The following is a 286,578-nucleotide window of genomic DNA, read 5'->3' as shown; positions in this document are numbered from 1 at the left end:
CAATGAAGAATATACAAAAAAAAAGAAAAGATATGTCATGGTTGGGAATTGGAAGAATTAACAGTGTTAAAATGTCCATACTAACCAAAGCATACTAATCAATCTGCAGATTCAGTGCAATCCCTATCAAAATTCTAATGATATTATTCACAGTAATAGAAAAAAACAATCTTGAAATTCATATGAAACCCCAAACCCCCCAAATTTTCCAAAGTAATCTTGGGTAAAGGAAACAAAGCTGTAACACTACCTGATTTCAACATCTACTCCGAAGCTATACTAATCAAAACACATGACACTGGCATAAAAACATACACATGGACCAATGGGATGGAATAGAGAGCTCAGCAATAAACCCTTGCATTCATGGTCAATTAACTTCAACAACAGTGCCAAGAACACATGATGTGGAAGGATGCATTTGGATATCTACATAGAAAAACAATAACATTTTTTATCCAATTTTTATTCAAATATTGCCTCAAAATGCGTTAACAACTTAAACTATAAGGTCTGAAACTATAAAACTACTAGAATTCATAGGAGGAGAGCTACATCATATTTGTCCAAGCAATGATTTTTGGATATGACCCTAAAAGTACAGTCAATGAAAGCAAAAATAGACAACTGGGATTATATAAAAAACTATACAGCAAAAAGTTGGGGTGGTGGTTGTGAAGAAATTTTGATTAGTACAAAGATATGGTTAGAATGAATAAGTCCTACTGTTAGCACAGTAGAGATTATTGTTACCAATACATTTCAAAATAGCTAAGAGACGATCTAAAATATTCTCAACGCAAATAAATGATAAGCATTTAATGTGATGGGTATCCTAAATTCCTTGATTAATTCATTTTTTGCTTCAATACATGGGCTCTTGCTCTGCCACCCAGTGGCGATCATGGCTCACTGCAGCCTTGAACTCGGCCCAAGGGATTTTTCCACCTCAGCCTCCACAAGTGCTCAGATTACAGGCATAAACCACCTTGCTCAGGCAAAAGGGCCAAAGGATGGATCACCGAAAGGTGTTATGTGAGAAATTTTGTGCTGCTACCCATATCCAAATGTTGAAGTGCCCCAAATCTCCAGTACCTTAGAATGTGACTGTACTTTGAGATAGAACCTTTGAAGGGCGATTACATTAAAATGAGGGTGTTAGAGTGGGATCCAGTCAATCTGACTGATGTTCCTATAGAAAGGGAAAGTATGGACACAGAGAGAGACACCAGAGTGTCGTGCACATAAAGACTTTGAGGACACTTCATAATTGCGACAATCTGCACGCCGAGGAGAAACAGCAAGCCTGTCTTCACCTCAATCTTGAACTTCCAGTCTCCACAACAGTAAGAAAATTAATTTCTGTTGCTTATGCTACCCAGTCAATGGCATTTTGTTATGGCAGCCTGAGTGGATTAATACACAAGGTAAGAATCTGCCTTTTCTTTTTTCTTTTATTTTCTTATTTTATTTATTTTTTTGAGACAGACTCTCGCTCTATCGCCCAGGCTGGAGGGCAGTGGTACGATCTCAGCTCACTGCAACCTCTGCCTCCTGGGTTCAAGCGATTGTCCTGCCTCAGCCTCCCCAGTAGCTGGGATTACAGGCACCCACCACCACGCCTGGATATTTGTATTTTTAATAGAGACGGAGTTTTGCCATGTTGCCCAGGCTGGTCTCAAACCCCTGACCTCAAGTGATCCACACGCCTCAGCCTCCCGAAGTCCTGGGATTACAGGTGTGAGCCACTGCACCCAGCAGAATCTCCCTTTTCAATGCTGATACCTCTATGAGTTTCTCATAATATCTCCTTCTCATGAGTTCCAGGTTCCCAGTCTCTGAGCTTCTTACAGCTTGACCCTCTCAGGAGAGGCTCCACAGGGAGGCATAAAGAAAACAGAACCTGGGGATACATCTCCCATTATATTGTTTGCCCATTTGCAGGAATTAAAGGATAACAAAGTCAGCAAGGGGTCTTCTCCATTAGAGGGAACTATTGAGATGCAGCGTGAAGAGTATTGGTTGGTTTTAGAGGCAGAACTTCCTGTTACTGACTTTGGACAAATGGTAACTTTTCTAAGTCTGAATCTTCCAGTGATATAGCATGTTGTTGTCATTCCTTGCAGGGATACTGTGAGTCTCCCAGGGCATTCTGCACGTGAAAGGAGGTGGTAAATATAAATCACTGCACATGTGTGAGGCTTCATATTATAGTCATAGATGTTTTCATCTTCTTCCTGATTTCTGATGCTCACAGAATCTAAAATTACAGGATTTAACCAAAAAGGGCATTTTTCTCAACCTTCGGTAAAATCCCTTTGTTCTTCATTTTCACCACATGAGAAGCAGCCTTCTATCTTCTAGCTCTGACATTATTCAGTGTATGGGTCTTAATTTAGAAAAGTGACCGAGTGATGATACAGAGAGGCCAATGGGATTTTTAAAGGAAAGGCAGGGCAGAGCAGGGTACACGGTTTAGGACTGGCCAGATTGAAGCATTTCTGAGGGCCTTGGGGAAAGGGGCTGTTCCTAGTTCTCTAGTACCTGGCTTCATGTTGACTTAGGACAGCAGAATATTGGCTTGGTGTCTGAGAGTTTGACAAGGAGAGGGTTGGGGCATGGGCTCTGGGTGGGTAAATTTTTATAGGAAAGGCTGGATTCAGGAAACCCACTTCTACCTCTAAGAATTTGCTAGCCCCAAGATGGGCAGTCTCTGCCCGGTCAGGGATGACACAGTCACAGCACCAAGAACACAGAAAATAAGGAAATATAATAAATATAATTAGTCCTGTGATGGACAGGTGCCAAACAGACAAATACAAAATCTAAAGAAACATATTTAAAACAGAGTTTGTCACAAAAAGAAAGAGAAATCCTGGGTTTTGTTTTTTTTTTTTTCCCCAAAAAACTTCACTTCTAGTCTTTTTTTTTTTTTTTTTTTGAGACAAAGTCTCACTCTTGTCCCCCAGGCTGGAGTGCAATGGCGTGACCTTGGCTCACTGCAACCTCCACCTCCCGGATTCAAGCTATTCTCCTGCCTCAGCCTCCCGAGTAGCTGGGATTACAGGCACCTGCCACCACGCCCGACTAATTTTTGTATTTTTAGGAGAGACAGGGTTTCACCATGTTGACCAGGCTGGTTTTGAATTCCTGACCTCAGATGATCTGCCTGCCTCGGCCTCCCAAAGTGCTGGGATTACAGGTGCCTGCCACCAGGCCCAGCTAATGTTTGTATTTTTAGTACAAACGGGGTTTCACCATGTTGGCCAGGCTGGTCTCGAAAGCCTCACCTCAAGTGATCTACCTGTCTTGGCCTGCCAAAGTGCTGGGATTACAGGCATGAGCCACCATGCCTGGCCGTAATTGAACTTTTGAAAGAGTTTGTTCTTTCTCTGACAGGAATAGATTGTCTTGTCCACATGCTTTTCTCCTACCCCTGTGTTCAGGACTTGGGGAGTCTTTTCCTCTGAAATAGGAGGTCCTGTTTCCACATTTCCTTAGTGAAGCTCTACTGATTTCCATCTTATCAGATCATCTATCTCTTCAGTATGGGCTAAATTCTTACCAGATCTCTGCAAGCTGCAGCTTTGAGGCCCAATGCTCCAAATACACCCAGCTGCTCCTCCTGTGAGTGTCCATGTAGAGGGCACTCAGCACATGGGAAGCTGCCACAGGTCTAACAAGCACAGTCTGGGGATGATGCAGTGACACCACAAAAGCCACCGTCTCTGGGCACAGTCATTATTTCACACCTGTAACCCCAGCACTTTGGGAGGCCGAGGTGGGCAGATCACTTGAGGCCAGGAGCTGGAGACCAGCCTGGCCAACATGGTGAAACCCCATCTCTACGAAAAATATGAAAATTAACCAGGTGTGGTGGTGCAGGCCTGTAATCCCAACTACCTGGGAGGTTGAGACACAGGAATTACTTGAACCTAGGAGGTGGAGGTTGTAGTGTGCTGAGATCATGCCACTGCACTCCAGCCTGGGTGACAAAGCGAGGCTGTCTCAAAAAAAAAAAAAAAAAAAAAAAAAAAGGATTTTTCCTATGTTTATAATTGCCAAATATAGCAGCAAAAACATCACAAAGAAAAGAAGATAGGATACTTTTCTGCTGTATTCATGACAAAATCAAATCAGAGGGTCAATATCTACAACATTGTTATTATTCCCTAACATGTCCCGTGTTTCTTAATCTGTGACTCTGTAAGTTTTCTCCTGTACAGACATAAGTGGAAGGTCATTCATAATCTTAGCACTAATATTCCCTACCCCCACCAAAATTATTTTAACTCCTTTTGGTCATATGTATTTTTAGCAAATTAAAGACCCATCACAGGTTATAAATCACAGCTCACTGGAATTTTGCAAACAAACATAGCTCTTTATGCAATACATAGATGCAAAAACAGAACATTGTTCTATTCACAAGAAGCTCCTTCTTTGCCCTCTAAGTCACTACCCACGACATTATAATTCTGTTGTTTCTATTTGCAGGAGTGGAACTTTTGAGATTTTGGTTTACATCTCTTCTGGTATTTAAGGGATTAGATTATTTTGGCCCGTTTGCTACTATATATAAATGGAATCAACATGAATGCTTTTATATTTAGCTTTTATATCCATTCCATTAGAATTTGTTTTGTGTGAACATACCTTAATTATTGCATTCTATTAATGATATTCATTAGCATTTGTTCCTATGATTCCATTGTATGAATAATCAGATGATTGAGTCATACTATTTTGTTTGTTTTTTACTTTTGTTTGTTTGTTTTTGACAGAGTCTCAGCTCTTGTCACCCATGCTGGAGGGCAATGGCATGATCTCGGATCACTGCAACCTCCGCCTCCCAGGTTCAAGTGATTCTCCTGCCTCAGCCTCCTGAGTATCTGGGATTACAGGTGCCACAACACCCAGCTAATTTTTTTTTGTATTTTTGGTAGAGATGGGGTTTCACCATGTTGGCCAGGCTGGTGTCGAACTCTGGACCTCAGGTGATCCACCCATCTTGGCCTCCCAAAGTGCTCGGATTACAGGCATGAGCCACAGTGACCGGCCTAGTCATACTATTGTTAAAGGGCATGTGATAATTTTGAGTTTGTGGCTTTTACGAGTAATGAATAATCCTACTTATATAAACTATGTAACTTGCCTTTTGGTGATATATATATATATATATGAATTTATGATGGATAAATTTACAGAATTGATATTATTGCAGCATAAATTGACATCTGGTAGGGTTATGTAGCCACTACCAAACAGTTTTCCAAAATGCTTGTATCCATTTCAGCACCCACCAGCAGTGCATGAGTTCTGGGTTTATTTACATCCTTGCCACACTTAATATTTCCTGTGATTTTCTTTTTCCTTTTTTTCTTTTTTCTTTTTTTTTTTTTTTTTTTTGAGACGGAGTCTTGCTCTGTCACCCAGGCTGGAGTGCAGTGGCCGAATCTCAGCTCACTGTAAGCTCCGCCTCCCAGGTTTACGCCATTCTCCTGCCTCAGCCTCCCGAGTAGCTGGGACTACAGGCGCCCGCCACCTCGCCCGGCTAGTTTTTTGTATTTTTTAGTAGAGAAGGGGTTTCACCGTGTTAGCCAGGATGGTCTCGATCTCCTGACCTCGTGATCCGCCCATCTCGGCCTCCCAAAGTGCTGGGATTACAGGCTTGAGCCACCGCGCCCGGCTGAGTCTTTTTTCTTTTTTTTTTTTTTAAGACAGAGTCCCACTCTGTCTCCCAGGCTGGGGTGCAATGGTATGTTCTCAGCTCACTGCAACCTCCACCTCTTGGGTTCAAGTGATTCTCCTCCTCAGCCTCCTGAGTAGCTGGGATTACAGGTGCCCACCACCATGCCCAGCTAATTTTTGTATTTTTAGTAGAGACAGGGTTTTGCCATGTTGGCCAGGCTGGTCTCGAACTCCTGACCTCAGGTGATCCACCCTCCTTGGCCTCCCAAAGCGCTGGGATTACAGGTGTGAGCCACCATGCCGGGCCATTTCCTGTCATTTTCATTTGCACTTACTGTTTGGTGTATGAGGGTAGTAGGTATCTGTTTCATTTGAATTTTCCTGATTGCTGAAGACATTGAGTACTTTTCACATATTCCTTAGCCACTGACTAACTTGCTTTTTACAGTTTCAAGAGGAACATTTTGCCCATTTTGTAATCTCTTGTGTGGTTTGTTAAAATTCTTTCATGACGGATGCATGTCTTCGTCTGTCTTTCTCTGTCTCTCTCTGTCTCCTCTCCTACATGTCCCTATCTGTATGTCTTTTGCTAAGAAGGCCTAATAGTTTTAAGATAATCTTTATTTAATTTATATGGTTAATGTGTTTTGTTTTTTGTAAGAAATATTTTCTCGGCCGGGCGCGGTGGCTCAAGCCTGTAATCCCAGCACTTTGGGAGGCCGAGACGGGAGGATCACGAGGTCAGGAGATCGAGACCATCCTGGCTAACACAGTGAAACCCCGTCTCTACTAAAAAAATACAAAAAAAAAAATAGCCGGGCGAGGTGGCGGGCGCCTGTAGTCCCAGCTACTCGGGAGGCTGAGGCAGGAGAATGGCGAAAACCCGGGAGGCGGAGCTTGCAGTGAGCTGAGATCCGGCCACTGCACTCCAGCCTGGGCGACAGAGCGAGACTCCGTCTCAAAAAAAAAAAAAGAAATATTTTCTCCTTAGACCACAGATAATAGGCTCTTCTCCCCTTAAAACCTTTATAATTTAGTTTAAACTGCTGGATCAACAGTCCAGTCAGACTTGATTTATTATATGATGTAGGTAATGTTTGAGGTTTTTCTTTCTCAAATATGACCAGGTTATTCCGAAAATGTTAGATATTGCACTCTGTCCATTTGCTCCCACTTGTCATTTTTTTACACAGGTTATTGCTGCCTTATTCTTAGTGTTGACTTCTCCATAAAGTGCACTCGTCCTGTTATTTGAAGTCTTTGGTGATCTCAGAAGAGCATATCTCCAATGTTATACTTTGTGTCAAAACTTTGCAATGAGCCATTTTGCTCAGAGGAATGATTGCTGCTATAATTTAAAGGAAAGTGTGCTGAATGACAGAACATCCTCCAGGGACGTGGCAATAGGGATGATGTTCTTATCGCAGACAACCGTTGGAATCCTGGGCAATTTCTCTCTTCTTTACCGTTATCTCTTCCTTTACCACACCGTATGCAGGCTGAGGTGCACAGATTTGATTTTCAAGCACCTGGCTATAGCCAACTGCTTGGTCCTTCTCTCTAATGGAGTTCCCCAGACAGTAGTAGCCTTTGGGTTGAAATATTTCATCAAGGATTTTGAATGCAACCTTCTTTTGTATGTTCAGATAGTGGGCAGGGGAGTGTCCATTGGCAACACCTGCCTCTTGAGTGTCTTCCAGACCATCATGATCAGCCCCATGAACTCTTGTCTGAAGGATCTTAAAGTAAAAGCTCCAAAGTATATTGGCTTCTCAATTTCCCTTTGCTGGATCCTGCACATGGTAGTCAATTTTATTTTCTTCATATGTTTTTTGTACTTGTCGAGCAAATGGATCCCCCCAAACATCTTGAAGACAAGAGATTTGGGATACTGTTTTGTACTTGATCATGAGAAAATCACTGGCTCCGTGTATACAGCATTGATAGTGCTTCTTGAAGTTTTATTTTCTGTGCTTATAATCTGGGCGAGTGGCTCAATGATTTTCATTCTGTACAGGCACAAGCAGCAGGTCCAGTACATTCACAGAACTCATGCTTCTCCTGGATCCTCCCCCGAGTCCAGAGCCACCAAAAGCATCCTCATCCTGGCGAGCACCTTTGTATCTTCCTACACCCTCTCCTCCATGTTTCACACTTCTATCGCCCTCTTTCATAATCTCAGCTGGTGGTTGACAAACATCTCTAAATTAATTTCTCTCTGTTTTCCAACTGTCAGCCCCTTTCTGCTCATGAGCTGTGATTCCAATGTGTCCAGGATCTTCTTTGTCTGGACAAGGAATAAAAAATACCATTATGTTATTAGAAAGACATAAACTTTATATTTTTGCACAGTGTTGAGTAGTTTATTTGCTCATCATCCTCAAAAGTCGATACAGAAATTTAAGGAGAAGCCACATTAATTTCTGGGATAAACCCTCATGGTTATTGGAGTTTCTTCCACTGGCTGAATATGGTACCTCCACGAGCAGAGTGGAGTTGATTTAAGCAGGTTAGCCTAATTCTGGTGTGTATTATCCCATTTACAGCAGTCTTAATCAAATGTTACTTGAGGGAACTAAATGTGTTTTGTTTTACCTCCTGCATCTGATGAATCGGGGTGGTTTAGTACACGATGTACTGATGAAAATATTTGCCAAAAGTAAATATGGTGAAGAAACGGGTGGATAAATAAATACATATGTGGATAAATAAATAAATAAATAAATATGGTGAAGAAACGGGTGGTGAAGAAACGGGTGGATAAATATGGTGGATGAAGTTGTAAGACAATTCTCTCTGGGCTACCTGTACATGTGCAGATCTTATAGGCAGAGGCACGTGCAATTTGCTCTGGACTTTCTTTTCATGAACGTTTACACTAATAAGGAGCCTTGAATGATAGAGATAGTGTCACCTTTTTGGGGTACAGGACGGATGTGTTTGCTGTACAGAGTAATAAGAGATTCCAGCCAAGAAACAGCAATATCCCCCAGAGTCAAGAATTTTGGAGCTCCAGGGAAAAAATTAAGGCTGAGAAGTCTCCTGATCCTCAACCCATATCAAGAAAAGCCCTCAGGCTGGGCGTGGTGGCTTATGCCTATAATCCCAGCATTTTGGGAGGCCGAAATGGGTGGATCACCTGAGGTCAGGAGTTCAAGACAAGCCTGGCCAACATGGTGAAACCCTGTCTCTACTAAAAACATACACACAAATTTAGCTGGGCGTGGTGGCCGGCATCCATAATCCCAGCTACTCGGGAGGCTGAGGCAGGAGAATTGCTTGAACCTGGGAAGGCGGAGGTTGCAGTGAGCCAAGATTGTGCCACTGCACTCCAGCCTGGGTGACAACAGTGCAATAGAAGTCAATGCTAAAAGTTGTTTTGTGGCAACGTAGCTATTTAGCAATATTGTGTAACATAGAGACCTATCTTGTACAGATCCCAAAATCTATCCCAGATACTGCATCTCCAAAAAATAATGCTGGCCGGGGAGGTGGCTCACGCCTGTAATCCCATCACTTTGGGAGGCTGAGGTGGGCGCATCACGAGGTCAGGAGATCGAGACCATCCTGGCTAATAAGGGGAAACCCCGTCTCTATTAAAAATACAAAAAATTAGCAAGGCGTGGTAGCAGGAGCCTGTAGTCCCAGCTACTCAGGAGGCTGAGGCAGGAGAATGGCGTGAACGCAGGAGGAGGAGCTTGCAGTGAGCCAAAATCGCGCCACTGCACTCCAGCCTGGGCCACAGAGGGAGACTCCATCTCAAAAAAAAAAAAAAAAAAAAAAAAAAAAAAAGCTGACTTAGGGCACCGTGGAGTGTGCCTGAAGTCCCAGCTACTTAAGAGGCTGAGGCAAGAGGATTTCTTGAGCTCAGGAGTTCATATGCAGCCTGGAAATCACAGTGCGACCCTCCCTCTAAATAAAAATAATAATAATCGAAGCAAAATATGCTGATATGGGTCGGGTGCGGTGGCTCATGCCTGTTATCCCAGTGCTTTGGGAGGCCAATGCGGGCAGATCACGAGGTCAGGAGTTGGAGACCAGCCTGGCCAATATGGTGAAACTGCGTCTCTACTAAAAATACAAAAAATTAGCTGGATGCGGTGGCAGGTGCCTGTAATTTCAGCTACTCGGGAGGCTAAGGCAGGAGAATCGCTTGAGTCCGAGAGGCGGAGGTTGCAGTGAGCGGAGGTTGCAGTGAGCGGAGGTCACGCCGCAGCCCTCCAGTCTGGGCAACAGTGCGAGATTCCGTCTGAAAAAAAAAAAAAAATGGCCGGGCGCGGTGGCTCAAGCCTGTAATCCCAGCACTTTGGGAGGCCGAGACGGGCGGATTACAAGGTCAGGAGATCGAGACCATCCTGGCTAACACGGTGAAACCCCGTCTCTACTAAAAAATACAAAAACCTAGCCGGGCGAGGTGGCGGGCGCCTGTAGTCCCAGCTACTCGGGAGGCTGAGGCAGGAGAATGGCGTGAACCCGGGAGGCGGAGCTTGCAGTGAGCTGAGATCCGGCCACTGCACTCCAGTCTGGGCGACAAAGCGAGACTCCGTCTCACACACACACACACACACACACACACACACACACACAAAAAATGCTGATATGTCATCCCGTATCCATCTTTGTGACACATCACTATATCCTTCTCATTTTAACCTGCTAATATTTTAAATATGTTCATTTTCATATCTAAACATGATCATACTTCAAGATGGATGAAGGGATCCAAAAGTAGGGATCTAAGACCGGGTGCAGAGGCTCACGCCTGTAATCTCAGCACTCTGCAGGCCAAGGTGGGCAGATGATCACCTGAGGTCAGGAGTTTGAGACCAGACTGGCCAACATGGCAAAACCCCATCTCTACTAAAAATACAAAAATTAGCCAGGCCTGGTGGCACGCACCTATAATCCCAGCTATAATCCCAGCTACTCGAGAGGCTGAGGCAGAATTGCTTGAACCCAGGAGGTGGACGTTGCAGTGAGCTGAGATCGTGTCACTGTACTCCAGCTTGGGTGACAGAGTGAGAGTCTGTCTTAAGAAAAAAAAAAGTTGGGGGGGTGAGATATGACAGAAAAACATACTTATTAGTACCTGTTAATTCAAAAATATTGCCATAAAATTATTGCCGGCAGATGTAAGGCTATTTAAAATTTGATAATCTAGTTTTACTTCTATCACGGTTCTATAAAAGAATAATCTGCCTACCAAATACACTTAGAATTACTGCAGAATTATTCTTTAGATCAATAAATAACAATTGTCTTCCGAAGACTATTTTAAGAGCTTTATTATCTACAGGTGCCAGGACATTGGAGAAACGAAAACAAACAAAATTTAAAAGAGATGACAATTTTTAAATAAAAAGTATGTTTTCTTATTACTTTCAGAATGCATCTAAAGTGAATCTGAAATTACAGTATTTTTAGAAAATATTGACCTAAGCATATTTCAAAGGTGTTTAAAATAACTCAAGTATGGAATAGAACAAGTGAAAGGAAGAAGTAATTTACATGTACTTTTAAAAGCTTTTGCTTGTTTATTTATTTAGACGGAGTTTTGCTTTTGTCGCCCAGGCTGGAGTGCAATGGCGATCTCGGCTCACTGCAACCTCCGTCTCCCGGGTTCAAGTAATTCTCCTGCCTCAGTCTCCCAAGTAGCTGGGATTATAGGCGTGTGTCATCACGCCTGGCTAATTTTTGTATTTTGAGTAGAGGCGGGGTTTCTCCATTTTGGTCAGGCTGGTGTCGAATTCCTGACCTCCAGTGATCCGACCTCCTCGGCCTCCCAAAGTGCTGGGATTACAGGCGTGAGCCACTCGCCCAGCCTCTACTGCTTTTGTAAAAGCAACAGTTGGTGACCTGACTTCTCACTGGCCTTATCCCTCCACGCCCCAGAGGTGTCCCTAGGAAACTCTTTGGAACTCTATTCTCCAGAGTGAACGGGGAACAGAAATGGAGAGGATTTCTATGCTATTCTGTGGGGCATCAGCATGAAATTACACATTCCGCACAGGCTGAGTTTGCATATTGTATTTTAGTTTGCATTCCTTTCACAGGCAATTTAAGGGTTTTTCAATTACATTTCTAAATTTTAATTGAATTCCTTAATTTTATTTATTTTATTTATTTATTTTTTTTTTTGAGACGGAGCCTTGCTCTGTCGCCCAGGCTGGAGTGCAGTGGCACGATCTCGGCTCACTGCAAGCTCTGCCTCCCGGGTTCACACCATTCTCCTGCCTCAGGCTCCCGAGTAGCTGGGACTACAGGCGCCCACCACCATGCCTGGCTAATTTTTTGTATTTTTAGTAGAGACGGGGTTTCACCGTGTTAGCCAGGATGGTCTCGATCTCCTGACCTCGTGATCCGCCCGTCTCAGCCTCCCAAAGTGCTGGGATTACAAGCGCGAGCCACCACGCCCGGCCTGAATTCCTTAATTTTAATTGTGGGAACTTTCCTGGAGCCAAACAACAGACGTTGACCCTCCTAGTGAGATCCCAGGTCACAAACCGTGGAGCGGCTCCAGCCTGACTGGCAAGTGTTGCTTGCAAAATCCGGAAAACCGAGACACGCCCAGAGATAGGAGGAGGGAAGCGCAGGCCCTGCCCATAAGCATTCAGGCCCCGCCCACCACCTCGCTGGCCCCGCCCAGGCCTGGCCGCTCCGTCCGCGCGCAGTCGCCTGCAGACCCGGAAGTGGATGGCGTGGAGAGATGGCGCAACTGCGGCGCGTGAGTTTTCCTTTGTTTAGATTAAGTGTTCGCTTAGCGGTGCCCTCACGCTTCTGTACCCGGGATGTGGGGGGCGGTACAGACCTTGAAATCCCCGCACCGCTCCCTCCACCCCGAGTAAATTCACGCGTCCCGTCAGAATCCCGGGGTTCACTTCCCTGTGTGTTAAAATCGCCCTAGGGCTGGTTCTGTCCCCGGTCGTTCTGCCGTAGGGCCGCGTAGGCAGCTGCTTTCGCGTCGTTTTCCTGCTTAAAACCCTTCAGTGACCCCTCCGCCAGCCCCGCGCCACGTAAAGTCCCCAACCTGCGAGCCCGATCCACGCCCTCTGGGTCCCGAGCCTCGCCCTTGTCGGCCCCTGGGGCGCAGCGCCACAGCCGCAAATCGGGAGGGGCCGCGTCCTCTGCCTGTCCTGGAGATTCTGCAGACCCCACCCCTGATCTGCCTGCCGCCCTAGACCTCCTTGGGCTGGACCCTTCTGTCCCCAGGCCTCTTCGCAGTCACGGCTTCTCCTGATCCTGTGTTGGGGGAGGTGGCCGGGACCTATCGTAGGGCACCCAGTGTTCTTCTGTCCCAAATTCCTCCCGTTGGAAACTGGGCTGTTGAGGAGGTGGGCATTTTATTCCAGTCCCCTCCCTGTGAATGTGTAGTGAAAGAGATGGAGAGAGAGGTAGAGGAAACAGAAAAATTTAGAGAGAAAATAATGAAGGAGATCCATATCAAGACGGCAACGTAGAGGGACGGTGAGAGATTTGCAAAGTGAAAGAATCACCCCAGGAAGTAGCAGGGAGAGAAAAGCAACTGGAGAAATGTAGAGAAAAGTTGTATTTCTAGACAGATGAAGGACTGCAAGGTAGGGAGAGGGGCAGCAAAGCGGGAGACTCCTCAGACAAAGCTGGGGAGAGGAGGAAGGATTTGGAGCCAGGGCAGACTGAGCTGCGTGGTGCAGGGACCGCAAGAGGGGGCAGCCGGTGACAAGGAGAGCAGAGGGAGAACCACCCCAGGGATCTGGGGTTGCCAGACAGTGGGGAGAAGGGGGCATAACAGAGAAGAGGGAATTTAGCAGGAGGAGCACAGATGGGAGAAGAAAGAGGCAGAAATATATGGAGATTGGAGACAATCAAAAGATTGGAGAGAAAGAGCAACAAAAGGAAAACAATTGCAAGATGGAGCAGATCAGGTGGAAAAGAAGGAATAGAGGGAAGAAGGGGAGAAACTGTGGGAGAGGAGAGGGGCTCAAAATCTGGGCTCACTGCAACCTTAGCCTACTGAGTTCAAGCGATTCTCCTGCCTCAGCCTCCCGAGTGGCTGGGATTACAGGTGCCCGCCACCACACCTGGCTAATTTTGTAGTTTTAATAGAGACGGTGTTTCACCATGTTCGCCTGACTGGTCCTGAGCTCCTGAGACCTCAGGTGATCTGCCCACCTCGGCCTTCCAAAGTGCTGGGATTACAGGCTTGAGCCACCTTGCCCGGCCTCCTCACATTAATTTGGTAGAATGGTTCCCAGAACTCAGAGGAAATTTTACTTAGGTTTACTATTGGTTATGAAGGTTATGACAAAGGATATAGATGGAAGAGCCGTCCTAGCAAATCAAAACAGAGGAGTGGGTTTTGGAAACCGTTAATTTTATCCGTGTCTGAAGTGAGGGGCAGTCATGTGGGACTGAGTCCTTAACTGGGATCTGATTCTATCTCCAGGTAGATACTATCCAAATTGAGTTAAATTGTCAGTCATGTAGCTGGGAGTGTGCCAGAGCAACTGTTCAGCAGGGGAAAAAACACGTGTACATTTCCACCTCAAACAGTAAAGGGAAGAGATCTCCAACCGGCCCACCCACCTGTCTCAGGGCCTGCGATCTCTACTCTGTAGTAACTGGAAATGGTCTGTCCCTCCCCCTGGCTGTTGCTGACCCTGCGATTGTGCAGCATGTGCCAGCCCTACTCACAATCTCAGGACAATGTGGCATCCTTTCTCTGTGGCATCACCAATATTTACTTCAAGGGATTACTTTGGTTAGTGTACCCACGTGGAGGTATTGTCCATTAAAACACACACAGACATGCTGGCTGGGTGCGGTAGCTCATGCCGGTAATCTCAGCACTTTAGGAGGCCAAGGTAGGCAGATCACTTATGGCTAGGACTTCCAGACCAGCCTGGCCAACACAGTGAAACCCCACCTCTTCTAAAAATACAAAAATTAGCTGGGCGTGGTGATGCGCACCTGTATTTCCGCTACTCGGGAGGCTGAGATAGGAGAATCACTTGAACCCCAGAGGTGGAGGTTGCAATGAGCTGACATCGCACCACTGCACTCCAGCCTGAGTGGCAAGAGTGAGACTGTGTCTCAAAAAAAAAAAAAAAAAAAAAACGAAAAAGAAAAAAAAGCACAGAATGAAATCTTTATTTCTTGCTACTCCTCCATGATTAAAACAAGAAATATTCTATTAATTACATTTCTCCCTGTAGTTAGTACCCTTCTTCAGTGCTCCATTTGAGAACACAGTACACTAAAATCTTGTTTGTTTTATCTGTCTCCAGTCTTGCCTCAAGTTCTTGATTTACCCCCTTCCAATTAAGCTTTCACCTCCACCATTCCTTTGATCCTTTTTTTTCCAGACACACCAGTGACCTCTGTGTTTCGAAGTCCAATTTTGAATTTCCTATCCTCATCTTTTCGAGTTAGCAACATGTTGCACAGCTGATCATTCCCTGTTCTTTTTTCTTAGCTCTAAATTTATTTGATTACTTTGTTTCAGATTTTTGTCTTACCAGTTTCCTCTGCTGGTATCTCCTGAAGCTGTGTTCTCTGAACGTGGGAGTGTTCCGTGATTTAGGTCTTTTTCATTTTTGTTTTTGTTTTTAAGACAGTCTCACCCTGTCACCCAGACTGGAGTGCCATGGTGCAATCATAGCTTCCTGCAGCCTCGAACTCCTGGCCTCAGGAGGTCCTCCTGCCCCAGCCTCCCAAGTAGCTGGGACTCTAGGTGCACACCACCACACCCGAGTAATTTTTTGATTTTTTAGTACAGACTGGGTTTCCCTATGTTGAATAGGCTTAGATCTCAAAACTCTTCTCATCTCTGTCCACACACACTACCGTTCCTTATCATCTCATCTCATGGCTTTGAACCCCATCTACCTGTCTCCATGTACCCTGCAGACCTCTGGCCTGAGGTCTAGAAACCTGTGTTCAGTTGTCCCCTCACTTCTTCGCTGGGACGCCTAACAGGCATCTCCACCTCATATGTGCCACTTTCTGAGCTCCCCCAAATGCATTCCCTTGCGGTCCTGCACATCTCAGATGAGGTTGACCCTGTACTTCCTGGGGCTTAGCTGAACTTCTTGTCATATAGTCAAAATATGTAAGATATTACATTGTAAGTACATTAGGTTTTTTTTTTTTTTTTGAGATGGAGTCTTGCTCTGTCGTCAAGCTGGAGTGCAGTGGCACGATCTTGGCTCAGCGTAACCTCCGCCTCCCAGGTTCAAGCAATTCTCCTGTCTCAGCCTCCCGAGTAGCTGGGACTACAGGCATGCACCACGACGCCTGGCTAATTGTATTTTTAGTAGAGACAAGGTTTCACCATGCTGGCCAGGATGGTGTTGATCTCTTGACTTTGTGATCCGCCCGCCTTGGCCTCCCAAAGTGCTGGGATTACAGGCGTGAGGCACCACGCCCAGCCTGTAAGTACATTAATTTAACATAAATAATTACATATTTACTAAAACAGGTGAGGAAATTTGTTGTTTCCGAAATTCCTTTGAGGTATGGGAGAAAATGTTTGCGGCCTTGTCCCTGTGTGATCTGTGCCCCAGGACCTCTCTGAGCTCACCTCCTGCCTGTGTCCCCCTCGTTCCCTCTGCTGCAGCCACACAGGCCTCTTTCCTGGAGCCAGGGTTGCTCCTGACTCAGGGCTTCCACCTGGGCTATCCCTCTGCCTGGACATCTCTAGCCTCTCAGCTGCAGGTACAAACACCTTTTCTTCCCCAAGTCTTTGTTCTGATATTACCTCCTTCATGGAGGCTTCTGTGTTCCTCTCCACCCCACATTTAACACTCCAGCTACACCCTCACCCCCACTGTGGTCCACATTGCCTGCTCTGGATATTTCTTTCTGCTCCACTACCTAAATCCAGGTAACAAGACCCAAGGATAGAGCAGAGCCAGAAGGTGGGGGTGTGCTGGACTTGCACTGTCTGAGTGGAGCTCACCCCTGGCTTCACATTGGAGTGCAGATACACGTCTTGTGCCTCCAGTTTCTTACCTGAGATTCCCATTCACATACTCAGGTTGGGCTCAGTGTTAATATTTGAAGTTGATTCTACGGTAGTTGCTCCTTATCTTCCAGTGTACTTTCTGAGGTTCCAGTTACTCATGGTCAACTACAGTTTTAGTAGTCCAAGGACATTATATGGAAAGTTCCAGAAATGAAGAATTCATAAGTGTTAAATTTCTCACTCTTCTTAGTAGGATGATGCAGTCTCTCACTGTCCCACTCTGTTTTGTCCAGGACTTGAATCATCTCTTTGTCCAGTATGTCCCCCTGTACAGTCATCCCTCGGTATCACATAGGATTTGCTTCCAAGATCCCCCCCAAGATTACCCAAATCAGATGATCTGCAAGACCCTTATATAAAATTGCATAATACGGTCACGTGCCACATAAGGACATTTCAGTCAACAACAGACCACGCCTATGATGGTGGTTCCATAAGATTACACTGGAACTGAAAAATTCCTGTTGCCTGGCTACCTCAGAGCAGTCACGACATCATAGTGCAGTGTTGTTGGTGATGCTGGGGGAAACAAACCTAGTGTGTTACCAGACAGCTTTAACTGGATGTGGAGGAGGATAACATTGAGAATCTCTTAGAGGTGGTTCATGAGGAATGGGTTAATGAGGAGTCATTGGAACTGATACAGGAATGCATAGCTGAAGAAAAGGCAAGAGGGCCAGGCGCGGTGGCTCACGCCTGTAATCCCAGCACTTTGGGAGGCCGAGGCGGGCGGATCACAAGGTCAGGAGATCGAGACCATGGTGAAACCCCGTCTCTACTAAAAATAGAAAAAATTAGCCAGGCGCAGTGGCGGGCGCCTGTAGTCCCAGCTACTCGGGAGGCTGAGGCAGGAGAATGGCGTGAACCCGGGAGGCGGAGCTTGCAGTGAGCTGAGATTGCGCCACTGCACTCCAGCCTGGGCGACAGAGCGAGACTCCGTCTCAAAAAAAAAAAAAAAAAAAAGGCAAGAGAATAGGGAACTGGCTGGGCGCGGTGGCACACATCTGTAATCCTTGTACTTTGGGAGGCCAAGGCAGGTGGATCACTTGAGGTCAGTAGTGTCAGGAGTGGTGGCACATGCTTGTGGTCCCAGCTACTTGGGAAGCAGAGGTAGGAGAATCACTTGAACCCAGGAGGCGGGGGTTGCAGTGAGCCAAGGTCGCACCACTGCACTCCAGCCTGAGCGACAGAGTGAGACTCCATTTCAAAAACAAAAAAAAGAGAATGAGCCAATAGGAAACCGAAGAAAAAGAAAGAACTCTGAAGGCAATTCACAGTTAAATATATAGCAGAAGCTTTTGCAGACCTTGACAAGCTCCTTAAAAGGTTTGAAAACATAGGCACCAACACCTAAAGATTTTCATTAATAGAAAGGAACATCCATGATGCATTATCTGCTCATAAGAACATTTAGGAAGACAAAAGAAACAAAGCAAGCAAACTACCATGGACTATTCTGAAAGGAGAGCTTCAGGCAGGTCTTTCAGGAGGCGTCTGGGAGAAACCATTGTTACCATAGGAGGAGTTTCTGGTGGGACAAGATGTGGCACTGGAAGACAGTGACACTGATGGTCCTGACCCTGTGCAGGCGTGGGCTGATGTGTGTGTTTGTGTCTTAGTGGTTGACAAAAATGTTTAAAAAGGTTAAAAAATTGAAAACAAGAAAAAGTTTAGAGAATTAAGGTAAAAAGATAAAATATTTTTGTATAGCTGCACAACATGTTTGTGTTTGAAGCCGTTGTTGCAAAAGGGTCAAAAAGTTAAATTGAAAAGTTTGTACGGTGCAACAGTTGCAGTAAGTAAGCTTGGTTTATTCCTGAAGAAAAAAGTATTTTTTTGTGAAGTTAGCGTAGCCTAAATGTGCAGTGTTTATAAAGCCTGTGGTAGTGTACAGTCATGTCCTAGGACTTCACATTCATTCATCACTCACTGACTCACCCAGAGCAATTTCCAGTCCTGCGAGCTCCGTTCATGGTAAGTGCCTTAGACGAGTGTACCATTTTTTAAACTCTTATACCAAATGACTACTGTATTTTTTTTTTCTTTTTTTTTTTCTTTTTGGCACTCTGTCACCCAGGCTGGAGTGCAGTGGTGTAATCTTAGCTCACTGCAACCTCTGCCTCCTGGGTTCAGGTGATTCTCCTGCCTCAGCTTCCCGAGTAGCTGGGATTACAGGTACCTACCATCATGCCTGGCTAATTTTTGTGTTTTTAGTAGAAACGGGGTCTCCCCATGTTGGCCAGGCTGGTCTCAAACTCCCTACCTCAGATAATCCACCCGCCTTCGTCTCCCAAAGTGTTGAGATTACAGGTGTGAGCCACTGTGCCTGGCCCTACTGTACCTTTTCTATATTTAGATATGTTTTGACTTACGAGTACTTAGCATTGTTACAGTTGACTATAGTATTCAGGACATAGCATGCCCTACAGGTTTTTAGCAGTAAGCTATATTATATATACCAGATGTGTAGTAGGCTATGCTATCTTGGTTTGTGTAAGTTCACTCTGTAATGAAATGGTCTGAAAATGTGTTTCTCAGAACATGTCCCTGTTATTAAGCAATGTGTGACTGTATTTGCATATAACCTATGTACATCCTCCGCATCCCCCCAGATACTGTAAACCGAAGGGGGCCAGCCCCTCCACACCTGTGGGGGTTTCTCATCAGGTGGAAGGAGAGACTTGAGAAAAGAAAGAGACAGAGACAAAGTATAGAGAAAGAAAAGTGGGCCCAGGGGACCGGCGCTCAGCATGCTCAGCATACGGAGGACCCGCACCAGACCGCGCCGTACCGCCACTGGTCTCTGAGTTCCCCCAGTGTTTATTGATCATTATCTCTACCATCTCTGAGAGGGGGATGTGACAGGACAATAGGGTAATGGTGGGGAGAGGGTCAGCAGGAGAACATGTGAACAGATGTCTCTGTGTCATAAACAATCTTAAGAACAAGGCGCTGTGCTTTGATGTGCACATACATAAACATCTCGGTGCATTAAAGAGCAGTATTGCCACCAGCAAGTCTCACCTCCAGCCCTAAGGTGGTTTTCTCCTATCTCAGTAAATAGAACATACACTGAGACATTCCATTGCCCAGGGACGAGCAGGAGACAGATGCCTTCGTCTTATCTCAACTGCGAAGAGGCCTTCCTCTTTCACTCATCCTCCTCAGCACAGACCCTTCAGGGGTGTCAGGCTGGGGGGCGGTCAGGTCTTTCCCTTCCCATGAGGCCGTATTTCAGACTATCACATGGGGAGTAACCTTGGACAATACCTGGCTTTCCTGGGCAGAGCAGTGTTTGTGTCCCTGGGTACTTGAGATTAGAGAATGGCGATGACTTTTACCAAGCATACTGCCCTCAAGCAATTGTTCAACAAAGCACAAGCCTTGAGTAAACACAGCACATGTCTCTGCAAGCACAGGGTTGGGGTTAGGGTTACAGATTAACAGCATCTCAAGGCAGAAAAATTTTTTTAGTACAGAACAAAATCGAGTCTCTTATGTCTAGTCTACTTCTTTCTACATAGACACAGTAACAGTCTGATCTCTCTTTCTTTTCCCCACAGTAAACCATCTGATTACTTGTAATACCTAATTAAATATAAATGCTATGTAAATACTTGTTATTCTGGCTGGTTTTCTTGTATTATTTTTATTTTATATTTTTCTTTTATTGTTGTTTTATATTGGTATGTTGCTTCTTTTTTTTTTTTTTTTTTTTTTTTTTGAGACGGAGTCTTGCTCTGTCGCCCAGGCTGGAGTGCAGTGGCCGGATCTCAGCTCACTGCAAGTTCCGCCTCCTGGGTTCACGCCATTCTCCTGCCTCAGCCTCCCGAGTAGCTGGGACTACAGGCGCCGCCACCTCGCCCGGCTAGTTTTTTTTGTATTTTTTTAGTAGAGACGGGGTTTCACCGTGTTAGCCAGGATGGTCTCGATCTCCTGACCTCGTGATCCGCCGTCTCGGCCTCCCAAAGTGCTGGGATTACAGGCTTGAGCCACCGCGCCCGGCCCCTTTTTTTTTTTTTAAATTATTTAAGTCTATAATTGGTTGAATCCTTGGATATAGACCCCATGCACTGTATACTCTGTCTGCCCACCAATCCGTTGAAGTCTTCTTTTTTGTTTTGTTTTGTTTTTAACAGCAGTCTTTTTGATCAGATCCAATCTTTGGTATCTGAGTGGTTTTGTTTAAGTAATCCTTATTTTATTTAACATGCCCCCCCAAGCACATGAGCATTGATGTTGGCAATTTGGATATGCCATTGAGCATCTGTCACGTGTATCCTTTACGTGGAGTCGATGGGGTTTAGTACTGTTCCAAGTTCCATTCATTCAGGGTTTTGCAACGTATCCCCTTGGATAAAAGGATTTTACTGTATTCTGTATCCAGCATTGAGCACCGAAGCCGTGTCCTCATTTCAGAAGGCTGAGCTCAGCCTCTGATTCACAAGGAGCTGAGGGGTACTGTGCTCCGCATGGGGTTTGGTCAGAGCCAGGTCTGTGCCCTGAAGGGAATCTTAGTCCAGCCCAGCTCCCCACTGCTGCAATGTGTGTGCTCGGGCTTCTCCAGGAGGGGCGCGGGTTCTGAAGAAAGGGGCCAAAAACTCACTTGTTCTTCCTGTAGGAGTTTGTTGTCCCGGCATCAACTCTGTTGCAGTGGGCAGCAGAGGACTGTATTTCCACAGGGTGAGGTCTCCCCTATGTGTGTGGTTGTGGCACAGGAAGAAAGTATGTTCATTCTAAACCCTAAACAGCATGTTTTTGACATTCAGGATTGACTTCTAAAGAGTCATGTTATGTGAAGGAGAAGCGCAGAAGAGGAAAGCAAAGGAGTCAGGGATGCCACTTACTCAGGTAAAGTGATATTCTCAGTTGATTGTTCTGTTTCTTATTTCTTCCTGAAATGCCGAGTACTGGAGTTGAGAATCTTCTGAGTCTCAAGCGTCCTGTCTGACAGGTTTGCTCACACTCACCCATGCCTTCCCTCAGTCCCTCTCATCTCGCTTAGATTCCATCCCTCGTGACCCAGTGACATGAACTTGGGAAGAGGCTCCCCTGGGCATGGGCCTGGGAAGGGCTCACACCAGACATGGATGGAGATGGGGTGAGGGTCCCGTGGTGTCAGGGCTGTTGGGCAGCAGGTATTGTTCAGGGGCCACATCTGGATGCATTGTCAGCTCTCTGTGGACCAGAATTAGAGGAGCTGCCCACAGAAGTCATGTATTAATGTGCACAAGTACCTGGTAAATTGTGCAATAAAAAATCAGGAAATCTTTTGTGCCTTTTTTTTTTTTTTTTTTGAGACAAGAGTCTCGCTCTGTTGTCCAAGCTGGCGTACAGTGGTGCAATCTTGGCTCACTGCAACCTCTACCTCCCAGGCTCAAGCGATCGTCCCACCTCAGCCTCTTAAGTAGCTGGGACCACAGATGCGTACCACTATGCCCGGCAATTTTTTGAATTTTTGGTAGAGATGTGGTTTCACCATCTCCACCCACCTCAGCCTCCCAAAGTGCTGGAATTACAGGCGTGATCACGCCTGGCCTTTTTTGACTTTTAGTAATAGCCATTCTGACTAATGAGATGGTATCTCATTGTGGTTTTGATTTGCATTTCTCTAATGATCAGTGATAATGAGCTTTTTTTCCACATGCTTGTTGGCTACATGTATGTCTTCATTCGATAGGTGTCTGTTCATGTCCCTTGTCCACTTTTTTCATTTGTTTGAGATGGAATTTTGCTCTTGTCGCCCATGAGGGAGTGCAATGGTGTAATCTCAGCTCACTGCAACTTCTGCCTCCCGAATTCAAGCGATTCTCCTGCCTCAGCCTCCCGAGTAGCTGGGATTACAGGCTCCTGCTAGCACACTCAGCTAATTTTTGTATTTTTAGTAGAGACGGGGTTTCACCGTGGTGGCCAGGCTGGTCTCGCAACTTCTGACCTCAGGTGATCCACCTGCCTCAGTGTCCCAAAGTGCTGGGATTATAAGCATGAGTCACTGCACCTGGCCCTTTGCCCACTTTTTAATGGGATTGTTTTTCTTTTGTAAATTTGTTTAAGTTCCTTACAGATGCTGGATAGTAGACCTTTGTTAGATGCATAGTTTGCAGAAATCTTCTCCCATTCTGTAGGTTGTCTGCTCACTCTGTTGATAGTTTGTTTTGCTGTGCAGAAGCTCTTAAAGTTAATTGGGTACCGCTTGTCAATTGTTGTTTTTGTTACGATTGCTTTTGGTGTCTTTGTCGTGAAATCTTTGCCCATTCCTGTGTCCAGGATGGTATCATCTGAGTTGTCTTCCAAGGTTTTTATAGTTTTGGGTTTTACATTGAAGTCTTTAATCCATCTTGAGTTGGTTTTTGTATATCGTGTAAGGAAGGCGTCCAGCTTCAATCTTCTGCATGTGGCTAGCTGGTTATCCAGCATCGTTTATGAAATAGGGAGTCTTACCCATTGCTTGTTTTTGTCAGCTTTGTCAAAGATCAGATGGTCATAGATGTATGGCCTTATTTCTGAGCTGACTATTCTGTTCCATTGGTCTTTGTGCCTGTTTTTGTACCAGTACCATATTGTTTTGTTACTGTAGCCTTGTGGTATAGTTTGAAGTTGGATAACTTGATGCCTCCAGCTTTGTTCTTTTTGCTTAGGATTTCCTTGGCTATTCAGGCTCTTTTTTGGTTGCATATGAATTTTAAAATAGTTTTTTCTAGTTCTGCAAAGAACGTCGTTAGGATGAGCATTCAATCTGTAAATTCTTTGGGCAGTATGATCATTTTAATTATATTGATTCTTCTTATCCATGAGCATGGGATATTTTTCCATTTGTGTCTTCTCTGATTTCAATTTGAGCAGTGGTTTGTAATTCTCACTGTAGAGAATAATCTAAATTTTAATGGACAAAGCAATGTGTTAGTGTAGTAGTAAAAGCCTGTAATTTGAGCTTCTAGAGCTTCTTGGGAGGCTGAGATGGGAGGATCTCTTAAGTTTGAGACCACCCTGGGCAATATAGTGAGACCTCACATAAATTTTTTTTTTTTTTTTTTGAGACGGAGTCTTGCTCGGTGCCCCAGGCTGGAGTGCAGTGGCGCGATCTCGGCTCACTGCAAGTTCCGCCTCCCGGGTTCACGCCATTCTCCTGCCTCAGCCTCCCGAGTAGCTGGGACTACAGGCGCCCGCCACCTCGCCCGGCTAATTTTCTTGTATTTTTAGTAGAGACGGGGTTTCACCGTGTTAGCCAGGATGGTCTCGATCTCCTGACCTCGTGATCCGCCCGCCTCGGCCTCCCAAAGTGCTGGGATTACAGGCTTGAGCCACCGCGCCCGGCCAAATTTTAAAACATATTCTATTTATATTTTTGAAAATAGGTATTTGTGACTGGAGTTCAAGTTTCTATGTTTTTTTTTTCATGATCTCCTTTTTTTTTTTTTTTTTGAGACGGAGTCTCACACTTTTGTCTAGGCTGGAGTGCAGTGATGTGATCTCGGCTCAGTGCAACCTCCATCTCCTGGGTTCAAACAATTCTCCTACCTCAGCCTCCCGAGTAGCTGGGATTACAGGCGCCCGCCATCAGGCCTAGCTAATTTTTGCATTTTTAGTAGAGACAGAGTTTCACCATATTGGCCAGGCTGGTCTCAAACCCCTGACCTCAGGTGATCTGCCCCCCTCAGCCTCCCAAAGTGTTGGGATTACAGGCGTGAGCCACCGCACCCAGCCAGTCTACTTTTTTTTTAAATAGCTTAATATACAGTAATGTTTATAAAGTAAACTGAGTACTATTTATACATTTTTATTGTTGCAAACATGCTGAAATACACATTAGCAAAAATAATAATGACTGCCAGGCCGTATGTGCACCATTAGTCCCAGTTTCTTTGGAGGCTGAGGAGGGAGGATCATTTGAGATCAGGAGTTCAAAGCTGTACTGTGCTGTGATTACTCACTGCACCCCAACCTGAACAACATAGCAAGACCTGGTCTCTAAGAATTTTTTTAAAAAAAAGATGACAAATGTCATCTAAAAAATAGTCATTGAGAGACAACTCTTTGTTTCACTTGATACGTAAAGTGCGTATGTTTATTACTTTATAAACTAAGTGTGTTTAAGTGTGTACCTGTGATGTGTTTGCATGAGTGCATGGATAAGGAAGCCTATAGTTAAGGTACATCATTATTTTATAAGAATTTTTTTATTTTAATTTTAATTTTATTTTTTGTTTTTTTGAAACAGAGTCTCGCTCTGTCGCCCAGACTGGAGTGCAGTGGCGTGATCACGGCTCACTGCAGCCTCCGCCTCCTGGGTTCAAGTGATTCTCCTGCCTCAGCCTCCCGAGTAGCTAGGACTACAGGTGTGCGCCGCCACACCCAGCTAATTATTGTATTTTTAGTAGAGATGGGGTTTCACCGTGTTGGCCAGGATGGTCTTGGTCTCCTGACCCCGTGATCCGCCCACCTCGGCCTCCCAAAGTGGTGGGATTACAGGCGTGAGCCAATACTTTTGGCCATACGTGTTGGCTCACGCCTGTAATCCCAGCACTTTGGGAGGCCAAGGTGGGCGTATCACCTGAGGTCGGGAGTTCGAGACCAACCTGACCAATGGAGAAACGCTGTCTCTACTAAAAATACAAGATTAGCTGGGCGTGGTGGCACATACATGTAATCCTAGCTACTCGGGAGGCTAGGCAGGAGAATCCCTTGAACCTGGCAGGCAGAGGTTGTGGTGAACTGAGATCGCACCATTGCACTTGAGCCTGGGCAGCAAGAGTAAAACTCCATCTCAAAAACAAAAAATTTATATTTTTGAACAGTTGAAATTACACCTGAAATACTTTCCGTGACCTTATAAGTGTTCTACACTATTGGGCCGGGCATGGGGCTCATGCCTATAATCCCAGTGTTTTGGGAGGCCAAGAAGGGTGGCTCGCATGAGGTCAGGAGTTCAAGACCAGCCTGGCCAACCAGGGTTTACTAAAAATATAAAAATTAGCCAGGTATGGTGGCGCATGCCTATAATCCTAGCTGCTTGGGAGGCTGAGGCAGGAGAATTACTTGAATCTGGGAGGCAGAGGTTGCAGTGAGCAGAGATCGCGCCACTGCACTCCAGCCTGGGTGACAGACCGGAGACTCTGTCAAAAAAAAAAATGTGTTCTACACTATCACATTAATGAGTTAATGGCAGTAAGAATAGTAATGTATTACGAGGAGGATATGTGTATATGCATATATAATGACCTTTTATGCAGATTTAGGTTTTTGTTCATGAACTTTACTCAGTTAGGTAATTGTCAGTTTACTTTTGACGCTGATCTGTTACTTAACAGTTTGATTCTTTAGGTTTGATTCTAATGCCCAGACACAAAATTAACCCACAGTTATCTCTATAGAAGTGTTAGGTATTATGTTCAACACACCAACTGATATGCATTATCTACCTGAGCTAGAATACAAGTAGTTGGTGTCTTCAGACACACTTGTATTCTAGCTCAGGTAGATACTGAATAGAAAATCTACACTGCTTTAAAGACTATCATAACTTTTTGTGGAAAAGTATAATAAAACTCAATCACAGACGCATAACTAGCTCAAAAAAACCTTAATGTGGATATGTCAGAATGTTCACGTCAGCACTTCAGTTGAGTCAATCCTTACAACCCTCTTCTCGTTTTGTGTGAACATAATTACTCTCTCCATACCCTGTTGGTCAAATGCATCTTTCATTTTAGGGACACTTGACATTCAGGGACGTGGCCATAGAATTCTCTCAGGAGGAGTGGAAATGCCTGGACCCTGTGCAGAAGGCTTTATACAGGGATGTGATGTTGGAGAACTACAGGAACCTGGTCTCCCTGGGTAAGGATAATGCCCCTCAGAAGTTGGGGTCTGCCCTTAGTATCTCTGCATTTTCCCTTGTGTGCCTCTTGGGAGCCCCTGCATTGCTTGACTGAGATTGAAACCCTGTTGACTTGGCTGGGCGCAGTGGCTCATGTCTCTAATCCCAGCACTTTGGGAGGCTGAGGTGGGTGGATTGCTTGAGGTCAGGAGTTCGAGACCAATCTGACCAACATGATGAAACCCCATCTCTACTAAAAATACAAAAATTAGCCAGGCATGGCGGCATATGCCTGTAATCTCAGCTACACGGGAGGATGAGGCAGGAGAATTGCTTGAACCCAGGAGGCAGAGGTTGCAGTGAGCTGAGATCATGCACTCCAGCCTGGGCAACAGAGCAAGACTCTGTCTCAAAAAAAAGAAAGCCTGTTGACTCAGAAATGAAAAGCTCCCATATGCTTTCTGGACTTGAAATGCCCCCTTTCTTCAGATCTTCTGTCTCCTTCATGATGCACCTTTGGATTGGTACCTGGGCTTAAGTGTGCATAAAACCTTATGACAAACTTTTAAAATATCCAGTTCCCTGTTTTCTACCCCTGTGCTTTTGATTCTGTAGTTCTTGGAAGAGAGTTCGATATCCGATTATTACAGGATTCCCTAAGAATTCAGAAGGAGACAGTCTGTGGGTGAATTTGTGAAACGTTTTTCTTGAATTCTTGATTAGTTTTTTTTTTTTTAATTTATAGTAGAACGGCTTATAATCTTTTGAGTATATACCCAGTAATGGGATAGCTGGGTCAAATGGTATTTCTGGTTCTAGATCCTTGAGGAATCGCCACATTGTCTTCCACAGTGGTCGAACTAATTTACACTCCCACCAACAGTGTAAAAGCGTTCCTGTTTCTCCACATTGTCTCCAGCATCTGTTGTTTCCTGACTTTTTAATGACCGCCATTCTAACTGGCATAAAAGGATTAATTTTTAATATCATCTCTCCTGCCTAAACGGAGGGCTTGGAGTTTGGAGACATCACAGCACATCTTGATTCTTTCTTTTATAAACAGGGATATGTCTTCCTGATCTGAGTATTATCTCCATGATGAAGCAAAGGACAGAGCCCTGGACTGTGGAGAATGAAATGAAAGTAGCAAAAACTCCGGTTAGGTGGGAAGGTATCAAAGATATCAACACAGGTAAGAACTCAGATGGACAGAGTGGAAGCCACACTTTTTTTTTTTTTTTTTTTTTTTTTGAGACAGTCTCTGTCCCCCACACTGGAGTGCAGTGGCCATCACAGCTCACTGCAGCCTTGAACTCCTGGGCTTCAGCGGTCCTCCTGCTTTGGCCTCCCAAAGTGATGTGATTATAGGCATGTGCCCCAGGCCTACCAGAGCCACACTATTAAATAGTGTTTGGGAAACTCTGTAAGTGGGAGAACTGTGTGGAGAAATAGGAGTTTAAATCCTGTGAGTTCTTAAGAGAAATCTTTCTTTTTTTTTTTTTTTTTTTTTTTTTTTTGGAGACGGAGTCTTGCTCTGTCACCCAGGCTGGAGTGCAGTGGCGCAATCTCGGCTCACTGCAACCTCTGCCTCCTGGGTTCAAGTGATTCCCCTGCCTCAGCCTCCCGAGTAGCTGGGATTACAGGTATGCACGACCATGCCCAGCTAATTTTTGTATTTTTGGTAGAGACGGGATTTCACCTTGTTAGCCAGCATGGTCTCAATCTCTTTACCTCATGAGCTGCCCACCTTGGCCTCCCTAAGTGCTGGGATTATGGCGGCAGCCACTGCACCCAGCCCACCCTTTCGTTTAGATTTGTAATAGTTTTATGGTTTTGCCCTCCAGTGTTACTGCAACCCAAACAGAAGCAAAAGCAAAGTCTTTCATCATGATGGACAATACCCTGTCATGTGGCTTCTGTCAACTCTTTAGTTCCTTGATTCTGAGGGGCAAAGAGAGTGCCATTTCAAAGGAGTCTTTTTCCCCTGTGGTCTCTTTCTGTATGGGATTTTATCTGTTGCTCAGTTCTCTGTCCTTATACATCAGAGCTGAAGTCTGCATAGACCTGCCTCCTTGACCTATTCATGATCCGCCCATTTCCTGTACTGGGAAAACCTGATGGGGAGAAGGGAAAACATAGGTTGTTGTCTTTTGCTTCTGGGGCCTGGAAACTACGTAGAGCTGTTTCAAGCCCTCCTTGCCTGTTCAGGTCTGTTTGAGGTGGGAAAAAGTCAGTGATTTTCCTACTCTCACATGCTGCTTGGCACACAATGCTTCATTTCTGGTCACCAAAATGTGTGGAGATTTCTCCCCACCAAAAACCAGTTTTGGGGTTTCCTGCAATTCATTCGTGACACTGTCTACCTGAGTTAGAGTTGCATCCCACAGGCTAAGGGTTGAGTTCCCAAGCCTGTCCCCCACCTAAGCCTCCAGTTGCCAGTAGTGGGTAGTCACCTTTCCACCTGACCAGCCACAAGTCAGGGTTCCCTCGACCCCCTTCTTCTGTTTGGTTACTTTGGTAGGGTGGCTCACAAAACTCAGGGAAACACTTCGTTATGTTCATTGCTTCATGATGAAGGATGTTTCCAAGGATACAGATGGACAGCCAGATGAGGAGATTCACAGGGTAGGCACGTGGGGAGATTCACTGGCTGTGCCATCCTCCAGTCCCACTGCATGTGTTCAGCATTTGAAAGCTCTCAGGAATTTTTATGGAGGCTTCATTACATAGGCATGATTGATACTAACTCAATCTCCAGCCTCTGTACCCTTCCTGGAGGATGGTGGTTGGTGCCGACAATTCCATGCTTCTAACCATGGCCTGGTCTTTCTGGGCTTTCTATATCTGCAGATACAGAAACCATGGATATGAAGGCCAATAGTAAGGGACTTGAGCATCACATATTTTGATATCTTAGGGTTTTTTAGCACCAAACTCGCAAACCGTGTTTTTCCTCTGCTCTCACACCACTGCAATTACCAACACAGAAGAAGACTTCTCTGACCAAAGGTGTGGGGGGTTTTCCCCATACACCAAGCAGCAGACAGCAGCTGGGTGTCCTCCAACTCACTTCCAACACTACCTGGAGGTAGGGCCAGGTCCCACAGGTTTAGGACTCAGTCTCCAAGACTTGCCCCACTTGCCACTAGTTGCAAGTCTGGGTCCCCAGAACTTCTGACCAACTGGCTTCCAGTTGAGGTTTCCACGATCCCCCCTTTGGGCCCAATTAATTTGTTGGAGCAGCTCACAGAACTCACAGAAACACTGATGTTTACCAGTTTATTATGAAGGATATTGCAAATGATACAAATGAAGGGACATATGGAACAGGTATGGGGGAAGAACTGTGGAACTTCCATGCCCTCCCTGGGCGTGCCACTCTCCAGGAACTGCCATGTGTTCCGACATCCTGAAGCTCTTGGAACCTAATCCTCTTGGGTTTTGATGGAAGCTTTGTGACATCAGCATTCCTTCCCCCAGGGTATACAGCAGGACCCTCTCTGGGGAGGTCTGAAGACCAGCAATCAGAAAGGTAGGGGGAGAGTTATAGAGTCCTGCCTTAGAGCAGGTGAAAGGAGAGGAGGAGAAGGTTGGAGAGGTTATTTTTCTTAAGGCCTGCACAGAAGGCCTAAGCCAACATAACCAAAGACTGTAGCAAGGGCTATGGGAGTTATGAGCCAGGAACTGCGGACAAAAACCAACGTATGTGTGTATCATAACACCACACAGAGGAGCCTGGAACGTGTCCTCCCTGGGTACCTAGGGAGGTATTCTGAATAGAAATAATGGATGTGCACCCAGTCAGTAATCAATGAAAGAGAGCTAATAAGCACAAGTGGGTACCACTGCACTTAGATGACATAAGACCAGAAAGTCAAGAAAGACCTGGATCCCGGAAGCCCTCAAAAAAAAAAAAAAAAAGAAAGAATCCCAGCGAGCTTTTTTTTTTCCCCCCTAATTATAAAGGAAAAGCCTTCATTCTTTCAATATTGAGTATGTTACCTTTCGGCTTTTTATATATGGCCTCTATTAAGCAGGTTCCTTGTATTCCTAGTGTGTTGAGTGTTGTTTTCGTTTTCTTTTGAGGGGGTATCTCTTGCTGTCATGATCTCCATCTCGGCTCACTGCAACCTCTACCTCCCAGGCTCAAATGGTCCTCCCACCTCAACCTCCTGAATAGCTGTGACCACAGGCCACACGCTTGGCTGATTTTTGTATTTTTTGTAGAGGTGGAGTTTCGCTATGTTTGCCAGGCCGGTCTGGAATTCCTGAGCTCAAGTGATCCCCCCCATCTTGGCCTTCCAAAGTATTTGGATCATAGTCATGAGCCGCCATGCCTGGCGAGTGTTTTTATCATAATGATTGCTGAGGTTTTTCAAATGTTTTTCTGCATCAGCTGAGATTATTGCATGGATTTCTTTTTCTTTATTCTGTTATTGTGGGGTTTTACATGGACTGATGTTCCAAAGTTGCATCCTTCTTGCATTCCTGAAATAAATTTTGCTTGGTCATGAGGTGTGATCCATTTTACTATGCTGCTGAATTTATTTTGCTACCATTTGGTTCAGGATTTTTGCATTAGATTAATCAGTAATATTGCTCTGCAGTTTTGTTTTGTTTTGTTTTAAGATGGAGTCTCACTCTGTGGCCCAAGCTGGAGTGCAGCGGTGTGATCTCGGCCCATTGCAGCCTCCGCCTCCTGGGCTCAAGTGATTCTCCTCTCTCAACCTCCCAAGTAGCTGAGACTGGGTACCTCTCACCATACCCGGGTAACTTTTATATTTTCAATAGAGACAGGGTTTCACTATGTTGGCCAAGCTGGTCTCGAACTCCTGACTTCAGGTGATCTGCCTGCCTCAGCCTCCCTAAGTGCTGGGATTACAGGTGTGAGCCACCGTGCCCAGCCTGCTCTGCAGTTTTCTTTAGGGCCTTCGTCTCTGCTTTCAAGGTAACACCAGCCTCACTGAATGAGTGTAGAAGTGGTTCTCCTCGTCAACCTTATGGCATGTTTTGAGGAGGATTGGTGTTAAATCTTTTTCAGTATTTGATAGAATTTTACACTGAAGTCATCTGGTCCATTGCTGTTTTAGTTGGTAGGTATTTGATAACTGATTCGGTCTTCTTATTTGTTACTGGTGTGTTTAGATTTTCTACTTCTTCATCGTTAAGTCTTGGTAAGTGGTGTCTATCTACAAATTTATCCATTTTTTTCTTGGTTATCATATTTTTGTTATGTAATTGTTGAGTCTCATTTAACTTCCATTTTTATTTGTATAGACTTGTGTGTAATACAAATACTCTTTTACCTTTCTCATTGTAGTTTTTTCGGTCGTATGCTTCATGTTTCTTTTTTCTAGTTTATCTAGGTAAGGATTTGTCAGTCTTATTCAAAGTGTGAGCTCTTACTTTCCTGACTTTCTCTAGTGCTTCTCTGCTGTTTTCTTTGTTTTATAACCGTTATTTTTTCTTTCTGCTATCTTTGTGTTCATTTTTTTCTTTTTCTGTTTTTTTTTAGACGGAGCCCTGCTCTGTCACCCAGGCTGGAGTGCAGTGGTACGATCTCGGCTCACTGCAACCTCCGCCTCTCAGGTTCAAACAATTCTCCTGCCTCAACCCCCTAAGTAGCTGGGACTATGGGCACACGCCACCATGCCCGGCTAATTTTTTGAATTTTAGTAGAGACGAGGCTACATCGTATTGCTCAGGCTAGTCGCGAAATCCTGAGTTCAGGCAGTCCACCTGCCTCGGCCTCCCAAAGTGCTGGGATTATAGGCGTAAGCCGCTGCGCCCAGCCATGTTCATGTTTTTCTTTTTGAGGTATAAAGTTAGGTTTTTTTATATGTTATTTTATTCTAGTTTAGTTATTTGTTTTTAAGAGATAGGGTCTCACTGTGTCACTTAGGCTTAAGTGCAGCGGCATGATTACAGATCCTGGGATCCAGTGATGATCTCACTTTAGCCTCCCGAGTAGTTGGGACTACAAGCACATGACACTGTGTCTCACTAATTAACACAGGAATGTATTTTATTTTATTTATTTTGTTTAGAGATAGGGGGTCTCACTTTGTTGCCTAGGCTGGTCTGCAACTCCTGACTTCAAGAGATCCTCCCACCTCAGCCTCCCAAAGTGCTGGGATTACAGGTGTGAGCCACCCAGCCATTTATTTATTTTTCATGTATGCATACATCATTACAATATCCCTTCCAGCACTATTTTTGTTGCATTTCATGAGTTCTGCTGTTATATTTATATTTTCTTTTATATCAAGATATTTTCTAATTTTCCTTTTATTTTTATTTATTTACTTTTATTTATTTTGAGATGGAGTCTCACTCTGTCGCCCAAGGTGGAGTGCAGTGTGCAGTGGCATGATCTTGGCTCACTGCAACCTCCGCCTCCCAGGTTCAAGTGATTCTTCTCCTGCCTCAGCCTGCTGAGTAGCTAGGATTACAGGCACACACACCGTCATCACACCCGGCTAATTTTTTTTTTTTTTTGGATTTTTAGTAGAGTCAGGGTTTCACCATGTTGGTCAGGCTGGTCTTGAATTCCTGACCTCATGATCCACCTGCCTTGGCCTCCCAAAGTGCTGGGATTACAGGCGTGAGCCACTGCACCCGGCTTTTATTTTTATTTTTTGGAAACGTAGTCTCATTCTATCACTCAGGCTGGAGTGCAGTGGCATAATCTCAGCTCACCGCAACCTCTGCCTCCCAGGTTCAAGCAGTTCTCCTGCCTCAGCTTCCTGAGTAGCTGGGATTACAGGCACACACCACCATACTTGGCTAATTTTTGTATTTTTAGGTGGAGACGGGGTTTCACCATGTTGGCCAGGCTGGTCTCGAACTCCTGACCTCAAGTGATCCACCCGCCTCGCTCTTCCAAGGTGCTGGGATTACAGCCACCGCACCTGGCGTATGCAGCTGCTCTTAAGTGTCTTATTTTCCCTGAGAGGCTCATCCTGCTTTTTCTTAGAAGCTTTCAATTTCTGTTGTATTTTTCTGCTCATAATCCCTCTCAAACTCAGCTGACCCCTGCAGATTCCCCACTGCTCAGTGCATCACCCCACCTTTTGGGTTTTCTCCACTGCCAGTGTGATAATACGAAGTATGCTGATATTTCTTCTAGTGTCTAAGTCAGATGAGGCAGATTCCAGTCCCTCCGTCAGGGTCTAAACATACCAGAACCATGGGTTCCAATTACACTCTTTACTTGCTTTCCTAGGGAGGTGCTGTGCAATGAGAAGCAAAGCAGGAAACAAGCCTATTACAAATCAGCTTGGATTAACCTTTCAGTTACCTCTGCCAGAACTGGAGATATTTCAAGGTGAAGGGAAGATTTATGAATGTAATCAAGTTGAAAAGTTCATTGGCCACAGTTCTTCAGTTTCACCACTTCAAATATTTTATTCTGGGGTCAAAACCCACATTTTTTATAAACACAGGAATGATTTTATTGATTTTCCATTGCTGTCACAAGAACAGAAAGCACACATTAGGAGAAAACCTTACGAATGTAATGAGCAGGGCAAAGTCTTCAGAGTGTCTTCAAGCCTTGCTAATCATCAAGTAATCCACACTGCAGATAAACCTAACAGATGTCATCAATGTGGTAAAGCCTTCAGGTACAAGTCAGGCCTTGCAGAACACTGGAGAATTCGTCCAGGAGAGAAACCGTACAAATGTAAAGAATGTGGCAAGCTCTTCAATCGAATTGCATACCTTGCACGACATGAGAAACTGCATACTGGAGAGAGTCCTTACAAATGTAATGAGTGTGGCAAGGTCTTCAGTCGTATTACATACCTTGTACGACATCAGAAAATTCATACTGGAGAGAAACCTCATAAATGTAACGAATGTGGCAAGGTTTATAGTAGCAGTTCATACCTAGCACAACATTGGAGAATTCATACAGGAGAGAAACTTTACAAATGTAATAAATGTGGCAAAGAATTTAGTGGGCATTCAAGCCTCACCACCCATCTGTTAATCCACACTGGAGAGAAACCTTACAAATGTAAAGAATGTGACAAGGCTTTTAGGCACAAGTTCTCCCTAACAGTTCATCAGAGAAATCATAATGGAGAGAAACCTTACAAATGTCATGAATGTGGCAAAGTCTTCACTCAAGTTTCACACCTTGCACGACATCAGAAAATTCACACTGGAGAGAAACCTTACAAGTGTAATGAGTGTGGCAAAGTCTTCACTCAGAATTCACACCTTGCAAACCATCAGAGAATCCACACTGGAGAGAAACCTTACAAATGCCGTATGTGCGGTAAGGTCTTCAGGCACAGCTCATGGCTTGTCCAGCATCAGAGAAGCATTCATGAGAGAGTCCTTACAAACTGAGTCTGGCAAACTCTGTCATGAGTTCTAGCATTAATCAACATCCAAGAGTCCATACTAGAAAGAAATCATTTAAATGTACTATCTATGGCACAGGCTGTATCGAGACCCACCAAATCAGTAGACATCAAAACATTCGTCTTTGGTGAAACCACACAAATGGATGGTGTGTGCCAAGGCTAACAAGTCAAAATCTGTTGAACCTGATGATATGATGTGTATAAAGGGTGCAAGGACACGTGGAAATGGTCTGTTATATTTGGGTTATTAAAAATGTAATTATTTAGGTTTGAAAGGCCAGGTGCAGTGGTTCATGCCTATAATCTCCGCACAATAGAAAGCCAAGACAGGAGGGTCACTTGATGCCAGGAGATCAAGATCAGCATGGGCTACGTAGCAAGGCCCATCTCTACAAAATAAAAAAGCCAAGCCCTTGGCATGTGTCTGTAGTTCCAGCTACTCGAGTGGCCGAAGCAAGAGGATTGCTCAAGCCCAGGAGTTTGAGAGTTTGAGCAGTGAGCTCTGATCCTGCCATTTGTACTCCAGCTTGGGTGACAGAGCGAGTCCCTGTCTCAAAAGAAAACAAAAAAAAAGGCTAGTTTTTATGACTTCAACCTGAACTTTGAAATCTCTTCACGTGCCTTCCCTACAGGCCTTTCACTGTGGTCTCTGGGAAAGAATCAGTCAGATGACAGGGCCGACTTCATTAGCTGAGGAGCGTTTCTATCCAGTTTCCTGGAAGAATAAGGACTCTTCCTTTTCAGGTTAAAGATTGTCTGATTTAGAGGCCATGGAGATGGACAGAGAATAACAAAACCGTGATGGTAGTCATCATGCTTATTGCAGTTAGCACACTATTTTCCTGACGGGCACAGTGCTGCTGTGCTCTACAAGTGACCATGAAATAGAGCATGCCATGACTTTAGGACACAGGGATTTTTATGGGAAGAGAGTCAAGTCATTAGGGACTGATTACGTAGTAGAGACAATGCAGGGGAAATGGTGGCCAGCTTCTCCATTGAATAGCAATAGCTCCTGTTTAGCAAAGACTGATTAAAAAGTACTCTTATTTTTGAAATGGAAGAGAGAACAGTTACATCAGAGTAGAGAGTTTAATTGAAACTACCAATGGAACATGTTCTTGAGTAGGATTCATGTTTAACTGCTGGCATAATTTGCTTCTGTTTGATTTAGAATGTCCATAGTTCTCATGTTTGGAACAATAAAGTTGAAATTTTCCAAAGTGTGAATGATTCACCTTCTTTCTACCATATTGTTTATCTCAGGAGGATACTTTATAGCAGACAATAATGATGCATCATTAGCATTTTATTTTTATTTTTTTATTATACTTAAAATTCTAGGGTACATGTGCACGACATGCAGGTTTATTACCTAGGTATACGTGTGCCATGTTGGTTTGCCACACCTGTCAACTCGTCATTTACATTAGGTATTTCTCCTAATGCTATTCCTCCCCTAGCCCGCCACCTCCCGACAGGCCCCAGTGTGTGATGTTTCCCGCCCTGTGTCCAGGTGTTCTCATTGTTCAGTTGCCACCTATGAGTGAGAACATGGGGTGTTTGGTTTTCTGTCACTGTGATAGTTTGCTGAGAATGATGGTTTCCAGCTTCATCTATGTCCCTGCAAAGGACATGAACTCATCCTTTTTATGGCTGCATAGTATTCCTTTTTTTTTTCTGAGATGAAGTTTTGCTCTGTTGCTCAGGCTAGAGTGCAGTGGCACGATCTTGGCTCACTGCAACCTCTGCCTCCCGGGTTCAAGCGATTCTCCTGTCTATGCCTCCCAAGTAGCTGGGATTACAGGCATACACCACCACACCTGGCAAATTTTTTGTATTTTTAGTAGAGACGGGGTTTCACCATGTTGGCCAGGCTGGTCTCGAACTCCTGACCTCAGGTGATCCGGCCGCCTTGGGTTCCTAAAGTGCTAAGATGATAGGCGTGAGCCACCATACCTGACCAGGATTTTTAAGGTTGAAGCATCCACAACAATTTTGTGTGTGAAATGAAATGACATACACTTTTGGGTATATATACTTAGGTAAGTATGATTTTGGGTAATACTTAGTACTGAAGTTATTCTTTCTACTCTTTGTTTTTGTTTTTTGTTTCGTTTGTTTTGTGACGGAGTTTCACTCTTGTTGTCCAGGCTGGAGTTCAATGGTGTGATATTGGCTCACCGCAACTTCCGCCTTCCAGGTTCAAGCGATTCTCCTGTGTCAGCCTCTCGAGTAGCTGGGATTACAGTCATGTGCTACCATGCCTGGCTAATTTTGTATTTTTAGTAGAGAGAGGGTTTCTCCATGTTGATGAGGCTGGTCTCAAACTCCTGACCTCAGGTAATCTGCTCACCTCAGCCTCCCAAAGTGCTGGAATTATAGGTGTGAACCACCGCACTTGGCTTACCTCTCTACTCTGCCCTAAGATGCTTATGTGGATAAAGTGAAAAATCACATAACAGCGCAACTTCATCAACACCCTCTGTGTTCATCATTGTTGATGAACATGCACTGTATTGTTTCTATGTGCCTTTTTCTTGTGTGCCAAATAAGACCCGTGGCAGGCACCTTCATTTTCAGGAAGCAAAAACACATACAGTAATATGGAAAATAGGACAAAGTGTGGACTTCAGGATGAAAATATTCTAACAATCTTGCTATTGACCTTGTAGTGCTCAGTGACATAATTTGAAAATATTAATGTTCAGAAATATTCTCTTAAGGATGAACATACAGAATGGGAATTTTGTTTTCCTTTGGTAGGTTAACTAGAAACTTCATATTTTCGCCCTCATAACATTTTTGGTTATTTGAACTTTTGATCACTCTTCTGGAATTGCTTTGACATCCACCTGAAGTTTGGTTTGGATTTTGAGAATGATGATGCCATTCAGTAACGTGATCTGAAAATGTTTACCCATAATGAGGCTTTCTGGGGAGAGCAGGGTAGACTTCCCCAGCTGATTCAAAAATGACTTTAGGGAATCGGCATAGGTGACTGGCTTGGGGTAAGATGATTGTTAAGGGATATGGCTGGGGCAGGGGTGCCCACTTATGGTTTGAACTTCCAGCTGGTGCCAAAGGAGTGGGCACTGAGGATTTTTCAGTTGGCCAGATGGGCAGAATCAGAAGAGGGAGTGCAGAGGTGTCAAAGGCATTAGTGTTCAGACATCACAAAATGCAGTCAAGTCTAGTACAACACTGAATGTTTCCTCTGGAACTCCTGCCATTTTGGTTAGGAAAGACCCCAATTTTCTTCATGATAATATCTTATGTTCCCTTTATAGCTACAGATGCAAGTCTCATTGCACAATATGATTGTTGTAAACGCTTGTGAAATATTTTGTAGTAAAATTGCCTAAGTTACTTTTTACAGTAGACAATGAAAATTATTGTGTGGAAGGGTTTATAATATAATGTATTATATAATATGATTTATTTAAATATATTTATTATAAATATATTACTAGAAGGGCATTTTTCTAAAAACTATGGAAATATCATTTTCCCATTATAGCATTAAGCAATATATTCTATGGTTCATTTTCAACTCTAATAAAATTATATTTTGTCTTTATGTGTATATATATATATACACACACACATTTTTTTTTTTACTTTTTTCTTTTTCTATACATTGCCTCCAGATGCTATGCTTGTTTTTTTTTCTTTGAGACAGACTCTTGCTCTGTCGCCCAGGCTGGAGTGCAGTAGCGTGATCTTGGCTCACTGCAGCCTCCACCTCCCGGGCTCAAGTGATTCTCCTGCCTCAGCCTCCCAAAGGGCTGGGATTACAGATGTGCAACATCACCACACCTGGCTAATTTTTGTAATTTTAATAGAGATGGGGTTCACCATGTTGGCCAGGCATGGTCTTGAACTCCTGACCTCAGGTGACCCGCCTACCTCGGCCTCCCAAAGTGCTGGGATTACAGGCATGAGCCACTGCGCCTGGCCAGATGCTGTGCTTAATACATTTTTTCCCAGTGTCACTGTAGTAAAATTTTAGGGGACACAAAAATGAGACTGTTGTTTGGAGACAATATTTTGTGACAAGAGTATGCACAAGACAATGGCAGGTATAAACATTTTCTTGTAAATATGAAAAAGGAAAAATGCTTTCATTATATTAGAGGACTTGAAATAGCGTGAAGTGATTTCAACCCTTTATTTATTTATTTTAATATTTATTTATTTTTTTGAGATGGAGTTTCACTCTTGTTGCCCAAGCTTGAGTGCAATGGCGTGATCTCAGCCCACTGCAACCTTCACCTCCTGGGAGCATGCTCCTCTATCTTTTTTTTTCAGATGTTTGAGCTATTCCAGGTTTTTTGGGATTTCTGTTGGTTTGTTTTGTTTTTTGCCTTTCTACATAATTGTTTGGATAATCTTGTCAGTATCTACAAAGTGCCTTGATAGTAAATATATTAACCGTGTGTATCAATTTGGGGTAATTTCACATTTTTTCTATGTTGAGTCTATCAATAAATTGATACTGTATATGTCTCTATCTGGGTGTCTTTGATGTCTTTCATCAGCATTTTGTAGTTTTAAAATCCTGAGAATGTTAAATTAACATTTTTTTTACTTTTTTTTTTTTTTGAGACAGAGTCTTGCTCTGTTGCCTGGTCTAGAGTGCAGTGGTGCGATCTCAGCTCACTACAGCCTCCACCTTACAGGTTCAAGCAATTCTCCTGCGTCAGCTTCCCGAGTATGCCACCATGCCCGGCTAATTTTTGTATTTTTAGTAGAGATGGGGTTTTACCATGTTGGCCATGCTGGTCTTGAACTCCTGACCTCAAATGATACACCCACTTCGACCTCCCAAAGTGCTGGGATTACAGGCCTAAGCCACCACGCCTGGCCTTCATTGACCTTTCTATTGAGCAATCATATGTAGTATTGTATTTTTAATTTCAGATTCCATGTGTTAATTGCTAGTGGATACAAATATACAAGATTTTTGGCCGGGCACAGTGGCTCACGCCTGTAATTCCAGCACTTTGGGAGGCCGAGGCAGGCGGATCACGAGTTCAGGAGATCGAGACCATCCTGGCTAACATGGTGAAACCCCGTCTCTACTAAAACTTAAAAAAAAAGTTAGCTGGGCGTGGTGGCGGGTGCCTGTAGTCCCAGCTACTCAGGAGGCTGAGGCAGGAGAATGGCATGAACCCAGGAGGCGGAGCTTGCAGTGAGCCAAGATCGTGCCACTGCACTCCAGCCTGGGTGATGGAGCGAGACTCCGTCTCAAAGAAAAAAAAAGAAAAAAAGAAACATACAAGATTTTTGTATGTTGATGTTGTACCTTGAGACCTTTAAATTTTAGTTTGGAGACTTTTGTAGATTTTTTTTGGAATATTCTACATAAAGCTATTTTGTTAGTTTCCTCTTGCTACTGGAGTGAATGCCTTAAAACAAGAAAAAATGTATTCTTGCCCAGGTATGGTGGCTCACGCCTATAACCCCAGCATTTTGGGACACTGAGGCAAGTGGATCACTTGAGTTCAGGAGTTTGAGACCAGCCTGGCCAGCATGGTGAAACCTTGTCCCTACCAAAAATACAAAAATTAACCAGGCTTGGTGGCGGGTGCCTGTGATCCCAGGTACTTGGGAGGTGAGGCAGGAGGATCGCTCGAACCCACAAGGCGGAGGTTACAGTGAGATCGCACCATTGCATCCCAATCTGGGAAACAAGAGTGAAACTCCGTCTCAGAAAAAAAGAAAGAAAAAACAAGTACATAATGGTTCATATACAAGGGTGAGCCTTCTTTGTTGTTGTTGTCGTCTTGTTTGCCTTTTTTTTCTTTTTTTTTTTCTTAGGGTCTCAATCTGTTGCCCAGGCTGGAGTGCAGTGGTGTGATCTCTGCTCACTGCAACCTGTGCCTCCTGGGTCCAGGCGATTCTCCTGCCTCAGCCTCCCAAGTAGCTGGGATTACAGCCACTGCCCACACCACCTGACTAATTTGTGTATTTTTAGTAGAGACAGGGTTTCACCATGTTGGCCAGGCTGGTCTCCAACTCCTGACCTCAGGCGATCCACTCGCCTTGGCCTCCCAAATTGCTGGTATTACAGGCATGAGCCACCGTGCCCGGCTGACGAAAATAATTTTAAAGTAATGGCTAGTTCATCCACATCTATATGTACTCTCTACATACACAGTCTGAATTCAAATTCAATTATAGCCTTTTTTTTTCCTGGTTACAGAAAACAGACTCTTCTTTGAATTAATAAATAAAAGTTTATTTTTATCAACTCACTTCTCCAATAAAGAAAACGTCTTCTCTTGTCTTCAGCAGGGCTCAGATGGTACAAGAGAAAATATCACGATAATTTAATTTTTTTAATGTTACATAGACATGACATTTTAATTACTGCTTGTATCTTCTAGTAAGACCAAAGAATTCATAATTCTATATGCTGTTTCCCCATGATTAGTAGGAAAGTAGGAAAGAAAAAAACCTTTTTTTTTTTTGAAACAGAGTCTCACTCTGTTGCCCAGGTTGGAGTGCAGTGGCACAATTTCAGCTCACTGCAACCTCCGCCTCTGGGTTGAAGCAATTCTCCTCCCTTAGCCTCCCAAGTAGCTGGGATTACAGTTGTGCACTACCATGCCAGGCTAATTTTTGTATTTTTAGTGGAGACAGGGTTTCCCCATTTTGGCCAGGCTGCTGTCAAACTACAAACCTCAGGTGATCCACCTGCCTCAGCTTCACAAAGTGCTGGGATTACAGGTGTGAGCCACCATGCCCAGCCTAAATATAATTCTAAGTTTTTGTTCCATTTAACAGGTACACAGACCCTAACAATGGAAATTGATAAGCACACTTTGCAACAATTCATCATATCTAATATCGCTCTCTCTTTTTGAAAGGAGGTCTCCTTATGTTGCCCAGGCTGGGCTCGAACTTCTGGGCTCAAGCAATTCTCCTGCCTCATAGTCCTGAGTAGCTGGGATCACAGGCCTGTGTCACTGTGCCCAGCTAGTGTTGTTTCTTGTATGTGACAGGAACAGATGCCAGACAAGCAACATGAATACTTAGGGCTCCTCAATACCATTCAGAGAGGTATGGGTGAAGTTTATGCCGACATTATTATCAGTTTAAACTTTTTCATGTTCCATTTGACAATTATAACATGTGTTTATTATGTTTTCAATTTTTCATGTTAGAATATGTGGTGGCAATGTTGAAACTGACTCCACTCCTAAATTCCTAGAAAATAGCAAAGGGTGGCCGGGTGCCATGGCCCACGCCTGTGATCCCAGCATTTTGGGAGGCTAAAGAAGGAGGCTTGCTTGAGCCCAGGAGTTCAAGACCACCCTGAGCAACAGAGGTAGGCCCCCTCTCTACAAAGTTTTTTGTTTTATTTTGTTTTTTTAAATTACCAGAGCATGCTGGCATACACCTGTGATCCTAGCTACTCTGGAGGCTGACGTAGGAGGATCACCTGCACCCGGGGAAGTCAAGGCTGCAGTGAGCCCTGCACTCCAGTCTAGGTGACAGAGCGAGACCCTGTCTCAAAAAAAAAAAATAAATAAAAACAAATAAATAAATAAATAAATAAAATAGAATAAAAATAAAAATTATTTGTGCTGGTGATCCTGGTTACTCAGGAGGCTAAAGCTGAGGATCTCTTGAGACTGGTCCAGGCTGCAGTGAACCCCAGTTGCACTACTGCACTCCAGCCTGGGCAACAGAGCAAGACCCCGTGATTTAAAAAAAAAAAAAAAAAGGAACCAGGTTCAGTGGCTTACGCCTGTAATCCCAGCTCTCTGGGAGGCTGAGGTGGGCAGATCACTTGAGGTCAGGAGTTCAAGACCAGCCTGGCCAACATGGTGAAACCCCGTCTCTACTAAAAATACAAAAAATTAGCCAGGCATGGTGGAGTGTCCCTGTAATTCCAGCTACTGGGGAGGCTGAGGCAGGAGAATCGTTCGAACCCGGGAGGCGGAGCTTGCAGCGAGCCAAGAGCACGCCACTGCACTCCAGCCTGGGCGACAAGATGAGACTCTATCTCACAAAAAAAAAAAAAAGAAAAGAAAATAGCAAGGGTTAAACAACTACCAGAGCACCCTCCCACCCGCCCCTTCCTCCCTGTCTCACCTTTGTTTTCCTAGGAACAGCTTACTGGAAAGAACCAGCAATGAAGAATTACTCTTCCTCATAGCACTTCATTAAGTCTAATGATCCCCACCTTGTTTACAAAAGTAAAAGCCAGACAGAGATCTTCCAAATTCGCATTCTTTGACTTATCGAGGATTACTGGATTGTTTGTCCTCACTGCCAGGTGCTCATGCACTGCCCCATACCTGGTCCTTTCTAGCCTTGCTCCCTGCTCCACATAAAAGAAAAACTTTTCTTTGTGGTTCTTGGTCATGTGGAGAGCTTGTGGTTGGCGTATCCTTCCTACTGTAATAATCCTTTTGAATACAATCTCTCCTAACTAAAGTATGAATTTGTGTTTTGAGAGATGTAAATACTTTCATTATGCCATCTGTGTTGGAACCTGTTCATTCTTTTGTATTTGTGTGTGGCATAGGCTATAAAATATACTCAACAGTTGAAAATAGTTCCTACTTTAGTAAAATATTTTGAATCCTCAATGATTTGCATCTGTGTTATAATGATGTTACAGGGTAAGCATATGTTAAGATCTCTGACTGAGGAAATACCCATTTTTACTTATTAGAGAAAAAACTGTATCCATGTTGGTCACTTGAAAATTTTATGCTAATTTTATATCCTAACAGGATCATATTTGGGTTTTGTTTTGTTTTTCTTAGAAGGATAGATGGAGTCTCACACTGTCACCCAGGCTGGAGTGCAGTGACCTGATCTTGGGTTACTGCAACCTCTGCCTCCCGGGTTCCAGCAATTCTCCTGCCTCATTCTCCCGAGTAGCTGGGATTACAGGCGTGCACAACCACGCCCAGCTAATTTTTGCATGCTTAGTAGAGACGATGCTTCACCATGTTGACCAGGCTGGTCTCGTATTCCTGACCTCAAGGGATCCACCGACTCAACCTCCCAAAGTGCTAGGACTATATACCCTTGCCTGGCCAACAGGATCATATTTCAATTAATTAGCACTTCAAGATGAATGCAACCTTCCAATAATAGGGATGTGAGAGAAAAGCATATTTATTAGTACATGTGAATTCACAAATATTGCCATAAAATTATTGCCAGTAGACACGAGGCTGTTTAAATTTTGATAATTTAGTTTTACTTTCTTCTACGTTCACATGAAAAAGAATAACTTGCTCACCAAATAATCTTAGCATTATTGCAAAATTGTTCTTTGGTGAAAATCAATCCAGTAGTCTTCTGAAGACTCTCTACAGGCTTTGTTATTCCCACGTGAGAGAACATTAAGAAAAGAAAACACCTAAAAAAGATCACAATTGTTAAAAGTACGTTTTCTAGTTACTTTCAGAATGCATATAAAGTGAATTTGAAATTACAGTATACTTAGAAATTATTGATGTAAGCATATTACAATGTCAACTAAGTTTATCTGAAAGGGATTTGAGGTTCATTCATCTCAAATTGGTATAGAATAACATAGAATAAGAAATGTAAATAAGAACTATGTAATTTACATCTATTTTTAAAAGTTTTTTTTTTCTTTTTTTCCTATCTCTCGCTCTGTCACCCAGGCTGGAGTGTAGTGGCATGATCTTGGCTCACTGCAGCCTCTGCCTCCGGGGTTCAAGCGATTCTCCTGCCTCCACCTCAAGTAGCTGGGATTACACGCATGCGCCACCATGCCCGGCTACTTTTGGTATTTTTAGTAGAGACAGGGTTTCACCATCCAGGCCAGGCTGGTCTCGAACTCCTGACCTCAAGTGATCCACCTGCCTTGGCCTCCCAAAGTGCTGGGATTACAGGTGTGAGCCTCCTCGCCTGGTCGGTTAACGCTTTTTTAAAAGCAACAATTGGTGACCTGAATTCTCACCGGCCTTAGCCCTCCATGCCCCAGGAAACTCTCTGGAGCTGAGCACAGGGTTACCTCTGTCCCTCCCATAAGAATAGGGAATAGAAAAGGAGAGGATTTCTATTCTGCTTTGTGGACTGTCAGCATGAAATTGCACATTCCACCCAGGCAGGGCTTTGCAGTTCACCTATTAACTTGCATGGCTTTTGAAAGGGGCCAGCCCCTCCACACCTGTATTTCTCCTCAGGTGGGATGAGAGACTGAGAAAAGAAATGACACAGAGACAAAGTATGAAGAAAGAACAGTGGGCCCAGGCGACCGGCGCTCAGCATAGGGAGGACCTGCACTGGCGCCGGTACTGTACTGAGTTCCTTGAGTATTTATTGATCATTATTTTTACTATCTTAGCGAGGGGCGTGTATCAGGGCAACAGGTGGGGAGAAGGTCAGCAGGGAAACGTGAGCAAAGGAATCTGTATCATGAATAAGTTCAAGGAAAGGTGCTGTGCCCGGATGTGCACATAGGCTAGCTTTATGTTTCTCTTTACCCAAACATCGCAGTGTAGGCACAGACCCTTTATGGGTGTCAGCCTGGGGGATGTAAGGCCTTTCCTTTCCCACGAGGCCATATCTCAGGCTGTCTCAGTGGGGGGAAACCTTGGACAATACTCAGGCTTTCTTGGGCAGAGGTCCCTGCAGCTTTCTGCAGTGCATTGTGTCCCTGGTTAATAGAGAATGGAGAATGGCGATGACTTTTACCAAGCATACTGCCTGCAAACATATTGTTAACAAGTCACATCCTGCATAGCCCTAAATCCATTAAACTTTGATTCATTACAGCACATGTTTCTGTGAGCACAGGGTTGGGGCTAAAGTTACAGGTTAACAGCATCTACAGGTTAGCAGAAAAACAGAAACAATTTTTCTTAGTACAGATCAAAATGGAGTTTCTCATATCTTCCTTTTCTACATAGACACAGTAACAATCTGATCTCTCTTTCTTTTCCCCACAGCTTTCACAGACAATCCCAGGGCTTTTTAATTAAATTGCTAAAATTAGTTTTTTATGTATTTATTTTAGAGACTGAGTCTCTGTCGCCCAAGCTGGAGCTCAGTGGCCATTATAACTCAGTGTAAACTCGAACTCCTGGGCTCAAGCGATCCTCCCGCCTCAGTCTTCGGGGTAGCTGGTACAGGTGCCCCACCCCACAGCCGGCTTAAGGTTAACTTTAATAGTAGGAATTTTCCTGGATCTAATCATCAGCCGACTTTGCTCTGTCCCGGCAAGAGTACAGTGCAGAGACAGCTGAGTCGCTTCAGCTTCCTTGACAGGTCTCCCGCAAAACCCGGAAAACAGAGACGCTGGAAGCCAGGCGGAGGGAAGCGCAAGCCCCGCCCCGCCCCGCCCCGCCCTAGCCCGGCCGCCCTGCTTCGACCTCTCCGCTGCGCGCGCAGTTTCCCACAAACCCGGAAGCGGATCGCGTGGAGTGAAGGTCACGCTGCGGCGCGTGAGTTTCCCTTTGTGTAAATTAAAATCTGAGCTTCCCAGCTCCCCCGCGCTTCTGTACCCGGGATCTGAGGGACCACACAGACCTTGAAATCCTAGCACCGCTCCCTCTAGCCCGACCAAATTCAGGCGTCTCTGTGAGAGTCCCGCGGTCGCTTCCCTGTGTGTTTAAATCGCTCGGCGGCGGGTCCTGTCCCCCGTCTTTCTGCCACAGGGCCATGTAGTCACCTCCTATCGAGGAGTTTTCCTGCTTCAAATTCTTCTGTGATGCCTACATCCGCCCTGCACCGCGTAAAGTCCTCCCCCGCTAGGTGGATTCCGTCTGTCAGGTCCCCCAAGCCTCGCCTTTGTTGACCCTGGAGCGCAGCGCTCCAATCTCAAACCAGGAGAAGCTGCGTCTTCTGCCGAGTCCTTGGATTCTGCAGACGTCACCCCTCTCTTGATCCAGACGCTCCTTGATCGGGGCCCCGCTACTCCCCAGGCCTCCTCTTCCCAGCCACTGATTCTCCTGACCCTGGGTGTGGGGAGGTGACTTATTCTGTCTTTTGACATCCAGTGTTCTTGCAGTCTAAATAACACCCCACTGAAAAGGTGTTCTTCTGCATGTGGGCATCTGATCCCAATTCCTTCGGTGTGCATGTGTGCAGAAAGAGATCTGGAGAGCGAGGGAGAAGAAAGAAACCTCTTGAAGGAGAAAGGAAGACTGAGGGAGAGCCCTAAGCAGATGGCAAAGTAGAAAGTAGATGGGGCATTTGCAGAGACAGCGAATGAAGCCGAGAAAGTAGCAGGGGGAGAAAAGCAACTGAAGAAATGCAGAGAAAAGTGCCATCTCCGGAGAGATGAAGGACTGCAAGATAGTGAGAGGGGCAGCAAAGTGGGAAGTTCCTCAGTTTGAGAGTGGGGGAGAGGAGGAGGGATTTGGAGCCAGGGCAGACAGAGCAGCGTAGTGCTGCGACAGCAAGAGGGGTCAGCTGGTGACAAGGAGAGCAGAGGGAGAACCACAGCAGGGGGAGGGCTGGGATCTCAGGGTGCCAGAGAGTGGGGACAAGGGCGTGTAACAGGAAAGAAGGGGTTTAACAGGGAGAGCAGAGGGGGAACAGAGACAGGGAAAGAGACAGGACCAGGCACGGTGGCTCATGCCTGTAATCCCAGCAGTTTGGGAGGCCAAGTTGGGTGGATCGCCTGAGGTCAGGAGTTTGAGACCAGCCTGGTCAACAGGATGAAACTCCGTCTCTAATAAAAATACAAAAATTAGCCGGGCATCGTGGCGTGCGCTTGTAATCCTAGCTACTCAGGAGGCTGAGGCAGGACAATCGCTTGAACCCTGGAGGCGGAGGTTGCAGTGAGCTGAGATTGTGCCATTGAACTCCAGCCTGGGCGACAAGAGCAAAACTCCATCTCAGAAAACAACAACAACAGCAACAACAACAAAAAGTAAGAGGCAGAAATAGGTGGAGATTGGGACGATCAAAGATTGAGCAGAAAGTTTGGAAAAGGGGTGGAACAAGTTGCCAGAATGGAGCAGAACAGGTGGAAGAGAAGGTAGAGAAGGAATAAGGGGAGAAACATTAGGAGAAGAGAGAGGCTCAAAGTGAGCAGAATCTTAGGTGAAAAATAAAGAGGGGGAAAAGAAGCTAGAGAAAGAAGGTGAGAATGATAGATAGGTACAGAATGAGGGAGGGAAACACAGTACTGAGAATAGAGGGAACCCTGGGTGCAGATGAATGGTGAGTTGATTGGATATTATGATGAAGTTGTGACATTGATTAATCTGATTATATGAAATGTGCTTTAAAAATACAGATGAAGATGAGATGTGCAAAACTCCTGTCTGTGAGGCTGGTGCATTTTATAATTCTTGGCATCAGACTTTAGCTTCCACTCACATTCCCTATTCAGGCACAGGTCAGTGACTTGAGTCATTCAGGTGTGGGTCACCCACTTTCCTTTTCCTGGGATGGGGTAGGGTGTGGGCGAATGTATAAGATAGCAGGAAAACCAGTGTTCTTCCTACTGTTGCAATCAACACAATAATGAACACTCAACACAGAATGCTTCATATCTGATGAACAAAATGTGTGGGGATTTCTTCCCACCAACAAGCAATTCATCAGACAGTGCCTGGGGGATCCGTAATTTCACTCAAGTTGACACTGTCTACATGGAGTTAGCATCAGATCCCACAGGTTGGGGGCTCAGTTCCACAAGGCTGCCCCTATTTCATGTGCTGGTTTTAAGTTCCAGGTTGGGACCTGAACTTCAACGAAACATCTAAAAATTGAGGATTCCCTTGACCCTTTGCTCAGATTTTATTAATTTGTTAGCCTCGTTCACAGAACTCAAGGAAGCATTTTGTTTAGTTTTATCCATTTGCTATGAAGAATATTGCAAAAGATACAGATGAATAGCCCGATGGAAGAACTCTCCTAGCAAATTAATCAAAAGAAGGGGCTTTGGGATACCCTGATTTTTATTTTTATTTTTATTTTATTTTTTTGAGACGGAGTTTCACTCTTGTTGTCCAGGCTGGAGTGCAATGGTGTGATCTCAGCTCACCACAACCTCCACCTCCTGGTTTCAAGCATTTCTCTTGCCTCAGCCTGCCAAGAAGCTGGGATTATAGGTATGTGCCACCATGCCCAGCTAATTTTTGTATTTTTAGTAGAGATGAGGTTTCACCATGTTGGCCAGGGTGATCTTGAACTCCTGACCTCAGGTGATCCACCTGCCTCAGCCTCCCAAACTGTTGGGATTACAGGCATGAGCCACCATGCCTGGCTGACACTGGCAGTTTAGATATGCCAATGAGAAGCGATCACATGCATCTTTTAAGTGGAATAAATAGAGTTCAGTACTGTTTGAAGTTCCAGGCATCCAATGGGGAACTTGGGACATGTCCCTCATGGATAAGTGGATTCCACTGTGTTCTGTATCTGGCGCTGAGCACCAAGGCTCTGTGTCCTCCATTTCTGAGTGATTACATGAATCTGGGATCCATAGAGATGGGAGTGGGGCTGTGCTCTGCATGGGGTTTGGTCAGGGCTGGGTCTGGCCCTGAAGGGGAGCTTAGTCCAGGCCAGCTCCCCACTGCTGCAGCGTGCATGTGGGCATCCCTAGGAGGGGAGCAGATTCTGAAGAAAAGAGTAAAAAACTCACTTGTTCTTTCTGTAGGAGTTTCTTGTTCCTGCATCAACTCTGGTGCAGTGGACAGCAGAGGACATCTTTCCACAGGGTGAGGTCTAACCTGTGTGTGTGGTTGTGGCACAGGAAGAGGGTGTGTTGATTCTAAGCCCTAAACAGCATATTTTTGACATTTAGGATTGACTTCTAAAGAGTCATGCTGTGTGATGAAAAAGCCCAGAAGAGAAGGAAGAGGAAAGCAAAGGAGTCAGGGATGGCTCTTCCTCGGGTGAGATGATGTTCTTGGTGGATTGTTCTGTCTCCTTTGTTTCAGAAACATTGGGCCTTGGAGTTGGAATCTTCTCTGAGTCTGACCGGTTTGCTTGCACTCACCTATGCCTTCCCTCAGTGCTGAGACCAGCTCGGTCATGGGGACCTTAACCTACTGGCAGTAGAGGAATTAAAGACACAGACACAAGAATAGAGTGTAAAGTGGGATCAGGGGCCAACAGCCTTTACAGCTGAGAGCTGCGAACAGTTTGACCCACGTAGTTATTGACAGCAAACCATTGATAAGGATTGTTTCTATAGATTATAGATTAACTAAAGGCATTCCTTACAGTAAACAAAACATTCTTAACGAGGAGTACAGAAACACGCTCTGGCTAATTATCTGCAGCAAAAATGTGTTGTTAAGGCACAGGCCACTCATGCTATTGTTTGTGGCTTGAGCAGTTTTCCACTCTGGGCAGGCCAGGTGTTCCTTGCCCTGCTCCAGTAATCCAAAAATTTGTAGCAATGTGCGTCATAGCCATCATGAGCATGTTTCATTACTGCAAAAATCCTGTTTATGGCCAGTTTCTTTAAAGCCTGTTTATGACAGGCCTAGGGCCTGTTGCTAGCATGTCCCCCTTTCTGTTTTTGCAAAGCGATAAAGGCAAGGGCTGCTTTGTCATGGTGGGTTACTTCTCACAGGATTCGGGATCCAGATCTGCAGACTACACGAAGACAAACAACACAGATTAAAAGCACAATCATCGTTGAAATCACAGAGCCTCCAAGTGTCTCGATCCATTTTAATGGGTTAATAGCTGCTAATCCATCTGCAGCTCCTTCGAGCTCTTTAGTTCCTGGCATTAGTGTCAGATGTGCCTGAGAGACTTGAAGTACTTGTTCCTTCAGTTTTGCAATATCCAAAGATAAATTTCCAGTATGACCCTTTAAATGTCTCTTAACTCTTTCCTACTCTTGCTCTGTTTCATTATACAGATGAGGAGTAATGTAAGAATCAGAAGTATTCCAATCACATTGTAACCACATTCTATATTCTAGACTAACTACTCGATCTCCTAGCCACATTACAGTTTGTTGGAGATGACTGATTTGATTAGCTAGTTTTTAGTCTGTATTAGTTTGGGAATTCCACAGCAAAGTAGAATTTTTCTGCCAATTATTTACATAGTCTGCTGTTTGTACTGTGGAATGCAAAGTAACTCCAGCTACTGTGGCAGTAGCTGTGACAGCAATCAATCCCATAATGATTAAAATTAAAATGGCAATGAAACGCCGAGAGCACCTCAAATTCTTTTTTCTTTTTGAGATGGAGTCTCACTCTGTCGCCCAGGCTGGAGTGCAGTGGTGCGATCTCGGCTCACTGCCAGCTCTGCCTCCTGGGTTCATGCCATTCTCCTGCCTCAGCCTCCTGAGTAGCTGGGACTACAGGTGCCCACCACCACGCCCAGCTGATTTTTTGTATTTTTAGTAGAGATGGGGTTTCACCATGTTAGCCAGGATGGTCTTGATCTCCTGACCTCGTGATCAGCCCTCCTCGGCCTCTGAAAGTGCTGGGATTACAGGTGTGAGCCACCACGCCCGGCTGAATTCTTTTGAAGAATTTCAGTAATAATATGCACAGAAGGAGAGGTTTCCTAAGGACGGGAAAGCTTTATGTGTATCCATACTCCTTCTTGGGCTGTTACCACTAAAATAGAATGATCAATATTGTACAAAGAAGAATTCACACAAGAAAACAATCTACATTCTTGACAAGTCACATGATAATTAGGGAGATCAGGTTTTAAATCACCCACTACAAATAGAAAAGGAGGCCTTATTGTCAGTCTCGACATGGCTGCAACTGGGGGGTCCTCACGTTCCTCCCCAAAATCTCTTCCTCAGCATCTGGCTCATGATAAGGCTTCAGGTGTCTTGATGGTATCCAAATTGGCCGCTGGTTTTGGCCTGGAGATACATAAGCATAACTTCTACCCCAAGTTATTATTTTACCTATTTCCCAACTTTTTGTTATCGGATCTCTCCACCAAATCAGTTGTTGCACTTCCATCTTTGCAGCTGATTTCTGTAGATGCTGTTAGTTGCTGATAGCATCTGGCCTTTAGGCAGGCTCAAAAAATTTAAAGTCAATAATGCTAGATTCAGTTGCATATTTTGGATTCCATAATCACTGTTCCCCCTTTCTGTTTTTGTAATTGCTGTTTTAGGGGGAGATTCATTCTTTCCACAATGGATTGTCCTTGTGAATTATATGGGATGCCAGTAATGTGTTTAATATTCTATGTAGAGAAAAATCTAGCTAGAGCTTCACTAGTACAGCCTGGGGCATCATCTGTTTTAATAGAAGCTGGAATGCTGATCACTGCAAAGCATTGCAGAAAATGCCGTTTAACACAGGCAGAAGATTCCCTTGTTTGACAGGTAGCCTAAACAAAGTGAGAAAAGGTATCTACACATACATGCACATAAGCCAATTTACCAAAAGAAGGAACATAAATGACATCCATTTGCCAAAGACAATTAGGTTCCAATCCTCGAGGATTAACTTCTCCTGTAAAAGATGAGGAATGCACCATTTGGCAAGTTGGGCATTGCTGGATAATAGCTTTAGCTTCCCAGGTAATGCTGTATCTGCATTTGAGACCAGAGGCATTAACATGGGTTAAATCGTGAAAGTGTCTAGAATTAGATACTGCAGTAGCAACTAGGCGATCAACCATTTGGTTCCCTATAGTTAAAAGTCCTATAAAGTGTGTATGAGTTCCAATATGAGTAATGTAAAAGGGTGCATTCTATTCCTAACTGGTTTGTAATTGGGTAAATAAAGTCATTAGTTGTTAATCTGTATGAAATCGTAACTGAGCATTTTTAGTTAATTGTGTGGAATGGACTACATATGAAGAATTAGAAATTACATTGACAGGCAGCTTAAAAGCAGTCAGTATCTTAATTACAGCTACAAGCTCCATTTTTTGAGCTGAAGTATAGGGTGTCTGGAAAACTTTAGTTTTTGATCCAGAATAAAAAGCTTTACTATTACTAGACCCATCTGTAAAAACATTTTCAGCACTTTTAATTGGTTTAAATTTAGTTATTCTAGGGAGAATCTAGTTAATTTTAAAAATTGAAATAATTTTGTTTTTGGAAAGTGATTATTAAGAACACCCACGAAATCAGCTAACTGGGTTTGCGAAGTAAGATTATTTATAAAGGGTTGTTGTATTTGTGCCTTCGTAAGAGGGTCATATCCATGCAATTTCGCAATTCCATGCAATTTAGCAATTCAAGTTCTCCTATTGCCTATCAGAGTAGCAATTTGATCCAAATAAGGACTTAGCATCCGTGAATTAGTATGTGGAAGAAAGAGCCATTCTACCAAGTCCTGCTCTTGGACAATAACACCAGTAGGTGAATGCTGAGTTGGAAAAATCAGTAAGTCTAAAGTCTTTTCTGGATCTATTCTATTTATTTGAGCTTTATGTACTTGTTTTTCAATCAGTTGTAACTCTGCCTCAGCCTCCTTTGTTAATTGCCAAGGGCTAGTGAGACTGGGATCTCCTTTAAGGATAGAAAATAGATTACTCATTGCATAGGTAGGAATGCCTAGAGCAGGTCGTGTCTAATTAATGTCCCCTAGTAATTTCTGAAAGTCATTCAATGTTTTCAATTGATCCTTACATATGATTACTTTCTGTGGCAGTATTGTAGTGTCATTTACTATTGTAGTGTCATTTACTCCCCAAGTCGGAGTAAGGAGTACTTGTCCTGAATTTCATCAGGAACTATAATTAAACTGGCACGAGAAATAAAATTTTGTAAGTGATTGTAACATTGGAGTAATATTTCCTGAGTGGGGGCAGCACAAAGAATATCGTCCCATTGTTTTCCTTTTTTGCGTTTTGGACATATTCCAGGCTTAGCAGTTATCTTTTTCCCCCCAAACTGGTGGCCTGACTTGGTGATTTTTTTCTACATTCTTTTTTAGTATGACCATGCTTCCCACAGTTAATACAAGCTCCAGGAAATGGAGTATTTCCTTTACCCACTTTCATTCCTGCCATTGCCTGGGCTAGCAGAGTAGCCTTATGCAGATTACCTCCGATACCATCACAAGGTTTAATATAGTCAACCAAATGTGCTTTTCCCCTAATAAGTCGCAGAGTGACTTGGCACTCAGGATTGGCATTGTCGAAAGCTAATAACTGCAATACTATGTCCTGAGCAGCTGAATCTGCAATCACCTTTTTAAGAGACTCCTGTAATTTAGTTATAAAATCTGTATACAGTTCTTTCAGTCCCTGCTTTACAGCACTTGAGGGGTATTGTTCCTGCTTGAAGTGATTTTTTTCCCTCTAATGCACAGTCCTCTAAGCTGCTCTGTGGCATCATCATGCATAAGCTTCATCTGCCCACCAAGTTTTAAATTGTAAGAACTGAGCAGGAGTTAGACAAGCTCAAGTAAGTGCATCCCAATCAGTAGGAATCATTTGAATGGAGACAGCAACATTCTTTAACAATCCCATTACAAAAGGAGAACCTGGTGCATATTGATTAATAGCTTGTTTAAAATCTTTAAGTATTTTAAAAGGAAAAGGCTCAAATGTAGCCATAATATTCCCCTGTTGATCAGGTGGGTGTATTCTAACAGGGAACTGCCAAGCATCCATATCACCCTGTCATCTAGCTTCCTGGATTCCTGCCTGAATAGAACCAAGAGCAGTCCCTTGAGGTGCTCCTTGAACAGTCACTGGGGCAACTACTTTTCACCCAGTGTCCTCTGGAAAAGAAAGATGTGGAGGGTCAGGCCACTCTTTTTCTTCAAAATGATGAGGGGTGTAGAGGGGTAGGGACAAACCTCTCCCTCCTTTGCTGCTTTAGCTGGCAAGGAAACCTGCTCTGTCACTTCTTCTGTTACTTAGTTACATGCTCCTTCTTCCTCTGATTCCTCCTCCTCATCATCTGTGTGGAAAGGCTTCAAGGTGGAATGAACCAGAGCCCACACTGGCCAGACAGTTATAGGAATATCCTCAGTACCATCCTTATATGCCTTCTTCAGTGTGCTGCCTACTTTTTCCCAGACCTCTACATTCATAGTTCCTCGGTCCGGAAACCAGGGGCAATATTTCTTTACCACACCTAAAAACCTGCATGAGTCAGCTAGTGCTAACCTTTATTCCTCCTTTTCTTAGGAGCTGCTGAAGCAGGCTCAAATAAACCTCATGTCTGCTTGACCCTTTTCCCATTGTTACCCTGATGCTTCTGAGCTCCTCTTTTACCATGGGGATTGCTTAAGAGTACTCGGGTGTCCTCCAGCATAGTTCCACGTTCTCCAGCTGTCACTCTGGTGACCCTTTGATTTGGGTTCGAGTCCCACATTGGGCGCCACTTGCTGGGACCAGCTAGGTCGTGGGGACCCTAACCTAGCGGTACCAGAGGAATTAAAGACATAGACACAAGAATAGAGTGTAAAGTAGAATCGGGGCCAATAGCCTTCAGAGCTGAGAGCTGTGAACAGAGTTTGACCCACATATTTATTGACAGCTAGCCATTGATAAGCATTGTTTCTATAGATTCTAGGGTAACTAAAAGCATTCCTTATGGGAAACAAAACATTCTTAGTGAGGAGTAGAGAAACAGGCTCCGGCTAATTATCTGCAGCAAAAACATGTTGTTAAGGCACAGGCCACTCATGCTATTGTTTGTGGTTTGAGCAGTTTTCCACTCCGGGCAGGCCAGGTATTCCTTGCTTTGCTCCAGTAAACCAACAACTTGTAGCAGTGTGCATCATAGCCATCATGAGCATGTTTCATTGCTGCAGAAATCCTGTTTATGGCGTTTCTTTAAAGCCTGTTTATGACAAGCTTAGGGCCTGTTGTCAGCACCTCAGTCCCTCTTATCTCACTTAGATTCCATCTCCCATTACCCAGTGACATGAACTGGGGATGAGGCTCCACCGGGCATGGTTCTGGGAAGGGCTTACTCCCTAACATGGATGGAGATGGGGTGTGGGCCCCATGGCATTAGAGCTGTTGGGCAATAGGGATTGTTCAGGGGCCACATCTGAGTGCACCATCACCTCTCTGTAGACCAGAAACTGCACATAGAAGTCATGTATTATTGTGCACAAGCACCTAGTAAATTGTAGGAAAAAAGTACAGGAAGGAGAAACCTTTTCTGCCTGATATTTTTTTGTTTTGTTTTTGTTTTGTTTTTTGAGACTGAGTCTCTGTCATCCAGGCTGGAATGCAGTGGTGCGATCTCAGCTCACTACAACTTCTGTCTCCCTGGTTCAAGTAATTCTTGTGCCTCAGTGTCCCGAGTAGCTGGGATGCCAGGTGCCCACCACCACACCTGGCTAATTTTTGTATTTTTAGTAGAAATGGGGTTTCAACATATTGGCCAGGCTGGTCCTGAACTCCCAACCTCAGTTGATCCATCTGCCTCAGCTTCCCAAAGTGCTGGGATTATAGGTGTGAGCCACCATGCCCAGCCTTCCTGCCTGATTTTTACTACATTTGAAGCTAAATGCCTTTCCCAGTTTTTTTACATCTAGCTTGGTTCAGGGAGGACGTTCTCTCATCATCCTCAGCATATACCTCTCCCAGAGACTGATTTTCCTTCACGGGTTCTCCTGCACCAGCTATGTTGAGCAAAGAATATGGTAATTTTGCTCAGAGATTGGAGCAGATTTTTTTTTTTTTTTTTGTAATTAGAGAGGAGGAAATAATATTCTTGTCCACCAATTATTATCATTGTTTTCAACATCAAGTTATATATAAATTTGTCTTACAGGAAAACTCCAAATGCGCAGTTTAGGCCATCAAATACAAAGCATTCCCTGTCCTAAATGTCTAAGTGACATGTAAATAGTTGTTATGGGAGGGAGTGTTCCACCCTCCCTCAGTCTCACTGGGTACCCACTGCTGTCAGCTCTGTCAGGAGTGAGAGCAAGTCCTGTAGAATTATATTTATACAGCATTATGGTGTTTTATGTAAAATTCTTGGTGATTGTTTTGTGATACTTTATTCTGTAAGTTGTGAAAATTTGTTCATTTACACCCTCATGTGAACGTTGTCTGAATTAAAAATCAGTCACCTCTCTGTTTTTAGTGTCTGGCTTGGTTCAGGGAGAATGCGCTCTGGTCAGCCCAGCTAGAGACTCTGGAGGTCCCGCGCCTTATCCGGGATGCGTCCTCTCTGGGCTTTGCTTGTTACCTCCTCACTGAAGGGGATGACCAGGTTCTGCTCAGAAAGCTCCCCTTTCTGCACCTGCTCTGCAGCCTGTGTGGGGCAATAGGAAGCTGGGGTCTGCACCGCCACCTAGTGTCTGCCTGCGTTACTGCTGGCTCTGGTTTATGCTGGTGCCTTTGTTCTCAGTGGCTTCCTGACCTGGGGCCCTGTTACTTCAATGCTTATGTTCAGACAAGACAGAAACTTGTCCCTTGGGCAGTCCCCTGAAAAGTCAGAAGGTTAGAAAGACATTCCCATTGTTTTCCTCTCTCAGGAGAAATCTGGAGTTTGTGGTATCCTCTGCATGATGGCATGTCATGCCTGGGCAGGGGTTCTGGTGAGCGTGTGTGACACATTTTCACAATCAGCTCCCAGTAGGTTGACTTGGTACTGGTGCACCTCTGGGTGCAGCCTCCTGAGTGTCTTCTGGATTTCTCACAAAGGCAATTGGCCCACATATTCTTGTTTAAGTTGTGTCTACATGGATTAAAAATGGTCCAGGGCTTCCTGTTCCTCTGTCTTGCTGACATTACTCTTTTAGTAGAGTTGCAGATTTCTTACACAGGTCTGGAATGTCTTCTAGTTAGGGGCCATGTATATTTCCTAAGAGAGATGTCAGATGTATCTTTACTATATGTTTCATTTTATAAATATTGCTGCTAAAGAAGGAAACTTTTTTCAATATAATATTTTTTCTTTTTTAAAATTTATTTTCTTCTTTTAATTCTTTTTTCTTTCTTTCTTTTTGAGACAGAGTCTTGCTGTGTCACCCAGACTGGAGTGCTGTGGCAAGATGTCAGTTCACTGCAACTTCTGACTTCTGGGTTCAAGCAATTCTCATGCCTCAGCCTCACGAGTAGCTGAGATTACAGGTGCCCACCACCACGCCTAGCTAATTGTTTATATTTTTAGCAGATATGGGGTTTCACCATGTTGGCCAGGCTGGTCTCGAACTCCTGACCTCAAGTGATCCGCCTGCGTCAGCCTCCCAAAATGCTGGGATTACAGGCGTGAGCCACTGCACCAGGCTAATATATTCTTATTAGTTAATATGCTAAAATGACATTCTTTGTCTTGGTTACAATAATTTTATTAATTATATATATTTTTAAATCCAGCTTTTTCCTGCTCCCAATCCCCACTAATTTTTTCTTTTTTTAACCTCTCCTTCTGGTCCCTGCTCAGGCATCCTGTGCAGTGGTGATTGGCTGCAGCACAGACCAGCCCCCTTTTCCCTGCCTTAAAGTCGAGCAAATGTCTGCCATGTTTACTGCTGATTGTCATGTTTCATGAGATGTTCTTGCTTAATGATATTGTTGTTTTTGTTTTTGAATTTTATTTTTGGCCTTGTTTTAATTATCTAGTAATTTCTTAAGATGTATACTGCTGAGGTATTTTCTTTGACTTATTTTGTTAAATTATTATATAATAATAAATTTTCTATCATGTATTAATGTTTTATTTTATTAATGGAATATATTGATAAGCCCCATTGGGCTTTTGTAAATACCTAAACACGTAAATTTTATGGACATAATTATTATATTTATGTAAGTCGGGGTCAATCACATGTGTGTAGAATCCCAGCTTCTTGGGAAGCTGAGGCAGGAGGATCCCTTGAACGCAGGAGTTTGAGACCACCCTAGGCAACGTACTGAAACCCCATCTCAATTTTTTGAAGTATTATATATAATCATATTTTTTATATAAATAGAGATGGGATCTTTCTGTGTTGCCCAGGCTGTTCTCAAACCCCTGTCCTCAAGCAGGCCTCCCACCTTGGCCTCCCAAAGTCCTGGGATTACAGGTAGAGCTACCATGCCCAGCCTGCATTTATATTTTTGAATCTGGGTATTTAATAGAGATTGGAGTTCAACTTTCTGTGTTTTTTTATCGTCTATAATTTTTTAATGGCTTAATATACAACCATGTTTATAAACTAAATTGAGTACAGCTTTTACATTTTTGTTGCAAACATGCTGAAATGTACATAGCAAAAATAACAATGACAGGTGGGTGCAGTGGTACAAATCTTTAGTTCCAGACACTTGGGAGGCTGAGGAGGGAGAAACATTTGAGCCCCAGGAGTTCAAGGCTGTAGTACACTGTGAATAAGCCACCACTATGCAGCCTGGACAACATAATGAGACCCTGTCTCTAAGAATTAAAAAACAAAAGTGATGACAGATGTCATCTAAAAAATAGGTTATTGACAGACAACTCCTATTTCAGTTAATGTGTATAAGTGTATACGTGTGCTAGTGTATATGGGCCTAAGTGTACATATTTATGTGTGTACATGTGACATGTGTCCATGACTGCACAGATGAGCAAGCCTATGGTTTTATTAAGACACATCATCATTTTTATGTATTTTATTTTTTTAACAGTTGAAATTACATTTCAAATATTTTCCATGACCTCAGAAATTATCCTACATCATCATGTTAATGAGTTGATAGCTGTGAATAGTAGCATATTATGGGATACATGTGTGTACTCATATATAATGACCTTTTATGAAGGTCCATGATTTTATCCCTAAACTTGTTTTAACTTTTTTCTTAGGTAATTGTCAATTTACTTTTGATGCTGATCTGTTCATTGTTCGATTCCTTTGGTTTGGTTCTAATGCCCGGACACCTAGGATGCAGTGCTTACTCTGCTGTTTTTAGTCCTTACACCTGGGGCGAGTTTCTTAGAGTATCTGTGACACAGTCGTCTTCTCAGTAAGACAGGGACAGGTGTTTCTTTCCTGGGCTTTAGTTGTTATAGCAGTTAGTACATGTAAAGCATTTAGAGTAGTGCCTGTCTCATGGGAAGTGTTCAAAAGCTTCAGTCATTGCTATTGTTATCATCACAGTTTTATACTACTTTTTTTTTTTTTTTTTTTTTTTTTTTTGAGACAGAGTCTCACTCTGTAGCCTAGGCTGGAGTGCAAGTGGCGTTGATGTTGGCTCATTGCAACTTCCGCCTCCTGGGTTCAAGCAATTCTCTTGCCTCAGCCTCCTGAGTAACTGGGGTTACAGGCACCCACCAGTACACCCAGCTGATTTTTGTATTTTTAGTAGAGACGGGGTTTTACCACGTTGGCCAGGATGGTCTCGACCTCCTGACCTCAGGTGATCTGCTGCCATGGCCTCCCAAAGTACTGGGATTACAAGCATGAGCCACCATGCTTATAATTCTTTTTTTTTTTTATCGTCCTCTCCGAAGACACCACTTGTATAGTAGTGGTGGTGTTATTGGTAGGTATTCAGATCAGGTAGATACTGAATATCACTTGGAGTGTAAAAAATAATATCTAATCCTTCTATAGAGATTACCATGGGTTAATTTTTTATTTGTATTTCTTATATGTCCACAAAATGAAAAATCTATATTGATTTTTACAATATAACTTATTTTGGAAAAGTATAATAAAACACAACTCACAGGCCGGGATGGTGGTTCACACCTGTAATCCCAGCACTTAGGGAGGCCGAGATGTTTGGACCACTTGAGATCAGGGGTTCAAGACCAGCCTGGCCAACATGGTGAAATTCTGTCTCCTCTGAAAATACAAAAATTAGCTGGTGTGATCGTGTGCACCTGTAGTCCCAGCTACTTGGGAGACTGAGGCACAAGAGTTGATTGAACCCAGGAAGTGGAGGTTGCAGTGAGCCGAGATCACACCACTGCACTCCAGCCTGGGCGACAGAGCAAGACTCTGTCTCAAAAAGAAAAAAAAAAACATTTACAGACACATAACTACATCACAAATACCTTAATTAGATTTGTCAGAACATTCTCTTCAATTGAGTTAATCTTTATAACTCCCTTCTCATTTTGAGTGAAGATAAATACCCTTTACATATCCTGTTGGTGAAATATGTTTTTCATTTTAGGGACATTTGACATTCAGGGATGTGGCCATAGAATTTTCTCAGGCGGAGTGGAAATGCCTGGACCCTGCACAGAGGGCTTTATACAAGGACGTGATGTTGGAGAACTACAGGAACCTGGTATCCCTGGGTGAGGATTGTGCCCCTGCAGAAGCTGGGATCTGCCCTTGGTTATTTCAGCATTTTCCCTTGTGTGCCTCCTGGGAGCACCTGCATTATTTGACTGACATTAAGCAGGAGAATCACTTGAACCTGGGAGGCAGAGGTTGCGGTGAGCCAAGATCACGTCATAGCCAGCCTGGGCAACAAGAGCGAAACTCTGTCCTCCCCCCAAAAAACAAACAAACAAACAAAAAACAAAAAAAAACCTTATTGACTCGGGCTGGGACCAATGGCTCACACCTGTAATCCCAGCACTTTGGGAGGCCAAGGCAGGAGGATCACCTGAGGTCAGGAGTTCAAGACAAGCCTGACCAACATGGAGAAACCCCATCTCTACTAAAAAGGCAAAATTAGCTGGGCATGGTGGTGTGTGCCTGTAATCCCAGCTACTTGGGCGGCTGAGGCAGGAGAATTGCTTGAACCTGGGAGGTGGAGGTTGCGGTGAGCTGAGATCAAGCCATTGCACTCCAGCCTGGGCAACAAGAGTGATCCTTGCTTTCTCCCTTTTCTCCTGTCTTATAAACTAGGGAAAAGGGGAGGTGGCAGAGAAGCTGGGAAGGACAACAGGAAAAGTGGTGGTCTCATTCCAATCCTAGCACTTTGGGAGGCTGAGATGGGAGGATCTCTTGAGGCTAAATGTTCAAGACTAGCCTGGGCAACAGAGCAAGTCCCAGTCTCTCTTAAAAATTACACACACAGCTGGGCACAGTGGCTCACACCTGTAATCCCAGCACTTTGCGAGGCCAAGTCGAGCAGATCACCTGAGGTTGGGAGTTCAAGACCAGCCTGACCAACATGGAGAAATCCTGTGTCTTCTAAAAATACAAAATTAGCTGGGCTTTGTGGCACATGCCTGTAATCCCAGTTACTCGGGAGGCTGAGGCAGGAGAATTGGTTGAACCTGGGAGTTGGAGGTTGTGGTGAGCTGAGATCGCACCATTGCACTCCAGCCTGGGCAACAAGAGTGAAACTCCGTCTCAAAAAAAAAAAAAAAAGAAAAAAAAAATCTAAAAATCTTGTTGACTCAGAAATGAAAAGCTCCATAGTGTTTTCTGGAGTTGAAATGTCAATTTTCTTCAGATGTTCTGTCCCCTTCATTATATATCATTGGGTGATGTACCAGGGCTGAACTACGCATAAAACCTTTTTTGTTTGTTTTTGAGATTGAGTCTTGCTGTCACCCAGGCTGGAGGGCATTGATATGATCTTGGCTCACTGCAGCCTCCACCTCCCAGGCTTAAGCAATTCGCCTTAGCCTCCCTAGTAACTAGGATTACAGGCGCCTGCCACCACACCCGGCTAATTTTTGTATTTTTCATTTTTACAATGTTGGCCAGGCTGGTCTCAAACTCCTGGGCTCAAGCAATCCACCTGCCTCAGCCTCCCAAAGTGCTGGGATTACAGGCATGAGCACCCAGCTGCATAAAACCTTATGGCAAACTTCAGATACCTACTTCCCTGTTTTCTACTCCTGTGCTTTTTTTTATGTTTTGTTTTTTTGAGACGGAGTGTTCCACTCTTGGAGGCTGGAGTGCAATGGCGCGATCTCAGGTCACTGCAACCTCCGCCTCCTGGGTTCAAGTGATTCTCCTGCCTCAGCTGCCCGAGTAGCTGGGATTACAGGCATGCGCCACCACACTTGGCTATTTTTTGTTTTTGTTTTTGTATTTTTAGTAGAGACGGAGTTTCTCTGTGTTGGTCAGGCTGGTCTCGAACTCCCAGCTTCAGGTGATCCGCCCGCTTCAGCCTCCGAAAGTGCTGCGATTACAGGTGTGAGCCACTGCACCTGGCCTCTACTCCTGTGCTTTATACTCAGTAGTTACTGGAAAGGGGCTCGATGTCTGCTTGTTATTACATTCCCTAAGCATTCAGAAGGAGGCAGTCTGTGGATTAATTTGTGAAACGTTATTCTTGATTCATTTGTGATATCCTTTCTCCTTCCTACACATAGGGCTTGGATTTTGGAGATGCCACAGCACATTTTGATTCTTTTTTTACAAACAGGAATCTCTCTTCCTGACCCAAATATTAACTCCATGTTGGAGCAAAGGAGGGAGCCCTGGTCTGGTGAGAGTGAAGTGAAAATAGCAAAAAATTCAGATGGGAAGGAGCACATCAAAGGTGTGAACACAGGTAAGAGCTCAGATGGGCAGGGTGGAAGCCATGCTGTTGTTTGGGCTTTTTGTTTTGTTTTCTTTTGTCTAATTTTGTTTTTTTGTTTTTATTTTTGTGTTTGTTTTTTTTTTTGAGACGGAGTTTCACTCTGTTGTGAAACAGAACCTGAGAGATGGAGCAAGACTCGGTTTCAAATAAATCAATATATATATTTTTTGTTTATTTGACTGGAGACCCTTCCTTCCCTTCCTCCCTTCCTTCCTTCCTTCCCTTCCTTCCTTTCCTTCCTTCCTTCCTTCCTTCCTTCCTTCCTTCCTTCCTTCCTTCCTTCCCTTCCTTCCTTCCTTTCCTTTCCTTCCTTCCTTCCTTCCTTCCTTCCTTCCTTCCTTCCTTCCTTTCCTTTCCTTCCTTCCTTCCTTCCTTCCTTCCTTCCTTTCCTTCCTTTCTTTCTTTCCTTCCTTCCTTCCTTCCTTCCCTCCCTCCCTTCCTTCCTTCCTTCCTTCCTTCCTTTCCTTCCTTCCTTCCTTCCTTCCTTCCTTCCTTTCCTTCCTTCCTTCCTTCCTTCCTTCCTCCCTTCCCTTCCTTCCTTCCTTCCCTTCCTTCCTTCCTTCCTTCCTTCCTTTCCTTCCTTCCTTCCTTCCCTTCCTTCCTTCCTTCCTTCCTTCCTTCCTTCCCTTCCTTCCCTTCCTTCCCTTCCTTCCCTTCCTTCCTTCCCTTCCTTCCTTCCCTTCCTTCCTTCCCTTCCTTCCTTCCTTCCCTTCCTTCCCTTCCTTCCCTTCCTTCCTTCCCTTCCTTTCCTTTCCTTCCTTCCTTCCTTCCTTCCTTCCTTCCCTCCCTCCCTCCCTCCCTCCCTCCCTCCCTTCCCTCCCTCCCTTCCTTCCTTCCTTCCTTCCTTCCTTCCTTCCTTCCTTCCTTCCTTCCTTTCCTTCCTTTCCTTCCTTCCTTCCTTCCTTCCTTCCTTCCTTCCCTCCCTTCCTTCCTTCCTTCCTTCCCTCCCTCCCTCCCTTCCTTCCTTCCTTCCTTCCCTTCCTTCCTTCCTTCCTTCCCTCCCTCCCTCCCTTCCTTCCTTCCTTCCTTCCCTTCCTTCCTTCCTTCCTACCTTCCTTCCTTCCTTCCTTCCCTTCCTTCATTCCTCCCTTCCTCCCTTCCTCCCTTCCTTCCCTCCCTCCCTTCCTTCCTTCCTTCCTTCCTTCTTTCCTTCCTTCCCTTCCTTCCTTCCTTCCCTTCCTTTCCTTTCCTTTCCTTCCTTCCTTCCCTTCCTTCCTTCCTTCCTTCCCTTCCTTCCTTCCTTCCTTCCCTTCCTTTCCTTTCCTTTCCTTCCTTCCTTCCTTCCTCCCTTCCTTCCCTTCCTTTCCTTTCCTTCCTTCCTTCCTTCCCTTCCTTCCTTCCTCCCTTCCTTCCTCCCTTCCTTCCTCCCTCCCTTCCTTCCCTTCCTCCCTTCCTCCCTTCCCCCTTCCCCCCTTCCCTTCCCTTCCCTTCCCTTCCCTTCCCCCCTCCCTTCCCCCCTCCTTCCCCACTCCCTTCCCCCCTCCCTTCCCCCTCCCTTCCCCCCTCCCTTCCTTCCTTCCTTCCTTTGAGATGGAATTTTGCTCTGTTTCCCAAGCTGGAGTGCAGTGTCACTATCTCAGCTCACTGCAACGTCCGCCTCCCAGCTTCAAGGGATTCTGCTGCCTCAGCCTTCCAGGTATCTGTGATTATAGGCACCTGCCACCAGACCCAGCTAATTTTTGTTTGTATTTTTAGTAGAGACGGGGTTTCACCATGTTGTCCAGACTGGTCTCGAACTCCTGACCTTAAGTGATCCGCCCGCCTCAGCCTCCCAAAGTGCTGGGATTACAGGCATGAGCTATCGTGCCCAGCTTATTTTTGTTTTTCAGATACAGGGGTCTTGCTATGTTGCCTCTGTTGATTTTGAACACCTGGGCTCAAGCAATCCTCCTTTCTCAGCCTCCGTAAGTACTCATTATGGGCGTGAGCCACGATGCCTAGTCTTATTTTTTTTTTTTTGAATTTAGATTTAATTGATTACCAGTAATATTGAACTCATTCCTCCTACAATTTCACTCTCTCCCCTCTCCCTTTCTGTTCTGTTTGTATGAATTTCAGTATTTTAGATACTCAAATGGAATCATACAGTATATGTCTTTTTATGACTGGCTTATCTCACTTAGTGTAGTATCTTTCAGGTTCATCTATTTTGTAGCACATCAAGAAATTTGTATACTCTTTCAGGACTGAATAATGTTTTTCTATTTGTCTGTACCACAGTTTATTCATCCATTGGTGGACACCTGCATTGCGCCTACCTCTTTATTATTTTTAATAATGCTGCTATGAACATGGGTTTTTGTTGTTGTCGTTGTTGTTTTTTGAGACGGAGTCTCGCTGTCTCGCCCAGGCTGGAGTGCAGTGGTATGATCTTGGCTCACTGCAACCTCTGCCCCCAGGGTTCAAGTGATTCTCCTGCCTCAGCCTCCCAAACAGCTGGGACTACAGGTGCCCACCACCATGCCCAGCTAATTTTTGTATTTTTTGTAGAGACAGGGTTTCACCATATTGGCCAGGCTAGTCTCAAACTCCTGACCTCATGATCCATCTACCTCGGCCTCCCAAAGTGCTGGGATTATAGGCATGAGCCATCGTGCCTGGCCTTGAACATGGATTTTTAAGTATCTCTTCAAGATGCTGTCTTTATTTTTATTTTATTTTTCATTTATGTGTGTGTGTGTTTGTTTGTTTGTTTGAGATGGAGTTTCGCTCTTGTTGCCCAGGCTGGAGTGCAATGGCACAATCTCGGCTCACTGCAACCTCCACCTCCTAGGTTCAAGCAATTCTCTTGCCTCAGCCTCCTGAGCGGCTGGGATTACGGGTGTGCACCACCACACCCAGCTAATTTTTGTATTATTAGTAGAGATAGGGTTTCACCATGTTGGCTAGGCTGGTCTCAAACTCCCCACCTCAGGTGATCCACCTGTCTCGGCCTCCGAAAGTAGTAACATTACAGGCACGAACCATTGTGCCTGACTTTTTAGTTTTTAATCTGTATACCCAGATGTGGAGTTGTTGCGTATACTAATTATTTGATTTTAGATTCTTTCAGAAAATGTCATACTTATTTCCAAAGTGACCGCACCATTTCACATTTCCACTAACAGGAGCACAGAATTCTCCTATTTCGCCGTATTTTCGACAACACTTGTGATTTTCTGGTGTTTCATTCTTTTTTTCCTTTCTTGACAATAAATATTCTATATGGGTATGAGGTGATATTCTGTATGTGTGTGAGGAAAAATATCCTATGTTTTCTATTTGCATTTCTCTAATGATTTGTGATATTTTGCATTTTCTCATATGGTCATATATCACCTTTGGAAAAATGTGTATTTCTTTCTACATTTCTTAATTGGATTATTTGTTTTGCTTTATAAGAGTTATTTATATATTTTTATTTTATTATTTTATTTATTTATTTATTTATTTATTTAAGATGGAGTCTTGCTCTGTCACCGAGGCTGGATGCAGTGGCGTGATCTCGGCTCACTGGTACCTGTGCCTCCCAGGTTCAAGCAATTCTCCCACCTCAGCCTCCCAAGTAGTTGGGATTACAGATGCACACCACCGTGCCCGGCTAAATTTTTGTATGTTTAATACAGTTGGGGTTTCACTATGTTGGCCAGGCTGGTCTTGAACTCCTGACTTCAGGTGATCCACCTGCAGCCGCCTCTCAAAGTGCTGGGATTACAGGCATGAGCTACCACATCCAGCCTATATATATTTTAGATATTAAGTTTTTATTACAGATATATTATGCAAATATTTTCTCACATATGGTAGGTTTTCTTTACATTTTGGTAATTGTTTTCTTCCATCCACAATAGTTGTCAAATTTGTCATGGTGCATCGTGTGTATTTTTACCTTCTTTCCCGTACTGTCAGTGTTATATCTGGGGAAATGTTGAATCCAATCTCATGAAGCTTTTTACCTATGGTTTTTTTCTAGGAGTTTTATCATTTTAGGTCATGAATAGACTTTAAGTTAATTTTTGCACTGGGTGTAAAGTAAGGGTTCAGCCTCATTCCTTTGCATGTGGGCATCCTTTTTCTTCAGCACTATTTATGATGAAATGACTGTCCTTTCCTTATTACATGGTCTTGGCATTTTGATTGAACATCATTCGACCAAGTATTTGAGGGTTTGTTTCTGACTTCTCTGTTCTTGCTTTTTTTTTTTTTTTTGCATGAGGGTATGGATTATCACTCTGTTGCCCATGCTGGAGTGCAGCAGTGTGATCTCGGCTCACTGCGACCTCCGCCTCCTGGGTTCCAGTGATTCTCCTGCCTCAGCCTCCCAAGTAGCTGGGATTACAGGCGTGCGCCATTATGCTTGGCTAATTTTTGTATTTTCAGTAGGGATGGGGTTTCACCATGTTAGGCAGTCTGGTCTCAAACTGCTGACCTCAAGCAATCTGCCTGCCTCGGCCTCCCAGACTGCTAGGATTTCAGGTGTGAGCCACCACGCCTGGGTCATTTTTTACTTTTAATAGAGAATTTTATCATCTCATTTGGTTTACCGGTACTGTCTGGAATCCTTTTATTTCATTTTGAAGGTCTTTCTGTAGCATTTCTTGTTGGGCAGGTCTAGGGTACTAATGAACTTCCTTAACTCTTCTTTATCGAGGAAAGTCTAAATTTCTCCTTTATTTTTGCAGCTTATTTTTGCTCCATATAGTATTCTTGGTTGATTTTAAGCACTTTCAGTATGTTATCTCACTGTCTTCTGGCATGCAAAGTTTCTGCTGAAAAAAAGTACATAGTCTTACACATTTTCCTCTAAATGGCAAATATCTTTTTTGTTGCTGCTGTCAAAATTCTTCCTCTGTCTTTGATGTTTGATAATTTGTTTACAATTTATCTCTGCGTGAACGTCCTTGGGTTAATTTTAATTTGAATGGTCAAGGTTTTTGAATTGTATATTCAGGTCTTTCTTCAGAATTGGGATTTGGACAATTATTTGGACATTATTTCTTCAATTGCAATTTCTGATCCTCTGTCTTCTCCTTATGAACCTCTAATAATTTGTATATTGTTGTGCTTGAGAGCATCCAAAAAACCTGTTAGCATTTATTTGCTTTTCTTCATTGTTTTTTGTTTTTGGTCTTTGGAGCTGATTATATATATGTGTGTGTGTGTGTATATATATATGTGTGTGTGTGTATATATATGTGTGTGTGTGTGTATATATATATATTTTTGGGGGGGGGACAGACTCTCACTCTGTAGCCCAGGCTGGAGTGCAATGGCACGATCTTGCCTAACTGCAACCTCTGCCTCCTGGATTCAAGCAATTCTCCTGCCACAGCCTCCTTAGTAGCTGGGATTACAGGTGCGTGCCCCCATACCCGTCTACTTTTTGTATTTTTAGTAGAGACGGGGTTTCACCATATTGATCAGCCTGGTCTCGAACTCCTGACCTCATGATCTACCTGCCTTGGCCTCCCAAAGTGCTGGGATTACAAGCATGAGCCACTATGCCTGGTGGAGCTGATACTTTTGAATAACCGATCTTTAAGTTTGCTCATTCTTTTCTGTGCTCTATCCATCTGTTGTTGAGCACCTAATGAATTTTTACTTTATTGTGTTTCAGCTCCAGAATGTTTTTGTTTCCTCCTTTGTTTAATATCTTCCTTCTCATGTATTATTTTTCTGATTTCATTTAGTTGTTTCTCTCTCTCTGATAACTTTTAGCTTAGTAAGAATCTTAAAGCAGTTGCTTTAAATATTTGTCAAAGGCCAGGTGCAGTGCCTTGTGCCTGTAATCCCATCATTTTGGGAGGCCAAGGCAGGAGGATCACTTGAGCCAAGAAGTCTAGGCAATATAATGAGACCTTGTCTCTAAAGAACACAGAAAAAACTTGCTGAGGCTGAGTGCGGTGGCTCATGCCGGTAATCCTAGCACTTTGGGAGGCTGAAGCAGCTAAATAAATATTTGTCTAGTAATTTAGAGAGCTGCCTGTCTTTTTCTAGGTTTGGCTTTATTTATTTTCTAGCGATAATTCTCTTTCCTTTTGTAGGCCTTGTAATTTTTGGATTAGGTTTGGTAAAATAACTGCTTCTCTCAGTTGTTTTGTATAAGACTTGGTTAGAGGGAGATCTTTTCTAATTAGCCTGTTGTAAAGGGTGTGGGAACACTCACTCCTTTTCCGGGGATGTGCTTTTCCTAGTTTTGTGCATGTACTGTTATTCTGTATACCACTTCTCTTAAGTGTTTTATTTTCCCTAAGAGACTTGTCCCTTCTTTTTCTCAGAAGGTTTCAATTCCTGTTCTATCTCTCTGCTCATAATCCCTCTCAAACTCACCCATAATCCTCTGACTCCTACAGATTTCCCAGCACTCCAGTGCGTCACCTTACCCTTTTCTGTTTTCAGCACTGCCAACGTGATGTACAGAGTGTGCTGATATTTCTTCCAATGTCTGAGTCAGATGAGGCAGATTCTAGTTTTTCCATCAGACTCTAAACATGCCAGAATTATGGGGTCTGAATTTTACTCTTTTCTTGCTTTCCTAGGGAGCAGCTACGCCTTGGGAAGCAATGCAAAAGACAAACCAACTAAAAAACAACTTGGAGTATCCTTTCACTTACATCTGTCTGAACTGGAGCTATTTCCAGATGAAAGGGTAATAAATGGATGTAATCAAGTTGAAAACTTTATCAACCACAGTTCCTCTGTTTCCTCTCTTCAAGAAATTTCTTCCAGTGTCAAAACCCCCATTTTTAATAGGAATGATTTTGATGATTCTTCATTTCTCCCACAAGAACAGAAAGAACACATTGGGGAAAAACCTTATGAATGTAATGAGCATAGCAAAGTCTTTAGAGTGTCTTCCAGCCTTACCAAACATCAAGTAATCCATACTGCAGAGAAACCTTACAAATGTAATGAATGTGGCAAGGTCTTTAGTCGCAATTCACACCTTGCAGAACATTGGAGAATTCATACTGGAGAGAAGCCTTACAAATGTAATGACTGTGGCAAGGTTTTTAGTTACAATTCAAACTTTGCACGACATCAAAGAATTCATACCAGAGAGAAGCCATTTGAATGTAATGAATGTGGTAAAGTCTTCAGCAATAATTCTTACCTTGCACGACATCAAAGAATTCATGCTGAAGAGAAACCTTACAAATGTAATGAATGTGGTAAGGGCTTCAGTCACAAGTCATCTCTAGCAAATCATTGGAGAATTTATACTGGAGAGAAGCCTTACAAATGTGATGAATGTGGCAAGGCCTTCTATAGAATTGCGCTCCTTGTACGACATCAGAAAATTCATACTGGAGAGAAACCTTACAAATGTAATGAATGTGGTAAGGTCTTTATTCAAAATTCACACTTAGCACAACATTGGAGAATTCATACAGGAGAGAAACCTTACAAATGTAATGAATGTGGAAAAGTATTTAATCAACTTTCAAATCTTGCACGACATCGAAGAATTCATACTGGAGAGAAGCCTTACAAATGTAATGAATGTGGTAAAGCATTTAGTGAGTATTCAGGCCTTTCAGCCCATCTTGTAATCCACACTGGAGAGAAACCTTACAAATGTAATGAATGTGGCAAGGCATTCAGACACAAGTTATCCCTAACCAATCATCAGAGAATCCATACTGGAGAAAGACCTTACAAATGTAATGAATGTGGCAAGGTCTTCAATCGAATTGCACACCTTGCACGACATCGGAAAATTCATACTGGAGAGAAACCTTACAAATGTAGTGAGTGTGGCAAGGCCTTTAGTCGCATTTCATACCTAGCACAACATTGGACTATTCATATGGGATAGAAACTAGAAATGTAACAAATGTGTCAAAGAATTTAGTGTGGGCCAGGCATGGTGGCTCAAGCCTGTAATCCCAGCACTTTGGGAGGCCGAGACAGGTGGATCTCAAGGTCAGGAGATTGAGACCATCCTGGCTAACACTGTGAAACCCCATCTCTACTAAAAAATTAAAAAAAAAAAAACCAGCCGGGCGAGGTGGTGGGCGCCTGTAGTCCCAGCTACTCAGGAGGCCAAGGCAGGAGAATGGTGTAAACCCAGGAGGCGGAGCTTGCAGTGAGCTGAGATCTGGCCACTGCACTCCAGCCTGGGTGACAGAGCGAGACTCCGTCTCAAAAAAAAAAAAAAAAAAAAAAAAAAAAGAATTTACTGTGCACTCAAGCCTTACTACTCATGTTTTATTCCATACCGCAAAGACATTTTGCAAATGCAAAGATTATGACAAGGTCTTCAAACACGTTTCTCTAATAATTCATTAGATAATTTATACTGCAGAGACTTGCCCATTGTAATGAATGTGTGGAAAAGTCTTCAACAAAATTTCACACCTTGCAAAAGGAGATCTAAAAAAACAATCAGAAATGACAAAGGGGACATTACCACTAACCCCACAAAAATACAAGAAACCCTCAAAGATTACTATAAACACCTGTATGCACACAAACTAGAAAACCTAGAAGAAATTAATAAATTCCTGGAAAGATATAACCCCCAAAGATTGAACCAAGAAGAAATTGCAACCCTGAACAGACAAATAATGAGTTCCAAAATTGAATCAGTAATTAAAAACCTGTCAAACAAAAAAGCTCTGGACCAGACAGATTTATAGCTGAATCCTACGGGATGTATAAAGAAAAGCTGTTACCAGTCTTACTGAAACTGTTCAAAAATGTGGATGCAGAGGAACTCCTCCCTATCTGATTCTATGAGGCCAGCATCATTCTAATACCAAAACCTGACAGACACAATGAAAAAAGAAAACTTCAGGCCGGTATTCCTGATTAATATAGGTGAAAAAATCCTCAACAAAATACTAGTAAACCAGATCCATCTGCACATCAAAAAGCTAAACCAACATGATCAAGCATGCTTTAGTGTTGGGCTGCAAGGTTGGTTCAGTATACACAAATCAATAAATGTGATTCATCACATACACAGAACTAAAAACAAAAACCACATGACCATGATCATCTCTTTAGATGCAGAAAGGGTTTTAATAAAATTCAACATCCCTTCATGTTAAAAACCCTCCACAAATTACACATTGAGGGAACATACTTCAATAAGAACCATCTATGATGGACCCACAGCCAAAACAATACTGAATGAGGGAAAGCTGGAAGCATTGTCCTTGAGAACTGGAACACAACAGGGATGACTACTCACCACTCCGATTCTACGTACTACTGGAAGTCCTAAGCTTAGTGATCAGGCAAGATAAAGAAATAAAAGGCATATAAAAATAGGAAGAGAGGAAGTCAGTTTCTCTTGCAGGAGACATAATTCTATAGAAAACCTGTAGTCTCTGCCCAAAGGCTCCTAAGATCTGATAAACAACTTCAAAAAAGTTTCAGGATACAAAAGCTATGTACAAAAATTAGTTGCATTTCTATACTTCAGTAATGTCCAACTATGAGCCAAATCAATAATGGATTCCCATTCACAGTAGCTGTAGCTTTTTGTAAAAAGTATAAAATACCTAGGAATACAGCCAACCAGGTACATGAAAGATTTCTGCAATGAGAATTACAAAGCAGTGCTCAAAGAAATCAGAAACAATAGAAATTGAAAAATAGCCCATGCTCATGGATAGGAAGAATCAATATTGTTGAAATACTGCCCAAAGCAATTTACAGAGTCAATACTATTTCTGTCAAACTACCAATGGCATTTTTCACAGAATTAGAAGAAAACATTCTAAAATTTATTTGGAACCACAAAAGCCAACCTAAATAGTAAAAGCAATCCTAAGCAAAAAGAGCAAAGTTTGAGGTATCACACTACCCAACTTCAAACCATACTACAAGGCTACAGTAACTAAAACAGCATGGTACTGGTACAAAAAGAGAAACATAGATCAATGGAACAGGTAAGAGAACCCAGAAATAGAGGCATATACCATGTGATCCTCAACAAAGCTGACAAACAAGCAATGAAATAAGAACTTCATTCAATAAGTGGTGCTGGCATAACTGGCTAGCCATATGCAGAACATTGAAACTGGACCCCTGTCCTTCACGATATACAAAAATCAACTCAAGATAGATTAAAGACTTAAATATAAAACCAAAAACTATTAAATCCCTAGAAGAAAACCCAGGAAATGCCATTCTGGACTTAAGCACTGGAAAAGACTTAATGATGAAGACCCCAAAGCAATTGTAACAAAAACAGAAATTGACAAGTGGGACCTAATTAAACAACTTCTGCGCAGCGAAAGAAGCTATTAACAGAGTAAACAGACTACAGAATGGGAGAAAATGTTTACAAATTGCATCTGACAAAGATCTAATCCAGAATCTCTTATAAAGAACTCAAATCAACAATGAAAAAACAACCCCATTAAAAGCTGGGCAAAGCACATGAATAGATGTTTCTCAAAAGAAGACATACATGTGGCAATAAGCATATAAAAAATGATTAATATTGCTATACATTAAGGAAATGTACTCAAAGCCACAATGAGATACCATCTCAGACCTGTCTGAATGGGTATTATCAGAATGGGCATTATTAAAAAATCAAAACATAGATGCTAATGAGGCTGCAGAGAAAAGAAAATGCTTATACAGTGCTGGTGGGAATGTAAATTAATTCAGCCATTGTGGAAAGCAGTGCAGCGATTTCTCAAAGACCTAAAAGCACATAGCATTCAACCCAGCATCCTGTTACTGGGTGTATACCTAAAGGAATATAATCATTCTGCCGTAAAGACAAACACGTGTATGTTCATTGCAGCACTATTCACAATAGCAAAGACATGGAATAAACGTAAATGCCCATCAACAGTAGACCAGATAAAATGTAGTACATATACAACATGGAATACTATGCAGCCATAAAAAAGAACAAGACTCTGTCCTTTATAGCAGTATGGATGGAGCTGAGGCTCTTATCCTAAGTGAATTAATGCAGGAACAGAAAACAAAATACCCCATGTTCTCACTTATAAGGGGGAGCTAAACATTGATTACACATGGACTCAGGGGAACAGTAGACACTGGGGCTTATGGGTGGAGGTTGGGAAAAGCATGAAGATTGAATAATTACCTGTTGAGTATTATAATTATGCTGATTACCTGGTGACAAAATTAACTGTACACCAAACTCCTGCAACATGCAGTTGACCCATGTACACATACTCCTTGAACCTAAAATAAAACATGAAAAAAAATAAATTTCACACCTTGTAAAACATCAAGGAATTTATATTGCACAGAAACCTTACAAATGTATGTAGCAAAACATTTAGTGTGCCTTCAAGTCTTAATATTCATCAGATGATCTGTAATGCAGAGAAACCTACCTTACAGTTGTAATGGATGTGGGACTGGGCACAGTGGCTCACACCTGTAATCCCAGCACATTGGGAGACCAAGGTAGATGGATCACCTGAGGTCAGGAGCTCAAGACCAGCCTGGCCAGCATGGCGAAAACCCGTCTCTATTAAAAATACAAAAATTAGCTGGGCGTGGTGGCCTGCGCCTGTAATCCCAGCTACTCAGGAGCTGAGGCAGGAGAATCGCTTGAACCTGGGAGGCAAAGGCTGCAGTGAGTAGAGATCAAGCCACTGTGCGCCAGTCTGGGCGACAGTAAGACTGTCTCAAAAAAAAAAAAAAAAAAAAAAAAATGTGGCAAGGTCTTTACTCAGAAATCAAACCTTGCAAATCATCACAGATTCCATGCTGGAGAGCAACCTTACAAATGCAACATGCGTGGTAAGGTCTTTAATCACAATTCACACCTTCCACAGCATCAGGTGATTCACTCACGAGAGTCCTTACAGAGTATGGCAAACTCTTTATTATGAGTTCTGATATTAATCAGCATCAGAGTGTTGTACTAGAGGGAAATCATATAAATGTATGTGACACAGGCTTTATCCAGCCCTACCAAGTCACTGGACGTCCACACATACATCTTTGAGGAAACCACAGGCCGGACACGGTGGCTCACGCCTGTAATCCCAGCACTTTGGGAGGCCAAGGTGGGCGGATCACTTGAGGTCAGGAGTTCAAGACCAACCTGGCCAACATGGTGAAATCCCATCTCTACTAAAAACACAAAAATTAGCTGGGCATGGTCGAATGAGCCTGTAATCCTAGCCACTGGGGTGGCTGAGGCAGGACAATAACTTGAACCTGGGAGGTGGAAGTTGCAGTGAGCCAAGATTGGGGCCATTGCATTCCAGCCTGGGAAACAGAGTGGGACTCTGTCTCAAAAAAGAAAAGCAAACCATAAAGATAGATTGTGGATTGTGGATGCAAAGGGTGTTCATCAAGGACCGTTACTATCAAACACGAGAGCTTTGAGCATTTACGGAAGAAATAACTCAGTCTCTAGTACTTCTGTATTAATATATGACATAGCATGTTGCAGAAAAATTACAAGCTGAAAGATACCAAGCCTCATGATGCAAGGACAAGTGGAAATTGCGATTTTTATTCAGGTTATTAAAATATTTAATCCCTTGGGCGTTTTGGAAAGGCTACTTTACTCTTTATGACTTTCAGCCTAAACTTAGAACTCTCATTATGTGCTTTTCCTACAGGCCTTTCACTGTGGTCTCTGGGAAAGAATCACTAGGATGACAGGGCTGATTTTATTAGCTGAGGAGTATTTCTATCCAGTTTCCTGGAAGAAGGACATTGCCTTTTCAGGTTAAATATCGTTTGATTTAGACAGCATGGAGGTGAGCAGAGAATAACAAAACTGTGTGTCAGTCATCATACTTACTGTGTGCAGCAAACCCTTTTCCTGACAGGCACAGTGCTATAAACCTGTACAGCAGGTTACACTACTGAATACTGTAGCCAATTGTAATAAGATGGCATTTCTGTGTCTAAACACAGAAAAGTTACCATAAGAATACCATATCAGGCCAAGCGTGGTGGCTTATGCCTATAATCCCATCATTTTTGGAGGCTAAGGTGGGCACATCACCTGAGGTCGGGAGTTCAAGACCAGCGTGATCAACCTGGAGAAACCCTGTCTCTGCTAGAAGTACAAAATTAGCCAGGCGTGGTGGTGCATGCTTGTAATCCCAGCTACTTGGGAACCTGAGGCAGGAGAATTGCTTGAACCCAGGAGGTGGAGGTTGTGGTGAGCCAAGATCACCCCACATTAAATGCCATATAAAAGATAGAAACAAAGTGCACCTGTTTAGGGCACTTACCATGAGTGGAGCTTCCAGAACTGGAAGTTACTCTAGGTGAGACAGTGAGGAGTGGTGAGTGAATGTAGAGGCCTAGGACATACTCCACACTACTGTAGGCTTTAAAAACACTGTACACAGCTGGGCACGGTGGCTCACGCCTGTAATCCCAACACTGGGAGGCCGAGGCGGACAGATCACAAGGTAAGGAGTTTGAGACAGGCCTGACCAACATGGTGAAACGTCGTCAATACTAAGATTACAAAAAAGTTAGCCTGGCATGGTGGCACATGCCTGTTATCTCAGATACTCAGGAGGCTGAGGTGGGAGAATCGCTTGAATCCAGAAGGTGGAGGTTGCAGTAAGCCGAGATCACGACATTGCACTCCAGCCTGGGCAACAGAGCAAGACTCTGTCTCAAAAACAAAAAACACTGTACACTTAGGCTACACTAAATTTATTTTTAAAGAATAAAGTGTGCTGTGATGTTACCATGGCTACAGCGTCACTAGGAATTAGGAATTTTTCAGCTCCATTGTAATCTTATGGTACCACCATCGTATATGTGGTCAGTAGTTGACCAAGACATCATTCTGTGGTGCATGACTACTTATTTTTACTGATGTCTTTTGCCATTTTAAAATGATGGAGATCTTTATACCATAATATGGTAGGCTAAGTAATGGGTTTCTGAAACTTGTTAAGAGAGAAACTACTGTAAGACTGAGGTTAAATTATTACTGATTACATATCATATAATGGATTAATAAGGCACATTTAATTTAGGAATAATGTAATTACTGAAATTGACTGGGCTGGGGGCAGTGGCTCACACCTGTAATCCCAGTACTTTGGGAGGCCGAGGCAGGTAGATCACGAGGTCAGGAGTTCAAGACCAGCCTGACTAACATAGCAAAATCCCATCTCTACTAAAATTACAAGAAAATTAGCCAGGCGTGTTGGCGGGTGTCTGTAATCCCAGCTACTCAGGAGGCTGAGGCAGGAGAATCGCTTGAACCCAGCAGACAGAGGTTGCAGTGAGTCGAGATCATGCCACTGTACTCCAGCCTCAGCGACAGAGTGAGACTCCATCTAAAAAAAAAAAAAAAAAAATTGAAGAAAAGACAAACACTAAAAGTGGCATCTAGATTTTTTGAGATGGGATCTTGCTCCATGGCCCAAATTGGAGTACGGTGGCATAAACACAATTCACTGTTGCTTCAACCTCCCAGACTCCCAAGTAGCAGGGACCACAGCCTTGCACCACCATACCTGGCTAATATTTATTTAGTAGAGACAGAGTGTTACTATGTTGCCAGGCTGGTTTAGAACTCCTGGGCTCAAGGGAGCCTCCGACTTTGGTCTCCCAAAATGCTGGGATTGCAGGCATGAGCCACCACACCCATCCACCAGTTGTTTTTTCTTTTCTTTTTAACAGAGAACTATCACAAGATACATCTGAACTTGCAAACTGCCAATTTCCAGATTTTTTTCATCTGAAACTCATCATAGTGCTAACTTTTCTACAAAGAGATATTGACTAAGACCAAGAGGGATAACAGTTTCACTATACTCAGCAGACCACAGTTATTTTCTGTGGATAGTACTGAATCCATAAAGCATATAATATGCCCACCTTTCAGAAAAAAAGTAAGTTATTTATATTGTAGCCATTGCTTCTCAGACATTCAGTTTTTTGATATAATTGTCACATAGTTATATTCATTCATCATGACATGAAAAGAGGCCTTATACTGACACCTCTATTATCCTGAAAATCATGTTTGTAATTTTTGTAGGCTGGATAAACTTCACAACTCAATTGCAGTGTGATTTAAGTATCAGATAATAGTATACAATAAAACATCAACCATCACCACAAGTGTGGATTACATTAAATTACTGTCATAGGCATCAGAGATTTGTATAGACGGGAGGACCAAATGCTCCAGAAATTATTTCAACATTCAACAACTCATTGGGATGTAGCTCTAGACCAGTTTTAATTTTTTTTTTTTTTTTTTTTTTTTTTTTTTTTGAGATGGAGTCTCACTCTGTTGCCTATGCTGGAGTGCAGTGGCGCGATCTCAACTCACGGCAACCTCCACCTCCTGGGTTCAAGTGATTCTCCTGCCTCAGCCTTCTGAGTGGCTGGGACTATAGGCACGCGCCACCATGCCCAGCTAATTTTTGTATTTTTAATAGAGATGGGGTTTCACCATGTTTGCCAGGATGGTCTCTATCTCTTGACCTCATGATCCGCCTGCTGTGGCCTCCCAAAGTGCTGGGATTACAGGCGTGAGCCACCACACCCAGCTGGACCAGTTTTTATGAAGAATTTTCTGACATAAGCCCTTCTCCAGATTCCTGAAGGCCTCCTTCCCTTCACAGATGCGTCTCTCAGAATAAAACAGAAAATACTCACCAGACTCCTTTCTGCTCCCAGGACGGTGGGCTCAGTGTGAAGGTTATAACAGCCAGTATATCTCAGAGAGGGAGACAGCCAGGCCCTGAGATAAAGGTTTGTGATTCTGCGACCTCACCTCCCCCGAAGAACCACAGTTATTAGTTTACTTTTACCACAATGGCAGTGCATGCTAGGAAAGACAAAAATATTTTTTTCTAATAATTTGTCTCAGTTCTCAATTACCAGAAACAACTACAGTGTCTAGCGAGCCACTCCAAAGAGATTGGTGTAGTATTTAGAAGAGGCTTTTTTATTTCCATGGACCCTGGAAGCAGACAGGGGCTCACGTGGAGAGTGCAGGACATGCTGAGGTCTGAGCCATGAGGGACTCTCAGCAAAGTGTACATCTCACGGGACCTTCTGCTTCCTTGAGTTCTGCTCAAAATCTTTTTCCTGACTCTGAGAACATATGCTTCTAGACCCCTTCTAGATTATGGGAAGGCAAATGGGCTACCATGAAGAGACCAAGAAGGATCTATTAATGCACTAAGAGTAAAAGGAAGAATGTGATGTCAATAATTGATGGTTTGAAACATTAAAGGGCACTTTCTGATATACATGAATGATTAAATAAATAATTGGGAGAGAAGAGACCAAACTCCTATGCAGAAGAATTCCAAATAACTCTTGTAGACACTCCACCTCCAAGGAGGTGGAATACTCATAACTCCCGACTCCACAAATGCAGGCTGCACAGGGCTGCTGCCTTTTAAACACTACAGTATGGCAGGGAGAGAATGAGAGGAATTTCATAGCTAAGAAACCTGACAGACACAGCCTCAGACAGGTGATCAAGGTCGACATCCACAGGGGATTAAGTAATGTTAATAGTACGCACCTTTGATAGGATGTGATAAAAATGGCACTTCTCATTGGTCTTTCTCCCCAATGTCCCTAACCTTTGTCTAATCATGGGAAACATCAGACAAATGCCAATAGAGTGGCTGCCCCCAAGAACACATCGACAGCCCTGCTACCTAACCAGTACTCCTCAAAACTGACCAGATTATAAAAAACAAGAAGAATATGAGAATCTGTTAGAGCCAAGGGGAGCCTAAAGACACATAATGGCTAAAAGTAATGTGGTGGCCTGGACAGGATCCAGGCAGAGAAAACTGCAGGGGGCTGAAGGTCCATGGGACGTGACCAACTCAGAATTCCACTGCAGGCTATATGATCAAACAGCAAAGTGTTTATCATTAATGCAGGATGTGGGCAAACTCAAACTTCCCTGCCACCAAAAGGTTTGCTGAGGGACATCACTCCCTGTCACCGGGCTCCTTGAAGTTATCTAATGAGAAATCTAGTGCCTATTATTCAAAGATGCAGTATTGCAAGCCTGCTGTGAACCAAAGGGGTAACTGACAATTACCCAACAGTCATCCCCCCTTTCTCACTATCTCTTTTACCTAATAAATATGGAGGGCTGTGTAAAGCTCAGAGCCCTTGTCCCCTAGAGGCAAATATACTCTCCTGTCTTTTATTCCTGCATTCGTCCCCTTCGTTCAGTCCCCCTAAGTACATGCAGGTTACAAGTGGTACCTGAACAGGGACAGAATTGGGTGCTTTATAAGTGGCCTCACGAACTGGCGCCCTGCATGGCGACAGTGGCATCCAAACTTGAGACTTCTGGGATGTGAATGAAGAAGGTCTGCTGGAGCAGAGGAACTGAAATTGACAAGGCGAACGGAGACCCCAGGACGAGTCTGCCAGCTGTGGATATAAAGTCAGTGTCCTAAAGAGGTACTGGGAACAGTGCTTTAAAGAAGTACTGGGAACGGGAAGTTTTCTGAATCAGGGTACAAGGGGAATAATTTGTCTACTGAAGAAAAACATGATGTGCAGTTGCTTAAAGTTCTGTTGAGACAGTCTGGAGCTCAGGTTAGTTCGCAGACACTAACCTCCTGCAGAAACCACAAAAGGTTATTACGCATAACCCATGGTTTCCACAGGCAGGCACTCTTGATGTGGAAAAGTGGGACAGAGCAGGCGAAGGATTAAAACAGGCTCATCAAAAAGGTTTCAAAGTTGATTCTCCAGTTTTTTTCCACTTGGAGTTCAGTTTGTACTGTACTTCTGCCATTATCTTCTTCTTATTCTGTAGGACAGCAGCCTGAATCTAAAAATCTGAAAGAATATGTTGTTCTACCCACAGCTCCAATTGAAAATAGAAAAACAGGAGAAGGAGGATAAAAATTGGCCTATACTGCCTCCTTCAATTGCAGAAACATTTGTACCACCTCCTTTGGTGGCAGAAATAAGAGACCCCAATACAAAGAATTTTATGCTCTGCTGTCATAGCTAGAGAGCCCTTAAGACCTTGTGCTTTTCCTATTTCCATAAGGCCTGATCCAAATAATCCACAGCAGTTTATTCATGAACACACCCCGCTAGAATTTAAGTTGTTGAAAGAATTAAAAACGAGTGTGGTCAATAACTGAGTGCAAAGCCCATGGTTCCTGGAGGAAGGAACGCTAGATGTAGAACTCTGGGAGCAAGTGGGGAGAAATCTTAAACAACATCAGGTGCAAAGGCATCAGGTCCCAGTAAAATCTTTAACGTTATGGGCTTTAATTAGATCAGCCTTGGCTCAGTTACACACAGAAGAGCCTAAAAAGAGGAGGGAGGAGAAAACGTCACTTGCCTTATCACCTCCTCTTCCTTCAGCCCCAGTATCATCGGGCCAAAATAACAAAGAGGAAACGGAAGTCTTACCTAAGACTCCTCCTCCAACAGGTAGGACAAAGGACAGAGGATACTTTACAGCTATCAGTCCCTGTGTTAAGTAAGCAGCATTAGAAGGAGAACTCTTAACCTGCTCAGTAATGCAAAATCGGCAAGACAATCAGGTGTATGTTTATCAAAAGATAACAAAAAATGCATTAGAAGCCGAAACTGCTCAGCCAAGCAGGCAGTAGGTGGAGGAGAAGGCTCAGCAGCAGAAAAGCTCCTGGCAACCAAGCCTACAAGGTCCGTCCAGGCTGGCAGCATCCCCCTGGCAAAGGAGGGAGGGACCGGTGCAGACACAGGCAAAGCCTAAGCAAGTACAATGTGGTCACCTCCCAGGACCTGCACCGCTGCCCTCTGGCTCTGCGGGCAGCCCACAGCAAAATTTCATATGTTACGTCCCAGGCTATATGATTCTCTGCTAAGATTTAAGTAAAATGTAAGAATTTGAAAAACCTCTTTTCTAATAATGACCACTGTTATTATCTCTCTTCTACCCCTGAGGTAGCTTTCCAAATTCAATTTCAGTAAAGTAGTAACATCTGAAGGGAGAGCGATCACAGAGGGCCCGTGAATTAGTTACAGAGTAATTAAAAGCTAGGCGTGTAAAACCACACATTACCCTTTAAAGGAGAACTTTAAACCTAATTAAATGGTATTTGTTAAATTGAAAGCTAAAAATGCTGTGCCCTTCTCAGAAAGTGAAGAAAAGTTGTATGTAAGTGCAGTAAAAACTTACGCATGAATGACTGTCTTAACCCACTGATTACAGATCGTCTTTGATTTGTACTTGCTAAGAGTCCTAAACTGAGTTCCCCAGCTAGGGAGTCACTGTTTTCAAGACGTTTGCCAGATGAAAATCCATAAACTTGGTCACATCCCATGGGCCTTCAGCTCCCTGCAGAAAAGAACATGAGTTAAAGTTAAGGAAATCAGAATAAATTATGAATAAGTTGATGGTAGTGTATCAACAATGGTTTATAAACTGTAAAACCCATATAAAACTAGTATAAGATGTTAATAACAGGGAAAACGGGTCAGGGTATATGGAACTTGTCTACTTTTTTTGAATTTTTAAGATATAAATCTATGAATGTTCTAAAATAAAGTTTATTAGTTTTTAAAGTAACTAATTTAGGCCTGGCTCGTAATCCCAGCACTTTGGGAGGCCAAGGCAGGCAGATCACAAGGTCAGGAGTTCAAGACCAGCCTGGCCAACTTAGTGAAATCCAGTCTCTACTAAAAATATAAAATGTAGCTGGGCATGGTGGCACATGCCTGTAGTCCCAGCTACCTGGGAGGCTGAGGCAGGAGAATCGCTTGTACCCCGGAGGTGGAGGTTGCAGTGAGCCAAGATCGCACCACTGCACTCCAGCTTGGGTATTGGAGTGAGACTTTGTCTCAAAAATAAAATAAAATAAAGTAATTTATAAAATTCAATGAATATGGATTGGAAACAGATGAAACAAATTTTCTAGGAAAGTGTACTCTACCAATTTTGACAGTAGTAGAGATAGAAAATCTAAACAGAATGTAAGATGAAACATATGATTTAACAGAGAAATTGTACCAATCTTTCAGGCAGGAGAATCACCTGAGGTCAGGAGTTTGAGACCAGCCTGTCCAACATGGTGAAACCCTGTCTCGACTAAAAATTCAAATATTAGCCAAGCGCCGTGGTACAAGCCTGTAACCCCAGCTACTCGGGAGGCTGAGGCTGGAGAATTGCTTGAACCCGGGAGGCAGAGGCTACAGTGAGCTGAGACCATGTCACTGCACTCCAGCCTGGGCGACAGAGCAAGACTGTGTCGCAAACACACACACACACACACACACACACAATGTAATTTACATCTATTTTTTAAAAGTTATTGCTTTTTTAAAAAGCAACAGTTGGGCCGGGCACAGTGGCTCACTCCTGTAATCCCAGCACTTTGGGAGGCCGAGGCAGGTGGATCACGAGGTCAGGAGATTGAGACCATCCTGGCTAACACGGTGAAACCCCATCTCTACTAAAAATACAAAAAATTAGGCAGGCGTGGTGGTGGGTGCCTATGGTCCCAGCTGCTCAGGAGGCTGAGGCAGGAGAATGGCGTGAACCCGGGAGGCGGAGCGAGACTCCGTCTCAAAAAAACAAAAAACAAAAAACAAAAAACAAAAACAAAAAAAAGCAGTTGGTGGCCTAACATCCCTCCGGGACAGGAGCCATCGCCCAGCGATGCCGACCGAGATGCCGCCGAGCGATGCCGATGGAGATGTCCTGGTCGTTCCACCTTGGGCCAGGTAAACATGGATTCCCAGGGTTGGCCTTAACCCTCCAACGCGCTTGGCGTTGTCCCTCTGAAACTCTCTGGAGATGAGCACTCTAGAGATGACTCGGGGGACTAGGAAAGGCAGACCCACTTCATTTGGGGTGGGCACAATCTAGTCAGCCGCCAGCACAGAATAAAAGCAGGCAGAAGAACGTGAAAAGAGTAGACGGGCTTAACCTCACAGCCTACATCTTTCTCCCCTGCTGGAGATAGAGATGATGATGGAAAAGGAGAAGATTTCTATTCTGTTCCGTGGGTCGTCAGCATGAAATCGCACATGCTGCGCAGGCAGGGCTTTGCATTTCACATTTTAACTTGCATCGTCTTCACAGAGAATTCCAGACCTTTTAAATTGTTAACATTAATTTTTATTTACTTATTTATTTTAGGACAGAGTCTACACTGAGTATAGCACTGCATCTACACTACGCCCAGGCTGGAGTACAGTGGCCATGATAGCTCAGTGTAGACTCGAACTCTTGGGTTGAAGCGGTCCTCTAGCCTCAGCCTCTCGAGTCGCTGGGGACTACAGGGGCCTGCCACCACGGCAGGCTTAAAATTCATTTTAATAGCAGGAAATTTCCTGGATCTAATCATCAACCGAGGCTGCTTTGCCCCGGCAGGATCCCAGTTTGCAGACAGCTGAGCTGCTCCAGCTTCACTGCCAGCAAAACCCAGAAAACAGAAGCACCAGGAGCGTGGCCTAGGGAAGCCCCGCCCCGCCCCGCCCCGTCCTGCTCTCACCGCGGCGCGAGCAGTTTTTTGCAGACCCGGAAGCGGATCGCGTGGATAGAAGGTCACACCGCAGCGCGTCAGTTTCCCTTTGTTTAGATTCAATCTGGGCTTCCCAGCTCCCCCGCGCTTCTGTACCCGGGATCTGAGAGTCAACACAGACCTTGAAATTCCCGCACCGCTCCCTCCACCCCGTGTAAATTCAGGCGTCTCCGTGAGAGTCCGGCGGTCGCTTCCCTGTGTGTTAAAATTGCTCGGCGACGGGTCCTGTCCCCGGTCGTTCTGCCTTGGGCCAGGTAAACACGGTTTTTCGAGACTCCTTTCCGCTTAAAACTCTTTACTGACCCATCCTTCTGCCCCGCTCTTTTAAAAGTCCTCACCGCAAGGTGGATTCCCGCCCGGGGAGCCTCTCAACCTGGCCCCAGCCCCAGTCCCGGCGGGGGAGGCCGCGTCCTGTGCCGGGTCCTGGGATCCTTGACACCACACGCCTCTAATAATTCAGTCCCCATCCTTTTCCTCCTTGATCCGGGCCTTCCTACTCCCCAGGCCTCGCCTTCCCAGCCATCGCTACTCCTGATCGTGTGGGGACGTGACTTTTGTCTCAAGACATCCAGGATTCTTCCGTCCCAAATTGCATCCCACTAAAAATGTGCTCTTGACGGAGGTGGGCACCTTATTGTACTCCCCTCCCTATGAATATGTGGAGAAAGATGGTGAAAGAGTGGTAGGAAATAGAAAAATTTTGAAAAAGAAGCATGAGGGAGATCCATAAGCAGACGGCAGAGAGTAGCTGAGAGATTTACAGAGACAGTGAATGAAGCCGAGAACGTAGCAGGGGGAGAAAAGTAACTGGAGAAATGTAGAGAAAAGCTCGATGTCCAGAGAGATGAAGGACAGAACGGTAGGGAGAGGGGCAGAAAGGGGGAGGCTCCTCACACAGAGAGTTTGGGAGAGGAGGAGGGATTTGGAGCCAGGGCAGACAGAACAGCGTGGTGCTGGGACAGCAAGAGGGGGCAGCCTCTTGTCTCTGTCTCCGCTTGTCAGAGGAGACAGAGCAGCCTTGTCTCCTCTGACAAGGAGAGCAGAGGGAGAACCACAGCATGGGGAGGTCTGGGATCCGGGGGCACCAGAGAGTGGGGACAAGTGAGTGTAGCAGGGAAGAGGGAATTTAACAGGGAGAACAGAGAGGAAGCAGAGATAGGGAGGGCAAGAAACAGGCAGATGGAAGAGCCTTCCTAGCAAACTAATCAAAATGAGGGGCTTTTGGACCAGGCGCAGTGGCTCTCACTTATAATCCCAGCACTTTGGGAAGCCAAGATGGGCAGATCACTTAAGGTCAGGAGTTCAAGACGAGCCTGGCCAACGTGGTGAAACCCCGTCTCTACTAAAAATACAAAAATTAGCTACGCATGGTGGCGTGTGCCTGTAATCCCACCTACTTGACTGAGGCACAAGAATCTCTTGATCCCAAGAGGTGGAGGTTGCAGTGAGCCAAGATCGCACCACTGCACTCCAGCCTGGGTAAGAGGGAGACTGTGTCTCAAAAAAAAAAAAAAAAAAAGAGGGGCTCTTAGTAAGCGTGCTTTTTTTTTTTTTTTTTGAGACGGAGTTTCTCTCTTGTTGCCCTGGCTGGCATGCGATAGTGCCATCTTGGCTCACCACAACCATCGCCTCCCGGGTTCAAGCGAGTCTCCTGCCTCAGCCTCTCCAGTAGCTGGGATTACAGGTACCCGCCACCATGCCTGGCTAACCTTGTATTTTTAATAGAGGTGGGGTTTCTCCATGTTGTTCGGACTAGTCTTGAACTCCCAACCTCAGGCGATCCACCCGCCTCGGCCTCCCAAAGTGCTGGGATTACAGGCATGAGCCACTGGTCCTGGCTGGAAACCATGCTTTTTATCTGCATCTAAAACTGAGGGGCAACCATGTGGCACTGCGTCTTTAACCTGTGGAATCTGTACCTGTCTCCAGGTAGACAGTATCAAAATTGAGTTAACTTGTGGGACACACAGCTGCGAGCGTGCCACAGAACTGGTCAGCATGGGCCAGACACGGTGGCTCACGCCTGTAATCCCAACACTTTGGGAGGGTGATTTGAGCAGATCACTTGAGGTCAGGAGTTCAAGACTAGCCTGGCCAACATGATGAAAAATACAAAAATTAGCTGGGCGTAGTGGCATGTGTCTGTAATCCCAGTGACTCGGGAGGCTGAGGCAGGAGAATCGCTTGAGGTTGTGGTGAGCTGAGACTGCGCCACTGCACTCCAGCCTAGGCGACAGTGAAACTCCGTCTCAAACTTGGGGAAAACACACATTTTGGTGGCAAGCGGTGTAGTGTTCTGTGCTGCATATGAGCGTAGCAAAAACACTATGTTTTTTTCTTACCTCAAACAGTAAAGGGAAGAGACTTGGCCCACTCACCAGTCTCAGGGCCTGTGATGCCTACTCAGTAGTGACTGGGAATGATCTGTCCCTGCTCCTGGCTGCTACTGATACTGAGATTGTGCACCATGTGCCAGCCCCACTCACAGTCCCAGAATGGCATGACATCCTTCCTCATGGTATCATTAATTTTTTTGTCTATAAAATTATTATTATTATTTTTTGAGACGGAGTCTTGCTCTGTCACCCAGGCTGGAGTCCAATGGCACAGTCTCCACTCACTACAACCTCTGCCTCCTGGGTTCAAGCGATTCTCCTGCCTCAGCCTCCCAAGTGTCTGGTACTATAGGCATGTGCCACCACGCCTGGTTCGTTTGTGTATTTTTAGTAGAGACGGGGTTTCACCATGTTGGCCAGGCTGGTCTCGAACTCCTGACTTCAGGTGATCTGCCCGCCTTGGCCTCCCAAAATGCTGGGATTACAGGCGGGAGCCACTGCTCCTGGCTTAGGAAATTATTTTGGTCAGCATACTGAAGTGGAGGTATTGTCAATTAAAACACACACACACACTCACATACTCACTCGCTGAAGCCTTTATTTTCTTTCCATTCTTCAGTCTTTAAAACAAAAAATACTGTATTTACATTTCTCCCTTCAGTAAGTACCCCTCTTCCATGCTCTATTTTAAGATCACAGTACACTAAAATCTTGTTTATATTCTGTCTTCAATTCTTGCCCCCAGTTCTTGATTGACCCCATCTAATCAAGTTATCGCATCCACCCGTTCCATTGCTCCAGCGACCTACCTGTTTCTAAATTTATTTTTATTTTTTTACTTTTATTTTTTATTTTTATTTTTTTTGAGACAGAGACTCGCTCTGTTGTCAGACTGGAGTGCAGTGGCATGATCTAGGCTTACTGCAACCTCTGCCTCCTGGGTTCAAGTGATTTTCCTGCCTCAGCCTCCTGAGTAGCTGGGATTACAAGCGCACACCACCACGCCTGGCTAATTTTTGTATTTTTAGTAGAGACGGAGTTTCACCACGTTGGCCAGGATGGTCTCGATCTCTTGACCTTGTAATCTGCCTGCCTCGACCTCCCAAAGTTCTGGGTTTATAGGCATGAGCCACTGCGACTGGCCCCTAAATTTATTTTTAATTAATTATTTATATTTTTAAGGGATGGGATCTCACTCTGTTGCACAGGCTGGAGTGCAGTGAGGCAGTCATAGCTCACTGTAACCTCGAACTCCTAGGCTCAAGTGATCCTCTTGCTTCAGTCTCCCAAGTAAGTAGGACTATAGGCGTGTACCACCATGCCTGGCTAATATTTTTATTTATTTATTTATTTGTTTTTGAGACAGAGTCTTGCTCTGTTTCCCAGGCTGGAGTGCAGTGGCATAATCATAGCTCACTGCGACCTCGACCTCCTGGGCTCAAACAATTCTCCCACCTCAGCTTCCTGAATAGCTGGGACTACAGGCGCCTGCCAGTATGCCGCTAATATTTTGTTTTTTTTGTAGAGTTGGGGTCTTGCTATGTTGCCTAGGCTGGTCTCAATTTCCTGGGCTCAAGCGATTCTCCTATCTCGGCCACCCGGGTAGCCAGGACTACAGGTTCGTGCCACTGTGCCATGCTAATATTTTGATTTTTTGTAGAGTTAGGGGCTTGCTGTGTTGTCCAGATTGGTCTTAAACTCCTGAGCTCAAGTGATTTTCCCACCTCAGCCTCCCAAAATGTACCCAGATGGAGGCATCATTCATTAAAACACACTCCTACATACAATAAAGGCTTTATTTTCCTTCTATCTTTAAAACAAAAAATATTATATTAACTACATTTCTTCGTCTAGGAAGTACCCCTCTTCTGTGCTCCCAGAGCTCTGGAATTACAGGGATGAGCCCCTGCACCAGGCTTAATACAGTTTTAAAATTTTTGTCCTCGTCTTTCTTTCCTTGTCAGCAGCAATTTGCACAGCTGATCACTTCCTCTTCTTTTTTCTTGGCTTTGAAGAGATTCTTCATAATTTAAAAAATCTGTTTAACTTTTTTTTTTTTTTGAGATGGAGTCTTACTCTATCACCCAGGCTGGAGTGTAGTGGCATGATCGCAGCTCATTGCAACCTCCGCCTCCCGGGTTTAAGCAATTCTCCCGCCTCAGCCTCCTGTGTAGTCCCGAGGTGGGACTACAGGCGCGTGCCACCACACCTGGCTAATTTTTGTATTTTTAGTAGAGACGGAGTTTCACTGTGTTGGCCAGGCTTGTCTTGAACTCCTGACCTTGTGATCCATCCGCCTCAGCCTCCTAAAGTGCTGGGATTACAGGCGTGAGCCACCATGCCTGGTCCCTGTTTAACATTCTTGTCATCACCTTCAGGTCTCCTGAACTGTCTTCTGTGAATATGGGAGTGTCCCACAATTTAGTCCTTAAACCTGTTCTCTCTGCCTACACCCTCTACCTTTCCTTATGATCTCATCTTATGGCTTCAAAACACCACCACCTACCTGTCTCAGTTTTCCCTCTCCACCCACCCCTCTCCCCTGAATTCCAGAATCCTGTGTCCATTCACATTCTGGACATCTCTGCTGGGGCATCCACAGGCATCTCCACCTTCATATGTCCAAAAGATACTCCCTGAACTCCCTAAACACCTTGCCCCAGCAGTCCTGCACCTCTCGGGTGAGGGACATCCTGTACTTTCTGGGGATTAAGTAAATCTGTCAAATGTTTTTAAAAATAGGAGCTATTTTCTTATTTGTGTTTTCATTTCTAATACAAACAATACATCACACGTTTATTTACACTCCTGTAGTCCCAGCTACTTGGGCTAAGGCAGGCAAATCGCTTGAACCCAGGGGGCAGAGGTTGCAGTAAGCCAAGATCACGCCCTGCACTCCAGCCTGTGCGACAGAGTGAGACCCTGTCTCGCAAACACACACACACAAAATTAGCCGGGCGTGGTGGCGGCCGCCTGTAGTCCCAGCTACTCTGGGAGGCTGAGGCAGGAGAATTGCTTGAACCTAGGAGGCATAGGTTGCAGCGAGCTGATATCATGCCATTGCACTTCAGCCTGGGTGACTGAGTGAGATTTTTGTCTCAAAAAAAAAAAAAAAAAAAATGTATTTGCTCGGTTAGGATGGAAAAGTACAGTTAATGTCTGAGTTGTACATTGATAGAAGCAGTTTCTTGGGAGAAATGGCATCCAGCCCAGTGGAGACCGGCAAGAACAGGTCATGTCCATACATGCCCGCTAGAGGGCAGTGCTGGTGTTGGTCGAGGCTTCGGAGGTCACCTTGAAGGCTAACGGTGTGATCACTGGAGAACAGCTGACATGCAGCCACGTCTCAGTATAGCCTACAGGTCTTCAGAGAGGCCCCTGACAGCAGAGTGTGCCACAGCCTCGGCTCTCACAGTGACTGTCAACCTCTTGAATTTCCGTGTATTTTGAATTCCAGTAGTTGAGGTCAGAATCTCATATATGGGGTCTGAGAAGGTGCCATATAACATTCTCCAGGGGAGGGCGGAATCCAACCACATTCTCTGGGTGGGAGGGAAGTTTACTCCATTTCTCATCTATGGGGGCTGCTAAGGAGTGATGCATCTCTCATGAAGGAAGGAGGAACGTACTCCAAGTTCTTAGCACAGCACACATGTCATTCATGTAGCAAACTATGTAAGTGGAATTATTTGAAATCTACATAACAGGGGGCCCAGGTTTCTCCTGCCTCAGAGGCTTCATCTGGGCTGTCCCTCTGCCTGGAACTCTCTGGCCGCTCAGCTGCTGGTGACAAACACCCTTCCTTCCCCAGGCCTTTGTTCTGGTAGTACCTTCTTAGGATTCTGTGACCCCCCCGCCATAGCCCCCGATTTAACACTCCAGCCTGACCCCACCCCAACTCTCCTCCATTTTGAAGTTCTGTGTTTATTTCTTTCCCTTTTCCTGCCACTGTCTGGATCCTGGTGACAGCAAGGGCCCAAGGGGAGCGAAGAGCCAGAAGCGGGGGACTGCGCTGGGCTCAACCCCTCTGGGCGGAGCTCAGTCCTAGCTTCACATTTGAGTGCTGAGGCATTTTGCAGAAACATCTCTTGTGCGTCCTTACAGAGATGATAATTTCAGTACTCAGGTGGAGGCCAGGCCTAATATTTAAAGTTGATGCTACAGTAGTTGCTCCCTATCTGCTGGTTTGATTTCTTGATACTCGAGTTTAACTGTGGTCTGAAAATATGACACAGAAAGTTCCAAAAATGAAGAATGCACAACTTTTAAATTTCCTACCATTCCAAGTAGTGTGCTGAAATCTAGCACTGTCCCACTCTGTTTTTGAGGAGTCTCACTCCATCGCCCAGGCTGGAGTGCAGTGGCACAATATCGGCTCACCGCAACCTCTGCCTCCCAGGTTCAAGTGATTCTCATGCCTCAGCCTCCCAAGTAGCTGGGATTACAGGTATATACCACCACACCTCACTAATTTTTTGTATTTTTAGTAGAGAGAGAGTTTCACCATGTTGCCCAGGCTGGTCTTGAACTCCTGAGCTCAGGCAATCCACCTACCTTGGCCTCCCAAAGTGCTAGGATTACAGGTGTGAGCCACTGTACCCAGCCAGTCCCACTCTCTTTTGCCTAGGACTTGAATCATCTCCTTTTCTGGTATATCTAGGCAGTACAGTCATCCCTCAGTATCAGGGGGATTACTTCCATGACCCCTGAGGATACCAAAGTCAGGTGATCTTCAAGTCCTTTATGTAACGTTGCGCAGTACAGCCATACACAGCATAATGACATTTTGGTCAACGATCAAATCTATGATGGTGGTTCCATAACATTACACTGTTACACTGGAGCTGAAAAATTCCTGTTGCCTGGCTACATCAGAGCAGTCATGACATCACAGTGCAGTGCATTCCTTGTATCTGTGGTGATGCTGGGGGAAACAAACCTGGATCTTTGCCAGGCAGCTTTAACCTGGCTGTGGGTGAGGATGATGCTGTGATGCTCCTAGAGGTGGTTCATGAGGAATGGACGAATAAGTTGTTGGAACTGATACAAGAACACATAGCTGAAGAAGAGGTGAGAGGATAGGAAAGTGAAGGAAAGGAAAAAAAAGTCCAGGAAATTTCACAGTGAAGGGTTTAGCAGAAACTGGTACAGACCTCAACAAGCTTCTTTAAAAGTTTGAAAACATGAACTCCAACACCAAAAGGTGTTTATTTATTTCTTTATCTTATTTTTTGAGACAGGGTCTTGTTCTGTCATCCAGACTGGAGTGTAGTGTGATCTTGGCTCACTGCAATCTCTGCTTCCCAGGTTCACGCAATTCTCCTGCCTCAGGTTCCTGAGTAGCTGGGATTACAGGTGCCTGCCATTATGCCCGGCTAATTTTTTTTTTTTTTTTTGAGATGGAGTCTCACTCTGTTACCCAGGCTTGGCTCACTGCAACCTCAGCCTCCCGGGTTCAAGCAGTTCTCCTGCCTCAGCCTCCTGAGTAGCTGGGATTATAGGTGCCTGCCATTACACTCGGCTAATGTCTGTATTTTTTTTTTTTTTTTGAGATGGAGTCTCACTCTGCTATGCAGGCTCGGCTCACTGCAACCTCAGCCTCCCAGGTTCAGGTGATTCTCCTGCCTCAGCCTCCTGAGTAGCTGGGATTACAGGCGTAGGCCACCATGCCCAGCTAATTTTTGTATTTTTAGTAGGGACGAGGTTTCACCATGTTGTTCAGGCTGGTGTCAAACTCCTGACCTCGTGATCTGCCCGCCTCGGCCTCCCAAAGTGCTGGGATTGCAGGCCTGAGCCACAGCACGCGGCCTAATGTTTGTATTTTTAGTAGAGATGGGGATTCACCATTTTGGCCAGGCTAGTCCCAAACTCTTGACCTGGTGTGATCTGCCTGCCTCGGCCTCCCGAAGTTCTGGGGTTACAGGAGTGAGCCACCGCACCCAACCCCAGATGGTGTTTATTAATGGAAAGGAAAGTTTATGGTGCATTAACTGCTCACAATAACATTTAGGAAGAAAATATAAGCAAGTAAACCACCATGGATATTTTTCTTCCTGTCTCATTTCCTAATCAGCTGATCTTTTTTTTTTTTTTGAGACCGAGTCTCGCTCTGTCACCAGGCTGGAGTGCAGTGGTGTGGTCTCGGCTCACTGGAACCTCCACCTCCCGGGTTCAAGCGACTCTCCTGCCTCAACCTCCCAAGTAGTTGGGACTACAAGCATGCGCCACCACTCCTAGCTAATTTTTGTATTTTTAGTAGAGATGGGGTTTCACCATGTTGGCCAGGATGGTCTCGATCTCTTGACCTCATGATCCGCCCGCCTTGGCCTCCCAAAGTGTGGGGATTACTGGCGTGAGCTACTGCACCAGGCCCTCAGCTGACTTTCAGATTCATACCACAGATGTATTTCTGAAAGGAGTGCCTCCTCACCTAGAAGAGCCTCAGGCAAGTTCTTCAAAAGGTATCCAGAAGAAGGCATTGTTATCCCAGATGACAGCTCCATACATATTATTGCACCTGATAACTTTCCAATGGGACAAGATGTGGCACTGGAAGACAATGACATTGATGGTCCCGACCCTGTGTAGGCCTAGGCTAATGTATGTGTTTGTGTCCTGGTTGTTGACAAAAAGTTTAAATGGGGAAAAAAAATTTTAAATGGGAAAAACTTATAGAATAAAGATATAAAGACAAAATATTTTTGTACAGCTATACAATGTGTGTTTTAAGCTAAATGTTATTATAAAAGTCAAAAAGTTAAATTTAGAAGTTTATAATGTCAAAATGTTACAGTAAGCTGAGGTTAATTTGTTATTGAGAAAAAAATATTTTTTATGTTAGTGTAGCCTAAATATACAGTAAGTATGCATGTACGTATTTATTTTTGGGACAGCCTCTCACACTGTCGCCCAGGCTGGAATGCAGTGGTGCGATTATGGCTCACTGCAGCCTCAACCTCTTAGGTTCAGGTGATCGTCCCACCACAGCCTCCTGGGTAGCTGGGACTACAGGTGTGTTCCACTATGCCTCAACTTATTTTTTGAATTTTTTTTTTTTTGTAGACACAGGAGTGTCACCATGTTGCCCAAACTGGTCTCGAACTTCTGGGCTCAAGCAATCTGCCTGCCTCGTTCTCCAAATGTGCTGAGATTACAGGCATGAGCCACCACGCCTGGCTGAGTATTCAGTATTTATAAAATCTGCAGTGGTACACAGTTATGTCGTAGGCCATCCCATTCGGTCACCACACACTCTCCGACTCATCCAGAGCAATTTCTAGTCCTGCAAGCATCATTCATGGTAAGTGCCCTAGACAGATGTACCATTTTTTAAACATTTATATCATATTAGTACCGTACCTTTTCTATGTTGAGACATGTTTTTATTTACAAGTACATACCACTGTGTCATAGTTGCCTGTAGTATTCAGTACATAACATGATGTGCAGGTTTTTAGCAATAGGCTATACCATATACCCTAGATGTGTAGTAGACTCTACCATCTTGGTTTACGTCGTGCAGTCTGTAATGAAATGGTCTGAAAACACATTTCGCAGAACAGGTCCCGTTACTAAGCAGCGCATGACTGTATTTGCATATAAATTACACACATCCTCCCATAGACTTTAAAAAATCTCTTGATTACTTATAATGGATTAATGAAACTTATAATGGATTACTTATAATGGATTAATGAAATTAATAAATGCTATATAGTTGTTATGCTCTGTTGTTTTCTTGTATTATTTTCATTGTTTGTTACTTTTTGGTTTCTTTCCCCCTTTTTTTGTAGATATTTCAGTCTGTGGTTGGTTGAATCCCTGGATTTGGACCCTAGAGATCCTGAGGGCCGAGTGTAGACTCTGTCTGCCCATTAGTCAGTGAATAGTCTTTTTGATCTGGTTCCACTTTTGGGGTATCTCAGTCCTTTTGCTTAACCCTTATTTTCCTTCATAGTGTTCCCCAAGCACGTGAATATTGATGCTGGCAGTTTGGATATGCCAGTGAGAAGCTGTTACATGCATAATGTAAGTGGAGTAAATAGAGGTCAGTACTGTCTGAGGTTCCAGGCATCCACTGGGCATCTTGGAACATATCCCCCATGGATAAGGAGATTCCACTGTGTTCTGTGTCTGGCGCTGAGCACCAAGGCTCTATGTCCTCCAGTTCTGAGGGATTACATGAGCCTGGGCTCCACAGAGAGGGGAGGGGGGCTGTGCTCTCCATGGAGTTTGGTCACAGCTGGGTCTGTTCCCTGAAGGGGCAACTCAGTCCAGCCCGGCTCCGTGCTGCCGCAGCGTGCGTGCGGGCTTCTCCAGGAGCGCAGCGAGTCCTGAATAACAGAGTAAAAACTTCACTCGTTCTTCTGGTAGGAGTTTCTTGTTCCTGCATCAACTCTGGTGCAGTGGGCAGCAGAGGACATTTTCCACAGGGTGAGGTCTCACCTGTGTGTGTGGTTGTGGCACAGGAAGGAGAACATGTTGATTCTGAGCAGTAATCAGCCTATTTTTGACATTTAGGATTGACTTCTAAACAGTCATGCTATTCGATGAAGAAGCCCAGAAGAGGAAAGCAAAGGAGTCAGGGATGGCTCTTCCTCAGGTAAACTGATATTCTCGGCGGATTGTTCTATCTCTGTTTCTTTCTGAAATGTCTGAAGCGTCCTGCCTGACAGGTTTGCTCACACTCACCCATGCCTTCCCTCAGTCCCTCTCATCGCGCTTAGCTTCCATCTCTCGTGACCCAGTGACATGAACTTGGGAAGAGGCTGCACTGGGCATGGGCCTGGGAAGGGCTCACACCAGACATGGATGGAGACAGGGTGAGGGTCCCGTGGTGTCAGTGCTGTTGGGCAGCAGGGATTGTTCAGGAGCCACATCTGGATGTACTGTCAGCTCTCTGTGGACCAGGATTAGAGCAGCTGCCAATGGAAGTCATGTATTCATGTGCACAAGTACCTGGTAAATTCTGGAAAAGGAGTTCAGGAAGGAGAAATATTTTCTGTCTGATTTTTACTACATTTGAAGCTAAACACCTTTCCTACTTTCTTCTGTCTGGCTTGGTTCAGAGAGGACATTCTTTCTTCTTTCTCAGCATGCCCCTCCCATGGAGAGTGGTGTTTTCCTGCAGGGAGTCTTGTACAGCATCTGGGTTAGGTGAAAAAAAGCTGTAATTTTGCACAGAGATTGAAGCAGAATTTTTTTTGTCATTAAAGAGGTGGAAATTAGCCGGGCGCGGTGGCTCAAGCCTGTATCCCAGCACTTTGGGAGTCCGAGACGGGCGGATCACGAGGTCAGGAGATCGAGACCATCCTGGCTAACACGGTGAAACCCCGTCTCTACTAAAAAATACAAAAAACTAGCCGGGCGAGGTGGCGGGCGCCTGTAGTCCCAGCTACTTGGGAGGCTGAGGCAGGAGAATGGCATGAACCCGGGAGGCGGAGCTTGCAGTGAGCTGAGATCCGGCCACTGCACTCCAGCCTGGGTGACAGAGCCAGACTCCGTCTCAAAAAAAAAAAAAAAAAAAAAAGAAGTGGAAATTATATTCGTTCTTGTTCAGCAATTATTGTTATATTTTTTATGTTAAACATCAAACTATGTATATATTCGTTTTATAGGAAGACACCAAACGTGCAGCGTAGGCCATCAAATACCAAGTCTCCCCTGCCCTGCCCTGTGCGGTTTCCCACCCTCCCTGTGTCTCCCTGGCGACCCACTGCTGTCAGCTCTGTGTCAAGAGTGAGAGCAAGTCCTGTAGAAATTTATTTTTACAGCATTGACCGGGCACAGTGGCTCATGCCTGTAATCCCAGCACTTTGGGACGCCGAGGCGGGCAGATCACCTGAGATCAGGAGTTTGAGACCAGCCTGGCCAACATAGTGAAACCTTGTCTCTACTAAAAATACAAAATTAGCCAGGCGTGGTGGTGCACACCTGTAATCCCAGTTACTTGGGAGGCTTAGGCAGGAGAATCCCTTGAACCCAGGAGACGGAGGTTTCAGTGAGTCGAGATTGCGCCATTGCACTCCAGCCTGAGTGACAGAGCAAGACTCTGTCTCAAAAGAAAAATAAAAAGAAAATAAATCAGTCACCTCTCTTGTTTTTTGTGCTTGGCGTGGTTCAGGGACCACGCACACCAATCAGCCCAGGAGGAGTCTCTGGAGGTCCTGAGCTTTGTCTGCGATGTGTCCTCTCTGGACTTTGCTGGTCACCTTCTCACTGAAGAGGGTGACCAGGTTCTGCTCAGAAGCTCCCCTTTCTGCACCTGCTTTGCAGCCTGTGTGAGGCCATAGGAAGCTGGGGTCCGCACTGCCACCTAGTGTCTGCCTGCGTTACTGCGGGCTCTGATTTATGCTGGTGCCTTTGTTCTCAGTGGCTTCCTGATCTGGGGCGCTGTTACTTCAGAGCTTCTGTTCAACCAAGACAGAACGTTGTCCTTCAGAAGAAGTCTGGAGTTTGTGGTTTCCTCTGGATGATGGCACATCATGCCTGAGCAGGGGCTCAGCCTAACGTGTTCATGCATTTTCCCACTGGGCTCCCAGCGGGTTGACTTGGTGCTTCTTTGGGGTGCAGGAACTTGCTAAGGGCCTTCTAGATTTCTCACAAAGCCAACTGGTCTGTGTATTGTTTAATTTTTGTCTCCATGGGGACAGAAAGGTCTGTGGCTTTGTATTCCTCTATCTTGCTGACATTACTCTTTTAGTAGAGTTGCGGATTTCGTACACAGGTCTGGAATGTCTTTTAGTTAGGGGCCATGTATATTTGCTAAGGGAGAGGTAGGATGTTTCTTGTGTGTGTGTCATTAATAATTAGTGCTGCTAAAGAAGGAAACTTGTTTTCTTTTTTTTTTGAGATGGAGTGTTTTACTCTTGTTGCTGAGGCTGGAGTGCAATGGCATGAACTCGGCTCACTGCAACCTCTGTCTCCCAGGTTCAGGCAATTCTTCTGCCTCAGCCTCCCAAGTAGCTGGGATTACAGGCATGCGCCATGATGCCCAGCTAATTTTGTATTTTTAGTAGAGACGGGTTTCTCTGTGTTGATCAGGCTGGTCTCGAACTCCCCACCTCAGGTGATCTGCCCGCCGTGGCCTCCCAAAGTGCTGGGATTACAGGCATGAGCCACTGTGCCCAGTCGAAACTTGTTTTCAATATATTCGTATTAGTTAAAATGCCTAAATGGCATTCTTTGTTTTGGTTACAATCCTGTCATTCGTTAGTTCTAACAGATCCTGCTTTTTCCTGCCTCCAATCCCCACTTTTTTTGTTTTTTTTCCTGTTTTTTTCCACTGCTGCTGGTCCCTGATCAGGCATCCTGTGCAGTTCTGATTGGCTGCAGCACAGACCTGCACCCTTTTCCTGGCCTTAAATTAGAGGAAGTGCATCCCATGTTTACTGCTGATTATGACATTTTATGAGATGTTCTTGTTTAATATCATGTTTTTTTGGTTTGTTTGTTTTCCAATTTCATTCTTGGCCTGAGTATTAATTATTTAGTAATTTCTTAAGGTATGTGCTGCTGAGATATTTTCTATGACCTTTATTTGTTTGTTTGTTTGTTTGTTTGTTTTTTGAGACGGAGTTTCACTGTTGTCGCCCAGGCTGGAGTGCAATGGCGCGATCTTGGCTCACTACAACCTCTGCCTCCCAGGTTCAAGCAATTCTCCTGTCTCAACCTCCCGAATAGCTGGCATTACAGGCGCCCAGCACCATGCCTGGCTAATTTTTGTATTTTTAGTAGAGAAGGGGTTTCACCATGTTGGCCAGGCTCGTCTCAAACTCCTAACCTCAGGTGATCCATCTGCTTCGGCCTTCCAGAGTGCTGGAATTACAGGCGTGAGCCACTGCACCCGTCCTATTTGTTAAATTAGTGTATAATATTCTTAAATTTTGTGTAATGTATCACTGTTTTATTAATGAAATAAATCAATAAACTCCATTGGCATTTGCTAATACCTACATATGTAGACTTTAATGGACAAAAGTGTATTTGTAGGGCAGGGTTAGTGGTGTATGCCTATAATCCCACCTTCTTGGGAGGCTGGGGAAGGATTAAACTCTTCCCTTGAATCTAGGAGTTTGAGATCTTTCTGGGCAACCTAGTAAAACCCCATCTGAATTTAAAAAAATACTATATATTTTTGAATATGGGTATTTACTAGAGATTGGAGTTGAAGTTTCTATGTTTTTTAATGATCTGCCATTTTCAATAGCTTAATATTCAAAAATGCTTATAAACTAAATTGCGTACAATTATACATTTTTAGTGTTGCAAACAATGCGGTCCTCATTTTAGGGACACTTGACGTTCATGGACGTGGCCATCGAATTCTCTCAGGAGGAGTGGAAATGCCTGGACCCTGGACAGAGGGCTTTGTACAGAGACGTGATGTTGGAGAACTACAGGAACCTGGTCTCTCTGGGTGAGGGTAACTTCCCTCCAGAAGCCGGGATCTGCTCTAATCTATCTTTGCATTTTCTCTTGGTTGCCTCTTAGGAGCCCCTAAATTGCTTAACTGAGGTAGAAACCTTGTTGACTCAAATGAAAAGTTCTCTGGATTTGAAATGTGTCCTGTCTTCAGATGGTCTGCCCCCTTCATGATACGTCGTTGGGTGGCACCAGATAACCAGTTCTCTGTTTTCTCCCCTGTGCTTACAAGTCAGTAGTTCTTGGAAGAGATCTCGATGTCTACATATTACAGTATTCCCTAAGCATTCAGAAGGAGCCAGTCTGTGGGTGAACTTGTGAAATATTATTCTTGATCCATTTGCGACATCCCCTCTCTTACCTAAACATAGGGCTTGGATTTTGGAAATGCCCCAGCACATCTTGTTTCTTTCTTTTTATTAACAGGAATCTGTCTTCCTGACCTAAGTATTATTTCCAGGTTGAAGCAAAGGAGAGAGCCCTTGACTCTGCAGAGTGAAGTTAAAATAGTAAAAAATCCAGATGGAAGGCAATGTGTCAGAAGCGTGAACACAGGTAAGAGCTCTGATGGGCAGTGTGGAAGCCATAGTTTTTATTTTTTTATTTTTGAGCCAGGGTGTTCCACTATCACCCAGGCTGTAGTGCAGTGGCAGTCATAGCTCACTGCAGCCTCAAACTCCTGGACTCAAGCAATCCTCCTGCCTTGGCCTCCCAAAGTTGTAGATTACAGATTACAGCTACTGCACCTTGCAAAGCCATACTATTTTTTTTTTTTTTTTTTTTGAGACATTGTCCCGCTCTGTTGCCCAGGCTGGTGTGCAGTGGTGTGATCTTGGCTCACTGCAACTTCCGCCTCCCAGATTCAAGCAATTCTCCTGCCTCAGCCTCCCCAGTAGCTGGGATTACAGGCATGTATCACCACACCCAGCTAATTTTTGTACTTTTAGTAAGGACGTGGTTTCACCATGTTGGACAGGCTGTTCTCAAACTCCTGACCTCAAGTGATCTGCCTGCCTCAGCCTCCCAAAGTCCTGGGATTACAGATGTGAGCCACCGCACCCAGCCCATACTAACTCTTAAAAGAGTGTGTGGGAAACTCTCTACAGGTGGGATGTTCTGTGAGAAAAGTTTAAATCCTAGGCATTCTGAATGGAAATATTCTTTGCTCTCTCATTCAGCTCTACAAATGTGTAATAGTTTCATCTTTTCACCCGTGAGTGGTGTTCCAGCCCAGAGACAAAAGCAAAGTCTTTATCATGATGGACAGCACCCTGTCATGTGGCTTCTATGAACTTCTGTTCCATGATTCTGAAGAACACAGGGAGCATTGTTGCCACGGGTCTCTTTCGCCTGTGGTCTTTCTTTCTGTGCTTGATTCCATCTGATGCTCAGTTTCTGTCCCTATAGGTCCAAGCTGGGGTCTTCATAGACCTACCCCCTTGACCTATTCATGGTCCATCCCATTTCCTGTACTGGGAAGACGTAATCAGGAAATGGGAAAACATGAGCTACTCTTTTTTGCATCTGGGTCCTGGAAACTACAGGTGCCTCCAGCCCCCTCTGCCTGTTCAGGTCTGTTTGAGATGGGAAAAAGCCAGTGATTTTCCTATTCTCACATGCCACTCAGCACAGAACATTTCACTTCTGGTCACCAAAATGTGTGGGGATTTCTCCCCATCAACAAATAATTTTTCACTGGATCTTTACTGGGTTTTCTATAATTTCTTTCTGACACTATCTACCTGGAGTTAGAATCAGATCCCACAGGCTAAGAGTCGCCCACCTCAGCCACCACTTGCTAGTAGTAGGTTGTCACCTTTCCGTCTGACCAACCAGCTGTAAGTTGGGTTCCCTCAACCCCCTTCTTGGGTTGATTACTTTGCTAGGGTGGCTCACAGAACTCAGTGAAACACTTCGTTAGGTTCATTGGTTCATGATGAAGCATGTTTCTAAGGATACAGACGGACAGCCAGATGAGGAGATTCACAGGGCAAAGCACATGGGAAGAGTCACCGGGTGTGCCACCCTCCAGACACCTGCATGTCTTCAGCATTTGGAAGCTCATGACCCCATAGTTCAGGGATCTTTATGGAGGCTTCATCACATAGGCGTGACTGATATTAACTCAATCTCCAGCCCCTCTCCTACAAGATAATGGGTGAGGCTGACAGTTTCATGCTTCTAAGTATGGCCTGGTCTTTCTGGTGATCAGCCCCATCCAGGAACCCACACAGGTTGCCTTATTAGAGCAGATCACACTCACACCACCCAGGACATCCCAAGGTCTTTGGAGCTCTGTGTCAGGAACTGGGGAATAGACCAATGTATGCATTTCTTCTTATTCCACAAGGCCCCTCAGCCATTCTTCAGTTGTGCTTCATCCACACTTTACTGGTGTGTGTCACAGGGGAGTAAGTGGCTCTTCTGAGATAGTTACTCAGCTGAGTGGCAAAGACAGTCAACAGAAAGACCCCGTGTTGAATCCCTAGATCCTTGTGGGGAGCATGGCACAAAATAGCCACCAGATGATGCCTCTGGTTTTAGCACTATCGTCATTTGTTCAAACCACTGTTACTTTCATCTTGTACCTTTCCATGTATTATAAATCAACTTGGTTTTTGTATATTTAATCAGCAGTTCCATATTTCATATAATACTCTTTGTGTTTATTATTTTGTATCTGTGGGTCTATAGTATCAGGGAATGGCCCATTGGTTTATATATTTTTGAGTGTTTTTTTTTTTTTTAATGGCACAGGATATGCGTCAGCAGGAGATTCTCTAAAACCTATAGACACTCTAGAAATGTCTGAATGGGAGTTTAAATATTTGTTTTCCTTTGTTTTACCTGACTTAGTAGCTACTATTAAACAGCACTTTTGCCAATTAAATTTGTTACAGTGTATAATATGGAAATTTCTCATATCTTAAGAATATGCTCTTTTAAAGTTATTGCCCTCTTAATCTCAGAAATACCATTACACTGACTTGCTATAATTTGTTATTTAAGACTGAGGGGCAAAACTCAAACCATATCTTCCTCTGTCTGGTCTGGCACCACACAGCAATAAACACAGAAAACTTATGTGACCGAATGTGAGTTTTCTTCCACCAATCAGCAGTCAGTTCTGCAGTGGATACTCACTGGGTTCCCTTGGATTCGATTCTGATGCTGTGTACCTGGAGAGCGCATCACATCCCACAGGTTGAGGGCTCAGTCTCCAATACTGCCCCCTTTCAGACACTGGTCATAAGTCCAGACCTCTGCAACTTTCGACCAACCAGCTTCAAAAGTTGGGGTTCCCATTGCTCCCTCTTTGGGTTTGATTAATTTGCTAGAGTGGTTCACAGAACTCATGGTAATACATACCTAACATTTACAGGGTTTATTATACAGAGTATTTTAAAGGATCCAGGCCCGGCGTGGTGGCTCGCATTTGTAACCCAAGAATTTTTTGAGGCTGAGGTGGGCGGATTGCTTGATCCCAGGAGTTTGAAACCAGCAACATAATGAGAGCTTATTTCTACAAAAAATTAAAAAATTAGCCAGGCATGGTAGTACATACCTTGTAGTCTCAGCTACGCAGGAGGATGCTTGAGCCCAAGAGTTTAAGGCTGCAGTGAGCTGTGATCACGCCACTGCACTGCAGCCTGGGTGACACAGAGCAAGACCTTATTATAAGTAGATGGAGAAGGATAAATTAACAGATGGAAAGATCATAGGGTCAGGTCTGGGAGGGTCCCCAGCACAAGAGTTTTATGCATATATTATACTATTACTAATGTCTATACAACTGCTCTTAAATGTCTTATTTGCTCTAAGAGACTCATCCCTCCTTTTTCTGAGAAGCTTTCAGTTTCTGCTCTATTTCTCTGCCCTTAATCTTTCTCAAAGTCACCCATAATCCTCCCGAGTCCTGCAGATTCCCCACTGCTCCAGTGCATCACGTCACCCCCTTGTGTTTTCAGCTCTCACAATGTGACATCCAAAGTATGCTGATACTTCTTCCAGTGTCTGAGTTGGGTGAGGCAGATTCTAGTCCCTGCACCAGACTGTAAACATGCCAGAATCATGGGTTCATGTTCTACTCTTTCTTCTTTTCTAGGAAGGAGCTGTATATTGGGAAGCAATGCAGAAAACAAGCCTATTAAAAATCAACTTGGATTTACCCTTGAGTCACATCTGTCTGAATTGCAGCCGTTTCAAGCTGGAAGGAAAATTTATGGAAGGAATCAAGTTGAAAAGTTCACAAACCATCGTTCCTCAGTTTCACCACTGCAAAAAATTTCTTCTAGTTTCACGACACACATGTTTAATAAATATAGGAATGATTTTATTGATTTCCCATTACTCCCACAAGAAGAGAAAGCATACATTAGAGGAAACTCTTATGAACGTAGTGAAGATGGTGAGGTTTTTAGAGTCCCTGCAAGCCTTACTAACCATCAAGGAATCCATACCGCAGAGAAACCTTACAAATGTACTGAATGTGGCAAGGTCTTCAGTCGCAATTCACACCTTGCAGAACATTGGAGGATTCATACTGGACAGAAGCCTTACAAATGTAGTGAATGTGACAAGGTGTTTAATCGCAATTCAAACCTTGCACGACATCAAAGAATTCATACTGGAGAGAAGCCTCACAAATGTAATGAGTGTGGCAAAGCATTTAGAGAGTGTTCAGGGCTTACTACCCATCTTGTCATCCATACTGGAGAGAAACCTTACAAATGTAACGAGTGTGGCAAGAACTTCAGACACAAATTTTCTCTAACCAATCATCAGAGAAGTCACACGGCAGAAAAACCTTACAAATGTAATGAATGTGGCAAGGTCTTTAGTCTGCTTTCATACCTTGCACGGCATCAAATAATTCATAGTACAGAAAAGCCCTACAAATGTAACGAATGTGGAAGAGCGTTTCGCAAGCGTCCGGGCCTTATGGCCCATCTTCTAACCCATACCGGGGAGAAACCTTACAAATGTAATGAATGTGACAAAGTCTTTGGGCGCAAATTATACCTAACCAACCATCAAAGAATTCATACTGGAGAGAGACCTTACAGGTGTAATGCCTGTGGCAAGGTCTTCAATCAAAATCCACACCTTTCACGCCATCGGAAAATTCATGCTGGAGAGAATTCACTGCGTACCTTACAGAGGCAATGAATGTGGCAAAGTCTTTAGTTACAGTTCACACCTAGCACAGCGTTGGAGGACTCAGGAGAAAAACCTTACAAATATCATAAATGTGGCAAAGAATTTAGTTTGCCTTCAAGCCTCATCACCCGTCTCTTGATCGACGCTGAAAGGAAACCTTACAAATGTAAAGTTAATAACATACATATATATGTACACAAGTAATCGATAAAGAGAGAACAGTTATATCAGAATAGAGCATTTAATGAAAACTACCAGTATAGCATATTCTTAAGTAGGATTCACATTTAACTGCTGGCACTGTAATTTGTAACTTTGATTTAGAATGTACATACTTCTCATGTTTTAAGTAACAAAGTTTAAAGTTGTTTTTTTTTTTTTTTTTCTGAGACCAAGTCTCGCTGTATCACCGAGGCTGGAGTGCAGTGGCACAATCTTGACTCACTGCAACCTCTGCCTCCCGGGTTCAAGCGATTCTCCCGCCTCAGCCTCCTCAGTAGCTGGGATTACAGGCATGCGCCACTACTGCCTGGCTAATTTTTGTATTTTTAGTAGAGACGGGGTTTCCCCATGTTGGCCAGGCTGGTCTCAAACTCTTGACCTCAAGTGATCCACTGGCCTTGGCCTCCCAAAGTGCTGGGATTACAGGTGTGAGCCACAGCGCCTGGCCTTGTTTAAATTTTTCTTAGTGGGAATGAATCACATCCTTTCTACCAACATTGTTTAATCTTACCTCAGGAGGATACTTTATAGTAGAAAATAATGTCCCATTAGGATTTTAAGGTTGAAGCAGCCAGAACAATGTGTGTGTGTGTGTGTGTGTGTGTGTGTGTGTGTGTGTGTGAGAGAGAGACAAAACAACATACGCTTTTGGGTGCATATACTTAGGTAAGTATGATTTTGAGTAATTACACTTACTACTTGAGTTAGTCTCTGTGTACTGTGGCGAAGGATGCTTATGTGGGTAAAGTCAAAATCACTTTGTGAATAGCAGTGCAATGTCAGCCTTGTACACCCTCAAATGTGCATCACTGTTAATGAGTATGCCCTGTATTATGTTTCTATATGCCTCTTTCTTGTGTGCCAAATAAGACCTATGGCATGTACCTTCATTTTCATGCAGCAAAAATAAATAGTAATATGACAAATATTAGGAAATAGAAAGTGGGGCCGGGTGCGGTGGCTCACGCCTGTAATCTCAGCACTTTGGGAGGCTGAGGCAGGCGGATTAGCTGAGATCGGGAGTTTGAGACCAGCCTGACCAACATGGACAAACCCTGTCTCTACTAAAAATACAGAATTAGCTGGGCGTGGTGGCACATGCCTGTAATCCCAGCTACTTGGGAGACTGAGGCAGGAGAATCAATTGAACCTGGGAGGCAGAGGTTGCGGTGAGACGAGATCGTGCCATTGCACTCCAGCCTGGGCAACAAGAGTGAAACTCCGTCTCAAAAAAATAATAATAATAATAATAAAAGTAAGTATGGGTTGAAGGTAAAAATACTGTAACATGGTCGGGTGTGGGGGCTTACGCCTGTAATCTCAGCACTTTGAGAGGCTGAGTTGGGCGGATCATGAGGTCAGCAGATCAAGACCATCCTGGCCAACATGGTGAAACCCCATCTCTACTAAAAATAAAAAAATTAAAAAAAATTAGCTGGGCACAGTGGTGTGCACCTGTAATCCCAGCTACTTGGGAGGCTGAGGCAGGAGAATCGCTTGAACTTGGGAGGCAGAGGTTGCAGTGAACTGAGATTGCACCACTGCACTCCAGCCTGGCGATAGAGCAAGGCTCTGTCTCAAAAACAAACAAAAAATACTGTAACACAATTTCTTTTTGTACATGTAGTGTTCAGTGACACCATTTGAAAACATTAATATTCATCCATTTTCTTTTAAGTCGAACCACACAGAAAGGAAATTTTGTTTTGGTACGTTAACTAGAAACTTCATATAGTCACCCTCACAACTTTTTTGGTAATTTGAATTTTTGACTACTTTTCTGAAACTTGTTTGAAGTCCCCCTACGGTTTGGCTTGGATCTTGAGAATGATGATCCCATACACTGATATGGTTTGAGAGTGTTTTATTATATAATGAGGCTTTGTGGGGGAAAGCAGGGTGTACTTTTCTAGCTGGTCCAAAAGTGGCTTCAGAGAACTGGGATAGGTGATGGGCTTGGGGTGTCATGATTGCTAAAGGGTAGGGCTGGGACGGGGGTACCCCCTTGTGGTTTGAACTTCCAGTTGGTTCCAAAGGAGTGAGCACTGAGGCTTTATTATCAGTTGACCAGATGGGCAGAATAGGAAGAGGGAGTGCAGAGGTATAAAAGGCGTTAGTGTTCAGACATCACAAAATGCAGTCAACTCTAGTACAACACTGAGTGCTTCCTCTGGAACTCCTGCCATCTTGGTTAGGAAAGACCCCCAATTTTCTTCATGGTAATATCTTACTATATTCCTTTTATGGGTACAGATACAGATCTCATTGCACAATATGATTGTTGAAAATGGTTGTGAAATAGAGTTTAGTAAAATTGCCTGAGGTTTTTTTTTTTTTTTTTTTACAGTAGTTCAATGAAAATTATTGTGGGGAAGTGTTTATAATAAATATGACACCATATAATTTCATACCTATAATAAATGTGACATAATTTTGTAATGTATTACACAATAACAATTTTGTCATCTATATTTATTATACGATAAATATAATTTTACTACAAGAGCATTTTTCCAAAAGCTATGGATATGTCATTTTCAGATTATGGTATTATGTAATATATTCCATGGTTCATTTTCAATTGTAATAAAATTATATTTTTTGTATACATATATATTTTCACATTTTTTTCCTACATTGCCTCCAAATTCTATGTTTAATACATTTCTTCTCTGTTTTGCTCTGCTGAAAACTTTAGGGGACAAATAAATGAGGGTGCTGTTTGGAGACAAAATTTTGTGACATGAGACTGGGCATAGTGGCATGCACCTGTAGTCCCAGCTACTTGGGAGGCTGAGGTGGGAGGATCACTTGATCCCAGGAGGCTGAAGCTGCAGTTAGTGAGCTGTAATTGTGGTACTGCACTTCAGCCTGGGCGACAGAGGGAGACCGTCTCAAAAAAAAAGTTGTGACATGAGTATGTCCATAAGACAATGGCAGGTATACACTAGGATTAATATAATGAAAAAGAAAACACTTGGCCGGGTGCAGTAGCTCACGCCTGTAATCCCAGCATTTTGGGAGGCCGAGGCACGCGGATCAGGAGGTCAGGAGTTCAAGACCAGCGTGGCCAACATGGAAAAACCCCCGTCTCTATTAAAAATACAAGACAGTAGCCCGGCGTGGTGGCGGGAGCCTGTAATCCCAGCTACTCAGGAGGCTGAGGCAGGCTAATCGCTTGAACCCGGGGGGCGAAGGTTGCAGTGAGCCAAGATCGTGCCACTTAAACCTGGGCAAAAGAGCGAAACTGTCTCAAAAAAAAAAAAAAAGGAAATTACACATTCCGCCCTGGCAGGGTTTTGCATTTCAAATTTTAATTTGCATCCCCCTCACAAACAATTCCAGAGCTTTAAAATTCTGAAAACTACCGTTTATTATTCATTTATTTTATTTATTTCCAATTTATTTATGTATGATTATGTATTCATTTATTTATTGGCGCAAGGTTTCTCTCAGGCGCCCGTGCAGCGGCACGACCTCGGCTCACTGTAGCCTCCACCTCATGGGCTCAAGCGAGCCTCCCGCCTCAGCATCCGGGTATCTAGGACCACATGAGAGCGCCCCTACGGCCGTTTTAAAATTAATTTTAATAGCAGGAATTTTCGTGGATCTAATCATCAACAGACTTTCCCTCTGCGGCGGCACTGTTTCCAGATAGCTGAGCTGCTTCAGTCGCGACAGCAGGACTCGCCTCCAAAACTACGGGAGCTAGGAGCTAGGCGGAGGGAAGCGCAGGCCCCGCCCAATTCCACCCCGGCCAGGCAGCTGCGCGCGCAGTTTCCTGGAGACCCGGAAGCAGATTACGTGGAGTGACAGACATGCTGCGGCGTGTGAGTTTCCCTTTGTTTAGATTAAATCTGGGATGCTGAGTCCCCTGCGCTTCTGTACCCGGCATCTCAGGGGTCACACAGACCTTGAAATCTCGGCACCGCTCCCTCCATCCCAAGTAAACTCAGACGTTCTAATGAGAGTCCGGCGGTCGCTTCCCTGAGTGTTAAAATTGCTCGGAGGCTGGTCCTGTCCCCGGTCTTTCACCACAGGGCCATGTAGACAGCTCCTATCGCAGTTTTCCCGCTTCAGATCCTTCAGTGACCTCCTAGACACGCCCCGCGCGGCGTAAAGTTCTCACCCGCGAGATGGATCCAAGTCTTTCCGGTCCCCCAAGCCGGGCCCTCTTTTCACAGGCCTGCCCCCTTTTCTGTGCGTTAAATGAGAAGAAATCTATCTGATGTTTACTGCTGATTGTGATGTTTCAGTCTCCCTTGAACTTTTGCTAACACCTAAATATTTAGTGGACAAAATTATGTTGAGGTTAGTGCAAAAGTAATGGCAAAACCGCGATCACTTTTGCACCAACCTAATATTTATGGGCCAGGGCTGGAATTCCATCTTCTCCGGAGACTCAGGCTGGAGAATTCCTTGAGCACAAGAGTTTGAGACCACTCTGGACAACATAGTGAGACCCCCTTCTCAATTTTTGAAACACATTTTTCAGTATGGGTATTTAATAGAGATTGGAATTCAAGTTTCTGTGTTTTTACATGGTCTAACTTTTTGAAATAGTTTAATATACAATAACGTTTATAAACTGAATTGAGCACAGTTTTTACATTTTTATTGTTGCAAACATGCTGAAATGCACATTAGTAAAAATAACAGTGACGGCCAGGCACAGTGGTGCACACCTATCATTCTAGTTAATCGGAGAGGGTTATCATTTGAGGCTAGGAGTTCAAGGCTGTAATGTGCAATGAATAAGCCACTGCATTGCAACCTGGACACCTTAAAAAACAAACAAAAAGACAAATATCTAAAAAAGAGGTCATTGAGAGACAACTCTTTTCAGGTGTCATGTATATGTTTACTAGAGTATATGTGTGTGATGTATATATGTATATGAATAAGTGTGTGTATGTGATGTGTGTGCATGAGTGCACAGATGAGTATTGTTTTTATCAAAGGCACATCATCAGTTTATATACATCTTATATCTTTTAACAGTTGAAATTACATCTTATATATTTTCATGACCTTAAAATTGTTCTACACTGTTATGATAATGAGTCGATGGCTGTAAGGATAGTAACCTATTATGGGGATACATGTGCGACAGTTTCTTCATTTTAATACCGGAACTTGTTTTAACTGTACTCAATTAGGTCGTTGTCTGTCAATTTACTTTTGATGCTGATCTGTTACTTTATTGTTTGATCTTTTTTTTTTTCTTTTTTTGAGACGGAGTCTCTCTTTGTCACCCAGGCTGGAGTGCAGTGGCACCATCTCAGGTCACTGCACCCTCCGCCTCCCGAGTTCAAGCGATCCTCCTGCCTCAGCCTCCCGAGTACCTGGGATTACAGGTGCCATGCCCAGCTAACTTTTGTTATTTTTGGTAGAGACAGGGTTTCACCATGTTGGCTAGGATGGTCTTTAACTCCTGACTTCAAATGATCCACCTGCCTTGGCCTCCCAAAGTGCTGGGATTACAGGAGTGAGCCACTGTGCCTGGCCTAATTCTTAAAAGTTTGATTCTAATGCCCAGACACCTGGGATCTGTACTTACTCTGCCATTTTTAGCCTTCGCACCTGGGGCAAGTTTCTTAGAATGTCTGTGAAAGAGTTGTCTCTTCAGTAGCATGGGAACAGATTGTTCTTTCATGGGCTTTTGTTGTAATAGCAGTTGGTACATGTAAAACATTTAGAATATGCCAGGTGAGGTGACTCATGCCTGTAATCCCAGCACTTTGGGAGGCCAAGGCAGGCGGATCACAAGGTCAGGAGATCGAGACCATCCTGGCTAACACAGTGAAACCCCGTCTCTACTAAAAATACAAAAAATTAGCCGGGTGTGGTGGCGGGCACCTGTACTTCCAGCTACTTGGGAGGCTGAGGTAGGAGAATGGCGTGAACCCAGGGGGCGGAGCTTGCAGTGAGCCGAGATCTCGCCACTGCACTCCAGCCTGGGTGACAGAGCGAGACACCGTTTAAAAAAACAAAAACATTTAGAATAGTTCCTATCACATGGGATGTGTTCAAAAGCTTCATCCTGGCTGTGCTTGGTGGCTCATGCCTGTAATCCCAGCACTTTGCGAGGCCGAGGTGGGTGGATTGCTTGAGGTCAGGAGTTCGAGATCAGCCTCGCCAACATAGTGAAACCCCGTCTCTACTAAAAATACAAAAATTAGCTGGGCATGGTGGTGGGTGCCTGTAGTCCCAGCTACTCTGGAGGCTTAGGCAGGAGACTCACTTGAACCTGGGAGGCAGATGTTGCATTGAGCCAAGATTGTGCCACTGCACTCCAGCCTGGGCAACAAAGAGAGACTCTCTCTGAAAAATATATATATGTAGTATCCGACACTTCTATAGAAATAACTGTGGGTTAATTTTTGTATTTCTTGTATTGTCCACAACATTAGAAATCTATACTAATTTAAAGAATATCATAACTTCTAATAGAGAAGTATAATAAAACACAATTAGAAACACATAACTAGCTAAAAAATACCTTAATGTGGATTTGTCAAAACATTCACTTCAATCAAGTCAGTCCTTACAACTGTCTTCTCATTTTGTGATGATACCCTGTTGGTGAAATGTGTTTTCCATTTTAGGGACACTTGACATTCAGGGATGTGGCCATAGAATTCTCTCAGGAGGAGTGGAAATGCCTGGACCCTGCTCAGAGGACTTTATACAGGGAAGTGATGTTGGAGAACTACAGGAACCTGGTCTTCCTGGGTGAGGATAATGTCCCTCCAGAAGTCAGGATCTGCCCTGGTGTATTTTTGCATTTTGTTGTGTGCCTCTTAGCATTTTAGGAGTCAATGTACTGCTTGACTGAGATTAAAACCCTGTTGACTCAGAAATGAAAACCTCCATAATGCTTTAAAATGCTGTATTTTTCAGAAACAATAAGCTCCATAATGCTTTCTAGACTTAAAATAACTGCTTTCTTCAAACATTCTGCCCCCTTCATGATTCATCATTGAGTGGTTCCAGGGCTTAAGTATGCATCAAACCTTCCGACAGACTTAAGATATCCAGTTGTCTGTCATCCACCCCTGTGCTTATGATTCATTAGTTCTTGCAGGAGAGCTCAATGTCTGCATGTTACAGTGTTCCCTCAGCATTCAGAAGGAGGCAGTGGATGAATTTATGTGAAATACTGTTCTTTTGTTTGTTTGTTTGTTTGTTTGAGACACAGTCTTGCTGGGTTGCCAGGCTGGAGTGGAGTGGCAGGATCTTGGCTCACTGCAACCTCCGCCTCCTGTGTTCAAGTGATTCTCCTGCCTCCATCTCCCGAGTAGCTAGGACTACAGGTGCGCGTCACCGTGCCTGGCTAATTTTTGTATTTCTAGTAGGGGCGAGGTTTCACCATATTGGTCAGGCCAGTCTTGAACTCCTGACCTCATGATCCGCCTGCCTGGGCCTCCCAAAGTGCTGGGGTTACAGGCGTGAGCCACCGCACCCGGCAAAATACTATTCTTGATCCGTTTATAGTATCATCTCTCCTACCTAGACATGGGGCTTGGATTTTGGAGATGCCACAACACACATTTATTCTTTCTTTTTCTTTCTTTTTATAAATAGGAATCTGTCTTCCTGACCTGAGTATTATCTCCATGTTGGAGCAAAGGAGAGATCCCCGGAATCTGCAGAGTGAAGTGAAAATAGCAAACAATCCAGATGGCAGGGAATGCATCAAAGGTGTGAACACAGGTAAGAGCCTGGAAGGGCAGAGTGGCAGCCCCATAATTTTTTTTTTTTAAACAGGGTCTTGCTCTGTCACCCATGCTGTTTTACAGTGGCAGTCGTGGCTCAACTCATAGCGTCAAATTCCTGGACTCAAGTGATCCTCCTTCTTCTGCTTCCCAAAGTGGCGGGATTAGAAGCATGAGCCACTGCACCCTGCAGAACCATACTTTCAGATTCTTTTTGGGAGTGCTCTGCAAGTAGGAGAATTCTTTGGGAAAATAAAAGTTTAAATCCTGTGAGTTCTGATTGGAGTTTGTTTTGTTTTGTTTTTTTGAGACAAGTTCTTGCTCTGTTGCCTAGGCTGGAGTGTAGTGGTGGTGTGATCATGGCTCACTGTACCCTCAGTCTTTGGGCTCATATGATCTTCTTGTCTCTGCCTGCCAAGTCGCTGGGACTATAGGCACGTGCCACTGCACCTTGCTAATTTTTAAAAATGTTTTCTGGAGATGAGGTCTCACTATGTTGCCCAGACTTGTCTTGAACTCCTGGCCTCAAGTATTCCTCCTAGCTGGCCTGCCAAAGTGCTGGGATTATAGGCATGACCCACCATGCCTGGCGTAGAAAGGAAATTTTTCTTGGCCCCCTCTTACTGCTGTGTTCTTTGTTTTTGGTTTCTTGGATTTTGGGTTTTTTTTTTTTTTTTTTTTTTTTTTTTTGAGACAGAGTCTTACTCTGTTACCAAGCTGGTATTGTTATTTTTTAATTTTTAAATTTATTTTTATGAAATTTTTTTATTGTGAGACAGAGCCTTGCTCTGTCGTCCAGGCTGGAATGCAGTGGCACGATCTTGGCTCACTGCAACCTCTGCCTCTTGGGTTCAAGCCATTCTTGTGCCTTAGCCTCCCAAGTAGCTGGGATTACAGGCGTGTACCACCGAGCCTGGCTAAATTTTTTCTGTATTTTTAGTAGAAACAGGGTCTTGAACTCTTGACCTCAAGTGATCCACCCACCTTAGCCTCCTAAAGTGCTGGGATTACAAGCATGAACCACTGCTCCTGGCCATATTACCATTATTTATTTCAGTAGGTTTTTGGGGAACAAGTGGTGTTTGGTTACATGCGTAAGTTCTTTAGTGGTGATTTCTGAGATTTTGGTGCACCCATCACCCGAGCATTGTACACTGTATTCAATGTATATATAGTCTTTTATCCCTCACCTCCCACCCTTTTCCCTGAGACCTCAAAGTCCATTGTATCATTTCACACCTTTGCATCCTCCTAGTTTAACTCCCACTTATGAGTGAGAACATACAATGTTTGGTTTTCCATTCCTGAGTTAGTTCACTTAGAATAATGGTCTTCAATTCTGTCCAGGTTGCTGCAAATGCCATTATTTCATTCCTTTTTATGACTGAGTAGTATTTCATATTATATGTATACCGTATTTTCTTTATCTACTTCTTGGTGGGCATTTGAGCTGGTCCTCTGTTTTTGCACTTGTGAATTGTGCTGCTATAAACATGCGTGTGCAAGTGTCTCTTTTGTATAATGACTTCTTTTCCTCTGGGTAGATACCAGGAGTGGTTTTCCTTTATCAAATGGTAGATCTACTTTTAGACCTTTAAGGAATCTCCACACTGTTTTCCAGAGTGGTTGTACTAGTTTCCATTCCCACCAGCAGTGTAAAGTGGTCCCTTTTCATCACATCCATGCCAGTATCTATTATTTATGTATTACGGCCATTCTTGCAGGAGTAAGATGGTATTGCATTGTAGTTTTAATTTGCGTTTCTCTGAGAATTGGTGATGTTGAGTCTTTCTTCATCTGTTTGTTGGTCATTTCTGTATCTTCTTTTGACAACTGTCTATTCATGTCCTTAGCCCACTTTTTGATAGCAGTGTTTGTTTTTTTCTTGCTGATTTGTTTGAGTTCCTTGTAGATTCTGGGTATTAGTCCTTTGTCAGATACATAGTTTGTGAAGATTTTCTCCCACTCTATGGGTTGTCTGTTTACTCTGCTGATTATTTCTTTTGCTGTGCCAAAGGCAAAGTCTTTATCATGACTTATAATAACAATTATATGGCTTATAATTCTTTGATTCCATCTTTCTGAAGGACACAGGGAGGGCTGTGTCAGAGGGGTCTGTTTTCCCTGTGGTCTCTGTTTCTGTCGTGATTTTACCTAATGCTAAGTTTATACATCAAACCTGAGGTATGCGTAGACCTGCTTCCTTGACCTATGTATGGTCCACACAATATCCTATACTAGGAAGACCTAATCAGGAGATAAGAAAACATTGGCGGCTCTGTTTTTTGTGTGTGGGGCTCACAAATAGCATGAAGGCATCTCAGCCCCTCTTTGCCTCTTCAGGTCTTGCGGGGATAGGGAAAATCCAGTGTTTTTCTTACTCTTAAATGCTACTCAGCAGAGAGTGCTTCACTTCTGGTCAACCGAATGAGTGGAGATTTCTCCCCATCAACAACCAGTTTTTCAGCGGCCATCTAATAGTTTTCTGTGACTCCTTTCTGATATTATCTATTTGGAATTAGAGTCAGATCCCACAGGCAAAGGGTTGAGTTCCCAAACCTGTCCCCTACCTCAGCCACCAATCACAGGTAATAGGTTGTCATCTTTCCTTCTTACCAACCAGCTACAGGTTGGGGTTCCCTCAAGCCCCTTGTTGGGTTTGATTACTTTGCTAGAGTGGCTCACAGAACTCAGTAAAACACATTCTTATGCTCACTGGTTCACACTGAAGGGTGTTTTGAAGGATACAGATGAACAGCTGGATGAAGAGATTCACAGGGGGAGGCATGTGGGAAGATTCACTGGGTGCGCCACCCTCCAGGCACCTGCGTATGTCACCATTTGGAAGATCTCATGACCCCAAAGTTCAGGGGTGTTTTTTATTTTGAGACGGCATCTTGCCCTATCACCCAGGCTAGAGTGAAGTGGCACAATCTCAGCTCACTGCAATCTCCGCCTCCTGGTTCAAGTGATTCTCTTAGTTCAGGGATTTTTTATGGAGGCTTCATCACATAGGCATGACTGATATTAACTCAGTCTCCAGCCCCTCTTCCCTTCCTGGAGGATAGTGGATGGGGCTGACACTTTGATGCCTGTAATCATGGCCTGGTCTTTCTGATGATCAGCCCAGTCCAGGGAACCTAGAGAGGTTGCCTCATTAGAACAAATCACGTTCCTCTCACCTAGAACATCCCAAGAAGTTAGGAGCTCTGTGTCAGAAACCAATGAAGAGACCAACATATGCATTTCTTCTTCTTTTACAAGGTTCCTCAGCCATTCTTCAGTTGTGCTTTGTCCATACTTTACTGGTATGTGTAACAGGAGTAGGTGGCTCTTCTGAGATTTTTACTCAGCAGAATGGGAAAGACAGTCGACCGAAAGATCCTTTAGGCCTGGAGGCGGGGTCTCATACCTGTAATCCCAGCACTTTGGGAGGCTGAGGTGGGCACATCAGGAAGTCAGGAGATCGAAACCATCCTGGCCAATATGGTGAAACCCCATCTCTACTAATAATATAAAAAAAAATTAGCTGGGCATGGTGGAATGTGCCTGTGGTCCCAGCTATTAGGGAGACTGAGGCAGGAGAATCACTTGAACCTGGGAGGTGGAGGTTGCAGTGAGCCAAGATCGTGCCACTGCACTCCAGCCTGGCGACAGAGTGAGACTCCGTCTCAAAAAATAAAAATAAAAAAGATCTTTTATTGGATGTCCGAGTCCTTGTGAGAGAACAACTCACTGGAATGATGCCTCTTTAAGACAGTAGTCTTAAAACTACTGCTGATTTTATTTTGGGCTTTTGCGTGTATTAGAAATGAACTTGGGGCTGGGCACGGTAGCTCATACCTATAATCCTAGCACTTTGGGAGGCTGAGGTAGGTGGATTGCTTGAGCCCAGGAGTTTGAGACCATCCTGAGTAACACTGTAAGACCTTGTCTCTACAAAACATATGAAGATTAGCTGGCTGTGGTGGTGCACACCTGCAGTCCCAGCTACTCAGGAGGCTGAGGTGGGAGAATCACCTGAGCCCAGGAGGTTGAGGCAGCAGTGTGCTAGGATTGTGTCACTGCCCTTGAGCCTTAGTTACAGAGTAAGACCCTGTCTCAGAAAAAAATAAGAATAAAATTTAAAAATAAATGAACTTGACATTACTATTTAGTCAGTGGTTCCATATGTTACTCTTTGTCTTCTTTGTTTTATATGTGTGGGGATGTTGTATCAGGGAATAGTCATTGATTTATATATTTTTGAGGACATTTCTCTTTCTTTTTTTTTTTTGCCTAGGAGTTTCTCTAACACCTATACACACTCTAGGAGTTTTGGATTGGGTAGTATAAATATTTCTTTTCCTTTCCTTTATCTGATTTAAAGTATATTTTTGTCAATTAAGTTTATTAGAATGTATAAATTGGGAATTTAATTTTTAATTTTTTTTAATACAATCTCGCTCTGTTGCCCGGGCTGGAGTGCAGCGACGCGATCTCAGCTCACTGCAACCTCTGCCTCCTGGGTTCAAGCAATTCTCCTGCCTCAGCCTCCCAAGTAGCTGGGATTATAGGTGCCTGCCACCATGCCCAGCTAATTTTTTGTATTTTTAGTAGAGACGGGGTTTTGCCACGTTGGTCAGGCTGGTCTCAAACTCCTGACCTCAGATGATCCACTCGCCTCAGCCTCCCAAAGTGCTGGGATTACAGGCGTGAGCTACTGCACCTGGCCTCATTTGTAATTTTTTTAGAGACAGGGTTTCATTCTGCCTCCCAGGCTAGATGGCAGTGGTGCAGTTCAGGTCACTGCATCCTTGACTTCCAGGGCAAAAGTGCTCTTCCCAGCTCACCCTCCCCTGTACCTGGGACTGTTGGTTATGCCAGTACATTGGTGTTGAACTGGCTTCAAACAACTGTCCCATCTCAGCCTTCCAAAGTGCTGAGATTACAAGTGTGAGCCACCATACCCAGCCATGAATTTTTGATATCTCAAGAATACACTGTTTTAAAATTGTTACCATCTTAAGCCCAGAAATACCAACACATTGACTCACCGTAAGTTGTTATTTAAGTCTGAGAGGAAGAACTTAAACTGTGTTTGATCCCTGTTTGGTCTCACACCTAACAACAATAAATGCAGAAAATTTATTTGACCAAATATGTAAGATTTTCTCCTCTAATGAGCAAGCAGTCAGTTCTGCAGTGGATTGTGCTGAATGTACTTCAATAAATTCTGACATTGTGTAGCTAGAGATAGCATTGATATGGTTTGGCTCTGTGTCCCCACCCAAATCTCATCTCCAATTGTAATCCCCACTTGTCATGGAGGGACCTGGTAGGAGGTGTTAGATCATGGGGGTGGTTTCCGCCATGCTGTTCTCGTGATAGTGAGTGAGTTCTCATGAGACCTGATGGTTTCAGAGTGTGGCATTTCCTCCCTCACTCTCCCTCTGTCCTGCCACCAGACATGCCTTGCTTCCCCTTTGCCTTTCACCATGATCGTAAGTTTCCTGAGACCTCCCCAGCCACATAGAACTGAGTCTATTAAACTTCTTTTCTTTATAAATTACCCAGTTTTTTTTTTTTTTTAGACAGAGTCTCGCTCTGTTACCCAGGCTGGGGTGCAGTAGTGCGATTTCGGAGATTTCACAGTCTCCACCTCCCGGGTTCAAGTGATTCTCCTGCCTCAGCCTCCCGAGTAGCTGGGACTTAGGAGTGCGCCATCATGCTTGGTTAATTTTTGTATTTTTAGTAAAGATGGGGTTTCACTATGTTGGCCAGGCTGATCTCGAACTCTTGACCTCGTGATCTGCCTGCCTCAGCCTCCCAAAGTGCTAAGATTACAGGAATTACCCAGTCTTGAGTATGTCTTTATAGCAGTGTGAAAACAGACTAATACAAGCATCAAATCCCACGTGGTGAGCATTGAATCCACAAGACTGCCCCCACTTTAGACAGCAGTCCCAAATCTAGACCTCCCAGAACTGGCTCCAAGTTGGGTTTCCAATGATTTCCTCTTCAGGTTCAATTAATGTGCTAGAACCATTCACAGAGCTCAGAGAAACGTTTAAATTTACAGGTTTATTACAAAAGGTATTTACATGTTTTTTGAGAGCATCTCGGTCTGTTGCTGAGACTGGAGTGCAGTGGCGTAATCTCAGCTCACTGCAACCTCCACCTACCGGGTTCAAGCGATTCTTGTGCCTCAGCCTCCCAAGTAATTGGGATTACAGGAACCCACCACCGCACCCGGCTAATTTTTATATTTTTAGTAGAGATGGGGTTTCACCATGTTGGCCAGGCGGGTCTCGAACTCCCAACCTCAAGTGATCCACCCGCTTCAGCCCTCAAAAGTGCTGGGATTACAGGCATGAGCCACTGCACCGGCCAAAAACCTTTTTTTTTTTTTTTTTTTTTTAAATAAAAGACACAAATTAACACTCAGATGGAAACATACATAGGGTGCATTCTGGAAGGGTCTCAAACATAGGATTGTCTATTCCCTGGAGTCGGGGTGTGCCACCCTTTTAGCACTTGGATGAGTTCTCATTCACCTTCCTGTCAGCCTCCATGTGTTCAGCTTTCCAGAAGCTTTCTGAACCCAGTCCTTTTGGTGGTTTTTTTTTTTTTTTTTTTTTTTTTTTTTGAGACAGGATCTCGCTCTGTCACCCAGGCTGGAGTGCAGTGGCACAATCTTGGCTCACTGCAACTTCCACCTCCCAAGTTCAAGCGATTCTCCTGCCTCGGCCTTCTGAGTAGCTGGGATTACAGGCACGCACCACCACGCCCAGCTAATGTTTGTATTTTTAGTAGAGACGGGGTTTTGCGATGTTGGTCAGGCTGGTCTTGAACTCCCGACCTAATGATCCACCCACTTCGGCCTCCCAAAGTGCTGGGATTCTAGGTGTGAGCCACTGCGCCCGGCCTCCTTATTGAAGCATGGACAAATGTGTCAAAAAGTGATTCTACAAAGAGTGTATGATCTAAATCCTATCAGGCCCATCTGTTCAGATTCTTCTTGGCTGCTCGGTGCAAGATTTCCTCCAGGCTATGGGCCGGAACTCTTTCTGAAATAAAGGTCTTATGATCTATAATTGGAAAAATGGGGAAGATGAGAGTTCTGCCTTGGACAAGGGAAAAGAAGGCTAGAGAAAGTCAGAGAGGGAGAGATTCTATTTCCTGAGACCTGCTTTGGAGGCCTAAGGCACACCATCGTTATAACAAAAGACTGTAACAACGGCTATGGCAATTATGAGCCAGGAAGCCTGGATAAAAGCCTACATATGTGTATATATTATAATATCACAAGGAAACATTGCGTTTTCCCAGTTTTTTTTTTTTTTTTTTGGAGGCAGAGTCTTTCTCTGTCACCTAGGCTGGAGTACAGCGGTGTGATCTCAGATCACTGCAACCTCCACGTCCTGAGTTCAAGCGATTCTCGTGCTTCACCCTCCTGAGTAGCTGGGACTACAGGTGTGCATCACCACATTTGGCTTATTTTTGTATTTATAGTAGAGAGAGAGGGTCTCACCATGTTGGCCAGGCTATCTTAAACTTCTGTCCTCAAGTGGTCCGCCCACCTTGGCCTCCCAAAGTGCTAGGGTTACATACATGAGCCACCGCGCTCATCCAAAATACTGCATTTTCTGTTTTCAGTTTTCTCCACATAATTTGTGGATAGTCTTTAAATTTCACCTTTTGTTTCTTGGATCAAATGCTATTTCTTTTTTTTTTTTTTTTTTTTTTTGAGACGGAGTCTCGCTCTGTCGCCCAGGCTGGAGTGCTGTGGCCGGATCTCAGCTCACTGCAAGCTCCGCCTCCCTGGTTCCCGCCATTCTCCTGCCTCAGCCTCCCGAGTAGCTGGGACTACAGGCGCCCGCCACCTCGCCCGGCTAGTTTTTTGTATTTTTTAGTGGAGACGGGGTTTCACCGTGTTAGCCAGGATGGTCTCGATCTCCTGACCTCGTGATCCGCCCGTCTCGGCCTCCCAAAGTGCTGGGATTACAGGCTTGAGCCACCGCGCCCGGCCTCAAATGCTATTTCTAGTCATTATGCTGTCAAGATTAATTATGTTTGAATGATGGTTTACCAAATTAGTGATCAAATATTTCATAGTATTCTATTGAAAATGTAGCCAATTTCTTGTACTTCCTGAACTTCTCCACTGTTCTTTATGTCACCTGTGTTTTCTGAAAAATGCCTGAAGTTCTGGAAATTACATTCTTGGGTTAACACATGAAGGCTGTTTTGGTCCTCATCTTTCCATTGGAATTTCCCATAATGTTCACCTGGTCTCTGGTCATCCATGACCTGCTGCTTTGCTGTTGTTCTCTGGCTCTTATTTGCTGGTTATGTTGCTGACGACCTAGTCCATGAGTCTCCAAACCACTGCCAGGAAATGTTTGTGCACTTTGCTGATACCGACAGTGCCCTTCAGTAGAAGCCATTCCCACCGTGGGTTGCTTACTTATTTTCTGCATAGTTATTTGTTTTTCTGTTGAGAATTATGAAGCCAAATTTATTAGTTTTAGATAAGTGCACATTAACTTCCATTTGTTCACACTTACAACTATGTATCTGCTAATATGTTAAGTATTGGTGTCTCTGCTATTCTTTTTTATCTCATCAAATTTTATATTTTACATTGTATGAGTGTAACAGAGTTTAGAGTATTTTTGTTGTTGTTTGAATTTAGATTGAATTAATTACCAGAAACATTTAAACTCATTCCCCCACCCAACTTCACTCACTCTCCCCTTTCTGTTCTCTTTCTATTAATTTCAGTATTTTATATACCTCATATAAGTGGAATCATATTGTATTTGTCTTTTTATGACTGGCTTATTTCACTTAGCATAGTATCTTCCAAGTTCATCCATTTTGCCTTTGCATACAAAGACATTTTTGTATTAGGACCGAAGAATGTTTCTTTTTATATGTATATCACTTTTGTGTATCTCTTCATCTGTTGTTGGACACCTGGGTTGCTTCTACCTCTGATTTTTTTTTTTTTTTTGAGACAGAGTTTTGCTCTTGTTGCCCAGGCTGGAGTGCAGTGCCACCATCTTGGCTCACTGCAACCTCCGCCTCCTGGGTTTAAGTGATTCTCCTGCCTCAGTTTCCCAAGTAGCTGGGATTACAGGTGCCCACCACCATGCCCAGCTAATTTTTTTGTATTTTTAGTAGTGTCGGGGTTTCACCGTGTTGGCCAGGCTGGTCTCAAACTCCTGAGGTCAGGTGATCCACCCACCTCAGCCTCCTAAAGTGCTGGGATTACAGAGCCACCATACCCAGCTCTGATATTTTTAATAATGTTGCAGTGAACATGGGTTTCTAAATATCTCTTTAAGATGCTATCTTTAGTTCTTTTGTATATATACCCAGATGAGGAATTATTGCCTATACTGGTAATTTGATTTTGGATTATTTGAGAAAATGTCATACTTGTTTACTTTATTATTATTATTATTTTATTTTTGAGACAGGGTCTCACTCTGTCACCCAGGATGGAGTGTGGTATACAATCTCAGTTCACTGCAACCTCCGTCTCCCAGGTTCAAGTGATTCTCGTGCCTCATCCTCCCGAGTAGCTGGGATTACAGGCGTGTGCCTCCATCCCCATCTAATTTTTGTACTTCTTTAATAGAGACAGGGTTTTACCATGTTGGCCAGGCTGGTCTCCAACTCCTGGCCTCAGGTGATCCACCCACCTCAGCCTCCCAAAGTGCTGAGATTACAGGCGTGAGCCACTGTACCTGGCCCATACTTCTTTGCATCATTTTACATTTCCAACAACAGGATATAAGTCTCCCATTTCTGCACATTTTTGCCACTTGTGATTTACTGTTTTTTTTTTGTTTTTTTTTTGGTTTGTTTTTTAGGTTTTTTTTAACAATAAACATTCGGGTTTTCTTTGCATTTTTCTAATGATTAGTGATATTTTGCATGTTTTCATATGGTTGTTAGTTGTTTGTATATCACCTCTGGAGAAATGTGTATTCCATTCTTTTCCTTATTTCTTAATTTTTCATTTACTTTTATTCAATAATATTAAATGAAATATCTTTTTTATTTGTATGAGTTACATATATCTTAGATATTAATGTCTTAGAGATTTGATTTGCAAATATTTTGTTACATTTAGTAAGTTTCCTTTTCACTCTGGCAATTGTTTTCCTTCATTCACAATCATTATCTATCTTGTTGTAGTGCATTTTATGTATTTTTACCTTCTTTCTTGTTCCATTGAGGTTATAGCCAGGAAAAAACATTGTTGAATCCACTGTCATAAAGCTTTTTATCTATTATTTTTTCCAGGAGTTTTATAGTTTTCGATCTTAATTTTAGGTCATAACTCAACTCTTAAGTTAATTTGTGCATAGGGTGTAAAGTAAGGGTTCAACTTCATTCCTTTGCATGTAGAGATCCAATTTCTGGAGCACTATCTGTTGAAGTGACTGTCCTTTTCTCCTCACGTGGTTTTGGCATTTTTATGGAACACGATTTAACCACATTTTTGAGGGTTTGTTTCTGGCCTGTCTGTTCTCCCTTAGTTTATACATCTGTCTTCATGTCACTACAGTTCTGTTTTGATGAAGGTAGCTTGGTAATAAGTTTGAAGAACTACACTTCCATTTTGATGAAGGTAGCCTGGTAATAAGGCTGAAGTTCAATGACACGATCGTGGTTCACTCTAGCCTCGAACTCCTGAGCTCAAGCAATTCTCCTGCTTCAGCCTTTCCATTAGTGGGGATCACAGGCATGTGCCACTATGCCAGGTAATTTTTTAAATTTTTAGTAGAGATGGGGTCTTGCTGTGTTGCTTAAGCTGGTCTCGAACTGGGCTTCTGCTTGGCCTCTCACAGTGCTGAGGTTACAAGTGCGAGCCAGTGTGCCTGGCCCATTTGTTTGTTTGTTTTTTAATGTAAACAGACAGTGTCATAATATCCTTCCCAGTACTGTTGTTGTTACATTCCAAGTTCTAGTGTGTTGTGTTTCTGTTTTTCTTTGTATCAAGATATTTTCTAATTTTTCTTGTGATTTCTTTTTTCAACCCTTGGGTTTTTTAAGTGTGTTGTTAAAATTGCACATATTTGTGGACTTAATACATTTTTCCTTTGCTGTTAATTTCTAGTTATGTTTCATGATGATGGGAATCAATCGTTTATATGATTTCAGATTTTTTTTTTTCTTTTAAGACCAAGTCTCACTCTGTTGCCCAGGCCATGCATTAGCATGATCACAGCTCACTGCAGCCTCGACTTCCTGAGCTCAAGCAATCCACCCACCTCGGCCTCTCAAAGTGCTGTGGTTATAGGCATGAGCCACTGTGCTCAGCCTTAAATCTTCAAAAATTCATTGTATATCCTACTGTGAGGTCTATTCTGGAAGTTGTTCCATGGAAATTGGAGAAAAATTTGTATTCTGCTGTTTTGGGTGGTGTGTTCTGTATATATCTCATATGTCTCATGGGTCTGTAGTGGTGTTTCAGTCTTCCATTTCCTTCTTTTTTTTTTTTTTTTTTTCTGTTTTAGATATTTTCTTGCTCTTCTGCCCAGGCTGGAGTGCAGTGGTACTGTCATACCTTATAGTAGCCTGCATCTCCTGGCTTCAAGTGATCCTCCTGCCTCAGCCTCCCAAGCAGCTGGGACTACAGGCATGCACCACCATGCCTGGCTAACTTTTAAAATTTTTTTGTGGAGACAGGGTCTTGCTTTGTTGCCCAGGCTGGACTTGAACCCCTAGGATCAAGTGATCTTCCCACCTCAGCCTTCCAGAGTGTTGGAATTACAAGCAGGAGCCACTGCTTCCAACCATAATCCTCAGTTTCTTTATTGTTCTTCTGTCTGGTTCTATCCATTTTCAGAACTAGAATATTGAATTCAACTATAATATTGTGGAACAATATTTCTGTTTGGAATTTTATCAAGTTTCCATTCTATGCTTAGTTTTTATTTATTTACTTACTACTTTTAATAGAGATGGGGTCTCAGTATGTTGCTCAGGCTTATCTCAAACTCTTAGGCTCTAATAATCCTCCTGCCTCAGTCTCCCAAAGGGCTAGGATTACAGGCATGAGCCACTGCACCCAGCCTCATTCTGTACTTAGGAGCTCTGACACTTGGTGTTTATATATTTATAATTGTTATATCTTCTTGGTGAATCGAGTCTTTCATCATTTTATAATAATCTTTGTCTCTCATGATTTTTGAGTAGAAGTCTGTTCTCTCATATTAACACTGCCACCTGTACTTTCTGCTGGTTACTGTTTGCATGGAATATATTTTTCCATCCTTTCCATTTCAGCTTGTTTGTGTCCTTAGAATTAAAGGGAGTTTCTTGCAGATAGGATTTAGTAAATCTTGTTTTCTTCTGATTCCAAAGTTAAATCAGGCCAACATTACATGAAAAGAAGGAGAGTATCAAACATAGAAACTATTAAAAACAAAAGAGGCTGAGGTAGGAGAATGGCGTGAACCTGGGAGGTGGAGCTTGCAGTGAGCCGAGATCGCGCCACTGCACTCCAGCCTGTGCGACAGAGCGAGACTCCGTCTCAAAAACAAAAACAAAAACAAAAACAGAATACATATTAGATTATTATCTGTAGATTATTTAATATCTTGTAGATCTTTTTCCTACGTTTCTTTCTTACTGCCTTCTGTAGTGTTTTGCTTGTTTCATTGTAGTGACAGACTTGAATCCCATCTCGTGTGTGTGTCTGATATATTTTCTTTTTGTGGTTAGCATTGCAGGTACTTCAAATACTGTGAAATTAAAACATTCTATTTTGAAATATTAACAGCGTAACTTTTATTAGGTACAGAAAGGTCTACTTCACAACTCTACTCTCACTTTCTGTTATTAATGGCAGACATTATTTTGATATATGTTATGGTCCCATTAACATACATATATAGCGCTTTTAAAATGATTTTGTCTTTTAATTGCTAGGAAAGAATTATGGGAGGCTGAGGCAGGTGGATCACCTGAGGTCATGCCTGGCTGATATGGCAAAACCCCATCTCTACTAAAAATACGAAAATTAGCCAGGTGTGGTAACGCATGCCTATAATCCCAGCTACTACTTGGGAGGCTGAGGTGGGAGAATTGCTTGAACTCGGGAGGTGGAGGTTGCAGTGAGCCGAGATCGCACCACTGCACTCCAGCCTGGGTGACAGAGCAAGACTCTGTCTCAAAAAACAAACACAAAAACCATTAAAAGTCAAGTTACAAAAGAAAAGGGTAATAATAAATATCTCTATATTTGATTATTTACTGACCTTTAATGGTGAACTTTCTATTTTCATTGAGGTTAAAGATACTATTTAGAGACCTTTTATTTTACATTGATGCATTCCCTTTAGCATTTCTTGTTGGGCAAGTCTAGAATACCAGTGCACTCCCTCAGCTCTTCATTTTCTAAGAACATCTACATTTCTTATTTTTGCAGGTGAATGTTACTAAATATAGTATTCTTGGTATTTTTGCCATTTTTTTCTTTAAATGTTTTCAACATATCCTCTCACTGCCTTCTAGCCTACAAAGTTTCTGTTGAAGAATATACATAATGTTATACAGTTTCCCTTTAGATGACAAGTCTTTTTTTGTCGCTACTATCAAGATTGTTTCTTTGTCTTTGACTTTTGATAATTTCTTTATAGTATGTCTCTGTGTGAATGTCCTTGGGTTAGTTTTAGTTAGCATGGTCAAGCTTCTTGAATTTGTATATTCATTTCTTTCCTTAGATTGAGGATGTTTGAACATTATTTCTACAATGGTGATTTCGAATTCTCTGTCTTCCTGTGAATCTCCAATAGTTTGTATGTTGTTCCACCTGATAGTATCTCAAAAATGTACTATGGTTGGTTTTCTTCATCATTTTTTCTTTTTGCTCTATGGAGCTGATTCTTTCGAATAATGTATCTTTCCGTTTGCTCATTGTTTTCTGTTCCTTTTGCAGTCTGCTGTTGAATCCCTTAGTGAATTATTACTTCAGTTATCATATTTCAGCTCCAGAATTTCGGTTCTTTTGGTTTTAGTAGTTTCTCCTGTGATTGATATTCTTTTTCTTTTCATGTAATGTTTGCCAGATTTTATTTAGTTATCTATCTCTGTTATCTTTTTTAGCTCATTAAGCATCTTAAGGCAGTTGCTTTAAATACCCATCAAGTAATTCAGAGGGCTGCCTATTTTTAGGCTTGTTTTGTGAAGATTGATTGATTGATCATAATTTTAGCCATATTTCCCTGTCCTTTTGTAGGCCTCATAATTTTTGGTTTAGGTTTGGTAAAGCCACCACTTCTCCCAGGTATTTTATATAAGAATTGTGCAGGAGGATACCTTTACTAATTAGCCTGCTATAAAGGGTGTAGGAACAGTTACTCCTTTTCTGGGGATGTGTTTTTTTCTGGCTTGTGGAAGTACTATTACTAATGACTATACAGCTGATCTAAAAGTTCTGATTTTCTGTAAGAGGCTCATCCCTGCTTTTTCTCAGAAGCTTTCAATTTCTGTTGTATTTCTCTGCTTATAATCTCTCTCAAACTCACCCATAATCCACCTGACTCCTGCAGGTTCCCCACTGCTCTAATGCATCCCTCCATCCCTTTTGTTTTCTGTACTGCCAGCATGATACACACAGTATGCTCATATTCCTTCCAATGTCTGAGTCAGGTGAGGCAGAATCTGGGCTCTCTGTCAGACACTGAACATGCCATTGTCATGGGTTGAAATTCCACATTTTTCTTTCTTTTTTAGAGAGCAGCTCAAAATTGGGAAGCAATACAGAAAACAAATCTCTTAAAAATCAACTTGGATTAACCTTTCAGTTACATCTGAGTGAACTGCAGGTATTTCAAGCTGAAAGGAATATTTCTGGATGTAAATCTGTTGAAAAACCTATCAACAACAATGCCTTAGTTTCACCACTTCAAAAAATTTATTCTACTGTCAAATCCCACATTTTAAATAAATATAGAAATGATTTTGATGATTCTCCATTTCTCCCACAAGAACAAAAAGCACAAATTAGGGGAAAACCTTATGAATGTAGTGAGCACGGCAAAGTCTTTAGTGTGTCTTCAGGCCTTGCTAACCATCAAGTGATCCACACTGCAGATAACCCTTACAAATGTAATGAATGTGACAAGGTCTTTAGTAACAGTTCAAACCTTGTACAACATCAAAGAATTCATACTGGTGAGAAGCCTTACAAGTGTCATGAATGTGGCAAGCTCTTCAATCGAATTTCACTCCTTGCACGACATCAGAGAATCCATACTGGAGAGAAACCTTACAAATGTAATGAGTGTGGCAAAGTCTTCACTCAAAATTCTCACCTTGCAAATCATCACAGAATCCATACTGGAGAGAAACCTTACAAATGTAATGAGTGTGGCAAGGTCTTCAATAGAAATGCACACCTTGCACGACATCAGAAAATTCATAGTGGAGAGAAACCTTACAAATGTAAGGAATGTGGCAAAGCATTTTCAGGGGGTTCAGGCCTTACTGCTCATCTTGTAATTCACACTGGAGAGAAACTTTACAAATGTAATAAATGTGGCAAGGTCTTCAATCGAAATGCACACCTTACCAGACATCAGAGAATCCATACTGGAGAGAAACCTTATGAGTGTAAAGAATGTGGCAAAGTCTTCAGGCACAAGTTTTGTCTAACCAATCATCATAGAACGCACACAGGAGAGCAACCTTACAAATGTAATGAATGTGGCAAAGTCTTCAGTTACAATTCACACCTTGCACAACATCAGAGAATACATACTGGAGAGAAACCTTACAAATGCAGTGACTGTGGCAAGGTATTTAGTCGACTTTCATGCCTTACACGACATCAAAGAGTTCATACTGGAGAGAAACCTTACAAATGTAATGAATGTGGCAAAGCATTTAGAGACTGTTCAGGCCTTACTGCCCATCTACTAATTCATACTGGAGAGAAACCTTACAAATGTAAAGAATGTGCCAAGGTCTTCAGGCATAGATTATCCCTAAGCAATCATCAGAGATTTCATACTGGAGAGAAACCTTACAGATGTAATGAATGTGGCAAGGACTTCACTCGAAATTCAAACCTTGCAAATCATCACAGAATCCACACTGGAGAGAAACCTTACAAATGTAGTGAATGTGGCAAAGTCTTTGGTCACAATTCACACCTTGCACGACACCGGCAAATTCATACTGGAGAGAAGCCTTACAAATGCAATGAATGTGGCAAGGTCTTCAGCCACAAGTTATACCTAACAAAACATGAGAGAATTCATACTAGAGAGAAACCCTACAGATGTCATCAATGTGGTAAGGACTTCACTCGAAATTCAAACCTTGCAGATCATCACAGAATCCATACTGGAGAGAAGCCTTACAGATGAAATGTGTGTGGTAAGATCTTTAGTAATAATTGACACCTTGCACAGCATGAGAGAATTCATTCATGAGAGAGTTCTTACAAACTGAGTATGGCAAACTCTTCATCCTGAGATCTAGCATTAATCAACATCAGAGATTCCATACTAAAGAGAAATTATTAGCAATGTATGCGACACAGGTCACTTGAGGCCTGCCAAATGACTAGATATCAAAATATACATCTTGGATGAAACCACATAGATGGATTGTGTGTGCTGAGGCTATTATTCAAGGACCATTACTATGGAATATAAGATTTACACAAGCGGTAACTGAGGCTCTAGTTCTCCAATGTTTATGATATTGCGTGCTGCAGAAAAATCACAGCTCCAAATATGTTGAATCTCATGATGTGATGTATGTCAAAGGTCCAAGGGCATGTGGAAATGGTCAGTTATATTCAGGCAATTAAAACACATGATCATATGGGGTTTTTTGGAAAGGCTACTTTACATTTTATGACTTTCATCTTCAACTTTGAAATCACTTCATGTGACTTCTTGACAGACCTTTCACTGTGGTCTCTTGAAAAGAATCAGTAGGATGCCGGGCGCGGTGGCTCATGCCTGTAATCCCAGTACTTTGGGAGGCCGAGGTGGGCGGATCATGAGGTTAGGAGATCGAGACCATCCTGGCTAACACAGTGAAATCCCATCCCTACTAAAAATACAGAAAATTAGCCGGGCGTGGTGGCAGACACCTGTAGTCCCAGCTACTCGGGAGGCTGAGGCAGGAGAATGGCATGAACCCGGGAGGTGGAGCTTGTAATGAGCTGAGATTGCGCCACTGCACTCCAGCCTGGGCGATAGAGTGAGACTCAGTTTCAAAAAAAAAAAAAAAAGAATCAGTAGGATGACAGGGATGACTTCATTAGCTGAAAATCATTTCTATCAGTTTCCCAAGGAAGAAGGACACTGTGTTTTCAGATTATTGTCTGATTTAGAGAGCATGGAGGTGGGGAGGAATCATATAAAACTATGATGGCAGTCATCATACTGTTGCTGAGCACGTTTTTTCTGACAGAAGGGCACAGTGCTTCTGTGCTCTACCAACTAGCCATGAAATAGAGCATATCTGTAGAAATAATGCAAGGGAGATGGTGGCCACGTGAATTGCATAGCAATCACTGTTTAGGCAAGAATGATTAAAAAGTAGTCATTTTTGGCTGGGTGCAGTGGCTCACACCTATAATCCCAGCACTTTGGGAGGCTGAGGTAGGTGGATCACTTGAGGTCAGGAGTTTGAGACCAGCCTGGCCAACACCACCAAACCCCATCTCTACTAAAAATACAAAAGTTAGCTGAGCGTGGTGGTAGATTATTGTAATCCCAGCTACTCTGGAGGCTGAGGCAGGAGAATCGCTTGAACCTGGGAGGCAGAGGTTGCAGTGAGCCAAGATCGCACCATTGCACTCCAGCCTGGGCGACAAGAGCAAAACTCTGTCTCAAACAAAAAAAAAGGTGGTCATTTTTGAAATGGAAGAGAGAAGAGTTAGATTAGAGAATTTAAACTACTAGTATGCCATGTTCTTGAGTAGCATTTATATTTAACTGTTGGCATAATTTCCAACTGTTTGATTTAGAATGTACATAGTTCTCATGTTTTAATTAATAAAATTAAAATCTTCCTAAGTACGAATCACATCATTTTTACCAACTGTTTTATTCCCCGCTTAGGAGAATATACTGCACAATAATGCACCATTAATAGTAAATACTCTGCAAATTTTTTTTTTTTGTCTTCACACGGAGCTATGTAGCAGTGATATGTGTCTAACTACTCTAGTATAAAATAGGCATTTAAAAAAATGCACCATTAGAATTTTAAGGTTGATGCATCCAGAACAGTTTTTTTTGTGTGTGAAATGAAACAACATATGCATACACTTGTGAGTGCGTATCCTTGGGTAAGTATAATTTAGACTAATCATACTTAATACTTGATTTATTCTCTCTGTGCTTTGGCAAAGAATGCTTATATGGGTACATATAATCCATAACAGTGCCACTGCAGCCTCATACACCCTCAAAAGTCCATCAAACATTTCACTGTTCATTATATTTCTGTGTGCCTGTGTGCCAAAGAAGACTCATGGCATGCACCTTAATTTTTATAACACAAAAATACAAATATATGACAAATACTATTCAATGAAAGAAAGTATTGAATAAGAGTGAAATTACTGTACCACAATGTCTTTTTTTTTCTAGTAGTCCTCAGTGACATAAGTGGAAAAATATTAATATTTATAAATTTTCTTTCTTTCTTCTTCTTCTTTTTTTTTTTTTGAGACTGAGTCTCACTCTGTCGCCCAGTCTGGAGTGCAGTGACGCGATCTCGGCTCACTGCAAGCTCTGCCCCTGGGTTCACGCCATTCTCCTCAGCCTCCTGAGTAGCTGGAACTACAGGTGCCTGCCACCTCACCTGGCTAATTTTTTGTATCTTTAGTAGAGACACAGTTTCACTGTGTTAGCCAGGATGGTCTCAATCTCCTGACCTCATGATCCACCTGCCTCGGCCTCCCGAAGTGCTGGGATTACAGGCGTGAGCCACCACGCCCAGCTAATTTTTGTATTTTTAATAGAGATGGGGTTTCACCATATTGGCCAGGGTGGTCTTGATCTCTTCACCTTGTGATCCGCCCACCTCAGCCTCCCAAAGTACTGGGATTATAGGTGTGAGCCACCACGCCTGGTTGATAATTTGAACTTTTGACTGCTCTACTGGAATTTGTTTGAAGTCCACCTAAAGTTTGGTTTAGATATTGAGAATGGTGATGCCATACACTGACATGGTCTGTGAATATTTACTACATCATGAGGCTTTCTGGGGAAAGCAGGATGGAATTCCCCACCTGGTCCAAATTGGAGAATAGGGATAGGTGAGTAGCCTGGGATATTGTATTAGTCTGTTCTCATGCTGCTAATACAGACATACCCAAGACTGTGTAATTTGTAAAGAAAAAGAAGTTTAATGGACTCGCAGTTCCACAGGGTTAGAGATACCTCACAATCATGGCGGAAGGTGAAGGAGGAGCATATGCATGTTTTACGTGGTGGCGGGCAAGAGAGAGCCTATGCAGGGAAACTGCCCTTTATAAAACCATAAGATCTCATATTTGTTCACTATCGCGAGAACAGCATGGGAAAATCCTACCCCCATGATTCAAGTACCTCCCACTGGGTCCCTCCCACAACATGTGGAGATTATGGGAGCTGCAATTCAAGATGGGATTTGGTGGGGACACAGCCAAACCGTATTATTTTGCCCCTGGTCCCTCCCAAATGTCACGTCCTTACATTTCAAAACCAATCATGCCTTCCCAACAGTCCCCCAAAGTCTTATTTCAGCATTAACTCAAAAGTCCACAGTCCAAAGTTTCATCTGAGACAAGCAAGTCTCTTCTGCTTATGAGCCTGTAAAATCAAAAGCAAGTTAGTTATTTTCTAGGTACAATGGAAGTACAAGCATTGGATAAATAACACCCCTTCCAAATGGGAGAAATTGGCCAAAACAGGTCACAGGCCCCACACAAGTCTGAAATCCAGCAGGGCAGTCAAATCTTAAAGCTCTGAAATGATCTCTTTTGACTCCATGTCTCACATCCAGGTCACACTGATGCAAGAGGTGGGTTCCCATGGTCTTGGACACCTCTGCACCTATGACTTTGCAGGGTACAGCTCCTCTCCTGGCTGCTTTCACAGGCTGGTGTTGAGTGTCTGCTACTTTTCCAGGTACACGCTGCAAGCTGTCGGTGAATCTACCATTCTGGGGTCTGGAGGAGGGTAGCCCTTTTCTCACAGCTTCACTAGTTAGTGCCCCAGTGAGTATTCTGTGTGGGGGCTCCAACCTCACATTTTACTTCTGCACTGCTCTAGCAGAGGTTCGCCATGAGGGCTCTGCCCCTGCAGCACATCTCTGCTCCAGTTCCCAATAAAGTTCCTCATCTCCATCTGAGACCACCTTCAGCCTGGACTTTTTGGTCGGAACCATTCAACACCATTCTCTAGGAAGCTCCAAACTTTCCCACATCTTCCTGTCTTCTTTTGAGCCCTCCAAACTGTTGCAGCCTTTGCCTGTTACCCAGTTCCAAATTTGCTTCCACATTTTGAGGTATCCTTATAGCAGCACCCCACTCTACCATTACCAATTTACTGTATTAGTCTGTTCTCACGCTGCTAATAAAGAAATACCCAAGACTGGGTAATTTATGAAGACAAAGAGGTTTAATGGACTCAATTCCACAGGGTCGTGTCCCCTGAGCTGCCACAGGGCCATGCAGACAGCTCTTATCACGGAGTTTTCCTGCCTCAAATCCTTCAGTGTCCACTACACTCACCTGCAGCTTTTCTAAGGTCCTCACGGCAAGGTTGATTCCCCCCCTGGGTGCTTCCCAGCCGCTCCCTCATCGGCCCCTGGAGAGCAGGGACGCAGCCCCAGTCCCAGGGAGGCCACGAACTCTTCCTTGTCCTAGGATCCTGCAGACCCCGCCCTCTCCTGACTTTCTCCTACCTTTTTCCTCCTTGATTGGGGGCCCTTCTGCTCCCCAGGTCTCCCCTTTCCGGCCACCGCTTCTCCTGATTTCGAGTGTGGGGATGTGACTTCTATCTCAGGACATTAAGGTTTCTCTCGTCCCAAATTCCATCCCACAGAAAAGGTGCTCTTGAGGTGGGGATCTGACTCCAATCCCCTCCCTGTGAATGTGTGGAGGAGAAGAAACAGAAAAAATGGTGAGATGGGAAAGAAGAATGAAGGCAACCCATAAACAGATGGCAGCCGGGCGTGATGGCTCACGCCTGTAATCCCAGCACTTTGGGAGGCTGAGGTGGGCAGATTACCTGAGAATGAGGGAGGGAAACACAGTAATGAGGAAAGGCGGGACGCTCAGTCCAGATGAATGATGAATTGATTGGATATTATGATTAATTTCTTTATAATAAACATAAAATTTGTTTAAAAGATACAGACGAAGATGAGAATTGGAAAACTGTCTATAAGGCATGTGCATTTCATCATTCTTGGTATCAGAGGTTAGCTTCCACTTGCGGTCCTTATTCTGCCAGAGGGCAGTGACTTGACTCATTCAGGTGTGGGTCACTATCTTCACTTCTCTTGGGATGGGGTAGGCTGTGGGTGAGTGTATAAGATAGGAGGAAAAACTAAAGTGTTTTTTCTACTCGCACAATCAACACAATAGTGAACACTCAACACAAAATGCCTCATCTCTGGTCATCAAAATGTGTGAGGATTACTTCCCACCAACAAGCAATTTTTCATCAGATAAAAACTGGGTGTTCTGTAATTGAACTCAATTTGACACCATTTATAGGGAGTTAGCATTAGATCTCATAGGAGGCTGAGAGGCTCAGTTGCACAAAACTGCCCTCAGAATTTGTTAGAGTGATTTACACAACTCGGAGAAACAGTTTACTTAGGTGTACCTTTTGTTATAAAGGATATTACACAGGATACCAGATGAACAGCCAGACAGAAGAGCGTTCCTAATAAATTAATGGAAACAGAAGTATGTTTTGGAAACCATGGATTTTCTTTCTTTTTTTTTAATTAAATGGAACCTCCCTCTGTCACCCAAGCTGGAGTGCAGTGGTGCTATCTTGGCTCACTGCAACCTCCACCTCCTGGGTTCAAGTGATTCTTCTGCCTCAGACTCCCAAGTAGCTGGGATTACAGGTGTCTGCCACCATGCCTGGCTAATTTTTATATTTTTAGTAGAGACAGGGTATTGCCATGTTGGCCAGGCTGGTCTTGAACTCCTGACCTCAAGTGATCTGCCTGCCTCGGCCTCCCAAAGTGCTGGGATTACAGGCGTGGGCCACTGACCTAGCCCAGGGCTTGAGTTTTAAAGGTGTCACAGTACACCTTGGTTCTCTTTTTTTTATAAACAAGAATCTGTCTTCCTGACCTGAGTATTATCTCTATGTGGGAACAAAGGAGAGAGCGCTGGACTCTGCAGAGTGAAGGGAAAATAGCAAAAAATCCAGATGGGAGGGAACGGATTAAAGGTGTGAACATAGGTAAGAGCTCAGATGGGCAGAGTAGAAGCTGTATGATTTTTTTTTTTTTTTTTTTGAGACAGGGTCTTGCTCTGTTAGCCAGGTTGGAGTGCAGTGGCAATCATAGCTCACTGCAGCCTGGAACTCCTGGACTCAAGTCATCCTCCTTCCTCTGCCTCCCAAACTGGTGAGATTACAGGTGTGAGCCATTGCACCCTGCAAAGCCACACTAATAGTGTTTGGGAAACTCTGCAACTGGGAGAATTCTGTGGAAAACCAATAGTATAAATCCTAGTTTTTGTGTGTGTGTGTGTCTGTGTGTGTTTTTTTTTTTTCTGAGACAGTCTCACTCTGTTGCCCAGGCCGGAGTGCTGTGGCACAATCTTGGCTCACTGCAACCTCTGCCTCACAGGTTCAAGCTAGTCTCCTGCCTCAGCCTCCTGAGTAGCTGGGATTACTGGTGCCTGCCACCATCCTTGGCTAATTTTTGTATTTTGAGTAGAGATGGGGTTTCACCAAGTTGACCAGGCTGGTCTTGAACTCCTGTCCTCAGTTGATCTGCCTGCCTCAGCCTCCCAAAGTGCTGGGATTACAAGTGTGAGCCACCGTGCCTGGCCTAAATCCTCTTAGTTTTGAATGGAAATTTTCTTTTTTTTTTTTTCTGGGACAGGTTCTTGCTCCGAGACAATGGCAAGTACAAACTAGGTTTACTGTAAATATGAGAAAGGGAAAAAATGCTTTTACTGTATTAGAAGACTTGAAATTGCATGAAGGGATTCTAGTCTTTTGTTGTTTGTCAGATGTTTTAGGTATTTTAAGTGTTTGGGTTTGTTTGTCTTTCTACGTAACTGCTAACCTTGTTGGTATCTGCAGAATGCCTTAATTAGGAAAGGTATTAACCCTATGTGTCAGGTTTGTATAATTTCATATTGTTTTATATGGAGTCTTTGAATAAATGTATATGGTATATGTCTCTATTTGCTGTCTTTGATTTCTTTCATCAGCATTTGGTAGTTGTAACATAATAGTTCTATGAAAGTTTGACATGTATTTCTTTGACCTTTTTTTTAATGGAGCAATCATACATAGTATTTTATTTTTAATATCAGGTTTCACGTGTAAATTCCTAGTGTATAGAAATATATAAGATTATTATTATTATTATTATTATTATTATTTTGAGACAGGGTCTTACTCTGTCATCCAGGCTGGAGTGCAGCGGAGCAGTCTCAGCTACTGCAACCTCTATCCTGCAAGCTTAAGTCATCCTCCCACCTCAGCTTCCTGAGTAGCTGGCACTGCAGGCATGGGCCACCATGGCCTGTTAAATTTTTGGGTTTTGTAGTGGGTTTCACCATGTTACCCAGCTGGTCTCAAACTCCTGAGCTCGAGTGATGTGCCCACCTTGGCCTCCCAAAGTGCTGGGATTACAGGCATAAGCCACCATGCCTGGCTGATGAAATATACGATATTTTTGTAGGTTGATCTTATACTTTGCTACCTTTACATTTTTCCTGTTCTAGAGATTTTTGTAGATTTTTTTGGAATTTTCTACATAAAACCATTTCATCAGTTTCCCATTGCTATACACAGCGATTGGCTTAAAACAACAAAAATTTATTCTTTTGCAATTCTGTAAGTCACATATCTAATATAGGTCCATAGTTCTCTGATTCTTCATGAATCTCCAGGGGAGAATTTGTTTCCTTACGTTTTGTAGGTTCCAAAGGCCACTTACATCCTTTGACTCATGGTCCACTTCCTCCATCTTTAAAGGTGAGAAAAAAATCTCTTTATCCCTCTATTTTCACCACATCACCACTGTCTCTGTCCCTTGGTGTCCACCTGCACCCTTCTGATATTGAACCTTGTGATTCTATCACTTTGACCATATAATTCAGGATAATGTCTTATCTAAAGATTCTTAACTAGACCATATTTGCAAACTCCCTTTTGACATATCCGGTAACACAGGTTACAGGGATGAAGATACCTTCCTTTGGGGAAGGTATTAGCCTGCACAACCATCGTATTTTCTGTTGGTACACTATTGATTTTTTCTCCTGTCCTCAGGCCACGCTCCTTCCCCAGCCTCCCAAAGCACTGTGATTACAGGCCTCAGACACCACACCCAGCCTGTCACTTTTATTTCGTTTTCCTTTATTTCACTGGCTGGAACCTTTGATATTGTGTAGAACAGCAGTGATGAGAGGGGACATCCTTGCCATCAGCCCAACCTCGGGGGGAAACTATGCTTTCCCCAGTATGTATGATGATTCTGTAAGGGTTGGTAGGTGATCTTGAGTTGAGGAAGTTTCCCATGATACTGTTTTCCATACTGACTGCAGTATTTCAGATTCCCACAACATGTACCAAGATAGTTTCTCCATATCCTTGCTTGTGAAGCAGGTTCACTGCACACTGGTTGCCAGTGTGTCTGAGTTGAGTGAGAGATAATCTCACGCAAACACAGTAAGTTACATGAAGTGGATTTGTTACATACAGATCAGCAGATGCCTGGGATTCATGTGTTCTGCTCCCCAAGGCTCAGGAAAAACACCCAGTGCAGATGCAGTCTCTCTGTGTGTGTTCAGCTTGCATCACAACTTGCATCACAGTTGCGGGAGGCTGGAAGGCGGCCCATCCTGGGTTTCATACTCCAGGGATGCATGGCACATTGGCCTAAAGCAACAAAGGGCATCCTGTTCTGGGGGTCTGGAACACATCCTGTCCTTTTCTCACTGCTCCCTTCCTCTCAGGATGTTGCTTTTCCAGCACATTCTATATTCATTCTTGGGAACTACAAGTGAGAAGTCAGATGCAACTGGGCCAATTCAACCCCACTTGAATGCTGTCCTGCAGTCTCTCCGCCAATCCAGATACCCTTTTATTTTTATCTTTTTTGAGACAGCATCTCACTCTATCTCCCAGGCTGGAGTGCAGTGATGCAATCTTGGCTTACTGCACCTCCACCTCCTAGATTGAAGCAATTCTTGTGTCTCAGCCTCTCGAGTAGCTGGGACTACAGGCGTGTGCCACCATCCCTGGCTAATACATACACACACACACACACACACACACACACACACACACACACACACATATTTCGTATTTTTAGTAGAGACGCGGTTTCACCATGTCGGCCAGGCTGGTCTCTAACTCCCTACCTCAGGTGATCTGCCCACCTAGGCCTCCCAAAGTGTTGGGATTACAGGCATGAGCCACCATGCCTGGCCCAGATATCCCCTTTAATAAAGCTAGTCCACTGACCTCCCTGGATCTGGAGGTAGAGGCTGGTCTCAGGAGATTGAAGTAATATCTTGACTGGCAGAATCTCAGGGCAACATCATTGAGGTACAGACAGTTGCATTTCACTAGGCTCAAGAGGATTGCTGCCTCCAGCAGGATAACCAAGCCTGCCTGGAGCAGTGCCATAGTCCAGGATCCCAGTGACCGAGGTGAGAAGTTGGTACTCAGATCAAAGAAAAGTTCTTCAGGTGACCCCACTGTCTGCAGCCAGTGGGCCTGCTTGTGGGTCTTAGGTATTTGTGTTTCAAAAATAACTTGAGGTCCCGATGTGGGGTCCTTATCTCCCATGCAAGGTGACTCATGCCTATAATCCCAGCACTTCGGGAGGAGCAGATGGGAAGATTGCTTGAGGCTAGAAGCTGGAGACCAGCCTGGGCAACAAAGCCAGACTACATCTCTATTAAAAAGAAACACAGAAAATTAGCACAGTGGAGAGGCACAGGCCTTTACTTCCAGGTACTTGCGAGGCTGAGATGGGAGGTGCCCAGGACCCCAGGAAGTAAAGGTGCAGTGAGCTATGATTGTGCCACTGCATTCCAGCCTGGGTGGCAGAGACCCTGTCTTAACATTTTAAAAAGCATTAAAAAACTTAAGTTGGGCCGGCCATGGTGGCTACTCTGGAGGCTGGGCCAGGAGAATCACTTGAACCGAGGTGGCAAAGGTTACAGTGAGCTGAGTGTGTGCCACTGTACTCCAGCCTGGGCGACAGAGGGAAACTCTGTCTCAACAACAACAAAAACTTAGTTGTTTATGACTATTTTTAAAAGTTATTATTATTATTATTTTTTAAAGAACAGTTGGTAACTTCTCTTTACATAGGCCTTAGTCCTCCATGCCCAACATGATGTCCCAAGGAAAGTCTCTGGAATTGAGCACCGGGTTGACCTTCACCTTCTAGAGTGAATAGGGAAGATAAATGAAAAGTATGTATCTTCTGTGGGATACTGGCATGAAACAGAACATTCTACCCTGGCAGGGTTTTGCATTTCACATTTTAGCTTGCATCCCCTTCACAGACAATTCCAAAGTGTGTTAATTCAATTTCTAAAGCTTCCCTTCCCTTCCTCCCTTCCTTTTCCTCCTTACTTTTCTTTCTTGTCCATTTATTTTCGTTTTTTCTCTCTTTCTTTCTTGGTTTTCTCTTTTTCAACTTCTCTTTGTTTTCTCTTTCTCTCTCTTTACTCTCTCTCTTCTCTCTCTTTCTGCTTCCAGGGTAGGTGGGACTTGAAATTCATTTTAATAGAAGGAATTTTCGTGGATATAATCAACAACCGATTTTGCTCTGCGCAGGTAAGATCCGTTTTCAGATCGCTAAGCGGATCTTGCCTCCAAAACCCTGAAAACAGGCGCGGCCAGTCAGGCGAACAGAAGCGCAGGCCCCGCCCAGGCCTTGACCGGGTCTGCCGCGGTCCCAGGCAGTCCGGCCTCTAGAATGCCCGCGCAATTTCCCGCAAACCCGGAAGCGGACCTTTGGGGGTGAACGCCTAGAGCGCAGTTTCCGGTAGACCCGGAAGCCGATCGCATGGAGGAACTGTTTAGCAGCAGCGCGTGAGTTTCTTTTTGTCTATGTTAAGTCTAGGCTACCTCGTTCTTCTGCGCTTCTATACCCGGAATCTTAGGGGCGTGCAGACCTTGAAATCGCGGCACTGCTTCCCCCATCCCGAGTAAATTCAGACGTCCTTTGAGAGTCTGGGAGTCGCTTTCAGCGTGTTAAAATCACTTGGAGGCTGGTCCTGTGCCCGGTCTTTTTGTCAGATGCCCACGTAGACACCTCCTATCGTGGGCTTTTCCTGCTTCAAGTCCTTTAGTAACCCCTACACACGCCCCACACCATGTAAAATCCTCACTGTCCGTTCCCCCAGCCTCGCCCTTCTTGGCCGCTGGAGCTCAGCGCCCCAACGGGGCACGAGAGGCCGTGTCCTCTGCCCGGACCTGGTTTCTGCAGACTCCACCCCTCTTCTGACCCACTCCTGCCTTTTTCCTCCTTAATCTGGACCCTCTGTTCCCCAGGCCTCCCTTTCCTAGCCACTGGTTCTCCTGACCCCGAGTGTGGGGAGTGACTTCAGTCTCCTGACATCCAGTGTTCTCTCGAGCCAGCTTCCAGCCCACCGAAAATGAGCTCTTCCTATCCCCTCCCTGTGAATGTGTGGAGAAAAAAGATGGGAACGAGTCAGAGGAAATAGAGAAATTTTGAAAGAGAAATGAAGAATGAGAGAAACAATTAACAGACGGCAAAGTAGAAGGTGAGTGAGGGGTTCGCGGAGACACAGTGAAAGAAGGTGCCGAGAAAATAGCAGGGGGAGAAAAGTAACTAAAAATATAGACAAACCTGGGTCTGTAAAAGATGAAGTTCAACAAGATAGGGAAGGCTTCTCAGACGGAGAGTGGGGGAGAGGAGGAGGAATTTGGAGTCAGGTCAGATAGAGCAGCGTGGCGCTGGGACAGCCAGAGCGGGCAGCTGCTCACAAGGAGAAGAGAGGGAGAACCACAGCAGGGGGAGGCCTGGGATCTGAGGGTTGCCAGAGAGTGGGGACAGGGTTGTGTAACATCGAAGATCGAATTTAACAGGGTGAGCCCAAGGGGAGCCGAAATGTGGGAGGAAAGAGGCAGAAATATATGGAGATTAGGGACAGTGAAAGATTGGGCAGAAAGAGGAATCAAGAGGTGAAACAAGTTGTAAAAATGGATCAGAACAGGTGGGAGAGAAGGAATAGAAAGAAGAATGGGACAAAGAGAAGAGGAGGGACTCAAGATGAACACAATCCTAGGGGAAAATAAAGAGAAAAAAACAGCTAGGGAAAAAAGATGGGAATGAGAGAGATGTACAGAATGAGGGAGGGAAACAGTAGTGAGGAAAGAGGGGGACACTGGTTACAGATGAGTGGTGAGTTGATTGGAAATTATGATTGAATTGTGACATATTAATTTCTCTATAATATAAAATCTGTTTAAAACACATGAGGCTAGGGGCTGTGGCTCACACATGTAACACCAGTACTTTGGGAGCCTGAGGTGGGCAGATCACTTGAGGTCAGGAGTTGAGTGAGACCAGCCTGGCCAACATGGTGAAACCACGTCTCTAGTAAAAATACAAAAATTAGCTGGGCCTGGTGACCTGGGCCTGTAATCCCAGCTACTCAGGAGGCTGAGGCAGGAGAATTGCTTAATCCTGGGAGGCAGAGGTTGCAGTGAGCTGAGATTGCATCACTACACTCCAGGTTAGGTGACAGAGCAAGACTCCATCTCAAAAAAAAAAAAAAAAAAAACACAGATGAAGATGAGAATTGGAACACTATTTTTAAGGCATGTGTGTTTTATAATTTCTGGCATCAGAGGTTAGCTTCCACTTGTAATCTGTATTCTGCCCGGGGGCGGTGACTTGGCTCATTCAGGTGTGGTTCACTCTCTTTTTTTTGGATGGACTAGGGCGTGAGCGAGTGTATAAGATAGGAAAAACTAAAGTGGTTTTTGTGCTCACAGTGAATACAGTAAAGAGCATGCAACCCAGAATGCCTCATCTCTGCTCACCAAAATCATATGGGAATTACTTGTCACCAACAAGCAATTCTTCATCAGACAGCACCTGGGTGTTCTGTAATTTTACTCAGTTTAACTGGTTAGTGTAGGAACAATCACACACACATTTTGATCACTAGAGGTGAGGTATTCTCTTGGGTGTGAGAGTAGTAAAAACTGGTTTTTTTCCCGTCTCAAACAGTAAGGGCAAGAATTTTCCAATAGGCCCACCCACCTGTCTCTAGGACTGTGTTCTTACTCAGTAGTGACTGGGAATTGTCTGTCCCTGCTCCTGGCTGCTGCTGATGCTGAGACGGTGTGCCACAGGCCAGCCCCATTCACACTCTCCTGATGCCATGGTACCCCTCCTCCACAGTGTCATCAGTTTTTACTTCAAGGGAATTATTTTGGTCATTGTACCTAGATGGAGCTGTTGCCCATTAAAACACACACACACACACACACACACACACACACACACACACCCCTTTATTTTTCCCACTAGTTCATCCTCTAAAGAAAAAACAAAGTATTAGCTACATTTTTACTTGCAGTAAGTCTGCCTTTTCTGTGCTCCATGTAAGAGCACAATATACCAAAATCTTGTTTAAGCTGTCTATCACTCTTTCCTCCACTTCTTGCTTGACCCCATCCAATCAGGTTTTGACATCAACCATTCCTCTGCTCCTTTTTTTTAATCTGAGTCACCAGTGACTTCTCTGTTTCTAAATCTAGTTATTTTTTCATTTAATTTTTAGAGACAAAGTCTTGCTCTGTCACCCAAGCTGGCATGCAGTGGCACAGTCATAGTTCACCATAACCTCAAACCCCTGGGCTCCAGCAATCCTCCCATCTCAGCCTCTGGAGTAGAAGGACTATGGGCCTGTCCCTCTACCTGGCTGATTAAAAAAATTTTTTTTAGAGACAGTCTCACTACATTGCCCAGGCTGGTCTTGAACTTCTGACTTCTAGCCATCCTACAAACAAGTCCCAGCATGGTGGGATTAGAGGCATGAGCCCCTGTACCCTGCTTAAATCCGACTTTGAATTTTCCGTCCTCATCTGTCTTTTTCTGTCAGCAGCATGTTTCACAGCTGATCACTCTATTTTTTCTCAGCTTTGAAGATATTGCTCATATTTTTAAAAATCTGTTTAAAATTTTTCTCATCACTTTAGTATCTTATCAGTTACCTCTGCTGGTGTCTCCTGAAGTGTCTTCTCTGAATATGGAAATGTCACCCAATTTAGTCATTAAACCTGTTCTGTCTGCCCATACCCTCTGCTTTTCCTTTTGATCTCATCTATGGCTTTAAACACCACCACCCTGTCTCCATTTTCCCTCACCACCCACCCCTCTCCCCTGAATTCCAAAATCCTGTGTCCAATGGTGTTCTCAACATCTCTGCTGGGACATCCACAGGCATCTCTACCTCTACGTGTCCAAAAGAGACTTCCTGAACTCCCCCAAACGTGTTCTCCCTACAGTGCTGCGTAGCTCAGATGACAGATGCCTTGTATTTTCTGGGGGTTAACTAAACCTGTCAAAATGTGGTTAAAATATATGAGATACTATTTGTGTTTTAATTTCTAAGGTAAAGAATAAATGACATGTTTACTTAAAATGAGTGAGGAAATAGATTGTTTCAAAATTTCTTTTGATGTGTGGGAGAAAATATTTGAAGAGCTCAGCCCTGCATAATCTGCTTCCCCAGCACCTCTCTGACCTCATCTCCTGCCTCTGTTCTTCCTGCTCCCTCTACTGCAACTACACAGCCCCCTTTCCTTTTCCGAGAGCGTTTTGTATTTATAAAATAAGTGCTTGATCGAAGTATGATTTTAGGAATCACACAGTTTATTACCACATGAAGAATTTTTTTTATTTTTATTTTTTTATTTTTTTTTTTAGGTTCACAAAGTTTAAGAAAGGGAGAATAAAGTGGAAAAATCTCAGAGGGAATCCACTCAACAGATGAGGTACTTTAACTACATTGTAGGTGAATTCCAAAATGGTTAACATCTGTTTGCTGAGTTAGGCTAAATCAGGCCTATGTAGAAAGTCACAGTTTGAGGATTACCTCGGGGTGAGGTCTTCCCTTTTTGTGTGGCTGTGACACAGGAAGGATGTATGTTGATTCTAAGCCCTAAACAGCGTATTTTGGCATTCAGGATTCACTTCCAAAGAGACATATTATGCAAGGAAGCAACTCGGAAAACGAAAGAGAAGGAGTCAGGAATGGCCCTTACTCAGGTAAGGTAATATTCTCAGTGGATTGTTCTGTCTCTGTTTCTTCCTGAAGTGCCAGGCCTTGGAGTTGCTAATCTTTGACTCTGAAGCATCCTGCCTGACACGTTTGCTGGCACTTACCCATGGCTTCTTCCAGTCCCTTCATTTCCGCTTGAGATTTCAGTTCACTGTGACCCAGTGACATGAACTTGGGAAGAGTATGCACTGGGCATGGTCCTGGGGAGGGCTCACACCCAGACATGGATGGAGACGGGGTGTGGGTCCCGTGGTGTCAGTGCTGCTGGGCAGCAGGGATTGTTAAGGGATCACATCTGGATGCACTGTCAGTGTTCTGTGGACTAGAAATAGAGAAGCTGCGTGTCAAAGTTCCAGGTTCCTTTCTTTCGTTTTTCTTCTCTTTTCTTTTTTTTTTGGAGACAGAGTCTTGCTTTGTTGCCCAGACTGAAGTGCAGTGGCATGATCCCTGCTCATTGCAACCTCCGCCTCCCAGGTTCAAAGGTTTCTTCCACCTCAGCCTCTCGTGTAGCTGGGATTACAGGTGTGCACCACCACTCCAGTCTAATTTTTGTGTTTCTAGTAGAGATGGGGTTTCGCCATGTTGGTCAGGTTGATCTTGAAAGCCAGCCTGAAGTGATTCGGTCAGTTCGGCCTCCCAAAGTGCTGGGTTTACAGGTATGAGCCACCTCACCCAGCCACAAGTTACATATTAATGTGCGTGAGTATTTGGTAAATTCTGGAAAAAGAGTTCACAAAAGGGAAATATTTTCTGCCTGATTTTGGATTACAGTGGAAGCTACACAAGTGAGTAACTTAGTCAGATTATCTTAATGATCGGTAAAGTAATGGAATGTTTAGATGAAGACATCAGTGATAGTGTTTTATTCCCTTTATAAACTGTTCTTTGTAAAATATGAAATGAAGTTTAATGTCTTAACAGCAAGAGATTCAAAAGCATTTACAAATCTGTCACCTTTTCCCGTTTTTTGTCTCTGTCTCTGACTTGGTTCAGGGAGGACATTCTGTTGTCATTCTTAGCACATCCCTTCCACAGAGACTGGTGCTCCTGCAGGAAGTCTTGTACAGTTGCTGTGCTAGTCGAAAAAGGTTATAATTTTGCTTAGAGATTGCAGTAGAATTTCCCCTCCCCTCCCCTCCTCTCCCCTCCCTTCCCCTCCCTTCCCCTTTCCTTCCCTCCCTTCCCCTTTCCTCCCCTTCCTTTTCTCTCCTTTTTTCTTTTTTTTTTAAAAAAAGGAGATGGAATCTCACTATGTTGCTCAGGCTGGTTTTGTACTCGTGGGATCAAGCCATCTTCCTGCCTTGGCCTCCCAAAGCGCTGGGATTACAGGTGTGAGCCACTGTGCCCAGCCTAGAATTTCTTTCTCTCTAGAGAGGAGGAAATCATATTCTTGTACCACCAATTATTATGAATAATTTTTTTATTTTAAGCAATGAAATTATGTGTCTTTTTTAATAGGAAAAGCCCAAACAAACATGCAGCTTATTAACACAGTAAATACAAAGCATCCCATCCCCTGTCCAGCCTTCCACTCTCTCCCGTATCTCACTGGGGAGCCACTGTTGTCAGCTCTGTGTCAAGAGTCCCCTCAAGTCCTAGACAAATGTATTTATAGCTTTGTGATACATGCTTTTAAGTCCTCAGTGGTGGTTTTGTTGTGATATTTTATTCTAAAAGTTGTGAAAATGTGTGTGTTTTCATGTTAGGAAGATGGATTGCTTGCCCTTTACATCCTCATGTGAACGCTCTCTGAATTAGAAATCAGTCACCTCTCTCAGAAGTTCGAGACCAAGCTGGCCAATGTGGTAAAAACCCGTCTCTACCAAAAATACAAAAAATTAGTAAGGCCACACGTGGTGGCTCATGCCTGTAATCCCAGCACTTTGGGACGCTGAGGCGGGTGAAACATGAGGTCGGGAGTTCCAAGATCAGCCTGGCCAAGATGGTGAAACGCCATCTCTACTAAAAAATACAAAAATTAGCCAGGTGTGGTGGCAGGCGCCTGTAATTCCAGGTACTCGGGAGGCTGACGCAGAAGAATTGCTTGAACCTGGGAGGTGGAGGTTGCAGTGAGCTGAGATCACGCCACTGCACTCCAGCCTGGGTGACAAAGTGAAACTGTCTCAAAAAAAAAAAAATTAGTTGGGTGTGGTGGCTCACACCTATAATTCCAGCACTTTGAGATACCAAGGCAGGTGGATCACCTGAGCCCAAGAGTTCAAGACCAGCCTGGCCAACATAGTGAAACCCTGTCTCTACTGGTTAAAAAGAAAATACAAACATTAGCCAGGTGTGGTGGCGGGTGCCTGTAATCCCAGGTACTCGGGAGGCTGAGGCAGAGGAATTGCTTGAACTTGGGAGGCGGAAGCTGCAATAAGCTGAAATTGCACCACTGCCCTCCCCCTGCCCCCCAAAAAAGGAGAGAGAAATCAGGAGTTTGTGATTTCTTCTGCATGATGCCACGTCATGCCAGGCAGGGGCTCCAGCAAATGGGTGTCACACATTTTTCCCACGGGGCTCCCAGCGGGTTCACTTGGTGCTGGTGCTTCTCTGGGTGCAAGAACTTCCTGAGTGGCTTCTGGATTTCTCACAAAGGCAGTTGGCCTATTTATGGTTGAATTTGTGTCTCCATGGAGACAAAATGGTCTGTGGCTTCCTATTCCTGTATCTTGCTGATAGGACTCTTTGAGTATACTTGTAGATTTCTTACACAGGTCTGGAATGTCTTTAATTAGATGCCTTGTAGATTTACTAAGGGAGATGTAGGATGTTTCTTTGTGTGTATGTCATTGTATAAATAGTGCTGCTAAGGAAGGAAACTTGTTTTCAATATATTGTTCTTGGTGAATATGCTAAGATTGCATTCTTTTTCTTGATTACAGTCATGTCATTCATTAGTATTAACAGATCCAGCTCTTTTCTGACCCTTTTCTTTCTGCCTTGTCCCTCTGCTTCTTGTCTCTGCTTAGGCATCCCGTGCAGTGAGGATTGGCTGCAGCATAGACCAGCCCCCTTTTCCGTCTCTTAAAGTAGAGGAAATCTATTCCATGTTTACTGCTAATTAAGATCTTTCATGAGATGTTCTTGCTTAATATCATGAGGGATTTTTCTTGTTTTGTTTTCCAGTTTGGTTTTGGCTTGATTTTTTTTTTTTTTTTTTTTGAGACAGAGTCTCTCTGTCACCCAGACTCAAGTGCAGTGGCACAATCTCGACTCACTTCACCTCCACCTCCTAGGCTTAAGCAATTGCCATGCCTCAGGCTACGAAGTAGCTGGGATTACAGGTGTGTGCCACCACATTCGGCTAATTTTTGTATTTGTAGGAGAGACGGCGTTTCGCTATGTTGGCTAGGTTGGTCTCAAATTCCTGACCTCATGTGATCTGCCTGCCTCTGCCTTCCAAAGTGCTTATTGATATGAGCCACTATGCCCGGCCAATATCGAATAATTTCTTTTTTCTTTTCTTTTTTTTGAGACAGAGTCTCACTCTGTCACCCAGGCTGGAGTGCAGTGGTGCGATCTCGGCTCACTGTAAGCTCTGCCTCCCAGGTTCATGCCTGCGTCAGCCTCCCAACCATCTGGGACTACAGGCACCTGACACCACGCCCGGCTAATTTTTTGTGTTTTTAGTAGAGGCAGGGTTTCACTGTGTTAGCCAGGATGGTCTCGATCTCCTGACCTCGTGATCCACCTGCCTCGGCCACCACTCCCAGCCATATCCAATAATTTCTTAAGGTATAGGGTGATGAGGTATTTTCTTTGCCCTTAATATGTTAACTTAATATACTAATTTCCTGTAACATAACACCTTTTTATTAATGGAATAAATTAGTAAACTTCATTTAATTTTGTTAATACCTAAATAACAATATTTTAATGGACCAAACTATATTTATAGGCCAGAAGCAGTGACGTGTGCCTATAATCCTAGCTTCTTGGGGGAGCTGAGGCGGGAGGATCCATTCAGCCCAGGTTTGAGACTATTCTGGACAACCTAGTGAGACCCTGTCTAAAATTTAAAAAATACTATATTTTTGAATATGGATATTTAGTAGAGATTGGAGTTCAAGTTTCTGTGGTTTTACATGGTCTCCCATTTTTAATCGCCTACCATATGTTTATAAACTAAATTGGTACAATTTATACATTTTTATTGTTGCAAACATGCTGAAATACACATTAGGAAAAATAGTACTTACAAGTAGGCACAGTAGTTCATGCCTTTAGTTTCCCGCTTGGGAGACTGACGAGGAAGGATCCTTTGACGCCAGGAGTTCAAGGTTATGGTGCACTATGAATAGCCACTGCCATCCAGTTTGGACACTGTATTGAGACCCTACATCTAAAAATTGCCAACCAAACTACTGATGAAAAATATCATGTAAAAAATAGGTCACTGGGGCTGGGTGCAGTGGCTCATGCCTGTAATCCCAGCACTTCGGGAAGCCGAGGTGGGCAGATCAAAAGGTCAGGAGTTTGAAACCAGCGTGGCCAACATAGTGAAACCCCGTCTCTACTAAAAGTACAAAAATTAGCCAGGCGTGGTGGCACATGCCTGTAGTCCCATCTACTTGGGCAGCTGAGGTAGGAGAATCGCTTGAACCTAGGAGGTGGAGTTTGTAGTGGTGAGCCGAGATCGCACCACTGCACTCCAGCCTGGGCAACAGGGCAAGGCTCCATCTCAAAAAAAAAAAAAAAAAAAATAGGTCAGGGAGACAACAACTCTTATTTCAGCTGATGTGTGTAAGTGTATATGTGTACTAGTGTGTATGAGTGTTAGTGTGTATAAGTGTGTACATGTGGTGTGTGGATGAATGCACAGATGAGCAAGCCTGTGATTTTTATGAATGGCATGTCGTCATTTTATATACATTTTATATTTTTTTAATGAGTTCAGATTACGTCTTAAGTATTTACCAGGTTCAAATTTTTCTATACTATCATGCTAATGAGCTGATAGCTATAAGAATAAGAATGTATTATGGGGATATATAATATATTATATATATCCAGATATAATGACCTTTTAGGCAGTTTGGTGTTTTTAATCCTTGAACTTATTTTAAGTTTACTGAATTAGGTAAATGTCAATTTTCTTTTGATGCTGATCTGTTACTTAACTGTTTGATTCTTTAGGTTTGATTCTAATGTCCAGACACCTGGGATCCAGTGCTTACACTGCCATTTTTAGTCCTGACACCTGGGGGGAGTTTGTTAGAATATATGTGAAAGAGTTGTCTCTTCAGTAAGATAGGAACAGACCATTCTTTCTTGTTTTGTTTGTTTGTTTTTTTAGATGGAGTCTCGCTCTGTCACCCATTCTGGAGTGCAGTGGTGAGATCTTGGCTCACTGCAACCTCCGCCTCCCAGGTTCATGCGATTCTCCTGCCTCAGCCTCCCAAGTAGCTGGGATTACAGGTGTCTGCCACCACACCCAGCTCATTTTTGTATTTTTAGCAGAGACTGAGTTTCACCGTGTTGGCCAGGATGCTCTCAATCTCTTGACCTTGTGATCCGCCTGCCTTGTGATCCTCCAGTTCATGTAAAGCATTTAGAATAGTGCCTATCACATGGGAAGTGTTCCATTCAGCCATTGCTATTGTTATCACAGCTTTCAGATTTTGACCATTTTTTATTTTATTTATTTGTTTTTTTGAGTCAGAGTGTTACTCTTGTCTGTTGCCCAGCCTGGAGTGCAGTGGCATGATCTCAGCTCACTGCAAACTCCATCTCCCGGGTTCAAGAGATTCTCCTGTCTCAGCCTCCTGACTAGCTGGGATTACAGGCTCTCACCACCACACCTGGCTAAGTTTTTTCTATTTTTAGTAGAGACAGGGTTTTACCATGTTGGCCAGGCTGGTCTCGAACTCCTGACCTCAGGTGATCCACCTGCCTCGGCCTCCCAGAGTGCTGGGATTACAGGCATGAGCCACTGCACCTAGCCAAGATTTTGTCCATTCTTAAAAACTACAGTAGGTTGGGGCTGGGCACAGTGGCTGATGTCTGTAATCCCAGCACTTTGGGAGGCCAAAGCAGGCAGATCAGTAGGTCAAGAGATCGAGACCATCCTGGCCAACATGGTGAAACCCCATCTCTACTAAAAACATAAAAAAATTAGCCAGTCGTGGTGGCAGGTACCTGTAATCCCAGCTACATGGGAGGCTGAGGCAGGAGAATCACTTGAACCTGGGAGGTGGAGGTTGCAGTGAGCCGATATCATGCCATTGCATTCCAGCCTGGGCAAAAAGAGCAAAACACCGTCTCAAAAAAACAAACAAACAAACCCAAAACTACAGTAGGTTGTAGGTTGGGTGCGGTGGCTCATCCCTGTAATCTCAGAACTTTGGGAGACCAAGGTGGGAGGATGGCTTGAGCTTAGGAGCTCAAGACCAGCCTGGGCAACATGGTGAGACACCATATTTATAAAAAATACAAAAATAAGCCAGGCATGGTGTCGTGAGCCTGTAGTCCCGGCTACTCCAGAGGCTGAGGTTGGAGGATCACTTGTGTTTGGGAGGCAGAGGTTGCAGTGAGTCAAGATTGTGCCACTGCACTCCAGTCTGGGTGACAGAGTGACACCCTGTCTCAGAAAAAATACAAAACCACTGTAGACATCATGATCTCTGAAGACACCACTTGAATTGCATCTCAGGTAGATACTGGATATCACTTGGTGTCTAAAAGCACCTAACACTCCTATAGAGATCACCCTGGATTAAATTTTTGTTTGTATTGTCCAAAAATGAGACATCTACACTGATTTAAAGAATGCCTTAATTTCTTATGGAGAAGTATAATAAAACAACAATTACACAGAACTGGCTTAAGCATACCTTAATATGGATTTTTCACAGTGCTCACATCAGTGGAGTCAATCCTTAACAACTGTCTTCCTGTTCTGTGTGACGGTGAGTACTGCCTGCATACCCTGTTGCTGAAATGTGGATTTTCTTTTAGGGACCCTTGAAATTCATGGACGTGGCTATAGAATTCTCTCAGGAGGAGTGGAAATGCCTGGACCCTGCTCAGAGGACTTTATACAGGGATGTGATGTTGGAGAACTATAGGAACCTGGTCTCCCTGGGTGAGGATAATGTCCCTTCAGAAGCCGGGATCTGCCCTGGTGGATCTCTGCATTCATGTCGTGTGTGGGTCTTGGAAGCTCCTGCATTGCTTGACTGAGATTGAAACCTCATTGACTCAGAATTGAAAAGCTCTATTACACTTTCCGGACTTGAAATGTCCCCTTTTTTCAGGTGTTCTCCTCCCTTCACGATTCATCATTGGTGGCACCAGAGCTGAAGTATGCATGAAACCTTATGACAAACTTTAAAAATATCCAATTTCCTGTTTTCTAGCCCTGTGCTTTTGATTCTGTAGTTCTTGGAAGGGGGATCTATGTCTGCATGTTACAATATTCCCTAAGCGCTCAGAAAGAGGCAGGCAGTAGATGAATTTGTGAAATACATTTTTTTTTTTTTTTTTTTTTTGGTGACGGAGTCTCGCTCTGTCGCTCAGGCTGGAGTGCAGTGGCTGGATGTCGGCTCACTGCAAGCTCCACCTCCCGGGTTCACGCCATTCTCCTGCCTCAGCCTCCCGAGTAGCTGGGACTACAGGCGCCCGCCACCTTGCCCGGCTAGTTTTTTGTATTTTTTAGTAGAGACGGGGTTTCACTGTGTTAGCCAGGATGGTCTTGATCTCCTGACCTCGTGGTCTGCCCATCTCAGCCTCCCAAAGTGCTGGGATTACAGGCTTGAGCCACTGCGCCCGGCCTAAATACTATTTTTGACTTATTAGTAATATCCTCTCTCCTCCCTAAATATAGAGCTTGGACTTGGGAGATGCCACAGCACACATTTATTCTTTCTTTTATAAATAGGAATCTGTCTGCCTGACCTGAGTATTATCTCCATGTTAGAGCAAAAGAAAGATCCCTGGATTCCGCAGAGTGAAGAGAAAATAACAAACAATCCAGATGGCAGGGAATGCATCAAAGGTGTGAACACAGGTGAGAGCTCGGGTGGGCAGAGTGGAGGCCCCATATTTTTTATTTTTTGAGACAGGGTCTCACTCTGTCATCCAGGCTAGAGTGCAGTGGCAATCATAGCTCACTGCAGCCTTGAATTCCTGGACTTAAGGGATCCCCCTGGCTTGCTCTTCCAAAGTGTTGGGATTACAGCCATGAGCCACTGTGCCCTGCAAAGCCACCCTATTACATAGTATTTGGGAAACTCCCTGCAAATGGGAGAATTCTGTGGGAAAACAAAAGTTGAAATCTTGTGAGTTCTGAACAGATATTTTTCTTTATTTTCCTATTTCTTCTTGGAGATAGGATCTCTCTTGGGTCGCCCAGGCCAGAGTGTAGTGGCGTGATTACGGCTTGCTGCATCCTGGACTTCCTGGGCTTAAGTGATTCTCCCACCTCAGCCTCCTGAATAGCTGGGACTACAGGTGTACGCCACCATGCCTGGCTAATTTTTTGTATTTTCTGTGGAGATGGGGTTTCACCATGTTACCCAGGCTGGTCTTGAACTCCTGGGCTCAAGCAGTCTGCCTGCCTCAGCTTCCGAAAGTGTTGGGATTATAGGTGTGAGCCACCATAACCAGCAAAGTGTGTTGTTTAATTGACACATATTTGTGGATCTTTAAATTTTTCTTCTTTTGTCTGGGCACGGTGTCTCATGCCTGTAATCCCAGCACTTTGGGAGGCTGAGGCAGGCAGATCACTTGAGGCTAGGAGTTCAAGACCAGTCTGGCCAATATGGTGAAACACTGCCTCTGCTAAAATAACAAAAATCAACTGGGTGTGGTGGCAGGTGCCTGTAATCCCAGCTACTCAGGAGGCTCAGGCAGGAGAATCGCTTGAATCCAGGAGGTGGAGGTTGCAGTGAGCCAAGATTACGCCATTGCACCCTGGCTTGGGTGATGGAGTGAGACCCTGTCTCAAAAAAAAAAAAAAAATTTTTTTTCTTTTGTTAATTTCAACATTACCTGCCTCCACCTCCGGAGTAGCTGGGATTACAGCCATGCACCACCACACCTGGCTAATTTTTGTACTTTGAATAGAGATGGGATTTTTCCATGTTGGGCAGGCTGGTCTCGAACTCCTGGCCTCATGTGATTATCCTCCCTTAGCCTCCCAAAGTGCTTGGGATTACAGGTGTGAGCCACTTCACCCAGCCCAAAACATTCTATTTTAAATGTTAACAGCTTATCTTTGATTAGGTACCCAAAGCTCTGCTTAACAACTGTGTTCTCGCTTTCTGTTATTACTGGCAGAAATTAATCCTATATATTTTATGTTCCCATTAACATATGTTTTTAATGCTGTTTAAATGAGAGTGGTTTCTTTTTTTTTTTTGAGATGGAGTCTCCTTCTATCTCCCAGGCTGATCTCGGCTCGTTACAGCCTCTGCCTCCCTGGTCCAAGTGATTCTCCTGCCTCAGCCTCCTGAGTAGCTGGGATTACAGGCACCCATCCCCATCCCCAGCTAATTTTTGTATTTTTAGTAGAGACAGGTTTTTTCCATGTTTGCCAGGCTGCTTTCCAGTTCCTGACCTCAAGTGATCCACCTGCCTTGGCCTCCCAAAGTGCTGGAATTACAGGCATGAGCCACTGTACCTGGCCTGATTGTGTCTTTTAAATTGTAGGAAAGAATTAAAAGTCAAGTTACAAATGAAAAGTGCAACGATACATGTTTCTGTATTTGATCATTTGTTGACCTTTTATGATGAGCTTTTTATTTTTAGGGGATGGAGTTTTTCTCTGTTGCCCAGGCTGGCATGCAATGGCAGGATCTTGGCTCACTGCAACCTCTGCCTCCTGGGTTCAAGTGATTCTCCTGCCACAGCCGCCCGAGTAGCTGGGATTACAGACACCATGCCCAGCTAGTTTTTGTATTTTTAGGAGAAACGGGGTTTCACCATGTTGACCAGGCTCGTCTCGAGCTCCTGACCTCAGGTGATCCACCCATCTTGGCCTCCCAAATTGCTGGGATTACAGGCATGAGCCACCGCGCCCTGCCTATGATGACCTTTATGTTTTCTTTTGGGTTAAAGATACTATCCAGAGTGCTTTCATTTCATCTTGAATCCTCGTTTCAGCATTTCTTCTTGGACAGGTCTAGAATACTAATTAACTTCCTCAGGCTTTCTTTAGGAAAGTCTGAAATTCGCCTTTATTTTTGCAGGTGAGATTTGCTAAGTGTAATATTCTTCATTGCTGTTTTGCCTGTTTTTCTTTAAGCACTGTCAGTATGTCACCTCACTGCCTTCTAGCCTGAAGATGTCTGCTGGAAAATACATATAATCTGACAGTTTCCTATTGTCTGACAAGTCTCTTTTTTGTTGCTACTGTCAAGATTTTGTCTTTGTCTTTTTTTGACTTTTGATAATTCATAGTATGTCTCTGTGTGAATGTATTTGGGTTAATTTTAGTTAGAATGGTCAAGTTTCTTTTTTTTTTTTTTTTTGAGATGGCGTTTCACTCTTGTTGCCCAGGCTGGAGTGCAATGGCACGATATTGGCTCACTGCAACCTCCCCCTCCTGGGTTTAAGCGTTTCTCCTGCATCAGCCTCACAGGTAGCTGGGATTACAGGCACCTGCCATGATAGTCTCTTTTTCATGCATTGTTTTCCTGATTTCATTTAGTTGTCTATCTCATCTATGTTTTAGCTCGTTAAGCATCTTAAGACAGTCGCTTTCGGCTGGGCGCGGTGGCTCAAGCCTGTAATCCCAGCACTTTGGGAGGCCGAGGCAGGCGGATCACGAGCAGGAGATCAAGACCATCCTGGCGAACACGGTGAAACCCTGTCTCTACTAAAAATACAAAAAAAAAAAAATTAGCCGGGTGTGGTGGCGGGTGCCTGTAGTCCCAGCTTCTAGGGAGGCTGAGGCAGGAGAATGGCTTGAACCCGGGAGGTGGCGGAACTTGCAGTGAGCCAGAATTGCGCCATTGCACTCCAGCCTGGGCAATAGAGTGAGACTCCATCTCAAAAAAAAAGTTGCTTTCAATGTTTGTGAAGTAATCAGAGGGCTGCCTTTTTCTAGGTCGGGTTTGTGGAAAAAAATTTTTTTAATTATAATTTTAGCCATATTTCCATGTCCTTATGTAGGCTTTGTAATTTTTGTTTTAGGTTTGCTAAAACAACCACTTCTTCCAGTTTTTTTTTTTTTTTTTCTTGTTTGACAGAGTCTTTGTTGCCCAGGCTGGAGTGCAGTGGTGTGATCTTGGCTCACTTCAACCTCCACCTCCCAGATTCAAGTAATTCTCTTGTCTCAGCCTCCTGAGTAGCTGAGACTCTGGGCGCACACCACCACACCTAGCTAATTTTTGTATTTTTAGTAGAGACGGGGTTTCACCTTATTGGTCAGGCTGGTCTTGAACTCCTGACCTCAGGTGATCCACTCACCTCGGCCTCCCAAAGTGCTGGGATTATAGACATCAGCCACCATGCCCAGCCGGGTCTCTAACTACTGACCTCAAGTTGTCCAGCCTGCCTTGGTTTCCCAAAGTGCTGGGATTACAGGCATGAGCCACTGCACTGACTGTTCCAGTTCTTTTGTCTAAGAATTGTACAGGGTGAGACCTTTACAAATCAACGTGTTGTAAAGGATGTGGGTGCCACCTGCATGGACCTTGGGGGACTGAACAAAAGGAGCGAACGTGGGAATAAAAGACAAAGACAATAGAGTATATTTGGAAGAAAGGGTCAGGGGGCTCCTTGCTTCTAGTAAACAAGGGCCCTGAGCTTTAGAGCCCTTCACAATTTATTGGGTAAAGGATAGAGGGAGAAGGGGGTGGTGGTTGTCAGTCAGTGGCTTGATTTACAGCAGGCTTGCAAGACTGCATTCTTTAAACAATAGGCTCAAGATGTCCCAGTAGATAATGAGCACAGCACCAGGGAATGATTGCTTTCAGCAAACCTTCTGGTGGCAGGCGCAGTCATGAGTTTGCCCGCATCCTGCATTCATGATAAACAGTTTGCTGTTTGGTCATAAAGCCTCCAATGGAATGCCGAGTTGGTCACATCTCTCGGGCCATCGGCTCCCTATGTCTTCCCCTTTGTGTTTATGTATTGCTGTTACAGATTTATCTAAGCATTGGCCTACCTAAAAGTTCTATTGGAAATAGGGGGTAGGGAGAATAAAAGCAAAGGTTTCTGTAGCTGTAGCCAGGAGCCATGTCTCTGCTGAAGCATTTGCTCTACAAGCCATAATTCTTCAGCCTCTCAATTGCCACGGGGAATTGAAGGAAGAATCTCCTTGCAGGGTTTGGTAAAGATGTGTAAGTTTGATAGGTGGCAATACCTAGCATCAGGTGTAGCCAATTAATATCTCTTAGTAATTGTTGAAAATCATTTAAAGTCTATAATGTGTCTTTACCAAGAACTGTTTTCTGAGGCCGTACACTCCTCTCTGTAACAATATTTCCTTCATAATGGTATGGGGAAGTTATTTGCACTTCCTCTGGAACAATTTTGGGATTCCATTTAACAAGAGCTTGCATTACATCTCTGAATAATTGATGTAAAATTTGATCTGTAGGAGCAGCCAAAAGAATATCGTCCATAAAATGAATGATACACGCAGTGGGAAACATATTTTGAGGCTCCCCTAAAGCTCTTCCCACAAAATGCTGACATAATGTAGGACTGTTAAGCAAGCCTTGAAGTAAAACTTTCCATTGATAGCAAGAAACAGGTTCTCTATGATTAACAGAAGGCACAGAGAAGGCAAATTGAGGCTTATCCTTCTCCTGTAATGGTAAAGAAACAATCCTTGAAATCTATTACTACAGGAGGCCAGTCTGTGGCTGCCGGGGAAGGTAAAACCCTGCTGGAATGCACCCATTGGTTTAATTTGTGCATTAATAGCTCTCAAATCATGCAGCAATCACCATCTTCCAGACTTTTTTGGAATAACAAATACTGGTGAATTCCAGGGACTGACTGCTGTATATGTCCTGCGTTCAATTGTTCTTTTACCAACAGTTGAAGTCAATCTAGCTTCTCCTGTGTTAGGGGCCATCGATCCACCTACACAGGTTTGTCACTAAGCCATTCTAATGGTAAGGCAGTGGGCGGAGGAGAAATATCAATGACCCCTGTCAGAAATCCTGACGTCTTAGCCCTTTTCTGTTTTTCCAGTTACTGATAACGGATTAGGGTTTCCTCGTAGGAATTTCCCTAAGCCTTTTCTACTCTGTTATCCCATGTCCTTCAACATTTTAAATCCTGGGTTACCAAAGTTTTCATTCGTAAGTCTCATATTCCATGCTGTAAGTCTTGATCCTGTAAATTGATGGCTGTATTTGCAACATAAGGCTGGAAAGTACGTGCTTGTCCATCCGGACCAAGACAAGGTAAAATCTCAGCACTCTGTTGAACACTTTTAGCTGCTCCTCCCACTAGGGATGTGGAGGTTAGTCTCAGAGACCATGCTGGGCGCCAGTCTTTACTGGATATTACTGACACATCAGCTCCTGTGTACATTCACCCATACAATTTCTTTCCTTTAATTTGTACTACGCAGGTGGGTCTGTTAGAGGCTGTAGGTTGGGATAGATTTCCCATGTAATTGTGCTCCCAAAGCCTTTATTTCCTCGTTTCTCGTTTTGTGAAGACAGGTGTAATTTGCAGGGACTAAGCAATAGCTGAGCAGTATATTCTCCCAGTTCAAAAACCCAAAGATCTTATAACATTAAAACTACTTGAATTTCTCCTTCATAATCGGAGTCAATCAGTCCTGGGACTACAGTGATGCCTTGCAAGTTAAGGTGGCTTTTGCCTAAAATTAGTCCCATGTATCCTGTTGGTAAATGTCCCCAAATGCCAGTGGGAATTTTGGTAGGTTTGTCTCCACCAACTACTGTTATTTCTCTGACTGGGAGATCTAATCCTGTACTTCCTGGTGTTTCTGGGGTGAGGGAATCAATGTTTCTCCTGGGACCCACCCCTGAAATGGGGTTGTGGTCTGAACTAAGAATGACCTCATTGAGGTGCCTGGGTCCAGGCCCCCTTCTTGTTTCCCAACCTGGGGGGCGGGAGGGGGGGGCGGGGTGCCATTCTGATGAAATCTTGAGTGGCACTGATTAGCCCAGTGATTTCGTTTGTTACAGTGAGGACAAGAGTCCTGCCGTTTTTTCCACTGGAGGGGGCCACTGCATTGTAAGGTCCTTTCTGTCCTGAAATCTGGTGGCATTCCTTTTTTCAATGTCTGGTTTTTCTGCAGGTATAACATTTTTCCACTTTAGGGTTTGATCCTTTGCTGCTTTTAGATTTGTCAAGTACTAAATTAGCCATGCTTCAGCTAACATTGAAGAGCGATGAAGCTCAGTTCCTACATCCTGACAAGCTCTGATAAAATTTCCCACGTTTTTTGTACACTTTACAGGTGCCAGTGCACATTTACAATCCATGTTTGCCTTCTCAAAAGCTAAAGTTAAGGTTAACATTTCGGCGGCAGCAGTGTGAGGAATTTGACGCTTCACTGCCTCTTGTAATCTTGCAAGAAATTGCGCATAGGGCTCCTACAACCCTTGCATGATATGCAAAAAGGATTGTACTGGGACTCCCTCTTCTGGAATTGTGACCCATATGTATTTAGCAGCCTGTGAACACTGCTGATAAGCAGGATCTGGGAGTGCCATTTAATGTTCCAGGTCTGAATAAGGGTCATTACCCAATAGCATATCCTCTGTAATGTCTCCTTGACAAGCGGCAAGATTCTGTCTAGCTTGGTCTGCACAGTTCTTGCTAGTTTAAATTCCATGTCAGATATGCACTAGCAGACAAGTTTGAGCCAAATGTTTTACATGAAAAAGTAGAAGGCACATAGCACCGAATACGGATTCTAGCAATCCTGAAGTGAGTGAGTTCAGTATTCCATTATTAACTACAGTCGTTTTTAATTCCTTCAACAACTAAACTCTAGCAGGGTATTTTCATGAATAAACTGGTGCAGATTGGATCAGGCCTGATGGAAATAGGAAAAGTGCAAGGTCCTAAGGGCTCTCCAGCTGTGGCAGCAGACTAAAATTTTTTGTACTGGGGTCTCTATTTCTGCTCCCGAAGGAAGTGGTACAGTTGTTCCTGTAACTGGAGGGGGTGGTAAAAACCAATTTTTATCTTCCCTCTCCTGTTTTTTATTTTCAATTGGATCTGTGGGTGGGACAACAGATTCAGATTTTTAGACTCAACCTGCTGCCCAGCAGAATAATGAGATAATGGCAGAACAGTACAAAGTAGACTCCACGTGGAGAAGACAGAAGAATCAACTTTAAGACCTTTATGATGAGCCTTTTTTAATCCTCCTCTGTCCTAGTTTTCCACATCAAGAGCGCCTGCCTGCCTGTGGAAACCATGGGTTATGCATAATAATCTCCTACAGAGGCTTAATGTCTGTGAATTAACCTGAGCTCCAGACTGTCTCAGTAGATTAAACAACTGCACATAGTGTTTTTCTTCAGCAGACAAATTCTGCCCCCTGTTACCCTGATTCAGAAAACTTACCGTTCCCAGTACTTTAGAGCAGTGACCTTGTATCGCTCTTAGTACCTCTTTAGGGCACTGACCTTATATCTGCTGCCAGCATACTCATCCAGGGTTCCGCGTTCACCTTGTCAATTTCAGTTCCTCTGCTCCAGCAGAACCTTCTTTGTGTCCTCAAAGTCCTGTGTTCGGAGGCCACTTGTAAACATCCTTGGAGTCCCTGTTCTGGGTCACCAGTTGCCACCTGCACAGACCTTGGGGGACTGAACAAAGGGGGCAAATGTGGGAATAAAAGACAAAGGAGTATATTTGGAAGAAGGGGTTGGGGGCTCCTGGCTTCTATTAAACAAGGACCCTGAGCTTTAGAGCCCTTTGCATTTTATTGGGTAAAAGAGATAGGGAAAGGGGGATGGTGATTATTGGTCAGCGGCTTAATTTGCAGCAGGCTTGCAATACTGCATTCAAACAATAGGCTCTAGATGTCCCAGTAGATAATTTCAATGAGCACGGCACCAGGGAGTGATTGCCTTCAGCAAATCTTCTGGTGGCAGGTACAGTCGTGAGTTTGCCCACATCCTGCATTCATGATAAACAGTTTGCTGTTTGATCATATATTCTCCAGTGGAATGCTGAGTTGGTCACATCTCTTGGGCCTTTAGCTTCCTACATGTGGGAACACTCAGTCCTTTTCTGGGGATGTGATTTTTCTGGTTTGTGGAAGTACCATTATTAATGTCTATGCAGCTGCTCTAGGCTTTACTGATTTTCCCTAAGAGGCTCATCCCTGCTTCTTCCCAGAAGCTTTCAGTTTCTGTTGTATTTCTCTGCTCATAATCTCTTTCAGATTTACCCATAATTCTCTTGACTTCTGCAGATTCCCCACTGCTCCAATGCATCACCTCAGTTCCTTCTGTTTTCTGCACTGCCAGCGTGATATACACAATATGCTGAAACTCCTACCAATGTCTGAGTCAGGTGAGGCAGAATCTGGACCCTCTGTCGGACACTAAAGATGCCATTATCATGGGTTGAAGTTCCATTCTTTTCTTTCTGTTTTAGAGAGGAGCTCTAAATTGGGAAGTAATGCAGGAAACAAGCCTTGTAAAAGTCAACTTGGATTCACTTCTCAGTTACATCTGAATGATCTGCAGCTATTTAAAGCTGAAAGGAAAATTTCTGGGTCTAAGCATATTGAAAAACTCATAAATGACAACTCCTCAGTTTCACTGCTTGAAAAAATTTCTTCCAGTGTCAAATCCCACCTTTTAAATAAACATAGAAATAATTTTGATGATGCTCCATTACTTCCGCAAGAACAGAGAGCACACATTAGGGAAAAAGTTTATAAATGTAATGAGCTTGGCCAAGTCTTTAGAGCATCTGCAAGCCTTTCTAACCATCAAGTAATCCGTAATGCAGATAATCCTTACCAGTGCAATGAATGTGGCAAGGTCTTTAGTTGCAGTTCAAAGCTTGTGATACATCGAAGAATGCATACTGGAGAGAAGCCTTACAAATGTCATCAATGTGGCAAGCTCTTTAGTAGCAATTCAAACCTTTCACAACATCAAAGAATTCATACTGGAGAGAAACCTTACAAATGTCATGAATGTGACAAGGTCTTTCGAAGCAGTTCAAAGCTTGCACAACATCAAAGAATTCATACAGGAGAGAAGCCTTACAAATGTCATGAATGTGACAAGGTCTTCAATCAAATTGCACACCTTGTACGACATCAAAAAATTCATACTGGAGAGAAACCTTACAGTTGTAATAAATGTGGCAAGGTCTTTAGTCGCCATTCATATCTAGCAGAACATCAAACAGTTCATACTGGTGAGAAACCTTACAAATGTAAAGAATGTGGCAAAACATTTTCAGTGCGTTCCAGCCTCATAACCCATCAGTTAATTCACACTGGAAGGAAACCTTACAAATGTAAAGAATGTGACAAGGTGTTTGGGCGCAAGTGTTTACTGACCTCTCATCAGAGAATTCATACTAGAGAGAGACCTTACGGATGCAATCAGTGTGGCAAGATCTTTAGTCAGAAATCAGACCTTATACGACATCGAAAAATTCATACTGATGAGAAACCTTACAAATGTAATAAATGTGGCACAGCATTTAGAGAGTTTTCAGACCTTACTGCCCATTTTCTAATCCATAGTGGAGAGAAACCTTATGAATGTAAAGAATGTGGCAAAGTCTTCAGGTACAAGTCTTCTCTAACCAGTCATCGTAGAATTCATACTGGAGAGAAGCCTTACAAATGTAACAAATGTGGCAAGGTCTTCAGTCGTAGTTCAAACCTTGTATGCCATCAGAAAATTCATACAGGAGAGAAGCCTTACAAATGTAATGAATGTGGCAAGGTCTTTAATCAAGCATCATACCTTACAAGACATCAAATAATTCATACTGGAGAGAGGCCTTACAGATGTAATAAATGTGGCAAAGCATTTCGAGGGCGTTCAGGCCTTACTGCCCATCTTGCAATCCATACTGAGAAGAAATCTCATGAGTGTAAAGAATGTGGCAAGATCTTCACTCACAAGTCTTCCCTCACCAATCACCATAGAATTCATATTGGAGAGAAGCCTTACCAATGCACCCTGTGCATTAAGGTCTTTAGTCACAATTCTGACCTTGCACAGCATCAGAGAATTCATTCGTGAGAGTCCCTACAAACTGTGTATGGCAAACCATCATCATGAATTCTAGCATTAATCAACATCAGAGGGTCCATACTAACTGGAAATCATAAATGAAATGTATGTGACACGGACTTTATCAGGGCCTGCCAAATCACTAGACATCACCACATCACTGTGGAGGATGAAACCACACAGATGAATTGTGTGTACTCGGGCCATTATTCAAGGACCATTACTGTAGAATACGGATAGGATTTACACAAGAAGTAACTCAATCTCTGGTTCTCTGATATTAATCTATGATATTGCATTCTGCAGAATGCTAAGTCAAAATATGTTGATTCTCATGACATGATGTATATCAAAGGTGCAACGGTATGTAAATGGCCAGTTTTATTCAGGCTATAAAAAATTAAATTTTTTGGGACCTGTAGAAAAGGCTACTTTATGACTTTAAAATCTCTTCACGTGCCTTCCATACAGGCCATTCACTGTGGTCCCTGGGAAAGAATCAGTAGGATGACAGGGCTGACTTCATTAGCTGAGGATTATTTCTATCCAGTTTCCTGATGAAGAAGGACATTGCCTTTTCAGATTAAATGTTGTCTGATTTAGAGAGCATGGAGAAGTGGGCAGAGTAACATAAAACTCTGATGACCATCATCATACTGTTGCAGTCAACACACTTTGTCTCGACCTAAGTGCACAGTGCTTCAGTTTCTACCAACTGACCATGAAATAGAGTATGCCATGATCTTAAGGCATGGGTTATTAATGGGAAGAAAGTAATAGGTTGCTAGTGTCTGATTATATAGTAGAAATAATTGAAGGAAAAAGGTAGACGCTTTCTCCATTGAATAGCAGTAGCTGCTGTTTAGCAAAGACTGATGAGAAATAGTCTTTTTTTTTTCCCCTCCCCGTGAGATAGAGTCTCACTCTGTTGCCAAGGCTGGACTGTAGTGGTGTGTTCTTGGCTCACTGCACCCTCCGCCTCCTGGGTTCAAGCAATTCTTCTGCCTTAGCCTCCTAAGTAGCTGAGACTACAGGTGTGTGCCACCACACCCAGTTCATTTTTGTATTTTTTGTAGAGACGGTTTACGTTTACCATGCTGGCCAAGCAGGTCTCCAACTCCTGACCTCAAGTGATACGTTCACCTCAGCCTCCCAAAGTGCTGGGATTACAGGCATGAGCCACTGCACCCAGCCTCATTTTTGAAATGAAAGAACAGATACCACAGTTGAGTGTTTAATCAAAATGACCAGATCAGCATATTCTTTTTTTATATGACACAGAGTCTCACCCTTGTCACCCAGGCTGGAGTGCGGTGGCACAATCTCGGCTCACTGCAACCTCTGCCTCCCTGGTTCAAGCAATTATTCTGTCTCAGCCTCCCAAGTAGCTGGGATTTCAGGTGCGTATTTTTAGTAGAGATGGGGTTTCACCACGTTGGCCACACTGGTCTCGAACTCCTGACCTCAGGTGATCCATTCCCCTCAGTCTGAAAGTGCTGGGATTAGAGGCATGAGCCACCATGCCCAGCCAAATCAGCATATTCTTGAGTAGAATTCACATTTAGTTCTTGGCATTATAAGTTGCAACTGTTTGATTTAGAATGTATGTAGCTCTCATGTTCGTACTAATAAAGTTTCATTTTTCCTGAGTGAATCATGTCTTTTCTACCATCATAATTTCATCCCACCTCAGGAAGATGGATACTCTGTAGCACACAGTAGTGCACCATTGGGATTTTAAGATTGGAGCATCCAGAGCAAGTTTTCTGGTTGTGAAATGAAACAACATGTCCTTTGGGTACATGTCCTTAGGTAAATGTGAATATGAGTAATCATATTTAGTACTTGAATGATTGTGTCTGTACTCTGCCCTAGAATGCTTCTGTGGGTACAGTGAAAATCCCATAGCAGTGCAATTCCAGCATCCTATACCCTCAAATGTGTTCATCGCCATTGGCGAATGTTCGCTGTATCATATTTCTATGTGCCTTTTTCTTGTGTGCCAAATTAGACCCATGGCACACACTTTCATTTTTATGAAGCAAAAATACAAATATGACAAATATGAGATAAAAATGTGGGGATAAGGTTAAAAATAGTGTAACAATCTCTTTTTTGTTCTTGTGCTCAGTGACATAATTTGAAATTATTAATGTTCATAAATTTCCTCGTAAGGGTGGACACACAGAAAGGAATTGTGTTTTGCTTTGTTTGATATTTTAACTTGGAACTTCATATATTCACCCTCACAAGCTTTGTGGTAATTTGAACTTTTGCTCACTCCACTAGAACCTTGAAAAAAATTTTTTTTAGAAATTGAGACAAGGTCTTTTGCACAGGCTGGAGTGCAGTGGCGCAATTAGGGTTCACTGCAGCCTCAACCTCCCCGGCTTAAGTGATCCTCCTACCTTAGCCTCATGACTAGCTGTGAATGCAGGCACACACCAACACACCCAGCTAATTTTGGGTTGTTTTTCGTTAAAGATGTTTCACAATGTTGCCCAGCTGGACTGCAACTCTTGGGCTCAAATCACCTCAGCTTCCCAAAGTGTTAGGATTACAGGTGTGAGCCATGCACCTGGCCTCCACTAGAACTTGTTTGACGTCCACCTAAGGTTTGACTTGAATATTGGGAATCTCTGTCCCTGGATGAAGTGCAGTGGCGTGATCTTTGCTTACTGCAACTTCCACCTCCCCGATTCAAGCGATTCTCTTCCTCAGCTTCCCGAGTAGCTGGGACTACAGGCACACCCAGATAATGTTTTGTATTTTTAGTAGAGACAGGGTTTCATCATGTTAACCTGAAGGGGTGGCCTTCCCCTCCACACCTGTGGGCGTTTCTCGTTAGGTGGAACGAGAGACTTGAGAAAAGAAATGAGACACAGAGGCAAAGTATAGAGAAAGAAAAAGTGGGCCCAGGGGACTGGCACTCAGCTTACAGAGGACCCACGCTGGCACCGGTCTCTGAGTTCCCTTAGTATTTATTGATAATTATCTTTACCATCTTAAAGATAAGGGAGTGGCTGGACAATAGGATCATTGTAGGGAGGAAATCAGCAGTAAGACATTTGAACAAAATTCTCTGTGACATAAATAAGTTTAAAGGAAAATGCTGTGCCTTGAGATGCATATGCAAACATCTCCATAAACCTTTCAGCAGTATTGTTTCAGCCTATCACATGGGGAGAAACCTTGGACAATACCTAGCTTTCCTAGGCAGAGGTCCCTGCGACCTTTGGCCGTGTACGTGCCATAGTCCGGAATCCCAGTGACCTAGGTGAGGAGTTGCTATTCAGGTCAAATAAATTTTCTTCAGGTGACCCCACTGTCTCCAGCCAATAGTCCTGCTTGTGGGTCTTATGTATTTGTGTTTCAAAAATACTTGAGGTCCTGATGTGGGATTCTTACCTCCTGTGCACAGTGACTCATACCTATAATTTGAGTACTTTGGGAGTGTAGACAGAAGTATCACTTGAGGCCAGAACTTGGACACCTGGCTGGGCAACAAAGTGAGACTCCATCTCTACAAAGTAATAATAATAATATAAAACTAAAAAATTAGCACAGTCCAATGTCACAGGCCTGTACTTCCAGCTACTTGGGAGGTTAAGGTAGGAGGCGACCATGACCCCAGGAAGTCAAGGTTGTAGTGAGCTAGGATTGTGCCACTGCACTCCAGCCTGGGTGTCAGAGTGAGACCCTGTCTTTAAAAAAAAAAAAAAAAAAGTCTTAAACTAAATAATTTATACCTATTTTTTAAAGTTATTGGCTTTTTTAAAAAGAAAGAGTTGGTGACCTAACTTCACACTGGCCTTAGTCCTCTATGCCTAAGGTAGTGTCCCTAGGAAAGTTTCTGGAATTGAGCATTGGGTTGACCTCACCCTCTGGAGTGAATGGGGAATGTAAATGAAAAGTTTACATTTCTATTCTGTGAGCCAGGGCGCCCAGCATTGTCTTTCTTTTCGCTTTCTTTTCACTCTGTCTTCTCTCTCTGCTTCCAGAGTACCTGGGACTTAAACTTTATTTTAATAGCAGGAATTCTCCTGGATCTAATCACCAACCGATTTTGCGCTGCCTCAGCAATATCAGTTTCCAGACTGCTGAGCAGATCTCGCTTCCAAAACCCTAAGACAGGATCGCAGAGTCAGGCTGACAGAAGCACAGGCCCCGTCCTGGGCCCGCCCTGTCCCTGCCCCGCCCTCGGCTCCCGGCCCCGCCTGTACGATGCGCGCGCAATTGCCTGCAGACCCGGAAGTCGAGATCGTAGAGTGGACGTTTCGCGCGCTTTTTCCTGTAGCCCCGGCAGCAGATTGCGTGGAAAGACCGTATAGCCTCTGCGCGTGAGTTTGTCGTTGTCTAGATTAAATTTAGGCTGCCCAGTTCCTCTGTGCTTCTACACCCGCAATCTGAGGGTTCGTGCAGACCTTGAAGTCCCGGCACAGCTCCATCCATTCCGAGTAAATTCAGACGTCCTCTGGAGAGTCTGGAGGTCGCTTCCCTGCGTCTTAAAACTGATTGGAGGCTTCGGGGCCGGGCGCGATGGCTCACGCCTGTAATCCCAGCACTTTGCTATTTTTTTTTTTTTTTCATTTTTTTGGTAATTATTTCAGTCTGTAGTTGGTTGAATCCATTGATGTGGACCCCAGAGATACCAAGGGCTGACTTTAGACTCTATCTGCTCGTTATTCACTTAATAGTCTTTTTTTTTTTTTGAGACTGAGTTTTGCTCTTGTTGCCCAGGCTGGAGTGCAATGGCGTGATCTCCGCTCACTGTAACCTGCGCCTCCCTGAGTCAAGGGATTCTCCCACCTCGGCCTCCCGAGTAGCTGGGATTACTGGCATGTGCCAACATGCCTCTCTCTTTTTTTTTTTTTCTTGAGACGGGGTCTCGCTCTGTTGCCCAGGCTGGAGTGCAGTGGCCGGATCTCGGCTCACTGCAAGCTCCGCCTTCCGGGTTCCCGCCATTCTCCTGCCTCAGCCTCCCGAGTAGCTGGGACTACAGGTGCCCGCCACCTCGCCCGGCTAGTTTTTTTGTATTTTTGTACTAGAGACGGCGTTTCACCATGTTAGCCAGGATGGTCTCGATCTCCTGACCTCGTGATCCGCCCCTCTCGGGCTCCGGAAGTGCTGGGATTGCAGGCGTGAGCCACCGCGCCCGGCCTACCAACATGCCTCTCTAATTTTGAATTTTTAGTAGAGGTGAGGTTTCACCATGCTGGCCGGACTTGTCTCCAACTCCCGACCTCAGGTGATCTGCCTGCCTCATTCCCGAAGTGCTGGGATTACAGACATGAGCCACCACACTTGGCCAATAGTCTTCTTTTTGATGAGATCCACCTTTGTAGTATCTCAATTTTTTTTTAATGTAATTTTTTTCCCCCTGCTTAACAATGCCCTCCACGCACATGAGTATTGATGCTGACAATTTGGATATGCCAGTGAGAAGCTGTAACATGGAGTCTTTAAGTGAAATTAATAGGATTCAGTACTGATGGAGGTTTCAGGCATCCACCGGAGCTCTTGGAACATAGTGCAACCGATAAAAGGATTCTACTATATTCTGTATCTAGAATTGAGCGCTGTGATCCACAGAGGGCTGAGGGGCCTGTGCTTTGCATGAGGTTTGGTCAGGATGATGAAGTCAGTGCTTTTTTTTTTTTTGAGATGGAGTCGCACTCTGTCGCCTAGGCTGGAGTGCAGAGTCACAATCTTGGCTCACTACAACCACTGCCGCCGGGATTCAAGCAATTCTCCTGCCTCAGCCTCCCGAGGAGCTGGGATTACAGGTGCCTGGCACCATGCCCAGCTAAGTTTTGTATTTTTAGGAGAGACGGGGTTTCACCATCTTGGCCAGGCTGGTCTTGAACTCCTGTCCTCGTGATCCACCCGCCTCGGCCTCCCAAAGTGCTGGGATTACAGGTGTGAGCCACCGTGCCTGGCCTTTTTTTGTCTTTCTCTTTTTAAGACGGAGTTTCACCCTGTCGCCCAGGCTGGAGTGCAATGGTGCGATCTCGGCTCACTGCAACCTCTGCCTCCTAGGTTCAAGGGATTCTCCTGCCTCAGCTTCCCGAGTAGCTGGGATTACAGGCCTGTGCCACCACACCCAGCTAATTTTTTGTATCTTTAGTAGAGATGGGGGTTTCACTACGTTGGCCAGGCTGGTCTCATGATCTGCCTGGCTCGGCCTCCCAAAGTGCTAGGATTACAGGTGTGAGTCATGGCGCCTGGCCAAGTCTGTGCTTTTAAGGGGAGCTCAGTCCAGCCCAGCTCCACACTGCTGCAGCGTGTGTGTTGCTCACCAAGAGAGGAGAGAGTTTTGAGGAAGGGAGTCAAAAACTCACTTGTTGATTTTCCTGTAGGAGATCAACAGTGGGCAGCCGAGGACCATCAAGGGTGAGGTCTTCCCTTTTTGTGAGGCTATGGCACAGGAAGTAGGTGTGTTGATTCTAAGCCCTAAGCAGCATTATTTTTGATATTAGGATTCACTTTCAAAGAGACATATTATGCAAGGAAACAACTCAGAAGAGGAAAGAAAAGAAGTCAGGAATGGCCCTCACTCATGTAAGGTAATATTCTCAGTGGATTCTTCTGTCTCTGTTTCTTCCTGAAATGCCAGGCATTGGAGTTGCCAATCTCTGACTCTGAAGGATCCTGCCTGACTCATTTCATTGCACTTACCCATGGCTTCTTCCAGTCCCTTTCACTTCCACTTAAGATTCCAGTTCCCTATTACCCAGTGACATGAACTTGGGAAGAGGTCCCACTGGGCATGGACCTGCAAGGGGCTCACATCCAGACATGGAAGGAGATGGGGTTAGGGCCCTGTGGTGTCAGTACTGTTGGGCAGCAGGGATTGTTCAGGGGCCACAACTGGATGCACTGAGAGTGTTCTGTGGACTAGGATTACAGAAGCTGCATGTGGAATTCCTTTTTTTTTGTTTGTTTTGAGACAGAGTCTCACTCTTGCCCAGGCTGGAGTGTGGTTTTGTGATCTCAGCCATATAAATGTATATGTGTACTAATGTATATGAGTGTTAGTATATATAAGTGTGTCCATGTGATATGTTTGCATGAGTGCACAGATGAGCAAACCTATAGTGTTTTATAAATAGCATGTCATAATTTTATGTTATATATATTTTATCAGTTGAAATTATATCTATTTATCAGGATATTCAAATTTTTCTACATTATGTTAATGAGGCAATGGCTAAAAGAATCTTACAGTAATGTATTATGGGGATATCTATTATATACATGCACATATGATGAACTTTTAGGCAATTTCGTGTTTTTAATCCTTGAAGTTGTTTTGAATTTACTGAATTAGGTAATTGTCAATTTACTTTTGATGCTGATCTGTTACTTAACTGTTTGGTTCTTTAGGTTTGATTCTCATGCTCAGAGACCTGGGATCTGGTGCTTACTCTGCTGTTTCAGCCCTCACACCTGGGGCAAGCTAGCGTGCATGTGAAAGAGTTGTCTCTTCAGTAAGATAGGAACAGATCATTCTTTCATTGGCTTTTGTTGCTATACCAGTTCATGTAAATCATTTAGAATAGTGCCTATCACATGGGAAGTGTTCTATTCAGCCATTGCTACTGTTATCATCACAGTTTTCAGATTTTGGCCATTTTAAAATTTTATTTTATTTTTTTTGAGACAGGGTCTCACCCTGTCACCCAGGCTGGAGTGCAATGGCACAGTCTCAGCTCACTGCAACCTCTGCCTCCCAGGTTCAAGCCATTCTCCTGCCTCAGCCTCCTGAGTAGCTGGGGTTACAGGTGCACACCTCCATGCCCAGCTAATTTTTTGTATTTTTAGTAGAGATGGGGTTTCACTGTGTTGACCAGGCTGGTCTTGAACTCCTGAGCTCATGATCCACCTGCTTCGGCCTCCCAAAGTGCTGGGATTACAGGCGTGAGCCACCACCCACGGCGCAGATTTTGACCATTTTTAAAAACCACTATAGGTCGGATGTGGTAGCTCATGCCTGTAATCCCAGCATTTTTGTAGGCCGAGGTGAGAGGATTGCTTGAGCTTAGGGGTTTGAGACCAGCTTGGACAACCTGATGAGACTCTGTCTCTACAAAACATACAAAAATTAGCTGGGCATAGTGGTGTGGGCCTGTAGTCCCAGCTACTTGGGAGGCTGAGGTTAGAGGATTACTTGAGCCTGGGAGGCAGGGGTTTCAGTGAGTCGATATCACACCCCTGCACTCCAGTCTGGGAAACAGAGTAAGATCCTATCTCAAAAAAAGAAAGAAAGCACTTTAGACATTGTCATCTCTGAAGACACTACTTGTATCTCAGGTAGATACTAAATGTCACTTCGTGTGTCAAAAATAATACTTCACATTTCTTTTTCTTTTCTTTCTTTTTTTTTTTTTTTTTTTTTTTTGAGATGGAATCTCACTCTGTTGCTGAAGCTGGAGTACAGTGGTGCAATCTCGGCTCACTGCAAGCTCCACTTCCTGGGTTCACGCCATTCTCCTGCCTCAGTCTCCTGAGTAGCTGAGACTATAGGCGCCCCCCACCACGCCTGGCTAATTTTTTGTATTTTTTGTAGAGATGGGGTTTCACCGTGTTGGCCAGGATGGTCTCGATCTCCTGACCTCATGATCCACCCGCCTCTGTCTCCCAAAGTGCTGAGATTACAGGCGTGAGCCACCGTGCCCGGCAATAATACCTAACATTTCTGTAGAGATAAACCTGGTTTAATTTTTTGTTTGTATTACTTGTATTATCCACAAAATGAAACATGTACTCTGATTTAAAGAATGTCACCACTTCTTATGGAAAAGTGTAATGAAACACAATCACAGACACATAACTAACTCAAGAATACGTTAATGTGGATTTGTCGCAATGCTCACTTCAATGCAGTCAATCCTTCCAACTGTCTTCTCATTCTCTTTGAAGATAAGTACTCTCTCCATATCCTGTTTTTGAAATGTGGATTTCCTTTTAGGGACAATTGTTATTCAGGGATGTGGCCATAGAATTCTCTCAGGAGGAGTGGAAATGCCTGAACCCTGGGCAGAAAGCTTTATACAGGGATGTGATGTTAGAGAACTACTGGAACCTGGTCTCCCTATGTGAGGATAATGTTCCTCCAGAAGCCTGGATCTGCTCTGGTATATCTTTTTGCATTTTCTCTTATGTGTCTCTTGGGAGCCCCTGCATTGCTTGACTGAGATTGAAACCTGTTGACTGAGAAATGAAAAGCATTATGCTTTCTGGACTTGAAATGTCCCCTTACACCAGCCTGATCAACATGGTGAAACCCCATCCCTACTAAAAATACAAAGATTAGTCAGGCATGGTGGTACATGCCTGTAGTCCCAGCCACTCGGGAGGCTGAAGCAGAAGAATTGCTTGAACCTGGGAGGCAGGGGCTGCAGTGAGCTGAGATCATGCCACTGCACTCAAGCCTGGGCGACAGAGTGAGACTCTGTCTCAAAAAAAAAAAAAAAAAAAAGTCCCCTTTCTTCAGATATTCTGCTTCCTTCATGATTCGTCATTGGTGGCACCACTGCTGAAGTAAGCATGAAACCTTATGACAGACTTAATAATTATTCAGTTCCCTGTTTTATACCCCTGTGCTTTTGATTCAGTAGTTCTTGAAAGGGGGCTTGATGTCTACATGTTAAAATGTTCCCTCAGCATTCAGAAGGTGGCAGTCAGTGGATGAATTTGTGAAATATTCTTGATTAATTTGTAATATGCTCTCTCCTACCTAAATATAGGGCTTAGACTTCAGAGATGCCACAGCACACATTTATTCTTTCTTTTTATAAATAGGAATCTGTCTTCCTGACCTGAGTGTTATATCCATTTTGGAGCAAAAGAGAGATCTCTGGACTCTGCAGAGTGATGTGAAAGTAGCAAACAATCCAAATGGCAGGGAGTACATCAAAGGTGTGAAAACAGGTGAGAATTCGGGTGGGCAGAGTGGAGGCCCCATAATTTTTGTTTTTTGAGACAGGCTCTCACTTTGTCATCTATGCTAGAGTGCAGTGGCAATCATAGCTCACAGCAGCCTTAAACTCCTGGACTTAGGGATGATCCTTCTGGCCGGTCTTCCAAAATGTTGGGATTACAGGCTTGAGCCACTATACTCTGCAAAGCCACACTATTACATTGTGTTTGGGAAACTCTGCAAGTGGGAGAATTCTGTGGGAAAACCAAAGTTGAAATCCTTTGAGTTGTGAACAGACATTTGTCTTTTTTTTTTTTTTTTTTTTTTTTGAGACGGAGTCTTGCTCGGTTACCCAGGCTGGAGTGCAGTGGTGCGATCTCGGCTCACTGCAAGCTCTGCCTCCTGGGTTCACTCACGCCATTCTCCTGCCTCAGCCTCCCGAGTAGCTGGGACTACAGGCGCCCGCCACCACGCCAGGCTAGTTTTTTGTATTTTTCAGTAGAGACGGGGTTTCATCGGGTTAGCCAGGATGGTCTCGATCTCCTGACCTCGTGATCCGCCCGTCTCGGCCTCCCAAAGTGCTGGGATTACAGGCTTGAGCCACTGCGCCCAGCCTGTTCTCTTGTTTTTAATGATTTCCCATGTTTGTTATCCTCATTCTTTTCACGTATTATTTTTCTCATTTTATTTAATTTTCTGTCTCTGTTATCTTTTATTTTGGTATCTGGAGTTTTATTTATCTATTTATTTGTTATTCTTTAAGCCATATTTTCTCATCTTTTCATAGGCCTTTATAGTAGTTTTTGGTTTAGGTTTGGAAAAACAACCACTTTTTTCAGTTATTTTTTATAATGTGCTGTGGGAGACCTTACTTCTTGTAAGGGTATATGAACACTCGATTCTTTTCTGGGCTATATCTTTCCTGACTTTGTGAAAGTAGTATTATAAATGTCTACACTGCTGCTCTTAAATATCTTATTTTCCTTAAGAGACTTATCCCTGCTTTTCACAGAAGCTGTTAGGTTCTCTTTTATTTGTCTGCTTATAATCTTTCTCAAGCTCTCCCATAGTTCCCCTGACTCCTGCAGATTCCAGATGCTCCAGTACATCACCTCACTCCCTTGTGTTTTCTGCATTACCAACATGTTATACAAAGTATGCTGATACTGGCCGGGCACGGTGTGTCAAGCCTGTAATCCCAGCACTTTGGGAGGCTGAGGCAGGTGGATCACGAGGTCAGGAGTTTGAGACCAGCCTGACCAACATAGTGAAACCCCGTCTCTACTAAAAATACATAAAGTTAGCCAGGCGTGGTGGCAGCCACCTGTAATCCCAGCTACTCAGGAAGGAGAATTGCTTAGAATTGCTTAAACCCAGGAGGCAGAGGTTGTAGTGAGCTAAGATCACACCATTGCACTCTGGCCTGGGTGACAGTGTGAGACTCCATCTCAATAAAAGCAAAGTATGCTGATACTTTCAATGTCTGAGGCAAGTGACACAGAATCTTGTTTTCTGTCAGACTTTAAACATGCCAGAATCAGGGATTAAGTTCCAATGTTTTCTTGCTTTTCTAGAGAAGAGTTCTAAATTGGGAAGCAATGCAGGAAATAAGCCACTTAAAAATCAACATGGATTACCTCTTCAGTTACATCTGGCTGAATGGCAGCTACTTCAACCTGTAAGGAATATTTATGGATGTAAGCATGTTGAAAAATCTATCAGTGACAATTCTTCAGTTTTACCAGTTCAAATAAGTTTTTCCAATGTCAAAACCCATATTTTTAATAACTACAAAAATGATTTTGTTTTTTCTACAATACTCCCACAAGAACAGAAAATACACATTAGGGGAAAACCTTATGGATGTAAAGAGCATGGCAAAGTCTTCAGAGCGTCTTCAAGCCTTACTAACCATCAAGTAATCCATATTGCAGATGTACCTTACAAACAAAGTGACTGTGGCAAGATCTTTAGTAGCAATTCAAATCTTGCACAACATCAAGGAATCCATACTGGAGAGAAGCCTTACAAATGTAATGAATGTGGCAAGGTCTTCAGTCAGAATTCATACCTTGCACAACATCAGAAAATTCATACTGGAGAGAAACCTTACAATTGCAATGAATGTGACAAAGTCTTTAGTCACCATACCTACCTTGCACAACATAGGAAAATTAATACTGGAGAGAAGCCTTACAAATGTAGTGAATGTGGCAGAGCATTTAATGTGTGTTCCAGTCTTACTGCTCCTCTTGTAATCCATACTGGAGAGAAACCTTATGATTGTAAGGAACGTGGCAAGGTCTTCAGTCACAAGTCTTCCCTAACCATTCATCGGACAATTCGTACTACAGAGAGACCATACAAATGTAAGGAATGTGGCAAGGGCTTTAGTCGAATTGCATTCCTTGTAAGGCATTGGAAAGTTCATACTGGAGAGAAACCTTACAAATGTAATGAGTGTGGCAAGGTCTTTATTGGCAATTCACGCCTTGCACGACATAGGAAAATTCATACTGGGGAGAAGCCTTACAAATGTAATAAATGTGGCAAAGCATTTAGACAGTATTCAGATCTCACTGCCCATTTTCTAATCCATACTGGAGAGAAACCTTATGAATGTATGGAGTGTGGCAAGGTCTTCGGGCACAAGTCTTCCCTAACCTATCACTGTAGAATTCATACTGGAGAGAAGCCTTGCAAATGTAACGAATGTGGCAAGGTCTTCCGTCAGAAGTCACACCTTGCACGACATAGGAAAATTCATACTGGAGAGAAGCTTTACAAATGTAATGAATGTGGCAAGGTCTTCGGTCAGAATTCACACCTTACACAACATAGGAATATTCATACTGGAGAGAAGCCTTACAGTTGTAATGAATGTGGCAAGGTCTTCAGTAGGAATTCACACCTTTCACGACATAGGAAAATTCATACTGGAGAGAAGCTTTATAAATGAAATGAATGTAGCAGGGTCTTCAGTCAGAATTCACACCTTGCACAACATAGGAATATTCATACTGGAGAGAAGACATACAGTTGTAATGAGTGTGGCAAGGTCTTTAGTAAAAATTGAATCCTGGTACAACATTGGAGAATTCATACCAGAGAGAAGCCTTAAAAATTTAGTGAAGCTGGTAGGGCACAGTGGCTTACACCTGTATTCCCATTACTTTGGGAGTCCAAGGTTGGTGGATGATGGGGTCAGGAGATCAAGACCATCCTTGCTAACATGGTGAAACCCTGTCTCTACTAAAAATCAAAAAAAAAAAAAAAAAAAAAATTAGCTGGCTATGGTGGCAGGTGCCTGTAGTCCCAGCAACTTGGGAGGCTGAGGCAGGAGCATGGCGTGAACCTGGGAGGTCGAGCCTGCAGTGAGCCAAGTGAGCCACTGCACTCCAGCCTAGGCAACAGAGTGAAACTCCGTCTCAAAAAAAAAAAAAAAAAAAAATTTAGTGAAGCTGTCAGGCGTGGTGGCTCATGCCTTTAATCCCAGTACTTTGGGAGGCTGGGCCGGATCACCTGAGGTCAGAAGTTCGAGACCAGCCTGACCAACATGGAGAAATCCTTTCCCTACTAAAAATACAAAATTAGTTGGCTGAAGTGGCAGGCACCTGTGCTTCCAGCTACTTGGGAGGCTGAGGCAGAATTGCTTGAACCCAGGAGGCCAAGGTTGTGGTGAGCCAAGATCGCACCATTGCACTCCAGCCTGGGGAAGAGGAGCAAAAAAAAAAAAAAAAAAAAAAAAAAATAGTGAGGCCTTACAAAAGTAATAAATATGGCAAAGAATTTCTTACGAAATCAGGCGTCTCTATCCATTTGTTAATCCATACTAGAAGGAAACCTTACAAATGTAAAGAATACATGAAGGTCTTCAGGCTCATGTTTTCCCTGACCTCTCATCAAGAGAATTCACGCTGGTGATTGACCGTAAACATGTAACAAGTGTAGCAAGATCTTCACTTAAAATATACACCTTGTAAACTATCTTAGAATCCATACTGGAGAGAAACCTTACAAATGAATGTGACATCTTCAAATAAAATGCACACCTGGCACAACACTGGAAAATTCATACTGCAGAGATAACTTTTAAATGTAATGAATGTGACAAGGTCAAAGTCACAACCTTGTACATCAAAGAATTCGTACTGGAGGCTGGGTGCAGTTGCTCATGCCTGTAATCCCAGCACTTTGGGAGGCCAAGGCAGATGGATCAGTTGAGGTCAGGAGTTTGAGACCAGTCTGACCGACATGTTGAAACCCCATCACTACTAAAAATAATAAAATTAGTCAGGTGTGGTGGTGGGTGCCTGTAATCCCAGCTACTCAGGAGGCTGAGGCAGGAGAATCACATAAACCCGGGAGACGGAGGTTGCAGTGAGCCAAGAATGTGCTAGTACACTCCAGCCTGTGTGAGTGTGATTCCATCCCAAAAAAAAAGAATTCATCCTGGAAGGAAGCATTACAAATGTAATGAATATGGCAGAGTATTTAGGGGGTGTTCAGGTCTTACTGTTTATCTTGTAATTCATAGTGGAGAGAAATTTTTTTTTTTTTTTTTAGAAACAGAGTCTCACTCTGATGCTCAGCCTGGAGTGCAGTGGTGCAATCTCAGCTAACTGCAACCTCCACCTCCTGGGTTCAAGCGATTCTCCTGCCTCTACCTCCCAAGTAGCTAGGACTACAAGCACATGATGCCATCATGCCTGGCTACATTTTTGTATTTTTAGTAGAGACAGGTTTTCACCACGTTAGCCAGGCTGGTCTCAGACCCACCTGGGTAACATAAGGACAACTCCACCTCTACAAATAAAAAAATTTGCCAGGTGTGTTGGTACATGCCTGTATTCCCAACTATTTGGGAGACTGAGGCAGAAGGATCATTTGAGCCTGGGAGGTTGAGGCTGCAGTGAGTCATGTTTGCAGTGCTGAACTCCAGTCTGGGTGACAGAGTGAGACCCTATCTAGAAAAACAAAGAAACAAATCAGCGAACAAACAATGTGAAAGGTCTTCAGTCACAAGTATTCCTTAACCAATCACCATAGAATTCATACTGCAGAGAAGCCTTACAAATTCAGTGAATGTGGCAAAGCATTTAGATAATGTTCAGGCCTTATTGCCCATCTTGTAATCCATACTGCAGACAAACTTTACAACTGTAATGAATGTGGCAATGTCTCCAATTGAAATTCACACCTTGCAAATCACTACATAATGGAGAGAAACCTTACTAATGCAAATCACCACATAATGGAGAGAAACCTTACAAATGCAATGTACACGGTAAGATGTTTTCGTCACAATTCACACCTTGGACAGCATCAGATAATTTATTCATGAAAGAGTCCTTACAAACTGTATGGAAATCTCATCATGAGCTCTAGCATTAATGAACATCAGAGATTCCATACCAAGGAGAAATCATATAAATGTAATGTATGTGACCCAGGCTTTCCTGAGGCCTTCCAAATCACTAGAAATCAAAATACACTTCTTGGATAAAACCACACAGATGGATTGTGTATACTGAGGATATCCAAGGACCATTACTGTAGAACATGATAAAATTTAATTATTCTTATCTTTTTTCCTGTAAATGTTGAGAACAGGCCCCCAAATCTGGCCAGAAACAGGGTCCAAAACTGGCCATAAACAAAATCTGTAGTGCTGTGATATGTTCTTGATGGTCATGACGCCCACGCTGAAGGTTGTTTGTTTACCAGAATGAGGGCAAAGAATACCTGGCCCACCCAGGGCAGAAAGCCGCTTAAGGTTTCCCTGAACCACAAATAATAGCATGTGCCATCTGTGCCTTAAGGACATGTTCCTGCTGCAGATAACCAGAGCCCATCCCTTTGTTTGGCCCATCCCTTTGTTTCCCATAAGGAATGGTTTTATGTAATCTATAATCTATAATGCTTATCACTGGCTTGCTATCAATAAATATGTGGGTAAAACTCTGTTTGTGGTTCTCAGTTCTGAAGGCTATCAGCCCCCTGATTTCCCACTCCACACTCTATATTTCTGTGTGAGTGTCTTTAAGTCCTTTAGCACCACTGGGTTAGGGTCTCCACCACTGAGCTGGTCTCAGCACAAAGCTACTTGGGATCTTGATATGTGCCTCCTCCTACAAGCCTTTCACTGTGGTCTCTGGGAAAGAATCAATAGGATGACAGGGCTGATTTCATTAGCTGGAGATAATTTCTATTCAGTTTCCTGGAAGAAGAACACTGCCTTTTTTTTATTAAATGTTGTCTGATTTAGACAGCAGGGACATGGGTAGAGAATAACATAAAATGATGACTGCATGAAGCAGTCAGGCTTATTGCCTTCTGCCCACCCTTTTCTTGACAAGGGTGTAGTGCTTCTGTGCTCTAATAGCCATAAAATAGAGCATTCCATTAAAGGCATGACATTTTTATGGGAAGAGAATAATTGTTGTTTGGTACTGATTACATGGTAGAAATCATGCAGGGGAAGGAGTGATTACCTCCTCAATTGAATAGCAATAGTTCCTGTTTAGCAAAGATGGAAAACAGTAGTCTTATTTTTGAAGTGGAAGAGAAAACATGCATTTTCTCTTAAGTCTGAGCACACGGAATGGGAATGTTATTAATTTTCGATAACTTGATGACAGTGTGCTTAGGTGATTATCTTTTTGGGATGAATTTCCCATGTGTTCTTTGAGCTTCTTATGTTTGGATGTCTAGGTCTCTAGCAAGGCTGGGAAAGCTTTCCTTAATTATTACCCTAAATATGTTTTCTAAACTTTTAGATTTCTCATCTTCCTCAGAAATGCTGATTATTCTTAGGTTTCATTGTTTAACATAATCCCAGACTTCTTCAAGGCTTTGTTCATATTTTCCTATTTTTTCTTTGTCTTTGTTGGATTGCGTTAATTCAAAAACTTTGTCTTACTTTGGGAGGCTGAGATGGGCAGATGACAAGGTCAGGAGTTCAAGACCAGTCTGGCCAATATAGTGAAACCCCATCTCTACTAAAAATACAAAAATTAGCTGGGTGTGGTAGTGAGTGCCTGTAGTCCCAGCTACTCCGGGGGCTGAGGCAGAAGAATTTGCTTGAACCTGGGAGGTGGAGGTTGCAGTGAGCCCAGATCTCACCACTGCACTCCAGCCTGGGCGATGGAGTGATACTCCATCTCAAAACAAAAATGCCTTGTATTTGAGCTCTGAAATTCTTTCTTCTGCTTGTTTGATTATTTTGCTGAGACTTTCCAGAGTGTGTTGCATTTCTGTAAGCACATCCATTGTTTCCTGAAGTTTTGATTGTTTTTTATTTGTGCTATCTATTTAACTGAAATTTCTCTCCTCATTTATAGTATCATTTTATTTCTCTAGTGCCTCCTTGATTAGCATAATAACTGACCTGATTTCTTTTCAGGTAAATCAGGGATTTCTTCTTGGTTTGTATCCAATGCTGGTGAGCTAGTATGATTTTTTGGAGGATGTTAAAAAATATTGTTTTGTTATATTACCAGAGTTGGCTTTGGTTCCTTCTCATTTGGGTAGGCTGTGTCAGAGGGCACGTCTAGGGCTTAAGGCTGTTGTTCAGATTGTCCCACGGAGTGTTCCCTTAATGTAGTACTCTCCCCCTTTTCCTAGGGATGTGGCTTCCTGAGAGCGGAGCTGTAGTGATTGTTATCTCCTATCTGGATGATCTAGCCAGCAGCAGATCTACCAGGCTGCAGGCTGGTACTGGGAGTTGTCTGCACAGAGTCCTGTGATGTGAACTGTCTGTGGGTCTCTCAGCTGTGGACACCAGGACCTGCTCCAGTGTAGGTGGCAGGGGGGTGAAATGGACTCTGTGAGGGTCCTGAGTTTTGGTTGTTTAATATACTAATTTTGTTCTAGTTGGCCTTCTGCTATAGGCCTCCTTTTTTTAAAAGGATGAACAGTATTTCATTGTCTATATATACTTTTTTCTCCATTTGTTCGTGATGAAAATGTAAGTCTTGGCTATTGAGAACAGTGCTGCAGTAAACATGCGTGTGCAGATTTCTATCTATTCTCATTGCCTCTCTCTCTCAATCGTGCACTTGCTCGTGCTTGCTCTCACTCTCTCTCTAGTTCTCTCTTTCCAGCAGTGGGATTGTTGGATCATGTGGTAGTTCTGTTTGTAGTTTATTGAGGAAACTCCATATTATTTTCCATGACGGTTATACTAATTTGCATTCCCACCAACCGGTGTGCTAGTATTTTCTTCCTTTGCATATTCACCAGCATTTGTTATTTTTTGTATTTTTGATGATGTCCATTCTAATAAGGTGAAGTTATATTTCACTGTGGTTTTCATTTGCGTTTACTTGATGATTAATGATGTTGAGCATTTTTTCATAGGCTTGTGGGTCGTTTGTATGTCTCCCTTTGAGAAATGTCTTTTCAGGTAATTGCTCCGTTTTTCAATTGGCTTTAAAAATTTATTTGTGGCCAGGTGCGGTGGGTCACACGTATAATCCCAGCACTTTGGGAGGCCGAAGCAGGTGGATCACGAGGTCAGGAGTTGAAGCCCAGCCTGGCCAAGGTGGTGAAACTCTGTCTCTACTAAAAATACAAAAATTAGCCAGGCGTGGTGGTGCACCCCTGTAATCCCAGCTACTTGGGAGGCTGAGGCATGAGAATAACTTGAACCCGGGAGGGGGTAGGTTACAGTGAGCCAAGATCACACCACTGCACTCCATCTTGGGCTACAGAGTGAGAGTCTGTCTCAAAAAAAAAAAAAAAAAATTGCTATCGAGGTGTTTGAGTTTCTTATATATTCTGTTTATTAACCCCTTGTCAAAAGGATAGATTGTAAATATTTTCTCCAATTCTGTCACTTGTCTCTTCACTATCTTGACTGTTTCCTGTGCTGTGCAGAATCTTTTTAGTTTGACATAATCCAATTTGTCTACTTTTGCCCTTGTTGCCTGTGTTTTTGAGGTCTTACCTAAGACATCTTTGCCCAGATCAATGCCCTGAAGAGTTTTCCTATTGTTTCTTACAGTTTTATAATTTCAGATCTTCCATTTATGTCAAATCCATTCTGATTTTATTTTTGTGTATGGTGAGAAATAGGGGTCTAGTTTTATTTTTCTGCATATGGATATCCAGTTTTCCAGCACAATTTTTTGAAGAGACTGTCGTTTTTCCCAGTGCATGTTCTTTGTCAAAAATCAGCTGGCTGCAAAGATGTGGGTTTATTTCTTTGTTCTCTGTTCTGTTCAGTTAGTCTATGTGTCTATTTTTATCCCAGTAACAAGCTGTTTTGGATAGCATTACTTTCTAGTATATTTTGAAGTCAGGTAGTGTAATACCCCTCAGGTTGGTTCATTTTGCTCAAAACTGCTTTGGCTTTTTTGGATCTTCTGTAGTTCCCTATGAATTTTAGGATTTGTTTTTGTTGTTTTTTGAGACGTGGTCTCGCTCTATTGCCAGGGTTGGAGTGCCATAGCGCGATTTCAGCTCACTGCAATCTCTACCTCCCAGGCTCAAGCGATTCACCTACCTCAGTCTCCTGAGTAGCTAGGACCATGGGTGCGCACCACTGCACCTGGTTAATTTTTGTATTTTTTGTAGGGTTGGGTTTTGCATTGCTGCCCAGGCTGGTCTCAAATTCCCGAGCCAGGCGATCCACCCATCTTGGCGTCCCAAAGTGCTGGAATTACAGGCATAAGCTACCGCACCCAGCCATAGGATTCTTTTTTTTCTATTTCTGTGAATAATGTCTTTGGATATTTTGAAAGAGAATGTATTGAAGCTGTACATTGCGTTTGGTAGTGTGATCATATACACAATATTAATTTTTCCCACCCATCAAGATGAGATGTCTTTACTTTTTGTGTAACCTTTCCACTTCTTTCATCACTGTTTATAATTTTCTACCCAGAGATTTTTCACTTCTGGCCTGGGATGCGTGCGTCTTCAGGGTGGAAGCCTGGCACACGTCCGGAGGTGCCGAGGAGCCAACCAGCCCAAACTTTGGGGGAAATGAGTCCCTCTGCCCTTGCCCCGCGCTCTGCTAGCATTTCCTTCCCTCTCTGCTTTGCTTGGTGATGCAAAACGCGTGAGGCTCATGGCAAGGGGCCGAGGCCGCAGGGCTCTCCGGGCCGTGCCCACCCCTCATCCATGCGGTGCAGCACTGGGCGCCCCGGCCGCTGTCCTAAGCAGAGGCTGCGCTGTCCTAAACAGAGGCTGCGGTGGAGCTAAGACCCGCCCTTTCACCCAGCATGCGGGCCCAGCCCGCGGAGGAGGGCAACATGCAGCTCCGCTTTGCCTGGCTCTCGGGCACGTGCGCTATGACCTGTACAGTGCCTATGGTTACACAATACCACCTATGGAGAAGGCTCTTGGGAAAACGGACATTCAGATAGCACTTCCTTCTGGGTATTATGGAAGAGTAGCTCCACGGTCTGGCTTGGCTGCAAAACACGTTGTAGATGTAGGAGCTGGTGTCACCAATGAAGATTATAGAGGAAATATTGGTGTTGTAGTCTTCAATTTTGGCAAAGAAAAGTTTGAAGTCAAATAAGGTGATCGAATTGCATAGCTCATTTGTGAACGGATGTTCTATCCAGAAACAGAAGAAGTTCAAGCTTTGGATGACACCAAAAGGGGTTCAGGAGGTTTTGGTTCTACTGGAAAGAATTAAAATTTATGCCAAGAACAGAAAACGAGAAGTCATACCTTTTTCTTAAAAACAAGGAGTTGGCCGAGCGCGGTGGCTCAAGCCTGTAATCCCAGCACTTTGGGAGGCCAAGATGGGCAGATCACAAGGTCAGGAGATCGAGACCATCCTGGCTAACATGGTGAAACCCCGTCTCTACTAAAAAATACAAAAAAAACTAGCCGGGAGTGGTGGTGGGCACCTGTAGTCCCAGCTACTCGGGAGGCTGAGGCAGGAGAGTGGCGTAAACCCAGGAGGCGGAGCTTGCAGTGAGCCGAGATCCGACCACTGCACTCCAGCCTGGGTGACAGAGCGAGACTCCGTCTCAAAAATAAATAAATAAATAAATAAAAATAAAAAATAAAAACAAGGAGTTTTTGCTTAAAGTGTTTTGGTGTTTTGCACTTCTGTAAAGTACTAGCTTTACCTTCTAAAAGTACTGCATTTTTTTTTATGATCAAGGAAAAGATCATAAAAAATATTTCTTTGTGTTTGGATCACAAAGAAACTTTCTTTTTCTGCAATAGTTGTATGTAAATCTACTTTGTAGTGAGCTGATGTAAAGTGTCTCCAAAAAATCAAATGTAAATCAATTACAGATTTTTTAAAAAATCCTGCATTATTTAATTGAAGAAATGACACCCCTTCAGCAACTTAAAAAAAAAAAAAAGTGTGTTTTTGTTTTTTGTTTTTTTGTTTTGTTTTGTTTTGTTTGGAGACGGAATTTCACTCTTGTTGCCCAGGGGCTGGAGGGCAATGGCCCGATCTCTGCTCTCCACAACCTCCAACTCCCAGGTTCAAGCCATTCTCCTGCCTCAGCCTCCCGAGTAACTGGGATTACAGGCATGTGCCACAAAGCCCAGCTAATTTTGTATTTTTAGAAGACACAGGATTTCTCCATGTTGGTCTGGCTGGTCTCGAACTCCCAACCTCAGGTGATCTGCTCAAATTGGCCTCGCAAAGTGCCGGGATTACAGGTGTGAGCCACTGTGCCCAGCTGTGTGTGTAATTTTTAAGAGAGATGGACTCGCTCTGTTGCCCAGGCTAGTCTTGAACATTTAGCCTCAAGAGATCCTCCCATCTCAGCCTCCCAAAGTGCTAGAATTGGAACGAGACCACCACTTTTCCTGTTGTCCTTCCCAGCTTCTCTGCCACCTCCCCTTTTCCCTAGTTTATAAGACAGGAGAAAAGGGAGAAAGCAAAAAGTTGGAAAGAAACAGAAGTAAGATAAATAGCTAGATGACCTTGGCGCCACCACCTGGCCCTAGTGGTTAAAATAATACTAATGTTAACCCCTGACCAAAACTACTTGTGTTATCTGTAAATTTCAGACATGAGAAAGCACTGTAAAACTTTTTGTTCTGTTCACTGATGTATGTAGCCCCCAGTCACATTCCTCACGCTTACTTGATCTATCACGACCCTTTCAAGTGGACCCCTTAGAGTTGTAAGCCCTTAAAAGGGCTAGGAATCTTTTTTGGGGAGCTCAGCTCTTAAGATGCGAGTCTGCTCACGCTCCCAGCCAAATAAAAACTTTCCATTTTTAATCCAGTGTCTGAGGAGTTTTGTCTGTGACTCGTCCTGCTACAGGATTAGAACCACGAGCCAACACACCCAGCCAAAAAGCATCTTTTCTATTTACATTCAGAGTGCATGTAAATTTGAAATTCACTCTACATATAGAAATTATTGGCTTTATGATGTCAATAAAGTTTATCTCAGAGGTGTTTGAGGTTAATTCATCTGAAGTTTGGAATAGAGTAACAGGCATAAGGGAGAGCTATTTATATCTATTGTTTAATAGTTTAAGAGTCATTTATATCTATCATCTAAAAGTTTTAGCTTTCCATTTTAAAAGCAACAGTTGGGGACCTAACTTATCCCTGGCCTTAGCCCTCCATGCCCAAGGCATTGTCACTGGGAAATTCTCAGGAGCTGAGCACAGGATTGATCCTCACACTCCAGAATGTAGGGAGAATAGAAAAGGAGAGGATTTCTACTGTTCTGTGGGAGCCAGCATCAATTTGCATGTTCCACCCACGCAGGGCTTTGCATTTCACATTCTAGCTGGCATCCCCGTCCCAGAAAATTCCAGGGCTTTTACATTAAAATACTAAAATTAACTTTAATTGCAGGAGCTATCTTAGGTCCAGTGTCCCTACTTTGACCCTCTCATAGCGATCCCAGTTCCCAGGCCGCTTGGCTGCTGGTCACTGATATGGTCTTTGCTCAAAAACCTGGAAAACAGGCGCGCCCAGAGAGGCAGAAGGAAGCGCAGACCCCGCCGCTTACCGCTCCACCTCGCCCCATCCTCACTTCTCCCGTGCCTCGCCCATCCCTGGCTTCCGCTGCGCACGGTTTCCTGCAAACCCGGAAGTGAATCGTGGGGAGTGAACTCGCAAGCGCAGTTTCCTGAAGACCCGGAAGTCGATCGCTTGCGGTGACAGTCTTACAGCATTGGCTGAGTTTCTCTTTCTCTAGATTAGATCCGCTTCCAGCGCTTCTGTACTCGGTGTTGGTGGAGAGGTTCCTACGGACCTTAAAATCCTCCCGCCTTTCCCTCCACCCTAGGTAAATTAATATGTCGCCAAGAAATTCGGAGGTTTAATCGCCCGGACGCTGCTGGTCCTGCCCCTGGGTTCTCTGCCTTCAGGCCACGTAGACGCTTTTTGTCCCGTTTACCTGCTTACCCTTTACTGACCACTTCTTCGGTCCCGCGTCATGTAAAAGCCCTCACCCACGAGGTGGATTCATGTCCTCTGGGTCCTCCAAGTCTCGCCCTTCTGGTCCCTTGGAGCCCAGCCCCGCAGTCCGAATGCATCGGCGCCGTGTCCTCTGCCCGGCCCGGGGTTTTGGAAACCCCATCCCTCTCCTAATCCACCCCAACCCTTGTCCTCCTTGGGCTGGGCCCTTCTGTTCCCCAGGTTTCCCCTTCACAGTCACCGCATTCCTTACCCCGCTTTGAGGGAGGTGACGGGGCCTGACTTTTGACACTTAGTGTTTTTTCGTTCCAAATTGTACCTGCTGGAAAATGTGCTTGTCCAGAGGAAAAACGCTTTATTTAGTCTTTCCTCCTCTGAAACTCAACACGATAGTAAACACTGAACCCAGAATACTTCACCTGTGGTCACCGAATGTGTGGGGATTTCTCCCCACTAACAAGCAGTTCTCTATCAGACACCAACTCCGTGTCCCATAGTTTACCTCATTTCTGACAGCTCTGCCTGGAGTAAGCATCAGATCCCACAGGTTAAAGGCTCAGTCCGCAAGACTTCTCCACTTCAGATGTCAGTTACAAATCCCAGGTTGGAACCTGAACTTCTAAGCTACTGGGTATAAATTGAGGATTCCCATGACCCAATCTTCAGTATTTATTAATTTGACAGAGCAGCTCACAGAACTTAGAAACATTTTACATGGATTTACTCATTTGTTTTAAAGGATATTACAAAGGTTGCAGATAAACAGCCAGATGGAATAGCAGTTCTAGAAAATTAATTGGATGCAGGAGGGGATTTGGGAACCATGATGTTTGTCTAGTCAGTCAGAAGTAGAGGTGACAACTACTACTTATGTACAGCTTCTAAGGTGAAGGGTAGTCTTATGGGACTGAACTTTTCACCTATGGGATCTGACACTATCTCCTTATAGATAGTGTAAGAATTGAGCTAAATTTTAGGATTCTCAGGTGGAAGTCTGCAAAGAACTTGTCAGTGTAGGGAAAACCACACCTTTTCTTGACCAGAAGTAAAGTATTCTGTGTTGAGCATGAGAGCAATAAAAACAGTTTGTTGTTTCCTGTCTCAATGATGGGAAGATATTTGTAACAAGTTCACCCACCTATCTCAAGCCCCGTGCTTTCTACTCAGTATTAACCGGGAAGGATCTGTTCCTGCTCTTTAATTTTCTTGATGTCATCTTCATCTCTTACCATTTTTCTGTGCCAGTATGTCCTGACTCACTGTTTTCTGAATGTGGGAGTGACCCATGGCTTAGTTCTCCAACCATTTTTTTGAGACAGATTTTCGCTCTTGTTGTCCAGGCTTGAGTGCGATGACATGATCTCAGCTCATGGCAACCTCCACCTCCCAGGTTCAAACGATTCTTCTGCCTCAATCTCCCGAGTAGCTGGGATTACAGGCATGTGCTACCACACCTGGTTACTTTTGTATATTTAGTAGAGATGGATTCTCCATGTTGGTCACACTGGTCTCGAACTCCTGACCTCATGATCCACCCACCTCAGCCTCCCAAAGTGCTGGGATTACTGGCTTGAGCCACCACGCCCAGCCACTGCCTTTCTTTATCATTTCATCTCATGGCTTTAAACTCCACCTTTATATCTCCATCCCTTGTAGACTTCTCTCCTAATTTCTAGAATTCTGTGTCCAGTTGTCTCAACTCTCTGCTGGGACATCCAACAGGCATCTCCGTATTTACGTGTCCACTAGTGACGTCCTGAATTCTCCCATGTACACCCCCCTGCAGTCCTGCCTATCTCAGATAAGAGTGACCCCATACTTCTGGGAGCTTAGGTGAACATATTGGTATATATTTAAAGTCTAGGAGACAGTTCCTTTTTGAAAGTGTTTTAACGAATAATATAAAGAAAAAATTACATGATTGCTTAAAATGGGTGAGAAACTAGCATTTCCAAAATTCTTTTGAGGTGAGGGAGAAAAATGTTTAAAGGTCTCTGCCCTATCTGATCTGCACCCCCAGGACCTCTCTGATCTCATCTCCTCCCTGTGTCAGCTTGCTCCCTTTGCTCCAGACACATAGGCCTCTTTCCTTTTCCTGGAGCTGAGGTTGCTCCTGTCTCAGGGCCTTCACCTGGGCTGTCTCTCTGCCTAGGACTCTCTAGCCCCTCAGTTGCAGGTGACAAACATCCTCCCTTTCCTAGGTCTGTGTTCTGATGTCACCTTCTCAGTGGAGGTTTATGTGACCCTTCCCTATCTCACCCTTACCAACTCTGGCCCATATTGCCTGCCTTGGATGTTTCTTTCTGCTCCTTTTCTGTCCACTGTCTGGATCCTGGTGACAACAAGGACCCAAGAGGAGAGCAGAGCCACAAGGTGGGGGTTATTCTGGACTTGCTCCCTCTGAGTTTAACTCAACCCTGGCTTCACATTAGAATGCTGAGACATTTTGGAAATATATCTCTTGTGCCTCCTTTCCAGAGATTCCCATGCATATAGGTTCGAGTGCAGTGTCCCACATGATTCTAATCTGTATTCATCATTGAACATCAGGGTGCTGTGTCTTCCAGTCTATGATCCACAGAGAGGGGAAAGGCTGTGCTCTGCATGGGGTTTGGTCAGGGCCATATCTGTGCCCTGAAGGGGAGCTCAGTCCAGTCCAGCACCCTACTGCTGCATTGTGTATGTGGGCTTCTCCAGGAGGGTAGTAAGCTTTGAAAAACTCAAAAACTCACTTGTTCTTCCTGTAGGACTTTCTTGTCTGCATCATCCCTGGTGCTGTGGGCAGCAGAGGGCCATCTTTCCACAGGGCAAGGTCTCTCCTGTGTGTGTGGTTGTGGCACGGGGAGGGGGTGTGTTGATTTTTAGCAATAAACAGCATATTTGAACACTCCAGCTTAACTTCCTTTTAAAAAATTTTTCTTTTTCTTTCAGGATTAGCTTCTAAAACCTCTTTCATCTCTCCTAAGGAAGAAGCCTAGAAGAGGAGGAAGAGGAAAGAAAAGGAACCAGGAATGGCTCTTACTCAGGTATGGTGATATTCTCAGTGGACTGTTCTGTGTCTCTTTCCTTTTTGAAATGCCATAGGTGGTGTTATCATATATATCGGTTTCCATTGATGGTTCCTGGCTCATAACCTCCATAGCCCTTGTTACAGTCTTTTGTTATAATGTTGGGTGTGTTAAGCCTGGTGGTAAGCCCAGTGGGGGCATGGAAACTCTGCACCCCTCAGGTGGCATGGAAGCCCTGCACCCCTTCCTCCATACCTTACCACAAGTGCCTCTTCATCTGTATCCTTTGCAGTATCCTTTATAATAATCTGGTAAAGGTAAGTAAGTGCTTCCCTGAGTTCTGTGAGCCAATCTAGCATATTAATTGAATCCAAAAAGGGGGTCGTGGGAACCCCAATTTGAAGCTGGGTGGTCATAAGTTCTGAAGGCCTGGACTTGTGACTGCTGTGTGTGGAGGCAGTCTTGGAGACTGAGCCATCAACCCATGTGATCTGACACTGTGTCCAGAGAGACAGTGTTGGAAGTAAATTGGAAGATACCCAGCTAGTGTCTGCTGCTTGGTGTGTGGGTAAATAACCCACATACATTTAGTCACAGAGGTCTTCTGTGTTGATGATTGTTGTGGTATGAGAGTAGAGGAAAAACATGATTTGAGGAGAGCTTTTCCCTGTACACACTGGGCATTGAAGATGTCAGTCTTCTCTGAGTCTGAAGCATCCTGCCTGTCATGTTTGCTCACACTCACCCATGTCTTCCCTCAGTCCCTCTCATGTCACTTAAATTCCATCTCACAGTGACCGGTGATATGGAATTTGTGAAGAGGCTCCATTGGGAAGGGCTTACACCCAGTCATGGACGGAGACAGGGTGTGGGCTCCATGGTGTCTCTGCTATTGGGCAGCAGGGATTGAGGGATTGTTTAAGGACCAGGTGTGGATGCACTGCCAGCTCTCTGTAGACTGGATTATAGAAGCTGCACGTGGAAGTCTTAATGTGCACAAATGCATGATAAAATTTGGAAGAAGAGATTAGGAAGGGAAATCTTTTCTGCCTGATTTTATACTCCATTTGTAATAAATATTTAACAGCAAGAGATTCTTTAAACCATTCTAAGTACATCCATTCCATGGAGACTGTGTTATTCCTGCAGAGACTCTTGTGAGACAGATGTTTCAGGTGAAAATGGTAAGACTTGAGTAATACTTCTTCTAGGATGGGGCATTTCCTATTTTCTTAGATCTTGCAAGGTTCTCCTGTTATCCCCAGCTGCAAGGGTACCTCTCCCACCAAGAACATGTGAGATTTTCCCCCTCATTTAAAAAAAACTTGCTACTATGTTTATATATATATTTTGAAAATCTGGGGAAAATGACAACCCTGGGTATTTTCATTTTTTAATTTATTGTCAGTCTACATAGGTTTTATTATTTTGGGGACATGTATATATAAAATGAATTTTCATACCTTGCTCAATTTTCTTTCCATGTATTTTAGTATCTGTTTTAATTCCTGTGGTTTTTATTCTTTACATATGCCTTGATGTCTTTTATTTTAGGTTATACATTTTTTAAGTGTAAGACAAATCTTTCCTTTATACCTTCTGATTTTTGTTGTGCCTTTATTTGTTTCATCTTGATTTGGAAGTCCTTGCATGATTATTAAGTACTAAGTTTCATTTAGGAATAAAGTTTTGTTGTTTAAAATTTTGTTTACATCTGTGTTTAATTTGAATTTTTGTGTATATCATAAGTATTTTATTTGATTCATTGTAAAATTACAGATGTTTGTTATAAAAGGTTCTTACATATTTGGCAAACCCCTCCATTTTGTTTTTCTTTTCAAAATCATGTTGGTTCTCTTTTGACAGGACACAGTCATTAAAAACTCATATACTTCTTTTGTATTTGAATGGCTGTGGATTCCTAGTCAGAGAGGTCTTTGTGTCACCACATCTGCTGATAAGAATTGGGTTTTCTGGTCCATGTTCCTGTCTTTGTTATGTCTGTTAGTAAAGTTTATTTGCCTGTTTATAGTTCAGTAATGTTAAGTACATTCACATTACTGTGCAACATATCTAGGAATTTTTCATCTTGCAAAACTGAAACTGTATACCCAGAATACACTACATCCCTTTTGACCTCACTATAGCCTCTGTCAACTCATCTTTCTATGTCGTGTTTATATGCATTTGACTACTTTAGTATCCCATGTGAATGGAATCACACAGTATTTGTCCTTTTGTGACTGTCTTATTTTCCCTAGTGTAATGTCCTCAAGATTCATCCATGTTGTAGCGTATGACAGGATTTTCTCCTTTTATAAAGCTGAACAATATTCCATTGCATGTGTATACCACATTTTCTTTATCCATTCATCTGTAGTTAGGCATGTTAGTTTTTCCGTCTTCTTGGCTCTTGAATATAATGCTGTGATGAGCAGGGATTTGCAAATATCTCTTTGAGGGCCTGCTTTCAAGTCTTTAATGTGTGTATGTATATATACACACACATATATATATACACACACACACACATATATACACACATATATGTACGTATGATCCAGCTATCATATGATCCGGCAGTCTCACTTCTGGGTATGTGTGTATATATGTAGATGTGTGTGTGTATATATATGTGTGTGTGTGTATATATATGTTTTTTATTTTATTTTATTTTATTTTTTTGAGATAGAGTCTTACTCTGTCACCAGGCTGGAGTGCAGTGTTGCGATCTTGGCTCACTGCAACCTCTGCCTCCCAGGTTCAAGTGATTCTCCTGCCTATTGATAATGGCCATCCTAATAGGTGTGAGGTGACATCTCATTGTAATGTTGATTTGCATTTGTCTTATGATTGGTTGTGATGAGCATCTTATCATGTGCTTGTTGGCCATATTGTCATCTTCTTTGGAATAATGTCTATTCAGTTCCTTTGCCCATTCATTAATTGGGCTATTTATTTTTGGTGTTGAGTTGTAGAAGTTACTTGATAATCTATTAATGCCTACCAGATATATGATTTGCAATTTTTCTCCCATTCCATAGGTTTGCCTTTTCTTTCTTTTGATTGATTCCTTTGAAGTGAAAAAGCTTTTAATTTGGATGTAGATCTGTTAGTTTTTTGCTTTTCTTGCATGTGCTTTTGGTATTTTATCCAAGAAATCTTTTCCAAAACCAATGTCATGAGGTTTTCTTCTATTCCTAGTTTGTTAAGTGTATTAATCCAGAAATGCTGTTGAATTTTTCCTAATGCTCTTTTTGCGTCATTTGAGATGATGGCATGGTTTTTGTCCTGAATTATATTAATAGTAGTGGTATAGTTTTTGTTGGGGACCAGCCTCAACACCACCCCTTTTTTCTTTTTTAAAACTACCATTGCTATCATGGCTTGTTCGTGTTGTCTGGTCTCTCTCCAGAGGTGTCTTCCCCGTCTGCAGACTAAAAGCAAACAGCATAAACAGATACACATTAAAGCAAAATTTGCAGTAGTTGATCCTACAGTGGCCTTAACCTATTTAAGAGGATTTACGTTTGAAAGTCCATCAGCAGCTCCAGCTAGGATGTCAGTACCAGGCAGTAGAGTTAAATGAGCCTGAGATGCTTCAAAAACCTGTTCCTTTAATTTGGCTATACCCAATGTTAAATTTCCATCCCTTTCTTCCAGAAGATGTCAAACTTTTTCCCAATGATGTTCTGTAGCATTATATGAATGGGGAGTTATGTAGAAATTAGAAGCATTTCCAATCACATTACATTTGCAGTCGATGCTCTAAGCTCATTATACAATCTCCCATACATATAACAGTCTGTCTAAGATCATTTATTTGATTTGCCAATTTTTGGTGTATTTGAGTCTGAGAATTCCATAATTTAAAGGAATTATTTTGCCAATTATTTATATATTCTGCAGTTTGAACAGAGGAATGTAAAGCAATTCCAGCAACTGCAGCAGTAGCTGTGACTGCAGTGAGGCTCATAATGACTGCTATAATGGTAAAAATAAATCTTTTTGTTGTGGTAAACACTCCCCTTAACATTTCTGTGATGATATGAATGGAAGGAGAGGCTTCCCAAGGTCTATTGAGGGAAACTGGTATCCAAGTTCCTTTTCTGGCCCTTACCAGCAACACAGATGTTTTCACACCAAACATGGAATCAATACAGGTGAAAAGGTGACAGTTTTGACAATTAATAGTTTGAGAATTGGGTCAAATATGAATATTTCCAACCATCAACATAGAAGGAGGCTTGACACACCTCTGAATGGGTACTGTTAGGTTGGAAGAAAACTGATACACAAATTGAAGTCTCACCTTTTCCCTCAAAATAATATTTTCCTTCCCAAACCCTAATGTGAGATTGGGCCATCATTAACTTCCATAATTCAGGGTGTCCAGGGCCTATTATTGGATTAATTATTTTTGGATATTGGCTGGCCATATCAAAATTGGTCAAAATTATGGGAAAATGAGCATGCTTTTCAGTGTAAGTAGTGTCATCTCTTTGATAGTATAGATCCTGTTTTAGTTTTGTCTTGCATCTATCATTCTGATTGGTACAATTAACTGCAAAGGTCCCCTTAGGGGACCAATCAATGATGATTCCATAGGAATTATTTTGCAGTAGCACACTGTGGTCAGCCATGCAATCTTTCCAAATGAGCATTTCTAAATCCTTTGACCATTGTTGAGATTGCTGGCACCTCTTTCTGGTCTTAAACTGTTCCAGTTGGACTGAACTCTGTGAATGAACCAGGCTCTGGAAAATAAATTATAGGATACTGGTCTTTGATTATGACCCGGAGTCTTAACTAGCCAATATTGTTGGTAGCCTTTTAGGCAACCGAGAGCTGGCCCTATGCAAAGAGGGGGGACTGATAACCCACGGACACATTTATCAACATTCCTTCCTCCTCTGGGTGAGAGTGCCCACGAGTATCTGTAGGCTCAGGCATCCAAACACTGTTATTAACATAAACCTCAACCAGGGATTCCAACCAAGTGACAGACCTAGTTAAAGGTGAGAATGGGACATTTTCCCAATAGATACAATTTTGGTCTGCTGTAGCCGTAGGGAGACTTACCACCACAACAATTACTGCAATCATAGCCACCATGAGCTTACTCGGGTTTAATGGTTTTTCAGGTTTTCCTCTGCAATTTGGGTCAGCTTCTTGATCTGTCCCAAGTTGGTGGGCTTGCTTGACGGGTTTTGTTGGTCTTCATCTGGTCAGCTGAAATGTTCATTTGAGCCATCAGTGTGCTGGGGAGACAGGATCTTGATTCCAAAATCCTTTCCTTTGGAATTTTGCTCATGGTAGAGTTTAAGATGTTTTGTAGGTACCCAAACTGGAAGCTGGTTTTCTCCTGGGGAAATACAAGCAAACCCTCTTCCCCATATTATAACTCTCCCTCTTTCCCAGGTCTTTGTTTTAAAGTCCTTCCACCACACAGGTTTTCCTTCATGAACGTTTATCTTGTGTCCTGTTAAAAGCTGCTCAGCTACTATAGTAACCTGATTCTGGGAGATGTTCAAAAAGTTAAGGTAACAAGAGTCAATTGTAATTGCATATGAGGGGTGGAATATTCCCTATCTCCCCCTATTTTCTGTTTATGTAATTGAATTTTTAAGGTTCGATTGGCTCACTCAACAATTGCTTGCCCTTGAGAATTTTAGGGGATACTTGTACTGTGTTTAATGCTCCATTGTTTGAAAAATGTTTGGAAAGATTTACTACAGTAACCTGTCCATTGTCTGTTGTTTTTTTTTTTTTTTTTTTGAGACAGAGTCTCACTCTGTCGCTCAGGCTGGAGTGCAGTGGTGTGATCTCGGCTCAGTGCAACCTCTGCCTCCCACGTTCAAGTCATTCTTCTGCCTCAGCCTCCCAAGTAGCTGGGAATACAGGTGCTCGCCACCGCACGTGGCTAGTTTTTTTGTATTTTTAGTAGAGACAGGGTTTCACTGTGTTAGCCAGGATGGTCTCGATCTCCTGACTTCACAATCCACCTGCCTCAGCCTCCCAAAGTGCTGGGATTACAGGCGTGAGCCACCGCGCCCAGCCCATTGTCTGTTTTTAATTTTTTTGAAATTCCCATGACAGCAAAACAGGTAAGCAAGTGTCTTTTTATATGTGCTGCAGTCTCAGCGGTTTGGCAACTAGCCCATATAAAATGAGAATATGTATCTATGGTTACATGGACATAAGAAAGTTTGCCAAATGTAGGAATGTGGGTGACATCCATTTGCCAGATCATGTTAGGTGCCAACCTTCGAGGCTCAACACTAGTTCCTTGATGTGGTAATAGCTTGGCACTGAGGACAATGCTGTATAATGTCCTTGGCCTGCTTCCACGTAAGTTGATATTTGTTTTTAAGTCCTGCTGCGTTAAGGTGTATTAATGAGTGGAAATTTTGGGCATCAGTAAGTGAGGGGGAAACCAACAAGTCAGCTTGCTCATAACCCTTAATCAAGGGTCCTGGAAGATTGGTATGTGCTTGGATATGAGTTATATAGAAAGGAAATTCCCAAGCATGCACAGCTGTTTGTACAGAGTTGAACAGTTGATAAAGCTGTTCCTCAATAATATATTTAATTAAGGCAGTTTTAATATGCAGAGTAGCTTGCACAACATAAGTTGAATCTGAAACAATATTAACTGGCTGATTAAAATCTTCTAATACTGTAATCACCACCTATAATTTAGCTCTTTGGGCTGAGGAAAAGTTAGTTTAGATAACTTTATCACAAGGTCCCACATATGCCATTTTCCCAGTACAGGAGCCATTGGTAAAAATAGTCATGGCTTCTCCCACAGAGGCATCATGGGTAATTTTCAGAAGAATCCATGTAGTTAATTTTAAGAACCGGAAAGTTTTATTTTTAGGATAATGATTATCAATACATCCAACAAATTCTGTTAAATTAACTTGCCATGTAACTGAGTTAATAAATGACTGTTTAACTTGATTTTTATTCATTGGAACTATAATCTTATTGGGCTCAGTGCCACAAAGTTTAACAATTCATATACCAGCCTGTTCAGTTAAAATTGCCATCTGATCTAAATATACTGTAAATGTTTTTATGGTATTATGTGGCAAAAAGGACCATTCAACTGAATCATCATTTTGAATAATAACCGCCATTCGGGAGTGCAAAGCAGGGAACACAATGAATTGTAAAGGCAAGTCTGAGTCAATCCTACTGACTTGGGCTTGCTGAATTTTTTCTTCAATTACTCTTACTTTTTAATGGCCTCAGGCATTAGTTCTCTTTTACTCTGTAAGTAGGAATCTCCCCTCAATATTGAGAAGGGATAGACATAGCATAAGTAAGAATTCCTAAGGTGGGTCAAATACAATTAATATCTCCTAACAATTTTTGAAAATCATTTAAGGTTTTTAAAGCATTTTTTCTAATTTGAACCTTTTGAGGCTTAATGGCTCTATCCTGTACTTGCATCCCCAAATACTGAAAAGGAGTCATTTGAATTTTGTCAGGTGCTATAAGTAATCCATCATTTGTAATTGCCTTTTGTAAAGATGAATAACATTAGATAAGTTGGTCTCTATTTTATGTTGCACATAGCGTATCATCCATATAATGAATGATGTAACAATCTGGAAATTGATCTCTAACAGGCTGGATAGCTCTGCCCACAAAAGTTTGACAAATTGTGGGACTGTTTAACATACCCTGGGGTAAAACTTTCCAATGATATCTGACTGCAGGTTCTTTGTTATTAACAGCAGGGGTGGTAAAGGCAAATTTTTCAAAATCTGCCTCTGCTAAAGGAATTGTAAAAAAGCAGTCTTTTAAATCTATAATAACAAGTGGCCAGTCTTTAGGGATCATGGTAGGGGATGGAAGCCCGGGTTGTAAAGCTCCCATCAGTTGAATTACAGCTTTGACCCCCCTGCCCAAGTCAGTCAGCATGCGCCATCTGCCAGACTTTTTCTTAATTACAAATATTGGGGAATTCCAAGGAGAGAAAGTGGGTGAAACGTGTCCTTTTTCTAGTAGTTCTTTAAGTATTTAATGAAATGCCCTCCCAACTATTCCTTACGGAGTGGCCGCTGTTTGACTGAGACAGTAGTAAACTGCAGGGCGAGCCTGAATTGCCCCCTCTCCATCATGAACTGCGGGGCAGGCAATAATTGACAAGTTGAGCCGAGTCTCGGTTAGCCGAGTCTCGGGGTCCCTCCCCCAGCACTCACTTGGTTGAGGAGTAGGTGGCCATTCCCGGCATTCCTCTGGAAGAGCTGTGGGTTGAACAATTTTCTGAGTAGGTTTAGGGAGACTGGGGACGGGGGCTTGGCATAAATCACTTCTGGACTCTCCTTTGGCTAGTACTTGGTAGAGGTGGTTCAGAGTTCTGATGATCAAACTCCTCTCTTTCGTCCTCTGACTTGGCCTCATCGTCTGTCTGAAGAGCCTCCAGTGCTGCACGCACCAATGACCAAACTGACCAAACAGGCAAAGGAATTTCCTTTCCTTCTCTCTGTGCTCTTTTCAGGTCCTTTCCAACTCTTTCCCAGTCTTTCAATTCCAAAGTTCCCTGTTTAGGGAACTAAGGAGAAAACTGTTCCACAGCTCGAAACAATCCATAAGATTTTTCAGATAAACTTTTGCCCCACTACGCTTCAAGAATTGCAGTAGCAAGCTCAAATACGTGGCGTACTTACTTTCAGTTTGTCCCCTTTGTGTCCCTGCCTTTCTCCAAGTACCTCACTTACCTGCGGAGCTTAAAAGCTTTTTCTTCCTCAGGAGTCCTCTATCCGTTGGCCCTCCATTTCACACGCTTGAGCGTTCCTTTACGGGATTCTCTGGGGCCCCATTGTTGGGCACCAAGACGTTGGGGACCAGCCTCAATACCACCCGTAGGGTACCCAAAGTCCGATGGTGATGAAGGAATGAGAAAAGACAAGTTAAGAGTGCATAAGGGTGGGGATCAGGGGGCCAGATGCAAGTTAGGAGGCTGCAAAAGGCCCCGAGCTCTGGTCTCCATACTGTTTATTAAGTACAATCACTTCAATAAGAAGCAGATGTTCAGGGGTGAAACGGTGAAAGGGATATGATGTGTCATACACGTAATCTTTAGCAGTGGCAGTTTAGGTAAATTTTCTTTGTGCTGAAGCAGCATAAACTTTACTACTGATTTATTCTTTAACTTATCAGAGAGCAGCTGTGGGGAGTGGGCTTAACTAGAAGCCGGCAAGTCTGGCCACATTCCAATGCTTCAAAGGAGTGTCTTTCTCCTTGAACACAGTGTTTACAGATAAGAGAGCAGGTCTTTCTCAGAGCATGGGAACATGATGGCAATTAGGAGGCTTTCCTCCTCAGAGGCCTCTTGTGGCTTTCCACAACTTATTGTCCCATATTTTTATGACCAGTTTATACTGGCATCCCATAAGCCTTTTTCCCAATAGTTTTCTCTATTTTTTTAAATGTTTGTACCATTTTTTACTAGCTTAAAATAGAAAAATGTTGATGAACTAAATTAAGAACAGTTGATACATTTCATTGTTCCATACGTGCTGAAATAGAAACAAACAAAAATGGTGATTTTTAAGAAGTTGCTGAAAAACTCATTGGTAGACAACTGTTATATGAGTTAATTTAATCTTGTGTATATATATATGTCTACACAAGCGCATGGATGAGCAAGTCATGGCTCTCATCAAACACTCATCATAATTTAATCAATAAGTTTTATATTTAACACTTGAAATTATCTCTACAGTAGTTTCCATGGCCTTAAATTTTTCCTGTGCTGTCACATTGAGTCGAATAATAGTAAGCATAGTACTGTAATATGTGTTTGCATGTGTGTGTATATAATGTGTGCATATATAATGAATATATAATAACCTTTCATGAAGTTCCATGTTGTTATCCTTGAACTCATTTCATGTTTTCCCAGGCAACCCTCTCTTGATTTACTTTTTCTTTTTTTTTGAGACAGAGTCTCACTCTGTTGCCCAGGCTGGAGTGCAGTAGCACAATCTTGGCTCACTGCAACCTCTGCTTTCCAGGTTCAAGTGATTCTTCTGCCTCAGCCTCCCAAATTGCTGGGATTATAGGCGCATGGCAACATGCCTAGTTGATTTTTGTATTTTTAGTTGAGACGGGGTTTTGCTATGTTGGCCAGTTTGGTCTCGAAGCCTTGACCTCAAGCAATCCACTGGTCTCAGCCTCCCAAATGCTGACTGGGATTACAGGTATGAATCACCATGCCTCAATTTACCTTTGTAGATTATATCTGTTAGTAACTTTTTGAACCTGGGAGGCAGAAGTTATGGTGAGCTGAGATCATGCCACTGCGCTCCAGTCTGGGCAACAAGAGCGAAGTGCCACCTAAAAAAAAAAAAAAAAAAAATTTTTAGATTAGCTGAGCATGGTGGCACAAACCTGTAGTCCCACCTGCTTGGGTGGCTGAGGTGGGAGGATCACTTGAGGGCAGCAGTTGAGACTGCAGTGAGCATAATCAAACCACTGTATTCCAGCCTGTGGGAAATAGAGTGAGACCCCCAACTCTTTAAAAAAAAAGAAAAGAAAGAAAGAAAACAAGCTAAAAAGTGCTGATGAAAGAAATCAAAAACACTCAAATGGAGACATATAAAATGTCAATTTATTGGAAGACTCAACATACAAACAATGTGAAATTAACCAAATTGATACACAATATTAATACATTTCCTATCAAGGCATTTTGTAGATACTAACAAGATTATCCAAAAAATTATGTAGAAAGGCAAAAGAAGAGAAAAAACTAGAATGCCTGAAACATCTGGAAAAAAAATAAAGTGTTGGAATCATTTCATGTGATTTCAAGGCTTCTAATGTAGTATAAGTATTTCCTTCTTTTTTCATATTTACAATAAACCTAGTTTACACCTGCCGTGGTCTTATGTACATACTCATGTCATATTTTTTTCTCCAAATAACAGCCTCATTTATGTGTCCCCTAAACCTTTCACTACAGTAACAAAGAGAAGAAATGCATCAAACATAGAATGTAGACTGAGACCTATGGAAAAGAAAAAAAATTTTTAAATTATATACAAAAACAAAAAATAATTTTATTACAATTGAAAAAGAACCAGAGAATGTTTTGCTTAATACCATAATCAAAAATGACATTTCCATAGCTTTTGGAAAAATGCTCTTCTAGTAGAATCATATTTATTATATAACAATTATATAATAATATATTATGTAGTAAACACTTCACAATAATTTTCACTGAACTGCTATGAAAAATATCTTAGGCAGTTTTACTAAACAATATTTCACAAGTATTTTCCACAGTCATATTGTGCAATGGGACCTATGTGTGCAGCCACAAGAGGAATGTAATAAGCTATTACCATGAAGAAAATTGAAGTCTCTCCTAACCAAGTCTGGAGTTTCAAGAGTAAACATTCAGTGTTATCCTAAAGAGTTAGACTTCATTTTGTGATGTCTGAATAATGTGATGGTTAATATTAGGTGTCAACTTGAGTGAATTGAAGGATGTCTAGATGGTTGATAAAGTATTGTTTCTGGGTGTGTCTGTGAGGGTGTTGATAGAGGAGATTATCTGAGTCAGAGGACTAGGAGAGGAAGACCCACCCTCAATGTGAGTGGACACCATCCATTGGCTGCCAGTGTGGTTAGAACAAAGCAGGTGGAAGAACATGGGATAACCTCACTTGCTGAGTCTTCTGGCTCTCTTTCTTCTTCCCATGCTGGTTGCTTGCTTAAGCTTCTCCTGCCCTTGGACATCAGACTATAGGTTCTTCAGTCTTTGGACTCTGGGACTTGAACCAGCAGCTTCCTGAGATCTCTTGGGCCTTTTACCACAGACTGAAGGTTGCACTGTTGGCTTCCCTGGTTGTGAGGCTTTCAGACTTGGACTGAGCCACTACCACTTTCTCTCTTCTCCAGCTTGCATACAGCCTATCATGGGATGTTTGACTTGTAATTGTGTGAGCCAATTCTCCCTATAAACTCCCTTTTATATATACATGTATCCCATTGGTTCTGTACCTATAGAGAACCCTGACTAATAGAGACTTTGGTGCCTGGAGTGATTCTAGAGGAATACACACACACACACACACACACACACACACACACACACACACACATATATATATATATATATATATATATTTTTTTTTTTTTTTTGACAAGGTCTCACTCTTGCCCAGGCTGGAGTGCAGTGATGCAATCTTGGCTCACTGAAACCTCCACCTCCCAGGTTCAAGGAATCCTCCTGCCTCAGCCCCTCAAGCAGCTGGGACTACAGGTATGCACCACCATACCTGGCTAATTTTTGCATTTTTTGTAGTGATGGGGTTTTGCCATGCTTCCCAGGCTGATCTTGAACTCCTGAACTCAAGCTATCCACATGCCTTGGCCTCCCAAAGTACTGAGAATACAGGTGTGAGCCACTGTGTCCAGCCTAGAGGAACAAAATTTTAAGGATGAACTTCCTTAGTTGGTTTAGGGGCTTCTGGAGTTGGCTCTCTAATCTTATTAGAACTAAAAATGCTAAGGACTGTACTTCTAATAGTACAGAGAGCACTGACAGTGTTGGTATGCATTGTTTAGAGAGTTGTGCAAAATAAATATATTTGATACTCATGATTCAGTGCTCCCACGAGGCAAGGAGTTTAGTGACTTTATACATGATACTTTTCAACATTTCTGGAGAACCAAAGAATATAATGAAGTTGCTTTCCTAAGTTCCCTGGTAAAAAATGATGAAAGAAATGGATAAGCTCAGAGAAGATAAGTCCCGGATCTAGAAGATATCATACTTAACCTCAAAGTTTCTAAGGGTACCCTGGGTGGACTCTTTTATAGACAAAAGGCTGAAATTGCCAAAAATCAGACACAAACTCTTATGTGAGTGGATGGCCTACAATAACTGGTGCACACTCAGCCTCACCAGGTGTCTATAAAGTGAGGGCATTGGTTGGGAAAGATTAGGACCATGTAACTTGACATGGGGATGTGTGGGAGGATCCTGATGAAGCTGGGAACACTGAGCTCTTAAATCCTGATGAGCCCCTTTTGTGAGAGAAAATGGCCTCCCTACTCCTCCTGGTGGCAGCATCTTCTTCCCCACCCAGGCTGCTTCTAGTCTTTGTACATTTTTTCTGAGGAGATTCACCATCCATTGCCTAAGGAAGCAACAATAGCCTCCTCTGAGCCAGCTGCAGGGCAAGGCAATGCTGATTCTTCTCAGGATCCACCCCCACCACTCTTCTTTGCCTCTAGACCTTTAACTAGACTCAAGTCCCAGTGGCTCCTCGAGGTGATGGGACCCATGAGGAGGTGCACTGCACTGCAAAAGAACTGCTTGAGTTTTCTTACATAAGCAGAAATCCAGGGAACCAGGGTGTGAGATAATGGTGGTAGGAACATAAAGTTGTATCAGGCTGAATTTATTAATGTGGGCTCAATAAACCAGGGAATTTGCATTTAGTGTTGCAGTTCAGTGAGTTAGAAAAAGGTTCTAAGAGTTTATTTGCTTGGTTAGCTGAAGCATGGATTGAAATCTGGCTCACTGTGAATGAGCTGAAAGTGCCTGATCTCCCTTGGTTTAATATAGAGGAACAGATCCAAAGACTTAGGCAGATTGGAATGCTAGCATGGGTTTGCCATTTTAGAACTTACTCATCCCAACTTGAAGGATCCAGAAGACATCCCCTTCACCAATACCTTGCAAAATAGATTTGTGAGGAGAAGACAAATCCTTGAGAATCTCTGTGATTGCTCTTCTCTGTATGCCAGATCTTAGAGTGGGAATCACAGTCACCCAATTGGAAAAATTAAATGCAATGGGAATAATTAGATCTTGAGGTTGCAGGGGCCAAGTGGCAGTGCTCAATCTTTAAAGGCAAGGTGGGTGTAGTTCCTGTAATAAGCATCAGAGACAAAGCAGCAATTAGAATAGTCTGACTCATGTACAGCTCTGGCATTGGTTAATTAATCATGATGTTCCTCACAGTGAAATAGATAGGAAGCCTATTACGGTCTCTCTTTCTCTCTCTCTCTATATATATATATACACACACACACACATACACACAGACACACACACACACATATACATATATACATATATATGTATTGTTGCTGCCCATTGCAACCTCCGCCTCCCAGGCTCAAGCGATTCTTGTGCCTCAGCCTCTCGAATAGCTGGTATTACATGCATTCCTCACCATGTACAACTAATTTTTCTATTTTTAGAAAAGACAGCGTTTTGCCATGATGGCCAGGCTGGTCTCCAACTCCTGACCTCAAATGATCCACCTGCCTTGGCCTCCCAAGGAGGCGATTACAGGCGTGAGCCACTGTGCGCAGCCTGGAAGCTTATGTTCTTACTTGATTTGTATAAACAGAAAACTTACACTCAAGAGACCACTAAGAAGACCTTACACTCTCATTACATTTGTAAGGTTTCTCTCCAGAATGGACTCTGTGATGACTTGTAAGGTGGAACTTTTGTTTACAAACCTTGCCTCCTCATTACATTTGTAAGGTTTCTCTGCATTGTGGATTATTTTATGAAAAGCAAGGCTTGAATGCACACTAAATGCTTAGCTATATTAATAACATTTGTAAGGTTTCTCTCCAGTATGAACTATCTGATGTTTTGCAAGGTGTGAAATTTGATTAAAGGCTTTGCCACATTCATTACATTTATGTCTCTCTCCAGTATGAATTCTCTGATAAATTGTTAAGGAGAACTTGTGCCTGAAGTCCTTATCACATTCCTTACATTTATAAGGTTTCTTTCCAGTGTGGATTTACAGATGGGTAGTGAGACTTGAATGCCCACTAAAGTCTTTGCCACATTTATTACATTTGTAAAGTTTCTCTCCTGTATGAATTATCCAACATTGTGCTAGGTATGAATAGCTACTATAGACCTTGCCACATTCATTACATCTATAAGGTTTTTCTACCATATGAATTCTCCAGTGTTCTGTAAGGTGTGGATTGCGACTAAAGATCTTACCACATTCATTACATTTGTAATGTTTCTCTCCAGTATGAGTTCTCCAGTGTCATGCAAGGTATGCAATTTAATTGAAGACCTTGCCACATTCATTACATTTGTAAGGCCTGGCTCCAGCATGAATTCTCTGATGATTGCTTAGAGATAACGAATGCCTAAAGACCTTGCCACGTTCTTTACTTTGTAAGGTTTTTCTCCACTATGGATTAGAAGATGGACAGTAAGGCCTGAATAGTCACTAAATGCTTTGCTACATTCAATATATTTGTAAGGCTTTTCATGCATTCCTAGGGAGATGCATATGGGAGAGCCCATATGAATTCTTTGATGTCATACAAAGTATGAAAGTTGACTAAACCTTTGCCATATGCATTACGTTTGTAAGGCTTCTCTCTGTTTGAATTATCCAATGTTCTGCAAGGTGTGAACTGCAAGTAAAGACCTTTTAACATTCATTATATTTGTAAGGTTTCTCTCCAGTATGAATTCTCTGATGTTTTGCAAGGTATGAATTCTTCCTGAAGACTTTACCACACTCATTACATTTGTAAAGTTTATCTCCAGTATGAATTCTCTGATGACTGATAAGGAATAACTCATACTTGAAGACTTTGCCACATTTTTTACATTTCTAAGGTTCTCTCCAGTATGAATTACAAGGTGGACAGTGAGATCTGACCACTCATTAAATATTTTGCCACATTCATTGTATTTCTGACACTTTCTCCAGTATGAATTCTTTGATGTTGTGTAAGGTTTGAATTGTGACTAAAGAACTTGCCACATTCATTACATTTGTAAGGTTTCTCTCCAGTATGGACTCTCCAATACTCTGTAAAGTGTGAATTGTGACTAAAGACCTTGCCACATTTCGTACATTTGTAATGTTTCTCTCCAGTATGAATTCTCAGATGTTCTGCAAGATGTGAATTGCGATTAAAGATATTGCACATTTGTTACATTTGTAGGGTTTCTCTCCAGTATGAATTCTGTGGTATTGTACAATGTATGAATTGTTCCTAAAGACTTTACCACACTCATCACATTTGTAAAGTTTTTCTGGATCCAGGATCATGTCATGGTTAGCAAGGATTGAAGACACTCTACAGACTTTGCCATGCTCATTACATTCATAAGAATTTTCCCTAATGTGTGTTTTCTGTTCTTGTGGGAGAAGTGGAGAATCAATAAAATCACTGCTACTTTTATTAACGTGGGTTTTCACACTAGAAGAAATTTTTTCAAGTGGTAAAACTGAGGGACTCTGCTCAATAGACTTTTCCACTTGATTACATACATAAATTTTTCTTTCACCCTGAAACAGCTGCAGTTTGGGCAGATGGGACTCAGAGGTTAATCTGATCTGATTTTTCATAGGCTTGGTTCTTGCATTGATTCTCCATACACAGATCCTCCCTAGGAATGCATGAAAAGAGAAACTTGAACCCATGGTTCTGGCATGTTTAGAATCTAATGAAGGAAGTAGAAACTACCTCATCTGTCTCTGATATTGCAAGGAATATTAGCATACTTGGTATAACACGTTCACAATGCCAAAAATGTAAGAGAGTAAGGTGATACATTGGAGCAATGGGAAATATACAGGAGTCAGCAGGACTGTGAAGGAATGTAATAAAGATTATGAGACGAACAATACAACAGAAACTCAAAGTTTCTCAGAAAAACCAGGAGTTAGCCCTTTAGAGAAAATAAGATATTAAAGAGCAGCAATGATTCCATTAGTAATAGTACATGCATGAAACCAAGAAAGACACACCCACGGAAAAGGAGTGAATGTTCGTTCATCCTGTACAACAGGCCCATTAGTAAAGTTCTCCCCCTACACAATTTTTATACAAAACCATTGGGAAGAGTGGTTATTTCACTAAACCTCAAACAAAAATTAAAAGGAGTACAAGAAGACAGAAATGTGGCCAAAATTATAGTAATAAATTTATTTCCAGAAACCAAACCTTTTAAGGCAGCCCTCTGAATTGCTTGAGAATTATTTTAAGGAGCTACCTAGAGATACCTAGTGAGCTAAAAGGTAACAGAGATAAACAACTAAGTGAAATTGGGAAAACAATACATGAAAAAGATAATATAAAAACAAAGAAGAAACTATTGAAAACAAAAATCAAATTCTGGAGTGGAAATACAGTAGCTGAAGTAAAAATTCGTTAGGCTGCAAAACATCAGACTGAACAAGGCACAGAAAAAAATAAGCAAAAATAAAGATATGTTACTCCAGAGTATCATCTTCAAAGAAAAAAAAAACATAAACAAAAGCAAACAACAGCAAAAAATTTTTTTTGACACAGTCTCACCTGTTGTCCAGGCTGGAGTACAGTGGAACAATTGTGGCTCACTGTAACCTCCATCTCCCAAGCTCAAGTGATTCTCATGCTTCAGACTTTCAAGTACCTGGGACTACTGATGTGCATCACCACACCTGGCTAATTTTTGTATTTTTAGTAGAGATGGGGTTTCATCTTTTTGGCCTGGCTGGTCCCAAACTCCTGGCCTCAAGTGATCTGCCCACCTCAGCCTCTCAGAGTTCTGGGATTATAGGTGTGAGCCACCATACGTGGCCAAGAAAAGGAAACAGATTCTAATAAATTTGTGGGATACTATCAAGTGATCAAGGGGAAAAATATACAAACTATTGGAGGTTCATACGTAGAAGACAGATGATCAGAATATGCAACTGAACTAAGAATTTCCAAAAGGTCCCAAATCTGAAAAAAAAAAAAGTATATATAAATTAAAGAAGCTTGATCACTCTAACTAAAATTGACCCAAGGCCATTCACAAAGAGACACAATTAAAATTACTTTTTAATTGATTTTACTTTTTAATGGATTTTGCTAAGAACTACTTTTTAGCAAAAGTCACCTCCAAAAATAAAGGAGTAATTTAGACTTTCCTAGATAAAGAAGAGATGAGAAAGTTCATTAGTACTTTAGATCTGTCTAAAAAGAAATGCTAAAGGGAGTTCTTCAAGATGAAATAAAAGGACCCAAGACAGTACACTAACCAAAATGAAAATATAAGTTTAGCATTAATGGTCATTAAATGATCACATATGCAAGCATGTGTTCATGTACTTTTCATTTGAAACTTGACTTTTAATTCATTCCTAGCATTTAAAAGGCAAAATCACTTAAAATGCACTATAAGTTTATGTTAATAAAAACATAACATATATAGAAGTAATTTATGCCATTAATAACATAAAGTCAGAGCCAAATTATAAAGTAGTTTTCTGTATATGATCAAAGTTAAACTGTTAACATTTTAAAATAGAATTTTCAACTCAGAATATTTTACATAACTGCAATGGTAACCACAAAAAGAAAATCTACAGAGCATACACAGAAGGAAGTGAGATGGGAATCAAAGCACATTACCTTTTTTTTTTTTTTTTTTTTTGAGACGGAGTCTCGCTCTGTCGCCCAGGCTGGAGTGCAGTGGCCGGATCTCAGCTCACTGCAAGCTCCGCCTCCCGGGTTTACACCATTCTCCTGCCTCAGCCTCCCGAGTAGCTGGGACTACAGGCGCCCACCACCTCGCCCAGCTAGTTTTTTGTATTTTTTAGTAGAGACGGGGTTTCACCGTGTTAGCCAAGATGGTCTTGATCTCCTGACCTCGTGATCCGCCCATCTCAGCCTCCCAAAGTGCTGGGATTACAGGCTTGAGCCACCGCGCCCGGCCTCAAAGCACATTACTACAAAAAAAAAATCAAAACACAAAAGCCGATAGGAAGAGAGGTATGCAGGACAAAAATTCTACAAGATGTTACAAGATCTACAGATAGTGTGTAAAAATATGCAACAATAAGAACTTCTCTATGAGTACTTCAAATCTAAATGATATAACTTTTTAATCAGAAGAAAATAGGATTCAACTGATATCTGTCCACAAAAGAACCCCCTTAACTGTAAGGACATACACAGAATGAAATTCAAAGGATGGAAAAATATATTCCATGCAAATGTTAATCATCAGTAAACAAGGTGGCTATGTTAATATCAAAGAAAGCAGACTATTGCTGGGCACGGTGGCTCACTACAATCACAGTGCTGTAATCCAAACACTTTGGGAAGCTGAGGCAGGCAGATCATGAAGTCAGGGGTTCAAGACCATCCTGACCAACAAGATGAAATCCTGTCTCTAATAAAAATACAAAAATTAGCCAGGCATGGTGACATGAGCCTGTAATCTCAGTTACTGGAGGGCTGAGGCAGGAGAATGACTTGAATCTGGGAGGCAGAGGTTGTGGTGAGCCAAGATCATGCCACTGTATACCAGTCTGTGTGACAGAGCAAGACTCCGTGTCAAAGAAAGAAAAAGAAAACAGACTTTTACTCAAACCTGTTATGAGACATATTAGAAAATGATAAAGGGCTCAATTATCAAGATATAAAGCTCCTAAGTGGCCAGACACAGTGGTTCATGCCTGTAATCCCAGCACTTTGGGAGGCCATGGCAGGTGCATCAAAAGAGGTTAGAAGTTAGAGACCAGCCTGACCAACATGGAGAAACCCCATCTTTACTAAAAATACAAAAAATAAAAAAAAATAAAAAAAAATAAAGCCAGGCCTGGTGACACATGCCTGTAATCCCAACTACTTTGGAGGCTGAGGCAGGAAAATCATTTGAACCTGGGAAGCAGAGGTTGTGGTGAACTGAGATCATGCCACTGCACACTTCAGCTTGAGTAATGAGTGAAACTCTTATCTCAAAAAAAACAAAAACAAAAACAAAAAACAAAAACAAAAACAAAAAACAAAACAAAAAAAACTAAATATAGAATGAAAAATTAAATGAAAAAATAGCTCCACAATATAGAAGTAGATTTCAATACACCATTTTCAAAAATGAATAACATCAAGTGGAACAGTAAGGAAAGAGAGGATTCAAACACCACAAGAGACCCATTACACATAACAGATGTGTTTAGAACACACCACCAAAAAATAGATCATATCCCCAAAATTAGAAAAATAATTAAGTTTACAATGACATCAAAAAGAATTAAATACTTAAGAATAAGCTTAACAAAGAGGGAAAATTTCTACACAGAAATCTATAAAATATTGCTGAAATTAAAGATGCAAATAATGCAAAAAGAGTCCATGTTTATGGTTCGGAGGACTTAAAGTTAAGATGACAGTAATACCCAAAGAAAGCTACAGATTGAGTGAAATTCTAAGCAAAATACCAGTGAAGTTTTCCACGATTCATCCTAAAATTAATATAAAATTACATACCTGCTTCAATCGCAAAACAAAGTTGAAATAAATAAGCTGGAGGTGTTGTTACATTGCATGATTATGAATCTTGTTACCAAAGTACCTTAATCAAAACAGAACAGTATTGCCATAAAGACAGATGTATAAGGCAACAGAGAATGGAGAGGCCACAAACAAATCTTCAAATATATGGTCAAATGATGTTCAATATGGATGCTAAGACTATGCAATGGGAAAAAGACAGTCTCTTCAAATAAACAATACAGAAGAAATTTGATTATCACATGCAAAGGAATGAAGATGAACCCTTACTTTACATCATGTGCAAGAAGTAACTTAAAGTGGATTCATGACCTAAAACTATAAAACTCTTAGAAGAAATCACAGGTAAAAAGCATCATGAAATTAGATTCGGCCGGGCGCGGTGGCTCAAGCCTGTAATCCCAGCACTTTGGGAGGCCGAGACTCGCGGATCACGAGATCAGGAGATCGAGACCATCCTGGCTAACCAGGTGAAACCCCGTCTCTACTAAAAAAATACAAAAATCTAGCGGGGCGAGGCGGCGGGCGCCTGTAGTCCCAGCTACTCGGGAAGCTGAGGCAGGAGAATGGCGTGAACCCGGGAGGCGGAGCTTGCAGTGAGCTGAGATCCAGCCACTGCACTCCAGCCTGGGCGACAGAGTGAGACTCCGTCTCAAAAAAAAAAAAAAAAAAAAAAAAAAAAATAGAAATTAGATTCAACAACGCTTTCCTGGATATAACACCAAAAGCACAAAAAATACGTAAAAATACATAAAATGCACAATAAAACTGACAACTATTATGGTTCAAAAAAACAATTACAGCCAGGTGCAATGGCTCACACCCATAATCCCAGCACTTTGGGAGGATGAAGTGGATAGAACACAAGGTCAGGAGATCGAGACCATCCTAGCCAACATGGTGAAACCCCATCTCTACTAAAAATACAAAAATTAGCTGGGCGTGGTGGCGTGTGCCTGTAATTTCAACTACTCAGGAGGCTGAGGCAGGAGAATCACTTGAAACAGGGAGTTGGAGTTTGCCGTGAGCCGAGATTGCACCACTGCACTCCACCTTGGTGACAGAGCAAGACTTCATCTCAAAACAAGAGCAAAAAACAATTACAGGAATAAAAAGAAAATGCTGGATACATGACAAAATATTTGCAAATCATATCTCTGATATGATAATATCTAGATTATATATGAATAACTCAGTCTGGGCATGGTGGCTCACGCTTGTAATTCCAGCACTTTGGGAGACTGAGTTGGGCAGATCACGAGGTCAGGAGTTCAAGAACAGCCTGAACAACATGGTGAAACACCATGTCTACTAAAAATACAAAAATTATCAGGGCGTGGTGGCAAGTGCCTGTAATCCCATCTACTCAGGTGGCTGAGACAGGAGAATTGCATGAACCCAGGAGGTGGAAGCTTCAGTGAGCCAAGATTGCATCACCATATTCCAGTTTGGGCAACAGGGTGAGACTCCATCTCTAAATAAATAAATACATAAATAAATAACTCCTAAAAATAATAAAAAAAAAATCTGATTAATAGGGAAAGGGCTGGGCATGGTGGCTGATGCTTGTAACCCCAACACTTTGGGAGGCTGAGGCAGGCAGATCACTTGAGGCCAGGAGTTTAAGACCAGACTAGCAAACATGGTGAAACCCCGTCTCTACTAAAAATACAAAACTTAGCTGGGTGTAGTGGCACACGTTGATAATCCTAGCTACTCAGGAGTCTGAGACAGGAGAATCACTTGAACCCAGGAGGTGGAGGTTGACATAAGCTGAGATTATGCCACCGCACTCCAGCCTGAGTGGCAGAGCAAGAATCTACCTCAGCATTAAAAAAAAAAAAAAAAAAAGAGGAAATAGAAATAACTTTCTCTGGAGGTGATATACAAATAAACAACCAAATGAAAAGATGTAAAATATCACTAATCATTAGAAAAATGCAAGTAGTCAGGCAAGCAGGGTGGCTCATGCCTGTAATCCCAGCACTTTGGGAGGCTGAAGTGCGTGGATTACTTGAGGTCAGGAATTTGAGGCCAGCGTGGCCAACATGGTGAAACCCTGTCTCTACTAAAAATACAAAAATTATCTGGGCATGGTGGTGGGTGCCTGTAATCCCAGCTACTCCAGAGATTGAATTATGAGAATCACTTAATCCCAGGAAGCAGAAATTGCAGTGAGCCCAGATAGCACCACTGCACTCCAGCCCAGGTGACAGAGTGAGATTTCATCTTACAAAAAAGAAAAAGAAGGCTGGATACAGTGGTTCATGCCTGTAATCCTAACACTTTGGGTGGCCAAGGCAGGTGGATCACCTGAAATCAGGATTTTGAGACCACGCTGACAAACATGGCAAAATCCCATCTCTACTAAAAATACAAAAATTAGCCAGGCATGGTTGTGGGTGCCTGTAATCCCGACTATCCAGGAGACTGAGGCAGGAGAATCACTTGAACCCAGGAGGCAGAGGTTGCAGTGAGCCAAGATCACACCATCACACGCCAGCCTGGGCAACAAAGCAAGGCTCCATCTCAAAAAAAGAAAAGAAAAGAAAAATATAAATGAAAAGCATAATACAAGATATCATTTGTACCCATGAAGAATGTTTAATGTAGGGAACAAAAAACCCCAAGCAAACAAAAACGGAAATTCATAAGTGTTGGCAAGAATGTGGAGAAATAGGAGACTTGTGTGCTGTTGGTGGTAATGTAAAATGACGCAATTATGGAAAGAAGTAGGACATTTTTTCAAATAATTCAAAATTGAATGACCAGTATAGCCTATAATTCCTCATCTGGGTCTATACACAAAATTCAAGGCAGGATCCTTAAGACATTTAGAGACCCATGTTCATTGCAGCATTATTCAAAATAACAAACAGGTAGAAACAAGCTAGATGTTCATGAAAAGATTAATGGAGAAACAAAATGTATTATATACATAAAACCATTATTTGGTCCAAAACTATGGAAATTAAGTCATGTTTGATATCTCATGCCTGTAATCCCAGCACTTTGGGAGGATGAGACGGGAGGATCACTTGAGACTAGGGATTTGAGACCTGCCTGGGCAACACAGGACAACCCTGTCTCTGTAAAAAATTTTAAAATACGCTGCACATGTTATCCTGCCCCTGTAGTCCTGGCTACTTGGAAGGCTGCAATGAGCTCTAATTATGCCACTGCCCTGCAGCCTGGGCAACAGTGTGAGATCTTGTATTTTTAAAAAATCTATATACGGCCGGGCGCGGTGGCTCACGCCTGTAATCCCAGCACTTTGGGAGGCCGAGGCGGGCGGATCACAAGGTCAGGAGATTGAGACCATGGTGAAACACTGTCTCTACTAAAAAATAGAAAAAAAAATTAACTGGGCGCAGTGGCGGGCGCCTGTAGTCCCAGCTACTCGGGAGGCTGAGGCAGGAGAATGGCGTGAACCCGGGAGGCGGAGCTTGCAGTGAGCCGAGATTGCACCACTGCACTCCAGCCTGGGCGACAGAGTGAGACTCCGTCTCAAAAAAAAAAAAAAAAAAGGCCGGGCGCGGTGGCGCAAGCCTGTAATCCCAGCACTTTGGGAGGCCGAGACGGGCGGATCACGTCAGGAGATCGAGACCATCCTGGCTAACACGGTGAAACCCCGTCTCTACTAAAAAATACAAAAAACTAGCCGGGCGAGGTGGCGGCGCCTGTAGTCCCAGCTACTCCGGAGGCTGAGGCAGGAGAATGGCGTGAACCCGGGGGGCGGAGCTTGCAGTGAGCCGAGATCGCGCCACTGCACTCCAACCTGGGCGACAGAGCGAGACTCCGTCTCCAAAAAAAAAAAAAAAAAAAAATCTATATACACGCATATACATACACGTGTGTGTGCTTGTGTCTGTCTGTAATATATATATATAAATTTGTTTTTGAGATGAAGTCTGGGTCTGTTACCCAGCCTGGAGTTAAATGGCATGATCTCAGCTCACTCCAACCTCCACCTCCCATGTTCAAGTGATTCTCATGCCTAAGCCTCCCGAGTAACTGCAATTACAATTGGGATCTTATTGGGAACATCATACTCAGCTAATTTTTAGCATTTTTGGTAGAGGTGGGGCTTCATCTTGTTGGCCAGGCTAGTCTTGAACTCTTAGCCTCAAGTGATCTGCCTGCCTCAGCCTCCCAAAGTACTCGGATTACAGGCATGAGCCACCATGCCTGGCTAGAAATTTGTTTATATGCTAAATGATATGGTTTGGCTATGTCCTCCGCCAAATCTCATCTTGAATTGTAGCTCCCATAATCCCCTCGTGTCATGGGAGGGGCCCAGTGGGAGGTAACTGAATCATGGTGATGAGTTTTTCCCGTGTTGTTCTCATGATAGTGAATAAGTCTCACAACATCTGATGGTTTTATAAAAGGCAGTTCCTCTGCACATGTTCTCTTTCCTGCTACCATGTAAGATGTGCCTTTGCCCCTTCTTCACTTTCCACCATGATTGCGCGGCCTCCCCAGCCATGTGGAATGGTGAGTCCATTAGACCTCTTTTTCTTTATAGATTATCCAGTCTCAGGTATTTCTTCATAACAGTATGAAAATGGACTAATACAGTAAATTGTTTCCAGGAGTGGGATACTGCTATTAAGATACCTGAAAAAATTAACCGGATGTGGTAGTGTGTGCCTGTAGTCCTAGCTACTTTGGAGGCTGAGGCAGGAGAATTGCTTGAACCTGGGAGGTGGAGGTTGCAGTGATCCAAGATCATACCACTGCACTCCAGCCTAGGTGACAGAGTGAGTCTCCATCTAAAAAAATTAAAAATGAAAAATAAAAATACCTGAAAATGTGGAAGCAACTTTGGAACTCAGTAAAAGGCAGAGGCTGGAACACTTTGGAAGGCTCAGAAGACAGGAAAATGTGGGAAAGTTTGGAGCTTCCTAGAGACTTGTTGAATGGTTTTGACCAAAATGCCGATAGTGATATGGACAGAGAACTCCAGGCTGAGGTGGTCTCAGATGTTGATTGGGATCTTATTGGGAACTGGAACAAAGGTTATTCTTGCTATGGTTTAACAAAGGGACTGGCAGCATTTTGCCCCTGTCCTGTTTATCTGTGAAACTTTGAACCTGAGAGAGAGGATTTTGGTAGCTGGCAGAAGAAATTTCTAAGCAGCAAAGCTTTCAGTAGGTGACTTTGGTGCTCTTAAAAGCATTCAGTTTTATTCATTCTCAAATATATGGTTTGAAATTGAAACTTATGTTTAAAAGGGAAGCAGAGCATAATAAAAGTTTGGAAAATTTGCAACCTAGCAATGTGATAGAAAAGAAACATTCATGAGTAGAAACACAAGCCTGCTGTACAAATTTGCATAAATAATGAGGACCCAAATGTTAATCACCAAGAAATGGGGAAAATGTCTCCAGGGCATATCAGAGGTCTTTACAACAACCCCTCCTATCACAGACTGGGAGGCTTAGGAAGAAAAAATTGTTTCATGGGTCGGGCCCAGGATCTTGCTGCTTTTTGCAGTCTTTGGACTTGGTGCCCTGTGTCCCAGCCATGGCTAAATGAGACCAGTGTAGAGCTCAGGCTATTCCTTCAGATGGTGCAAGCCCAAAGCCTTTGCAGATTACACATGATATTCAGCCTGTGGTTGCACAGAAGTCAAGAAATGAGGTTTGAGAATTTCTGCCTAAATGTCAGAGGGTGGATGGAAATGCCAGGATGTCCAGGCACAAGTTTGCTATGGGAGCAGAACCCTCCTAGAGAACCTCTGCTAGGGCAATGTAGAAGAGAAATATGGGGTGGGAGCCCCCATGCAGACTCCCCACTGGGCACTGCCTAGGGGAGCTGTGAGAAGAGGGCCACTGTCCTCCAGACCCTGGAACATTAGATCTACCAACAGTTTGCACTGGGCACCTGGAAAAACCACAGACACTCAATGCCAGCCCATGAAGGCAGCCAGGAGTGGGGTTGTACCCTGCAAAGCCACAGGAAATCATTTTGTAGCTTTAAGATTTGGCTGTACCACTGGATTTTGGACTTTCACGCAGCTTGTAGCCCCTTTGTTTGGGCCATTTTCTCTCATTTGGAATAGGTGTATTTACCCAATGCCTATACTTCCCATTGTATCTAGGAAGTAACTAACTTGCTTTTGATTTTATAGGTTCATAGGTGGAAGGGACTTGCCTTATCTCAGATGAGACTTTGTGAACTTTTCAGCTAATGCTGAAATAAGACTTTGGGGGACTGTTGGGAAGGCGTGATTAGTTTGATTTTTTTTTTTTTTGAGACAGAATCTCACTCTGTCACCCAGCTAGAGTGTAATCACGTGATCTCGGCTCACTAACCTCCACCTCCTGGGTTCAAGCAATTCTCCTGCCTCAGCCTCCCAAGTAGCTGGGACTATAGGTGTGTGCCACCACACCAAGCTTATTTTTTGTATTTTTAGTAGAAACCGGGTTTCACTGTGTCAGCTAAGATGGTCTTAATCTCCTGACCTCATGATCCACCTGTCTTGGCCTCCCAAAGTGCTGGGATTATAGACATGAGCCATTGTGCCTGGCCAGCATGATTAGTTTTGAAGTGTGAAGACATGAGATTTGGGAGGGGTCAGGGATGAAATAATATGGTTTGGCTGTTTTCCCACCCCAATCTCATCTTGAATTGTAGCTCCTGTAATCCCCAAGTGTCATGGGAGGGACCTGGTGAGAGGTAATTGAATCATGGGGGTGTGTTTTTCTCATGCTGTTGTCATGATAGTAAATAAGTCTCATGATATCTGATGGTTTTATAAAGGGGAGTTCCCCTGTACATGCTCTCTTGCCTGCCACCAGGTAAGGCATGCCTTTGCTCTTCCTTTGCCTTCTGCCATGATTGTGAGGCCTCCCAAACCATGTGAAAACTTCTTTTTCTTTATAAATTACCCAGTCTTGGGTATTTCTTCATAGCAGTATGAAAGTGCACTAATACACTACAAAATAAATAAACCTGGAAAACATAACGCTAAGTGAAATAAGCCAGCATAAAAAGACAAATACTGTATGATTCCACTTATGTGAGATATATAAAAATGCTCAAATTCATACAAAGAGAACAGAAATTGGAGGGGGGGACTCAAATTGGGAAGGAAGTGGGCTTAAATATGCCTGGTAATCAATTAAATCTAAACTCAAAAAACAGTAAAAAATGATCTATTTAAACTCCGCTAAGCTCATACAGTGTAAAACACTATAACACATATTTCACAAACAAAAGGGTCATAACATCAGGGGTCCACTACTTTACAGATTAGTAGATGTATAGTTGTGACTGTGAATGAATGGAAGTTATGTACATTTATCTAAAACTAATACATTTGATTTCATAATTATCACCAGAAGAACACATATAACCTTATGGAGAAAATAAGTAAATGGTCCATAGTGAAATGGCTTGTACTGACTGCATTGTCAGTATCAGCAAAGTGCAGAAATGTCTCCTAGCAATGGTGTGGAGACCCACGGACTAGTTCATCAGCAACATAAGCAGCTAATAAGAGCCAGAGAACAGCAGGAAAGTGCCGGGGTGTAGATTAACATGGACCAGGTGAACATTACAGGAAATTCAGATAGAACGAAAGATTGGGAACAAAGCATCTTCCTTTGTTAAGAATGTAATTTTCCAGAACTTCAGAAATTTTGCAGAAAACACAGGTAATATAAAAAAATAGTGGAGAAGTCCATGAAGTGCAATAAATGGGCTAAATTTCCCATAAAATACTAGGAGATATTTTAAAAATTAATTTGTTAAACCAAGATGGACATGGACTCTAGAGAGAAAACACAATGATTAGAAATAGCATTTGTTCCAACAAACAGAAAGGGAAGTTTAAGTAATATGCACAGATTATGTTGAGAAAATTGAAAATATATCATAGAAAATACAATGTGTCCTTGTGATATTATGATGTGTGTGTGCATGTGTGGAGGTTTTTATCCGTGATTCCTGACTCATAATTCCCACAGCCCTTCTTATAGTCATGTGTTATAGTGTTGTGGTGCTTTATGCCTCAAAAGAAGGCCGCAAGAAACAGAACCTCTCTCTCTGACCCATTGCTCAAGACAGGAATTTAACCTGCTTCTGCTTTTCTTTCTCTTTTCCTTTCTTTTCTTTTTCTTTTTTTTTTTTTTTTTTTTTTTTTTTTGAGACGGAGTCTTGCTCTGTCGCCCAGGCTGGAGTGTAGTGGCTGGATCTCAGCTCACTGCAAGCTCCGCCTCCCAGGTTTACACCATTCTCCTGCCTCAGCCTCCTGAGTAGCTGGGACTACAGGCGCCCACCACCTCGCCCGGCTAGTTTTTTTGTATTTTTTAGTAGAGACGGGGTTTCACCGTGTTAGCCAGGATGGTCTCGATCTCCTGACCTCGTCATCTGCCCGTCTGGTTCTCCCAAAGTGCTGGGATTACAGGCTTGAGCCACCGCTCCTGGCCTTCTTTTATTTAATTTAATTAATTAATTTATTTATTTTTGGAGTTTCGTTCTTGTCCAGGCTGGAGGGCAATGGCATGATCTCGGCTCACCACAACCTCCACCTTCCAGCTTCAAGTGATTCTCCTGCCTCAGCCTCCTGAGTAGCTGGGATTACAGACATGTGCCACCATGCCTGGCTAATTTTGTATTTTTAGTAGAGATGGGGTTTCTTCATGTTGGTCAGACTGGTCTCGAACACCTGACCTCTTGTGATCCACCTACCTTGGCCTCCCAAAGTGCTGTGATTATAGGCATGAGTGACCGTACTTGGCCTTCTTTTTTTTTTTTTTTTTTTTTTTTTTGAGACAGTCCTACCCTGTCATGCAGGCTGGGGTGCAGTGGTGCAATTTCAGCTCACTACAACCTCTGCCTATGAGGTTCAAGCAATTTTCCTGCCTCAGCATCCTGAGTACCTGGGATTACAGACATGACCCACCACACCTGCCTAGTTTTTGTATTCTTAGTAGAGATGGGGTTTTGCCATGTCATCCAGGCTGGTTTGAACTCTTGAGCTCAAGCAATGTCACCCATCTTGTCCTCCTAAAGTTCTGGGATTATAAGCATGAGCCACCACGTTCGGCCTGTTCCTGTTTTTCTAATGGTGAGTCACAAGACCCTCATTCCAGACAGGGTTCTGCCCCATAGCCTGGAGGAAAAAATCCTGCCCAGAAGAGGTCAAGAAGAATCTGAAAAGATGGGCCTTACAGGGTTTAGATCATACACTCTAGAATCACATTTTGACACATTTGTCCATATTTCAGTAATGTCTATGTAATGCACTTCCATAAAAACCCAAAAGGACTGGGTTTAGAGAGTTTTGGAAGGCTGAACACATGAAAACTAACAGTAAGATGAATGAGAACTCCTCCACGTGTCAGGAGGAGAGTGGCACAAGCCAACTTTAGGGTTCAGAAGCTCTTGTGCTTGGGACCCCTCCAGACCTCACCTTATGTATCGCTCCATCTGGCTGTTCACTTGTATCCTTTGTAATATCTTTTACAATAAACCTGCACATTTAAGTGTTACTCTGAGTTCTGTGACCCTGTCTAGCGAATTGATCAATCTCAAAGTGGGAGTCATGGGAACCCAACTTGAAGTCAGTTGGTCAGAAGTTCTGGAGGCCTGGACTTGCTACTAGTCTATTTGCAATCTTGGGGACTGAGCCCTCAACCTGTAGGATTTGATGCTACCTCCAGGTACATAGTGTCAGAATAGAATTCAAGGGCACTCAGCCAGTAGACACTGAAGAATTGATTGCTTGCTTATTGGTGGAGGAAAAAACCCACATTTGGTCACAGAAGTTTTCTGTGTTTATTCTTTTGTGGTGTGAGACCAGACAGAGGAAAATATGGTTTGATTTTTTTCCACTAAGTCTTAAAACAAATTATGCCTGGGCGCAGTGGCTCACACTGCCTGTATTCACAGCACTTTGGAAGGCTGAGGCAGGTGGATCACTTGAGGTCAGGAGTTCGAGACCAGCCTGGCCAACATGGTGAAACCCCGTCTCTACTAAAAAATACAAAAAACTAGCCGGGCGAGGTGGCGGGCGCCTGTAGTCCCGGCTACTCGGGAGGCTGAGGCAGGAGAATGGCGTAAAAACCCGGGAGGCGGAGCTTGCAGTGAGCTGAGATCCGGCCACTGCACTCCAGCCTGGGCGATACAGCGAGACTCCGTCTCAAAAAAAAAAATAAATAAATAAATAAATCAGGCTGGATGCGGTGGCTCACACCTGTAATCCCAGCACTTTAGGAGACTGAGGTGGGAGGATCACAATGTGAGGAGTTCGAATCGAGCCTGACAAACATGGTAAAACCCCATCTCTACTGAAAATACAAAAATTAGCTGAATATGGTGGTGTATGCCTGTAGTCCCAGCTACTAGGGAGGCTGAGGCAGTAGAATTGCTTGAACTCGAGAGGTGGAGGTTGCAGTGATGCGAGATTGCAACACTGCACTCCAGCCTGGGTGACAGAGCAAGACTCCATCTTGAGGGAAAAAAAAATCTACCAGAATATTTTATGCATACAGCTGGACACAGAGACTCATGCCTGTAATCCCAGTATATTGGGAGGCTAAAGTGGGAGGATCACTTGAGTCTAGGAGTTTGAGAACAGCCTGGGCAACATAGCAATACCCAGTTTCTATAGGAAATTTAAAAGCCTCACATGGTGATGCACACCTGTAGTCCCAGCTACTTGGGAGGCTAAGTAGAGAGGATGGCTTGAGCCTGAAAGGTCATGGCTCCTGTGAGCCATGATTGTGCCACTGCACATCAGCCTTGGTACCAGATGAGAAATATGGCTCTCTTCCATCTGGCTCACTGGCAGTCAGACTCCACGTCTTGTTTTTTTTTTTTTTTTTTTTTTTTTGGAGACGGAGTCTTGCTCTGTGGCCCAGGCTGGAGTGCAGTGGCCAGATCTCAGCTCACTGCAAACTCCGCCTCCCGGGTTCACGCCATTCTCCTGCCTCAGCCTCCCGAGTAGCTGGGACTACAGGTGCCTGCTACCGCGCCCGGCTAGTTTTTTGTATTTTTTAGTAGAGACGGGGTTTCACCGTGTTAGCCCGGATGGTCTCGATCTCCTGACCTCGTGATCCGCCCGTCTCGGCCTCCCAAAGTGCTGGGATTACAGGCTTGAGCCACCGCGCCCGGCCCAGACTCCACGTCTTATCTCCCTTGTTCCCTGAAGATTGCCATTATCCTGTTCTTTTTTCAAGGTGCCCAGATTTCGCATTGTTCAAACACACATGCTCTACAATTTGTGCAGTTTACACAATCATCACAGGGTCCTGAATCGACATTCATGCTCCTGAGTTTACAAAGATGAGGGGATTAAGAGATTGAAGTAAAAACAGGCATAGGAAATCACAAGAGTTTTGATTGGGGAAGTGATAAGTGTTCATGAAATTTTCACAATTTATGTTCCGAGACTATAGTAAAGATAGGTGTAAGAAATTATAAAAGTGTTAATTTGGGGAACTAATAAATGTCCATGAAATCTTCACAATCTATGTTTTTCTGCTGCAGCTTCAGCTGGTCCCTCCTTTCAGGGTCCCTGATTTCCTGCAATAGAATATCACATTGATTTGCTTGAATATGTTGAACCATCCTTGCATCTCAGAAATAAGTGGCACTTGAGTATCTGTAATCCTTTTTATATCCTCTTGAATACTGTTTATTTCACCTGGGTGCAGGCGGGCTGAGTCCAAAAAGAGAGCGAAGGGAGATAAGGGTGGGGCCGTTTTATAGGATTTGGGTAGGTAAAGGAAAATTACAGTCAAGGGGGGGTTGTTCTCTGGCAGGCAGGAGTGGGGGTCACAAGGTGCTCAGTGGGGGAGCTTTTTGAGCCAAGATGAGCCAGGAAAAGGAATTTCACAAGATAATATCGATTAAGGTAAGGACCGGGAATGTCATCAGTTAAGGCGAGGCAGGGCATTTGCACTTCTTTTGTGATTCTTCAGTTACTTCAGGCCATCTGGGCATATAAGTGCAAGTCACAGGGGATGCGATGGCTTGGCTTGGGCTCAGAGGCCTGACATCCCCTCTCTTATTTTCTCCATCATGGTGGTGTGTGCTTGACTACGCTTCCCATGTCGTCTCAGGACTTTCAGGATTAAGCGATTACCACCAAGAAACAAAAGCAAAGTCGTCTGGACCCCCAGTCTCAGCGACCCTCCCCAGCCGCTGCTTCCTGAGTAGCTGGGACCTCAGGTTCCTGGCCCCACCACCGCATCCTTGCCGTGTTTAAGCAGCAGGTGGTGACCTCACTCCTCCCTGGCCTGAGCACTCATCCCGCATCCCAGGCAGAGGCCCTAGGGGAGTCTCTGAAGCTGAGCACAGGGTGGACTCTCCCTCCCGAGTGAATGGAGAATAGAAAGGGAGAGGATTTCTATTCTGTTCTTTGGGCCGTCAGCATGAAATCGTAGGTTCTACTCAGGCAGGGCTTTGCATTTCACATTCTAGTTTGCATCCCCGTTCCAGACAATTCCAGGGCTTTTGAATTATGCCTCAGTCTTCCTGGCTGGTCTCGCCCCCAAAACCTGAAAAACAGGGGCTCTGGGAGCGAGGCGGAGAGACTCACAGGTCCCGCCCAGGCCCCGCCCGCTGCTGGTTCTAAAGAGCAAGGTCTCTCCGCCTCGCGCCCCACCCCTACCTCCCTCAGGCCCTGCTCACCTCCTCGAGGGTCCCGCCCAGGCCTGGCTTCTGTTCTGCCTGCGCAGATTTGCGCAAACCCGGAAGCGGATCACGTGGAGGGAAGGTCCCACTGCCCCGCGTGAGGTTCTCTCTGTCTTGTAGTAGGTCTGCGCTTCCCAGGTCCCGGGTGCTTCTGTACACTTCCTGTCTGGTAGTTTTCCTGCTCAAAACTTTTTCTGACTCCTCCTGCCCCGTACTTTTCAAAGTCCTCACCCGGGAGGCAGATTCTCACCCTGGGCCCCTCCCACCCTCGCCCTAGTCGGCCCCTGTAGCGCAGCGGGGGGCCCCAGCCCTGGGGAGGCAGCGTCCTCTGCCTGGTCTTGGGGTCCTGCAGCTCTTATCCTTGTCTTAAGGCGCCGTCGCCCCCCACCTCCTTCCTCGTGCGGGGCCCTGCTGCTCCACAGGTCTCTACTCCTAGTCACCGCTTCCCCTGAGCCCGCGGGGTGCCCAGAGCCTGTCCTGTGACACGGGTGCTCTTGCCTGCCCAGCTCTAGACCCTGGAAAATGCACTTCTCAGGGTTGCAGGCGTCTTACTCTAAATTCTCCTGTGATTGTGTGGGCCAAAGGGATCAGGAGACAGAAAGAGGGAGTCAGAGAGCCATAGAAAACCTGAGACAGAGGAAAGAAGAATGAGAAAGACCCATAACAGATGGCAAAGTAGAGGATGGGTGAGGGATTTGCCAAGAGACAGCAAAAGTGAAAAAAAGATAAGAAAGCAAAAGGAGAAAAATAACTGGAGAAGTGTAGAGAAAAACTAAACGTACAGAGAGATGAAGAACAGCAAGGTAGGGAGAGGGGCAGGAAAGAGGGAGGCTCATCAGAGTGAGGGAGAGGAGGAGGGATTTGGAGCCAGGGCAGACAGAGCAGAGTGGTGCCGGTGGCAAGGAGAACAGAGGGAGAAGCACAGCAGGGAGGACACCTGGGGATCTGGGGTGCCAGAGAGTGGGGACAGGGGTGTATAACAGGGAAGACGGAATTTAACAGGAAAGCAGAAGAGGTGCAGAGATGGGAGAAGAGGCAGAAATAGGTGGAGATTGAGGACGATCTAAAGATTGGGGAGAAGGAGCAACAAGAGGTTAAAAAGGTTGCGAGAAGGGAGCAGAAGAGGGGGAAGAGAAGGAATAGAGGGAAGAAGGAGATAAACAGCAGGAGAAGAGAGATGTACAAAATATGGAGCAGAATCCCAGGGAAAAAGAAAAACAAGAGCAGAGAGAGAAGGGGAGAATGAGAGATATGTACAGAATTAGGGAGGGAAGCACAGTAATGAAGAAAGGAGCTGGGCGCAGTGGTTCAAGCCTGTAATCCCAGCAATTTAGGAGACTGAGGCAAGAGGATTCCTTGAGTCCAGGAGTTTGAGGCCAGTCTGGGCAACATAATGAGACACTCATCTCTGCCAAAAAAAAAAAATTAACTGGGGTTGATGGTACTCACCTGTAATCCCAGCTACTCTGGAGGCTGAGGCAGGAGAATCAATTGACCCCAGGGGGTCCAGGCTGCAATGAGCGGAGATCATGCCACTGCACTCCAGCCTGGTCAACACAGCGAGACCTCCAGCCTGGTCAACAGATCGAGACCCTGTCTCAAAAGAAAAAAAGGGGTAGGCGACTTTGGGTTCAGATGAGTAGGTGAGTTCATTGAGTATGATTAGTTGTGACATGTTGACTTCCGTGTATATAATCTAATAAGTTAAACTTGTTTAAATTATACAGATGAGGCCAGGTGCGGTGGCTCACACCTGTAATCTCAGCACTTTGGGAGGCCGAGGCGGGTGGATCATGAGGTCAGGAGATCAAGACCACCCTGGCGGCCGGGCGCGGTGGCTCAAGCCTGTAATCCCAGCACTTTGGGAGGCCGAGACGGGCGGATCACGAGGTCAGGAGATCGAGACCATCCTGGCTAACACGGTGAAACCCCGTCTCTACTAAAAAAACACAAAAAACTAGCCGGGCGAGGTGGCGGGCGCCTGTAGTCCCCGCTACTCGGGAGGCTGAGGCAGGAGAATGGCGTAAACCCGGGAGGCAGAGCTTGCAGTGAGCTGAGATCCGGCCACTGCACTCCAGCCCGGGCGACAGAGCAAGACTCCGTCTCAAAAAAAAAAAAAAAAAAAAAAAAAAAAAAAAGACCACCCTGGCAGACACGGTGAAACCCCGTCTCTACTAAAAATACAAAAAATTAGCTGGGCGTAGTGGCAGGCGCCTGTAGTCCCAGCTACTCGGGAAGCTGAGGCAGGAGGATGGCATGAACCCGGGAGGCGGAGCTTGCAGTGAGCCCAGATCCAGCCACTGCACTCCAGCCTGGGCGACAGAGTGAGACTCCATCTCAAAAAAAAAAAAAAAAATTATACAGATGAGATTGAGAATTTTAGAATTCCTATCTATAATATGTGTACATTCTATAAATCTTGGCATCAGAGGTTAGCTTCCAGTTTCTTTGTATGTGCGATTGTGGTACAGGGGGAGGGGGTTGTTGATTCTGAGCAATAAACATATTTCTACATTCAGGATTGACTTCTAAAGATTCTTGGTGAGGAAGAAACTCGGAAGAGGAAGAGGAAAGCAAAGGAGTCAGGGATGGCTCTTTCTCAGGTGAGATGATATTCTTGGTGGATTGTTCTGTCTCCTTCCTTTCAGAAGTGCTGGGCCTTGGAGTTGGGAATCTTCTCTGAGTCTGAAGCGTTCTGTCTGACAGGTTTGCTCACACTCACCCATGCCTTCCCTCAGTCCCTCTCATCTGGCTTAGATTTCCTCTCTCGTGACCCAGTGACATGAAGTTGGGAAGAGGCGGCACTGGGCATGGGCCTGGGAAGGGCTCACACCAGACATGGATGGAGATGGGGTGAGGGTCCCGAGGTGTCAGGGCTGTTGGGCAGCAGGGATTGTTCAGGGGCCACTTCTGGATGCACCATCAGCTCTCTGTGGACCTGGATTAGAGCAGCTGCCCTCAGAAGTCATGTACTAATGTGCGCAAGTACCTGGGAAATTCTGCAATAAGAATTCAGGAAATCTTTTCTGCCTTTCTGTGTTTTGTTTTTGTTTTTTGTTTTTTGGAGACAAGAGTCTTGCTCTGTCATCCAGGATGGACCAGGATTAGAGCAGCTGCCAATATAAGTCACGTATTAATCAGCACAAAGTACATGGTAAATTCTAGAAAAGGAGACCAATAAGGGGAAATGTTTTCTGCCTGATTTTATACTACATTTTTAGGTAATTGAGTGAGTTACTGTGTTTCTGACTCCAAAAATCTCATTAAAATGGAGAGTTCATATACAGATCATTGGCTTACTGCAACTTCTGCCTCCCGGGTTCAAGTGATTCTCCTGCCTCAGCCTTCTGAGTAGCTGGGATTGCAGGTGGCCCCCACCATGCCTGGCTAATTTTTGTATTTTTAGTAGAGATAGGGTTTCACTATGTTGGCTAGACTGGTCTTGAATTCCTGACCTCAAGTGATCCACCCATCTCAGACTCCCAAAGTGCTGGGATTACAGGCGTGAGCCACCGTGCCCAGCCCCCAATAGTTATTTTTTCTGCTCCTCTCCTTCCTTGCACCCTCCACACTCAAGTAGACCCCAGTGTCTGTTGTTTTCTTCTTTGTGTTCCAGTAAATATTTTACTTTGATATTTGATTCTGCTGGTTGTGCATTTACCTGTTGTCATGTTAGTAAACATGGCTAGCTTGCTCTTTGCCATCTGCATTGGAAAATGGTTGAATGACAACATGTGGGTCCTTCGCCATTTTTCCCTGTATAAAGAGTGCCATCGTGGTTCCTTCTGCGCACGCCTGCATTCCTGCAGATATCTGAACATTCCTCCAGGTCAGGCAGGTGAAAGGGTGATTGCTTCCTCTGGGATGGAGCATTTCCTGTTTTCTTAGATCCGACAAGATTCCCCCCGCCCCCAACTGCCAAAGTGTCCTTTTCCAGCGAGATGAGATGGCCTCTTCAGTTAAACACAACTTGCTACTTTTTATATTTTTAAGACTATATATATAGACACACACACACACATACATATATGCACACACATACACATGCATATATATATTTACATATACATGTATATTTTTTGAAAATCTGCTGCGCGTGGTGACTCACGTGTGTAATCCTAGCACTTTGGAAGGCCAAGGTGGGTGGATCGCCTGAGGTCAGGAGTTCAAGACCAGCCTGACCAACATGGTGAAACTCCATCTTTACTAAAAATACAAAAGTTAGCCGGGCATGGTGGCGGGCACTGGTAATCCCAGTTACTCTGTGGCTGAGGCAGGAAAACCACTTGAACCCAGGAGGCAGAAGTTGCAGTGAGCCAAGATTATATTACTGCCCTGCAGCCTGGGTGACAGAACGGGACCCTGTCTAAAAAATAAAAAAAACTGGGGAAAATGACAACTTTTTTTTTTTTACTAACATCTAGTTTCTTGTGAGTCTGTGTATGTTTTATTATTTTGCAAACTTATATAAACACAATGGATTTTTGTACTTTGAGTATTCTGTTTTCATATATTTGATTTTATTTTGAGACAAGGTCTTGCTCTGTTGATTAGACTGGAGCACAGTGGCATGATCTTAGCTCACTGCAACCTCCTTCAGGCTCAAGCCATCCCCCAATCTCAGCCTCCCAAGTAGCAGGGACCACAGGTGTATACCACCATGCTCTCTTAATTTTTTTTTTGAGATGGAGTCTCACTCTGTAGCCAGGCTGGAGAACAGCAGCATGATCTCAGCTCACTGCAACCTCTGCCTCCCGGGTTCAAGTGATTCTCCTACCTCAGGTCTCCGAGTATGTGGGACTACAGGTGATTGCCACGGTGCCAGTACCACGCTTTGGTATTTCAGTAGAGACGGAATTTCACCTTGTTAGCCAGGATGGTCTGGATTTCCTAACCTCGTGATCCGCCCACTTCGGCCTTTGAAGTGCTGGGATTACAGGTGTCAGCCACCTCTACTGGCCTTTTCTCTCTCTTTCTCTTTTTTTTTTTTTTTTTTTTTGATACAAAGTCTCTGTTGCCCAGGCTGGAATTCAGTGGCGTGATCTCAGATCACTGTAACCTCTTCCTTCCAGGTTCAAGCAATTCTCCTGTTTCAGCCTCCAGAATAACTGGGATTATAGTCAAGTGCCACCACCCCCGACTAATCTTTTTTCGTATTTTTAGTAGAGACGGGGTTTCACCATTTTGGCCAGGCTGTTCTTGAACATCTGACTTCATGATTCTCCCGTCTCAACCTCCCAAAGTGATGGGATTACATCTGTGAGCCACTGTGTGTGGCCAATTTTTTTTTTTATATTTACGTTTTTACTTTAGGTTTGGAGCTACATGTGAAGCTTTGTTACATGTGTCAAGTTGTGTCATCGGGGTTTGTCCTACAGATTATTTCTAGATTTTTACTTTAGGTTTGGGGCTATATGTGAAGCTTTGTTACGTAAGTTGTATCATCAGGGTTTGTTGTAGTAGACTATCACTCTTGTATTAAGCCCTGTACCCAATAGTTGTTTTTTATTTATTTTTTGAGACTGAGTTTCGCTCTTGTTGCTAGGGCTCGAGTATAATGGCATGATCTCAGCTCACTGCAACCTCCACTTCCCAGGTTCAAGCGATTCTCCTGCCTCAGCCTCCCAAGTAGCTGGGATTACAGGTGCCTGCTGCCATACCTCCCTAATTTTTGTATTTTTTACTGGAGACAGGGTTTCACTATGTTGGCCAGGCTGGTCTTGAACTCCTGACCTCAGTTGATCCACCCCCCTCGGCCTCTCAAAGTGCTGGGATTACAGGCGGGAGCCACCGCGCCTGGCCTGGCCCCCAATAGTTATTTTTTTGGCTCCTCTCCTTCCTCCCACCCTCCACCCTCAAGTAGATCCAAGCCTCTGTTGTTTTCTTCTTTGTGTTCTAGTAAATATTTTACTTTGATATTTGATCCTATTGTTTGTAAAAATTTACATGTCATGTTAGTGAACATGGATAGCTTGCTCTTTGCCATCTGCATTGGAAATTGGCTGAATGACAACGTTTGCGTCCTTTTTGATTTTTCCCTGTAAAAAGAGTGCCACAGTGGCTGCCACTGCACACGCCTGCATTCCTACAGATATCTGAAGCTTCCTCCAGGTCAGGCAGTTGAAATGGTGATTACTTCCTCTAGGATGAGGCATTCCCTGTTTTCTTAGATCTGAGAAGATTCCTCCCTACCCCCAACTGCCAAAGTGTCCTCTTCCAGCAAGATGAGATTCCTCTTCAGTTAAACAAAACTTGCTACTTTTTATATTTTTAAAATCTTTATATATGTATATACACATCCCCCCACACATGCACACACATATACATACAAATACATGTATACACACATATGTATATATTTTGAATATCTTTTATATTTTGAAAATCTGGGACAAATGACAACCCCTTGTATTAACATCTGGCTTTTTGTGAGTCTGTGCAAGTTTTATTATTTTGTGGACATATATATACAAAATGGATTTTTGTATCTTGAGTAATTTTGTTTTCATTTATTTTATTTTATTTTGAGACAGGGTCTTGCTTTGTTGCCCAGGCTGGTACACAGTGGCAGGATCATAGCTCACTGCAACCTCCACCCTCAGGAACAAGCCATCCTCCCACCTCAGTCTCCCAAATAGCTGGGACCACAGGTGCCTGGAACCATGCCTGGCTAATTTTTTTTTTTTGACTGAATTTCGGTTTCCCAGGTTGGAGTGCAGTGGCATAATCTCGGATCACTGCAACCTCTGCTTCCAGTGATCAAGTGATTTTCCTGCCTCAGCCTTCCATGTAGCTGGGATTATAGCCATGTGCCACCATGCCTGGCTGATCTTTCACTGTGGATGTTGTCATCTTTGAAGACCTCACTCATGCTCTGGCTCATCCAGATAAATGTCACTTGGTGTGTCAATAAAACTTCCTAACATTTCTATAACAGGAACCCTGCATTGATTTTTTTATTTATGTATTGCTTGTATTTTTTCACAAACATAAGTAATTCATACTGAGAGGGTATCATGACCTCTTCAAAAAATGTAGTAGAATACAACTAGGAAGACATCATGTGGTGAGAAATCCCTTACTTGGATTTGTCAGTACATTCACTACAATTAAATCCACGCTTTCCCCTCTCTCCTGTTCTCATTTTCTGTAAAGATAAGAACTCCTCCCAGAATTATTTGGTTAAAATGTGTTTTCATTTCATGGTCTATTGACATTTAGGTATGACATTTAGGCCATAAAATTCTCTCAGGAGGAGTGGAAATGCCTGGACTCTGCTCAGAGGACTTTATACAGAGATGTGATGCTGGAGAATTATAGGAACCTGGTCTCCCTGGGTGAGGAAAACTTCCCTCCTGGGGATGTGCCCTTGTGTATCTTTGCATTTTCTCTTGTTGCCTCTTGGGAGCCCCATTGTTCCTTGACTAACACGGAACCCATATTGATTTTGAAATGAAAAGCTTCATGATGTAGCATCTGGACTTTCACTGTTCCCTTTGTTTAGATGTTCTGTATTCTTTATGATCGCTCATTGGGGATTCCAGAACTAAAGTAGGCATGAAACCTTATGGCATACTGGGCACCATTAAAAAAAAAATTGTAACCTGTAAAAACTACTCCTTATCCACTAGAACTGTTTGTTATTTATGTCAGAATTATTTCTGTGTGTGTTGCATTTCTGTTAACATATACATACAGTGTTTTTCGTGCCTTTTTATTCTAAATAATATGAAAAAAGTTTCATTATGAAGAAAAGGTACATGTATGCCAATTTTGTATCTGTCCTTTTATTAATTAATTAATTTATATATTTATGAAATGGAGTTTTGCTCTTGTAACCCTGGCTGAAGTGCAAAGGTGCTCTCTCAGCTCACTGCAACTTTCACCTCTCGGGTTAAAGTGATTCTCCTGCCTCAGCCTCCCGAGTAGCTGGCACTACAGGCTTGTGCCAACACACTGGTCTTATTTCTTGGAATATATATATAAGTATATATACATGTGTGTATATACATATATATTTTATTTTTGTAGAGCCGGGTTTTCACCTTGTTATCCACGATGGTCTCAATTTCCTGATCTTGTGATCCTCCCTCCTTGGCCTCCCAAAGTGCTGGGATTACAGGCATGAGCCACCACACCCGGCCTGTCTCAAGTTTTTAAAAACATGTTAGTGCTATTAGATGGCTTCAAGTATTGCAAGTTTTATAGTACAGACTCTCACCTGCCTTTGTTTAATAAGATTTGTCAGCCTTCGGTGATGTTGATGATGAGATGCTTTTTTTCCTGTCTGTCATTTCATTGTCCTGTGAGAAATAGCTTAGACTGGCTGACTGTGGTGGCTCACACCTCTAATCCCAGCACTTTAGGACACCCAGGTGGGTAGAGCACTTGAGGTCAGTAGTTTGAGACCACTCTGGCCAACATGGTGAAACATTTAATCTACTAAATGTTAAAAATGGGCCTGGTGCAGTGGCTCACACCTGCAATCCCACCAGTTTGGGAGGCCAAGACAGGCAGCTCACTTTAGTCATGAGTTCAAGACCAGCCTGGCCAACATGGTGAAACCCCGTCTCTACTAAAAATACAAAAAATAGCTGGGCGTTGTGGCACACACCTCTAATACCAGCTACTTAGGAGGTTGAGGGAGGAGAATCTCTTGAGCCTGGGAGGTGGAGGTTGCAGTGAGCGAAGATCTTGCCACTGCACTCCAGCCCGAGCGACAGAGCGAGACTCCAGAGTGAGGCGGGAGAATCACTTGAGGTAGGATAATCGTCGTGCCACTACACTCCAGCCTGGGTGATAGAGCGTGACTCAGTCTCAAAAACAGACAAAAAGGAAATAGCTGAAACTGGGAGGCTTAAGACACAGAAATATATTTCTCATGAATTTGGAAAGTGGGAAATCCAAGAGCAAGGTGCCAGCCAAATTGGTTCCTGGTGAGAGCCTTCTTCATGGTTACCCCAGCCACCTTCCTGCTGTGCCCTGACATGGTGGAAAGAGGAACAGGCAACAAGCTCTTTACTGTCTCTTTTTATACATGCACTGTCACCCAGACTGGAGTGCAACGGCGTGATCTCGGTTCAATGCAACCTCCACCTCCTGGGTTCAAACCACTCCTGCCTCACACTCCCAGGTAGCTTGGATTACACCATGCCTAGCTAATTTTTTAAATATTTTTAGTAGAGACGGGGTTTCACCATGTTGGCCAGGCTGCTCTCGAACTCCTGACCTCATGATCCACCATCTCAGCCTCCCAAAGTCTGCAATTACAGGCATGTGCCACTGCACACAGACGTTAGTCAATGTTCATTTCTTTTTTTTTTTTTTTTTTTTTTTTGAGACGGAGTCTTGCTCTGTCGCCCGGGCTGGAGTGCAATGGCCGGATCTCAGCTCACTGCAAGCTCCGCCTCCCGGGTTTACGCCATTCTCCTGCCTCAGCCTCCCGAGTAGCGGGGACTACAGGCACCCGCCACCTCGCCCGGCTAGTTTTTTTTTGTGTTTTTAGTAGAGACGGGGTTTCACTGTGTTAGCCAGGATGGTCTCGATCTCCTGACCTCGTGATCCGCCCGTCTCGGCCTCCCAAAGTGCTGGGATTACAGGCTTGAGCCACCGCGCCCGGCCAATGTTCATTTCTTATAATGCTATGTATTTTCTTGACCTCATATGTCAGAAGGTAGTTAATGTAACATGTATTTCAGTTCTTATATTGTGTGTTGGTGGTAGGTACGTACAAGTTGTGGCTTTTTTCTTAAAAGGAAATTGTTTTGAATTCTGTAGGCCTCCGCGTCCGGCCAAAAACATGTACTTAATGGGTTGTATAGAACAGTGAAGTTGCTTTCTCTCTTTTCAACCTATAACTGTTTGCCTCTATTTCCCATCGCATTCTGGTCCAAGGCTTATTTATTAATAAAATGGTTTTTATTTATTTCTCTGTTATCTTCGTGGAGATGATTTCTCCTTTGGGAGAAGATTTTTTAGTTTTCAATTATATTTTGTCGACATTTAAAAAGCACAGTAAAGAATATTTCTTGGGCCAGGCATGTTGGCTCATGCCTATAATCCCAGCACTTTGGGAGGCCTAGGCAGGCAAATAACTTGAAGTGAGGAGTTCCATACCCGCTTGGTCAACATGGTGAAACCCCGTCTGTATGAAAAATACAAAAATTAGCCAGGCATGGTGGTTCGCGACTGTAATACCAGCTGCCCCTGAGGCTGAGGCTGGAGAATCGCTTGAACCCAGGAGGCAGAGGCTGCATTGAGTCGAGATCTCACCACTGCACCCCAGCCTGGGAGACAGAGAAATTCTCTGTCTCAAAAAAAAAAAGAGAAAAAAGTAAATAATCATTAAAAAATGAAGTAATAGATTTCTTCCATAAATGTACTGGGACAATTAACTGGATATCCACATCGAAAAGAATAATGTTGGATCCCTATATCACACCATCAAAAATTTTATTTAAAAAAGTTTTTTAAGGGAAAGAGAGAGAGATTAGGAAGGGAGACCTGTGGCAGTGGGTGTTACTTCGTCGCCCAGGCTGGCTTGGAACCCCAGGCTCAGCCATTCTCTCCTTTGTTTCCTGAGTCCCTGGGACCTCAGGCTCCCGCCCTCACGCCTCTCCTGTGTTTAAGCAGCAGGTGGTGACCTCACTCCTCCCTGGCTTGAGCACTCCATCCCGCACCCCAGCCTGTGGTTTTAAGGAAGTCTCTGAAGCTGAACACAAGGCGGACTCTTCCTCCGGAGTGAATGGACAATAGAAAGGGAGAGGATTTCTATTCTGTTCTGTGGGCCGTCAGCGTGATATCGTACGTGCAGCCCAGGCAGGGCTTTGCATTTCACATTCTAGTTTGCATCCCAGTTCCAGATAAGTCCAGGGCTTTGGAATCATTCCTCAGACTTTCTGGCGCTCTCGCCTCCAAAACCTGAAAACTTGCTGGGAGAGCCGCTGAGACGCGCAGGTACCGCCCCGGCCCCGCCCTCTGCCGGTTCTAAAGGGCAGGGTCTGTCCCCCTGGTGCCCCGCCGCTGCCTCGCCCAGGCCCCGCCTCCTCCGGCTTCCCGTCCAGGCCTGGCTTCTGTCCTGCGCGCGCAGATTAACGCAAACCCGGAAGCGAATCGGGTGGAGTGAAGGTCACATCGCTGCGGTGAGTTTTGCTGTGTTGCATTAAGTCTCTGCTTCCCAGGTCCCCGGCATTTCTGTCCCTGGGACGTGGGGTCTCCACAGACCTCGAAATTCTCTCTGGTCTTCCTTCGCCCAGAGCAAATTGTGACATCCCCGTGAGAGCCCGGGGGTCGCTTCCTTTTGGGTTTAAAGTCGTCCGGAGGCTGTTCTCGTCCCCAGTCTTTCTGCTGTAGGTCAATGTATATACTTTCTATTGTGTAGTTTTTCTGCCCAAAACCTTGTTCTGACTCATCTCGCCCTGCGCTATTTAAAGTCCTCACCCGTGAGGTGGATTCTTGCCCAGGGCGCGCCTTGCAGCCTCCCCGTCGTTGGGCCCTGGAGCGCCGTGCCGCAGCCTCAGTCCCAGGGAGGTCGAGTCCTCTGTTGGGTCCTGGGATCCTGCAGACCACATCCTTGTCCTAAGGCGCCGTCGCCCCGCAACCAACCTCCCTCCTCTTGCCACAGCCTGCTGCTCCCCAGGTCTCTCCTCCGCAGTCACCCCTTCCACTGAACCCGCATTGGGGAGGTCCCAGGGGCCTGTCCTGTGACACGGGGTCTTCTTGCCTGCCGAGCTCCAGCCCCTGGAAAATGCGCTCCTACGGGATGCAGGCATCTTACTCCAAACCTTCCTGCGATTGTGTAGGCTGAAGGGATTAGGAGGCAGACAGCAGTAGAAAACCTGTGACAGAGAAAAGAATAAGAAAGGCCCATAACAGATGGAAAATAGAGGATTGGTGAGGGATATGCCAGGAGATGGCAAAAGTGGGAAAAAAAAGAAACAAAAAAACCTAGGAAAGCAGGAGAAGAAAAGCAACTGGAGAAATGTAGAGAAAAGCTAGATGTACAGAGAGATGAAGGACGGCAAGGTAGGGGGAGCGGCAGCAAAGAGGGAGGCTCATCAGAGTGAGGGAGAGAGGGAGGGATTTGGAGCCAGGACAGACAAAGCAGAGTGGTGCTTGTGTCAAGGAGAACAGAGGGAGAAGCACAGCAGGGAGGACACCTGGACATCTGGAGTGCCACAGAGTGGGGACAGGGGAGTATGTCAGGGGAGTTTTAACAGGGAGAGCAGAGGAGGCTCAGAGATGGGAGAAGAGGCAGAAATAGATGGAGATTGAGGACAACTGAAAGACCGGGGAGAAAGAGCATTAAGAGTTTAATAAGTTGCCAGGATGGAGCAGAAGAGGTGGAAGAGAAGGAATAGAGGGAAGAAGGAGATAAACAGCAGAAGAGGAGAAGGGTACAAAATGAAGAACAGAATCCCAGGGAGAAAGAAAAGAAAACAAGAGCTGGAGAGAGAAGGGGAGAATGAGAGATATGTGCAGAATTAGGGAAGGAAGCACCGTAATGAAGACAGGGGCTGGGCACAGTGGCTCACGCCTGTAATCTCTACACTTCAGGAGACTGAGGCAAGGGGATTGCTTGAGTCCAGGAGTTCGAGACAAGCCTGGGCAACATAGTGAGACCCCCATCTCTGCCAAAAAAAAAAAAGACCAGTAAATAACCGGGCCTAATGGTGTGCACCTGTACTCAGTCCAGCTGCTCTGGAGGCCAAGCTGGGAGGATGACTTGAGCCCAGGAGGTCCAGGCTGCAGTGAGCTGATATCATGTCACTACACTGCAGCCTGGACAACAGAGAGAGATCTTGTCTCAAAAGAAAAAAAGGGGCGAGAGACATTGGGTTTAGATGAGTGCGTGAGTTCATTGGATATGATTAGTTGTGACATGTTGACTTCCGTGTATATAATCTAACAACTGAAAACTTGTTTAAATTATACAGATGAGATTGAGAATTTCAAAATTTGTATCTATAAGACGTACATTCTATAAATCTTGGCATCAGGGGTATCTTCCACTTGGAATCCCTATTCAGCCAGAGGGAAGTGACTTATTCAGTTGTGAATCACTGCCTTCCCTTTTCCTAGGATGGGGTAGGATGTGGGTAGTGAAGTGGTAAAAAAGTCACTGTCTGTTATTACATAATACTTTTAATTTAATTAATTAAATAATATCTTGAGACAGGGTCTGGCTCTATCACCCAGACTGGAGTGCACTGTCCTGATCTCCTCTAACTGCAGCCTCAACCTTTTGGGCTCAAGCGATCCTCCTACCTCCGTCTTCTGAGTAACTGGGACCAGAGGCATAAGCCACCAAGCCCGGCTAGTTTTTGTTTTGTTTTGTTTTGCTTTGGAAACAGGGTTTCACTATGTTTCCCAGGCTGGTCTCAAAATTCTGGGCTCAAAGTATCCTCCTGCCTTGGCCTCCCAAATTACTGGGATTACAGGTGGGATTACAGAGATGACCTACCGCGTCTGGCTTACATAGCCCTCCCCTTTTTTTTTGAGAGGGAGTTTTGCTCTTGTTGCCCAGGCTGGAGTGCGATGGCATGATCTCAGCTAACCACAACCTCCGCTCCCCGGCTTCAAGCGATTCTACTGCCTCAGCCTCCTGAGTAGCTGGATGTACATGCATACACCACCATGCCTGGCTAATTTTGTGTTTTTAGTAGAGATGAGGTTTCTTCATGTTGATCCAGGCTGATCTCTAACTCCCGACCTCAGGTGACCTGCTGCCTCGGCCTCCCAAAGTGCTGGGATTACAGGTGTAAGCCACCAAGCTGAGGCCATAGCAGTTTTTAAAAGGGATGTCAGGGCGTGGTGACTCACGCCTGTAATCTCAGCACTTTGGGAGACAGTTGAGTGGATCAGGAGGTCAGGAGTTTGAGACCAACCTGGCCAAGACGGTGAAACCCAATCTCTACTTAAAATATGCAAAAATTAGGCCGGACGCGGTGGCTCAAGCCTGTAATCCCAGCACTTTGGGAGGCTGAGATGGGCGGATCACGAAGACAGGAGATCGAGACCATCCTGGCTAATATGGTGAAACCCCGTCTCTACTAAAAAATACAAAAAACTAGCCAGGCGAGGTGGCGGGCGCCTGTAGTCCCAGCTACTCGGGATGCTGAGGCAGGAGAATGGTGTAAACCCGGGAGGCGGAGCTTGCAGTGAATTGAGATCCGGCCACTGCACTCCAGCCTGGGTGACAGAGCGAGACTCCGTCTCAAAAAAAAAAAAAAATCTATCTATATATATATATACACACACAAAAATTAGCCGGACGTGGTGGCAGATGCCTAAAATCCCAGCTACTCGGGAGGCTGAGGCGGGAGAATTGCTTGAACCCGGGAGGCAGAAGTTGCAGTGAGCCGAGATTCCGTCACTGTATGCCAGCCTGAACAACAGAGCTAGACTCCGTCTGAAAAAAAAAAATAAAAGTAAGGAACATCAAAGCCAGGCGTGGCGGCTCATTCATGCCTGTAATCCCAGCACTTTGGGAGCAAATCGCTGAAGGTCATGAGTTCGAGACCAGTCTGGCCTACATGGTGAAACCATGTCTTTACCAAAAATACAAAAATTAGCTGGCCATGTTGACACATGCCTCTAATTCCAGCTACTCTGGAGGCTGAGGCAGGAGAATTACTTGGACCTGGCTGGGAGGCAGAAGTTGCAGTGAGCAACTGGAGTAATGCCGTGTATTTACTTGAACTCATACATCAGAAGGTAGTGATCTTAACATGTATTTCAGTTCTTATAGTGTGTGCTGGTGGGAAGTAGAAGTTGTGGCTTTTTTCTTAAGAGGAAATTGTTTAGAATTCTGCAGGCTGTATAAATGTACTTATTGTTTGCTTGCTGGTTTTATCATGGGTTACAATGGCTTACTGATTAATATTTAAGATTTCACATATGGCTTTTCGGTATATGATATGTGATATAACTGACACCCTGCACTTGTTAATTTCAATAAGTCCCTGTTCTGCGTGGATATAGGTAATTTTATGACAGGTATTCAGAAAAAGATTGTATTAACTTTTTTGTTTGAGATGGAGTCTCACTCTGTCAGTGCAGTGGCACAATGTTGGCTCACTGAAATCTCCGGCTCCGAGGTTCAAACGATTGTTGTGCCTCAGCCTCCCAAGTAGCTGAGACTACAGGTGCCCGCCACCATGCCTGCCTGATTTTTGTAATCTTTTCTTATCTTCTCTGTGCAATGATTATTTGACAATACAGAATTTCCATTGATTTTGGTTACCCTTACATAAGCTTGTTGTGGATTATTTATAAATATAGTCTGTTGTTTGGTCTTTTAGAATTTATTTGTATACAGTAGATATTCTGTAAATGTGAAAAATATACAGTTTTCTTTTCCTTGTGTGACAGTGATATGTTTTTTGTAAACTGTGATGGACTTTAGGGTCACAGTGGAAAAACACTTCTGACTTTAGGCTTACACGTGTTTGTGCCCTGTCAGTGTATTGTCATGATATTGGAAATAGGCTTCCGTAGAAATGATTTGAAGGACATGTAATTGCCCTTTATTAAAGGATCTTACTCCTTTTGTGCTCCTAAACTTTGAAGATCATGTTTGGGAAGTTTAAAATAAGTATTTTTTTGTGTCGTATTTCCACATTTCAGTATGGTTTACCATCTGGACTTAATTGGAAATGTATTGTGTTTATATTTTGTAGATATCTCTTCCAAATGCTTGATGAAAAAGGTGGAAGGATCACTTGAGCCAGGGCGTTGAAGTCTGCAGTGAGCCCTTTTTTTGCCACCACATTCCAGCCTGGGTGAGTGAGCTAGACCCTGTCTCAAACAAACAAGTAAATAAATGAGAGGTACAATTCCTCCTTTGAAAATAAAGAAAGAGATTTTCTTTCCTTTTGTCTCTTTTCTTAGGACATTTATTTAGAAAATTTGCAAATGCGTTTTCTGTCTTCTGAGGTAGTCTTTTCTTCTTTCAGATGGAGACGGGGTTTCACTCTTGTTGCCCAGGCTGGAGTTAAATGGTGTGATCTCTGGTCACTGCAATTTCCATCTCCCCGGTACATGCGATTCTCCCACCTCAGCTTCCAGAGGAGCAGGGACTACAGGCACCTACCATAATGCCTGGCTGATTTTTATAGTTTTGTAGAGATGAGGTTTCACCATGTTGGCCAGGCTGGTCTTGAACTTCTCATTTCAGATGATCCTCCAGGCTCAGCCTTCCAAAGTACTGGGATTACAGGTGTGAGCCACCACACCTGGCCCAGGGTTGTATTTCTGAAGAACTTGGGTACTCGCTTTGAAAGACAAACAATAGCCGGGCGTGGTGGTTCAGGCCATTAATCCCAGCACTTTGGGAGGTCAAGGTGGGCCAATCCCGAGGTCAGGAGTTCGAGACCACCTGACTAACATGGTGAAACCCTGTCTCTACTAAAAATACAAAAAAAAATTAGCCGGGCATGGTGGCACATGCCTGTAGTCCCAGCTACTCGGGAGACTGAGGCAGGAGAATTGCTTGAACCTGGGAGGCAGAGGCTGCAGTGAGCCGAGATTGTGCCACTGCACTGCAGCCTGGGCAACAAAGCGAGACTCCATCTCAAAACAAAAAGAAAGAAAAAAAAAAGGCAAACAACAAGATAAATAGTACCTGTGTCTCAGTAGGAAATTAAATAATTCAAATATCAAATGATTCCAATTTAAAGCTTTAGACCTTTAAGTAATTCTGAACCTTGAGAGGAATGTGGTCCTGCAACCTGAGTCCAGGGGAATGCAGGTGCAACTTCTAAGAGTTTTCCTGGCTGACCCTGGTAGCTCAAGCCTGTAATCCCAATACTTTGGGACACCGAGACTTCTGAGTCACTTGACTTCAGGAGTTTGAAACCAGCTTGGCCAGCTTGGTGAAACCCTGTCTGTACTAAAAATAGAGAGAAATTACAGGTGTCTGCCACCACGCCCAGATTATTTTTGTATTATGGTTAGTGTTAGGGTATTTCCCCCTCCCTCGAGTTGATGCTAATTAGCTGACAGAGATTCTCAACTCTGTTACCCAGTAGAGCCAGGATGAACTATGTGTAACCAATGGCTTCTCAAGTCCTCTCGCCTGAGGACTGATTAGTGTTTATCTTGAAAACATGTACTTAATGGGTTGTATAGAACGGTGAAGTTCCTTTCTCTCTTTTCAACCTCTTAGCTGTTTGCCTCTATTTCCCATCACATTCTGTCCTGAAGCTTATTTATTAATAAAATAGTTTTAATTTTTCTATTATCGTCGTAGAGATGATTTCTCATTTGGCCGAATACTCTTTGTTTTTCAATTATATTTTCTCACATTTAAAAAGTGAAGTAAAGAATATTTCCTGGGCCAGGCACGGTGACTCACAAGTGTAATCCTAGCACTTTGGGAGGCCGAGGCAGGTGGATCACTTGAAGTCAGGAGTTCCAGACCAGCCTGGCCAGCATGGTGAAACCCCATTTCTACCAAAAATACAAAAATTAGCTGGGCGTGGTCGTGTGCGCTTGTAATAGCAACTACTCCAAAGGCTGAGGCAGAAGAATAGCTTCCACTCAGGAGGCAGAGGCTGCAGTGAACCACAATCTCGCTACTGCACCCCAGCATGGACCACAGAGAAATACTCTGTCTCATAAATAAAAGGAAAGAAAAAAGTGAAAACAAGAGAAAGTAATAGATTTCTTTCACAAATGTGCTGGGACAACTAACTGGATATTCACATGGAAAAGAATAATGCTGGATCCCTATCTCACACCATGAAAAATTTTATTTAAAAACGGTAAAAACAAAAGAAAAAACACACACAAGGCCAGCCGCAGTGGCTTACATCTGTAATCCTAGCAGTTTGGGAGGCTGAGGCGGGCGGATCACGAGGTCAAGAGATCCAGACCATCCTGGCTAACATGGTGAAACCCCCTCTGTACTAAAAATGCAAAACAGACGGGCATCATGGCGGGCACCTGTAGTCAAAGTTACTGGAAAGACTGAGGCGGGAGAATGGTGTGAACCCAGGAGGAGGCGCTTGCAGTGATCCAAAATCTTGCCACTGCACAGCCAGAGAGAGACAAGGAAGGGAGCCCTACGGGAGGGGGTGTCACTTTGTCGCCCAGACTGGCCTGGACCCCCAATTTCAGCGATTCTCCCGCTGCTGCTTCTTGAGTAGCTGGGACCTCAGACTTCAGCCCCATGCCTGCAACCTTGTTTTGTTTAAGCAGCAAGTGGTGACCTCACTCCTCCCTGGCCTGAACACTCCGTCCCTCTTCCCAGGGGGAGACCCTAGGGGAGTCTCTGAAGCTGAGCACAGGGTGGACTCTCTCTCTGGAGTGAATGGAGAATAGAAATGGAGAGGATTTCTATTCTGTTCTGTGGGCCATCAGCATGAAATCCTACGTTCCGCCCAGGCAGGGCTTTGCATTTCACATTCTAGTTTGCATGCCCGTTCCAGACAATTCCAGGGCTTTTGAATTATGCCTTAGCCTTCCTGGCCGCTCTCACCTCCAAAACCCCGGAAAACAGAGACGCTGGGTGCGAGGCCGAGAGACGCACGGTTCCCGCCCCGGCCCGGCTGTCTGCGGGTTCTAAAGGGCAAGGTCTCTCCGCCCCTACCCCGCCCAGGCCCGGCTACACTGCTCGCGGGCCCCGCCCAGGCCTGGCTTCTGTCCTGCGCGCGCAAACCCGGAAGGGGATTCCGTGGAGTGAAGGTCCTACCGCGGCGCGTGAGTTTCGCTCTGTCTTGTGTTAAGTATACCCTTCCCAGGTCCCTGGCGCTTCTGTCCCTGGGACGTGGGGTTCCCACGGACCTGGAAATTCTTGCCTGTCTTCCTTTACCCAGAGAAAACTGAGACGTCCCCTTAAGAGTCCAGGAGTTGCTTCCTTTTGGGGTTGAAGTCGTCCGGAGGCTGGTCCCCTACCCGGTCTTTCTGTTATAGGGCAGTGTATACACTTCCTATAGCGCAGTTTTCCTGGTCAAAACCTTGTTGTGACTCCTCCCACCCCATGCTTTTTAAAGTCCTCACCCGCGAGGTGGATTCCCGCCCTGGGCGCCTCCAGGCTCGCTTCCCAGGCTCCCGGCCCCAGTCCCGGGGAGGCTGCGTCTTCTTCCTGGGTCCTGGGTGCCTGCAGGGACCACCCTTGTCTTAAGGCGCCGTTGCCCCGCAGGTCCCTCCTTGTGCCGGGCCCTGCTGCTCCCCAAGTCTTCCCTCTGCAGTCACCACTTTCCCTGAATCAGCGTTGGGGAGGTCCCAGGGGCTTGCCCTATGACACCGGGTATTCTTGCCTGCCCAGCTCCACCCCCCGGAAAATGCGCTTCTCCGGGATGCAGGCGTCTTACTTCAAACCCCCAGAGTGGTGCTGATGGCCAGGAGAACAGGGAGAACCACGGAAGGAAGGACACTTCGGTTTTTGGGGTGCTAGAGAGTGGAGACAGGGGAATGTAACAGGGAAGAGAGAATTTAACAGAGCAGAGGAGACACAGAGATAAGAGGCGGTAATATATAGACGATGAGGGCAATCGAAAGATTGGGGAGAAGGGCAACAGGAGGTTAAATAAGGACCGACGGAGTTTTGCTCTTGTTGCCCAGGCTAAAGTGCAACAGTGTGATCTTGGCTCACCGCAACCTTCACCTCTGGGGTTCAAGTGATTCTTCTGCCTCAACTTCCTGAGTAGTTATGATTACAGGCGAGCACCACCATGGCTGGCTAATTTTGTATTTTCAGTAGTGATGGGGTTTCTCCATCTTGGTCAGGCTAGTCTTGAACTCCTGACCTCAGTGATCCTCCCGCCTCAGCCTCCCAAGGTGCTGGGATTACAGGCATGAGCCGCCATGCCCAGCCTTTAATTTTTATTTTTTTTTGAGACACTCTTACTGTTTCCCAGGCTGGAGTGCAGTGGCAGGATCACAGCTCAGTGCAGCGGCAACCTCCTGGACTCAAGTGATTTTCCCACCTCAGACTCTGGAGTAGCTGGGACCAGAGGAGTAGGCCGGCTAATGTTTAGATATTTATTTATTTATTTATTGAAACTCTCTTTGTCACCCAGGCTGGAGTGCAGTGGTCTCACTGCAACCTCTGCCTCCTGAGGTCAAGAGATTCTTGTGCCTCAGCCTCCTGAGTAGCTGGGGTTACAGGTGTGCGCAACTATGCCCTGCTAATTTTTCTATTTTTAGTAGAGACCTGATTTCTCCATGTTGGCCAGGTTGGTCTCGAACTCCTAACCTTGTGGTCTTCCTGCCCCGGCCTCCCAAAGTGCTGGGATAATAGGTGTGAGTCACTATGGCTGGCCTCATTGTTTTCAAAGTATGATATATTTTCAAATATTTCAAGATTTCATTAGATCTATATTTTTTAACCATTTTAAAATTCTTTATGAAATTGTGTTCAGTTTACATTGAGAACTGTGTGCTTTCTAGTCTTTATCATATATCGAAAACATTTTCTACTACGTGATATATTATTTTAGGTTGTTTCAGTGTGTACTTGATAATGATATCAAGGACCTTTTTTATTTACCCTAACATGAAAATTTAGTTGAAGTAGCCTATTCCATTTTCTTTTCTTTTGTCATCAGACAAAATGGTGATCTGTGAGCTTCTAAGTAAATGTCTCCCTCAGGTTCCTCTGGTCCATAATATTCTCTACAGATGTTGAAGGATGGGCTGAATTGACTTGGAACCTTGGTTTAGCAGAGCCCATATGTTCATGAGAAAAGCATTTGCTCAGATCTCATTTCTACGGCTGCCTCTTTTTCAGTGTTTCAAAGACCTATTGCTATGTGTGGACAGTCGTGTATATTTTGAACATTTTTTTGGGAGTGAGTAATTGTATGTTTGGGATTGATGCCATCAGAACCTTACAACTTGAAAGAAGTTTGCTTTGCTCAGGTATATAAAAGATAGTCCTGGAATTTTTGTTTGTTTGTTTGTTTGTTTGTTTGTTTGTTTTTCTTTGAGATGGAGTCTCGCTCTTTCGCCCAGGCTGGAGTGCAGTGGCATGATCTCAGCTCACTGCAACCTTCACCTACCGGGTTCAAGCAATCCTTTTGCCTCAGCCTCCCAAGTAGCAGGGACTGTAGGCGTGAACCCCCACACCTGGCTAATTTGTGTATTTTTAGTAGTGACGGGATGTCACCACATTGGCCAGGATGGTCTCGAACTCCTGACCTCGTGATTCACCCAGTTTGTCCTCCCAAAGTGTTGTGATTACAGGTGTGAGCTACCTTGTCTAGCTGCTTTTTTTTTTTTTTTTTTTTTTTGGTAAGATCAAGTGTTACCCTATCACCCAGGCTGGAATGCAGTGGCACAATCTTAGATCACTGCAACCTCTGCCTCCCAGCCTCAAGTAATCTTACATCATCCTCCCAAGTAACTGGGACCGCAGATGCATGCCACGAGCTCTGGCTAATTTTTTGTATTTTTGGTAGAGATGGGGTTAACTGTGTTGCCCACGTTGGTTTCAAACTTCTAGGCTCAAATGATCTGCCTGCCTCAACTACCCAAAGTGTTGGGATTACAAGGGTGAGTCACCACTCCTGGCTGGTCTTGGAATTTTCTAGAGGGGAAGACCAAGGCAGCCTATTGGGCCTTCCAGGCCATCACATGGGAATCAGCCACAACTCCTTCTTCCTTACCTCAGAGCTTCTCAGGATAACTTGGGGAAATGTCTCCCGCCATGAGCCTCAGTGAGCCCACCTGTAACACAGAGGTGAGGAATAAGACCAGGAAAGCTCCGTCAGAGTGACACTGGTCCCTGAAATGACTGACAAAATACAGTGTGTGGCTTTTCTTCTGGGAGAGGTTACTGCTCATTTTAAACTCAAATTTCAAGTGGATTCCAGCTCTTCAAGATGAGCAAAAACAGGGGATTAGACTGAAATCACCTTGAACCTTATCATCTCAGAGCTTTCACCCACCTACATGACTCCATGTTCCCTGCAGGCCTCGCCACTGAGCTCTACAATCGTGTGTCCAATTGTCTCCTCAGCTCTCTCCTGGGACATCAAACAGGCATCCCCACCTTCAGGTGTCCATAAGTGACTTCCTAGATCCCCAAACACATTCCCTTGCAGTCTGCACAGCTCAGTTGAGAGTGACTGTGTTCTTCCAGAAACTTAGCCGAACTTGACAGTCTGTGTTTTAAATATGGGAAATAAATTACATTATTTGTAAGTGTTGTAATTTATAATATAAAGAGAAACTTACATGTATACGTGAAAAGAGTGAGAAGATACATCACTTCCATTTTTTTTTTTTTTTTTTTAAGACAAATTTTCACTCTTGTGGGCCGAGAGGAGTGTAATGGCACGATCTCGGCTCACTGCAACCTCTGTCTCCTGGGGTCAAGGAATTCTCCTGCCTCAGACTGCCGAGTAGCTGGGATCATAGTTGACTTTCAAAATTCTTTTGGGTTGTGGGAGAAAAATGTTTGAAGACCGTATCCCTATGTGTCTGTGCCCCCAGGACCTCTCTGACCTCATCCACCTGTGCCCTCCTCTCTTCCACTGCTCCAGCCACATGGATCGCTTTCCTTTTCCTGCTGCTGAGGTTGCTCCTCTCTCAGGGCCTTCGCTTGAGCTGTTACTCTGACTAGGACTCTCTGCCCCTCAGCTGCAAGTGACAAGCAGCCTTTCTTTCCTAGGTCCGTGTTCTGATACCATCTTCTCCGGGTTTCCTTTGTGATCTCCCACAGCCCCCCATTTGACATTGCAGCTGTGAAACCAGAAAATCTTACATAGATCTCAGTTAATTTAGCAAGTTTATTTTGCCCAAGGTGGTCGGGGCAGAGCTTCATTTTACACATATTATGGAGACATGAGGCATCAGTCAATACATGTAAGAAGTACATTGGTTTGGTCTGCATGGAGGGGCAACTTTAAACAAAGGCAGGAAGACTTGAAGCAGGGCGGGGGCTTCCAGGTCACAGAAAACTGAGGCACAAATGGTTGCAAGCTTCTGAGTTTCCTTTTTTTTTTTGAGATGAAGTCTCATTTTGTCACCCAGGCTGGAGTGCAGTGGCAGGATGTCGGCTCCCTGCAACCTCTGCCTCCTGGGTTCAAGTGATTCTCCTGCCTCAGCTTCCCAAGTAGATGCCCCAATCATTTTTGTATTTTTAGTAGAGATGGGGTTTCACCTTGTTGGCTGGGCTGGTCTCCATGTCTTGACCCCAAGTGATCTGCCTGCCTAGGCCTCCCACAGTGCTGGGATGACAGACATTCCTGAGCCACTGTGCTGGGTCCTTCTTTTGAGTTTCTGATTAGCCTTTCCAAAGGAGGCACTCAGATATGCATCTATGTCAGGGAGCAGAGGGGTGACTGAATAGAAGGGGAGTCCTGTTCCCTAAGCGGTTTCCACCTTGACGTTTCCCTTTCGCTTAGTGATTTGGGGCCCCAAGATTTATTTTCCTTACACACAGCCCAACCTTCATCCACCTCTGGTCCACATTTACTGTTCTGTGTGACTTTTTTTTTTTTTTTTTTGGAGACGGAGTCTTGCTCTGTCACCCAGGCTGGAGTGCAATGGTGGGATCTCGGCTCACTGCAACTTCCGCCTCCCACTTCAAGCAATTCTCCTGCCTCAGCCTCCTGAATAGCTAGGATTACTGGCACGCACCAACATGCCCAGCTAATTTTTGTATTTTTAGTAGAGACAGTGTTTCACCATGTTGGCCAGTCTTGTCTTAAACTCCTGACCCCGTGATCCACCCACCTCTGCCTCCCAAAGTGCTGGGATTATAGGCGTGAGCCACTGCACCCGGCCTCATTATGATTACTTTTGTGCCTTTGCCATCCACTGTCTGGATCCTGGTGAGAACAAGGCCCCAAAGAGAGAGCAGAGCCAGAACATGGGGCTGTGCTGGGCTCGCCCCCTCTGAGTGGAGCTCAACCCTGGCTTCACATTAGAGTCCAAAGGCATTTTGCAAATAGAGCTTTTGTGCTGCTTTAGCAGGGGTTCTTATTCTGAAGGGATGGAGCCCACCCTCAGTAATAGCTGCAGTGGCCCAGGTGCTTGTCATCTGTGTGCAGCATTGAGCATCGAAGCTCTGTGTCCTCCTTTTCTGGGGGCTGAGCTCAGCCTGTGATCCACAGAGAGATGAGGGGCTGTCCTCTGGGTGGGGTTTGGTCAGGGAAGAGTCTGTATCCTGAAGGGGAGATCAGTCCAGCCCAGCTCCCCTCTGCTGCCTCGTGTGTGGGGGCTTCTCCAGGAGGGGAGTGAGATCTGAAGACTGAGGTCAAATGTACACTTATAGGTCTTCCTGTGGGACTTTCTTATCTCTGCATGATCTCTGGTGCAGTGGGCAGTGGGGGACCATCTTTCTATAGGGTGACATCTCCCCGTTCATGTGTTTTTGTCGCAGGAAGGGAGTGAGTCATTTCTAACACGAAGTCTTATTTTTTTTTTCACATACAGGATTGGTTTCTAAAGACTGATATTACATGAGCAAGCAGCTGAGAAGAGGAAAGGAAAGGAGCCAGGCATGGCTCTTCCTCAGGTGAAGTGATGTTCCTATGGGGATTAATCTGTCTCTTTCCTTTCTGAAATGCCAGGAATTGTAGTAGCCAGTCTTTTCTGAGTCTGAAGCATTTTGCCTGACAGGTTTGCTCTCACTCATCCATGCCTGCCTTCAGTTCCTGTCACCTGCTCTGAGATTCCATCTCCTGTGACCCAGTGACATGAACTTGGGAAGAGGCTCCACTGGGCATGGTTGTGGGAAGGGCTCTCACCCCATCTCTACTAAAAATACAAAAATTAGCTGCATGTGGTGGTGCATACCTGTAATCTCAGCTACTCAGGAGGCTGAGGCAGGAGAATCACTTGAATCTGGGAGGTGGAGGTTACCGTACACCGAAATTGTGCCACTGCATTCCAGCCTGGGAGATGGCGTGAGACACTGTCTCAAAAGAAAAAAGAGAGAGAAGGTGTCACTTTGTGGCTTCGTTCTGGAGTACAGTGGCACAATTCAGAGTTTATAGCATTCTCAAACTCCTGGACTCAACTAATCCCTAATTTAACCCGCCAAAGAACCTGAATAATAGACATGGGTCACCGTATGTATGTATGTATGTATGTATATATGTATGTATGTACATATTTCTTTATTTTAAGATGGAATCTCACTCAGTCACTAAAGCTGGAGTGCAATGGCACCATCTCGGCTCAATTTAACCTCCCCCTCCCGGTTTCAAGCAGTTCTTCTACCTCAGCCTCCCAGGTTGCCTGGACGCACCACCACACCCAGCTAATTTTTGTATTTTTAGTTGTGACGAGCTTTCATCATGTTGGTTAGGCTGGTCTGGAACTCCTGACCTCGTGATCTGCCTGTCTCAGACCCCCTAAGTGTTGGGATTAAAAGTGTGGGCTACTGTGTCCGGCCTTATTTTTTATATTATATTTTTATTTTGTTGTCCAGGCTGGAGTGCAGTGGTGCAATCGTAGCTCACTATAGCCTTGATATCCTGGCCTCAAGTGATCCTCCCGTCTTGCCCTCCCAAATTGCTGACATTCCTGATGGCAGCCAGCCAGCCCGGCCTGACTCTGCACGTTTTTGAGATGGAGTCTCGCTCTGTTGCCCAGGTTGGATTGGGATTGCAGTGGCATGATCTCAGCTCACTGTAACCTCTGCCTTCTGGCTTCAAGCAATTCTTTTGCCTCAGCCTCCCGAGTATCTGGGATTTCAGGCATTTGCTGCCATGCCTTGCTAATTTTTTTTTTTTTTTTTTGAGACAGAGTCTTGCTCTGTCACCCAGGCTGGAGTGCAGTGGCGCAATCGCAACTCACTGTAAACTCTGCCTCCCAGGTTCATGCCATTCTCCTGCCTCAGCCTCCTGAGTAGCTGGGACTACAGGTGCCCACCACAACTCCTTGCTAATTTTTAAAAATTTTTAATAGAGACGGGGTTTTACCGTGTTAGCCGTGATGGTCTAGATCTCCTGACCTCAGGATCTGCCTGCCTTGGTCTCTTAAAGTGCTGGGATTACAGGCGTGAGCCACTGTGCCCGGCCATTTTTTTGTATTTTTAGTAGAGATGGAGTTTCACCATATTGGTCAGGCTGGCTGAACTCCTGATCTTGTGATTCTTCCAGCTTGGCCTCCCAAAGCGCTGGGATTATAGGCCTGAGCCTCCGTGCTTGGCCAAACTCTGCACTTTTAATGACTCGTGGTGGAATGGGAAGTGGAGATAGGCATCAGTGGTATAGGATGCTTTATTATATCTTTGATTTGATTTGATTTGATTTTTTTTTTAATTGACTCTCATTCTTTCGCCCAGACTGGAGTGCAGTGGTGTGATTTCGTTTCCCTGTAGCCTCTGACTCCCGGATTACAGTGATTCTTTTGCCTCAGCCTTTCAGGTAGCTGGGATTAGAAGTGCACACCACCATGGGTGTAATGGCATGATGTGTGTGTATGAATACATGGATGCATAAGCCCATGGTTTATGTAGAAAACACATTTGCAATAAGTTTTATTTTTTATAATAATTGTAATAATTTTAAGTATTTTTCATTGTTGTCAACTATCATCATAATGAGTTAATAGTAAGAAGGGGCCAGGCTTGGTGGCTCACGCCTTTAATCCCAGCACTTTGGGAGGCTGAGGTGGGTAGATCAAGATGTCAGGAGTTCAAAACCAGCCTGGCTAAGATGGTGAAACCCTGTTGCTACTAAATATACAAAAATTAGATGGACACGGTGGCAGGTGCCTCACATCCCAGCTACTGGGGAGTCTGAGGCAAGAGAATGGCTTGAACCTAGGTGGCACAGGTTGCAGTGAGCTGAGACATTGTGCCACTGCACTCCAGCCTGTGCAATAGAGTGAGACTCCGTCTGGGAAAAAATAAAATAAAATAAGAAGTATTGTGAAGGATTATGTGCATGCCCATGTGTGTCCATTCAGTGACCTTGTAGGATGCTCCATGTTCTCACCCTTGACCTTTATCACATTCTCTCCACTAGATAAACCTGTGTCAGTTTAGTTTAAAGCTGTGTCTGTTACTTAGGTGTTTATATTCAAATGTGAATCCCAGACATCTGGACTCAGGTGCTCGTGTTGATATTTTTAGCTATTTGATTTGTGACAAGTTTCCTAGAGTATGTGTGATGCAACTCTCTCCAAGTACAGATCTTTCTTCATGGGATAGTATGTTATTTTATGGCCTAAGACATGGGAAGCACTTAGAACAGTGCGTAGCACATGGGAAGCATTCAAAAATGTTAGTCATGGCTATTGCTGTGATCATGACAGTTTTTTTTTTTTTTTTGGAGATGGAGTATTGCTCTTGTCACCCAGGCTGAAGTGCAGTGGCATGATATTGGCTCACTGCAACCTCTGCCTCCTGGTTTCAAGCAATTCTCTGGCCTCAGCCTCCTGAATATCGGGGATTACAGACACCCACCACCACACCCAGCTAAGTTTTGTATTTTTAGTAGAGAAGAGTTTTCAGCATGTTCCCCGACTGGTCTCGAACTCCTGACCTCATGATCCACCTACCTCGGCCTCGCAAAGTGCTGGGATTACAGGCGTGAGCCACTGTGCCTGACCAATCATGATAGTTTTTAGATTCAGACTTTTCTTTCAAAACCATTGGACTTTGTCCTCTCTGAAACAGCACTTGTATTTTAGCTCACCTAGAGACTAAATGTCGCCTGTATGTGGAACGTAATATCTGACATATCTGTAGAGAAAACCCTGTGTTTGTTTTTTTTTTTTTTTTGAGATGGAGTCTTTCTCTGTTGCCAGGCTAAAATGCAGTGGTGTGATCTCGGCTCACTGCAACCTCTGCCTCCCAGATTCAAGTGATGCTCCTGCCTCAGCCTCTCGAGTAACTGGGAGTACAGACCCGCAACATGACACCCAGCTAATTTTTTGTATTTTTAGTAGAGACGTAGTTTTGTCATGTTGGCCATGATGCTGTCAATCTCTTGACCACATTATTTGCCTGCCTTGGTCTCCCAAAGTGCTGGGATTACAGGCGAGAGCCACTGCCCATCATTGCTTTTGTTTTTTTAGATGGAGTGTCAGTCTGTTGCCCAGGATGGAGTGCAGTGGTGCAAAATTGGCTCACTGCAGCCTCCATCTCCTGGGTTCAAGTGATTCTCCTGCCTCAGCCTCCTATGTAGCTGGGATAACAGGTGCCTGCCACCATGCCCGGCTAATTTTTATATTTTTAGTAGAGACAAGTTTTCACCACATTGGCCATGCTGGTCTTGAACTCTGGACCTCAAATAATCTGTCCGTGTTGGCCTCCTGAAGTGTTGGGATTACAGTCATGAACCACCACGCCTGACCCTGTGTTTCCTTTTTATTTATATAGTTTTTATATTGTCCATAAAATCCAGACTTCCCTAATGACTGATGGGATCTTAACATCTTTCAAGGAAAAGTATAATAAAATGCAACTGTAGGGAAAAAATATTCAAAAATACCTTAACTTGGTTTTGTCAGAACATGGTCTTTGATCAAATACATACTTATTTTCTCTTTTCTCATTTTCTGTGAAGGTGATAACTCCGTCCTCCATAATGTTTTGTGGAAATGTGTGTTTCATTTTAGGGACGCGTGACTTTCAGGGATGTGGCTATAGAATTCTCATTGGCGGAGTGGAAATGCCTGAACCCTGCGCAGAGGGCTTTATACAGGGAAGTGATGTTGGAGAACTACAGGAACCTGGAGTCTGTGGGTGAGGAAAATGTCCCTGTAGGCCTGAGGAGTCTGCTGTTGTCTATCTTGGCTCTTCCTGGTTTTGTATTCTCTTTTGTGATTTTGCCCCATATATGTTTGTTTTTGTTTTTGTTTTTGTTTTTTGAGGTGGCGTTTCATTCTTGTTGTCCAAGCTGGAGTGCAATGGTGTGATCTTGGCCCACCATAACCTCCGCCTTCCAGGTTCAAGCGATTCTCCTGCCTCAGCGTCCCAAATAGCTGGGATTACAGGCATGTGCCACCATGCCCAGCTAATTTTGTATTTTTAGTAGAGACAGGGTTTCCCCATGTTGGTCAGGCTCGTATCTAACTCCTGACATCAGATGATCCACCCACCTTGGCTTCCAAAACTGCTGGGTTTACAGGCATGAGCCACCATGCCCAGCTCATTCTGGTTTTTGAGAAGCATCACAGAAGCATCTCTCACTGGCACTGTGACAATGTTCATCTCATAAACTAATGATCATGTTCTCTAAGTAGCAGTCAGTGGTGTTGAAATTCCTCCCAGCAAGGGCCGGGCGCGGTGGCTCAAGCCTGTAATCCCAGCACTTTGGGAGGCCGAGACGGGCGGATCACGAGGTCAGGAGATCGAGACCATCCTGGCTAACACGGTGAAACCCCGTCTCTACTAAAAATACAAAAAACTATCCGGGCGAGGTGGCGGCGCCTGTAGTCCCAGCTACTCCGGAGGCTGAGGCAGGAGAATGGCGTAAACCCGGGAGGCGGAGCTTGCAGTGAGCTGAGATCCGGCCACTGCAGTCCAGCCTGGGCGACAGAGCAAGACTCCGTCTCAAAAAAAAAAAAAAAAAAAAAAAAAAAAGAAATTCCTCCCAGCAAGGACGTCATTCGGGCTCACAGCCTCATATGTATGAGGCTCTTCACTGAACTCTTGCTCATTTCACATTTTCATACCAATATGTGTCATTGTTCATTTTTAACAAGAAAACCTCTGTTCAGTTTGTTGTAGGATCAACCCTGTAGCAGATATGGTTTTCATCAATGTTGTTGAGGGAGGTTGTGAGATTGAATGAGGTTTCCATAGTTTAATTCTACTGTCATTTCCTTAAGATACACAGTGGCTTTCAAGTTGCTCGTTTCTATGGTTTTTTTGTTTGTTTGTTCGTTTGTTTTGAGTCAGAGTCTCTTGAGTGCCGTGGTGCGATCTTGGCTCACTGCAACCTCCACCTTTTGGGTTGAAGTGATTCTCCTGCCTCAGCCTCTTGAGTGGCTGGGATTACAGGCATGAGTCACCACACCCGACTAATTTTTGGTAGTTCTAGTCCAGATGGCGGTTTCGCCATGTTGACCAGGCTGGTTTTGATAGCCTGACCTGACGTGATTCAGTAGCCTTGGATTCCCAAAGTGCTGGGATTACAGGCATGAGCCACTGCCTATCCGCGTTTGTTTTTAACGCTGAATACTATTCCATTTTATGTGTGTACCACATTTTCCTCATATATTTATCTGTTGATGGATATCTGGGTTGGTTTTTTCTCTTTACTATCATAAATAATACTGCCAGGCTGGGTGCATTGGCTCATGTCTGTAATCCCAGCCAATTGGAAGGCTGAGGTGGGTGAATCACCTGAGGTCAGGAGTTTGAGACCAGCTTGGCCGACATGGTGAAACCACATTTCTTTTAAAGGTATAGTTTCTTTTTTTTTAAGATGGTGTATTGCTCTGTCACCCAGGCTGGAGTGCAGTGATGCAATCTCAGCTTACTGCAACCTCTGCCTCCCAGGTCAAGCAATCTCCTACCTGAGCCTTCTGAGTAACTGGGATTACAGATGTGCACCACCATGCCCGGCTAATGTTTTCTATTTTTTTAGTAGAGACAGTGTTTCACCATGCTGGCCTGGCTGATCTCAAACTCCTGACCTCGTGATTCACCCTCTCGTCCTCCCAGTGTGCTGGGATTACAGACGTGAGCCACTTCACTCAGCCTGGCTCTGTTTTCACAAACACATCTCTACCTACTCAGCCAGAGGATCCTTGTTCACCCCCGTGGTCTCCTGCATTGCTCTACTGTACTCTTCATAGTTTACTTGTTTTGTGTGTGTGTGTGTGTGTGTGTATGTGTATGTATTTCTGGAATCTATACAAGGGATTTTGTTGAGTATATTCTTGAAACTAGGAATCAGAGGCATTTAACTTAATAGATGTAAAACTGCTTTCACCTCAGGCCACCATACTGCTGCTTGTTTGGATCTCGTTCATTCTTGTCCCTTGCCCATATTGTAATTTGCATAGTTAACCTTGGGTCAATATTTTACCATTGCTAAATTAGTTCCACTTTCCTCCAAGCTCAAGATTTGGTCTATCCTAGTGGAATTCTATTCCCACAGATGTGCACGCACAAAGTTCGCTCCTACGTGCCAATTACTTCCTGCCTTCCACACTTACCCTTCCTTTCCTGGCCTTGCCTCACATGATACATTGATCTGGATGCAAATACAGTTTCTTTCCAGTCTATTGATTTTGTAATGCTGAACACCCCAATTTCTCTGTGAGCCCCTCTCCTCCAACACTACTCTCACTGAGTAAGTCAAGACCTTATTCATCCACTGGACAAAATTATAGGAGGCTGCCTGAATCAATGTGTGCAGGGCATGATGACTCAGCACATGATCCATGAGGGATGACTTGGCACCACTGTAAGCAGCACAGCTCAGCCCTTTTGTCCCAGCTCAGCCCTTGTATCCCCCTTGGTGTACTTCTTTCTGTTCTGCTTGTATTTTCTGTGTGCAGTCATTTCCTGTAATGCCTGAGCTGACTATTGTGCCTAAGTAGATGTCGTGGGATCCTTCAGGTCCAGGATCAAGTCTTGTCCCTCACTTACCGTATGTGCAAATTGGGATCATGTACATGAACACTGTGGGCCTGCTGTCGTTATTTGAGAAATTATGTTAATTTGCCTCCAGGGTTTTTGTTTTTGTATCTTTCTTTGAGATGGAGTTTTGCTCCTGCTGCCCAGGCTGAAGTTCAATGGCAGAATCTCAGTTCATTACAACCTCCACCTCCCGGGTTCAAGTGATTCTCCTGCCTTAGCCTGCCAAGTAGCTGGGATTACAGGCATGTGCTACCACACTGGCTAATTTTGTATTTTTAGTACAGGTGAATTTTACCCGTGTTGGCTAGGCTTGTCTCGAATTCCTGACCACAATGATCTGTCTATCTCAGCCTCCCAAAGTGCTGAGATTACCGGCATCAGCCACTGTACCCGGCCTCTTCTTTTTTTTTTTTTTTTCTTTTAATGGAGCTTCCCTCTACTTGCCCAGGCTGGAGTGCAATGGTGCAATCTCGGCTCACTGCTACTTCCACTTCCTGGGTTCAAGTGATTGTCCTGCCTCAGGCTCCTAAGTATTTGGGATTATGCCTGGCACAAACCTGGCTAATTTTTGTATTTTTAGGAGAGAGGGGGTTTCTGCATATTAGGCTGGTCTCGAACTCCCAACCTCAGGTGATTTCGTTCACCTGCTTTTTAAAACAAGTGAATACTATTAGATGACTTCATATACATTTTATACTACAGTCTAAACTTCCTTTGTTTAATAAGATTTGTCAGCCTTCAGTGATCTTGATGATGAGATGCCCATTTTCCTGTCTCACTCATCTCACTGTTCTGTCAGAAATAGCTTAGACTGGCCAGCTGCAGTGACTTTCGCCTCTATTTCCAGCACTTTCAAACGCTGAGGTGGGTAGATGGCTCACGGTCAGGAGTTTGAGACCAGTCAGGCAAACATAACGAAATCTTGAATCTACTAAATTAAAAGAAATTGGACGGGCATAATGGTTCATGCCTATAATCCCAAAATTTTGGAAGGCCGAGACAGGCGGATCACCTGAGGTCAGAAGTTCAAGACCAGCCTGGCCAACATGGTGAAACCCCGTCTGTAGTAAAAATACAAAAATTAGCTGGGTGTGTTGGTATGCACCTGTAATCCCAGCTTCTTGTGAGACTGAGACAGAAGAATCACTTGAACCTGGGAGGTGGATGTTGCAGTGAACCATGATCGTGCCACTGCACTCCAGCCTGGGTGACAGAGTTAGATTCCATTTCCCAAAAAAAAAGAAAAAAAACAACAAAAAAAACAAATTAGGCATGGTGCATGTGTCTGTAGTTCCTGCTACTCAAGAGGCTGAGGCACGAGAATCTCTTTAGGGAGGAGAATCGTGCCACTACACTCCAGCCTGGGTGATGAAGCATTACTCGATCTCAAAAACAGACAAAAAAAGAAATAGCTTAAACTGGAAAGCTTAAGACATAGCAATTTATTTCTCATGAATCTGGAAAGTGGAAAATCCAAGAGCAAGATGTCAGCTAGATTGGTTCTTGGTGAGAGCCTTCTTCATAAAAAATATGAAGTGTCATACTGAAGTGTCACATTTACACACTTCAGTATGATTTACCATCTGTAGTTAATTAGAAACCTATTGGTGTTTATATTTTGTAGATATCTCTTCCAAATGCATGATGAAGGAGATCTTGTCAACAGGGCAGGGCAATACGGAAGTGTTCCACACAGGGACATTGCAAAGACATGAAAGTCATCACATTGGAGATTTTTGCTTCCAGGATATTGAGAAAGAAATTCATGACATTGATTTTCAGTGTCAAGAAGATGAAAGAAATGGCCATGAAGCACCCATGACAAAAATTAAAATGTTGACTGGGAGTACAGACCGATATGATCAAAGGCAAGCTGGAAACAAGCCTATTAATGATCAGCTTGGATCATGCTTTCATTCGCATCTGCCTCAACTCCACTTATTTCAGATCAAAGGTATAATTGCTAATCAACTTGAGAAGTCTACCAATGATGTTCCCTCACTTTCAACATTCCAAAGAATTTCTTGTAGGCCCCAAATCCATATTTCTAATAACTATGAGAGTAATTCCCCAAATTCTTCACTACTCGCACAAAAACAGGAAGTACACATGAGAGAAACATCTTTCCAATGTAATGAGAGTGATAAAGCCTTTAATTGTAGCTCAGTCTTAAGGAAACACCAGATAATCCATTTAGGAGACAAACAATATAAATGTGATGGAGTAAAACCTTACAAGTGTATTGAGTGTGGCAAGATCTTTGGTCAAAATTCAGCCCTTGTAATTCATAAGGCAATTCATAGTGGAGAGAAACCTTACAAGTGTAATGAATGTGGCAAGACTTTTAATCAACAATCACACCTTTCACGTCATCATAGACTTCATACTGGAGAGAAGCCTTACAAATGTAAGGTTTGCGACAAGGCTTTCACGTGTCATTCCTACCTGGCAAACCATACTAGAATTCATAGTGGAGAGAAACCTTACAAGTGTAATGAGTGTGGCAAGGCTTTTAACCAACAATCAAACCTTGCACGTCATCATAGACTTCATACTGGAGACAAACCTTACAAATGTGAAGAATGTGACAAAGTTTTCAGTCAGAAATCAACCCTTGAGATACATCAGAGAATTCACACTGGAGAGAAACCATACAAATGTAAGGTTTGTGACACAGCTTTCACGTGTAATTCACAGCTGGCACGACATAGAAGAATTCACACTAGAGAGAAAACTTACAAATGTAATGTGTGTGCCAAGACCTTCATTCACATGTCATACCTCGTATGCCATCGTAGAGTTCATAGTGGTGAGAAACCTTATAAGTGTAATGAGTGTGGAAAGACCTTCAGTCACAGGTCATACCTTGTATGCCATCGTAGAGTTCATAGTGGAGAGAAACCTTACAAGTGTAATGAATGTGGCAGGACCTTCAGTCACAGGTCATCCCTTGTATGCCATCGTAGACTTCATAGTGGTGAGAAACCTTACAAGTGTAATGAGTGCAGCAAGACCTTCAGTCGCAGGTCATCCCTCCTATGCCATCGTAGACTTCATAGTGGTGAGAAACCTTACAAGTTTAATGAGTATGGCAATAACTTCCGTCACTGGTCATCCCTTGTATACCATCGTAAACGTCATACTGGAGAGAAGTCTTACAAATGTACAGTTTGTGACAAGGCTTTCGTGCGTAAGTCAGTCCTAGCAATACATACTAGAATTCACAGTGCAGAGAAACCTTACAAGTGTAATGAATGTGGGAAGGCTTTTAAGCAACAATCACACCTTGCACGTCATCATAGAATTCATACTGGAGAGAAACCTTACAAATGTGAAGCATGTGACAAAGTTTTCAGTCGCAAATCAACCCTTGAGACACATAGGAGAATTCACACTGGAGAGAAACCATACAAATGTAAGGTTTGTGACACAGCTTTCACGTGGAATTCACAGCTGGCTCGACATACCAGAATTCACACTGGAGAGAAAACTTACAAGTGTAATGAGTGTGGCAAGACTTTCAGTCACAAGTCATCCCTTGTATGCCATCAAAGACTTCATGGTGGAGAGAAATCTTACAAATGTACAGTTTGTGACAAGGCTTTCACGTGTCGTTCCTACGTGACAAAACATACTAGAATTCATAGTGGAGAGAAACCTTACAAGTGTAATGAGTGCAGCAAGACCTTCAGTCACAGGTCATCCCTTGTATGCCATCATAGACTTCATAGTGGTGAGAAACCTTACAAGTGTAATGAGTGCGGCAAGACCTTCAGCCAGAAGGCATCCCTTCTATGCCATCGTAGACTTCATAGTGGTGAGAAACCTTACAAGTGTAATGAGTGTGGAAATACCTTCCGTCACTGGTCATCCCTTGTATGCCATCGTAGACTTCATAACGGAGAGAAATCTTACAAATGTATGGTTTGTGACAAGGCTTTCGTGCGTAATTCACTCCTGGCAAGACATACTACAATTCACACTGCAGAGAAACCTTACAAGTGTAATGAATGTGGGAAGGTTTTTAATCGACAGTCACACCTTTCAAGTCATCATAGAATTCATACTGGAGAGAAACCTTACAAATGTGAAGCATGTGACAAAGTTTTCAGTCGCAAATCACACCTTAAAAGGCATAGTAGAATTCACACTGGAGATAAACTTTTTAAGTGTAGTGAGTGTGGCAAAGCCTTTAGTGAGCAGTCAATGCTTATTCACCATCAGGCAATTCATGGTTTAGGGAAAGTTGACTAATGTAATTGTGTCCGGAATTGGTGGGTTCTTGGTCTCACTGAGTTCAAGAATGAAGCCACGGATCCTCGCGGTGAGTGTTACAGTACTTAAAGATGGTGTATCCGGAGTCTGTGCTTTCAGATGTTCGGATTTGTCCACAGTTTCTTTCTTCTGGTGGGTGCATGGTCTCACTGACTTCAGGAGTGAAGCTTCAGACCTTTGCAATGAGTGTTATAGCTCATAAAGGCAGCGTGGACCCAAAGAGTGAGCAGCAGCAAGATTTATTGTAAAGAGTGAAAGAACAAAACTTCCACAGTGTGGAAGGGGACCCGAGCAGGATGCTACTGCGGGCTGGGGCAGCCTGCTATTATTCCCTTATTTGACTCCTCCCACATCAAACTGATTGGTCCATTTTACAGAGCGCTTATTGGCCCACTTTACAGAGAGCTGATTGATGCATTTTTACAGGGTGCTGATTGGTATGTTAATAAACCTTTAGCTAGATACAGAGTGCTGATTGGTGCGTTTACAATCCTTTAGCTAGACACAGAGTACTAGACAGAAAAGTTCTCCAAGTCTCCACTAGATTAGCTAGATACATAGTGCTGATTGGTGCATCCACAAACACTGAGCTAGACACAGAGTACTGATTGGAGCATATACAATCTTCTAGCTAGACATAAAGTTCTCCAAGTCCCCACCGACTCAGGAGCCCAGCGGGCTTTGCCTAGTTGATGTTGCGCTGGGGTCGCAGGCAGAGCTGTCCGTCAGTCCCGCAAGTCCACACTCTTCAGCCGTTGGGTGGAGCAGGGGGCGGTGCCTCTCGGGGAGGCTCGGTCCAGGCGGGAGCCCACAGGGCGGGGTTGGGCTCAGGCATGGTGGGCTGTAGATCCTGAGCCCTGCCCCGTGGGGAAGCACTGAGGCCCCGTGAGAATTCAAGCATGGTGTAGTTGGGCTGGCAGTACTGGGGGACCTGGCGCACCCTCCTCAGCTCCTGGCCCGGGTGCTAAGTCCCTCACTGCCCGGGGCTGGCGGTGCCAGATGCCCGGTCCAAGTGTGGGGCCCGCCAAGCCCATGCCCACCTGGAACTCTCTGTGAGCGCCGTGCACTGCCCCTGTTCCCACCTGTGCCTCTCACTCCACACCTCCCCACAAGCAGAGGGAGCTGGCTCCAGCCTCAGCCAGCCCAGAAGGCGCTCCCACAGTGCAGTGGCGGGCTGAAGGACTCCTCAAGTACTACCAGAGTGGACATAGGCTGAGGAGGCGCCGAGAGTGAGGGCTGCTAGTGCACTGTCACCTCTCATGATGTTTGTCACAAAGTCTTCAGTAATGCTACAACCATTGCAAATCATTGGAGAACCCATAATGAAGAGAGATCTTACAAGTGTAATAAACGTGGCAAATTTTTCAGACACAGTTCATACATTGCAGTTCATCAGCAAACTCATACCGCAGAGAAACCTTACAAATACCATGACTGTGGCAGGGTCTTCAGTCAAACTTCATCCTATGCAAAACAGGAGAATTCATACAGAAGAGAAAGCTCACAACTGTGGTGATTGTGGCAGAGCGTTAACTTCATGTTCACACCTCATTAGACATCAGAGAATCCATACTGTACAGAAATCTTACAAATGTCATCAGTGTGGCAAAGGCTTCAGTCCGAGGTCACTCGGACTGTCAGTAGGAAATTAAATATTTCAAACATCAAATATTTCAAATTTAAAGCTACAGACTTTTAAATAATTCTGAGCCTTGAGAGGAACATGGTCATGCAACCTGAGTCCAGTGGCATGCAGGCTCAACTTCTACATGTTTTCCTGACCAGGCACGGTGGCTCACACCTGTAATCCCAGCACTTTGGGAGACTGAGGTGGGCGGATCACCTGATGTCAGGAATTATAAACCAGCCTGGCCAACATGGGGAAACCCCGTCCCTACTGAAAACACAAAGCCATTAGCTGGGCATGGTGGTGCACACCTGTATTTTCAGCTACTTGGGAGGCTGAGGCAGGAGAACTGCTTGAATCCAGGACGTGGAGGTTGTAGTTAGCCGAGATCGTGCCACTGTACTCTAGCCTGGGCAACAGAGCAGGACTCCGTACCAAAATAAAACAAAACAAAACAAAATGTGCTATACAATTGAGTTTCCTAATATCAATTAAAAATTTTTTCATGTAAATAAGAAAGCTAAGCAGTCCCAGAGATAAGACCTCCTGGCATCATTGTCCCTTCTTACAGAGTGATAATGTAACTTTCCTTGAAGTGTATCAGTCTGTCACCAATCAAGCTACTGCAACCTATGCATTGGACTTGAATGGAAAAAGTGGTGATTCTGCTAAAGCTTCTCATCTTTCCTTATCTGTGTGAAATATTAATGTCTCTACTTCGGAACACTGACCCCATTCATTTGGAGTTGAGGTTTCCAGGTGGCTATTCTCATGTTTTGTGTTCAAATAAACTCTATAATTAATAATTGTCAGGCCTCTGAGCCCAAACCAAGCCATTGCATCCCCTGTGACTTGCACGTATATGCCCAGATGGCCTGAAGTAACTGAAGAATCACAAAAGAAGTGAAAATGCCCTGTCCCTGCCTTAGCTGATGACATTCCACCACAAAAAAAGTGAAAATGGCCAGTCCTTTCCTTAAGTGATGACATTACCTTCTGAAATTCCTTTTCCTGGCTCATCCTGGCTCAAAAGCTCCCCCACTGAGCACCTTGTGACCCCCACCACTCCTGCCTGCCAGAGAACAACCTCCTTTGACTGTAATTTTCCTTTACCTACCCAAATCCTATAAAATGGCCCCACCCTTATCTCCCTTCGCTGACTCTCTTTTCAGACTCAGCCCGCCTGCACCCAGGTGATTAAAAAGCTTTATTGCTCACACAAAGCCTGTTTGGTGGTCTCTTCAAATGGACACGCATGACAATAATGTATTCTAAATTTTATTATTTCCTGCTGATATCAGTTTCTGTGGTATTGTAGGAGCCTCACCAGAGAGGGCACCTGTCGCCATGTTGTAAAACTCACATTTGTCAAAAAGACATGGGTTAGGGTTTCTCCCCCTCCCTCTGGATGAAGCTAATTAGCTGACACAGATAGTCACCTCCATTACCAAGTAGAGCCAGGATGAACTATGTGTGATCAAGGGTGTTGTCAAGTCCTCTTCCCTGAGGACTGATTGGTGTTTATCTTGAAAACATGAACTTGGGTTGTACAGAACAGTTAAGTTTCTTTCTCTCTTTTCAACCTCTCAACTGTTCTCTGTTTCCCATCACATTCTGGTATAAGGCTTATTTATTAATAAAACAGTTTTTATTTCTTTCGCTGTTATCGTCATGAAGATGATATCTCATTTAAGGGAAGATTTTTTAGTTTTCAATTATATTTTCTCAACATTTAAAAGTGAAGTGAAGGGTATTTCTTGGGCCAGGCACAGTGGCTCACTCCTGTAATAACAGCATTTCAGGAGGCCGAGGCAGGCAGATCACTTCAAGTCAGGAGTTTGAGACCAGCCTGACCAACATGGTGAAAACCCGTCTTTACAAAAAAATACAAAAATTAGCAGGGTGTGGTGGCGCGCGCCTATAATGCCAGCTATTCCGGAGGCCGAGGCAGGAGAATCGCTTGAACCCAGGAGGCAGAGGCTGCACTGAGCCGAGATCTAGCCACTACACTCCAACCTGGGCGACAGAGAAATACTCTGTCTCAAAAAAAAAAAAAAAAAAAAAAAAGGAAAAGAAAAGAAAGAAAAGAAATTTAAAAAGAAAGTAATAGATCTCTTCCACAAATGTGCTAGGACAATTAACTGAATAACCACATGGAAAAGAATAATGTTGGATCCCTATCTCACACAATCAAAATTTTATTTTAAAAATTAAAAGAGACAAGGAAGGGATCCCTGCGGGAGGTGTGACTTTGTCGCCCAGGCTGGCCTGGACCCCCAGGCTCAGCGATCCTCCCGCCCCTGGGTCCTCAGGCTCCTGCCCACCCGGCCGCATCCCTGCTGTGTTTAAGCAGCAGGTGGTGACCTCACTCCTCCCTGGCCTGAGCCCTCCATGGCACATCCCATGCAGGGGTCCTCGGGAAGTCTCTGAAACTGAGCACAGGGTGAACTCTCCCTTCTGAGTGAATGGAGAGTAGAAAGGGAGAGGATTTCTATTCTGTTCTCTGGGCCGTCAGCATGAAATTGTACGTTCTGCCCAGGCAGGGTTTTGCATTTCACATTCTAGTTTGCAACCCCGTTCCAGACAATTCCAGGGCTTTTGAATCTTGCTTCAGCCTTCCTGACCTCTCTGGCATCCAAAGTCCCAAAAATAGAGTCGCTGGGAGCGAGGCTGAGGGACCTGTCCCGCCCCGGCCCCGCCCTCTGCTGGTTCTAAAGGGGAGGTCTCTCCGCCTGGGGCCCCACCTCTACCTTGCTCAGGCCCAGCCCACTTTCTCGTTGGCTCCACCCAGGCCTGGTTTTAGTCCTGTGCGCACAGATGCGCGCAGACCAGGAAGCAGATCCCCTGGAGTGAAAATCGCGCCGCCGCGGTGAGTTTTGCTCTGTGTTGTATTAAGTGTGCACTCTGCAGGTCCCCAGCACTTCCGCACCTGGGACATGGGGTCCCCGCAGACCTGTGAATTCTCGCCTATCTTCCTTCAACCGGAGAAAATGCGGACATTCCTCTGGGAATTCGGAAGTCGCTTCCTTTTGTGCTTAAAGTCGACCTGAGGCTGTTCCCGTCTCCGGTCTTCTGCTACAGGGCGATGTATACACTTCCTATCGCGTAGTTTTTGTGCTCAAAACCGTTTTTTAACTCCTCCCTCCCCGCGCTTTTCAAAGTCCTCACCCGAGATGTGTATTTCCGACCTGGGCGCCTCCCAGCCTCACCCTTGAAGGCCCCTGAAGCGCAAACGCCTCGACCCCAGTCTCGGGGAGGCCACCTTCTCTGCCTGGTGCTGGGATATTGTGGACCCCACCCTTGTACGAAGGCGTCGTCACAGCCCACCTCCCGCCTCATGCTGGGCCCTGCTGCACCCCAAGTCTCCCCTTAGCAGTCACCGCTTCTCCTGAGCCTGCGTTGGGGAGGAGCCCGGAGCCTGTCCTGTGACACGGGGTGTTCTTGCCTGCCCAGCTCCAGCCGCTGAAAAATGAGCTTCTCCGGGATGCAGGCGTTTTACTCCAAACTCTCCTGTGATTGTGTGGGCCAAAAGGATCAGGAGACAGAGAGAGGGACTGAGAGAGCAGTAGAAAACCTGCGACAGGCCGGGCGCGGTGGCTCAAGCCTGTAATCCCAGCACTTTGGGAGGCGGAGACGGGCGGATCACGAAGTCAGGAGATCGAGACCATCCTGGCCAACCCGGTGAAACCCCGTCTCTACTAAAAATACACACAAAAAAAACTAGCCGGGCGAGGTGGCGGGCGCCTGTAGTCCCAGCTACTCGGGAGGCGGAGGCAGGAGAATGGCGTAAACCCGGGAGGCAGAGCTTGCAGTGAGCTGAGATCCGGCCATTGCACTCCAGCTTGGGCGACAGAGCGAGACTCCGTCTCAAAAAAAAAAAAAAAAAACCTGCGACAGAGAAAAGCAGAAAGACCCATAACAGATAGCAAAGTAGAGGATGGTGAGGGATTTGTGAAGAGACAGCAAAAGTGAAAATAAAAAAGATAAGAAAGCAGGAGGAGAAATGTAGAGAAAAGCTACAAGAGATAGCAAAAGTGGGGAAAAAAAGAAAAAAAGAAAAGAAAGTGGAGGAGAAAAGCAACCGGAGAAATGTAGAGAAAATCTAGCTGTACAGAGAGATGATGGACGACAGCAAGGTACAGAGGGGCAGCAAAGAGGGAGGCTCATCAGAGTGAGGGAGAGGAGGAGGGATTTGGAGCCAGGGCAGACAGAGCACAGTGGTGCTGGTGGCAAAGAGAACAGAGGGAGAATCACAGCAGGGAGGACACCTGGGGATCTGGGGTGCCAGAGAGTGGGGACGGGGGTATAACAGGGAAGACGGAATTTAACAGGGAGAGCAGAGGAGGAGCAGAGATGGGAGAAGAGGCAGAAATAGATGGAGATTGAGGACGATCTAAAGATTGGGGAGAAGGAGCAACAAGAGGTTAAACAAGATGTGAGGATGGAACCCAGATAATTTTTGTATTTTTAGTAGAGACAGGGTTTCACCATGTTGGCCAAGCTGGTCTTGAACTTCTGACCTCAGGTGATCCACCCGCCTCGACCTCCCAAATTGCTGGGATTACAGGCGTGAGCCACCGCACCTGGCCACCCATGCATTCTTGATTGAAAAAGTTTGCTTATGTCTTAGTTCTACAGCTGACCCTCTTTCCCTGTTTTTTGTTTGTTTGTTTTGAGACGCACTTTCGCTCTTGTTGCCCAGGCTGGAGTGCAATGGAGCGATCTCACGTCACCACAAGCCTTTTTTTTTTTTTTTTTTTTTTTGAGATGGGAGGTCCCCTCTTGTTGCCCAAGCTGGAGTGCAATGATGTGATCTCGGCTCACTGCAACCTCTGACTTTCTCGTTCAAGCAATTCTCCTGCCTCAGCCTCCCTAGTGGCTGGGATTACAGGCATGTACCACCACGCCAGGCTAATTTTGTATTTTTAGTACAGATGGGGTTTCTCCATATTGGTCAGGCTGGTCTCGAACTCCCGACCTTAGATGATCCGCCGGCATCGGCCTCCCAAAGTGCTGGGATTACAGGCATGAGCCACCAAGCCTGGCCTACTCACTGCAACCTTTACCTCCCAGTTTCAAGTGATTGTCCTGCCTTGGCCTTCCTGAGTAGCTGGAATTACAGGCATGCGTCACCACTTCTAGATAATTTTTGTAGTTTTAGTAGAGATGGGATTTCTCCATGTTGGTCAGGCTGGTCTGGAACTCCCAACCTCAGGTGATGCGCCCGCCTCGGCCTCCCAAAGTGCTGGGATTACGGGTGTGAGCCACTGCACATGGCCTCTCTGTTTTCAAGGTCGCTAGCTGTGTCTTTATACTTCTGCATTTTATAAATGTTACTGTAATTTTCTTGTGAGGAAGAATTAAATGTTGGGAATCAGTGGCATCAGAACCTGATAAAAGAAGTTTCTTTATCCCAGGTATGTGAAAGATGCTTCTCTAAGTTTCAAGTATAATTTTGATAAGGCCAGCCCTTTCCATTAGCCCTTCCAGGCCACCATGTCAGAATTCAGGTACATCTTCTCACTCATCTCAGACCTTCTCAGCATAACTCATTGAAAATGTCCCTGTTCTGAGGATATCACAGTGAAATCTAAAGCAGGTCATGTCAGTCCCTGGCAGAGAACCCTCCACCGGTTTCCCGTGTTCCCCAGGACAAAAGTCCAGCTCCTCACTGTGGCTCCACAGCCCTGTGTCCAGGGCCCCTGCCAGTGTCCAGCCTCCTCCTGGGAGCTTGCCCTCCTCTCCCGACTCCCTCTGCCCCAGTCACGTTTGCTTTTCTCTTTTCCCAAACCTCAAAACCCTTCCTGTCTCAGGTTGTTTTCACTGCTCTTACCCTCTGTCCCTAAATGCTCATAGCACTGTCCCCTTCTCCTCCTTCAGGTCTTGGCTCAGAAATGTCTCCCATGCTCTCCCACCCCGATCTGAAGTTCCCTCTGCCTATCAGTCTCTATCACATTACTCAGGTTTTATTATCTCTGCGTCAATCACATCAGAAACACGCTTTTTTTTCTTTTCCCAGAGAGTCTTACTCTGTCCTCCAGGATGTGAATGCAGTCTTGTGATCTTGGCTCACTGTAACCTCTGTCTCCTGAATTCAAGCAATTCTTGTGCCTCAGCCTCCCAGGTAGCTGAGATTACAGGTATGTGCCACCATACCCGGCTAATTTTTGTATTTGTATTTTATTTTATTTTTGAGTCTCACTCTGTTGCCCTGGCTGGAGTCCAGTGGTGCCATCTCGGCTCACTGCGACCTCCACCTCCCAGGTTCAAGTGATCCTGCAACCTCAGCCTCCGGAGTAGCTGGGATTACTGACACCCCACCAAGCCTGGTTACTTTTTGTATTTTTGGTAGATACAGGGTTTCACCATGTTGGCCAGGCTGCTCTCGAACTCCTGACCTCAAATAATCCTCCCACCTCAGCCTTCCAGAGTGCTAGTATTTCAGGTATGAACCATCACGCCCAGCCCAATTTTCGTGTTTTTAGTACAGACAGGGTTTCACCATGTTGGCCAGGCTGGTCTCAAACTCCTGAGTTCTAGTGATCATCCCACTTCAGCCTCCTAAGTAGCTGGGACCAGAGACACACAGACGTGCACCAACCATACGTGGCCAAATTTTTGTATTTTTGGTAGAGATGGGGTTTCCCATGTTGCCCAGGCTGGTCTCAAACTCCTGAGCTCAAGCAATGTACCCACCTTGGCTTCCCAGAGTGCTGGGATGACAGGCATGAACTACCACACCCAGCCTCTGCACGGAGTTTGGTCAGGGCTGGGTCTGTGCCCTGAAGGGGATCTCATTCCAGCCCAGCTCCTCAATCCTGCAGTGTGTGTGTGGGCTTCTCCAGGAGGGAAGTGAGAGTCTTGTAGAAATGTATCATCCCTGGTGCAGTGGGCAGCAGAGGTGACTGTATTTTTTCAGGGTGAGGGCACCTTTGTATGTGTCATTGTGTTACAGGGGGGAAGTGTGTTGATTCTGAGCAATAAACAACATATTTCTAACATTCAGGATTGACTTCTAAAGACTCTTGGTACGTGAGGAAAAAACACAGAAGAGGAAAGCAAAGGGTCAGGGATGGCTGTTCCTCAGGTGAGATGATATTCTCGGTGGATTGTTCTGTCTCTTTCCTTTCAGAAACCCTGGGCCTTGGTGTTGGGAATTTCTCTGAGTCTCAAGTGTCCTCCCTGACAGGTTTGCTCACACTCACCCATGCCTTCCCTCAGTCCCTCTCATCTTGCTCACGGGGTGAGGATCCCGTGGTGTCAGTGCTGTTGGGCAGCAGGGATTGTTCAGGGGCCACATCTGGATGCTCTGTCAGCTCTCTGTGGACCAGGAGTAGAGCAGCTGCCAATGGAAGTCACATATTCGTGTGCTCAAAGTACGTGGTAAATTCTAGAAAAGGAGACCAATAAGGGAAAATCTTTTCTCCCTGATTTTATACTAAATTTTTCAGTAATTGAATGAGTTGCTCTGTTTCTGACTCAAAAAATCTTAGTACTTAGAATGGGAAATTCATACACAGACATGAATGATACAGGGGTTTTATTCCATCATTATTTTAAGAATATGAAGTCAACCTAAATAACAGCAGGAGATTTATTAAACCATTCTTAACAAATTAAGCTGATGGAGACAGTGGTGTTACTGTGGAGAGTCTTGTGAAACAGGTGTTTTTTGTAAAACTGGTTACAATTTTTCTGAAGTATAGGAGCAGTACTTCCAGCTGCCAAAGTATCCTTTTCCACCAAAATGAGGTCCTCTTCAGTTAAACAAAACTTGCTACTTTTTATATTTTTAAAACCTTTATATATATACACATATACACACACATATATACATACACACACATATATACACATGTATGTATTTTGAAAATATTGCATACTTTGAAAATCTGGGACAAATGACAACACTTTGTATTAACATGTAGTTTTTTGTGAGTGTGTGTAGGTTTTATTATTTTTTGAACATATACAAAATAGAGTTTTGTACTTTAATTAATCTTATTTTCATGTATTTTATTTTATTTTGAGATGGAGTCTTCCTTTGTTACCGAGGCTGGGATGCCTTGGCGCAATCGTAGCTCACTGAAATCCCCACCATCAGAGTCAAGCCATCCTCCCACCTCAGCCTTCCAAGTAGTTGGGACAACAGGTGCCTGCCACCATGCCCAGCTAATTATTTACTTCTAACATAAGAAATTCATACTGAGAGGGTATCCTGACCTCTTCAAAAAGTGTAATCAAACACCAGTGGGAAGACATTATGTGGTGGAAAATCCCTCGCTTGGATTTGTCAGAACATTCCTACAATTGAATCCATGCTTTCTCCTCTCTCGTCTTCTCATTTTCTGTAGAGCTAAGAACTTCTCCCATAGCCATTTGGTTAAAATGTGTTTTCATTTCAGGGTCTACTGACATTCAGGGATGTGGCCATAGAATTCTCTCAGGAGGAGTGGAAATGTCTGGACCCTGCTCAGAGGACTTTATACAGAGACGTGATGGTGGAGAATTACAGGAACCTGGTCTCCCTGGGTGAGGATAACTTCCCTCCAGAGGTGGGGATGTGCCCTTTTGTATCTTTGTATTTTCTCTTGTTGCCTCCTGGGAGCTGCATCCTTGCTTGACTAATGTGGAAGTCATGTTGATTTTGAAATGAAAAGCTTCATGATGTAGCTTCTGGACTTTCACTGTCCCCTTTGTTTAGATGTTTTGCATTCTTCATGATAGCTCAGGAGGGGTTCCAGAGTAAAGTAAGCATAAAACCTTATGGCAGACCAGGCATGGTGGCTCACGCCTGTCATCTCAGCACCTTGGGAGTCTGAGGCGTGTGGATCACTTCAGGTCAGGAGTTCAAGATCAGCCTGGCCAACATGGAGAAATCCCATCTCTACTAAAAACACAAAAATTAGCCAGGTGTGGTAGTGCATGCCTGTAATCCCAGCTCCTAGAAAGGCTGACAAAAGAGAATCGCTTGATCCCGGCAGGCCAAGGTTCCAGTGAGCTGAGAACACACCACTGCACTCCAGCCCGTGTGACAGAGCAAGACTGTGTCTCACAAAACAAAAACAAAAACAAAAACAAAACCTTCTGGCATACTTTAAAGATATCCAGTTCCCTGTTTGCTTCTCCTGTGCTGTCAATTCAGTAGTTCTTGGAAGAGAGCTCGATGTCCACATATTACATACAATGCTCCCCAAGCATTCAGAGGGAGGCAGTCAGTGGAGCAGTCAGTGAAATATTTTCCTAGATCATCTGCAGTGTCTTCTTTCCTACTGAAACATAGGGCTGGGACTCTGGAAAAGCTCCAGCACGTCACAGTACTTTTTTTTTTTTTTTTTTTTTTTTTTTTGAGACGGAGTCTCGCTCAGCCCAGGCTGGAGTGCAGTGGCGCGATCTCAGCTCACTGCAAGCTCCGCTTCCTGGGTTCACGCCATTCTCCTGCCTCAGCCTCCCGAGTAGCTGGGACTACAGGCGCCCGCCACCGTGCCTGGCTAATTTTTTGTATTTTTAGTAGAGATGGGGTTTCACCATGGTCTCGATCTCCTGACCTTTTGATCCGCCCGCCTCAGCCTCCCAAAGTGCTGGGATTACAGGCGTGAGCCACTGCGCCCGGCCAGTACTTTCTTTTTATAAGCAGGAATCTCTTGCTGACCTGCTGTCTCCATGTTGGAGCGAGAAAAAGAGCCCTGGACTGTGGAGAGTGAAGTAAATATAGCAATAAAATCCAGCTGGGTGGGAATGTATTACAGGCGTAAAGGCAGGTAAGAGCTCAGATGGGCAGAGTGGAAGCTCCACCTTCCAATAGTGTGTGGGGAAACTCTGCAAGTGGGAGAATTCTGTGGGAAAAGGAAAGTTTCTATCCTGAGATCTCTGAAATAACATCTTTATTTGCCCCCTCTTATCCCTCTGCTCTTCCTTTCTTTTTCTTATTTTATGAAAGAGTCTCACTCTGTTGCCCCAGCTACAGTGCAGTGGTATGATCTTGGCTAACAGCAGCCTCTACCTCCCAGGCTCAAAGGATTTTTATGTCCCAGCTTCCTGAGTAGCTGGGACTGCAGGCACTCACCACCATGCCCAGGTGATTTTTGTGTTTTCAGTAGAGACAGGGTTTCATCATGTTGGCCAGTCTGGTCTCAAGTGATCCACCTGCTTTGGCTTCCCAAAGTGTGGGCCTAAGATTACCTAGTTGCTGAGGCAAGAGACTGAAGGCACAAACTGTTTCAGTATAATAAAGAAAATAGTTAGAATAAGAATAATAATATAAATTAGATATAGAGATGATCATGGCAATTGTCAATCATTATTGTAAACATTATTGATCATTAGCTTTTAATATTACTCTTTGTTGCATTACTAATATAACCTAGGACTAGCTGGCAGGTATAGGGTCAGGTGCTGAAGGGACATTGTGAGAAGTGACCTAGAAGGCAAGAGGTGAGCTTTCTGTCACACCCGCATAAAGGCCACTTGAGGGCTCCTTGGTGAAGCAGTCGCGCCAGTGTCTGGGAAGGCCCCCGTTACTCAGCAGACTATGAAAGGGAGTCTCCTTTCCTTGGAGGAGTAAGGGAATGCTCTGCTCTTCCAGCTTCTTGTGGAAGGCTGGATATTATCCAGGCCTGCCCGCAGTCGTCCTGAGGCCTAAACGCCTCCCTGTGGCGCTGTGCTTCAATGGTCACACTCTTTGTCCACTTTCATGCTCCTCCCATACTCCTGGTTCCTCTTTGAAGTTCATAGTAGATAGCGGTAGAATAAGCAGTGAAAGTCTTTTTTTTTTTTTTTTTTTTTGAGACGGAGTCTGGCTCTGTCGCCCAGGCTGGAGTGCAGTGGCAGGATCTCAGCTCACTGCAAGCTCCGCCTCCCGGGTTTACGCCATTCTCCTGCCTCAGCCTCCGGAGTAGCTGGGACTACAGGCGCCCGCCACCTCGCCCGGCTAGTTTTTTGTATTTTTAGTAGAGACGGGGTTTCACCGTGTTCGCCAGGATGGTCTCGATCTCCTGACCTCGTGATCCGCCCGTCTCGGCCTCCCAAAGTGCTGGGATTACAGGCTTGAGCCACCGCGCCCGGCCGTGAAAGTCTTAAAGTCTTTGATCTTTCTTAAAAGTGCATAGAAGAAAACGCCGATGTATGCTGGCTTCTTTCTCTCTACTTTGGCTACATAAGAGGTAAGAGCCCACTGTCCTCTGATCACGTGACTTGCTTCACCTTGTCAATCACTTAGAAGATTCACCCTCCTTACCCTGCCCCTTGTCTTGTATGCAATAAACATTAGAGTGCCCAGCCGTTTCGGCTGCTACGGGTCTCGGCGTCTTGATGGTAGTGGTCCCCCGGCCCAGATGTTTTCTCTTTATCTCTTTGTCTTGAGTCTTTATTTATTACAGCCTCTCATCTCCACACACGGGGAGAACACCCGGTAAGCTCCGTAGGGCTGGACCCTACACCAAAGCGCTGGGATTACAGGCGCCAGCCGCCATGCACAACTATTGTTATTATGTTAAATAGTTTTGTCTTTTAGTTCTCTGTAAACATGTAAGTGGCTTAAGCATGATTCCAGTGTGAATATAACAACCACGTTAGTGTCCATTTCTTTCTTTTTTTTTTTTTTTAGTCGGAGTCTCGCTCTGTCGCCCAGGTTGGAGTGCAGTGGCGCGATCTTGGCTCACTGCAAGGTCCGCCTCCAGGGTTCACGCCATTCTCCTGCCTCAGCCTCCTGAGTAGCTGGGACTACAGGCACCCGCCACCACGCCAAGCTATTTTTTTTTTTTTTTGTATTTTTGGTAGAGACGGGGTTTCACTGTGGTCTCGATCACGTATACCTCGTGATATACCCACCTTGGCCTCCCAAAGTGCTGGGATTACAGGTGTGAGCCACCGTGCCTGGTTGTGCCCATTTCTTTCAGTAAACAGAAGTTAAGTGTGTTGTATAAATAAAATAAAAAGGCATGAAAAACACTGTACTTATATATTACCAGAAATGCGACATACACAGAAATAATTCTGACAAAAATAAAAATAGTTATAGAGGAGTAGTAGTTTTGGGAAGTGGTTATTGTTGCAGGTATGTTAAAGATCTTAAAGTTATAGCATAATAATGAAACTTAAACTTTTCATAACCTGGCCAGGTGTAGTGGCTCATGCGTATAATTCCAGCACTTTGGGAGGCCGAGGTGGTGTTGAAATCCAGCCTGGTTGCCGGGCGCGGTGGCTCAAGCCTGTAATCCCAGCACTTTGGGAGGCCGAGACGGGCGGATCACGAGGTCAGGAGATCGAGACCATCCTGGCTAACCCGGTGAAACCCCGTCTCTACTAAAAATACAAAAAACTAGCCGGGCGAGGTGGCGGGCGCCTGTAGTCCCAGCTACTCCGGAGGCTGAGGCAGGAGAATGGCGTAAACCCGGAAGGCGGAGCTTGCAGTGAGCTGAGATCCGGCCACTGCAGTCCAGCCCGGGCTACAGAGCAAGACTCCGTCTCAAAAAAAAAAAAAAAAAAAAAAAAAAAAAAAAAAAGAAATCCAGCCTGGCTAACATGGCGAAACTTCATCTGTACTAAAATTACAAAAATTATCCAGGCACAGTAGTGGGTGGCAGTAATCCCAGCTACTCAGGTGACTGAGGCACGAGAGTTGTTTGAACCCGGGAGGTGGAGGTTGCAGTGAGCTGAGATTGCATCTTTGCACTCCAACACGGGAGACAGAGTAAGACCCTATCTCAAAAAAAAAAGTTTCATAACCTGCAAAAACTACTTCTCTAGAACTTTTTAAATTTTTGTCAAAATGATTTCTGTGTATGTTGCATTTCTGGTAACATATATGTAGTGTTTTTTCATGCCTTTTTATTTTAAATAATATTTAAAAAGTTTAGTTCTGAACAAAAGGTACACATATGTCAGTTTCTATATCTGTCCTGTTATTAATTAATTTATGTATTTATGAGACAGAGTTTTGCTGTTGTTGCCCATGCTGAAGTGCAATGCTGCAATCTCAGCTCACCACCACAACCTCCACCTCCAACCAATTCTCCTGCCTCAGCCTCCTGAGTAGCTGGGATTGCAAACATGCGCCACTACACCCAGCTAATTTTGTATTTTTAGTAGAGGAAGGGTTTCTCCTTGTTGGTCACGCTGGTCTTGAACACCTGACCTCAGGTTGTCCACCTGGCTCGTCCTCCCAAAGTGCTGGGATTACAGGTGTGAACCACGATGCCCGGCCTGTTTTTTTTTTTTTTTTTTTTTAATTTATCTTTACTGGAGAACTTCATATATGTTTGTGGGTTGGAGTTACTTTTTAGACTTCTTTCATTTCTTTTTTTTTTTTTTGAGACAAAATCTCAGTCTGTCACCCAGTCTAAAGTGTAGTGGTGTGATCTTGGCTCTTGGCTCACTGCAACCCCCACCTCCCAGGTTCTAGCAATTCTCTAGTTTCAGCCCACCAAGTAGCTGAGACTACAGGTGAGTGCCAACATGCTGGGATAATTTTTTGTATTTTTTATTAGAGACGGTGTTTCATCTTGTTAGCCAGGATGGTCTAAATCTGCTGACCTCGTGATCCTTCTGCCACGGCCTCTCAAAATGCTGGGATTACTGGTGTAAGCCATTGTGCCTGGCTCATCTGAAGGTTTTTTTTTTTTTTTTTTTAACACATTAGTGCTCTTAGATGGCTTCAGGGATTGCAAGTTTTACAGTACAGACTCTTAACTTCCTTTGTTTAATAAGATTTGTCAGCTTTTGGTGATGTTGATGATGAGATGCTCCTGTTCCTGTCTCAGTCATTTCACTGTCCTGTCAGAAATAATTTAGACTGGCTGGCTGCCGTGGCTCACACCTCTAATCCCAGCACTTTGGGAGGCCGAGGTGGGTAGATCACTTGAGGTCAGGAGTTTGAGACCAGTCTGGCCAATGTGGTGAAGCATTGAATGTACTAAATGCCAAAAATGGGCCAGGCACAGTGGCTCCCAGTAATCCCAGCAGTTTGGGGGGCTGAGATGGACCAATTACTTGAGGTCAGGAGTTTGAGACAAGCCTGGCCAATATGGTGAAACTCTCTCTACTAAAAATACAAAAATTAGCTGTGCATGGTGGCAGGTGCCTGTAATCCCAGCTACTTGGGAGGCTGAGGCAGGAGAATCACTTGATCTGCACAGCAGGTGGAGGTTGCTGTGAGCCAAGATCACTCCACTGCACTCCAGCCCATGCAACAGAGTGAGACTCTGGGCTGAGGAGGGAGAATCACTTGAGGTAGGAGAATCCTGCCAGTACCCTCCAGCCTGAGTGATAGAGCGTGACTCCATCTCAAAAATAAACAAAAAAGGAAATAGCTTAAACTGAGAGGCTTCAGACACAGAAACTTATTTCTCATGAATTTGGAAAGTGGGAAATCCAAGAGCAAGGTGCCAGCCACATTGGTTCCTGGTGAGAGCCTTTGTCATGGTTTAGCCCAGTCATCTTCCTGCCATGTCCTGACCTGGTGGAAAGAGGAACCATGGTAGAAAGAGCTCTGTAATGTCTCTTCATAAAGGTACTAGTTCTATTAACGAGTTGTAAACACTCACGACTAAATTCTTTCAAAGTCTGCATGTGCAGGAATATCCTATTAAAGAATACCAAATATACCAAAGCTTATTTGAGAAGTAGTTATTTATCTTATTTTTTGAGATGGAGTCTCATCCTGTCTCCCTGTCTGGAGTGCTCTGCCACGATCTTGGCTCACTGCAGCCTCTGCCTTCCAGGTTCAAACGATTCCTGCCTCAGCCACCCAAGTAGCTGGGATTACAGGCACCATCCACCATGCCCAGCTAATGTTTTTGTATTTTTAGTAGATATGGGGTTGCACCATGTTGGCCAGGCTGGTCTCGAACTTCTGACTTCGTGATTCACCCACCTCGGACCTCCAAAGTGCTGGGATTACAGGCATGTGCCACTGTGCCTGGACATTAGTTAATTCTTATTCCTTATAGTGCTGTGTATATTTTTGACCTAATAAATCAGAAAGTAGTGATATTAACATGTATTTCAGCTCTTATGTTGTGTACTGGTGGTAAGTATAAGTTATGACTTTTTTCTTAACGGGGAATTGTTTACAATTCTGCAGGCTGTATACATGTACTTATTATTTTCTGACTTCTTTTATCAAGGGTTACAATATTTCATTAACTGATTTTCATGACTTTACCTGTGAGTTTTCGGTATGTGATATGCAATGTAACTGACACACTCCACTTGTTAATGTCACAAAGTGCTGCCGGGGCGCAGTGGCTCCTGCCTGTAATTTCAGGACACCAGGCATGGTGGTGCATACCTGTAATCCCAGGTACCCAGCAGGCTTAGAAGAGAGACTTGCTTGAACCCAGGAGGCAGAGGCTGCAGTGAACCAAGCTCATGCCATTGCACTCTGGCCTGGGTGACAGAGTGAGACTCCATCTCAAAAAAATAAAAATTCAGGCTGGGCGCGGTGGCTCAAGCCTGTAATACCAGCACTTTGGGAGGCCGAGATGGGCGGATCACTAGGTCAGGAGATCGAGATCATCCTGGCTAACACGGTGAAACCCCGTCTCTACTAAAAAAATACAAAAAACTAGCCGGGTGAGGTGGCGGGCGCCTGTAGTCCCAGCTACTCGGGAGGCTGAGGCAGGAGAATGGCCTAAACCCGGGAGGCAGAGCTTGCAGTGAGATGAGATCCGGCCACTCCGTCTCAAAATAAATAAATAAATAAATAAATAAATAAATAAATAAATAAAAATAAAAATTCAAAAATTTTTTTAAAAAGTCACAAAGTGCCTGTTGCACATGAATATAGGTAATTTTGTAACAGTTATTTAGAAAAATATGGTATTAACATTTTTCTTTTTTGAGATATGGTCTCACTCTGTCACCCAGGGTGGAGTGCAGTGGCACCATCTCAGCTCACCACAATCTTGCCCTCCCGGGTTCAAGCAAATCTCCTGTCTCAGCCTCCCAAGTAGCTTGGATTACAGGTGCCCGCCATCACGCCCGGCTACTTTTTGTATTTTTAGTAGAGAAGGGGTTTTGCCATGTTGGCGAGGCTGGTGTTGAACTCCTGACCTCGGGTAATTTGCCTGCCTCGGTCTCCTAAAGTACTGGGATTACAGGTGTGAGCCATCATGCCGTGCCTTGTTTCTTTTGAGGTGGAGTCTTACTTTTCACCCAGGCTGGAGTGCAGTGGTTCGATGTTGGTACACTGCAACCTTTGCCTCTTGGCTTAAAGCAATTCTTGTGCATTAGCCACTTGAGTAGCTGGGACTACAGGCGTGGGCCACCACACCTGCCTAATTTTTGTAATATTTTCTTCTCAGTGCTATGATTGTTTGACAATATAGAAATTCCATTGTTTTTTATTATCCTTACAAGAGATTATTGTGGATTATTTAAAAATATAATACCTTGTCTGTTTTTTTAGTATTTATTTGTATACAGTAAATACCCTATAAATATGAAGAATATATATTTTTCTCTTCTTTGATGTGACAGTGATATGTTTTTTGCAAACTGTGACACACTTTAGGGTCACAGTGGAAAAATACGGCTTACTTTAGGCTTACACATGTTTGTGCCCTGTCAGTGTTTTGTCATGATATTGGAAAGAGACTTCAGTAAAAATGATTTGAAGAATATGTAATCGCCCATTATTTGTTAAAAAATCTTACCCCTTTTGTGTTCCTAAACTTTGAAGATCATGTTTGGGAAGTTTAAAATAAGTATTGTTTTTTGTGTCATATTTACACATTTCAGTATTGTGTAACTTCTGTACTTAATTGGAAACCTATTGGTGTTTATATTTTGTAGCTATCTCTTCCAAACGCATGATGAAGATGTTCTCATCAACAGGGCAAGGCAATACAGAAGTGATCCACACAGGGACATTGCAAAGACAAGCAAGTCATCACATTGGAGATACTTGCTTCCAGGAAATTGGGAAAGATATTCATGACTTTGTGTTTCAGTGGCAAGAAAATGAAACAAATGGCCATGAAGCACCCACGCCAAAAATAAAAATGTTGACGAGTAGTATAGACCGATATGATCAAAGGCTTGCTGGAAACAAGCCTATTAAAGATCAGCTTAGATCAAGCTTTCATTCTCATCTGCCTGAACTGCACACATTTCAGCCTGAAGGGAAAATTGGCAATCAAGTTGAGAAGCCTATCAATGATGCCTTCTCAGTTTCAGCATCCCAAAGAATTTCCTGTAGGCCCAAAACCCATATTTCTAATAAGTATGGGAAGAATTTCCTTCATTCTTCATTACTCATAGAAAAACAGGAAATACACATGAGAGAAAAATCTTTCCGATGTAATGAGAGTGGCAAAGCCTTTAATCATAGCTCACTCTTTAAAAAACATCAGATAATCCATTTAGGAGACAAACAATATAAGTATGATGTATGTGGCAAGGTCTTTCATCAGAAGTGATACCTTGCATGCCATCATAGATGTCACACTGGTGAGAAACCTTACAAGTGTAATGAGTGTGGCAAGACCTTCAGTCACAATTCAGCCCTCTTAGTTCACAAGGCAATTCATACTGGAGAGAAACCTTACAAGTGTAATGAATGTGGCAAGGTTTTTAATCAACAATCAAACCTTGCACGTCATCATAGACTTCATACTGGAGAGAAACCTCACAAATGTGAAGAATGTGACAAAGTTTTCAGTCGCAAATCACATCTTGAAAGACATAGGAGAATTCATACTGGAGAGAAACCATACAAATGTAAGATTTGTGGCAAGGCTTTCAGACGTGATTCACACCTGGCACAACATATTGTAATTCACACTGGAGAGAAACCTTACAAGTGTAATGACTGTGGCAAGACCTTCGTTCAAAATTCATCTCTTGTGATGCATAAAGTCATTCATACTGGAGAGAAACGTTACAAGTGTAATGAATGTGGCAAAAGTTTTAATCACAAATCAAACCTTGCATGTCATCATAGACTTCATACTGGAGAGAAACCTTACAAGTGTAATGAATGTGGCAAGGTTTTTAATCGAAAATCAAACCTTGAACGTCATCATAGACTTCACACTGAAAAGAAATCTTATAAACGTAATTAATTTGCAAGGTTTTTAGGCAACAATCAAACCTTGCCTGTCATCATAGACTTTATACTGGAGAGAAACTTTACAAATGTGAAGAATGTGACAAAGTTTTCAATTTCAAATCACTCCTTGAAATACATAGGAGAGTTCATACTGAAGAGAAATAATAGAAGTGTAAGGTTTGTGACAAGGTTTTCGGGTGTGAGTCACACCTGGCACAACATACTGGAATTCACACTGGAAAGGAACTGTACAAGTGTAATGAGTGTGGCAAAGCCTTTAGTGGTCAGTTACAAATGTAATGATTGTCACAAAGTCTTCAGTAACACTACAACCATTGTAAAACATTGGAGCATCCATAATAAAGAGAGGTCTTACAAGCATAATAAATGTGGCAAGTTTTTCAGACATCATTCACACCTTGCAGTTCATGGGCGATCCTGTACAGGAGAGAAACCTTACAAATGTGATGATTATGGCAAGGTCTTCAGTCAAGCTTTATCTTTTGCAAAACATAGGAGAATTCATACAGGAGAGAAACCTCACAAATATGATTGTGGCATAGTCTTTACTTCATGTTCACACCACATTAGATATCAGAGGGTCCATACTGGACAGAAAGTTTACAAATGTCATATATGTGACAAGGTCTTCAGTCTGAGGTTGCTCCTTGCAGAATATCAGAACGTTCATTTTTGAGGTAATAGTTACAAATGCAATGAGCATAGCAAACCATCAAGGATTAATTGACAGTAGAGTCAATTCAGCATTGACTTTAGAGTTGACTTAAAACATTGAGTTCAAGCATTAATTGACATTAAAGTGTTTATATTAAGAGGATTGGGCCAGGTGTGATGGCTCACACCTGTAATCCCAGCACTTTAGGAGCCCGAGGTGGGTAGATCACTTGAGATCATGAGTTTGAGACCAGCCTAGCCAACAGACGTGAGTCACTTTTCCCAGCCTGCTTTTTGTTTCTTTAACAAAAACCGATAGGGATTTTTATGAGTGTTGTGTTGAATCTGGATCACACTGGGTTACGTAATCATTTAGCAATATTAATTTTTCCAAACCATCAATATGAGTTGTATCTCTATATATGTTTTTAATCATTTTGGTCAATGTTTGTAGATTTCAAGGTACAAAATTTTCAGTTTTTAACGTTTATTCGTAAGTATTTCTCACTTTAAGATCTCTAGCAAATGGAAGTGTTTTTTAAGATCCCCAGCAAATGGAAGTGTTTTAAAATTTTTGTTTAAAAGTGTTTATTGTTAATGTATGGAAATTCAACTAATTTTTGGTGCTGATACTGTACTGTGCAAATCCACCGAATGTGTTGTTCCATTAGTATTTTGGTTGACTCAGGCCCCGCCCACCTCTTCCCCTCACGTTCTGGCCTGATCCAGGCCCCGCCCACCTCTTCCCCTGGTCTGGCTTCTGCCCTGCGCTGATTGGCACAGACCCGGAAGCTGATGGCGTGGACTGAAGGTTGTACCGTGGAGTTTGCGCTTCCCAGTTCTCTGGTGCTGCTATACCGGGGACGTGGGGTCCCCACAGACCTGGAAATTCCGCCCCCTCTTTCTCAACTCAGAGCAAATTGAGAAGTCCGGGTGAGAGTTCATGAGTCGCTTCCTTTTGATTTTAAAGTCTCCCTGAGGCTGGTCCCGTCCCTGTCTTTCTGTGGGGCCGTGCAGACACCTCCTGTGGCGAAACTTTCCTTCTCAAAACCCTTCCGACCCATCCTCCCGCCTCGTGCTGTTTCAAGTCCTCACCATCACCCTCGAGCTGGACTCTCACCCTGGGCGCCTTCCAGCCTTGCTCTCATCGGCTCTTGGAGCGCCGCGCTGCAGCCCCAGTCCCGGGGAGACCACGTTCTCTATGTGGTCCTGAGATCCTGCAGACCCTACCCCTGTCCGAAGGCGCCATCATCCCCCACCTCCCTCCTCGTACCCGGCCCTGCTTCTCCCCAGTTCCAACTCCTGGAAAACGTGCTCCTGCTGGAGGCAACCCTGTTTTTCCACCCTCTCCCTGTTGTTCCCGGAAGGCAGGCCTGGAGTGTGAAGTTTTCAGGTTCTTCGATATTAAACATAATTGAAAAAACAAACAAACAAACAAAAACACAAAGTAACAAAAGAATGAAGCAGCGAAAGCAGAAATTTAATCAAGAAAGCATTCCACAGGGTGGGAGTGGGCCCGAGTGAGCGTTTCCAGGGCCCCGTTTACAAAGTTCTTGGAGGTTAAAGTTTTTGTTGTTGTTGTTGTTGTTGTTTTTAAGGTCTCTATGGGCTACCCCATATCTGGATGAACGATTTGGCCCTTGGCCAACGAAATACTGAGGTGAATTCGCCTGAGACCAGAGCAGATGGGTGCCCTACGCAGAGTAAGTGGTGGCCAGTGCTTGGCTGTGGCCACTCCTGGGCTTTTGCTCTTTCTATCTGATACCTGGTGGAAGGGGGAGGGCGCTAGGGAGAGCAGCCTTTGATCCTTTGTTACTTCGGGTGGGAAGATGGGGTTTTTCCTTTTAGTCTAGTTTTGGAAAGTTCACGTTAATTGGTTTTAGATCCTTTTTTATTTATTTGTTTATTTTTGGGATATCGGGGTCTCACTCTGTTACTGGGAGAGCAGTGATAGCATCACAGCTCGCTGCAGCGTCAACCTCCTGGGCTCAAGGGATCCTCCCACCTGAACCTCTAGAGTAGCCACGCGCCACCACACCGTGATAATTTTTGTGTTCTTGGTAGAGACAGGCTTTTGCCTTGTTGTCCAGGTCGGGCTCCAACTGCAGGGCTAAAGTGATCCTGGAGCATCGGCCTCCTTCAGTGCTGGGATGACAGGCTTGAGCCACCATGCCCGCCTTATTTCTTAGTTTAAAAAAAAATACATATAGGCCGTGCACAATGGCTCATGCCTGTCATCCCAGCACTGTGGGAGGCCGATTCTCATCTATCCAGGAGACGGGTTTCACCATGTTGCCCAGGTTAGTCTCAAACTCCTCAGCTTAACTGATCCGGCTTAACTGATCCGCTTGCTTCGGCTTTCCAAAGTGCTAGGATTACAGGAGTGAGCCACCACACGTGGCCAGTCCTGGAATTTTCTAGAGGAGGATGACCAACGCAGCCTATGGACCCTTCCTGGCCATCACATGAAGACCAGTGACTCCTGCTTCCAAAACTCGCAGCTTCTCAGGATGACTTGGGGAAACGTACCCCACTGTGAACCTCGGTGAGCCCACCTGTAACATACAGGTGAGGGAGAAGACCAGAAAAACTCAGTCAGAGTGACACTGACCCTGAAATCATGGGCAAAATGGAGTGTGTGGCTTTTCCTGTAGGAGAGGGTGATGCTTAGTTGTAATTTGAATTTTAAATGGATTCCAGTCCTCTGAAAAACAGGTGATTAGACTCAAATCACCTTGAACCTTTTCATCTCATGGCTTTAACCCACCTACATGGCTCCATGTCCCCTGCAGTCCTCTCCCCTGAGCTCTACAGTCCTGTGCCCAGTTCTCTTCTCTCTCTGCTGGGACATCAAACAGGCGTCTCCACCTTCACATGTCCATAAGTGACTTCCTAAACCCCCAAACATTCCCTTGCAGTCCTACACGTCTCAGATGAGGGTGACAATGTACTTCTAGGGGCTTAGCTGAGGTCGACACCATGTATTTTAAATATGGGAAATACATTATTTGTAAGTGTTATAATTTATAAGGTAAAGAGAAAATTACATGTATACATGAAAGGAGTGAGAAAATACATCATTTCCAAATTTCTTTTGAGGTGTAGGGGAAAAATGTTTCCAGACCTTATCCTTAGGGATCTGTGCTCCCAGGACCCCTCTGACTTCATCTCCTGCCTGTGTCCTCCTCACTTCATCTGCTCTAGCCATACAGTGTCTCCAGCCATACGGCTCAAGCCATACAGGCCTCTTTCTTTTTTCTGGGACTGAGGTTGCTCCTCTCTCAGGGCCTTCTGGGTTGTCCCTCTGCCTAGTACTCTGGCCCTGCAGCTGCAAGTGACAAGCAACCTTTCTTCCCTAAGTCTTTGTTCTGACATCACTTTCTCTATGGAAACCTTTGTGATCTCCTACAGTCCCCCATTTGACATGGCAACCCCACCTTCACTCCCACCTCTGGTCCATATTGCCTATTCTGTGTGATTCTTTTTGCTCCTTTGCTGTTCACTGGATTCTGGTGAGAACAAGTCACCAAGGGGAGAGCAGAGCCAGAAGGTGGGGCTGTGCTGGGCTGGCACCCTCTGAGTGGAGTTCAACCCTGACTTTACATGAGGGTTCTCAGACATTTTGCAAATACATGTTTTATGCTGTTTTATCAGAGATTGCTATTATCATAGGATGGGACCCACCCTCAATAATACTTATAATGGTGCTGGTGATTCTCATCTGTGTCCAGCATTGAACGTCAAGGCAGTTTCCTCCATGTTGAGAGCTGAGATCAGCCTGTGATCCACAGGGAGGTGAGGGGGCTGTGCTCTGTGTGGGGTTTGGTTAGTACCAGATCTGTGCCCTGAAGGTCTGTGCCCTGCTGCAGCGTGTGTTTGGACTTTTCCAGGGAGGGGGGAGTGGAATCTAAAAACAAGTCAAAATTACCCTTGTAGATCTTCCTGTGGGACATTGTTATCTCTGCATAATCTCTGGTGCAGTGGGCAGCAGAGGACTTCTCCCGGGTGAGGTGTCCCCTGTGTGTGCGTGCTTTGTCACAGGAAAGGAATGAGTGATTTCTAAACACTAAATCTCGGCTGGGTGCGGTGGCTCACATCAATCCCGAGTCTTTGGGAGGCCTGGGTGGGCAGATCATGAGGTCAGGAGATCAAGACCATCCTGGTCAACGTGGTAAAACCCCGTCTCTAGTAAAAATAGAAAAATTAGCTGGGCCTGGCAGCTCATGCCTGTAGTCCCAGCTACTTAAGAGGCTGAGGCATCAGAATCGCTAGAACCAGGGAGGCAGAGGTTACAGTGATCTGAGATCATGCCACCGAACCACATCCTGGTGACAGAGCTAGACTCCATCTCAAAAAAAAAAAAAAGGAAAAATTAAATCTCATATTTTTTTACACACAGGATTGATTTCCAAAGACTCTTGCTATGTAATGAAGCCACCACAAAGGGCAAAGAAAAGGAGCCAGGGATGGCTGTTCCTCAGGTAAAGTGACATTCCTCAGTGGATTCTTCTGTCTCCTTCTTTTCTAAAATAGCAGGTATTGTAGTAGCCAGTCTTCTGCGATTCTGAAGCGTCCTACCTCACAAGTTTGCTCACATTCACCCATGTCTTTTCTCAGTCTCTCTCATCTTAAATTCCTTCTGCCTCCGTTGCCCAGGCTGGAGTTCACTGGAGCAATCTGGGCTCACTATAACCTCCACCTCCCAGGATCAAGTGATTTCTCGTGCCTCAACCTCTCAAGTAGCTGGGATTACAGGCGTCCGCCACCAGGCTTGGCTAATTTTGTATTTTTCATAGAGATAGGGTTTCACCATGTTAGCCAGGCTGGTCTCAAGCCCCTGACTTCACATAATCTCCTTGACAGTTTTTCACTGTTACTAAGAATAACATACTGGATGCCTGTGAGTGTGGTGACTTCACTGCAGATATCTGGAGAATTCCTGCAAAACCGATTTACTTCTTTTTGGACTTGCCATTTCCTCTTATAGATATGGGAAGATGCCATCCGGACCCCCCCAGCTGCAAAGGTGCCCTCTCTGACTGAGAACATGAGAAATTTCTCACTCTTTCAAGCAAGGCTTACTACTGTGGTCTTTTTGTATTCGGTGAAAATGAAAGCCCTTTTTATTTATATTTTCTATTCCTTAAGAGTCTGAGTAGATGTCATTAATCGTGGACATGTATATTTAAAATAGATTTTAATACTTTGCTGAAAGCATTCTTTTCATGTATTTTGAGAGCTATTTTGTATTCTTTTGTTCTTTATTTTTGTCCTGGTGATTTGTTCATATTATGCATTTTTTTAGGATAAAACAGAAATGTTCTTTCACATGCCCGCTTTTTTTTTTTTTTTAAGACTGAGTTTTGCTCTTGTCACCCAGGCTGGAGTGCAATGGCATGATCTCGGCTGACTGCAGCCTCCGCCTCCCGGGTTCACACAGTTTTTCTGCCTCAGCCTCCTGAGTAGCTGCGATTACAGGCAGGCGCCACCACTCCCAGCTAGGTTTTATACTTTTTAGTTGAGATGGTGTTTCACCATGATGGCCATAATTTCTCTTGCCTTCTGAAATTAGAAATTTTGGGTCATTAATGTCTTCCAACAGGCTTTTCTATGCCTTTCTTCCTCTCACTGTCTTCTGGGGCTTCTGGTACTTGAAAAAAAATTTTTTTGAGATGAAGTTTTGCTCTGTTGCCAAGCTGGAGTGCAGTGGTGCAAACTCGGCTCACCTCCAGCCTCTGTCACCTGGGTTTAAGTGATTCTCTTATCTCAGCCTCCCAAGTAGCTGAGACTACATGTGTGCACTAGCACACCTGGCTAATTGTTACATTTTTCATAGAGCCGGGGTTTCTCTATGTTGGTCAGGCTGGTCTCAAACTCCCAATCTCAGGTAATCTGCCCGCATTGGCCTCCCAAAGTGCAGAGATTTCAGGTGTGAGCCATCGTGCCTGGCCTATTTTTTAAATTGTTTTATTTTTTTGAGACAGTCTTGCTTTGTCACCCAGGCTGGAGTACAGTGGAGCGATCTCGGCCCATTGCAACCTCTGCCTCCCATGTTCAAGTGCTTCTCCTGCCTCAGCCTCTAGAGTAACTGGAACTACAGGAGCCCACCTCCACACCCAGCTAATCTTTGTATTTTTAGTAGAGACAGGGTTTTGCCATAATAACCAGGCTGTTCTCCAAACTCCTGACCTCAGGTGATCCACCCACCTCGGCCTCCCCAAGTCCTAGTGTGAGCCACCTTGCCAGTCCCCCAGTCTAATTTTAAATTTACATTATGAATTCTGATTTTGAACCCATGTATTGAATTTTTCCATTTAGTTACTGTATTTTTAGCCCGAGAGCTTCTGTGTAGTTCTTCATAATTTCTGTATGTTGGTTGACCTTCTCATTTTCTTCATGCATTGGTTTTTTGATTTCTTGAAGCTGTCTCTTAACTCAATGAGTTTCCAAAATTGTTTGAGTTGGAGTCATAAGGGTGGCAAGGTCTTCAGTCCGAGGTCAATCCTTGCAGAACATCAGAAAATTCATTTTTCAGATAATTGTTCCAAATACAGTGACTATAGAAAATCATAAAGCTTCAATTGACATTAGAGCCAATTAGGCATTGACTTGAGATTGAGTTGACTTAACATTGAGTTTAAGCATTAATTGACATTAAAGTGTTTATGTTAAGAAGATTGGGCTATGTGGGGTGGCTGACGTCTGTAATCCCAAGGCTTTGGGAGGCCAAGGCTGATAGATCACAGCCACTCCTGGCTATGAGAGTGTGGAGGCGGCTCTAGGGGTGGGGCCTGGTTAGAAGGGGCGGGGCCTTGAACAGGATCTGGACAGGGCAAGAATGAGGAGACTGCCTGGGAGCTGGGCTGGAAAGTGGGAACGCCCGGGCCAGAGAGAGATCATCATCTTGAGGGCGAGGTCTGGAAGGGATGTTTTGAAGCGCAGGGTCTGTAGGGGGCGGGTGCTGTCTTTCTCCCCAGCTGGGCCCCAGATGTCTCCTGCTGTCATCCTCTCCATCCTCCATCCTGCAGGACTGGATTCCCGGGTTACTGATTGGTGGATTGTTTCTGATATGCCGTGATATTACCCCTAATAAGCACAGGGATGCTTCCTGTCCGTTTTGAGTTAATATTTCAAAGAATCGAAGGTAAAACAACTTACTGTAGTGGGCCACCTGTACTGATCGCTGAATCGTTTTTCCTCTTAAGTTGAAAATGGTTTTAATGCAAAGCGCCTTTTTTGAGCAGGTAGAGTCAGGCATCCTGCTGGCGGTGCAAGCTCCCCTCCGTCTGGGGCAGGGTGGGGGAGAGGGGCAGGAATCTTGGTAAAGGGGTGGAGTGGGGCGCTGGTTGCAGCGGGGACTGGTAATTAGAATGGCTTATTAAACTAAGCAAGATCCTGGGTTGTTTGAGTGGATAATGGAAACTGAAAGGTGACATGCAAAACTGCCTATTACACACAGGAGTGGAGGATAATTTCATATTTCATGGAAATAAAGTCACGGCCTGGAGCGGTGTCTCACACCTGTAATCCCAGCAGGTTCAAGAGCCGAGGCAGGAGGATCGCTTGAGCCCAGGTGTTTGAAATCAGCCTGGGCAACATAGTGAGACCTCGTCTCTACTAAAAATCAAAAAAATCTGCCAAGTGTGGTGGTCCACGCCCGTGGTCCCAGCTGCTTGGGGCGCTGAGGTGGGAGGATCACTTGAGCCAGAAAGTTGGAGACTGCAGTGAGCTCTGATCTCGCCACCACTCTCCAGCCTGGGTGACAAAGCTAGACCCTGTCTCAAACAAACAAGCAAATAAATGAGAGGTGTAATTCCTCCTTTAAAAGTAAGGGAAGAGATTTTATTTCATCTCTTAGAATATTCAGTTAGAAAATTTATAAATTCATTTTCTCTGTCTTCTGAGGTTTTTTTTTTTTTTTAGACAGTTTTTTTCTGTTACCCAGGCTGCAGTGCAAGGCGCGATCTCCCCTCATCACAACCTCCATCTCCTGGGTTCAAGCGATTCTCCTGCCTTAGCTTCCCGAGTAGCTGAGATTACAGGCATGAGCCACCATGCCCGGCTAACTTTTCTTTTTTTCTTTTAGAAACTAAACCTTTTTTCAGTTTAATGACCCAGGGATGTATTTCTGCAGGACTTGGGAGTTCTTTTTGAAAGGCAAACAACAAGGGAGACAGTACCTTTATCTCAGTAGGAAATTAAATAATTCAAACATCAAATGACTCCAATTTAAGGCTATGGACCTTGAGGTAATTCTGAGCCTTGAGAGGAATGTGGTCATGCAACCTGAGTCCAGTGTTATGCAGGGGCAATTTCTAAGACTTTTCCTGTAAGTAATTAGGAAGACTAAGCAGCCACAGAGCTAAGACCTCCTCGGATCATTGTCCCTTCTTTTGTAATGATAAGGTACACTTCGACCTTCCTTGAAGTGTATCAATCCACAACCAAGCAAGTGGCTGCACCCTATGCACTGGTCTTGAATAAAAAAATGTGGTGATTCTGCTAAAGATTCTCTGTCTTTCCCTATGTGTGTGAAACCTTAATATCTCTACTTTGGAATGCTGATCCAATTCATTTAGAGTTGATGTTTCCAGGTGGCTATTTCCAAGCTTTGCCTTCAAGTAAATTCTGTACTTTTTTTTTTTTTTTTTTTGAGACGAAGTCTGGCTCTGTCACCCAGGCTGGAGTGCAGTGGCCGGATCTCTGCTCACCGCAAGCTCCTCCTCCCGGGTTTACGCCATTCTCCTGCCTCAGCCTCCGGAGTAGCTGGGACTACAGGCGCCCGCCACCTCGCCTGGCTAGTTTTTTGTACTTTTTAGTAGAGACGGGGTTTCACCGTGTTAGCCAGGATGGTCTCGATCTCCTGACCTCGTGATCCGCCCGTCTCGGCCTCCCAAAGTGCTGGGATTACAGGCTTGAGCCACCGCGCCCGGCCGTAAATTCTGTACTTAATCATATACTCTAAATTTTATTTACTGCTGACATCAGTTTCTGTCGGATTGTAGGAGCCTCACCAGAGA

At 44.0% G+C, this 286,578-nt stretch overlaps 8 protein-coding genes, 3 long non-coding RNA genes and 1 pseudogene across 29 annotated transcripts; 11 read left to right on the top strand and 1 right to left on the bottom strand.

The window, feature by feature from the left end:
- Positions 1-12,318: 12,318 nt before the first annotated feature.
- On the top strand, positions 12,319-39,391 carry ZNF766 (zinc finger protein 766). The gene is made up of 5 exons (XM_007997873.3): positions 12,319-12,415; positions 21,463-21,544; positions 26,404-26,530; positions 27,574-27,702; positions 33,736-39,391. Exons 2-5 carry the CDS (start codon positions 21,482-21,484, stop codon positions 34,866-34,868), a joined length of 1,452 nt encoding a protein of 483 aa, XP_007996064.3. The 5' UTR covers positions 12,319-12,415; positions 21,463-21,481; the 3' UTR covers positions 34,869-39,391.
- Positions 39,392-46,236: 6,845 nt separating this feature from the next.
- On the top strand, positions 46,237-74,405 carry ZNF480 (zinc finger protein 480). 5 transcript variants are annotated; one of them, XM_037991407.2, is made up of 7 exons: positions 46,284-46,332; positions 47,619-47,765; positions 48,135-48,236; positions 49,650-49,740; positions 60,863-60,989; positions 63,026-63,154; positions 69,703-74,405. In XM_037991407.2, the coding sequence occupies exons 4-7, from the start codon at positions 49,669-49,671 to the stop codon at positions 70,980-70,982; spliced, it is 1,608 nt and encodes a 535-aa protein (XP_037847335.1). In that variant the 5' UTR covers positions 46,284-46,332; positions 47,619-47,765; positions 48,135-48,236; positions 49,650-49,668; the 3' UTR covers positions 70,983-74,405. The 5 variants fall into 5 exon arrangements, with proteins under 5 accessions (XP_037847334.1, XP_037847335.1, XP_072872178.1 ...); XM_073016077.1 differs by lacking the exon at positions 48,135-48,236; XM_037991406.2 differs by lacking the exons at positions 47,619-47,765; positions 48,135-48,236 and having other exon boundaries at positions 46,237-46,332.
- A 10,215-nt stretch (positions 74,406-84,620) lies between these two features.
- ZNF610 (zinc finger protein 610) lies at positions 84,621-107,276 on the top strand. 4 transcript variants are annotated; one of them, XM_037991422.2, is made up of 7 exons: positions 84,621-84,884; positions 94,029-94,266; positions 94,924-94,994; positions 95,487-95,568; positions 99,258-99,384; positions 99,816-99,944; positions 103,495-104,663. In XM_037991422.2, exons 4-7 carry the CDS (start codon positions 95,506-95,508, stop codon positions 104,556-104,558), a joined length of 1,383 nt encoding a protein of 460 aa, XP_037847350.2. In that variant the 5' UTR covers positions 84,621-84,884; positions 94,029-94,266; positions 94,924-94,994; positions 95,487-95,505; the 3' UTR covers positions 104,559-104,663. The 4 variants fall into 4 exon arrangements, with proteins under 4 accessions (XP_037847350.2, XP_037847349.2, XP_072872181.1 ...); XM_037991421.2 differs by lacking the exon at positions 94,924-94,994 and having other exon boundaries at positions 103,495-107,276; XM_073016080.1 differs by lacking the exon at positions 94,924-94,994 and having other exon boundaries at positions 99,850-99,944.
- A 909-nt stretch (positions 107,277-108,185) lies between these two features.
- LOC103235175 (uncharacterized) lies at positions 108,186-130,533 on the top strand. Its single transcript, XM_037991400.2, has 4 exons — positions 108,186-108,601; positions 111,380-111,506; positions 112,359-112,487; positions 127,229-130,533. Exons 1-4 carry the CDS (start codon positions 108,590-108,592, stop codon positions 128,863-128,865), a joined length of 1,905 nt encoding a protein of 634 aa, XP_037847328.1. The 5' UTR covers positions 108,186-108,589; the 3' UTR covers positions 128,866-130,533.
- Positions 130,534-131,850: 1,317 nt separating this feature from the next.
- LOC140711818 (uncharacterized) lies at positions 131,851-139,417 on the bottom strand. Of its 2 annotated transcripts, none has more exons than XR_012093102.1 (2): positions 139,312-139,417; positions 131,851-133,596 (listed from the first exon to the last, which is right to left on the bottom strand). It is a non-coding gene; the product is annotated as an uncharacterized lncRNA (long non-coding RNA). The 2 variants fall into 2 exon arrangements; XR_012093101.1 differs by having other exon boundaries at positions 131,851-138,622; positions 139,312-139,407.
- A 249-nt stretch (positions 139,418-139,666) lies between these two features.
- ZNF528 (zinc finger protein 528) lies at positions 139,667-163,817 on the top strand. Of its 5 annotated transcripts, XM_007997863.3 has the most exons (7): positions 139,667-139,773; positions 140,236-140,468; positions 143,648-143,715; positions 143,908-143,989; positions 150,960-151,086; positions 151,882-152,010; positions 160,554-163,817. In XM_007997863.3, exons 3-7 carry the CDS (start codon positions 143,711-143,713, stop codon positions 162,170-162,172), a joined length of 1,962 nt encoding a protein of 653 aa, XP_007996054.3. In that variant the 5' UTR covers positions 139,667-139,773; positions 140,236-140,468; positions 143,648-143,710; the 3' UTR covers positions 162,173-163,817. The 5 variants fall into 5 exon arrangements, with proteins under 5 accessions (XP_007996054.3, XP_007996051.3, XP_037847324.2 ...); XM_007997860.3 differs by lacking the exon at positions 143,648-143,715; XM_037991396.2 differs by lacking the exon at positions 143,908-143,989.
- Positions 163,818-170,847: 7,030 nt separating this feature from the next.
- LOC103235170 (uncharacterized) lies at positions 170,848-176,275 on the top strand. Its single transcript, XM_037991485.2, has 3 exons — positions 170,848-171,300; positions 171,968-172,096; positions 173,660-176,275. The coding sequence occupies exons 1-3, from the start codon at positions 171,228-171,230 to the stop codon at positions 175,042-175,044; spliced, it is 1,587 nt and encodes a 528-aa protein (XP_037847413.2). The 5' UTR covers positions 170,848-171,227; the 3' UTR covers positions 175,045-176,275.
- Positions 176,276-181,906: 5,631 nt separating this feature from the next.
- On the top strand, positions 181,907-183,062 carry LOC103235550 (deoxyuridine 5'-triphosphate nucleotidohydrolase pseudogene; annotated as a pseudogene).
- Positions 183,063-221,428: 38,366 nt separating this feature from the next.
- LOC140711817 (uncharacterized) lies at positions 221,429-229,363 on the top strand. Of its 2 annotated transcripts, none has more exons than XR_012093100.1 (3): positions 221,429-223,068; positions 223,945-224,028; positions 228,133-229,363. It is a non-coding gene; the product is annotated as an uncharacterized lncRNA (long non-coding RNA). The 2 variants fall into 2 exon arrangements; XR_012093099.1 differs by having other exon boundaries at positions 227,959-229,363.
- A 3,128-nt stretch (positions 229,364-232,491) lies between these two features.
- Positions 232,492-260,493, top strand: LOC103235209 (uncharacterized). 6 transcript variants are annotated; one of them, XM_037991391.2, is made up of 6 exons: positions 232,510-232,566; positions 236,031-236,140; positions 237,106-237,207; positions 245,813-245,894; positions 249,953-250,079; positions 254,554-257,666. In XM_037991391.2, the coding sequence occupies exons 4-6, from the start codon at positions 245,880-245,882 to the stop codon at positions 257,181-257,183; spliced, it is 2,772 nt and encodes a 923-aa protein (XP_037847319.2). In that variant the 5' UTR covers positions 232,510-232,566; positions 236,031-236,140; positions 237,106-237,207; positions 245,813-245,879; the 3' UTR covers positions 257,184-257,666. The 6 variants fall into 6 exon arrangements, with proteins under 6 accessions (XP_037847318.2, XP_037847319.2, XP_007996128.3 ...); XM_037991390.2 differs by lacking the exon at positions 236,031-236,140 and having other exon boundaries at positions 232,492-232,566; XM_037991392.2 differs by lacking the exons at positions 232,510-232,566; positions 236,031-236,140 and adding an exon at positions 232,576-232,773.
- A 1,048-nt stretch (positions 260,494-261,541) lies between these two features.
- On the top strand, positions 261,542-277,145 carry ZNF701 (zinc finger protein 701). The gene is given in 5 exon segments (XM_073016074.1): positions 261,542-261,700; positions 264,851-264,971; positions 265,838-265,918; positions 267,237-267,363; positions 275,626-277,145. Coding segments are annotated over 3 exon segments (1,413 nt in total). The 5' UTR covers positions 261,542-261,700; positions 264,851-264,971; positions 265,838-265,903; the 3' UTR covers positions 276,897-277,145.
- A 431-nt stretch (positions 277,146-277,576) lies between these two features.
- LOC140711816 (uncharacterized) lies at positions 277,577-282,690 on the top strand. The gene is made up of 2 exons (XR_012093098.1): positions 277,577-278,491; positions 279,157-282,690. It is a non-coding gene; the product is annotated as an uncharacterized lncRNA (long non-coding RNA).
- Positions 282,691-286,578: the final 3,888 nt, after the last annotated feature.

This window comes from Chlorocebus sabaeus, chromosome 6 (assembly GCF_047675955.1).
Source record: "Chlorocebus sabaeus isolate Y175 chromosome 6, mChlSab1.0.hap1, whole genome shotgun sequence".
Classification (NCBI taxonomy): Eukaryota; Metazoa; Chordata; class Mammalia; order Primates; family Cercopithecidae; genus Chlorocebus; species Chlorocebus sabaeus.
This window is presented reverse-complemented; position numbering and strand designations above follow the sequence as displayed.

Bases quoted from the DNA above. Each gene is read 5' to 3' on its own strand.
- ZNF766 (XM_007997873.3), top strand. From the start codon at position 21,482: ATGTTATGTGAAGGAGAAGCGCAGAAGAGGAAAGCAAAGGAGTCAGGG. The intron at 21,545-26,403 runs GTAAAGTGATAT...CTTTCATTTTAG, and splicing joins CAGGGATGCCACTTACTCAG to GGACACTTGACATTCAGGGA. The intron at 26,531-27,573 runs GTAAGGATAATG...TTTTATAAACAG, and splicing joins CAGGAACCTGGTCTCCCTGG to GGATATGTCTTCCTGATCTG.
- ZNF480 (XM_037991406.2), top strand. From the start codon at position 49,669: ATGCTGTGTGATGAAAAAGCCCAGAAGAGAAGGAAGAGGAAAGCAAAG. The intron at 49,741-60,862 runs GTGAGATGATGT...TTTTCATTTTAG, and splicing joins CAGGGATGGCTCTTCCTCGG to GGACATTTGACATTCAGGGA. The intron at 63,155-69,702 runs GTAAGAGCTCAG...TTGCTTTCCTAG, and splicing joins CATCAAAGGTGTGAACACAG to GGAGCAGCTACGCCTTGGGA.
- ZNF610 (XM_037991421.2), top strand. From the start codon at position 95,506: ATGCTATTCGATGAAGAAGCCCAGAAGAGGAAAGCAAAGGAGTCAGGG. The intron at 99,385-99,815 runs GTGAGGGTAACT...TTTTATTAACAG, and splicing joins CAGGAACCTGGTCTCTCTGG to GAATCTGTCTTCCTGACCTA. The intron at 99,945-103,494 runs GTAAGAGCTCTG...CTTCTTTTCTAG, and splicing joins TGTCAGAAGCGTGAACACAG to GAAGGAGCTGTATATTGGGA.
- LOC103235175 (XM_037991400.2), top strand. The intron at 111,507-112,358 runs GTGAGGATAATG...TTTTATAAATAG, and splicing joins CAGGAACCTGGTCTTCCTGG to GAATCTGTCTTCCTGACCTG. The intron at 112,488-127,228 runs GTAAGAGCCTGG...TTTCTTTTTTAG, and splicing joins CATCAAAGGTGTGAACACAG to AGAGCAGCTCAAAATTGGGA.
- ZNF528 (XM_007997860.3), top strand. From the start codon at position 140,434: ATGAGAGAAACAATTAACAGACGGCAAAGTAGAAG. The intron at 140,469-143,907 runs GTGAGTGAGGGG...TTTGGCATTCAG, and splicing joins AACAGACGGCAAAGTAGAAG to GATTCACTTCCAAAGAGACA. The intron at 151,087-151,881 runs GTGAGGATAATG...TTTTATAAATAG, and splicing joins TAGGAACCTGGTCTCCCTGG to GAATCTGTCTGCCTGACCTG.
- LOC103235170 (XM_037991485.2), top strand. From the start codon at position 171,228: ATGTTAGAGAACTACTGGAACCTGGTCTCCCTATGTGAGGATAATGTT. The intron at 171,301-171,967 runs GTATATCTTTTT...TTTTATAAATAG, and splicing joins AGAAGCCTGGATCTGCTCTG to GAATCTGTCTTCCTGACCTG. The intron at 172,097-173,659 runs GTGAGAATTCGG...TTGCTTTTCTAG, and splicing joins CATCAAAGGTGTGAAAACAG to AGAAGAGTTCTAAATTGGGA.
- LOC103235209 (XM_073016021.1), top strand. The intron at 250,080-254,553 runs GTGAGGAAAATG...TATATTTTGTAG, and splicing joins CAGGAACCTGGAGTCTGTGG to ATATCTCTTCCAAATGCATG. The intron at 257,175-258,700 runs GTTGACTAATGT...CATACAGAAGAG, and splicing joins CAATTCATGGTTTAGGGAAA to AAAGCTCACAACTGTGGTGA.